Source organism: Muntiacus reevesi, chromosome 1, assembly GCF_963930625.1.
Source record: "Muntiacus reevesi chromosome 1, mMunRee1.1, whole genome shotgun sequence".
Taxonomy (NCBI): domain Eukaryota; kingdom Metazoa; phylum Chordata; class Mammalia; order Artiodactyla; family Cervidae; genus Muntiacus; species Muntiacus reevesi.
The window spans coordinates 110,344,466-110,632,823 of NC_089249.1; the positions used below are offsets into that span (position 1 = coordinate 110,344,466).

The 288,358-nt window shown below is 43.4% G+C and overlaps 3 protein-coding genes, 1 long non-coding RNA gene, 2 other non-coding genes and 1 pseudogene across 8 annotated transcripts; 3 read left to right on the forward strand and 4 right to left on the reverse strand.

Annotated features, from left to right (window-relative positions):
* The first annotated feature begins 13,332 nt into the window (after positions 1–13,332).
* On the forward strand, positions 13,333–152,940 carry ABCA4 (ATP binding cassette subfamily A member 4). Its single transcript, XM_065927798.1, has 50 exons — positions 13,333–13,398; positions 21,633–21,726; positions 23,130–23,271; positions 26,035–26,174; positions 32,459–32,586; positions 37,445–37,642; positions 52,159–52,248; positions 54,493–54,733; positions 55,762–55,901; positions 56,527–56,643; positions 57,865–58,062; positions 70,208–70,413; positions 71,068–71,244; positions 73,492–73,714; positions 80,382–80,603; positions 82,455–82,659; positions 87,719–87,784; positions 91,052–91,141; positions 93,172–93,346; positions 100,156–100,287; positions 101,236–101,375; positions 101,866–102,003; positions 102,950–103,143; positions 104,224–104,308; positions 107,701–107,906; positions 108,274–108,322; positions 112,597–112,856; positions 113,457–113,581; positions 114,059–114,157; positions 114,966–115,152; positions 119,905–119,999; positions 121,479–121,511; positions 122,890–122,995; positions 123,132–123,206; positions 123,470–123,639; positions 125,543–125,720; positions 131,380–131,495; positions 132,498–132,645; positions 135,399–135,522; positions 136,118–136,247; positions 139,421–139,541; positions 139,967–140,029; positions 141,234–141,340; positions 143,562–143,703; positions 145,735–145,869; positions 146,765–146,868; positions 146,956–147,048; positions 149,121–149,370; positions 150,655–150,741; positions 152,249–152,940. The coding sequence occupies exons 1-50, from the start codon at positions 13,333–13,335 to the stop codon at positions 152,282–152,284; spliced, it is 6,846 nt and encodes a 2,281-aa protein (XP_065783870.1). The 3' UTR covers positions 152,285–152,940.
* On the reverse strand, positions 57,556–57,662 carry LOC136156620 (U6 spliceosomal RNA). Its single transcript, XR_010661113.1, has one exon. It is a non-coding gene; the product is annotated as a U6 spliceosomal RNA (small nuclear RNA).
* Positions 152,941–153,546: 606 nt separating the features above from the next.
* On the reverse strand, positions 153,547–174,433 carry LOC136163370 (uncharacterized). The gene is made up of 4 exons (XR_010662232.1): positions 174,391–174,433; positions 161,730–161,780; positions 160,758–160,915; positions 153,547–154,194 (listed from the first exon to the last, which is right to left on the reverse strand). It is a non-coding gene; the product is annotated as an uncharacterized lncRNA (long non-coding RNA).
* On the reverse strand, positions 156,401–157,059 carry LOC136149838 (poly(rC)-binding protein 1-like; annotated as a pseudogene).
* Positions 174,434–204,926: 30,493 nt separating the features above from the next.
* On the forward strand, positions 204,927–222,104 carry GCLM (glutamate-cysteine ligase modifier subunit). The gene is made up of 7 exons (XM_065908455.1): positions 204,927–205,061; positions 208,993–209,058; positions 210,323–210,407; positions 213,445–213,504; positions 214,870–215,072; positions 217,305–217,419; positions 221,397–222,104. The coding sequence occupies exons 1-7, from the start codon at positions 204,936–204,938 to the stop codon at positions 221,564–221,566; spliced, it is 825 nt and encodes a 274-aa protein (XP_065764527.1). The 5' UTR covers positions 204,927–204,935; the 3' UTR covers positions 221,567–222,104.
* Positions 222,105–231,158: 9,054 nt separating this feature from the next.
* Positions 231,159–244,414, forward strand: DNTTIP2 (deoxynucleotidyltransferase terminal interacting protein 2). Of its 3 annotated transcripts, none has more exons than XR_010659555.1 (8): positions 231,159–231,313; positions 232,174–233,804; positions 235,122–235,260; positions 237,930–238,025; positions 239,086–239,250; positions 240,468–240,577; positions 242,215–242,860; positions 242,893–244,414. XR_010659555.1 is itself a non-coding variant. In XM_065908444.1 (8 exons), the coding sequence occupies exons 1-7, from the start codon at positions 231,242–231,244 to the stop codon at positions 242,306–242,308; spliced, it is 2,307 nt and encodes a 768-aa protein (XP_065764516.1). In that variant the 5' UTR covers positions 231,159–231,241; the 3' UTR covers positions 242,309–242,333; positions 244,163–244,414. The 3 variants fall into 3 exon arrangements, 2 of the variants coding, with proteins under 2 accessions (XP_065764516.1, XP_065764504.1); XM_065908444.1 differs by having other exon boundaries at positions 242,215–242,333; positions 244,163–244,414; XM_065908432.1 differs by having other exon boundaries at positions 242,215–244,414.
* A 12,432-nt stretch (positions 244,415–256,846) lies between these two features.
* Positions 256,847–256,931, reverse strand: TRNAR-UCU (transfer RNA arginine (anticodon UCU)). Its single transcript is given in 2 exon segments — positions 256,847–256,882; positions 256,895–256,931. It is a non-coding gene; the product is annotated as a tRNA-Arg (tRNA).
* Positions 256,932–288,358: the final 31,427 nt, after the last annotated feature.

A 288,358-nucleotide genomic window follows, 5' to 3' on the forward strand; every position in this document is an offset into this window, starting at 1 on the left:
GGGGAAATAGTGAGTGTTTGAATGAAGATACCCATTATCACAGATTTATTTTTATAAGTATGAAGATGACCTCCATTTGAAAAGTTCAGTTATATCACCTTTGCAAAATATTAGGTAGTGAATGCATCAACAATCGGCATTTCTTACCACAGTAATAATAATAACCATCATCTAATGTTTTCTTTAGACTGAGCATAGTGATAGCAAGCTCTTCCTTTTATACCGTCAGACTGAGCCATAACCCCAAGATGCAGGCATTCTCCCCAGCCACTACACCAATAGGTATTATTCTGCCCACTTTAGAGATAATGAAACTGATCAAAATTAAATTTAAAAAAATTTCCCAGGGGCATATACCAAATCAGCAGAGAAACAGAGTTTCAAACCCAAGTATATCTGACCCTAAAGCATGTGTCCTTAACTACCAAAATCTTGAAGAGAATGGAAACCACACTGTTTTCCATTGAACTGTAACAGAAGTCTTGTCTCTGTGACAAGCTGGCCTTGACTTAAGGTCCGGTCTTTGAAACTGGTACATGATGATGAGAGTAGCTTAGACACAGGCACACAAACACACACTCCTTCTTTATACCTGGCTCCTGTCAGCCATGAGTTTGTTATGAAGGAGACACGTGTTATAACTGACTGATAAAGAGCCAGAAAGCTTAGCTCATATTGCTGATTACCTATGTATCTTTGAATGAGTGATTTAAAATCCGAGCCCTAATATCTGCTTTGAGTGAAGGTCATAATGTTTATCTAACCCACCTCATAGGGAGTTGTGAGGGTCAAGTGGAATGGTGCACATAAAACTATGTTTAGATATTTAAGAAAGGGGAGGGTGTTGTTAAGAGTTTCTCAACCGGTAAGAGATTGAGAGAAGGTTTGGCAAGTAATATAGAAAAAAAAAAAAAGAACCATTAATTCCCTGCAATAGTCACTCCTTTTATTTCCCATGCCACTTCCATCACCTCACAGAATGCTGCCTCAGTATATAATAGTCTGATTATCTTAAAAAAAGTGTCTCTCAAAGTATGGTGTGCATACTGGTGGGATACAAGATTATTTTAAGAGGTACTTGAAAATGTATTTTAATAGTTCTGTTTACTAGAACAATATAGAATAGAAAAGTATAAAAATATTGTGATTTCCAAAATTATTTTTGAGAATTCAGCTAAGTATAAAAAGTGAATCAATTTAAAATGAATTAAATATAATGTAGTACAAGTATTACACAGATCCAGCAAACATGGCAAAAGTAGAAGGCACAAGATTTTAGGAAGCCCTGAAAAGTGCTCTATTTGAAAACAGTCTTATCTCAGAGGAGCTTGTTGGGGCTATCTCTGGTTGATCTCTATTGATTGCTTGTCTTCAACAACAGTAAGAATAACAGTAAAGAGCTCTGTTGACATTCTCTCCAAAGCTCACCCCATATTCCCACCTTCCCTACTCTGGTTGAATGTACTTGCCCCACAAGGAAGGCAATTTGAGCCAAAGTATTGTTTTATTCCTTCTCCAAAAAATACACTTTTCACCCTACATTACACAGGATTCAAACCATGGGTGCACCTCTATACAGGGCATGAGTCTCTACTTTGAAAATGAGAATTTACTCTTAGTATCATAAACATACTTCAGAAAGAAAGCCTAAGTGCTCTGGAAAGGCTGTAACAGTCCTACTAGAACTGATTGCTCAGTTCAGGCCTTGAGTATTTGCCAGGCCCTGGCTGCATCTTAACTGTTAAAGGTTAAAAGCTAGTGACAACTCTTCTTCTGCAAGGCTTATTTTGCAAGCCTTTGATGACAGGGCTTTCATTTAGGATGGCTTCTCCAGGCTTGTTAAGAAACCAATATTGACCTGATGTGACCTCAAAAGAAAGCAGCATAGTCTTCTATATTAAGGGAATTCAGTGGAACATGTTGGATTTTTCTCCAAATATAACCTAGTAACTTAAATAGCGATTAAAACTAAAATAAAGAAGCATCATTTATTAAGAAAAGAAAAATCCCTTCATGTATTTTCCTGAGAAGTTCCTGGTCTAATAGAGACATTTCCTCTCACCAGCAGTCATAGCTAAGGGCAGTCTGAGATCCAAACCAGGGTCTCTCTGATTTCAAAGACAGGGACTTTTCCCCATACCACAGTCCTTTTACTCAAATCTTTATTGATTGATGTCAAAGAGTTGCACTTTGAAAATCATTTAATTTCATTAAGGAGAAAAGAGAATCAGAATTTAATTAAGCTATGGAGACAGAAATGCTTGCACAGCATTCATGGGGATTCCCGGGAGACTGTTGCGGAAATGCTGGGACCCCATCGCTGCCTTGGCTCTCTGTGTTAGAGAAAATGACTAAGCCACATTCCCGATGGGGCTGAGCTAGAAATGAGTCCAAAGCAGGGACGAAGGCTGACACACAACCTTTAGCTCTGCGTGTGGATCTTTTCCCCCGGCCCCAACAGATGTAAAGAGCGGGGGAGACGGAGGGCCAGGGGTGCCTTGAGTGCCTTGAATCATTAAGGCAGGGAGTGATATGGAGCTGTTTGAAGAGAGAGATTTCCCTCACCCAACAGAGGTTTTTCTCCCTTTGACAAATTTAGCTGAAGGAATCTGACAGCAAACCACAAGCTTTCTTTGTCAGGCTGAGCAGGCAAGAATCATGTGAAATATTTTCCCACGCCACTTCCACCACCTCATAGAACGCTGCATAAGTATTCAATAGTCTCCGTTTTCCTCCTGTTTTTCTATGCTCAAGGTCAAACAGTTACTGGAAAGCTGACATCGTTGTTGGCCGTTGCATGGTTTTGCCACTTGGCGGGTGAGTTGGAGCAAGCCCTTCCTCTTGGTTTGCCTGTGGTGAGTTGCCCATTGCTGAGTTATGCAGACACTCTCGGCAGAGTCTGCAGAGACTTGACTTGTTAACCTCCCGACAACAAATTCCCAAGGAGGGGCACCAAGCCTTCCTTGGTGTTGTAAGGCAGACACATCTTCCACATGGGCACTCAAATTGTTGCTATTATCTGTCTCACGAAATGGATCACTACAAAGAACTTGTTCTGAATTAGTCCGGGTCCCTAAGTCTCAGTTATTTTTGGCACTGAAATACCTCTTTTCCTCTGTTCTTTAAGCGTATCCCTTGGTTGTGCTGCTTGCCTCTAGCTGGAGTCCTTCAGAATGTCTGGTTCTGGAAGCTGAGCTCATGATGCCCTGAGATTGCAGATTGGCAGGTCTGGCCCTGGGAGTGAGGTTACTCAGGTGTTATCAGACTCTGCCCACAGCCAGCAGCTCAAACCCCCACTGAGGCTCATGTGATAACATCCCAGACTAATGGTCTGCTATGAAACACTCCTCAGCATCCCCTAAAACTCTGTTATCTGACAAGTATTTTGTACTTAATTCCCAGAAAATGCGAAATCTCTGGGCTCTTGTGGGTTTTCTGAATGTCAAGTCAGCACAACTCTAAACAGCTTTTGAAGTGAGTGCATAGAATGTGCTTGGAATAGCAACCTGCCTCCTCATTTTTGATAACAGCTTGATTTAGTTTTACTTATTCTGTTAGAACAGAGTCCTTTATACTGGGGTAAGTGGGCTACCCCCCTCCCCCACCTCCAAGAGTCCTCAAAGACTTTCCAAAGATACCAGACCAAGATAGCTGACATGGATACATTTCCAGAGCTTCAGTTTCCATATGATAATTTCCCCAAATTGACCTGCCTTTGATGGAAATAAGGATGCCCGTCAGGCAGAAGAATGGGAAGAAACTCAGACCAACTCTACAAACATGGTTGGGGCTGGGTATCCAGGAAAGAGAGAAGGACTCTATGGAAGTCAGCGCGGCCTTGTGGAGCATGCCTTGAGGTAGAGGCGAGACCTAGGAACTCAGATCTTGTTTTCCCAGGGACAGCTGACCTTTCCTAAGGTCTTGCCCTCCCAGAGCAGAAGTAACTGTGACTGGAAAAGGAATTTCCAGAAGACACTTCAGTTGGTGCTGGTTATCGGTTTAAACCTTCAAGTTGAATTAATAACAAGACCCTACCTGTGACTTGCCAATTCATTAGGTGAATATAGTGACGAGTATGTTTGGGGAGGGGAGGGTTTCAATGAATAATTTCACCCCTAAGAGCTCTACACACTGTAGATCCGTTACTCTCCCTTTATAAATGGCTCAACATGCATTTTGCTTAACAAAAGCTTAAAGGAGGACAGAAGAAAGATGAGAAATAAACTTGCATGTTTGTCGCTCATTCAGTTCACAAGGTCTTTTCACATTATCTCATTTAATCCTTTTATTTTTCCTTTGCCATGTTTAAGACAGACACCACTAGGGTGAGGTCCCTCAGCTCCTGGCCTCTAAGTGAATCTGCCCCTGTTCCTTGTGTACGGCAAAAACCACCACAATATTGTAAAGTAATTAGCCTCCAATTAAAATAAATTTAAAAAATAAAAGAATTGGAGAAAAAAAAGGATCCTTCCCACAATGATTGTGGGATGCAAGGTGTCCCTTGCCCCTGCCCAAGGCTAATTCTACTTCCTCCCCTTCCTTGGGGCCGCATTAATCATCCCCCCCTAGCTTTAGCATCTTCCTTTCAAAGTACTCTTTTTCCCTTGAATTAACATGGTCAAATCTCTCCTGTCTTCAGGGAAAGAAAACCTGCCTAACCTGATGTCCCTCTGTCTCACGCCTAGGTCCTCTGCTGTCTGGTTTCTACCTCCTGTAAGACTGTTCTCTCAGAGGCCAGTCATCCAACCCAGTAGACAGCTTTCAGTCTTCATTCCACTCAACCTCCTTTCTTGAGCCATTTGGCACTTTGAACCAATTCCTCCTCCTTGAAACATCCTCTTTCCATGGCTTCCAGGGTATTCCTTTTTCCAGACCTTTTCCCATCATCTCTAACTAATCCTGCTCAAGCACCTTTGTTGGGTTCTCTTTCTTCACCGGCTTTTTAAGAAACTATTATTATTAAACTATAATATACACATAGAGAAGTGTACAAGTCCTAAGTTTACAGGCTAATAATTTCCACAAACTGAACACACCAAAATAACTCACACCCAGATCAAAACACTGTTTCCAGTGCCCCCAGAAATAGTGACAATCACCTTTGCAGCTGCCATGCAGCCAACTTGCCCCCGCAAAGAGTAGCCACCCTCCTGATTTTGAAAATCAAGCATAAGTTTTGCCTGGGCTTGAACTTTATGTAAATGTGAACTCTGAGTGCTTTGTATCTGGCTTCTTTTGCTTATCATGTGTATATGGGAGAATTAGCCACCCCACTCATTGCTGTATGAGCTTTGACTGAGAGAACACACCACAATTCATTTATCCATTCTTCTGTGATGGGTGTTTGGTGAATTTCCAAGGTTTTGCTACTAGAAGGCATGATAACAGCAAAACACTCAGGTACCTGCTTTTAAATGGTGAATTCTCTAGATTCCCATGCTAAACCTCTCCCTATACCTTGTCCCCCAGAGAAGCTCGGAATATTTGAGGGGCAGATGGGCAAAGATGGCTTAGACATGAAAGCCAGTGTCTCCTCTCACTAAATAAGAAAAAAGCTGCCAGAAATATTTCACGTAATTTTTTTCAATTACGATTTTCAAAAGTTTAAATTTAGCATCTTCAAGTTAGCCCAACAACAACCTGAATTCCAAAATTCTTATACCAGAGATTAAAGTAGTGCCCGGTAATGTGCAAGGGCTTCCCTGTTGGCTCAGATGGTAAAGAACCTGCCCGCAATGCAGCAGGACCCGGGTTTGATGGAGAAGATCCTCTGAAGAAGGGAGTGGCTACCCACTCCAGTATTCTTGTCTGGAGAATTCCATGGACAGAGGAGCCTGGCAGGCTCCATGGGATCGAAAAGAGTCGGACATGACTGAGCGACTAGGTACATAGATAATGTGCAAGATTCTCATAGGAGAGATTGATTTAGAAAATATTATTTACTTTTCAGCATATGGGGCCAATGATTCCATAGTACTACTGAAAGCTTACATTCTGTTATTTTGGTCATTAGCTTCTACTCCACAAAAGTTAGCAGGCCTTGGGCCTCTTGATGACACAGTGTAAATGTTCTAGCAAGGTATAGGAGACAATGAGCATGACGATCCTGCTGCAGTAATCAACCAAGTCAAAGCAACATGTGACAGCTCCAAGTCACAAGACTCACTGATAAGACCATGTCAAGGAAGAGTCAAATCGATTAATAGATGAAATTGAGCTGTAGATACTTTAGGTAAAACCAAAGTTCTGGGATTATACTTGCATCAAGTCTGTAACGGAATTTTTAATGTATTTTGCTACTGCTTTACTTGATAATTCAGAAATTATTTTTCTTTTGATATAACCATTCTCAAAAAAAAAAATGTCAGCTCAAATCTAGTAGTATAATCAGCAATCCATAGAAAAAGATATTAATTTTATACTATCCTGAAGAGGTAGAAAAAAAAAATCTCATGATTTTTCTCACTACCCAAAATTTCATGATTCAGTATTTTTATCCTCCAAATATAAGACATGTAGAGATTATTTTCTGAAGAAATTCTTCTACTCTGTGCCAAATGGTTTGGAAATAGTCATCGTTTCCCTCTGATGATAAACTATGTGGTATTGCTTCTACTTTTAAAAACAAAGAAAAAAAATGTGTTTACAGTTTCCCTTTGAGGCTCTTTAGAAAGAATCCTTGTAACACTTAGTGAACAGTAAATAAATGTTAAACCAAAAGCTGGCTCAAAATTGGAAACAAATATCAATATCACACTTGATTCATTGGCCACCAAAGTATAATATGTAAAGAATCAGCTGACATAATTTTCAGTTTAGATCAACTATGAAAGTATAGTCCCAGCTAAGAACTCACAATGGCTGATGTGCTTTGAACCTGCCACACATCTTCCCACTTGTTATGCCTGCACGCTGCTTAGCATATTTAAAAAAATTGTCAACCTTTTCCTAATAGATAGAAGGACTGACAGTATTGAATATTTTGGAATTCCTTTGCTTTCTTAAAAGGTCCTCATTACAATGTAGTTCTTTAAACTTGCTGCAATTCTGTTGAGTTTTCTGCTATATTACTATTGTAATCATGTACTAGCTAGGTACTTTATTCAGATACATCTCACAGGCTGCAAATCAATTTTTGCCCTATGTCGGTTGTCCAGGTGATAGCCTCTACTTGATTACGATAACTCACATTACTCAGGAGTTTTTTGGTTGTAAGTGATAGACGCCAAACTTGAGCTAAGTTAGGCTAAGTGGATTCCATTGGAAGGACTGGGGTGTCTTACAGCTAAGTTGCCTGGAAGAAAAGCAGGAGAGCAGCTGTGTCCCGGGAACAGCTGGAAGCAGGGCCACAGCTGGAAGGAGGGCCACAGCTGCAGCTGAGACTGCTGCTCTCGGCCTCCGTCTCTCCTGTGCATTCCCGTCATTCCCTCTCACTACAGATCGGATTTCTGTCCATGGTGGGGTGCATAGCCTTGAGGCCACTGCCAGTCCATGGCATGTGTATGTGCATGCGGGTGCCCACAGAGCCTCTCAGTTGTGTACGACTCTTTGCGACCCCATGGACTGTAGCCTGCCAGGCTCCTCTGTCCATGGGATTCTCCAAGCAAGAATACTGGAGTGGGTTGCCATTACCTTCTCCAGGGGATCTTCCCAAGACAGGGATTGAACCCACGCCCTATAGCACTTTTGAACAAAATAGAAGGCGGAAACAGCTCCACAGTTGCATAGTTTGGTGAGAATAGGCATCTTCATGAATTGAAAAAGGCACACGTTTTTCTTGGATGCAACCAAACCAGGGTCCATGGTTTGGTCAGTAAAAGTAAGTGAGATTTCACCCACTCCACTCTTCACCTGCATAAAGTAAAAGCTGGATCTAATGACCTAGCATGGCCTCTGATTTCACTACCAACTTCTGTACTTCCATAATGATAAACTCAAGCTTCTCTCAGGTTCACAATAAAACATTCTGTGACTAGGCTCTGACTGACCCAACTAAGTTCAGAAAACCACTCGTGACCAATCAGCTCTGACCACGGACCCACAGCATTTCCTAGTCTACTGTACACCCTTTCCTTGGCATTGGGGTCACCCCAGAAGAGAACAAGTCTGTGAGTCAGGCAGCCAATCTGTTGGCAACTCCTACCCAGGTTTGGATATTTTTCTTTTTTTGGAGAAAGTTACATAAACTGAATTGTATTCATTTATTGCACTATTGGGGCTCCACAGGCAGTACTAGCAGTAAAGAACCTTGGAGTGAGTTGACACGCCCTAATGCAGGAGAGTTAAGAGAACACAGGTTCAGTCCCTGGGTCAGGAAGATCCCCTGGAGAAGGGCATGGCAACGCACTCCAGCATTCTTGCCTGGAGAATCCCATGAACGCAGGAGTCTGACAGGCTACAGTCTGCAGAGTCAGACTGGACTGAATTGACTGAGCATAGCACAGCACACTACACTATTACTTTATTAAATATTATTGAATAAGTTGAGGAAATGTTATTCATTACAATCGAAGGAGTTTGAGAATGTAACTGCCAATTATTTAGTTTTAAATCTGGTAGGAATAAACTCAAAGTTAGAAAGCAAGATATTTTCCCTTTTATCTTACACTGTGATGTCTCAAAACTGTCTTAATGTTTATGACATAGATTCATACTGCTTCCCACCCCACCTTTAATTGCTGTTTTCAAAGAAATATGTGTCCAATGATGGATTAAGGAAACATTCTATTTTCTTCAGCTTGTTTAAATGAACTATTGTTATCTATTGGTATTAGTTCATTATCAAATTTATCTCCACTCCAACATTACAGTGTTTCTGATTCATTTAGCTTACATATTTTCCTGAGTATTTTTTCCAAGAAGAAACTTCTTAAAATTATAAATTATTTTTCTCTGCTACAGAATTTTTGCAGAATCACTGGTACAAGTAATAAAATGTTTCTTTCTTGATGACATTGCATTTCAACCCTCAGAAATAGAAACAAAATCTTTAAAACTTCACCGTTTGTCTTGAATTTCTGTACTTCTGAAGATAAATATAGGTTGATATAGTTTGTCACTTAACTTCACAATTACCAAACCATGCACAATTCCCAATCCTCGTGTAGGGTCCTAGCATGAAACCATTTCATTCCCTACATTTACATCAACTCTAGATTTACCCCCAACCAATTAGTGTTATTGGTGATAACTATAAGAATAAAATGTGAAGCTATTATCACCATTCTTGATTAACTAGGCATATTCTCAGTAGCATTTGAGAAAACTGAGAACATAGGATTTATTTTGACATAATTTTTAAACAACTATAGTTACCTGCAAGGAGTAAGGTGGGGGAATTACACCTAAATATAGCTATAATATTTAAAGAGTAAGTGTCCTCAACGCCACCAGTCATTAGGGAAATACAAATCAAATCACAGGATGCCATTTCATACCCGCTAGGATGGTTATTGGGCTTCTCACTTGGTGCTATTGGTAAAGAACCTGCCTGCCAATGCAGGAGATGTAAGAGACTTGGGTTCAATCCCTGAGTCGGGAAGATTCCCTGGAGGAGGGTGTGTCAACTCACTCCAGTATATTTGCCTGGAGAATCCCATGGACAGAGGAGCCTAGCAGGCTACAGTCCATAGGGTTGCACAGAATCAGACACGACTGAGGCGACTTAGCACGCACGCACAGGATGGCTATTATAAAACAAAACAGAAAATAGTAAGTGTTGGTGAGAATATGGAAAAATTGAAACTCTTGTGCACTATAGATGGAATATAAAATGATGCAGCTCTTATGGAAAACAGTCATTTTTAAGACAATTAAATGTAGATTTACCATTTGATCTAGCAATTTCACTTCTAGGTACGTATCCAAAAAAACTGAAGGCAGAGACTTGAACAGATATTTGTGCACCTATGTTCATAGCAACATTATTCACAATAGCCAAAATGTGGAAACAGCGCAAATTACTGTGGATCAGTGAGCAATGAAATATTATTTTGCCTTGAGAAGGGAAGAAATTCTAACATAATGTTACAACATGGATGAACCTTAACGATTATGCTAAGTAAAATAAGCCAGACACAATGGACAAACACTATTTTTTACTTATAGTAGTGAAATTCATAAACACAGAAAATAGAATGGTGCTTGGTAGGGAAGGAGGGAATAGTGTTATTGTTTAATGAGTATAGAATTTCACTTTGGTAAGATGAAACACTTCTGTAAGGGTATAGTGGTAATGGTTGGACAACAATATAAATGTACTTGGCACTACTGACCTATACACTTAAAAATGGTTAAAATGGTAAATTTTATGTTACATATATTTTGCCACAATAAAAGTAGTGTCAACATCAAAAAATATTTGTGTAGCCAAGAACATCAGTTACGTGGGAATAATGCTGCTTCAGTATCATCAGTTGACTTTAGCAAAGTGCTCAAAGTTTAACATTTTCTGTTGTAATTCAATTAAAAACAGAATATTTGTATACTGTGACAAGACACAATTTACATAGCAGATATCTGATGACTACAACTTCTTCCCTTTGGGAATTTGAAAGGAGGCATACTTCTTCACCAGCTGTAGCTCCCCACAGCAATTCCACACACTCTCCAAGTTTATCCTCCCTGGGGAATCTACTTAATCACTCCCAGGGCTTAATCTTCTGTTTATATGCTGATGAGTCCCAAATCTATGTCTCCATCTCAGAGCAGCCTGCTGAATACCTCCAGTCAGATATGGAGGTCATGGGGACCTCACAGTTAATATGTCAAATCTGAGCCCATCTTTTCTTCCACTTCCTCTTACTCCCCTAGGCCCTCCTCTGGCCTTCTCCTCCCAGTTACGGGCAACACCAGCTTCACTATACAGCCAGTCAAGCCCTAAACTTTAGTTACTCTTTCTTCTCCCTCCTCTTCCTCACCCACTTCCAATTAGCCACCCAGCCGTCTATGTCTCCCTTTTGTGTCTCCAGTCCCTCCCCTATTACCTGCTGCCTTTGCTCAAGCTTTCTATTTCCCCCACCACTCCCGCCCTACTGCCAGAGTGAATTTACCCCTCTTGGCAGCCACTGGATTAAAATCTGCAATAGCTTCCTGCATGATTAAACCCATACTTCGTAGCATGCAGCAATATCTTAATGATTCTGCACAGCGCCTGCTTCTGTTTGGGTGTGCCCTGCACCTGTGGACCACTGAAGGATCACTTCATGGGTGCTCAGGAAATCTCAGTCAAGTCAAAGGTACTCATCAATTTGTTGGTCTAGTTCCCTTTCTAGTTGCTTCTTTCAGCGTTTCTCCATCCACATCCTCCACTTCAGCCTACTGTACTTCTGGTTTTCCTGGGCAGGATTAAGCTAGTCCTGCCTATCTGTCTTTGCAGGGGGTTTAAATGAGATGTTCAGGAACCCAGCATTGTCCCTAAGCACAGTATTTAATCTTACTAGACTTCTTGTTCCTTGTCTCGTAAACACCTACCATACAAAATTATAGTGAGGATATAATGAAATGACATGCAAAAGTGGTCTGTACCACCAGCCCAGGTGGGAGGCATGAGTCAAGTGCTCAGGCCTGGTGGGCTGGGAAGACCCAGAGGAATCGGGTGGAGAGGGAGGTGGGATGGGGGACCGGGATGGGGAATACGTGTAACTCTATGGCTGATTCATATCAATGTATAACAAAACCCACTGAAAAATAAAAAAAATAAAATAAAAAGAGCAAAGGAAAAAAAAAACAAAAAAACAAAAGTGGTCTGTAAACCGTAAAAATAAAATGTTATCTTGTAATTCATCAAAGCCTATCTTTAATGCTGCCACCTCCAAGAAACCTATTTGATATCCTAAGCAGAAACCAAAGAATTGATGCTTTTGTATTGTGGTGCAGGGGAAGACTCTTGAGAGTCCCTTGGACAGTAAGGAGATCAAACCAGTCAAACCAAAAAGGAAATCAACCCTGAATATTCTTTGGAAGGACTGATGCTGAAACTGAATCTCCAGTACTTTGGCCACCTGATGCAAAAAGCCGACTCATTGGAAAAGACCCTGATGCTAGGAAAGATTAAGGGCAGGAGGAGAAGGGGACGACACAGGATGACGGTTGGATGACGTCATCAACGTCATCAACTCAATGGACATGAGTCTGAGCAAACTCTGGGAGATAGTGAAGGACAATGAAGCCTGGAGTGCTGCAGTCCGTGGGGTTACAAACAGTCAGACAGGACTTAGTGACTGAACAACAAACCAGAAACCATTCTCCTCCTCTTGGAAACCTCACCATACACAGCCTGTTTGTGCTGCTCGTGGATTCCATCACACTTCTTAACTTATCCAAGTTCATATCTCATGTCTAACAACCAGATCATTAATTACATGAAGTCAGCAGCCATTCCTACTCTATGACTCTCCCTCCACCCTATCAAGGTCTCAAGGGTCTAGAGTCTTAAAAAAAAAAAAAAAAAGCAACTACTAAGATTTGAAATGGTGGAGAATAAAAGTTCCCAGTGGTGAAATAGCAGAAAGTCTTCTGTGTGAGATATTTGGGATCATGGATCCACCTGCAAATGACGAGTCCATCCACTGTGAGCTGGAATGATAGTAGCTTATCCACCCACTATCTCTTCTCAAGCCTAGACTGTGTCAGATATGACTGGCCAATCACAGCCTGTTCTGCTGAGCATGGAGGTTCCCAGCAACTTTTCCACCACAGCCCCAGGTAGCCACGACTAGTTGATCAATTTCAGCACAGGAGAAAAAACTCTTTACCATCCACTAAACTCAGAGATGCCTACAAATAGCTGACCTAAAGTCACTACAGAGCAAGATAAAGGTTTTTAAAAAGGAGAGATGACTTCAGATCTGGCAAGTGATCTGGCTGGGCTTTAAAGTAGTCGTCAGTCCTTGGGTGCTGGGTCAGGGCAAGCTATTTCAGAGGACACAGCCCACCTTATATTTATGGGGAGAGATTCTGTTCCAAACCGAAAGGTCAGAGATTCCCAAAGGCATATCCCCTTCAGGAACTCTAGGAACCCCTTTGATGGAGAGGGAGTCTGAGGGTCTTGGTTTCCCATGAAATGCCCCCACCTCGATTCACTTAGTGCTCAGTCACTCATGTCTTCCCAAAAAGAAGCCAACAGAGTGTCAGCCTGCTTTCCTCCACAAAGGGCTTATGTGTAATTAAAAGGGATTATGCTTCGAAGAAAGTAGCCTTTAATCACCCCGTGAAGGACACAGCAGCCTAAGCTGGAGGTGCTCTGGGCACCATTTATGTCCATTGCTGCCTGTGAGCCCCTGTCATAGACGGAGGGCTGGGAGTGATCTCCAGTCTTCTGTGATCACCAGCATGGGCTTTGCCAGACAGATCAAACTTCTGCTCTGGAAGAACTGGACCCTGCGGAAAAGGCAAAAGGTAAGAGAGGAGACTCTGTGGTCTCGGACTGAGGAGGTGTGGAGCAAATAGACAATGGGGAGAATGGGTGAGGTGGGAGCAGGGAGGGTGAGAAGCCAATGTGTTGGTGGCTATTTGTCACCGAAGCAGCAAGTAACGTCTGGCTCCTCACTGTGCCTCTCTGACGAGTGTCCCTCCCAGGAATGTGCTTCTCTGTCCTGAGGTAGCCGCCTTCCATCCACAGCCCAGCATGGCCGTGCTATGAAGTCAGCTTTTGCCTGCCCTGCATATGAATCCATTGCCTGCCCATCCTTCCCCTGCCTCTGGTTTTTAAGCCTGCCTCTCTGTCTGCATTCATACTGTGTCGCAGAAAGAGTCCAAAGTCCTGAAAATCAGGCTCAAAGGAAAACTACAGTTTCCAAGAGCTTCCCAAACCAGTGATTTCATTGGTTCTAAATGGCACACTGTTTTTTCACATTTCTAAAATCAAACTGCAGCTCACAATCAAGTGATAGATTTCTTAGTGTGCAAAAATAACAACCCATCAAGAAAAGTAACAATGCATCTTAGAGTCGATGAGATATAATATCTTATCAGCACCAGAGATGTTTACTGAGCCTTCCAGTGAACACACATGGGACTGGGCTGGACCAGGGACTTAAAAGGCACAGATCCTACCCTGGACTCATTTCTAGTCTGGCTGAGAGAAACTGCAGTATGTTTTGAGACCAAGAGCAAGAAAAAGGAACACAGGCCAAATATCACCTGAGAAGAACAGCCAACAGCCACAAGAGATCTGAGGACCCCAAGGGTGTATATGTAAATCCAAGTGGCCTCTGTAAATTTTTCCTGGGAAAGGATACAGAGTGAATATATAACTGTAGATAATGCACATTGCTGCGGCCTCAGGGTCATGGAAATGCTGGATGAGCAAAGGAGTCAAGAGAAGAAGAAGCGGGGGAGGACTGAGTGGATAGGACTGAGAGAGAGCCAGGAGAGGTAGGGGGAGACAGCAAGGAAGATGGGCTGTGGGGAGGAAGATAACGAATCTGTTCCAAGCCTCGATTCAGAGTGGGTTTTTGTGGTCAGGACAGGGTTTTCGCGGGTATTGGAAAGGAGGTTGGAGAAGGAAGGGGCCAACAGATGGAACATCTGAGGACCCCTGCTGAGTATCTCAGTCACAGTCCAATCAGAGGGACTCTAATGGAAGGAGGCATTAGCTGGTAACCAAGCTAGTACCTGAGGATATAAAAGAGCTCCAGGTGACATGGAGGTAGCAATTGCAGGATACAATTACTACCCCTACAGCCGAGACAACCAGGGAGAAAGTGGGACTGCTAAGTCTTAGAAACACAGAGGTGGTGTCAGCAGAGCCGAAATGCAGATCTGTGAGGAAGGGACACAGCGAGGCCACTGCTGAGGCCTCTGAGCCCAGTCTCAGGCTCAGACCCAAGAGGAGGAAGCCCTGGCTGACAAGAGGGTTTGGAGCTGAGAGACGACAGCTTAATAACTGGCACAGAAGGGAGCAGCAAGGGCCACGGTCAACCAGTGCCCAGATGGTCCTTCCCATTTGTGTGTCTTGGACAGGCCTTAGGGAGACTGCAGGAGAAGCCAAGTGAGGACCCATTCCTACTGGGAGACACCTCTCTCCTCAGGCTGCTTTCCTTTGTCAAAGCTGGTGTGATCTTCAAATTAGCACTGAAGTTATATGTTACCCCAAGAACCCTATGCTAAAAGTAATCAGAGGCTTAATCTCTATTTCCAGGAGCTTCCTTTGTAGAATGCAAATAGGCAAAACTGAAGCAGGCTCGTTATTAAATTCATTCATTTATTCATTTGCTCCTTCCGTTAACAAATACTTAGTAATCATCTCATTGGAAAAGACCCTGATGCTGGGAAAGATTGGAGGCAGGAGGAGAAGGGGGCGACAGAGGATGAGATGGCTGGATGGCATCACCGATTCAGTGGACCTGAATTTGAGCAAACTCAGGGAGATAGTGAAGGACTGGGAAGTCTGGCGTGCTGCAGTCCACAGGGTCGCAAAGAGTCAGGCATGACTTAGTGACTAAACAACAACAATAATAGCCAGGCACTTGGCCAGGTGCTGGGCACACAATAACAAATAAGACAACCACGGTCTCTGCCTACATGATGTTTAGTCTAGATTTTCACTCAATTTTACTCTCAATGTGCTCTTCATGGTCCTCAAAAAATGCACCCAGGGACAATAGCTGCTGGCCTGAAATGATTCCATTCCTGTGGCAAGTGTGTTGCTGTTACAGAGAATAACTCTATTTTCAAAAACCCTATCTTCAATACCCTATTGGCTCAGAGGCCCTCACGGTCTCTGCTTGCTTTCTCTGGTGCTGGTGGGTGGTCTCTGTTCAGGGATTCCATCTTCTCCCCAGTATGCTTCCTAGAGGTCACACTGCCACCCCCTTTGTGGTGAGACAGGGCCTTTCAGGCCGAGGACCTTGGCTGTGGGAATCTCCCAGGATGCACATAGTCAGGCCTGAAAATCATTTGGTGCCATTGTGATGATGGAGATTGAAGTCTTTGTCTGGTGTGCCTCCAGCTAGCTTCTCCACTGCTACATTCCAGGAATTTCCAGGATGTCTGGGTATGATGGAGATATCCCCACAGCCCCCAATAGCTCTGATAGGGATCTGTGGCCCCTTCTGTAAACTTTTTGGAAGCTTCTGCCTTCACAGAATGATGACTACAAGGAAGAAAAGAAAAAGAAAAAACTCACCCAGCCCAGAACCCAGCTCCTAGGTTTTTAATTCCTCAGACTTTCATGGTTTTGGATGTTTACTATTGTGGGCAGAGCAAGAGCAAAAACCAGAAACCACATTTCCCCCTTCCTCCTCTCTTTATCCCTTAAGGTCATAAAAGAAAAGTCTTCAGATCTCTGCTTCCCCCACCCCCATCCCTTTGTTTTTCCTTCCTCTGTTGACATTTATCAAGTATTACTGAATGTCTGGCACCGCACTAAGTATCACCTCATTTAACCCTCACCTCAATTCTGTGAGAGAGCCACCACTATTATCCACCACGGGCATCAATGACGTCATTGAGTCTTTGGAGGTTAGCGACTGGTGGGGCTGGACCCAGGGCTCCAGGACAGGCAGACATGCCAGTTACCCGACACTGCCCCAGGTAGCAAGCCCTGTGTAGTAAGTTGGTCAGGAAGACAACAAAGATAGGGTGGCCATCTAGTTTATCATCCAGTCCAGGGTAGCTTTAAAAGTGAAAGGAGGCACTAATTATAGGTATACCAGAACAATAAGTGTAAAGTGATAACAGACCTGGGAAAGTGGGTTTTATGGTCACTATCTGTGACCTAGGGGCTTCCCTGGTGGTTAAAATGGTAAAGAATCTACTTGCAATGCAAGAGACTTAAGATCAATCCCTGAGTTGGGAAGATCACCTGGAGAAGGGAATGGCAATCTCCTCCAGTATTCTTGCCTGGAGAATTCCATGGACAGAGGAGCCTGGCGGCTACAGTCCATGGGGTCACAGAGTTGGACATGACTGAGTGACTAACACTTTCACTTTCTGTGACCTATTTATCCAGTGAGTTAGATAACCCCTGTCCTCATGGAACTCAGAGCCAGGGGTCGAAGCAGGTGTCTGTGCACAATTACTGAGCAGAAAACCATGTGCAATATTGGAGTGGAAGGTAGCATGGGGCAGGAGATGAAGATGAGCTCTGGGAGCTCAGAAGAGAGAATGGGGTTGGCAGGGATAAGAGCAGACTCCTCAAGGAGTTCATTCTCCAGAGTATGCATTTCCAGTGATAAGAAGAGCTCTCCCAGTTCCCTAGCAAATACACACTTGCTCATATTTTCAGTGGGGCAGGCACTGTGTTGAGTGAGTTTATAAAGACCATTAGGTGTGTCTTTTGCCCCTTAGAGCCCACAGTCTAGGGCCCCTTGGCGTCATCTCCCTGGTCCCAGCTTCCATATCAGGGCAGGATATTTGGGGAAGCCTGAGGATTCATGGAGCTTCCCAGGTGGCTTGGTGGTAAAGAGCTTGCTTGCCAATGCAGGAAACGCAGGTTTGATCCCCAGGTCCCTAAGATCCCCTGAAGAAGGAAATGGCATCCCACTCAGCATTCTTTCCTGGGAAATTCCATGGACAGAGGAGCCTGATGGGCTACAGTCCATGGGGTTGCAGAGAGTCAGACATGACTGAGCGACTGAGCAGGCATGCAAGAGGATTCTTGAAAGTACGGGGGTTATCATTTCCTGGACCCCAGACCTGGGCATCTGGTATATCCATGACATTTGACCTAGGGTCCAGAATTAGGTGAGGAGAACCTGGCAGGTGTGGGGAGGCTGGGCAGCTAGTTCCAAAGCTCCTCAGGTCCTGGGGCATACTCATTCAGGATGAGAATCCTGTCTCCGCTCTCAGTGCAGAAGGGAAAATCATGCAGCTGTTTGGATCCTTGGCCACCCGCTTTCAAATTGAAAACAGAGTAGGAGGGAAGAAAACCTAACTGACCAAGATTTAAAACAACAAGCATGACTCTGCCCTTCCCTGTGACCCCCTCCTCCGCTAAGTAGATTGAGCGGTAAAGGGGGAGGAAGGGGCAAAAAAAAAAAAAATAGAGAACAAGGAAATACCAGTTTGAGAAAAAAAATTTCCACCAGCCTCTTCTGAGCTTCGGCTGGGCTTAATTAAAGTTACAGACATGTTTAAAGAGGAGGGGTGTGGGGAGCGAGAGCTGCTCTGAAAACATGTTTTTAATTACACTGTGGAATTTCTCCCTAGGGTATGCCCGTGCACAGCTGAGCATCAAGGACAAAGATGCCGCTCTGGGATGGGGGTGCTGAGCATACGCTTCTGGGGGAGGGGACGAGGTTGTTGCGGGGACTTGTCAGGCTAGAAAGGCTGGAAAAGAATTGCCGGTGGTCTTTGTGCAGGAAGTGAAGTGTGAAATGCAGCCCTCCCTAAACAAATGCTCGCAGAGTTGGAACAGTAATACTGACTTCTCCAAAAATGCTTTTCAAAGATTACCAACTACTACCTGGGCCAGTGGTTCTCAGTCCCAGCCACACACTGGAACTACCTGAGAAGTGTTAAAAAAACAAACAAACAAAAAAATACCAAACTGATGTCCCATGGCCAGGCACCCTGGTGTAATTGATGTGGGGCATGGCCCGAGCTCCCTCCAGATTCCTGCATTCAGCCATGTGAGAACAGCAGACCTAGGTTGATGAAGGTGATGGTTTGAGAGGCAGGGACTTTAGGTGGAAAATAGAGTCCCTAACTCAGAGATGTGGTAAAGAGGAAAACCTGCAAAGCTGTACTAGTCCTCGCCCTCAGCAAAGGGTGAAGGAGGAAAGTAAAGTTCTGAACTGGCCTCCTTCAATGGGTGGACTTGCAAAGACCAGATATTTCAAAACTACAAGTGTGAGTGAGTAAGTGGGTAAGAGAATGTGTGACTTACATGACAAAGAGGGATGAGATGGACTAGCCCGGGTTTGGGAATTTTATCCATGGGACAGGTAGGCTAGGCTGGCTGACCCTCCCCTGACCCAAGATCCTCCATGGAGTAGGGGACAGTGTGTGGTTAGTTTTCTCAGAAAGCCCCATGCTTCCAAACTGAAAACTGAGCAGTTTTGACTCCAGAAAGGGAGAAAAAGGAGGAAACATGAATGTGAGCAGAGGGCAGACCTAAGGCCTTGCAGATAATTTAAATTATAACTCCTTGCTCTTCAGACTTTACAATGTGCTGTCACTTAAATGTCCCTGTGACCCTTGTGAGAAGTGAGGGTCAGTAATAAACGTCTCATGTCCATAGAATGTTTCTACATGCCAGACTCTGCTTCAGGTGTTTTACTCATTTCATTTCAACATTTACTCAACTCATTTCATTCTCGGAACTGCTCTGAGGGGTAGGTCCTGACAGTACTCCCATTTTACAGATGAGACCCCAAGGCATGGGGAGGTTGAATCGGTTACCCGAGGTTGTACAGCTAATAGCAGAGTCAGCTAAGAACCGCTGGTGTTGATACACTTTAACCCTCAGTATAAGCTATAGGATAGAACAGGCCCATTTCACAGATGAGAAAACTGAGACTTGGAGATAAATCAAGCCCCAAAGTGATTCCTAACCTAGGTCTCCCCATTCCCAAATCAGCATCAGTGTTTCATACACCAGCCTATTCCCAAGTAGGCATTGCTACATGGAAGATGGCTGACTTACTAGATGATAGACAACCAATGCTGCAAGTAGTTGTCTTAAGGAAGAGTCAAAGGTGTAGAATTTGGACTGGTTGTCTCATTTCCTTGGTGAGGACACCAGGAATAAGTTTTGGTTTCATAGCTTGCATCTATCACTCGTATTACTATCTTGCAGAACTTGCTCTCCTTACCAACTGATGGGGACGGGTTGGAGAGTGGGTGGGATGGGGAAATTTGGGATGGAAGGTGTGAAGCCAGCGTACTGTCAATGAGGGAAGCAGTTTGTTCAATTTGCAAACTGTTGTTTACCTGAGCCGCCGAGTCACCTCTACCTTTCCAGAGAAGGCTCCTAGATCAGTCTTGACAAAGATTCACTCATTCCACCAATATTTACTGGACACTTTTTATAAACTTGGCCCTGTATTGGGTGTAGTGACAAGGATAGATGTAGTCCCTGCCCTCAGGGAGCTTATAGCCAGGGAGGGATCCACCTTCATGAAAGAGTAATGACGATGAGTGCCATGGGAAGCACTCTAGTGATCAGCAAGAATGGGTGAGTCCTTAACAGTGAAACAGGGTCACTGTGGACAGTTTTTACCCCTCCACCCTTGATTTGTATGGCCTGGGGGAACTGCCAACATTTTTATGACTATCAAGTGTGCTTGAAGTCAGTCCTTTTAATACTGGATGGAACTTGTCCGATTTGGTATTTTGCCATTTGGGGGGAGAATGTATAGGAGAAATCTTGAAAACGAGTGGTTTAAGGAAGAATCTACTATTCTTTCTTCTCCCCATAATGTTTGTGTGAGTTTGTCTTCTAATACATCATCCCTAGACATATTTTGGATAAAAGGTTTTGTAAATGTTGCAACAGCATAATCACCACCTATCCTTAACATTTTTTTTCTTCAGCGTGTTATCTTTTTTCTCTTATTGACTTATGTTATGATTTGTAATACTCTGCTTGCCAGCAGACCTAACCAACAGAGAAGGAACAGAGATTTATTGAGCATCTGCTGTGTTGTCTACAATTCTCCTGAGAATTTAAGTACATTAGTCCTAACCAATAGAAAAGGAGCAAAGGTTTATTGAGCACCTGCTACGGTGTCCACCATTCTGCTGAGAATTTAAGTGCATTTCTTTGGAAGGAACAATAAAGGGTTAAATTTAAAGTCACATGAATAGCCCCTAGCTGATCTATATAGGCTTACATTTCTATTCTCAGTCATCTGCTTAAATTCTGCTTTAAGTATTAATGCGTTTCTGAATGGGGGTTGGGTGGAAGAACTATTACATTCCCCAATACATATCTTCCCCCCACCAATAATCCCACACCTCCAACCACACCCTGACATGCTATGCCTTGGAGTGCACCTTCATTCATTCATTCAGTGGCCACACATGCAAAGTCCAGTGGCACTATAAGAAGACAGGGCAGTGGGGAGGAGCAAAGCTCTGGGCCTGGAGACAGGAGGCTGGATTTTGGCTCCAATGCTATACTGCCCATGAGTTACTGCACCAGTCACCTGCCCTTCCTGGGCCCCTGTTTCCTCATCTGCAGAAGGAGAGGTTATCAGGAGACTTTTACCACCTGCAGCATCAGCATTACCTGGGAGCTTGTTAGACATGTGAGATCTGAGAGGGCCTTACAGAATCAGAATTTGCATTCATGTGCACAACGACATCCAAAAAGCACTGAAGCACTTACCCTGATGACTTTTGATGAACGTACCGTGCTAACAAAGTTTTCAATTGGGTTGGCCAAAATATTAAATTGGATTTGTCCATATCATCTTATAGGAAAACCCGAATGAACTTTTTAGCCAACCCAATAAAATAGAGGCAAATTGGAACCCAGATGGACACCAAGTCTCGGGAGTCCAATGTATCAGAGTAGAGGCAGTATGGAAGGTAAGGTTTAAAAAAGGAAGTCCTTTAAGTATACCACAACCAAAGTCCTGTTGCAGAGACAGACATGGAAATGAAGTGTGTCTGCTCGAGGTATGTTTCCTGTAATCAGTTAGTATCACTGGTCTTTCTCACTTTGTGTTTTGTTTTTCCAGATTCGCTTTGTGGTGGAACTGGTGTGGCCTTTATCTTTATTTCTGGTCTTGATCTGGTTAAGGAATGTCAACCCCCTCTACAGCAAACATGAATGTAAGCATAACAGGGGTGGGGTAGGGGGAGCCTTGGTTTGCCTGGAGGTCCTATCACTTTGTTTAGAAAGGGTGTGGGGACTGTGGGTGCCAGGATCTGATCTGCTTGTCATCATTTCATGTCTAGAATGGAGAACACAGACGTTATGCAAACTAACTTTTAAATCCTGCACATTCTATGCAAATACTTACATGTGGTTACTAAAGAATTGTGTAATTACTTTTTGTTTGGTTGTTTTTTTCTACACCTGAACTCTTTGTACTTTTAAAGGGAACAGATTATAGATGAGTTCTTTGAAATATTAGATTGGCCAAAAAGTTCGTTCAATTAAGATGTAGATAAACCCGGACAAATTTTTTGGTCAGTCCTGTATTTTGAAGACAGGATATGTCTTCATGTTAGGGATATGTTAGGCATGGTGCCAAAGAAAAAATAAGAAGGGACATCGCCAGTCCAGGTTTGATGCATGAAACAGGGTGCTCAGGGCTGATACACTGGGATGACCTTGAGGGATGGGATGGGGAGGGAGGTAGGAGGGGGGTTCAGGATGGGGAACTCATGTACACCCATGGCTGATTCATGTCAATGTATGGCAAAACCACTACAATATTGTAAAGTAATTAGCCTCCAATTAAATAAATTAAAATAAATAAATAAAAAAGAAGGAACAGAAAATAGTGTATTAATAATGTAGTATTTTTGGACCCCAGGGGTGTCCTGGGACCGAGGATGAGCCTACATGTGCCTCTGTTATACTATGCCCCCCAGAGAAAGCTTTCACCTGGTTTCTGGCCAGGATGACTTCTTCTGGCTCTTGGCAGCCGGTGTGGGATCCTCAGGAGTCATACCAGCTGCTCAGTCCCCTGTTCTGGCTTTCCATCCTCTTGTTGGTGAGTTTCAGGCCCCATATTCTGAATCAGCCTTCTGTTCATCAAACCCTTGCTTGTTTACCTCACCCCTCAAGGAACCTATAACCTGCACTCCCTGTTTAATGCTTGGGGGTAGATGCTCAATACACAGTTGTGGAAGGAATAGACAAACCTCTTCTCCTCCTTAAACATCAGCAACACGTGGAGGCTTCTTGCACTAACATCACTCTACCCCTTCCATCTCCCCACGATACAGTGTCTTCTCCTCTGTTCCCCCATCACACTTCCATCTATGCCTCTATTAGGATATGTTTCCATCTCACCGCTACACTGGAAGCTTGAGAGAAGAGACCCTATCTCCAGCACCCACCACAGGGCCAGACATACATTAGATGCGTCTGCTTCTTAAATTCTGATAAATGAAGGAAAGCACCAGAAGGACCAGGGTCCATCCTGCAGAGGCTCTGGCTCCTAGGACCTGCATCCTGCTTAGTGTCAATGACTAACTCCTTGTCTTCACTTCCTGTCTTAAAGGCCATTTTCCCAACAAGGCGATGCCCTCAGCAGGAATGTTGCCATGGCTCCAGGGAATTTTCTGCAATGTGAACAATCCTTGTTTTCAAAGTCCCACCGCAGGAGAATCTCCTGGAATTGTGTCGAACTATAACAACTCCATGTAAGTGCTGGGATTCTCACTGTACACCCTTTATTCTCCTCTCGCCTCGGGAGTTCGTGTATGTGCGCACAGAGCATGTGCTGCTGAATAAGTGGTCTCATGGCTTGCAGAAACCTTAAATTCAAAGGAGCAGGGCATGTTTCCACTCTGGAACATTCTATATCAGCTGTCAGGGCACTGGAGACCAGAGGACAGAATTTCTTGGTCCTTATATCCCCAAGATATGACTAGGAGTCTGATGTCAGCACCCTGCTGAAATGTGTCTACTGCCTCCAGCTCATCCATCTGCTCAAGCGGAGCCACTGGATGAGAAACACTCCATTCCCCTTCTGATTCCTCATGTCACTCTCCACCCTGGATCAACTCTGAGTGATCTGTGTTCTTTTAAAAGTTTTCTTGGACATTGAAAAGCTAAGAAAATTGTCAGGGGACCTTTTGAGGGTGAATGAAACCAAGTTTACAGGGTGACATTTGCTTCTTGGAAGAAAAAGAGACAATTTCCAAATCCTCTGTCATAAATGCCATTAGTTCCCTTGGTTGGCCAAATCTTAGGATGTTGCTTGAGAGCAGTAGTTCTTAACTTGTAGGGCTGAAGACCATTCCCAGAAGTTGATGAAAACTGATGGTCCCCTTCCCAAGAAAAACGAGGACACACACACCCACAGAACATTACACTGTGCAGATGATTTCAGAGCATTTGTGGACTCCAGGTTAATGACCTCTGTCCTGGGATTGAATTTCAAGTCAAATTCCATAAGAAGAGAGTCTGTATTTGGAATTCCCTTGAAGTAGATAGGGGGACTTGATGTAGCATGTTCTATAGTCAGAGGCTCAGTAATAAGGACACGGTTGTCCTTCAACCACTGGGCTGACCTCCAGCTGCAATTTGTGATGCTTACACCCAAGGGTCACCAACAAGGGCTTGTTGGAGTGCAGGCTTCACCTACTTGTATAAACATCAAGTCAGATGGAAACTGAGATATTGGGTTGCTCCAGTTCTTTCCTTAGAGGAGATCTGGATATAATTCCGCCAGGGCAAAACCACATTTTGACAAAAAGAAAAAGAACATTTGGTAATTCCACTTAATACGTAGAGGTAGCCTTCCCCACTGGGAACAAAGTGTGACTGCTTTTGCCACACAAAGGCAAGAGTAGTTGTGACAGAGACTGCCTGGTCCACAAACCTATAACATGTCTGCTAACCTCTGGTTTATTGGAAGATAGAAGAGGGAACACAGAACACCCGTCTTCCTGGAAGACAGCATTTTAGCTGGGCTCCCCTGGCTGCAAACACCACCTGGAAGCTTTCATTTACAATTTGTACTTTCGGCTTGAGCCTCCTCGAGGTGCCTAAGAAGAAACACTTGCCTACCCAGAGAGATCCCATGGGTCGCATGACAGGATCAGGGGAGCTTTGGAGGTGTTTCAGTGGCAGCTCTGTGGAGCTTTGGTGGGACTGGCGCTGAGTGTCCACAGATCGAGAGGTGGAACTGGGGAGGGGAAGCGGCTTCGGACTCCAGCTGTGTTCTGCCTCTGAGCCAGGAAATCTGAGTTTCATGTTTCATGCACATAGTATGAGTGAAATGTTGGCTTACTCAAAATTCATTTGCTTGCAAGGCAGAGAAACACATTTAAACAAGTTTAAACCTCAGAGGGAAAGATATAATTTGGGCACTCAGTTCAGTTCAGTTCAGTTCAGTCACTCGGCATGTCCGACTCTTTGCAACCCCAATAATCGCAACACGCCAGGCCTCCCTGTCCATCACCAACTCCTGGAGCTTACTCAAACTCATGTCCATTGAGTTGGTGATGCCATCGCATCCTCTGTCGTCCCCTTCTCCTCCTGCCCCCAATCCCTCCCAGCATCAGGGTCTTTTCCAATGAGTCAACTCTTCACATCAGGTGGCCAAATTATTGGGAGTTTCAGCTTCAGCATCAGTCCTTCCAATGAACACCCAGGACTGATTTCCTTTAGGATGGACTTGTTGGATCTCCTTGCAGTCCAAGGGACTCTCACCTTCTTAAAAGGCCAAGAACAGCAAGCAGTTCTCTGGGAGGGGGATAAGAACAGAAGAACCACCAGGAGCTGCTCCCTCCTGTCTGAGCCTACAAGGTCCCGCCTCTCCACCTCCATCTGGGGTTCTACTCCATCTGCCTCTCTCCACTGACCACTCTGCCCTGCTTCTCAATGCCTTGGCTGGTGCTAGTTGCCCAGTTCACGACACCTGGGCTTGGGCAGTCAGAAGAGCATCTCTGAGTACCATTCAAATTCTTGGGAGCAAATCTGTTTCCCCAGCTTTATTTCCCTTGTCCAATCAGCCTGGGCAGAGGTGTGTGTGTTCATGCATGCAAGGAGAGCTTTGTAGATAAAGTATGGCTCTTAGAACCTGAGCATATGAATGGCTGGAAGGGCAGGTCTCAGAGAAATGGGTACTGGCTGAAAAGAGCCCCTACTAATATCTCCTATAATCATCCTATTTAAGACTTCTTGGATGAGAAAACACATAATGAAAAGAGTTGAGAAGTGACCCAGCCCTGCCAAAGTTGGAAGACTTTTAACAACAAATTGCTCAGAGCCCCTGTTATCTTATATGCATAAGGAAATAAAAATATCTCCTTTTGTCTTGACAATATTGAGAGGATATATAATGTAGTTATAATTCAGCGGGGTCAAGCAGGTGGTATCTTAAAAAATTACACAACGTATTATAATGATGATGAAAATGACAGCTATGTCTTTAATGATGAGGCTCTTTCTTACAGCTTGGCAAGGGTGTATAGAGATTTTCAAGAACTCCTCATGGATGCACCAGAGAGCCAGCACCTTGGTCAGGTTTGGAGAGAACTCGGCACCTTGTCCCAGCTCATGAACACCCTCCGGACCCACCCCGAGAGGATTGCAGGTGAAGTGGGCTTCAGTGTTCTTAAGTATCACTTGCTTCTCATTTGCCTCCTCCAGCAGTCAAACTGAAAATATAGAAAGGAATTAGAAGATTTGGTTGGAAAAGATACCAGAGGGTGTAGGAAGGGATCTAGAGACAGGAGGAGGCTTACCTTGGTGAGAACTCCTCTTTCTGCCAGCCCTGAAGGTGGGAAGTTAGGAAGGAGAGCAAGAAAGATCTCATCCCAGGTAAGTCGTGAGATAGGAGAATGTGGAGAGAGATGTGCTCTGGAAGGTCTGAGGCCAGGTGAAGAGGGAGGAGTTCAAGGAGCCTGGAAAAGTTGTGGACCACATTCACAGAGTCCTAGAGAGAGAGCTACCCAGGACTGTGTAGGAGCAATGCCAAGTAGTAGTAAAGAGCCAGGAAGATCGGTGCACATGTTTGTTGTTGTTATTTCTGTTGTTTAGTTGCTAAGTCATGTCTGACTCTTTCTGATCCCATAGGCTATAGTCAACCAGGCTCCTCTGTTCATGGGATTTCCCAGGCAAGAACACTGGAGAACGTTGCCATTTCCTCTTCCAGGGGATATTCCTTACCCAGGAATCAAACCCACATTTCCTGCATTAGCAGGTGGATTCTTTACCACGGAGCCACTGGAAGCCCAGAGCATGTGTTTATCACGACATAAATATCTATAGTCTTTCTCTTTCTTCTGGTAATATTCAGCATCCCAGGCCCTGAGGCAAAGCAGGTGTAAAGTTGGGGGAAGCAGGATTTGGGGTGGTAGGGCTGGTAGGGAGGTGCCAGGGAAGGTCCAGGAGGCCAGGGGATTGAGGGCAGTGATCAGACTACACAGATAGGGTCCAGGCTGCATATGGATGAAGGAGAAGCCAGAAGGACTGGAATTGCCCAGGGGAAATGGAGAGGCAAAAGAATAGAGGCCTCAGAGGTTTCCATGACGCTGGTTACAGACTGAGAAAACAGCAGGATAGAAAGATTGACAGCTGTGGTCAGAATGTGAAATATGTGGATTCAGGATTTCAAAGGCATGCAGGACAAATGAGAACAAGCCCCCAGGTATGGCCATGGTGGTTGAAGTGGAGCAGAGGTGAAGGTTAGGTGATGGGAAGGCAAAGGAAAGCAGGCTGGATGGACACGGAGGTTGTAGGGGTAGGAGAGCCCCATGGAATCCAGGAGTGTGAGGAGGGAAGGGGAAGGAGCTCCCTCTCCCATGTTCCCCTCTCCAGGGGAAGAACTAGAAACAAGCCAAACCCAAACACAGAAAGCTCCGAGGTCTCTTTTCAGAGCACAAGTGGATGTCGTGTGTGGTTGTTACGTCCACCAGAGGTTCCTCTGTAGGTGATTGGAGTTACTGGCTATGGAGATAGCCTGGGCGCCAGGTGGACCACACCCCCTCTTCAGGGGTACATGAACAGCTGGATCGCAGCAGACTGGCCAGGACCCCAGGGGTCTGTGCAGTTGTGGGGGTGCAGAAAAGGCTGCCAGGGTGGGGAAGTTCGTTCAGGGATGGGCTCAGAGGCTGTAAAGGAAGTGGTTTGTGGCTTCTGGGAAATGTCAGCTCTTAGAATGGAGATGAGGAACTGACTGTGGGGATGACCTTGCAGGATGACAAGGGTGAGGAAGGTGATGTCCAAAAAGACAGGAGGGGCTGGATAAGACAGCTTCTGCCTAGGGAGAATGGTACGAAACAGTCCCCCAGGGCTCCTCACCCATACAAGCCAGGCAGAGTGCTGGTCCCTGGTGAAGAGACTCATCAGACCAGGGCCCTCCCCTGCGGGATCCCTGGGGAGAAGTGGAAGGCCCATGACCACACCCTGTGGGGGCTGCTGGAGGGAAGCAGGGGGTCAAAAAGCATAGGTGAGTCGGTCCAAAGAGAACCCGATCCTCCTCCCACTGGATCACCTTCTCCCTTCTCTCCCCATTGGAGCAGTAAAGCTCAGGAGTCTGGTCAGATGATGGTTAAGATTCCTTCATTACATTCTACTGTTTCCGAAATCAGTAATGCATATATGTTATGTCGTAAAACTAAATTACAGACACTACCTTCTTTGCTCCTCGGGAGTTTATTAAGAGTAAGGATTGAAAGAACCGCAGGGCCTCACAGGGTCTGAGCACAGTTGGCCTTTTAATATGAGGGAAATAAGGGGGAGAAGCACCAACAAGGCAGCAGTTTTTCCCAAGGTTAAGCAAGCATCAGAACATGGGCTTGTCCAATACCTGGAATGACTATCTGCCCTGTTCATCCAGAGCGCATTTCATTTTGTTTACTCATTGTCAGTTGGTCTGGCTGGAAGGAAGCAAAAAGGAAGTCATTTCAAACCACAATGTCCCTGTGGTCTTTCAAGCCTGTATATGAGAACCAAAATCACTGCGTACAAGCCAACACAATGCTAGTTTTGAATTGGCGTACAGGTGCTCCTTGTGCCAGCCTTCGGGCTATGGGGGCACATTCCCTGCATGAGACCGGCTTCAGGGGAGTCTGGGAAAACAGCATTAGAGAAGGCCAGCTGAGACTGTCCAAAGGAATTTGGGGGCTGAGAACACAGATTCTGCAGAACCCCTGTCCTTGGGGGCCATGAGAGGAGAAAGCGGACCATCCCTAACAAAAAGGACATAGTGTCTGAAGGAATTTCTGGCCGAACACTAAAGCCCACAGTCAGTAGTGAAGATAGTTTCAGAGTCTGTCCCCGGGCTCGCAGGACCTTGCTGGCTGTGAGCATTGAATCCTAAGCCCCAGGCTGCAGTGGAGGGTTAAGCCTCTGAAAGCGAGATGGGCGGCTGTCACTGGTGTGTGCTTTTGCCTGTCAGTTCCCCTAGTCACCTGGGAAAGTATGCCAACAGTGACCTAGGGCATTTTCCTTTCCTAGCAAACCTGTAGTACTGCATTCTCCACAGAGGAGGATTAATGGTAAAAAAAAAAAAAAAAAAAAAAACCAGCCGTGAAGCCCCCTCCCCTCTCACCACCCGAGCAAGCTCTGCAGTCTCTCAGTCATCTTTAAACACTGCCCGCCTCTGAGCCTCACGCACGCATTTCCCTGGTCTCCCCACCCCCACCCCAGCCTCCTGAGCTCCAAGGGCCTCAGCGGCCACCTCCCCCAGCCTCTAATCTTCCCAGGAAAGAGAACAAGAAGAACAACATTTTAAACTACATTTATTTTCTTTTCCTCAGGGCCCCCCAGTTCACATTTCTCCCTCGGGAATCCTGCTGTCTGGTATCGACCGCTGCTTACATTCTGGGCCCCACATCTCCCTACAGGGTGGCCCCCACCCTTCCTCAGGTGTGCTGAGCCATCACGCTCCCTCCTGCGCCTTCTCCCTGGGGCCACTGCAGCCCAAGCACCTGGGTGGGAATCTGGGCCAGGGCAAAGTTGCTCCCAGTTCCCCTGTTTTGTCCCTTTTCCCAAGCAAGATGTTTGTAGCTGTTTGTATGTAAGGTCAGGCGAGGGAGTTAAAGAATAACGAAGAGTTCAATAGTCAGATAGGGTCCTGACTCTCAGGTCAAGACAACAGTTATTTACTGGGTGTCTCCTATTACTCCACAGACATTCACCAAAGCCCTGATTCCATGTCAGGCTCTAGTGCTGGGTGTCACGTAGAGATGACTTGGAGGGCTTACATCTCTCTGCCCAGCTAGGTATAATGGGGAGTGTGATAAAAGCAGTATCTGTAGCTCTCTACTCTCGAGACTCTGTGTGTATGTGTGTGTGTGTGTGTGTGTGTGTGTGTGTGTGTGTGTGTGTGTGTGTGTTGGGAGTTGTGTTGCTGGAGGTCAGAGGATATAGTATGATGCTGTATACAGAGAAATGATTTGGAGATGAACAGCCAAGCTGGAGCCCCAGGGGAAGAAAAAAAAGGAAGCTGGGTTTGGAAGATAAGTTATTAAAAAGAAAAGAAACCAAGAAGAAAATAAAGCAGCCCCTCTTAGAACCACTCCTCTCTCCTGGGGTAGTGCCCCCAGTCCATGATTTCAGCTACCTATAGTCATCCAGTCTGAAAATATAAGTGAAAAATTCCAGAAATAAATAACTCATAAGTTTTAAATTGTGCGCCTTTCTGAGCAGCATGATGAAATCTTGCACTTACTGCCTGGGATGGAAACCATCCCTTTATCCAGGTGTCCTGCCCATTAGTCACTTACTCCCTGGCTGTTCAGATTGACTATCAGAGTATCACAGTGTTTATGTGCAAGTAAGCCTTATTTGATTTAATAATGGCCCCAAAGTGCAAGACCAATGATGCTGTTTGGATATTCTCTTACTCTGCCTAGTTTATAAATTAAAGCTCATCATAGGTATGTATGTATAGGGAAAAAACATAGTATATATAGGGTTTGGTACTATCTGCATCCACTGTGGTGGGGCGGGGGCGGGGGGCACAATTCTTGGAATGTATCCACTGAAGATAAAGGGTATTGTAGTCAGGTCCTCCTTAAGGCTTTGGGCGACTCTGGGTTTCCTAGTGGTGCAACTGTCAGGGTCCTCCATGGTGGTGAGGGAGGCGTCTGTGTGATAGAACTTCAGGGTTGGTTCCCTGGCCCCAGCTGCATGGGCAGGCCTGTGGCTGGCCCATCCCCTTTCAAGAGGAAATTAGCAGAACATCAACCTGGAGGCGGCATATACAAAGGAAGTCACAACCTGAACATGAAGGGTGGCTATCAAGCACTCAGAGAACTAGACCTCTTGGCTGCCTGGGGAAGGGAGGATTTGGGGAGAGAGCAGATGGTATTAGAACCTGGAAGGAGCAGGGGCATTTGATGATTAAAGTTAAAGAAGAACTAAGAGATAAGCAGTCAACCAGGCTCCTGGCAAAGATAGGATGTAGAAATAAGCATTTTCATGCAACCCAAATACTTGAGTCGGACACAACTCAGCAACTGGAACGGAACTGAACTGAATGTTGAAATGATTTCATAAATATCTGGACCCTCTGCCATCTTCTCTGGCTGGTGCCTTCAGAACTGGAGCAGTGACCAGCTTGAGACTGAAGGTTAGCCCAGGAAGCAGGCAGAGAAGGTGGGTGTGAATTCCCTGGAAGGGGTAAGAATAATATTAATGTATCAAGACAAGCAATTTTTTTTTAAGTTGGGAGCTAAGCACTTTACATTCTTTGTCCCAAGTCACCCCCACAACAATCCTAAGAGGCATATGTGGAAAATGCAGACCCAAAGAGGTTCAATCACCTGCCCCAAGGTCACTGTAATGGTTAGGAGTTCTTTATATCTCCTTATAAAGAAATTCTGCTTCCAGTAGGTTTGAGTGGAGTGGAAAGAATGTGACTGGGCTGATCAGGGCATGAAACTGCAAGCCCAGGCAATAGACCCTCCCCTTTCCCCACCTGAAGATTTTCTTGCCCCAGACAACCCCATCACTCTTAGTCCAAGCCCATACCCTGAGCTTAGAGCCATAGCTGATGTGAGAGAAACACCAGGAAGGGTCGTCTACCCCTTGACAATGGCACTGTGGACAGAGCATGTGTCTCCTCCAATTCCACGTATCTAGGGTTTGAAATCAGTCCTGAATATTCATTGGAAGGACTGATGCTGAAGCTGAAACTCCAATACTTTGGCCACCTGATGTGAAGAACTGACTCATTTGAAAAGATCCTGATGCTGGGGAAGATTGAAGGTGGGAGGAGAAGGGGACGACAGAGGATGAGATGGTTGGATGGCATCACTGACTCAATGGGCATGAGTTTGAGTAAACTCCAGGAGTTGGTGATGGACAGGGAGGCCTGGCCTGCTGCAGTCCATGGGGTCGCAAAGAGTCGGACACAACTGGACAACTGAACTGAACTGAAGGATTTTCAACCTTAGCACTATTGACCTTTTGAACTGGATAGTTCTTTGTTTGGTCAGGGAAGCAGGGTTCTTCTGTGCATTGTGGGATGTTTAGTGGCATCCACTAGTACTTACCACCAGTATTTTCCAAGTTGTAACAACTAAAAATGTCTCCAGACATTGCCATATATTCCCAGGAGAACAAAACTACTCCTCACCCCACCCCATTGCCCAACACCAACTCTGCAAAGGATCTGATGACCCCACCACCACCTCCACCCCAACCTAGGTTTTTCCAGCTTGTGTGCCTTCTCACAAATTTTGCCAATCTGCTCCAGCAGTAAATGCTGTGACTGTGTTGGTGACAGGCCTGACCCTTAGGTGCTCCCACGGAGCCCCAAAACAGAGCCTTTCTCTAAGAATCAAGTTAGAAATCACTTCTAAATATTTTCCCTTATTTGACCCATTTTCCCTTCAACACCCTGTTCTTTTTCTCTTTCGTATGCAGGAAGAGGAATACGAATTCGGGATGTCTTAAAAGATGAGGAAACACTGACACTGTTTCTCGTGAAGAACATTGGTCTGTCTGACTCAGTCGTCTACCTTCTGGTCAACTCCCAAGTCCGTCCAGAGCAGGTAGGTGGATGTCATTGGTCCAGGGGTCCCTGGAGGGGAGGGGCAGGCACTGAGCCCGAGAAAGTCAAGGGAGACCTTGAGTTTCTTTTTTCTTTCTTGCTTTCACATTCAGAAGCATTCGGATTCATGCCACATGCTCAGGAGAACACCTCAGGTTCACTGAGATGATGCAGTCCCCATGATGGGATTCTGAAGTGGCACAGAAGCTGGCAGCACTTGAAACACCTCAGAGCTTTAAGACTGGAAGGAACCTAAGAGATCACGTGGCTCAGGCTCCTTTTATTGTTGAGGAAACTGAGGTTTATTCATGTAGTCATCAAATACATAGAGGCGTTTTAGGTACCAGAATGGAGTGGGAACAATGTGAGGAAACCCCTGACTCCGGGAGCTCACATTCCAGTGGGGGCGACAGGCGAGGACCACGTAAGCCAAGTGCACCTACGTGCATTCCCAGGTCGTGAGGAAGGTCCGGGGGTCTGAGTTAGGAAGGGATGGGCGGGCAGTTTTCAATGTAATCGTCAGGGAAGGCCTTCCTGAGGAGGTGCTATCTAAGCAGATCTTACTGAACAGTAGACCCGGTGCAAACGCCTGTGAGAGGAGAGTGCCAGCTGAGAAACAGGCAAAGCCAGGATCAAGTGTGTTGAGGTGACCTTCAAGGTCATGGCGCCTGATAGCAGCTGCACGTAGAGCAGACCTCTGCTTTCCTGGGCCGTGTCTCCTCAATGCCAGGCCAGCTGCTTATAATCCTGCTAAACCTGTGTCATCTGTTTTCATAATCTCCTGTATTTGTTCAGAGCATTTTTACCACTAAAGTAAGACTTCCACACCTCTGAGCACCTGAGCTCCTCACACCAATCCCAAGATGGGTCAAACAGATGAAAAACTTGACATGCCTGGTGGCCGAGAGACTGGTGCCCAGCTATAGAGTTGGAATTGCTGGAGCTGGAGTGGAATCGGGGTCTTCTCATTCCTAGTCCTGGGCCCTTTCATTGGTTCTCAAGGTCCCCAGACCAGGAGCATCAGCAAGGACTGGGAGTAAATTCACAGATCTCACCCCAGACTGACCAGCACTCTCCACTTTAACAAACCCTCTGGGTGGTTCTAACAGCTCAGGGGTGAGAACCATGGCTCTAATTTAGGGCTTCATGGGCTCCTGGCCCAGCATCCTGGGTGTGTGGGTTCCTAGTGTGATAAACACAGTGAGAATGCATGATAAGCAGGAGCCTTAGCACAGACATCCTGCCTGCCTCCCCTGGCCAGGACGGCACCTCCTCTAGACTCCAGAGGAGTTATTATTGTTTAGTCACTAAGTTGTGTCTGTCTCATCCTGACCCCATGATTGTAGCCCACTAGCCTCCTCTGTCCAAGGGATTTCCCAGTTAAGAATACTGAAGTGGGTTGACATTTCATTCTCCAGGGATCAAACCCGCATCTCCTGCATTGGCGGGTGGATTCTTTACCTCTGAGCCACTAGGGGCTCCAGGGAAGACGGAGATGTAAACAGAGAAATTTCAGGGCCTGTGTCAGTCTTGAGGCAAAGGTCTGCACAGGCTGCTGTCTGAGCCCAGAGAGAGGAAGGGACTCACCCACCTGCCTGGTTGAGGTTGGTTCTGTTGGGTGGGCTTTTCAAGACGGTTCCCAGTGCAGCAGTGAAGAAACCCATACGTGCCTTTCTGGCTTCTCAGTCTCTGAGGTTTTCATAGAAACTAGACAAGGGGAAACAAGGTTCAGCCCTGACACAACACATCAGGGCACCTGGAGCGAGGGCAGTGCCCAGGCGTGGCCCCAACTGCATGCCTGGGTGGGCCCTGGGGGTCAGGCCTGGCTGGCTGCCCAGCCCTGCTTGGCTCCCCCTCCCCCTCCACCCCAGTGGCAGGCAGCATGGATTGCCCACTTTCCCTTTGCTTTCTCTCCAGCTCGTAAAACTCAAGTCCTGGAAATGCCTGTGATGACTTCCAGTTGGTAAAACAAGGGAGATGGAGATAAGGGCAGGAATTTAGGGGAAATTTCTTTCCAGTTCCTCACCTCTGTGACATTTAGGTCTCTAGCTGCTGTGTTGCTAGCATCAGGGCACCAGCCTTTCATGTGGGGAGGAGACAGGGCCATTCGGGTGTACCTCTGTTTAGTGTTGCAGGCTCTGATTAGCTGAGGCTTCCCTGAGCTTAGGAAGGAGCTCAGCTCCTGTACTCCAGAGGCCAGCTCCCTCCATGCCTCCTACCCACCCTGCTTCTCAGCCCCAGTGACCTGTGAGCCTTCCTCCTGACCTCCTTCTCCATCTCCAACCTGCTCTGTAACTCCTGGACAGAGCTGTCCCCTGGAACTTTCCTCCATGCTGGCAAAGTTCTCTCTGTGCCATCTATAGGGTGACTATAGCCGTGTGTGGCTGGTGGGCATGTGAGATGAATCTAGTACAAGTAAGGAAGTGAATTTTAAATGCCATTTAATTTTAATTACCTTAATCGGCCACATAGGGTGTGCCGCTCTCTAATGGATCATCATTATACATGGGATTTTGTTCTTGACTGTCAACACTGGATATCCCTCTGCCTAGTATCTGAGCACAGCTCCAAAGGGAATAGCATCACCGCCCTTGCCCCATCTAGGGAATTATTAGCTGACTGAAGTAGCACAGTTCTCTGGCTTATCCCTCAACACGCCCCTTACCCATAGCCCAGGAAACTCCTGAACTTTCTTCAAGGCCCAGCTCAAATGTTACTTCCTCAATCATATGGTTCGTAAACCCTCCCTTCTTTGTCCCGCCCCTCCCCCTGCCCTACTTGACAAGAGAATTAAGAGCAAAAGTTGTTCAAAATGGCTAAGCAAAAGCTCTGGGTTCAAATCTCAGCAAGGTCATGCAGCTAACTGCAAGTTAATTAATCACTCTGTTTCCTCATGTGTAAAATGGAGACAATAAAGTGTCCTACCATATACAGGGGTTGTGGGAGGTTAAAAGACTTAGTATCTATAAAGCACTTAATGCCTGGCACATAGTAAACACTTGATAAATACCAGCTACTTTTACTAGCGATTCTTAATGCTCCCTCTTCTGTGCTCTGGTTTCACTATGTTCAGTCTAGCACTTACTGCTATTTAAATGCCTGCATTTCCAGCTAGCCCATGAGCTTTTTGGAGGGCAAAAAATTTATCTCATTCTCTCTGCATCCCTGGTAACTCTCCTAGTCCCTGCAGAATGGAAACACAGTGAGTGAGCATTGAATGAATGAGTGACACTCATGGTATCCCAGCTTTCCTCCAGCCTGTTGTATAACCCTATCAAGTCACCTAACCCCTTTGGCCTCACTTCTCTCCTCTGAGACACTAGAGGTTTGGACAAAATGAGTTCATTAATTCTTTCCCCTGTGTAGAACCCATGGGACTGTGGAGGCCAGGGAAGTCCATGAGCCTGTTCTGTTCATGATATTTAAGGCTTTTGTCCACTGGGAGTCCAGGACTCCAGGAGGCCAGTTACTGTGCTGGGTAGATAAGGGTCCCTGGCCAGGGTTGAGGCCTCCTTTGCCTCTGGAGGCCATCAGGGAGCTTGTGCTTTGAGAGTCAGTGCCCACGGGAGGTTTCTGATGTGGGTGCTCCGGGGTTAACATCATTGGGTAAAATACAGGGTGCCTAGTTAAATTTGAATTTTAAGTGAACAATAAATAGTTTTTTCAGCATAAGGATGTTCTATTTGGACTCCATTTGGGACATACTTGTACCAAAAATTGTTCACTGTTTATCTGAAATTCAAATTTATCTGGGCATCCAGTATTTTTATATGTAAATCTGGTGAGACAGGAAGGGGGAGAGGTGGTCATTCACCATCACTCCAAAAGCCTTCTAGCTACTCGCCCACCTCAGCTTCACGCAGTAGGTCCTGATGGTACCTTAGCATCATGTGCCAAGAAGGAATGGCTCATATTGTAAAGACTCTCTGTTAAAATGAGGCTTGAGAGTGTTTTCATTTTCTGTGGCTGCTGTAACAAATTACCACAAACTTAGTGGCTTAAAACAACACTCATTTATTATTTTATGGTTCCAGAGATCAGATTCTGAAAGTCAAGGTGCCGGAAGGGCTGTGCTCCTTACTGGGCAGTCTAGAGGAAAGTTCATTTTCTTCCCTCTTCTAGCTTCTAGAGACTGTCTACATTCCTCAGCTAGTGGCCTCCCTTCATCTTTACGGCTAGTAGTGGCCTGTCCAGTCTTCCCCGCATCAGATTGTCCTGACATTGTTTATTCTACCATTCTCTTCCACATTTAAAGGACTCTTGTGATTACATTGCGCTCACCCAGATAATCCAAAATCATCTCCTTTTTTTTAAAGTCAGATGATTATTAGAGCATACTAACACATTTATACGGAATTTAGAAAGATGGTAACGATGGCCCTATATACAGGGCAGAAGAAGAGACGCAGAAGTACAGAACAGACTTTTGAACTCTGTGGGAGAAGGTGAGGGTGGAATGTTTCGAAAGAACAGCATATATATTATCTGTGGTGAAACAGCCCACCAGCCCAGGTGGGATGCATGAGTGAAGTGCTTGGGCCTGGTGGGCTGGGAAGACCCAGAGGAATCGGGTGGAGAGGGAGGTGGGATGGGGGACCGGGATGGGGAATACGTGTAACTCTATGGCTGATTCATATCAATGTATGACAAAACCCACTGAAAAATAAATAAATAAATAAATAACAAATAAATAAATAAATAAAAATAAAGTCAGATGATTAGCAACCTTAATTTCATCTGCAATCTTTAATTCCCCACATAACATATTCACAGGGTCTGTGGGTTAGGACATGACATCACTGAGGGGCCAGTGTTTTTCTACACAGGGAGGTTTCCGTTGTTGCTTTTCCCTTCTGCAGTTTGCGCACGGAGTCCCAGACCTGATGCTGAAGGACATCGCCTGCAGCGAGGCCCTCCTGGAGCGTTTCCTGATCTTCCCCCAGCGCCGTGCAGCTCAGACAGTGCGTGGCAGCTTGTGCGCCCTCTCTCAGGGCACCCTGCAGTGGATGGAAGACACCCTGTACGCCAACGTGGACTTCTTCAAGTTCTTCCACGTGGTAAGGGAGGTGTTCATCTGCTCGCCTCTTGGGAGGTAATTTCTGGAGGCAGTAGAACCTGGTGACAGGCCACTGGGGACTCATGAATGAACAGTCGGGGAAGGCATAAACTTGGTGTTCAAGACAATTCTTGTTCGGGACAAGACAGGTTCCAAAGGCCCCCAAACCAGCTGATAGTATTTCCAGAACATGGCCCAGACATCCAGCAGTCACCACTAGATTCACCATTAGATTTGTGTTATGGCAGGTCTAAGTCCACCCCAAATGTGGGACCAGCCCGCTTCACCACCACTGGCAGTATGGAAGGGAGGAGGCCTGGGGGTACCCCTGGTTTGGCTTCCTAGCTAGGTCATCATGGACATGATGGCTAACCATTCTTGGCCCCATTACTCATCTGTAAGACAAATGTAATACTTTGAAGAATAGTAGAAAAGATACATTAAAAATATATGCAAAACATTTAATAAATGTCAGTGAATGAGAGCTTTATACTCCCTTCTCTGGGTCTGCTTTTGAACTCAGAGCTTACTGTTTATGGGTAGAAAAGAACAGAGAAAATGTCATAGAATATTTGCAAAAATTTGGCATGCCTCATCTAGCACAACACTATGCTCAGAGCGACATCTTTCGTAGTCTTGGGATTCGATTGTATCTCTTCTTTTGCTCGAAGGGGCCTCCCTGGTGGTTCTCAGATGGTAAAGAATCTGCCTGCAATACGGGAGACCCAGGTTCAATACCTGGGTCAGGAAGATCCCCTGGAGATGGAAATGGCAACTCACTCCAATATTCTTGCATAGAGAATTCCATGGACGGAGGAGCCTGGTGCACTACAGTCCATGGCGTCTCAAAGAGTCAGACATGACTGAGTGACTAATACACACACACACACACACACACACACACACACACACACACACACACACACACGATGAGAGGGATAGGAGGCTTCAAGCATTTGTTCTCGCACTTCAGAATGCCTGAAAATCTCAGGGAAGCTGTAAAAGATGCAAGCTCTAAATTCCTTCCCCCAGAGGTTGATTCAGGAGACCTGGGTCAGGCCGGAATCTGCTGTTAACATCGGTGATTCTGATAGAGATCTTTGTAGGCCACGCTTCAAGAAACATTCAAAATTAGAATTAGAATTTTCTAGCACTGAATTGTGTTTTCTCTTTTGCCTACATTTTAATATTTGGAACTATATTTCAGGGAGTGACAGTCAACTGAGAACTTGGCGGAGGAATTTGTATTTTGTCTTTAAAAAAAGTACTGTTTCTTAGTATATTTTTAAAAGTGTTATTTGTTTATTTATTTTTGGCTGCACTGGGTCTTCGTTGCTACTCGTGGACTTTCTCTAGTTGCAGCGAGCGAGGGCTACTCTCTAGTTGTGGTCTGTGGGCTTCTCGTTGCAGTAGCTTCTCTTGTTTCAGAACACAGGTTCTGGGGCACGTGGGTTTCAGTAGTTGTGGCATACAGACTTAGTTGTCCTGTGGCTTGTGGGATCTTCCCAGACCAGGGATCAAACCTGTGTCCCCTGCAGTGGCAGGTGGATTCTTAACCACTGGACCACAAGCAAAGCACTGTGGATTTTTGCGTTGCTTTTTTTTTTTTTAATTTACTCTCTCAAGTAGAAAATTTGCCTTAGGGTTGTCTTTAAAAGCAAGGTGAAGGCCTTTAAAAACAAAGTAAAACAAGACCCCACAGTTGATGACAAGGTTCACACTTCATCCCTTTCAGTGTGACTTTTCCTTGAATGTCACACCATAATTCTTCCAGTTCATTGGGGATCCAGAGTGGGTAGGAGGGGTCATATCTATGGATGCGACCAATACTGAGAGTCAAGTGCCCCAGAGAAGGTCTCTGCCAGGAGAATAAAAAGTCATGCATTTCTAACTTCTCTGTCCAAAGTGCCTCGAGGAACCCAATTCTAGACAGTTCTCAGTTTGTTTTCAGACTCAGACAGGAGAGTGAGTAGGTGGTGAAGGTCCTTATTCTGGACAGCTGAACCCCAGCACCATGGGAGACCAGCGCCTGCATTTGTAGATTTGTATTTGTAGAGCTTTGGGAGGTTCCCTGAGTGCCTGGGATATGCAATCCTCTGGGCGCTAGAAAAGGGGTAGGGACATGTGTCTCTTTTTGAAGCACCTTTATGGCAAATGTACCTTTGGGGCGTGAGGACAGACAGCCTGGATACAACAGGACAAAGGGCGACCTGGGCACTATGGTTCACTGGGGTCTGGACCCATAACTTAGGCTACTGACCTCAGATGTTTATTTATCATATAAGAAAGACCAGCATGCTTTTTCTTCTGTCCTTACATGCTGCTCTGGCAAGTGTCAGCGTTCAGAAACCAGAGAATTTTGGTCGGTTACCCTCACCTACCTGAGATGGACCCTGGGTGCTTGCCCACGCCCAGGTACACGTGTCCATGCACTCACACCTGAATTGGACCAGGCGCTGAGGCCAAGGGCCCAGCCACAGTCTTCACACCCCTACTGAATTCCCGTTACCCTGAGACAGACAGACGGGCCATGCCGCAGCACTGAGGCTTAGGACATTCGGCCTCTAGAACAGTGGTTTCCAGCTTGGTTGCATACTGGGTTACCTGTGGAGCTTTTAAAAATTACAAATACTACCTCTCCCCACATCTGATTGATTTTGATTCAGTTGCTTTTAGCATTTTAAAAAAATAATCTATTTATTTTATTTTTGGTGTGCTGGGTCTTCATTGCTGTGTGGACTTTCCTCTGGTTGTGGAGAGCGGGACTACTTCAGTTGCAGTGCACAGGCTTCTTATTGTGATGGCTTCTTTTGTTTCAGAGCACAGGCTCTAGGGAGCTCAGGCTTCAGTGGTGGCGGCATGTGGGTTCAGTAGTAGAGGCGCCCAGGCTCTAGAGCACAGGCTCAATAGATGTGCACACAGGTTTAATTGTTCTGCAACATGTGGGATCTTTCTAGATCAGGGATTGAACATGTGTCTTCTGCATTTGGACAGCAGATTCTTTACCACTAAGCCCCTAGGGAAGCTGTGTTTTAGCATTTTTAAAAGATTCCCAGACATTCTCATTCCAGCCAGGTTGAGAGTCGTGGACCTACGACATAGGAGTTTGATTTACAGACTTAATTTCTGTAGACCAAGCATGTGAATAAGTGCTAGTCGCTCAGTAGTGTCTGACTCTGCAACCCATGGACTACTCTGTTCATGGGATCTTCCAGGCAAGCAGACTGGAGTGGGTAGCCATTTTCTTCTCCAGGGGATCTTTCTGACCCAGGGATGGAACCAGGGTCTCCTGCATTGCAGGCAGACGCTTTACCAACGGAGCTATGAGAGAAGGGCAAGCATAATAATAATAGTACCCAAATGCCCCGAAGGCCTCAAAGCACTTTCACTTTTCGCCATTAAGACCAGGGTGCTGTGCAGAAGCATCCTCCCTGCTGTTCTCTTAACAAAGACGGTGAGTGACCCAGAGATTGCCAAGAAGAGAAAGCCATAGAAGGAGATGGGCTAACCCTGCAGATAGGGTTGCTCTACCTCCCATCTTCTTGCTCCTGCTTGTCTCTGTGGGGGGAAACCTGACAAGACAGGACACATGGGCCCAAGCAAAGAGGACAAACACCTTAGGTGGTGACCTTGAAATGTGCTTTTCCAGCTGATAAACAGACTGAGTAACTAAACATCTTTTCAAAACTACAAAGAAGGAAACCTACATGGCTCAGTCGGTAAAGAATCCATCTGTATTGCAGGCAGATGCAGATTCAATCCCTGGGTCAGGAAGATCTCCTGGAGAAGGGAATGGCAACCCACTCCAATATGCTTGCCTGGAGAGTCCAATGGACAGAGGAGCCTGACAGGCTAGAGTCCATAGGGTTGCAGAGTTAGACATGACTGAGCGATTAACATGAACATGAAGAAGGAAACCTACAAGGAATTATTTGCAGTAAGATGGGACTTTTGGTCCTGTACCCACCCTATCAAGGTTTTTAGAAAAATAGTGATGAGACAGGCACAGAAAAGCTCAGGGCAGACCCTCCAACCTTCTCAGAGGGGCACGGGCCAGGCACAGCTGCTCTGAGGCAGGGACAGAGGCCTCCCTGGGACAAGGCTGTTGCTGCAGCTGGTTGGCAAGCAGCCAGGCTTAGGTCCTGTGCGGGGAATGCTGTGTCTTCCGTTCTCCTGGGCTGTTTTTCACGCGCATGTATGTCAGTGTATAAATAAGCTTTCAGTAAGTGCCAAATTGGTGCTCACTAACAAAGAGAGAGGGGCCAACTCACTAAACCACTGCATGACACCTACCCCTGTTGTGTCAGGACCTGGGCGTGTGGGTGGAAGTTTAACCTCCAAACTAGCCGTAGAGCCAAGAGAACTAGGAGTGGGGGGCTGGGGACTCAGCACCAACTGGGGCCAGCTGTGTTTTTCCTCAGCCCCTTGGAGATCAGAAGTGAATGTTGTCATCCTCAAATAATCCAAGTGCAGAACCCACGCCTTCCTCCACCCCACCCATCCCCAGATGTATGCTCGTGTACACACACACACACAAAAACACACACTCCTCTCTCTCTCTCTCTCCCCAGTAACCTAGGCAGACTGGGGAAAAAACAGCAGCCAGTTGGATAGATTTACTCCAAGAAGAATTAGCCCCTCTTGCTTTCACCTGGATTGAGATGGTTTGAAAGAGCTTGCCTTCACCTGTGGCCTTTTCAGACCTAACGCCCCCAGCTTGAAACCCAGCAGCTCAGACCTGGACCGAGGTACTGAGCCTGCCAACGCTACCTGAAACGTCCTGCACCTCATAAAAAACGGTGTGTCAGTTTCGGGTGAGGGGTTGGGCCGTTTCCCATCTGATCTGGCCCAAGGCGTGTGTGTCCCTCCCCCTCCTCCTCCTCCCTCTTCGATCCTTCCTGTTTTCTCCCTGACTCCTGGTGCACAGCTTTGAAATCTTGCTGAGAAGCAAATCTGTCCCCTCGGCTCCGGCTCCGCATGTTTATTTGTGGAAGTTCGGCAGGGGAACCGAGGCGGGTGCCAAGACCTGCCACGCTGCTGGGAAATCTGCGTTTCCCTCCCTTTCCCCCTTGTCAATGGACATTGACAGAGGAAATTGGCCTCCCCGGCATTTTGGCCCGTGGTTTTCCCCTTTGCAGTCGCTTCCAGTGTGACATGATTCAACTTTCTTTCCTTTCTCTCAACTACTACTCTGTCACATTTTTACTTTTCTGACTTCATTTTCCCCGTGTCTTTGTGACTATGGGGTGGCTGAACGCTGAGTTCCACAGGAGGAAGGCCAATCTTGGGGGTGCTTGCTACATGCTCTTTTCAATGTCCTGCTTTGTTCTTGGCTCTGCTCCCTAAATTCCTGAATCACTGGGAATAAGTATGGGTGGACTGCCCCTGCTCAGTGTGAGCTGGCCATGGTTTCTGCTCTCTTGGATCATTCGTTGCAGTTTGTTAAATTTCAACTATGTGTTTCAGTTTTCGGGTGACGTTGCCGCCTCAAAATTCTCTGGAAAAGCCCCATGTCTCCAGGATTTTGCGATGGTTTCTCCCATTAGTGACTTCACTTCATGATCTCTCTCCTCCCATCTTTGAATCTTTGGGCTGTCAACATTCTCCCATTTTTGCGGGGTGTTTGGGGAGAAGGAGGAGAAAGGAGTGGTGCCCGGTGTCAGCAATGTGGAGGGAAGTGCAGCAGGCTGAGCAAAAAAAAAATCGTTAGAAAATAGATTTTTTAGTTTTTTGAAAATTAGTTAACCACAGCAAATACAGCTGATTTACAGCATTAGTATTCTTTCTACAGCTACAAAATTATGTGTCTATTATAATTCAAAATTTTGGCAAACCGATTTTAATAAAAAAGAAATGAAATGGAAGAGAGAGGGACATTAATGTATGTTAAATGTATATTAGGCTTATGGGCTTGATTGGCATTGGCCTGCAATGGTTTCTTTTAGGCTCCAGGCACCAGTAGGCCAGGGCTTATTTTCTTACTGGATGAGTTGTAGTTTTATGAATTTAAAAAGAAAAAAAAAGACTGAGAGGTCAAAACTAAAGTCACTTAGGACACAAACAGTCCCCTGCAAAGACTGCTCTTAGGATAAAGCATCCTGGGGTTCTGGCCTTTATTCAGTAGCTGTAGATAGAGCCCCAACGTGTTAGGCATCCGGTTTTCCCCAAGGTAAACTGGTTTAAAGAAGGAGTTTTCTTATCTCTCCAGAACAGTAGTTCTTAATCTTTTTATAGATTAGGACTGCCTTTGAGAACGTGACAACAGCTCTAAGCCTTTTTCCTACAGAAATGTAAGTTCACACAGACACAGCAGGTAGGGGCGCTTGAAGCCTCTAAAGTCAGACCCCAAGTTAACAGCTTTTGCATTAAAATTTCTTTCCTACTTACCATTAATGTATATCCTTTCCAAAAGATTTGAAATACAGCCACAAATTCTTCCTTAATTCTCTGTATGAAGTAATCAGCTTCTCCCCTGAGCACAGGACCCGAGACAGGGAGAGAGAGAGGTCCAGAAGGCCGGCAGCCCGCTGCCTGGTCCTGGCTCTGCACTGGCCTCTTCCCTGCTGTCATTTGAAAGGAACTCAGCCTCCCCTGTGTCAAATTGAGACAGCAAAACCTATTCCATGGATCTCATAGGATTCAGTGGTGAAATTTACACTAGAGGTAGAAAAGCACTTTGAAACAAAAAGCATTTTTGCTTTTACAAAAATAAGAATGTAGCCACTTTGTGGGGGCCTGCCTCATTGCTCCACTCCCAGAAGTGTCCTCCTCAAACATTTAGGGGGGACATTCTTCCTCCCCAGACCCCCAGACCCTCAGACTAGGAAGAGGACTATTTCAAGGGGTGGTCTTTTGGCTGCCCCTAGATTCCAAACTCAGTTTTGCTTTCATCAGCCACAAATACTGAAAACAAAACTGAAGTCACCGCGGAAAGAAAAAGGCCCAGTTTCTGTCGAGCCAGAGTCCCATTTCTTGTCTGTTCAAGAGCCCACCCTCTCATTCAGACCCTCTGCCCCCCCTCCCCAGTTCTGGGAGACAGCTTGTCTCTGTGACCTCTCCCGGTAGAGACGGTCTGGCATTTCCCCACTGCTCTGAGTGATTTAGTCTGAATTCTCTACTCATGACGCATTTCCTGGTACTCAGGGTGTCCACTCCTGGTTGCCCCCTCACCACTGAAGCTGGTTTCCTCTCTTTTCATCTGATGCTTCACAACTGTCAGGTTGCAACAAACATGCTTCAAATCTACATTCCTCCAGTTGCCTAGCAACAACTTCCCTCCCGGATAAATCTGGATTTCCTGTAGCGGCCCACAATTAAACACAGTGGGCCCCTCACTGTCTGTCTACCGTTTCGTCTGCTTTTCACCTCTGTCTGGGTGCTTTAGAGACAGCAGCTTATCCCTTACTCCAGAGCCCTCCACCAGTTCCCAGAGGCCACGTTATCCTTGTAAGGACACTTTTAATCCAAGGCTACCTCTACACCCCTGTGTTAGATCCTCAACTTAGAAATCAATACTGTTTTCCAGATGCCCTTCTTTGAATCAGAGAAGGTAAAACAAAAATTTCAACTCATAAAACATGCATTTTTTGTGCTGACAGCGTGGCCTCTGTTTGATTAACCCATTGGATCCAAAGTGTCAGCAAGAATCGCTCAAATGAGACTTTTTTAATAGGGAATATGCTTTATTCTGCCTCAAGAAAAAATATTACACAGTCCCAAAGGACAGGCATGTACCTCGTTCCTTGAGAACCCAGAGACCTCATGTAACCAGAATTTTCTTGGCTACTGGGTAGGACCTTGTATCCACTTTTCAAGTTCTGGACCAAGGCCCAGGAACCCCTCAGACCTCCCATAGCTGATGGAAGATAATAGAGACATACTTTTCTATAGCCCTATTTATGTATCCAATCTTCCTTATGAGATCTAATCAGGTCTTGAACTTGGGTTGAATTCAACTTGAGTGCTGAGGACAGTCATGACATAGAAGGGTTACTTGTTGTTTGGGAAATTAAGAGAACTTATTTGGCATAGGAAACAGTGGTGTGCGTGTGTATGTGTGTGTGTGAGAGAGAGAGATGATGATACTTGCCATTTTGGTTTGTGACCTTTTTTTCCAGAAATGTTTTCACATTTCCATTCAAATAAATTTACAGTCCCTTCCGGTTCTTTTGGCAGGAACAATCCATGCAAATCTGAATAGATACTGGGGAAGGGAGCCTGGGAAAGTTATTTTATAATTCATGGCAACATCAATCAGATGATTGGTGACCAGACACATATGAAATGTTCCCTGGAGAGACGGGATGGGGGAGCACTGAGATGTAGGTAGTATGTAAAATGGAGGTTCAAGTACAAGATCCTCATTATTTACCATCTCCACTGGAAAGAGCTAGGAAAGGCATTGCAGCTGTGGTACCAGGGACATACCTGGAACTCAGTAAGTATTTATATTAACATAATGAATATTATTAAATTTTTTTTAATGGGATGTAGTTGCTTTATAATATTGTTAGTTTCTGCTGTGCAACAACATGAACCAGCTATATTCACACATATATCCCCTCTCTCCTGAGCCTCCCTCCCACCCTATACCCATGTAGGTCATCACAGAGCAGCGAGCTGAATTCCCTTTGCTATATGGCAGGTTCCCACCAGCTATCTATTTTACACATGGCCATGTATACATGTCAGTCCCAATCTCTCAATTCATCCACACCACCCCACACCACCATGTCCTCACATCTATTCTCTACATCTGTATCTCTATTCCTGCCCAGAAAATACTGTACCATTTTCTTAGATTCCACATATATATGCACTAATATAAAATATTTGTTTTTCTCTTTCTGATTTACTTCACTCTGTATAACAGACAAGACTGAAAAGGAAAATGTCAACCAAACACAAAAACATACCTCCAGCAGTTGTTCCTCCTGTCCCCCTTCCCCAAATTTCTGGTCTTATTCTTACTGGCTGGCCCTCGAGTCTCTCTTGCCACCTCTCCTTACATTCCTCCTCCACCTGGAATTCCTGGCCCTCCTGTTCTGTCCGTAAACACTGCCCTCATTCTCATGATCATCACCTTGTCTTCTTTCAAAGAGCAACCAACTGCTACCTCCCCCCATCCCTAGGCAGAGCCGACCACACCTTTTCTGTAAGTCACCTTTGTATCTTGTAAAAACATATCTCATGGAAGCTAAAATCACAATAGATTCTGTCTATTATCCACTAGATTGTGTTTATTTTCTCATTAAGTAATACAGTACACATTTACTGCACATTTACTATGTACCATACTCTGAAGATATTTTAAAAAAAAGTGTATTCCTATGCTTAATGAATTTACAGTATAGTAGAAAGACAGAGGGGCTTCCCAGGTGGCTCAGTGATAAAGAATCCACCTGCCAATGTAGGAGACACAGGTTCAACCTCTGGGTCAGGAAGATCCTCTGAGTCAGGAAGATCTCCAACCCGCTCCAGTATTCTTGCTTGAGAAATCCCATGGACAGAGGAGCCTGATGGGCTACAGTCCACAGGGTCACAAAAGAGTCAGACACGACTTAGCAACTAAACCAACAACAGAAAGAGAGATGACTTAAAAAAAAATAGTGAACCAGTGTAAAAGTGATAAATGGACAGAGGATTTAGGAGCAACTAGAGGGGGCACATTAACTCATGGGGAAGGAGGGCAAGAAGAGCATGATGGTGGAGGGGAAGAAAGGTTTCTGGAGAAGGTGAGGTGGTTTTACATGTGCTGACTCTGGCCAGTAGGGTGAGGATGGGGTGAGATGGAGTGGGTAGGTTGTTTTATTAGGTCCTAACATGATAACCTAGCAACTAAGGGCAACAGGGTTTGCAGAGGCCTACAAAAACGTTTGAGATCTAAAAGTAAAAAATTTATCATACTCTGGTTTCTCTTCAGATCACATAACTCTTTCACCTTTTACTAAAAATAAAAATTTTGGCTTCAAAATACAAAGAAAAAGCTTTAGAATTAAAGTTAGTAAACATTAAATTGAATCCTTAAGAAAGGTAATATTATTCAACTTTATGGTTAAGTTTAATATTCATGAAATTCTAAATTTAAAAAACTGGTTTATAGTTCAGAGTCTTCCCCTTTACAAAGATTAGTGAGTATTTGCAATGATTGCTTAGACTTTGTACCAGATCATTCATTAAATGAGTTAGTCAAGGTCAAATTTCAAAAGTAAAATTTAAGAGCCTTAAAAAAATGTGTATCTATCTATCTGTATCAATATAGCTATAGCAGAGACACAGATGCTTTAAATATGTGAATTTGAGGCAGGATCGAGTTTTAAGATCAGAGTGTGCCTAGAGCCTATGGAGATGAAGGAGAGAGGATGTAAAGAAGCTGTCCACTGAGGCGAAGCACAGGCATAGATAGTATCTAGTCCACAGTTAAGTGAGGGAAACACACAACAAACTCACAGAGAAGAGAAAGTACTTAAAAGTGATAGGAGCTGTGACTGACTGATTGCTGTCTGGTCTCTCTGGATGCCTGAATGTGACAGTTGCTTATCCTCTGTGTCTCTGGACTTCTTGTCTCTCTTACGTGCCTCCCATCATCTAGGACCCTGCTTGTTTTCCTCTGCACAGCTTCTTTAGTCTCCATCCCTTGATTCCAGCTTCTTTCTAAGGCTGTCTTCCCTATTTCTCTTTGTTCCAGTCTCTGCATTTTGATGGCTCATCCTGGCCCACACTCAGACCCAGCACCAGCTTCTAGATCTTCAGGCTGGGATTTTAAGAATGGAATGGGGAACAATCACCCATGACTCCCAGGCTTCCAGCTTTGGTGATGGGTGGGAGGCAGTGCCACCACCTGAGGAAGGGCATCCCAGAACAGAAGCTGGTTTGGGAGAAGATAATGAGATCAGTTTAGGACAAATTGAATTTGGGCAAATATCCAACAAACAGTTGAAAGTTGGAGATGCAGATTTAGAAGTCATCAACAAAAGTGTAGCAGATTAAATGATAAAGGGAATGAAAAAACCCAGAGAGAGTGTGTGGAGTAAGAAGAGCGAGGGTGTGGAGGTCCTCAGGAACCTCAGCATATATGCAGAAGGTGGAAGCAGAAGAGCTTGTGGGACAGGCAGAGAGGGAACAGAGGAAACCAGGCAAGATGAGTGTCATGGAGGAAAAGAACATGACCAAATTGTCAAGAGCAGAGAGGACTGAAAAGACCAGAACCGAAAGCATCCCTTAGACTCTAAAACTGGGGATTCTAGTGAAAGCATCTTGGTAGGATGATGAAGGTAGGAGACTGGGAAGTGCTGGTGAGGAAATGAATCATTGAATGTGAATTGTTCTTCTAAGAAATGTGGGAATAAAGGGTGGAGCAGGGAAGACCTTCCCCCAAGTAAGAGAGAATTCTTTCTGCCTTACTGGCTTTGAAATGGGACATTGATGCTTTTTCTGCCTTTGAACTCGAACTGAAACATCAACTCTTTGTGGGTCTCCGGCCTGCCTGGGCTTCCCTGGTGGCTCAGATGGTAAAGAATCTAACTGCAGTGGAGAAGACCCAGGTTCAATCCCTGTGTTGGGAAGATCCCCTGGAGAAGGGAATAGCTAACCACTCCAGTAGTCTTGCCTAGAGAATTCCATGGACAGAGGAGTCTAACAAGCTACAATCCATGGGGTGGCAAAGAGTTGGACATGACTGAGCGACTAATACACACTTAGCCTACCAACTCACGCTGAAGATTTGGGATTGGCCAGCCTCCATAATTTCATGAGTCAATTCCTTATAATAAATATCTTCCTGTCTATCTTCCTATCTACCTATGCACTGCCCTTAGTAAGCGTACCATTTTATGAAGTATCAGTCATAGAAACAGTCACCTGTTTGTTGCTGTGAGCATTCATTCATCATATTTGATATGTGCCTGAATGTCTACTGTGTGGCCAACACACAGACATACTTCCTGTCTACATGGAGCTTAGAGTATAATAAGAGAGATAACATGTGATCAGTAGAATGATTACCTATGGTGAAGAGTGCAAGGAAGGAAATAAACGGGGCACCTTAAAAGAACATAACAGAGCAAGGGTGAGTGAAGAAGCGTATAAAAAGAAGCATCATCTAAATCTACCATGAGAACACTGTCTTTCATATAGATGGTGGTCTTAGGAATCAGACTTGAAGAATGAGGAAAACTTTACCAAGCAGAGAAAGGAGGTGGACAATGTGCACAAGCCAGGAAGCTTGAGAAATGGACCAGCACCTCAGGGACTGTAGAGTGAAGTCTGGACACTGAAGGAAAAGTAAGAGAGAAGGCTTGAGAGGGAGCCACACACCAGCTCACGAGAAGTCATGTGTGTCCAGCATGGATACTGACCTCTCCTGGAGACAGTATGGAGCCACGAGGATCTTTGTGCGGGAGAAGGAACATGATTGTATTGGCATGTTAGGTAACTCAGGCTATAGTGTGGAGGGTGCATTTGAAGGAAGGAGATTAGGGTCAAGAGGCCAGCAAGAAGGCTGTTCTGATAAGATGTTCTGAGAAAGAAGCAAGGAGAACTTGAGCAAAACAGCTTAGTGAGGAAAGAACAAAGAGAGGAGAGTATTGATGCAATGCTCATTGATTTATGTGCACAAAACCTTTTTATTTTTAGAATTTTATTATAGAAATAACTATAAAAGAGAAAATAATATCATAAACTCCCATGTGCCCGTCACCCAGCTTCAACTATTATCAATATTTGGCTCTTCTTGTTTTATCTGTTCCTTTTTTCCCTGAAGTCTTTTAAAGCAAATCACACACAACATTTCACCCTTATATATTTCCCTATGTATCTCTAACATAAAAACTTACTTGTTTTAACAAAACCACAGTTCTATAATCACTCCCAACAAAATTAATTCCTCAATAATACCTAATACCCTGTTATGTTAACTTTCCCTTTGCTTGTTACAGGTGGTTTGTTCAGATCAAAATCAAAATAAGGTTCACAATAGCATTGTAGTTGGTTATGTCTAATATCCCCTTTCATCTGTAATAGTTCTTATTGGAGGTAGTTTGGAAGGCGAGTCAGCAGCACTGAGTGATATCTTACCATTAGCATACGTTTTTAACCTGCTGGCTTCCTCCCTTCCTACCTACTCTTCTCAGCCCCACCCTCTTATGGGAAAACAGGAATTAAAGTACTTTGCCCAACACTGAAGCTATTTTCAAGGAGTTTGCAAAGTAGTTATGGCAAGACCAAAGTCTGGGGTCAGTGTTAAGGTTAAGGAGAAGAGACTTTTCTCAAGGTTATAGTTTCAGTGGTGGCTTTACTGCTCCTTAGTCTAGAAAATTCTCCTCCTGAAGCTTTGTCACTCTCATGCATAAGGAGGTCTTTCATACTGCAGTTATAAAGTAAGCCTGAAATAATGCTCCATAAGCGTACATACACTTCTTCTTCAGTTCAGAGTTAGAAATATGAGAACTCCTGCACCTACAGCCAGGAGAGAGGGGGAGCAGGACCACAGCTAGAAGTAGGCCAGGCTGCTCAAAGCCTAACTCCACCTGCTTCTCTGCTTTGCTGCAGCTGGATCAGTACCCCCAGCATTTTGGAGAGCGGTACTGACAAATGAGAAGGCAAGGCTTGTGGCTTGTGGTCCACAAATATATGAATGAGAATTATATGTTGAGCTTGTTAAAATGCAGATCCCCTCCAGGCCTACTCAAGGGGCACACTTGAGTCTGAATCACCATCTCAAAAGTTAGAATTCAGTCCTAAAAAATAGAGAACTGGTGATTCAGTCATTTTGAAACTATGAAGAATGAAGTCATTCATTCAGGACTTGAACTCGATTTCTGGGAAGCAAGGTGTTCACATCAGGCTCTGGGACTCAGAGCCAGAAAACTCATGAACTTCCACATTCCCCACCGCGGTGGAAAACACGCAAACAGCTCTGTGTTGCTGCACAGGCCTGGGGTCACCAGGACGCTAGCATCAGACAGAGACTCTGAGAGGGAACTCTTCTCTCTATTCAAGGCTGCCGGCAGCAGCTTTGAAAAGAAAGGTGCTGGAGTTGGCCGACTCGTCCATAAGAGATTGGTGCTGAACAGAGGAAGAAACACAACCTGTCTGGAAAGGACATAAAGGGACAACAATGACAAGGAAGCCTGCGAGAGTCCACAAAGCCCGAGGTGAACAGATGGGCACCCTCCACACGCGGCCTTCCTTTCCACCCCAGCAGCTGTGCTGTTTTCCTTCCTCCAGGAGCCTTGTTTGGTGTCACTAAACAGCAATCAGAATCACTTTGGTGCATTTAATGTCACCATGAAGCTATTTGTGATTGACTAGTTCAGCGGGGTTGAGAATAAGAACCTTTGATTTTCTCAATTAGACAAAACCTTGTTTTTGAAAGCAATCTTGCAGAAAAGGTCCTGTGATCAGAAAGAAGGTAGGAAATGTTTTTCCAGCATACCGGAGATCAGATAGCACCAATGTGCATATGTAGAACTACACATATATATATGTTTTTAAAATATTTTTTCCTATCAATTACAGTTTCCCAGACTCCTAGACAGCAGTTCTCAAGGTATCAATCTGAGATCCTGGGGAAGAATATTATCTGATATGTCACCAAGAATTCAAGAAGTAAGTGACTTGATGATAGTAATATAATTCCATTATATCTTTCCACTGTTTTATCACACTTAATATATCAAATAATTTAATTGTACCTCAGACCCATTCAAGGAGAAATACATTTGATTTTTCCATCTAGCAATTTCAAAACACCTGTTCATATCCTTAATTACCCATGCTCCTGAGTTGGAGGCAGACAGAAAGGAACCATTTGTCTAATTTCACACCTAGAAGGAAACAACAGTTTGTCTGGTGTAATGGATTATCAGGGGACTGGCAACTGAATTCAAGTCTTTTCACTCTTTCTGACATGATCCAATATTCCCTTATGCCCTTAAAATCCACATAAATCTATACCATTAATAGTAATAGCATATACTTACAGACTCTAAGTGTCTTTTTACTTTACTCATTTCATCACAAAGAGAGTGACTTTTTGGTCATAAAGATATAAAAGATGTGCACATTTTAACCAAATACACAAGCCTTTGCCCATATATGAGTGATTTTCCACTCAACAGATGAGAGGTGCTGGGGTCACAATGATGAAGAGACAGATATATGGTCACTGCCTTGTGAAATGTATAGTCTAACAGGGAGGAGAGCTGTGAAATAAACTATTAGCTTCAAGTGTAGTGAATATTATGAAAGAGAAGCAAAGAGGAAACATATTTTTCCCCAAACTTTTTTTCCCTCCAGTATTCTCAGCTGACTTGGGCTTTGCCAACCTTGAAAATTGCATGGTTAGAATCTGTCCTCATAAAACTAAGCTCGCCTGGGCAGAGCGCTGTGCAGGGCAAGTTAGAAAAGGGTCCATTGTACTGATGGCCACCTGCTGTGGTGGGAGTCTCTATTTAACATTCTTCTCTTCATAAGCATTTTTAAAATGTATATCAGTATAATAGGGTTGAAGTGGATAGAGAATATTTTTTTAAATCTCCAAAGCAATTCAACACTCTTAATTCCATGTGGGAGTTCCAGAAAGTTTCTTGCCTGACTAGATAACAAGTCTAGCATTCATGAACTGCAGTGAAGCAGATGGCCCTGTTTATATTAACTGATACTAGACCATTTGACCCTGGAACAGCCTCTTCATCTCTGAGCACTTTGATTAAATGAGCAACATAATAATGGTAATAACCTCTTACAAGACTGTCATAAGGCTTACTGCTGTTAAAGCAATTTGCGATTCCATCTTTATTATTGAAGCCGAGACTGTGATTATAGGCATGACTCGCTATGTGGATTCTCCACGGCGCTCAACAGTTTCAGAGGGCAAGTGCTGGCATGTGGACAAAGAGGAGCTGACAGGTAAACATCACTTATTGCAGTAGGAGAAGACTTTTCAATCTCACCTGATTGAGTGGTTTTTTAAGATCTCCATATGCCTTTGAAAACAGGTAACCAAGTGTGTTTGGGGAATAAAAGCAGCATGGTTTTTATTTTGTATTTTCCTTTAAAGTCAAATGGTAGTATGGAAACTGATATCTTGGCAACTCTGGCAGTCCTTAACTTAGTTCTCAGCATTATAGATTCACCTTCAAATAATGAGGCCAGTGAGTGCCACCAGTACCCATATGGAGAGAGGACCACCAGCCTCTTCTTAGTTTGGTGCAGAATGTAAAGAGTTTTTCCAGGAGTGGAGAGTTCATTTGTTCTCTATTTGCTTAGATCTTAAAACACACACACACACATACACAGACTGAAAGAAACCACAAACCACACATTTCAGGGAAATGGAACAGTCCACATTTGGTAAAGCTAAGCTAGTAAGAAGATAACTTTCCAAATATAAGAAACTAATTTCTAAACTATTTGACCAAAGACCAAATTTGCCCTGACTTTGCCTCTCTAAGACTACTCCTCCTCCTCCATTTCATTTCCCAATTTTTTCCAGTAGCTCCATCTTGGTGAGAATAACAGAACCAAATTCTCTACATTTTGCTAAGGATACATTCCCAGGGAATTCACACTAAACAGACTGGAAAAGAGAAGCAATATTAAAATGCTTTTAGAAGTTAACTCTTTTATTTTCTTTAAGGCTCATCCTAGTTTCCTCCTAGGGCCTGAGTGGATGGCAGTAGCTTTTATTTCACACCTGGATTAAAGATCGCCAAGAATATTTATGTTTTCTTTTAAATGTGGAAATCAAACACATATGCTGAGATCTCCCCAAACTTTGGAGCTTTGGCTTCACAGTGGGTTGTGACTCTAACTGCCTTAGAATAACCTGAAGCCTTTGCCTTGCCACAGTTCATCCACCGGCCAAGTGTTCAAGACTTGCTATGGGTGACCAGGCCACTCGTGCAGACTGGAGGCCCAGAGACCTTCACGCAGCTGATGGGCATCCTGTCTGACCTCTTGTGTGGCTACGCAGAGGGAGGAGGATCTCGGGTGTTCTCCTTCAACTGGTACGAAGACAATAACTATAAGGCCTTTCTGGGGATTGACTCCACAAGGAAAGATCCTATCTATTCTTATGACGAAAGAACAAGTAAGTTTTCCAAGTCCTGCATATAAATTGGCTTCTAATATTGGGTTAAGCCAATAGGGTAACACTTGCAGGTGAAATTAATCCTGGTGTTGACTTACCCTGGGTCTTGTTGATCAGCTTTGGGCAAAGAGGCTTCTCCTTGCACAGAGTCCATTTCCTCAAGTAGGAAAAGGGGCAGTGCTCAGAAAGAAATCTGGAAGTGAGTCAAGGAAAGAACTGAGACCCGCTTGGAAAGGGAACAGAGGGGACATTTCCTACTGATCTGATTGAACTAGGGTTAAGTTCTAGAGGAAGAGAAAGATAAATGAGGAGGCAACCCAGAGTAGCAAGCAGAGCTGGGGTCAGAAGGGCTCTGGCAAATAAACATGGCTGTGGGATGTTTTTACAAACACAATGCAGTGAAAATCTGTGTGAGTAGTATTGAATTGTGTTCCAAGTGACGAGTTGCTTGCAAGTTATCTCTCCCACCTTTCACTATTTTTTTGGTTCCTGTGGGGTAAAGGAGGGTGGGATATGGACGAAATGCAACCTAGTAACCCACTAGTTAAAAATTGAAGAGGCAGTGAGGCATGCACCCAAAGCAGTTGGGCCCCAAGATAGCCACACATAACAAAGAAGTTAAGCGGCTAATTGAAGGGAAATTATTGAAACTAAAGCTGAGATTTCAAGTGAAGGCCTCGTTTGGCCTCTCGGTCCCTTTCATCTGAGAATGTCCTCTGTTCCTTTTAATAATCGCAAGCAGGCTTCTCAACCTTCTTCTAAAGCAGGAAAAAAAATTAAAAAAACGAAACCCAGGGCAAGCCCCATCCTTTGTTTCTCTGATGAGGCCTTTATTGAGATGCACTGTGGCATTTTGTTACTTACTAATGATGAGCTTGTTATTGGTGGAGTGCAGCCTATTAATTTAGGTTATTTGTCAAATCCTCCAGCATATAGTTGAATGAAACATGTGATTTGAACACACTAATGACTATGTTTAGCTGAGCAATGGGGAGTTTCTATAAAATCCGTCCCTTCTCTCCTGACAGCGACCTTTTGTAATGCATTGATCCAGAGCCTGGAGTCAAACCCTCTCACCAAAATAGCCTGGAGGGCAGCAAAACCTTTGCTGATGGGGAAAATCCTCTTCACTCCAGATTCCCCTGCAACACGCAGGATACTGAAGAATGTAAGGTCCCAGCTGGCCTTGTCCCTTCTGCCTTCTGCCCCTGGCTGTCCAGTAGAATGAGAGTGTATGTGCATGTGCGCGTGTGTGTGTGTGAATGAGTGTGTGTGTTTTACTGTGCCCTCCTGGGGGTGAGCCTTGTGTTTTATGCTCTGTGGACACTTGGTTCCTCCCATTGGAAGGCTTTGCACCGGTGCCCCTGCCTGGACCCTCCCTTCTCTATGGAGCCTGCAATGACATTTTCTTCCTCATTGCCTAAATTCTATCCCTTAGAGAGAGGTTCACAGTGCTCTGAAGCCTGGCTACCGGGAATAGACAAAGATAGGCAGGAAGGGAAGGAAAGCATTTGCTCACCAGGAGTCCAAATCTAGCTTTAATGAGATTCTGAGACAATAACATCATCAATATTAAGGAATACCTCTGAGACACTGAGAAATGAGATTCTGTCAATCCTGGAGGCTGGGAAATAGCCGATTGTTCTGGGAAATATCAGTTGACTGAGAAAATAAAGACACTTCCTTGAAAACCCTTTCCTAAACATTGAAGATTAGTGACAGGAAAGGTACAACCAAAGATTCTCTCTTACTTTTTCTCTCTCCATTCTTTTGCTGTCTCTGTCTGATTTTAGGCTAATTCGACGTTTGAAGAGCTGGAGCGTGTCCGGAAGTTGGTCAAAGTCTGGGAAGAAGTAGGGCCCCAGATCTGGTACTTCTTTGACAAGAGCACACAGATGACCATGATCAGAGTACGGATGGCATTAGAGGTCGGGAGGGGGAGGGAGGAGAAAGGCCAGGAAAGTTCCATTTGTTTCCTCTTCCCATAACTTGCCCTGGAATTAGATCAAAATATAACAGGCACCAGTTTTTGAAGCTGTCCTCAAGTGGAATCACTGACTTTGCATGGGACCTAGGACTTTGCTGGTGGCTCAGATGGTAAAGACTCTGCCTACAATGCAGGAGACCTGGGTTCTATCCCTAGGTTGGGATGATCCCCTGGAGGAGGGCATGGCAACCCACTCCAGTATTCTTGCTTGGAGAATCGGATGGACAGAGGAGCCTGGCGGGCTACAGTCCATGGGGTCACAAAGAGTTGGAAACAACTGAGTGACTAAGCACAGCACAGGTTTCTGAAACTGGGGAAATACAAGAATCATCATAAGATGAGTGACCTCCTGAGGTTCTTCACTGTTATGTGTATACATGAGGGCCTCCGATTCAAAGGGGCATCTCCATAAGGAGCCAGTTCTGTAACTGCAAAGACAGTCAAATGTGTCTCTTTGGTCACATTTTCAGTTTTGCAAAACCAGGAGATAAGAGTCCTGCGTAGCAGAGATAATTTAAAAGAAACCAAAGAAAATCCTTAAGAAAAAGAAAGCTTCCAATATACCATGTCCCTGCCTCTCTCCCCCATTCTCACATCCCTCTTTTATTTTTTTTATTTTTTACTTTTTTTTAAAAATTTTTTATTTTTCAGTGGGTTTTGTCATACATTGATATGAATCAGCCATAGAGTTACACGTATTCCCCATCCCGGTCCCCCATCCCACCTCCCTCTCCACCCGATTCCTCTGGGTCTTCCCAGCCCACCAGGCCCGAGCACTTGACTCATGCCTCCCACCTGGGCTGGTGGTCTGTTTCACCACAGATAATATACATGCAAAAATATGGAACGCTTCACGAATTTGCGTGTCATCCTTGCGCAGGGGCCATGCTAATCTTCTCTGTATCGTTCCAATTTTAGTATGTGTGCTGCTGAAGCGAGCACACATCCCTCTTTTATTACAGAGACCTATGTATTGGGGAGAAATGGGATATAGCTAGATATGCTTTATGATAGAGGAAAACCCACTAGATTTTTAGGGAACCTTGGAGTCTATCCTATTTGTTAAAAATTGGCAATGGCCTAAAAACAAGACCAGAGATCCTGTGGAATTCTAAATGCTATAATTGTTTTGCTTCTTCCCAAGGACACTCTGGAGAACCCAACAGTAAAAGCTTTTTGGAATAGGCAGCTTGGTGAGGAAGGCGTCACTGCTGAAGCTGTTCTGAGCTTCCTCTATAAGGGGCCTCGAGAGGGCCAGGCTGACGATGTGGACAACTTCAACTGGAGGGATTTATTTAACATCACCGATCGCGCCCTACGCCTGGCTAATCAATATCTGGAGGTAAGGTTAGCAAGTCACCTGAGGGCCACCCAGGACCCCTTCAGGACAGCCCTGTACATGGAGCCAAAGATTCCTTAGCAAGTCAAGTGGTCTCGGGTTCCAAATCTCATTTTCCTCACTGAAAGGTTCCCACAGTCCCCAAACAGAGATGAATCCCGTTCTCTATCAGCTTATTCACAGTTAAAACAGTTCCCTCTTCACAGGTTAGGTTAGGCAGGTTAGCTACCTCCTAACAGCTCCCTAACTACTTCTTGGCCGTTCCTTCTCCCTTGTAGCCCACATGGTGTCATGTCTGTCCTTAGCCATCTCTTGTCTGCGTTGCCTCACTGGCTGTCCACTGCTAGTGTCCACCAAACCTCAAGTTATGAGGTCCCCCTGCTTGTTAGACACTCCCACCCCCAGGTTCTACAGGCACATCAGACTCAACATGTCCCAAAATAAATTTGCGTTCACCCACCCTGTAAAAATGCATCCTCCTTCAGCATTTCCTACCCTGATCAAGTCCTCTGCATTTTTCCAGATTCTTAAATTAGAGGTTTTAGGGTCACCCTTAAATTACCCTCCACACAACACTCCTCATTAATTGTGTAACTTTGTGCCAAACTCTGTGCTAAGTGCTTTTACGTACCTTAGTCCCTTCAATCCTCCGACAGCTCCATCAAGTGTTGGCTGTCATCATTCCCACTTTACAGATGTAAAAGCTGAGGCTTAAAGAGTTTAGGTAAGATCCCCATTAGCTATTAGGTGGAGCAGACAGGAGGTAGATCTGGTGTGCCTGAATTTGGAGCCTGCTGCCCAGACTCCTCCACTGCCTCTGTCATGCCCAGTCACTGAGCTTTGTCTTCTCATCTCTTAGTATTTCTCAGCTCCTCGTCTTACTTTCTAGACTCTCTGAACCCCAGAGGCCTCCCCATCTCTCTACCAGTCCTTTCTAAATCCTCCCTCCCTGGACTCCAGGGTCCATTCTCTGTTGGTTCAGGTTCTTCTCCATGATGACACCAGAGTTACATTCCAAACTCACATCTGCTGATATCACTCTCACACTTACAGTCTTAATGACCCACCCACCAGGAACACAAGTCTCTTCCAAACCTGCCTCAGCCTGCCTTCCCAGCCTCTGCTCGTTCACACATCTTCGGTTCTGCCCCACTGGCCCTGCCACCACCCTGAAGTGCACCCTGGCTTCTCATGGTGTCATTCTTTGCAAATGGCTCTTTCTCTGCCAATTTTTTGGAGGTTTTTTACCTAAATAAAGAAAATTTATTGGTTGACATAACCTGGAAATTCAGGGAACCTAGGACACTGTGTCCTTCTCTCTTACCTTGCTGTTTGCCTTGGCCCAACTCTGATCTCAGCCAGATCCTCGCAGCCCTCAGCAGTCATCCTTATTCCAAAATCTCTGCAGAAAGAGGGAGTGGCTTTCCACAGCATACACAATCCTCCTGGACAGTATTGGCCTGGCCACTCTACCTATCACCAGCCCCTTAGGGGACTGTGTACCACCACGGGGTAAGGGAGGCAGCGTTAGCTTCATCTGAGTCTCATGGACTGAGCAGGGTTACTGTAAACTGGGGGAAGGTCTTTCCGCAAGGCAGAGAAGTCCAAAAGGGCTTTCCCTTCCCCGTTGATTGAGCGACTGTTCATTCATTTTTTGACTTAGCTCTCAAATGTCACTTCTGCTGCAACGTAGGGTTAGTCATTCACTCCTCTGTGCTTCCCTGGCCCTCTCTCTGCATCTCTCTTAGATCTTGTTCCAGTTAGATTCGTATCAGCTATTAACATGTCCATCTCCGGCTGATCAGCAGACTGGAGTTATCAGAGTCAGGGAACATATCCTAGTTATGTTCAAACTCTCAACCTCAGACTCACAGGGAACATCTCTGTCTGGGAGCTTATTGCACCTTCCAATGGTCCTCCTGTCATATAGCACATTAACACAGAGAAGATGCTCAAGGAAATAGGAGAGGAAATTAAACCAGTGGCCCCCAAGAGCAAGCCTGTCTCCCCTATACTCTGTGGTCCTAAGGATAACTGACTAGTGAGAAAAAGCCCACCTTCATCTGTCACCACAGCGTTCTTGAAGACTCCCTGCTGCTCTTGGAGCACCAGAATTCTCCCAGTGTGTGTGCCACTTCCTCTCCAGAACCTTGCACATGTCAGCACAGGCTTCCTCGGTGGCCTTTCAGAAGGGGTCAGGCATGGCAGCAACACAACCAGAGTTCAGGTCTTTCAGAGTGATTCCCACTTGTCTGAAGGCATCAGTGACCATAGGTGCTTTCTACGAAACAGATTTCTGGACACAAACCCAGATCGACTGACTCAGAATTACCAGGGAAGAGGCCTAGTAATCTGTATTTTCACAGACCTGTTAGATTGGTGGGACCTCGGAGTCCCTTCATACGGTTACTAAGTGGCTATTGTCTTCTTGCAGTGCCTCTGCCAGCCAAGCCCCCATTCCTGGCCATGCCCATCCCCATCCGTCACTGTGGTTATAATATAGGCAGGATTTGGGGATGGGTTATGGACAGAGGCACTCTATTCGTTTATTCTTGCTGAATGGAGTTCAGTGGGTCTCACAGTGTTTTTTGTGAGGTACTATCAGAATACCTCCTATCTTTTGTTTGACTTGATATTTGCACAGTGATGTAAAGGGCTTGTTTTCTTGAAAGATCAGTTTTTCCACATATCTTGTGCTTAATACAGTACCAGATACCAAATAGATACTTAATATATATTAGATGGTTAAGAATTTAGTTTCTAGAACCAGACCACCTGGTTTCATATCCCTGCTAATTGTGCCTTAGTTTCTGCATCTGTGAAATGGACATATTGATACTTATCTAATAGGCTTATTATGAGAATTAACTGGGTTAATTCTTGCAAAACACTTAAGACAGTGCCTGGCAATTAGTAAGCACTTAATATTAACTTTTTAGTAAAGAAACTACTGCTTGGGAGGAGGCGAGTGGAATTAGTGAAATCAGGCCCAGCCACTGAGCCCCTCCTGCTGCTCCTCCAGGGATTACAAAACTGTAATCTCATCTAACATCAGCCACCAGCATGTCTCCAGGGACTTGCAATCCCATCAGCCCAGCCAAGTGTTCCTAAGCAAAGACTAGGATAGCCACCAGTTAGTGGCCTGCCCCAGGGGTTCCTACCAGGGGTTTTGATGGTGGCAGAAACCCAGCAGGTAATTGTGCTGAGGTTTCTGACCTTCCTGCCCTCAGGGGTGGTGGGGGGCGGAAAAGTGAGGACCAGTGACCTGGAAAGAGAAGAGGGGGGTGAAGAGTAGTGAGGAAGAATCTGATCCTTGCAACTGGTCCTGGGATGTTCTGTTTTTGTCCTTGTGTTTTGGGAAGTCAGGAAGAGCCTTGGAATTGGGAAGTCTGGCAGAGCCTTGGAAACTCCCCAGTTCTTATCCTCAGGAGCAGACAGAGCATGAAAACCCCTTCACAATGGCTGCAGGACTTCTCCAAGACAGGGCAGCAAGCGTGTTCCTGCACAGGCTGTTGAAGCTTGGCTGAGCCTCTCCCCTCTTCAGTAATATGACTTTCATTAAAGAGCTTTGAGAACAACTGGGCCAGACTCAAAGCCTACTTCCCTGCCTATTCCAAAAAAGAAAAGAAAAGAAAAAAAAAATCATTTCAGGGAAATCAAAAAATACTCTAAAATGTAAATTATGTTGATCCAGGTCAGCTTCCCTGGTAGCTCAGCTGGTAAAAAATCTGCCTGCAATGAGGGAGACCTGGGTTCGATCTCTGAGTTGGGAAGATCACCTGGAGAAGGGAAAGGCTCCCCACTTCAGTATTCTGGCCTGGAGAATTCCATGGACTCTTATAGTCCATGGGGTCGCAAAGAGTCGGACACGACTGAGCGACTTTCACAGGTCAGTGTGGCATTCAGAAGTGATATTGAACAACAGCAGCTGCAAGAACTAAGAGCAAATGTTTATACATTTTGTCATTACAGGAAAGCGGAGTGATTCATTAGGTTCTCTCCTCACCTCGTAGAAGGGCTAAATCTTCTTTTTCTCTGCTTCGGGTAAGGCCTCAGTTACTGGACTTAGTTACATGGAGTAGGCTGGAGAGCATACCATTCCCCCGGAGCCGCCTTGCTGGGTCATTGTATACCATGTTAGGTCACTGCTTGGGGAAGCTTCCCACCCACCAGTGAGGATAAACACCTTGGATCTTGCTTATAAGCTGTATCCCTCTGGGAAATCTACTTTGCCTGCCAAGGCTCAATTTTGTCATGTGTAAAATATAGGTAATAACGCAACAGATCTCACAGAATCACTGTTGAGGGTGAAGTGAGTGAAGTGTGCAAGGCACTTAGAACGACGGCACTCGCTCAGTGCCATCGATCAGTTAAGCCTGTGTGTAAATTCTCTGCCCTTGATTCCTCACATCTTAGGTCGGGCTGGCAGGGCTCTCCTTTCCAAGTGGCTGTGAGGATGAGACTGAGAGGGTTGGGCGCCTAGCCACGTGAAGCATGGCAGCTCTTGCTGTGAACCACAGGCCATGTGAGGAATGTCCCTTTTTCTCATTTTGTGTAAGCATTAACCAGGGATGTGAAGCCACTCTTCATATTAACCTTGTGAATTGGTTTAGAATCAGGACTGTCAGATTATTCCAGAAGGGTACAAAAGTCTACACCATGAAGGCCTATTATTTCAAGAGCCATGAACTGGATCACAAGCAGCTTATGGACAGTGATCTTATTTTATGTCTCATCAGTCTTTCAGAAACATAGAACTGGATGGAGGAAGGAGAATACAGGTCGGGGGTAGGGAAGGCTTGAGTCATAGCTGGAAGGAAGGAAGGTGCTTTTGAGCCTGCTGTGACCAGCCACTGTGCTGGACAGTCCTACACGTCATCTCGTGCAACACTCCTGCCTGCCCAGCAGGCATAATTGTTACCATTTTATAGAATTAAAAACCTAGTTGCCTAATACACCACAGCAGATAAGAGATGGCTTCAGAATTCTAACCCACAACTGTCTGACTGTGAAGAGGAAATTTTTTCTTCTACCATAGGGGCCACATTAGTAGGGAGCTCAGTAAGTTTAGATAAATTATATAATGAGTTGGATGTGTGCTTCAGTCGTGTCCAACTCTTTGCAACCCTGTGGACCATAACCTGCCAGACTTCTCTGTCTGTGGGATTCTCCAGGCAAGAATACTGTAGTAGGTTGCCATTTCTCCCTCCAGGGGATCTTTGTTACACAGGGATCGAACTCTAGTTCTTTACCTCTAGCACCCCCTGGGAAGCCCATTTAATAAATTGGATAAGGACAGTAATTATTTATAAAGTTCAAGATAGCAGATACTATGCTTTTTCAGTCTTTTCTGCTTGGAAGTAGCTAGGTTTAGAGGCTTCCCAGGTGCCACCAGTGGTAAAGAACCCACCTGCCAGGGGTCGAACCTGAGTCGAACCTCTTTACCGACTGAGCTACCAAGGTCTCAGTAGTGGTAGTATCTCAGAGAACAGCTGCAATTCAATCTAATGGAGGAGAAACAAGTTGCACAAATCCTCCAAGCACTGTCAATTATCTTCCAAATTGTCTCTGAAATCCCCTTTCCTCAATCTCTCCATGTGTCCCCTTTCCTCAATCTCTCCATGTACGGCCTCTGGTTTCAGGAACCGGTACCAACTCTCCTAGCTGGTTTCTGGGCCTCTGGTCTCTCACTGCTTCTGTTCAGTTCCCACACTGCCCAGTGAGATTTTTCTGAAACTCATCTTGCCATCACTTACTGGTTCTGTGATTTCAGGCAATATTGTTCCCCTGCCTGCTGAAAATAAGGATGATAAGTGAAGTTACAGCTACAGCAGTGTTTACCAATGTGGCTGGACTGGGTGTTTGTGATTGGAATGTGCTTTCAACAGTCAGTGCCCGGCTCTGTTGCTTATTAAATATTTTAAGTATGATAACACTCCCCTCCCAAAGTTGTTGGAATGATTAAACAAGAAAGCTTTGAGAGCTAAAGTGCCCCGCAGTCAGCCGGACTATTCTCTTTCCCTGGACCAAACTACACAGGAAGCATCACCTGGAGGCTTTGCCTGAGTGTAAGTCTTCATGCTCCAACGTGACCTTTTTATTTGTTTCATTATTGTATTTATTTTAGAAACAGACATTTTTAAACAACTGTGCATTTCCTCTCCCTTTGTTTTCCAGTCATGGTGCATTTCCTCACTTTTTACAGTTGAACATTTCAGATGTCTGTTCATGGTGCCCAGTGTGTTAGATAAAATTTATTGCAGTGCCTTTGGCCTCTACTTCACCATCCCAACCAACACAAACAGCCCAAAGCTATTTTATCCAGTGGCTTTTTCCATGAGGGGAGAAACAAATCTTGAGTGTTAAGGTTTAGATCTGCCAGGAAATTCATTCTGGGATGTTTGCCCACATCCATTGGCATTTTTCAAAAGGAACCCCAGGTGTCTACATTAACACCAGCAGGACCACTTGAGGCATTCATCAGCCACTTTGTTCTCAGTCTGAGTGTGGGAGTTAAAGATGTAAGAGACAAGGTTGTAGAGCCAACGTCTCTAAGGGTGCAGTGCTTTTCTTATCCCTGAAGATTTATCCCTCACATGGCCTGAATGTATTAGTCAAAAAAGGTCAGCACAGAGTGCCAGTCCCCTTTGATTATCAAGTTCAAGCCAAGAGAATGATTCTTTCTTTCTTTGCCTCTACTGGATATAGTTTTCCACTTAAGAGATAATTTAATTTATTTATTACTTAATGTGTTTGAATTAGCATTGGAGGGGTCACAGTTGAAGAAGGAAGCCTGCTGCTACTGCAGCTTCTTCTCCCAAGGTGGTGTTTGACTTAGCTGTATAAACAAATGACTGCATTCTCCAGAGGTCCTGAACACAGCTGTCTGCCCTGGAGAGGGCCACACCTCTTCCAGCAGGGTGAACTCTGCTTCCTGCTGAGAATCAGCAAAACAACCAACAAGGAATGGTAGCAATTGTATAGACTTCAGATGGCAATGACCCTGCCACCCAGATTTGGGCCACAGCAGTTGGAAACTGAATAAGACAAGGAAACCTCTTCTCTTGCTTTACTGCCCTTGGCTATCACAGGGCATTCTAACAACTCTCTTTGAGATGCTCAACTCTGGTTGCAAAATTTGTCTCGACTATAGCCATAGGACCCTGGAAACACTGTCTTTTTAATCAGTGAAGATGCCCTTTGAATTTTTTTCTAGTCGTGATGCTATCTTTCTGCTGAGCCTCTCACAGTAGCCAGTTCTTATCTACCTACAGTGTTCTTCCCAACATCCATGATCATACTGTTTCTCTGTTTAGAACTGAAGAGCTTTTATAAACAGATTCTGTGGCCTCAGTCTCATTAGAATCTACTATGTTTTAACTTATAAGCCAACCAGATCAGATTAGATGAGTCAAAATTTGTGACCTTGGTTAAGGGTTTAGTCATTCACCATTGCTTCCCAAACACCTACTTCCCATGCACCTACTCACATGAGTATACATGTTCATTAGCCAAGATCTTAACATCAGGGACCTAGAGTAAGTACCAGTAGGGAATGAGGTCACTTGCTATGAGGCAGGTGGCCTCCCCATGAGAATGCAAGGATACATTATGAATCATACCTCAGGGTATGACCTAGGGACTTCTGACTCATGTCCAAACCAGCTTCCACAGCTGCTCTGCCTTGACCTCTGGATTAGCTTCATAAGACCTTCCTCTGGATAGAGTTGTCTGACTTTCAACTAATGGCCAATGAGCAAGCTAGTGAACACCAGTGGCTTAAGACCCAGCCCACTGCCGCCCCTGTTGCCCAGGTGGAAGTTTTGGCTTCTGTTCATAGCATACTTCTAACCAGATGGGGTGCTGCAGATAAGTTTGGGATAGGTTGTGTTTTCAGCCATATTGTTTTTTTTTAAATAACTGTCTTCTCCCCTAGACAAACAGCTATTATAAATGGCTGGGCTTAAATGCCACTAGACTCTTTTAACTTTGAAGATATTTTGCAAAAACAGTGATTAAAATGGCATTGATCAAGTCCTCATTATTTGTGAAATAGTTTAGTATCCTACAGGCTTCCCTAGTGGCTCAGACAGTAAAGAATCTGCCTGTAATGCAGAAGACCTGGGTTCAATTCCTGGGTCAGAAAGATGCCCTGGAGAAGGGAATGGCAACCAACTCCAGTATTCTTTCCTGGAGAATCCCATGGACAGAGTAACCTGTTGGGCTACATCCATGGGGTCACACAGAGTCGGGCATGACTGAACAACTAATACTCACTCTTAGGATCCTACGTAGTTAAAACACAGGTTCTGTCCAGAGGAAGTTTGCTTGTTTGCCTCATAAGAGAGCATGGAGTGCTCATCATAAAGTGGTTGGGAGGATTCAAGGGGTTAATACAAGCAAAGCCCTTGGACCAGTTTTGGGTACATAGTAAGCCTTCATTAAGCATCAACTTTTATTCTTACCAGAAGGCAGTGGTTGGCCCTTCCCAAACACGCTCATGTGATCCTTAAAACATACCTATAAGGTAGGCACATCTCCATTTTGCAAACAGAGAAAGAGAGGCCATATGGTTAGCAAACAGCAAAGTAGGGATGACATTCAAACACTACCCTGTACCATCTTTCTAGAGATGATAATTTAACTTTGAAAATGGGTCAGATGTTTCAGGGTAAGAATGAATGAGAACCATTTAGGTTTTGTTTTTCCAGAGAGTATCAGAGTACCAATCTAGAGAGACACAGCAGGAAACATGACTGTGAATCAGCTGCCTGATAAAACAGCCAGGATGGAGCCCAGGTCATTGCAGGACTTAACAATATCACTGAAAAATCAGCACTTACTGTACTGTAGATTTCCCTTTAAGAGACATGAAAGAAGAATTCAAAGAGAATGGAAAGATTGCTCAGAAAGTAGAGATTGCTCAGAAAGTCATATTATTAAAATGTTTTTTTTAGTTTTTTTTTTTTTTTGCTTTAATGAGAGTTATACTCTTGTTAACATTATACCAAAAATTCACCTTTCACTAATTTCTCCTAGTTTATCATCTGATTTCAGGTGCATAGGATTATGTTCAAAACACACAGTAGTAAAGTTGTATTTCTTGCAGCATTTGGGACTTCTAAATTTAACTCAATTCAGTATACACTTATTAAGCCCCTTTCATGAGGAAATACTGTTACAGAGACTTAGCAAACAAGACATGGCCCCTGACCTCCGGAAATTTGCTATCTTTAGAGCTGTGCTAACAATACAGTAACCAGCAGTCACATGTGACTATTTAAATTTAAATAAAGTGAAAAGGCCAGGGCTTCAGATGCATTAGCCTCATTTTCAAGTGCAAAATAGCAATGTGTGCTTCCTGGCTACCATGTTGGATAGGGCAGAAGTAGAACATTTCTATCATTGTGGAAAGTTCTACTGGACAGTGCTAGTCTATTGACCAGAAGGAGGAGATCTTGTTCAGGAATTCTGTTGCTCCCACTTTGCAATTGCTCTTAGAGGAATGTGAGGGAACAGCACCACCTTTCAGACTTAACACTTGAAGACATGGATCCATAGTCTGCCTCTGACCCATATTGACCTTAGACAAGGACCTTTGCACATCGGATTCCAGTTTCCTCATCAGTAAAGCAAGGACATCAGACCATAAGACCTCTATGACTCCTCTGTCCGAGTATCTTGTGATACTATGAGGGAACTGATAGACTATTCTCTGTGTGTGTCACAGCTATAAGAAGCTGAAAAGTATTCCCATCTCCCCAATAATATTCTTTTTTATTTTGGAAGTTTAATTTCAAGTTCATTCTATTTGTCAATACTAAAACTCTATATGCACCATCCTAAACTTGACAAACTGATTTTTTTTTAAAAAAGAGATATTATTATTTTAAAATAGATAAGTAATAGCTATGCTCTCTTTATTTTTTTACCTTTTTATTTTGTATTGGGTTGATTGATTGATCCCTGTAGCTCAGATGGTAAAGAATCTGCCTGTGATGGAGGAGACCTGGGTTCAATCCCTGGGTCAGGAAGATCCTCTGGAGAAGGAAATGGCAACCCACTCCAGTATTCTTACCTGGAGAATCCCATGGACAGAAGAGTCTGGTGGACTACAGTCCATGGGGTCACAAAGAGTCAGACATGACTGAGCGAATAACACACACATAGTTGATTAACAATGTTGTGATAGCTTCAGGTGAGCGGCAAAGGGACTCAGCCATACATATGTTATACATTCTCCTCCTAACCCTCCCCATCCAAGCATGATCTCTTACGTTATGAGACAATTGTAGCACATGGAGTGCCCGTAGATTGGGCTTTACCAATGGCTCCTGGTGTGGAAAGAAGTCTGGACCTAGAGTTGAAAAATTGGGAGAGAATTCAGATTCTGCCACCGTCTAGCTATGTGACCTCTGTCAGGTCTCCTCCTCAATAAAACTAAGGTTCCAGGTCACTCACGAGGTTCTGTGGGAGAGTTAGTGTGTTCCTTCAAGCCTGTGTTACATCAACAGCCCTCTAACCAGGCTTCCAGCTTCCCCTTCCCACCACCAGTGTACTTTGAGAAACACGATCTAATCTCATATGTCATACCTCTGCTTAGAGCCCCACAGTGGTTTCTTGTGTCTTTTTAGGGTTTTGCCAGGAAAACTCCTGACTTAAGCATGGAAAACCCTGCATCCCATGAAACCTCTCAGTTGGCCAATCACCCTGCAAACCCAGCAGAGCAACTGACCTGCTTCCCACCTGCCTTTTTAGTGCACACCTCTCACCACTCACCTCTTCTCACCTACGTTCTTCTCTATACCCTAGGACAACCTGGCTGTGGGCGTTTGACAAAATACTGATGCCTTGGTCCTGCCTCTTGAGAATCTGACTTCATTGTTTGGAGTGGGGCTTGAGTATAGTTGTCTTTTAAAATCTCCATAGTGGTTTGAAAGCACCAGGGAAAGGGATCTCTATTCTATTCTCGCAGGTCTCCAGAAATCCATGCCTGAGCTGACCTTTCCTTTGCTTTCTTCCCTTGGCTAATTCCTGCTTATTCTCATCCTACTCAAGAGTCTCTTCCTCCAGGCAGCCCTCTAGGACCCCCTCCAGGTAGACTTAGCCTCATTCCACCACCGGGCTGCTTGACTACCCCAGGCTTGCTTTCACCAGAACCTGCATTCTGATTGTTGGCTTACACCAAGTCTCTCCCTCATTAGATCTGGAGTTTCTTTCAGGAAGAGATTTTATCTTTCTTCCTTGTATCCCTGGAGCCAAACAGGCTCTGGCACTTTGCAGGCTCTCAGTAAGTATTCCGTGAACAGATTAATCAAAGCAAGGCCAGCTGACCTCTTGTGAGTTACATTCTAAGAAAGAAACATCGCACAATAACCCCAGTGTGTTATAGAAACAGGAGATTAAGGAAAAAACACATCCAAGTACAATACAATACAAGCTTTAACGAATCTATAAAAGTGGACAGCACCCAATATTCAAATTAAAAGAAATTCTTAGTTCTGCTCTTTTCTAGGTAATGATTTTTTTTCTCTTCCAGGGGAGAAAAGAAAAAGACAGGTTAGGAGATTCCTTCTCTATCCTCTTTACCTGTCATAGAATTGTAACTGGAAATGATCTCTCTGACGAAATCCCTTTGGTTTTCTGTTATTTTCTCTCTTCCTCCTCATTCTTCCCTCAGCTGGCCATCCTTCTGTGTTTGCAGTGAGGCAGGAAGGTTCACCGCTGGGACTGTTTCTGTCTCTCTTTAAAACTCTTTTATCGGCAGGCTTTCTGATCTTCAAAGCAGCTTGTATCTGATGTGACCCCACTCCCTAGACTCCATGTACTGGGGAGTGAGAGCTGGGAGTATTTTTGTCATTTTGATGACTTGCATGTTTGGACAGCCTGGGACAGCCCAATTGTACAGTCCTTACTAAACCTGCAAGGATGAGAGCAAGCCAGTGTTTCTAAACCCCCTTTCACCCCCAAATCTACACAAGTTGAAAACTTGACACCAGAGCCCAGAGTTAAGCAAACGGCAAGTTTATAAGTCTTCTCGCCTTTGACCCATCCACTGAGGCCGCAGCCCTGAGCCTCTGCCCTGTTTTGCCGTCGAGTGTTCATGCTCGGTGTTCCTCAGACTCTCAGCCTTTGTGATTATCCACAGTGCTTGATCCTGGATAAGTTTGAAAGCTACGATGATGAATTTCAACTCACTCAGCGAGCCCTGTCCCTGCTGGAGGAAAACAGGTTCTGGGCTGGAGTGGTATTTCCAGACATGCACCCCTGGACCAGCTCCCTACCACCCCATGTGAAGTACAAGATCCGAATGGACATAGATGTGGTGGAGAAAACCAATAAGATCAAAGACAGGTGATGTTTCAGGAGATCTCAGAAGGCCCTGGGTATCCCCAGTGATGTATGAGGCAAGCAAAGGGGGCTCCTGTGGGCTCAAGCCACTCTTCTCCTCCTGAGACAGAAGGGTCACTCGGAAAGGCACAGAAAAGCACTTTGGTATCAAAGAACTAAGTTAGACAGTTGACCCTGCTAGTTGGTGGGACCAGGCGAATGCAGCTACATATGTTTACTTCCTCACCTCAGCACTTGTCCTTGGCTGGCCTTCAAGCAATTTGGAGATGAAAATCTCTAGCTATTGGGTTATCTTCACAGAGATCCTGCAAATGAGGTTTCACCAGAGTCACTGGGAAATTACATTTGTTACAGAGTAAGGGATTGAAACTGGGCTCAGCCTATACATTAATAAAATTAAGTTAAATCAGAGGAAGTAAGATAATTTGTAAAGCTCAAAGTAGAGTCCTTGAATGAAAGCAATTACAAATCATGCTGAGGCTAATATTCATCACTGAGATTTAAACTGTGACCTAGAAAACAGAATCAGAGAGTGTGGAAAAGTTCAGGAGAGAGTTTCAGGAGAGTGAATGCCCAGTCCCCTCGTGCTTATAATGAGTGAGTTGTCCTGTCCATTCCCATCCACATCCCTTGTCCCTGTCTCTGGTTTCTTCTCAGGTACTGGGATTCTGGCCCCAGAGCTGATCCTGTGGAAGACTTCCGATACATCTGGGGAGGGTTTGCCTATCTGCAGGACATGGTTGAACAGGGGATCACGAGGAGTCAGGCCTGGGAGGAGGTTCCGGTTGGAATCTATCTCCAGCAGATGCCTTACCCCTGCTTCGTGGATGACTCGTGAGTCGGAGGTCCCAGGCCCCCTCCAGGACAAGCTAATCAGGTTTCTGGGGTGGGGTGAAGGGGAGGTGCTCCCCAGGCTTCAATCTCTTTGGAGAAAAATCTTTTTGGGGTCCTGGGGCCAGCTCGGGGAGAACAGAGTTCTGATTGAGGAGCCTGCCCTGTCCCCTCAGCTGCAGGCAGGGCCAGATGGATAAGTAAAGTGGGAGAAAGGAGCTGGTGTTACGGGTAGAAAAGGGAAGGTGAAGAGTAAGGCAGGGAAAGTGAGGTTGGGGGAGGGAACACAGGCTTTTAAAAGTTCCGCGACGTAATATGTTTGGTATGTGGAAGAGTTCAGGTCAGAGTGTTTGCCCAGTGATTGCCAAAACAGCAAATTAGGATTCTGCATCACAAGTAGGTCCGGTTCCTAGGAGCTTTGGAATAATGCAGCTCCTTCCCTAATTAACATTCCCATGATGTGTGCTTAATGAAAAGGTAGAGGGGTGTGTTGGATGAGCTTGGACCCCCTGTCCAAGCCTGTACATTTGCTGGCCAGGAGCAAGACATGCAAGTATCCTACTGTTTTCTGAACATGCATTTGGGGGTGGAGTGGTAGAGGGTGGGACAAAGAGGGAGAAGGGGCTGGGAGGGCTCATTTACTGTGGTGGATTGGGGCAGAAACGTCCCAGGACGGGAGCAGAGATCTGCAATTGGCTTAGGGATTCACCTCCTAGAAAAAAAAACTGGCAAGTTCATCATAGTGTGTATGTGGGTCTGTGGGGTTCAGGGAGGAGAGAGATGTGCACAGCCTGAAGAAAAGAAAAGTCAAATTGCCAGCTGGCCAGGTTGTAAAAATAAAACCCAGTATGGGTGTAACACCTTAGTCCAATCAGTTCTTCTTGCTCAGTTCTGCAAAAGACTAAAAGAGATAACAGGGGCTGTTCCAAAGTCAGTTTAGGGTTGGACAATAGGCAGAGATGGGAAATGGAACCAGGAGCAAAAGCCCAGGTCCACTTTTAAGATTAGAACAGGAGTGAGTGGCAGGGAACTGAGGTAGACAGTGAGGAGGCAGGAATTCTGGCCATTCAATGTGGGAGAGCCCTCTGGTGGCAGGTCTCAGAAGGGCAGACTTTATGAGTTTGATTCTCTTCCTAGGGCCATCTTAGTGAAACTCTCCCACCCTGGAATTGGGCCCTTACTGTGTTACCCAGCAGCTTTCAATAGATAATAACCTCAAGGGCTTTACTAGCAAGGTCAAGCAGAGGGAAAACATGTAAATTTCACACTAGAGTAATTCCAGAATACCAAATTTGCCCTGCTTGCTGGAATGAATATCCATGAATGTACTCCATGAGTATAGGCTGGTGGAATCAGTGACCATTGAATCACTGATTGATTTGTAAATGGGTCAGTTGCCTTCTAAAAGTGCCACAGTGACTGGTTATTTTGTGCCTCTTCCTGTATAACTGAGGTTTGATCCTCCAGGGTAGGCAGTGCTTCACTGGCTGACCCCTTGTGAGCTCAATTAATGATCTCACCACAACCAAGTTCCCTTGGTCCACCTTCTTGGACTTCAACATCAGTTAGCATGTATCTCTTCCAGTCACATCCTATCTTATCAGTCCTTTCCTGGGAGAAGAAGCTTCTTATAAGAGCTATATAACATTTATAGTATGATTTAATTTACATGTTTTATGTATAGAGAGAACTCATCTATACTAACCAAAAAGCTAACTGAGATCTTATAAAGAATGCTGTGTAATACATATACTGTGTAATATACATAGTACAATTTTATTTACACATTTTACTCACAGAGTTTTCATCAGGGCTAACCAAAAGGTTACCAACTTGCTCTAAGGAAAAAAGTAATCCTTTGGGGCTACCCTAGTAGCTCAGATGGTAAATAATCCATCTGCCAATGCAGGAGACCCAGATTCAACCCCTGAGTCGGGAAGATCCCCTGAAGGAGGAAATGGCAACCCACTCTAATATTCTTGCCTGGAAAATACCATGGACAGAAGACCCTGGTGGGCTACAGTCCATGGGGTTGCAAAGAATTGGACACAACTGAACAACTAACATACAATTTTGGGGGAGCAGAGTGCAATATATTAAAAGATTCAAGTCCATTGAATGCCCAGTGGAGATTTTTCTGCCTTTTCGCTCCACCTGGGCTTCATTCTCAATACATTACTTCATAACTCAAACATTTACTCCACCAGGTTCAGGGCAATCTACTGTTCTGCTTCTCTCCTCTTGCTTTAGTTTTATGATCATCCTGAACCGCTGTTTCCCTATCTTCATGGTGCTGGCCTGGATCTACTCTGTCTCCATGACTGTAAAAAGCATCGTCTTGGAGAAGGAGTTGAGACTGAAGGAAACCTTGAAAAATCAGGGTGTCTCCAACAGGGTGATTTGGTGTACCTGGTTCCTGGACAGCTTCTCCATCATGTTGATGAGCATCTGCCTGCTGACGATATTCATCATGGTAAGCCAGATGGAGAAGGTCCAGAAAACCTTGAATAGTTTTGTTCCTCTTACTTTCCTTCCTGTTAATGAACTTGTACCTAGATTAGTCATCTCACCAACAATGATAGCATGACATGTTGTTGTCTTGCCATTTAGGCCAAAGTGGAAGACAGAGAGACAAATTCTTCCCCAAGGAGCCGCTGTATCAGAGCATCTTCCCTGCCCCCACTTCCCTTCTGAGGAGCCACAATCTATTAATAGATTAGCCAACCCCATTATATGAACTATCTGGAAAAGCTGCTGTTAGCAGATCCCAGACTCTGCTAACTGGGTGGTTGTATGTGCAAAGGGTTCTATCTTTTCAAACACAGAAGAAATGAATCTAAGGAGTGTTTTTTTGGGATTACTGTCCCATCCACTAGCTGGAGTGGGGATGTGGAGAGCCTTTTCAGTATATTAGGAGAGGAGATCTGAACTGTTTTTTAATGACCATCATGGTCACTCCATTCATTGCTTGACCAAAGAACATTCTGATGCCTACAAAATCTTGGATAGAATTTGGAGTCCATCCTTTCTCAGTGACAGATATATCAGCACAGACAGCATGCATAGGTCATTGTCCACAAATTTACAGCTCCCATGCAAGCTAAACTTGTATATAAAACTTTATTTCATAATACCCTTTTGTGCTTCATGTTTAACTCCTCCACAATAGATGACCTTTTGTACTTGTTAAGTGATGGGACATAAATTTAGGTAGTTTTTTACATTTATTTGTTGGGATTTAGTATAAGGCTTAGACTTCAGGTTTTGCAAGCTTCTGATAACTTGTTGTGCCTCTTTGCCATCATGCTATTGAGAGCTCCTTGCGCTAAGCAGTATGTGTGCTGATGCATAGGCTCCGGCTAAGTGTGTCCCTTGTTATGCTGGACCATACCTGGTGGTTGCTTGATCCAAGAATATTCCATCACATATCTTGGCCAACCAACACATATCCAGTTAAACCAAATCCTGTCCCTTCTCTTTGCAGTAGAATGTACTAAGTCTGAATGGTTTTGGTATAAGTGTTGCATTGAAATTCAGTGAGCAGTGACCTTAGCCAAACCCTGGGCCCTATCAGAACCAATGCTGATTTTGAAGTCAGCCTGCTCAGTCTGACCAGACCCAGATGTAGCATTAAATACCCAAAGGGTCCTGGAGTTCCGCAGAGAGGAGGGGAGAAGCTGAGTCGCTTGTCTTCCTCTAGGTATCTTTGTTCCTTCCCACCCTTTAGTCTATTCTTTTCCTCACTACTAAGACATTTAGTGTCCTCGGAATCAAAGGAGTCAAAATACATGAGCATCTGACTCATGCAAAATGCATAAACATGCATGACACCTTGTAATGGCCCTGAGACTTGTTGCTGATAAGTGACATTGAGATTTGCCTCCCTAAGAATGGGCATTAGGACTTCAAAGCTTTTTGGACGTGAGGTAAAGAATGTTTATGAAGACTTTCTTCTACAAAAGGGTTTCTCCTTGTGGGAACCAGGACATTGTTCCAGTGATGGCGGAAACAGAGCTTTCCACAACAAAATAGGATTTTCCTTTGAATGACGTTCTCATCTTTCCCCTGTCCTTACTTCCCACCTCAACTAAGCAGGAAAGAAGCTGGAAGCTGGGACAATGGAAGGGTTCCATTGTTATTCAAGCTATTAAACAAAAAAGAAAAGTGGTCATAAGAAAAAACCAAGGCCAACCACTTTCATCTCTGTCTTAAGTCAATGAGAAATTATATAGCCTAGAAGTTTGTAGGACCTTACTTTGATCTGAGATAAGAAATTGATTTCATTCTTTTGAGATTAACAACCATCTTAAAGGTCTTCCAGCCAAAAGCCACATGTTCAGTCAGGGACTTGCTTTTATTGAGTTGCATGGCATTAAGGATAAGGAGATTTCCAGGGTAAAGTGGAGAGCTCTTTCATATAAAATCAGGCCTCTGAGTCTTAATCATGATTTTATTTAGATTTCCTCAAAGTTTGCTTTTAGTTAAAAACATGGCTCCTTTCCACCTTCTTTGCCATTTGTTTTATTCCATTTTTCAATCTGTTCTGTCAGTGCCCAGAGGGCACAACAGCATGAAGGAAGAAGAAATGGTAGCAGCAGGAGGTAAGTGGCACATTTTTTTTGTATTGAAATCTTGCATGCCCATTACTGATATTACTCTAGAGGAGAAAATGGCAACCCACTCTGTTATTCTTGCCTTGAAAATTCCATGGACAGAGGAGCCTAGTGGACTGCAGTCCATGGGGTCACAAAGAGTTGGACATGACTGAGAGTACAAACATCAATCTCAGTTCAGTTCAGTCGCTCAGTCATGTCCAACTCTGCAACCCCATGAACCGAAGCACGCCAGGCCTCCCTGTCCATCACCAACTCCCGGAGTCCAACCAAACTCATGTCCATTGAGTCGGTGATGCCATCTAACCATCTCATCCTCTGTCGTCCCCTTCTCCTCCTGCCTTTAATCTTTCCCAGCATCAGGGTCTTTTCAAATGAGTCAGCTCTTCGCATCAGGTGGCCAAAATATTGGAGTTTCAGCTTCAACATCAGTCCTTCCAATGAACACCCAGAACAGATGGACTGGTTGGATCTCCTTGCAGTCCAAGGGACTCTCAAGAGTCTTCTCCAACACCGCAGTTCAAAGCATCAATTCTTCGGCACTCAGCTTTCTTCACAGTCCAACTCTCATATCCATACATGGCCACTGGAAAAACCATAGCCTTGACTAGGCGGACCTTTGTTGACAAAATAATGTCTCTGCTTTTTAATATGCTGTCTAGGTTGTTCATACTTTCCGTCCAAGGAGTAAGGGTCTTTTAATTTCATGGCTGCAATCACCATCTGCAGTGATTTTGGAGCCCCAAAAAATAAAGTCAGTCACTATTTCCACTGATTCCCCATCTATTTGCCATGAAGTGATGGGACCAGATGCTATGATCTTAGCTTTCTGAATGTTGAGCTTTAAACCAAATTTTTCACTCTCCTCTTTCACTTTCCTCATGAGGCTCTTTAGTTCTTCTTCACTTTCTGCCATAAGGGCGGTGTCATCTGCATATCTGAGGTTATTGATATTTCTCCCAGGTTCCTTGATTCCAGCTTGTGCTTCTTCCAGTCCAGCGTTTCTCATGATGTACTCTGCATATAAGTTAAATAAGCAGGGTGACAATATACAGCCTTGATGTACTCCTTTTCCTATTTGGAACCAGTCTGTTGTTCCATGTCCAGTTCTAACTGTTGCTTGCTTCTTGACCTGCATACAGGTTTCTCAAGAGGCAGGTCAGGTGGTCTGGTATTCCCATCTCTTTCAGAATTTTCCACAGTTTATCGTGATCCACACAGTCAAAGGCTTTGGCATAGCCAATAAAGCAGAAATAGATGTTTTTCTGGAACTCCCTTGCTTTTTCTACGATCCCAGCGGATGTTGGCAATTTGATCTCTGGTTCCTCTGCCCTTTCTAAAACCAGCTTAAACCTCTGGAAATTCATGGTTCACATATTGCTGAAGCCTGGCTTAGAGAATTTTGAGCATTACTTTATTAGCATGTGAGATGAGTGCAATTGTGCAGTAGTTTGAGCATTCTTTGGCATTGCCTTTCTTTAGGAGTGGAATGAAAACTGACCTTTTGCAGTCCTGTGGCCAACTGCTAAGTTTTCCAAATTTGCTGACATATTGAGTGCAGCACTTGCACAGCATCATCTTTTAGGATTTGAAATAGCTCAACTGAAATTCTATCACCTCCACTAGCTTTGTTCATAGTGATGCTTCCTAAGGCCCACTTGACTTCACATTCCAGGATGTCTGGCTCTAGGTGAGTGATCACACCATCATGATTATCTGGGTCGTGAAGATCTTTTTTGTACAGTTTTTCTGTGTATTCTTGCCACCTCTTCTTAATATCTTCTGCTTCTGTTAGGTCCATACCATTTCTGTCCTTTATTGAGCCCATCTTTGCATGAAGTGTTCCCTTGGTATCTCTACTTTTCTTGAGGAGATCTCTAGTCTTTCCCATTCTATTGTTTTCCTCTATTTGCACCGATCACTGAGGAAGGTCTTCTTCTCTCTCCTTGCTATTCTTTGGAACTCTGCATTCAAATGGGAATATCTTTCCTTTTCTCCTTTGCTTTTTGCTTCTCTTCACAGCTATTTGTAAGGCCTCCTCAGACAGCCATTTTGCTTTTCTGCATTTCTTTTTCTTGGGGATGGTCTTAATCCCTGTCTCCTGTACAGTGTCACGAACCTCCGTCCATAGTTCATCAGGCACTCTGTCTATCAGATCTAGTCCCTTAAATCTATTTCTCACTTCCACTGTATAATTGTAAGGAATTTGATTTAGGTCATACCTGAATGGTCTAGTGATTTTCCCCACTTTCTTCAATTTAAGTCTGAATTTGACCATAAGGAGTTCATAATCTGAGCCACAGTCAGTTCCCGGTCTTGTTTTCGCTGACTGTATAGAGCTTCTCCATCTTTGGCTGCAAAGAATATAATCAATCTGATTTTGGTGTTGACCATCTGGTGATGTCTATGTGTAGAGTCTTCTTTTGTGTTGTTAGAAGAGGGTGTTTGCTATGACCAGTGCATTCTCTTGGCAAAACTCTATTAGCCTTTGCCCTGCTTCATTCTGTACTCCAAGGCCAAATTTGCCTGTTACTCCAGCTATTTCTTGACTTTCTACTTTTGCATTCCAGTCCCCTATAACGAAAAGGACATCTTTTTTGGGTATTAGTTCTAAAAGGTCTTGTAGGTCTTCATAGAACCGTTCAACTTCAGCTTTCTTCAGCGTTACTGGTCAGGGCATAGACTTGGATTACTGTGATATTGAATGGTTTGCCTTGGAAATGAACAGAGATCATTCTGTCATTTTTGAGATTCCATCCAAGTACTGCATTTTGAACTCTTTTGTTGACTATGATGGCTACTCCATTTCTTCTAAGGGATTCCTGCCCCACAGTAGAAGATATAATGGCCATCTGAGTTAAATTCACCCATTCCAGTCCATCTTAGTTCACTGATTCCTAGAAGGTCAACATTCACTCTTGCCATCTCCTGTTTGACCACTTCCAATTTTCCTTGATTCATGGTCCTAACATTCCAGGTTCCTATGCAGTATTGCTCTTCACAGCATTGGACTGTGCTTCTATAACCAGTTCCATCCATAACTGGATGTTGCTTTTGCTTTGGCTCCATCCCTTCATTCTTTCTGGAGTTATTTCTCCACTGATCTCCAGTAGCATATTGGGCACCTACCGACCTAGGGAGTTCATCTTTCAGTGTCCTATCTTTTTGCCTTTTCATACTGTTCATGGGGTTCTCAAGGCAAGAATACTGAAGTGGTTTGCCATCCCCTTCTCTAGTGGACCACATTCTGTCAGTACACACATACACACTCACATACACACACACAAATATTGCTACTTGGTTTCTCTTCTCTACTTAGAGAAACCCAGTGCTTTTGGGTACCACTACCAAATAATCAGAACCAATTCAAGAGGTAAAGCAAGCTGTACCTTTATGTTCCCAAGAAAATAACAGGATGATCTATATGTATTTGGAGTTATGTGCAAATGGTAAAAATCCTCATAGGAGGCCTATAGCAAAAGAGAAACAAGTAGGCTTGATCAATGATGTAATTGGATAGTAGCTCACTTATTAAAAGTAGCTGGTTTTGTCCTGTTTTCTACATAGCCAGCGATTGACCCGTTAGTTAGCATGAAAGGTACTGAGTATTGTCCGCAGGGTCTATGAATCGTATTTCTATAATATCATGTGCTGCAGGGATTAATCCACCTTCAAGTGATGTGGGTGAACTACAGACATTTTCACCAATGTGAGAGGCAAATCTCAGAACATAAGTATAAATGGTTAAGTCAGCAGACCAGGTGGGGGTGGTTTAGCCTCTAAGTCGTGTCTGACTCTCGCGACCCCATGGACTATAGCCTGCTAGGTTCCTCTGTCCATGGAATTTTCCAGGAAAGGATACTGGAGTGGGTTGCCATTTCCCAGGACCAAAGCAAAATGTTAAAGCTTGTTGGGTGGTCTCCCACCTCCCTGTTTTGTTCCTTATCAATTCTGTATATCACAGGAACTACCGATGCTCCAAGACCCCCTTTGCAGATCTCCCTCCCTGCTCGAGGCTTCTTCCTCCACACTTTTGTCTTCCCAAGGATTTCATCACTTAACCATAATAATTACTCAGTACTGATAGGTAGGTTAATACGTTACCCTCCTTGGAGAAAATGACAGAATTAGAATTAAAGGACCTCAACATATTGAGTATTAAGTGTGGAAAATTAGACACTAACAGGGCTTCCCTGGTGGCATAGACGGTAAAGAATCTGCCTGAGATGCAGAAAACTGGGGTTCAATTCCTGGATCAGGAAGATCCCCTGGAGAAGGGAATGGATACCCACCCCATTATTCTTGTCTGGAGAATTCCATGGACAGAGGGGTGTGGTGGGCTACAGTCCATGGTATCACAAAGAGTCAAATACAACTGAGCGACTAACACACAGTGGGCTCATGGGAGACATCCCTTTGGGCTCAAGGGACAGAGGGCTTCTGAACACATAGAGATCACTTCCTAAAGGGGTGGGGCTCCCGGGTGTGGGTGGAAATTACTGACTCAAGTGACCGCTTTGGTTTCAGCATGGAAGGATCCTACATTACAGCAATCCGTTCGTCCTCTTCCTGTTCCTGTTGGCTTTCTCCACGGCTACGATCATGCAGTGCTTCCTGCTCAGTACCTTCTTCTCCAGGGCCAATCTGGCAGCAGCCTGTAGTGGCGTCATCTACTTCACCCTCTACCTGCCGCACATTCTCTGCTTCGCTTGGCAGGACCGCATTACAGCCGACATGAAGATGGCTGTGGTAAGGGACCCTGGGCTTACACCCAGAATATGATGCATTCCATTTGTAGGGTATGTAGCAGTCTGAGAGGACTGGCTCTCCCTTTAGGGGACCACTTTACCTTTTGGCAGAAATGAACTAAGGTTTAAAGGCACAGGTACAAAAGTGGGAGTAGTCTTCATCTTGAGCAGCCTAACAGTTTCTCCTCTCCAAATCTTCCCTGGGAAGTAATTGAAAACCAGTTCAGCTCACGGGTCCCTTTGTGTATCCATAAGAGGAGAACAATGAGGCCCATTTCACTCAGTTCTTTTTTTTCCCCTAGCATTTGAGAGATTCATAAGGGAGGGAGCTTCTCCCTTACCATTCTGCCAAGAAAGATGTTTTCATAAATTAAAAGTTTTTGTTTATCTGTAAAAGAACTTGAATCAGAGTAGCTCTGATGTGTCTTTGTCATGTTCTACCAGGGCACTCAGAGAGGGGTGCACAAATGAGCCAGTTGGGCCCTCTTCCCAGGAGAGATCTCCAGAAATTGACTCTGGATTGCCTGAGAAACCTCTTCACAATGCCCAAACAACATTTTTTTTTCCTCTAATTGTTTTCAAATGATCTGTGTCCACTCTCTCATTAACCAAACTAAACAGCTTCTAAGTCCTGTAGGGTGCAAATTTCTTTGTCCTCCAAAATCTCCCTATCCGTGGTTCTTTGTACACTGCAGTTGAGAAAGGACTGTCAGCTGCATCTCACGGGAGAAAATTTAAGTTGAACTTGTTCTCATGACTCAAGATTATTTGGCTCAAGTGCTGCCAGGGCAGCTGCCTTTTATTTCTCATGTTAAATAAGAATTAACTACTGTCGTTTATGGCACCTAATTTTCTAACATGATCACAGTGGGCAAGAAATTCTTATGATTCTGCCTGTTGGCCGAGCTGGGCTATCTTGGCATACTGTGTAGACAGTTGGTACTTAGAAGCCACAACTAGTTCCTTGCATGTGTGGATCTACCAGGAAGCTATAGTTCTGGCTCCTCTGTGGACCAGGGCTGGGCTGAGATTTTTTTAATGGTTTTTGTGAAGATATAGCTAGGGAATCCCTTCCTTCTTCAGAGAGACGCTCTGAACCCCATCTTGTGTCCTGCAAACTAGAGGTAGGCCTCCCAGCAGAGCAAGTGGGAATAGTTCATCCCTCTGTATGTGCGTATGTGCTTTCTGCCATGCCAGGGAGCAACCGTGGGGATGTGGCCGGGGGACTTCCTCTTTAGACTTTCTGCATACCACCTATTCAGTTACTTGTGCTCTTCAAGGAGATTCTAAGGAAAAGATTTTCCCTAGTCTGGAAATGAGAAAAGGTGATAGTCATTATAACCTGAGGGTTTTTGGCCTCACGTTGCTCAGGAGGTCATGAGACAATATCCTGTCTAGCCTTCTAGTCTGCTCTAGAACACTGATGACTTTATGGACACTTCTGTTGGGATTCTCACAAAACAGCTCAAGTTAGCTTCTTTGTTGTACCAAAAGCTGTGAGGTTTTATGAAAGAGGTGGGTAGAAGCAGGGAAGGGTAGGAAGGCAAGCTTGAGGACCTTTGGTCCTTTGCCGTGTTGTGCCATGTTGCGTTGTCTTTGCTAGTGCACTACTGTGATCCATTGGACAGGTGAAAGGTGGCCAAGCAGGTATTGGGCAGGGGTCCCTGAGCCCTGAGAAGTATTCCCAGAACTCCCTTCCTGTGGGAAGACTGCCTTAACCCCTCCCTGGGGTGGTCTTACACCAGAATACATTATAGATCCTCCATTGGCCTTCCTCCCTACCTTGTGGGATCTGTTGTGTTGGGTTAAAGATCCTCTGCTCATCTTTCATGCCTTCTTTGCCCCACTGCAGAGCCTGCTGTCTCCTGTGGCATTTGGGTTTGGCACTGAGTACCTGGCTCGTTTTGAAGAGCAAGGTGTGGGGCTGCAGTGGAGCAATATTGGGAATAGTCCCATGGAAGGGGATGAATTCAGTTTTCTGATGTCCATGAAGATGATGCTCCTTGATGCTGCTCTGTATGGCTTGCTTGCCTGGTATCTTGACCAGGTGTTTCCAGGTAAGGGTCCTCCTCCATAGGATAAAGGTAATTATATTCTTTAGTTCCTCTGCCTTTTCACTCTAGTTTAAATCTTAATCAAATATCCCATGCTTTTGGATTGGAAGAATTTATATTGTTCAAATGGCCATACTTCCCAAAGCAATCTACAGATGTAATGGGATCCCTATTGAATTACTCCAGTATTCTCGCCTGGAGAATTCCATGGACTGTATAGTCCATGTGGTTGCAAATAGTCAGACATGACTGAGTGACTTTCACTTACTCACTCACTCACTATCAAATTACTCAAGATATTTTTCACAGAACTAGAACAAATAATCCTAAAATTTATATGGAACCATGAAAGACCCAAAATTGCCAAAGTAATCCTGAGGAAAAAGAACAAAGCTGGAAGCATAACCTCCCAGACTTCAGACAATACTACAAAACTATAGGAATCAAAACAGCATGGTATTGGAGCAAAAACAGACAAATGGATCAGTGAAACCGAATAGAGAGCCCATAAGTAAATCCACACACCTACACCCAATTAAGCTTTGGTAAAGGAGGTAAGGATATACAATAGAGAAAATACAGTCTCTTTAGCAAGTGATGTTGGGAAAGCTGGACAGCTACATGTAAATCAATGAAATTAGAACACACCCTCACACTTTGCACAAAAATAAACTCAAAATGGTTTAAAGACTTAAAATATAAGATGTGATACCATAAAACTCCTAGAAAGGGATATAGGCAAAACACTCTTGAACATAAATTATAGGAATGCTTTCCCAGGTCAGTCTCCCAAGGCAAAAGAAATAAAAGCAAAAATAAACAAATGGAACATAATCAAACTTCTTAGATTTTGCACAGCAAAAAAGGCATAAAGCAAAAAGACAGTCTATGGACTGGAAGAAAATGATTGCAAACAATGCAATAGGCAAGGGATTAATTTCCAAAACATACAAACAGCTTGCACAACTCAACAGCAAAAAAAAAAACAAATCAAAAAATGAGCAGAAGGCATTTATTCAAAGAATAGGCGTTTATTCAAAGAAGACATACAGATGATCAATGAGCTCATGAAAAGATGCTCAACACTGCTAACTATTAAAGAAATGCAAATCAAAAATATAGTGAGGTACTAGTTAGAATGACCATCATTAATAAGTCTACAAATAACAAATGCTGGAGAGGGTGTGGAGAAAAGGGAACCCTCCTATACTCTTGGTGGGAATGTCAATTCATACAGCCACTGTGGAAGGTAGTCTGGAGGTTCCTTAAAAAACTAAAAATAGAGCTGCCATATAATTCATGTCACTCCTGGGCATATATCCAGATAAAACTGTAATTTGAAAAGAGACATGCACCCGAATATTCAAAGCAGCACAATTTATAATAACCGAGGAATAGAAGCAAACTATGTGTCCACTGACAGAGGAGTGGGTAAAGAACATATATACAGTGGAACACTACTCAGCCTTAAAAGGAATGAAATAATGCCATTTTCAGTGATGTGGGCGCACCTAGATATTGTCAAACTGAGTGAAGTAAGTCAGATACAGAAAGACAGAAATCACATGATGGCACTTATATGTGGAATCTAAAAACATGGTACAAATGTTTTGTTATTTACAAAAGAGAAAGGCTCACAGACATAGAAAAGAAACTTATAGAGACTTTCCTGATGGTCCAGGAACTAAGAATTTGCACTCCCAATGCAGGGGCCCTGGGTTCAATCCCTGGTCCAGGAACCAGATTCCACACACCACAACTAGAAAAATAGGTCCTGCATCCCACATGTTACAATGAAGATTGAAGATCCTGCTTGCCACAACTAAGACCTAGAGCAGCAAAATAAATGAATATAAATAAATATTTTTAAAAAGAAGAAAAAAAAGAAAATGAACTTATGGTTACTAAAGGTGATAGCAGAGTTGGTACTGCTGCTGCTAAGCCGCATCAGTCGTGTCCGACTCTGTAACCCCATAGACGGCAGCCCACCAGGATCCCCTATCTCCAGGCAAGAACAGTGGAGTGGGTTGCCATTTCCTTCTCCAATACATGAAAGTGAAAAGTGAAAATGAAGTCTCTCAGTCATGTCTGACTCTTAGCGACCCCATGGACCGCAGCCTACCAGATTCCTCCATCCATGGGATTTTCCAGGCAAGAGTACTGGAGTGGGTTGCCATTGCCTTCTCCAATAGCAGGGTAGGGGGGATAAATTAGGAGTCTGTGATTAACATATACACAATACTATATATAATGTAGATAAACAACAGAGACCTGCTGTACAGCACAGGGAACTATATTCAATATCTTATAACAACCTATAATGGGAAAGAATCTAAAAAAGGAATATATATATATAGGTATGGTGTACAGGAAAGTGATTCTACCAAACCTAATACAAAGTTTTATATCAACTATACTTCAATTTTTTCAAAATCTTATTCTTTCTGAAGTCTTTCAGCTTGACCTCTCAGAACCCATATTTAAATCTTAAATCCAGGAACCAAAAATCCATCAGTGAATGCTTGACTCACCTTTAGAAATAGATTCTGAATCTGATGCATTGTCACCACCTCTACACAACCTTCTCAGTCCAAGCCTTCTTCTTCCATCAGCATCTCTTACCAGTCTGTTCTCCACACTGTGTTCAGAGAGATCCTTTCGGAATCTAGGTCATGTGGTATCAATCCTCTGTTCAAATTCTTCAGGAGATGTCAGTGTAAGAAGATGCTGAACTCACCTTCCCTCATAGAGAACTGAGTCTTCAGCTTCATATGGAACCATTTCCTCTTTTAAAAAAGCCTAAAGTCTGGCTGAGTGATAACTACACATCAGGCAAAGCAGGTAGGGGAGTCTAAGAGACAGTTTCACCATAACCCCCACCCTTGGCACAGTGATCCACAACCAGGAGGGATCTCAGAACCCAACACCCATTTGCTGCTTGTATTCATCATAATGTTGGAAGTCCTAGCCACAGCAGTCAGACAAGAAAAGAAATTAAACACATCCAAATCAGAAAAGAGGTACATTTATACATAGTAACATTTGTAGATGGCATTATTTTAGGTATAGAAAGTTCTAAAGATTCCATCAAAAAAAAAAACTGTTAAAACTAATTTAAAAATTCAGTAAAATTGCAGGATACAAATTCCATACACAAAAATCTCTGAGCACCAAAGAATTGATGCTTTTGAACTGTGGTGTTGGAAAAGACTCTTGAGAGTCCCTCGGACTGCAAGGAGATCAAACCAGTCCGTCCTAAAGGAAATCAGTCCTGAATATTCATTAGAAGGACTGATGCTTAAGCTGAAGCTCCAATACTTTGGCCACCTGATGCAAAGAACTGGTTCGTTGGAAAAGACTATGATGCTGGTAAACACTGAAGGCAGGAGGAGAAGGGGACGACAGAGGGTGAGATGGTTGTATGGTATCACTGACTCGATGGACATGAGTTTGAGCAAGCTTGGGGAGTTGGTGATGGACAGGGAAGCCTGGTGTGCTGCAGTCCATGAGGTCACAAAGAGTTGGACACAACTGAGCAACTGAACTGAACTGATGAATAACAAGGGCACTTCTATCATTCTGGAAACTCCAAAGGTTTTAAGAGCTCTGTATCAGGATCTGTGGACAAAGATCAAGTATTATTTTGTATTCTACACACCCTGCAATATATCTCTTTTGGGAGGAAGAGAGAGTCAAGGGACATAATTCAACCTTACAACAGTGAATTCAAAGAAATATACTTGACTTTCTCAGCCTCCATTATTTCTGTCTCACTTGGCCATTAGAGAGAGGTATAATAAATGAAAATCAATTATATTGAAAATAAAATTTGTGCATATTTCAAGAGCTTTCTTTTAGCCAAGCTAAAGCTTTAATATGTTCAACCACTATGTACTAAGCAGCACCAGTGTATTAGGCTCAGTAGCACAGGTACTCAGAGAAGGAGTGGAAAAAACTGACACAAGCCTGTCCTTGAAGGGTTACATTCTGGCATTGCCATAAAGCACAGGGTAACTATTAAATAAGCAAAGATATATTCTCACAAAATCAGCATTTATAGGCAGCAAGCTAAGAGAACTAGACTAGAAACTTGGTAGTTTATTCTTTGAAACTCAGGTGGATCCAGTAGGGTGGTATGGTTAAGATCAGTGGCGTTGGGCTTCCCTGGTAGCTCAATGATGAAGAATCTACCTGCCAGTGTAGGAGACACGGGTTTGATCCCTGGTCCAGGAAGATCCCACATGCCATACAGCAACTAAACCCGTGTGCCATAACTATTGAGCCTTTGCTCTGGAGCCTGGGAGCTGAAATTACTGAGCCCACAGTCTGCAACCCCTGGAGGCTGTGAGCTCCAGAGCCTGTGTTTTGCAACAAGAGCAGCCCCCACAGTGAGAAGCCCGTGCACCACAACTAGAGAGTAGCCCCCACTCACTGCAACTAGAGAAAAGCCCATGCAGCAGTAAAGAACCAGCACAGCCAAAAATAATTAATTTTTTTTTAAAAAGGTCAGTGGTATTAGAACCAGACTACCAATGTTGGAATTCTTACACCTCTATTAAATTAGCTGTGACATTGAACAGGAGCTTCAAATTCCGTGTGCCTTAATTTCCTTATCCATAAGAATAGTAATACTACCTATCCCTTTGTGTCGTTTAGCACATTGATTAAATTATTTAGCACATTGAAGGGGTTCACAGTTATGTTTGACACAGAAAGAACATTCAACAAATGTTAACGATTATCATCACTATTATTATCTGATAACTGTTGAAAAGAGCATGCTTAAATTCTTTAATTAAACGGTTTCTTGGAAAACTCATGTTAGCTAAGATCATCAGTCTTAGTGTTGCTGATTTCACCCCTGAAACATGACCTTTTGAATTGAAGCATATTAGAAGTAGTAGTCTTAGAGGAAGCATGTGGATAGCCATGTAATGTTTATGAACTATAAATATATATAGTTACAACCTGAGGTTCAGGTAGATAAATTTTAGATCTTACAGAACAATGTTAAGATTGAACTGCTTAGACTTTTTCTCTTTATTTGCCTATCTATCTTTAGGGGACTATGGAACCCCACTTCCTTGGTACTTCCTTCTACAAGAGTCTTACTGGCTAGGTGGTGAAGGTGAGTTGTTTAAATTTTTTTTTAATTAAGAAAGAAAAACAAATGTTTGAAATTAACTCCTTTGGTTCTATATGAGATATGTGTGCATTGTAGAGGTGGTTCTTACATGAAGTGTGAGATTCCTGATTAGTTAGCTGTCTGCTGCAGGCTCTGTTCCTTGGTGCATCATTATGGCCTCTGGGAACCCCTATTTTGTGAGTGACTGGACCAGGGTGATGGCTGAGCATTGATAAGCCTTTGCATCCTGGTTGTGCCCAGTGGATTAAAGTGCACGCTTAAAAGAAAGTCAGACCACTTGAGGGTGCAAACGAGGTTTGCAACTTCTCAATTTAAAGCAAACAGATCTAGAGAATCTGGAAAAGAAAGTTGTGGTATATATACACAATGAAATATTACTCAGCTATTAAAAAGAACACATTTGGGTCAGTTTTTTCTAATGAGGTGGATGAAACAGGAGCCTATTATACAGAGTGAAGTAAGTCAGAAAGAAAAACACCAATACAATATATTAATGCATATATATGGGATTTAGAAAGATGGTAATGACAACCTTATGTACAAAACAGCAAAACAGACACAGATATAAAGAACAGATGTTTGGACTCTATGGGAGAAGGCGAGGGTGGGATGATTTGAGAGAATAGCATTGAAGCATGTATATTACCATGTGTGAAATAGATCACCAGTTCAAGTTCAATGCATGAAACAGGGCACTCAAAGCCGGTACAGTAGGACAACCCAGAGGGATGGGATGGGCAAAGGGGTAGGAGGGGGGTTCAGGACCAGGGAACACATGTACACTTGTGGCTGATTCAGATCAATGTATGGCAAAAACCACCACAATATTGTAATGTAATTAACCTCCAATTAAAATAAATAAATTAATAAAAAAAAAATAAAGCAGATCTAGAGAATCAAAAAGGTATCCATCTTCTGCTGTGTCCCCTCGTGTGTTTTTTTATTCCTCTCCACTTTTTCAAATATAAATAAATTTATTTTCCCAAAGCAATAAGTTTATTTTCCTGGCATCCAGAGGCTGGGGCAGACTCCCAGATATTCCCTTAGTGTTGGTCTTTCTTGTGATTGGGAAAGAGGGTTAAAAGGACATTTGCCCGGAATGCATCATAGATGCATTCTTCCCGAACAGGACAGAAGCCCAGGGAGAGTTCTAGAAGTAGTGGGTAGAGAGGGGAGCTGTGGACTATAGACTCCTGTGAGGGACGAGGAGATAGAGAAATTCCAGAGCTGAGAGCGGGCACACCCCCGAAGCTAGGAGTCTCTGGAAGCAAAGGAGATGCTTTCCAATCTGTTTGTTCCTTACCTACTTGCTCTTTACTTTGTATTACTGGGCCTGGGCCAGGATTTAGCCTTTAAGCGCTAAGATAGATGTTTGTTTTCTCTAGGGGATTAGTCTAGGACCTTTAAAAGGTTTGCAGTGGGGGTTGCCTTGTTTTTAATGATTCAAACAAACAACATTTCAACAGCTCAGTGTTTTTCCCCCCCATTATGTTGCCTTGTCTGGCTTTCTTATCTATCTAGTAAACTTAAATTTCTACTATAATAAAGTTATAACCTATCATAAATGGGAATTTTCAACACAGAAGTCTGTTCATGAAATGTTTCTAATTTCAGTGAGTATCAGGACTTTGTGGGCTTGTTTTTCCCTCTATAATCTCAACAGATAGGTTGCCTCTAAAAAGGAAAATCTTAAGACAAATGTGCTCCTTCAAAAATGAGTCACATGTATTTTTGCCAACAGAAGCTAAATATTTTTCACCTGTCTCACAGGCTAGACTGAAATAGATTCCTAAATTTCTCTAAAATTAGAAAAGAGCTGAGTTTTTCCACCTAATCCCCTCCTTTCACAGATGAAAACATGGAGCCCAAGAGACATCTAATGTCTAACCCAGTTCCTGTTGGCCATTTTGGACAAAATCTGGAATTGGAACATGCATTTCCTGGCAAGGAACTCAACCCAGTGACTAGGAGAATATTTTCTCCTGCTATTTTATTATTATACATTTAATGCAGTATGATGGCTAGTAAAGTGATCAAAGGGATTGTGGGCAATAGATTTAAAAGTCCTTCAGAAAACACAAGTGCCAGAGGGGGCCGGTCCCTGACCAGGGCCCAGTATGCATCACTCCACCACACAGCCTGCGATCTACAGACAGCAGTGTGGACAGAAGAGGCCTTGGCTGACTGCAGCGTTAGAACATTCACCCTGCTCATGTATGTGCACTTGTAGCCAGAGCCTTTAGATGTTTGGCGACAATGGTTTCCTCCTGCCTCTGCTTTCTTCTCTGGCTGGCTTGTTTTTCTGCTTCTCTTCCCCTTTCAGGATGTTGTGATGTCCTTTTTTTTCAGTTAATGAATTTATTTTTTGTATTGGAGAATAGTTGTTCTACAGTGTTGTGTTCGTTTCTAAGTACAGCAAAGCAAGTCTGCCACATGTATATATATCCCTTCTTCCTTGGAGTTCCTTCCCATTTAGATTACCACAGAGCATTGAGTAGAGTTCCCTGTGCTATATAATCTGTTCTCATCAGTTATCTATTTGTCCTTTGAAACCAAATGTAAAGTTTACAAAAACTGCCTCTGTGAGGGCTAGGGGTATGGGTGTTGTGTGTGTCAGAGTATGTGTGAGTGTGAGAATATGTGTGTGAGTATTTACACCACAATTTGTGCAAGCCTGTACAACAGCCAGGCTCAACCCTGGTGTTAATCCCCAAATACTTGAATGCCCATAGAAGTATTGATAGATTTCTCAGGTAAACAATGTCTCAGTCTGCCTGCCCTCGTATCAGCTTGAATGGACTTTTACTGAAGATTCACCATGATTTTGACATGTTTTGGATTGGAGTGAAAAGTACAATTAGTGAGCTGAAAAAAAAATTAACCCATTTTAAAGTCAATCCTGATTTTAATTTTTTTTTTAATCACAATTTCTGACATGGTGGGCTCCACCTGAGGATAAGTGAAACTCCTAGTACAAAAGTCCCTCTGTGCTCACCAGCGGTTGGCAAATCAGACCTCTGGGAGGCAACCCCTCTCCCCAGACCCTGTTGGAACTTCACAGCCCCACAGTTCAGAGGTTGGCAGAGCCCTCCTCGGGGCTGGTCCTGGCAATCTCCACCTGGCCTTCTGAGGGAACTATGCTTTCCAGCTATGGTAGGAAACTCTGCTCCCTTCTTCTTCTCTTGTTTCCTGTCTTTCCTGATTCTCAGCCTTCACCAGGAGAGTAACAGTGGCTTCTGGTTTGTGCAGGGTGTTCAACCAGAGAAGAAAGAGCCTGGGAAAAGACAGAACCCATAACAGAGGAAATGGAGGACCCAGAACACCCAGAAGGGATGAATGGTAAAAAAAAAAAAAAAAAAACACCCTCAATAAAGAATGCAGAACAGAGGCAAGAGAAGGTTCAGAATACTGCAAAGGGCAAGAGCAGAACAGCTTATGAGTGGGGTGAAATGGAACCCAGGAAGCTGACTGTCTCTCTTGACAGGGGTTAACCCTGATACCTTCTCTAGGGTCCAGCTGCCCGTGTGTGGAGTGAATGGTCCAGCCAGACGTTAACACATACTTCCTGGGAAAGCAAACCCCGAGTATATGGTGTGTTTGTGCCCTTGTTAGGCAAACCCCCAGTGATCTGCACAAATGTGCTGACTTCCGAGGATTTAGCAAGAACAATAACTTGGGTCACTGGAACTTCAAGCGGATATGAGCTATAAGGAAAGACAAAAATAAATGCTCCTGTGCACAGGGGGAAAGAGTCTAGGGGAGCTGACTGCACTTCATCTGTGATTTACAAATCTCGAGGTCCATTCATTCAAGCCATCAAAAGCCTTTCCTGACCCTGGAAGTTACTTAATAATTCCTCAACTCATACACCAAGTTTGCAAGTGTTCTCTTGGCCTTTACCTCCCTTACCTTCCCTCTTGAACCAGTTCTGTCCCGGTTCCCCCACCTCCACCATGTTCTTCATTCCTTAAGCACAGGGATTTCTCTAGAATTTCTCTGTAGATTCAATGTTCTGCTGTTGTCACCCTGGGTGCAGAGAGGCAGCATGGCCTCTGGACCTCACCTGATGTTTTGGGAGAAGGTCCAGCCTCCATGTGTCTGACCCACACCAGGCGCCATTTCACAAAGCTGAGGTTGGAGACCTGTGGCTCCTGCAGTTTCCAGTCAGCAGAACCTTTGGGAAGACCCTCCTCCCAGAGTGAAATTCCAAGGCCAAAATCAGGGGGTGGGGGTCCAGTCCCACCTCAATTGCCAGCAAAGCCAGAGGAGGCACAGAGTGAAGAAGCATTGGGATTTCCCACTCCCCCCCCTTTCTTTGGCAGGGGAGTAAGTGCTCAGAATTACAATATTAGGGTGACAAATTAAGTAACACATATAAATGAAAAGTGTTAGTCACTCAGTCATGTCTGACTCTTTGTGACCCCATGGACTATAGCCCATCAGGCTCCTCTGTCCATGGAATTTTCCAGTCAAGAATACTGGAGTGGGTAGCCATTCCCTTCTTCAGGGGATGTTCCCAACCCAGGGATGCAACCCAGGTCTCCTGCATTGCAGGCAGATTCTTTACCATCTGAGCCTCCAGGGACGCCCCATCACTGTATTGTATGAACTAAAGCAGAGAAAGACTCGAAGCCAGGGAAAAGTGGACACCAAGTGGACCTCATACCGGAGGGGGGTATGGAGTTTAAAAGTGGAGGGACAGAGTTTGAGGGGCAGTGGTGAGAAAGAGACAGAGTTTGAGGGGCAGTGGTGAGAAAGAGTGGACCGTCCTACCCTAATTGGAGAAACGAGCTCTGAAAAGTCAGCTTTAGTAGAGTTGACTCAAAGATGTGAGCCAAGGTGACTAGGAGAATGGACATAAGATAGTCTGAAGGAAAACACTGTTTGGGAAAGAGAATGAGGAGCCTGAGTTGTTCCAAGAAGTTCCTGAGGAAATCCCATGCAAACTCTCAGAAATGAGGGCCTGGGACTAAAGGCTGAGCTTAGGGCTAACTCTCCATATAGACAATGAGCACATCTGCATTCAAATCCCAGCTCTGCCACTCATAAACCATGTGACCTTGATTGGACTCTTGATATCTCTGTGTCTTAGGTTTCCTCATCTGTAGAAATGGCACAGTAATATCTGTTCCCCTAAGACTGTTTTAAGGGTGAAATGAGGAAATCCATATAAAGCACTTGAAACAATGCCTGGCACAGAGTAACAGCTCAACAAATGTTAGACACTATTATTACCATTATTATTCTGTAGTCACTGTTACAAAGTTATAGTTAAAGCCATAGGTACAAAAGACAATGGTCTCAACAAGAAACCTTGGATTGTGTGTACATGAAGGCACTGTGACATCATGTTCATTTTTTCCAACAAGACTGCTTCTTTGAACGTGAGCTTCCAGGCTTGGTTCCCGGAGTATGTGTGAAGAATCTAGTGAAGATATTTGAGCCCTATGGCAGGCCAGCCGTGGACCGTCTGAACATAACCTTCTATGAAAGTCAGATTACTGCATTCCTCGGTCACAATGGAGCAGGGAAAACCACTACCTTGTAAGTCTTTGGTCATTTTCTGGGTCTCTTCTTCCTCTGTTAGCTTCAGTCTATTCTTTCTCACTCCAGGGCTTCCCTGGTGGCTCAGATAAAGAGGCTGCCTGCAGTGTGGGAGACCCGGGTTCAAGCCCTGGGCCGGGATGATATCCTGAAGAAGAAAATGGCAGCCCTCTCCAATATTCCTGCCTGGAGAATCCCATGGACAGAGGAGCCTGACAGGCTATAGTCCACGGGGTTGCAAAGAGTCAGACGTGATTAAGCAACTTCTCATTCTTTCCCACAGAAGTTTAGTGAGAAAAATGTGTTCTATATAAGTGTGTCCCAGGAAAGTGTAAAGTATACTGCAGTTTTCAAAGCTTGCTCACATGTATCATTTTATTAGATCATGAAGCTGGAGAGAGGTGGAGTAGTAAGTTCATTGCACCCTTGGTGCCAAGGAGGGGGACATCCAGAAAGCCGAAGTGACTTTCCAAGGAAACCAAGTTGTGGAGATTCCATGGGTGCAAGAACCGGGTCATCTCTTGTCTTTGATGCTGTGAGCTGGTCCCCCTATCCCCAACATCCCCAGCATTTCTATCATGATGGTGGTGATAAAGTCATGACCACTACCATCACATACCCTCCATTTGCATGCTAAGTCATTTTGGTTCAATTCAGTCATTCAGTCGAGTCTGACTCTTTGCAACCCCATGGACTGCAGGACACCAGGCTTCCCTGTCCATCACCAACTCCTGGAGCTTGCTCAAACTCATGTCCATCGAGTTGGTGATGCCATCCAACCATCTCATCCTCTGTTGTCCCCTTCTCCTCGTGCCTTCAATCTTTCCCAGCACAGGGCCTTTTCCAATGAGTCAGTTCTTTGCATCAGGTGGCCAAAGTATCAGAGTTTCATCTTCAGCATCAGGTCTTCCAATGAATATTCAGGACTGATTTCCTTTAGGATGGATTGGTTGAATCTCCTTGCAGTCCAAGGGACTCTCAAGAGTCTTCTCCAACACCACAGTTCAAAAGCATCAATTCTTCAGTTGTCAACTTTCTTTATAGTCCAACTTTCACATCCATACATGACTACTGGAAAAACCATAGCTTTGACTAGACAGACCTTTGTTGGCAGAGTAATGTCTCTGCTTTTTAATATGCTGTCTAGATTGTTCATAGCTTTTCTTCCAAGGAGCAAGCATCTTTCAATTTCATGGTAGCAGTCACCATCTGCAGTGATTTTGGAGCCCCCAAAAATAAATCCTCTCACTGTTTCCTTTGTTTCCCCATCTATTTGCCGTGAAGTGATGGGACCAGATGCCATGATCTTAGTTTTCTGAATGTTGAGTTTTAAGCCAACTTTTTCACTCTCCTCTTTCACTTTCATCAAGAGGCCCTTTAGTTCTTCTTCGCTTTCTGCCATAAGGATGGTGTCATCTGCATATCTTGAGGTTACTGATATTTCTCCCAGCAATCTTGATTCTAGCTTGTGCTTTACCCAGCCTGGCATTTCACTTGATGTTCTCTGCATATAAGTTAAATAAGCAGGATGACAATATACTGCCTTGACATACTCCTTTTCCTATTTGGTACCAGTCTGCTGTTCCATGTCCAGTTCTATTACTTCTTGATCTGCATACAGATTTCTCAGGAGGCAGGTCAGGTGGTCTGGTATTCCCATCTCTTTAAGAATTTTCCACAGTTTGTTGTAATCCACACAGTCAAAGGCTTTGGCATAGTCAATAAAGCAGAAATAGATGGTTTTCTGGAACTCTCTTGCTTTTTTGATGATCCAGTGAATGTTGGCAATTGATCTCTGGTTCCTCTGCCTTTTCTAAATCTAGTTTGAACATCTGGAAGACTAGCTTGGAGAATTTTGAACATTACTTTACTAGTGTGTGAGATGAGTGCAATTGTGTAGTAGTTTGAACATTCTTTGGTATTGTCTTTCTTTGGGATTGGAATGAAAACTGACCTTTTCCAGTCCTGTGGCCACTGCTGAGTTTTCCATATTTGCTATCATATTGAGTGCAGCACTTTCACAGCATCATCTTTTAGGATTTGAAATAGCTCAACTGGAATTCCATCACCTCCACTAGCTTTGTTTGTAGTGATGCTTCCTAAGGCTCACTTGACTTTGCATTCTAGTGATCACACCATTGTGGTTATCTGGATCATGAAGATCGTTTTTGTATAGTTCTTCTGTGTATTCTTGCCACCTCTTCTTAATATCTTCTGCTTCTGTTAAGCCCCTACAATTTCTGTCCTTTATTGTGCCCATCTTTGCATGAAATGTTCCCTTGGTATCTAATTTTCTTGAGGAGATCGCTAATCTTTCCCATTCTATTGTTTCCCTCTATTTCTTTGCACTGATCACTGAGGAAGGCTTTTTTATCTCTCCTTGCTATTCTTTGGAACTCTACATTCAAATGTGTATATCTTTCCTTTTCTCCTTTATCTTTAGTTTCTATTTTCTTCTCAGCTATTTGTTAGGCCTCCTCAGGCAACCATTTTGCCTTTTTCCATTTCTTTTTCTTGGGGATGGTCTTGATCACTTCCTCCTGTACACTGTCACAAACCTCTATCCATAGTTCTTCAGACACTGTGTCTATCAGATCTAATCCCTTGAATCTATTTGTTACTTCCACTGTATAATCATAAGGGATTTGATTTAAGTCATACATAAATGGTCTAGTGGTTTGCCCTACTTTCTTCAATTTAAGTCTGAATTTGGCAATAAGGAGTTCATGATCTGAGCCACAGTCAGCTCCCGGTCTTATTTTTGCTGACTGTATAGAGCTTCTCCATCTTTGGCTGCAAAGAATATAATCAATATGATTTCAGTATTGACCATCTAGTGATGTCCATGTGTAGAGCCTCCTCTTATGTTGTTGGAAGAGTGTGTTTGCTATGACCAGTGTGTTCTCTTGGCAAAACTCTGTTAGCCTTTGACCTACTTCGTTTTGTACTCCAAGGTCAAATTTGTCTGTTACTCCAGGTAATTTCTTGACTTCCTACTTTTGCATTCCAGTCCCCTGTAATAAAAAAGGACATCTTTTGGGGTGTTAGTTCTAGAAGATCTTGTAGGTCTTCATAGAACTGTTCAACTTCAGCTTCTTCAGGATTGCTGGTTAGGGCACAGACTTGGATTACTCTGATATTGAATGGTTTGCCTTAGAAAGGAACAGAGATTATTCTGTCATTTTTGAGATTGCACCCAAGTACTGCATTTCAGATTCTTTTGTTGACTATGATGGCTACTCCATTTCTTCTAAGGGATTCTTGCCTACAGTAGATATAATGGTCACCTGAGTTAAATTCACCCATTCCAGTCCATTTTATTTCACTGATTCCTAAAATATCAGTGTTCACTCTTGCCATCTCCTGTTTGATGATTTCCAATTTGCCTTGATTCATGGACCTAACATTCCAGGTTCCTGTGCAATATTGCTCTTTACAGCATTGGACTTTACTTCCATCACCAGTCACATCCACAACTGGGTGTTCTTTTTGTTCAGGCTCCATCTCTTCATTCTTTCTGGAGTTATTTCTCCACTGATCTCCCATAGCATACTGGGCACCTACTGACGTGGGGAGTTCATCTTTCAGTGTCCTATCTTTTTGCCCTTTTCATGCTGTTCATGGGGTTCTCAAGGCAGGAATACTGAAGTGGTTTGCCGTTCCCTTCTCCAGTGGACCATGTTTTGTCAGAACTCTTCACCACGACCTGTCCATCTTTGGTGGCCCTACATGGCATTGCTTATAGTTTCATTGAGTTAGACAAGGCGGTGGTCCATGTGATCAGTTTGGTTAGTTTTCTGTGATTGTGGTTTTCATTCTGTCTTCCCTCTGATGAATAAGGATAAGAGGCTTATGGAAGTTTCCTGATGGGAGAGACTGACTGAGGGGGAAACTGGGTCTTGTTCTGATGGGCAGGGCCATGCTCAGTAAATCTTTAATCCAATTGTCTGTTGAGGGCTGTGTTCCCTCCCTGTTGTTTCACCTGAGGCCAAACTATGGTGGAGGTAATGAAGATAATGGAAACCTTCTTCAAAAGGTCCCGTACAAGGTCTCAGTGCCCCCAGCCCTGCAACAGGCCACTGTTGACCCACCTCTCTGCTGGAGACTCCTGGACACTAACGGGCAAGGCTGGGTCAGTCTCTTGTGTGGTCACTGCTCCTTTCTCCTGGGTCCTGGTGCACGCAAGGTTCTGTTTGTCCCCTCCAAGACTCTATTTCCCCAGTCCTGTGTAAGTTCTGGTGGCTCTGTGGCAGGGTTAATGGCAACCTCCTCCAAGCGGGTTTATGCCATACCCAACTCTGCTGCACCCAGAGCCCCTCCCCCCTGCGGCAGGCCACTGCTCACCTGTACCTTTGCAGGAGCACTCAAACACTGTTCTGGCTCAGTCTCTGTGGGGTCTCTGGGACCTAGTGCACATAAGGGTTTTTTGAGCCCTCTGAGCATCTCTGGCCGGTGAGGGGTTTGATTCTAAACGTGATTTCACCCCTCCTGCCATCTTACTGGTGCTGCTCCTTTGCCCTTGGACGTGGGGTATCTTTTTTTGGTGGGATCCAACATTCTCCAGTCGACAGTTGTTCAGCAGCGAGTTGTAGTTTTGCAGTTCTCGCAGGAGAAGATGAGCGCACATCCTTCTACTCTGCCATCTTACGCTGCCAGATTTTTCTCTATCCCTCATTAAGAAATATCTCTCATGGTTTCTCAGTGACTCTTCTGAGAAAAATATTCCCCATTCCCATTAGAGGCTAAGTTACAGCATCAACTTCTCCACACAGGGATGATGTGCCTGTCCATGTGCAAACCAAGGCAATGATGGAGCAGATTCCTTACATCTGGTTTCCATGGTCTTCTGATAAATGGCTACCCTCTGAATGCGTTAGTTGTTTCAGTCGTGTCCAAGTCTGTGTGACCCTATGGAATGTAGCCTCCTAGGCTCTTTGCCCATGGGGTTCTCCAGGCAAGAATACTGGAATGGGTTGCCATGCTCTTCTCTAGGGGATCTTCCAATCCAGGGATCAAACCCACATCTGTTAAGTCTCCTGCTTTGGCAGGCAGGTTCTTAACCACTTGCATTACCTGAGAAGCCTGTAGAGTACTACTTACTTTCAAAGAGCGTTCCTTTTCCTACCTGTGAGTGTTGGTGGTAGCTCTGGAGAAAAGGATACATAAAGAATGCTCACTTACAGTCAGAGATCCCTCTGCAACTCAGCCATCACAGCTCCTGGTGCTGTAGTGAAAGTGTTAGTTGCTTGGTCATGTCTGACTCATTGCAACCCCATGGACTACAGCCCATCAGGTCCATCTGTCCATGGTCTTCTCCAGGTAAGAATACTGGAGTAGGTAGTCATTCCAGTCTCCAGGGGATCTTCCTGACCAAGGGGCTCGAACCCTGGTCTCCCACATGACAGGAAGATTCTTTACTGTCTGAGCTTCCAGGAAGCCCATAGCTCTAGGGGCTCAGTTAAAGGTATTCAGCACATGGGTCCACGTTTTGTCTGATGTCACCATCACAAAGGTAAGGTCTTGGTGAGAAGCCCAAGCATTAGCATGTGTTTGTTAATTAACTGATTGAGCCCGGGCCTGGGAATTATCACAATTTTGGATCCAAAATAATAAAAAGTTGAGCAACTAAAAACCAAGTTCAGGGAAGATGAAGGCTCTTCATGGAGGCCTCAGCTCAGGACACTCCCCTGACTTTTCTAAGGGACCCAGGCACCATCTGCAGTAAAGAGAACATGGCCAACTATGGTTCCCCAAGGAAGAGCAGGGGCGGCCCTTTCAAGGGGCAGGGAACCCATGTGAATGCACTCATCAAGTCCTTCGGCTTTTTGCTGAGCCCCAGGAAGGAACAGCCGTGTACACCCTGCATTGGAATGTTCTCTGAGGGCGGGTTCAGTGCCAGTGGAATGTGGGGCTGGTGCCATTCCACTTGGTTCTGTTTCCCTCTAGTGGTTGATCAACAGACAAGTTCAGAGAGTCTGAGATTGTATCTGACTCAGGGACAAAGCTGGGAGGAGCAGCACTGACCCATCTTATTTCTGTGTTAACTAATATGGTCAGAGGACCCCGAACACAAGCATATTACTTCATGCATGAGAAATGCAGCATCACGTGGGGGCTGGAACACAATGCTTAATAAAAGTAGTATAATGTTTTTTACTTTTCCTTTATGCTAGCACTGTTCTAAGCGCTTTAGAGGCAATAATTGTATTTAATCCTCACAAAATACCCCATGAAGTGAGAGTCATCATTTCCCATTTTACAAAAGTAAGTTAATGGTGCTGATGGGCTTTTTCTTACTTTGGATTCAAAATTGTTGTGAGAATTCCCAGGCCTGAGTTCAATCAACTAATTAACAAATACTTGTTGAATGCTTGGGCTTCTCACCAAGAATTTGCACTTTGTGATGGTGATATCAGGCAAAACTCAGACCCATGTGCTGAATACCTTTAACTGAGCCCCCACAGCGCCAGGAGCTGTGATGGCTGAGTCGGGGAGGGATCTCTGGCTGTAAGCACGCATTCTGCAGCTGGAAATCCCAGAGGCCCATCGGCACCTGCCTGTGAGCACTGGGATGTAAGAGAAGCCCAGAAGGAAGGCAGATGTACTCACCCTCCTGGGGGTCTTGAGTACACACTGGTGCTAAGCCCTGTCTGGGAAACTGTTGGTTCCTGCCGCTAGTGATGGTTTGGGTTTAACTGAAAGGCATGGGTAGAATTACTGAGAGTCCTCATTGACCCTGGGATGGAGGCTGCTGTCCTAAGGTGTTCCTAAAGGCCAGGCTCTCTGCCACTGATTCCTGCTTTTGGCAGATCCATCGTGACTGGTCTGTTGCCACCAACATCCGGGACTGTGCTTGTTGGGGGAAAGGACATTGAAACCAACCTGGATGCTATCCGGCAGAGCCTTGGCATGTGTCCACAGCACAACATCCTGTTCCACCAGTAAGTAGAACAGGAACCGAGACCCTCCCGGTGCCCTAACCTCACCCTGCCCTCCCCTAGCATGTTCTCTAGAGCGCAGCTGAGGGATGCTGGCTCTGGGGCCAGAGGCCATACTCTTCAGTGGCTTCCCCCACATTTGGGGTCTTCTGTCCTGTTGGCACTGAGAAGGTCCCTCAGAACATGAGACTGTGCCTCTCCTGCTCAGTGCTGAGGTCTTCCTTCTCAGGAGACCGGCACTGCCTTCTCTCTGTTAGGGTGGCTGGTCCTGGGCCCCCTTGCTTAGAACTTGCCCAGAAGTCTGGTCGCTCCCAGGGACCATGAGGGGACGCACAGAGGGGACCATGGCTCCTGTTTTCCTCTTCAGCCAGGCATTAAAAGCTGACTTTTGAGGAAGCTTTTCAGTTGTTTTTTTTCCCCAAACTTTTCTTATATAAAAAATTATATGTAGTCATTGAATAAAGGAAGGAGAGATCACAGGAAGGAAGGCAATATAGATTGAAACTAAAAATCACCTATAATTTCACCACCCATAGGAAACCACTGTTAACACTTTGATATATAATTTTTCAAACCTGTCTCTTATGCGTCTATAGCTATACATATATTTGAAATTATAAAAGAGAATAAAACTGCTTACCATTTAGTAGCCTGCTATTTTAATGCTTTTTTAAACCTAAGATATCATGAACATTTTTTCATGCTGTTATGTATTCGTCTATAAAATAATTTTTAATGTATAGGTACTATTCCATTGTATAATATGCTATTTAAGCTGCTAGATACTTTGGTAGGATCAGTATCTTGTCTCATTTTTCTGTTATGAACAACACCACGATGAGCACTGTGACTGCTAAATCTCTGTGCTCATCTTTAATTATCTCTATGAGGTAAATTGTTACAAGTGGAAATGCTGAGTGCATTGTGTTTCTCACTGCCCCATCCCCATAGCCTCACTGTGGCTGAACACATCCTGTTCTACGCACAGCTGAAAGGGAGGTCCTGGGACGAGGCCCAGCTAGAGATGGAAGCCATGCTGGAGGACACAGGCCTCCACCACAAGAGGAACGAAGAGGCTCAGGATCTGTCAGGTGCTTGGTATCAGTAAAAGGGCTTCAGGTGGCCAGTCCATGGTTTCCCAGTGCACAGGGCCTTGTATATGTGTGTGTGTTTGTGTGTGTGCACGTGTGCGCATGTGTATTCTTAGACTTGTAACAGGAGAGCTCCTAAGGGTTGGAATAATCTATAAAGTTATCCTGAGCATGTAAGAGAAACCAACCTCTGGATTACTTTCTACATAGAACACTTATCTTGCAGCAGCCGGGGCTGCATGTGCCCTGAGGTTTATGTGTTTGAACTAAAAATGTGGGAACAGTCTTCACATGGTCTGATCCTGGGAGACAGGGATTTTCTGTTCTGTATCATAAGGCCTGAACCACTAGTGTTCTGAACACTGTGGACATCTAAGGAGGCAGCTTGAAGCTGCTGCTGGATCTAAGGTACCTTCCTTATGTGGTCAGCCCTGGGCCCTTCCTTCACGTCATCCACAGCTCACGTGACCCCGCCACCTCGTCCGCCTAGGTGGCGTGCAGAGGAAGCTGTCCGTGGCCATTGCCTTCGTGGGAGATGCCAAGGTGGTGGTTCTGGATGAGCCCACCTCTGGGGTGGACCCCTACTCACGTCGCTCGATCTGGGACCTGCTCCTGAAGTATCGCTCAGGTAATGGCCACCGCACATCACGTGCTGTCACTGAGGCTGAATGTGTGCGCTCCACTCTCTTACACCTGGCATCTTGCAACTCAGTGTAGTAACAGCCACTACTACACTCAGATGTGGCATTATCACTGGCTTAGGGAGTCTAAGTTCCAGGTGAAGCCTCCTGAGATGTTTTTTACCCCAAATATAAGCAGAGAATTACTGATGAAGCAGCCTACTTCCCAAAATGCTCTAGAAAGTTCTCTCAACCCAAAACCCTTCTGCCTGGAACAATGGGAGCAGCTCTAAGTAAAATTCCCCTTGACAAAGGGACCCGAATTATCTACAAAAACCACCCTGTGAGGGTGATGAGCCTATATTCAGTGCTGTGGATGGAAATATCTCAAAATGGGACAGTACCTCCTCTGTCATGGCACCTGAAACCAGATGCACAGACCCAGACAAGACAGCAAGCAGAGCCGTCATTAAAGTAATGGTGTGGTTTAAGCCTGTGGTGTACTTGCCTTCCTGGAATTCTCAATACCATTTTATTTTAAGGACATCTCATATCTAGTAGGAAAGAGTGTAAGTGTGAGTGTCTGTGTGTGTGTGTGTGTGTTCTTTGCAAAGATGAAAAATGTAGCACTTAATGATCCAGAGAATATCCTATAGAACTCAATAGATACTCACTGACAGTAGTAAATATGTCCCATACATAGTGGTTTATTGGCATCAGGTCCTATGTTAAGGAAGAAATACTCTATAAAATAGTGCTTTACAATATGCAGGATGCTATAAAATGGTAGCTATTGTTATTTTTTATTCTAATATTCTAGACTGTATTGCAGAATACTTCTTTTTATTTATTAACTCCCAGTTTTGTGACCCATGGAATATGGAATTTGCTATACACCTTCTCCCATCCATACCCAGGCCTGCCTGGTAATTCCCCTGACTCCTGACCCTGCAGGCAGAACCATCATCATGTCCACTCACCACATGGATGAGGCTGACATCCTTGGGGACCGCATTGCCATCATATCCCAGGGACGGCTCTACTGCTCTGGAACCCCACTGTTCCTGAAGAACTGCTTTGGCACAGGCTTCTACTTAACCTTGGTGCGCAAGATGAAGACCATTCAGAGCCAAGGAAGAGGCTGCGAGGTTTGTGTCTGTCCAGGGAAAGAGCCTGTCCTGGGTGAGAAAGAACATCATTCCAGACACTTCTACCCAAATCAGACTCTAGCCAGCAGAACTGACCTCTTTGTTTCTGGAACCATTTGTAGATTTTGATAAAAGAACATTCTGAACTCTCCTACAGAAATGCTTTAACCAACTAGCTTAAAAGACCTGAAATTATTAGAGGCCAGAATCCTAAACTACACACGTGGTTTCGTGCCGCATAGAAGGAAGGGAATGACTTATTCTGCAAGGTTAAGCTGTTTAAAAGAGAGTGGTTATTCAAGCTTCCTTTTTTCATTCAAACATTTATGTTCGCTAATATAAACCCAAATTTCATTGGCAAATGAAAGCTAAGAAAAAACTCCCCTGGTAACTGTAACCTGAGAATGGTGATGCAAAAAAATGCCAACCAGCAGAGACCACCTCAGCGTGTCAAGAATCCCAGGTTCAAGTGTGGGCTTCAAGGTGAACAGACTGTGTCGCCTTAAGCAAATTCCTTAATTCCTCATTGTTGTTGGGTTTTTTCCACATAGAAAGTGAAGCTGATAATTGCCCACTCTGCTTCCTAGGGATGTGGTAAAGATAAATGAGATAAAGTATGATAAATGTGCTTTGGGCTCCTAAAAAGGTGCTGCTCACCTTCCAGTTGTCCTGTCATGCTTGTTTTATTGTATTATAGCATTATTTACACCTTCAGCCCTGTAGTTTAGGTGTCTGGCTGCTTCTGGGTTTTCCAGTCCTGGGTAGATTTCCACAGCCCAGTGTGCATCCCCGGAGAGGGAGAAGCAGAAAGTCTTGCATGGGCTGACCTACAGCTGTCACATAAGTGATGACAAGCCAAAGGAATCCTTCAGTATTGTCTCCGTGCCTGATTCACACACTCTCAGAACAAAATCAGACAGCCACACCCTCAGAATGGTCAGATGAAGTAATAGATTAAAACAGTGGAGAAGAATGTGCTGACCCCACCTGATGTGAGAAACGCAGCGTGGCGGTGACAGCAGCGGGCATGGGGGACGTCAGGGGGTTGCTGTAGAAATGACTGACGTCCGTCTGTCGCAGGGGGCCTGCAGCTGTGCGTCTAAGGGCTTCTCCGTCAGATGTCCAGCCTGTGCTGAGGCGGTAACTCCAGAACAAGTCTTGGACGGTAAGGACTCAAGCAGACTGAACCCTGGTCCTGGTCTGGCAATCATCTCCGGGTATTGTTGGTGTGTCCAGCTGTCGAGCATTTCAATGGGAGCAAAGAGAACAGTCTGTGTGCTTCTCTAGCTCATGGTCATGCCGTTGCTCATCTTCTTTGAGTTTTTGTCTCCTCCACCATTCCCAAAGAAAGTTGAAATCTTGGGCTTACAGGCCCTCTCCCTTTAATGAGGAACCCAGTCTTTGTTTACTCCTCACCCTTGCCCATACTAAGCCTGCATTTCTGGGGTCTGCTTGCCTTGATCCAAGCCACTTTCCTCAGTATCTGGAAAAGAGTCTTCCAAAGGTGCCAGCTGGAGCCCTGTGAGCCTCAGTGATGCACAGCCCTCACAGTGAACTTCTCCAGAGAGTCAGGTTACATGGTGTAGATGCCAAATCTGTGGGTTAATGCATAGCCCTGTTACACTCCCAGATTTTCTCTCAGTTTCCTAATTTTGAGTGCTTCTCCCTTGGATTAGATACAGTGTGTTAAACCTTATAAGGGGCACCTCCACCTCCAGAAAGATGCAAAACAGAGGCTCTCACTGTGGAAGCACTCGTGATATAGGACCTGACTTCCTGGCCCCAGAGTGCTTGTCAACAGCTCTTTCTATTCTCCAAGCTCTTTCTGTTCTCTGCTAATGCCTGCCTCTCATCCTTCCCTGGTTGGGGTGGGGGTGGGGGGTGCTGGGTGGGAGAGAAGGGAGGGGGAGGGGGTTGTCCTCACAATTGGAATACCATATTCCCCATATTCCTAAATAAGAACAAAACTAAACCTAAGTGCTGGTCCAAGTTAATGAAGGGGAAAGTATTTGCTTATTAAAGAAAAGACAAAGTTTCCTAAGCACAAATATTTTTCTAACTAAAATCTGAAACAAGAAAACAAGGCAGTATTTATGCACTATGCTTAAAAGCTGAGGGAAAATGCCCAGAGTTGCGTCATATTTACTCTCTCACCCTCTCTTGCACTGACAGAACCTGTGGTGAACACGAACATATCTTCTGAGATCATTTCTGTGTCTTTTTCCTAGTCTGCCTGGCTGTAGGCCCCTCCCTGCTTTCCAAACAATTTTTTTGAAATGAATATGTTTAATTACTGAGACTTCCCAGGTGGCGCTAGGGGTAAAGAACCTGCCTGCCAAAGCAGGAAACATAAGAGGCATGGGTTGGATCCCTCGATTGGGAAGATCCTCTGGAGGAGGGCATGGCAACCCACTCAAGTATTCTTGCCTGGAGAATCCCATGGACAGAGGAGCCTTGCAGGCTATAGTCCATGAGGTTGCAAAGAGTCAGACACAACTGAAGTGAAACACACACACCCCCCAAAGTCAATATGGAAACAGAGCCTGCTGGGTGGGGTAAATTTTTTAACTATTACTTTATTTCTAAATAAAGGTTTATTTTCTTTGAATAGAAGAGGGATGCTGTGAATAGTGGGAAGGAAGCACAGTAAGTTGTTGTGCCCCAAATAAGAGAAGGAAGATCATCTCAATTCCCATTAGCTCCTTGGGAGGCTTTCCACTCGTACAGACTCACAAACCACACACACTGGCAGACCCCCTTGCCAGACGCTGAAAGCCCTGCTGCCCTGAAGGACCACTTCTGGAAAGGCTGACACACACATCTAAGACACAATTCCTGGGAATCCAGCAGCTTCAGGTTCGATTTCCTTCCTCAGAGAACAATGAACGTGACCCCCAGAGGGCGGTTAGGGCAGAGCTGCTTCCTCCCACAAGGAGCCCTCCGGCCCCTGCATGAAGTCATCTGGAACTGTAGACAATTGAGTCTCATTTGCATGTTTGACATAAAACAAGGCTTCCAGTCCAGCAGGCAGAAGGATTTGGGTTGAAAGCCACGAAATCCCTCCACATGAGTCATTTCTGAAACAAAGGAAGAAGAGAACTCACTGGGTGATCCTGACTCTGAGAGGGTTGCTTGCAAAACACAGAAGAGCTAGGCTCTAGGTGCCCAGAATCCCTTACCCTTTGACCTGCTTCTCAGAACAGTATGCTAGGGAACTGTCTCTTTGAATGCATGCTTTAAATGTTTTAATTAGATTTTTAACAAGTTTTTTTATTTGTTTATTTTAATTTGAGGCTGTCCCCTGCAGCATGTGGGATATTACTCCCTGACCAGGATTCAAACCTGTGCCCCTTGCATTGGAAGGCAGAGTCTTAACTACTGGACTGTTGGGGAAACCCATAGATTTTTAATTTTAAAGTCACATATGCTCATGCATAAAATTCAATTCTGATTGCATGAGTATGTCAGGTAAATACCTGATACTGGATACTTCCCTTTACCCCATGCTGTGCTTCCTGCTCTCCATCCCCTGGTCCTTCTCCACAGCTTCTCAATCTCCTTCTGCATTCCCTGTGAGCTGGGATTTTTTGTTTATTTGAGGAGGCAGATGCAATCAAGGGAAGTGGTGCAGTCCTCCAAAAAGTTAGGCCAGGCCTGGGTGTGTGATGTAGGAAGTGGGGTTCTCATCTAGCTTGGTCGCCAGGTCTGGGATTACTCCTTGGTCAAGTCCCATATACCTTGGGGCTTCCCAGGTGGCGCTAGTGGTAAAGAATCTGCCTGCCAGTGCAGGAGATATAAGAGAAGTGAGTTCAATCCCTGACGCGGGAGGATCCCCTGGAAGAGGGCATAGCAACACACTCTTGTATGCTTGCCTGGAGAATCCCATGGACAGAGGAGCCTGTCAGGCCACAGTCCATAGGGTCGCAAAGAGTTAGACACAAGTGAAGCAACTTGACACACACACACACACACCCCTTTGGCCAGACCAGAAAAATGAAAGCAGTTTCGACTCAGGTTTGTGGTGATTAAGAATGAGCAACACTGATGACAAGAGCTTTCTTACTTGAGATGATGTTCATGATAAGAAGAGCAGCTATCACTCATCTATGGGCCAGACACAACATTCTCAGTGGTTTCTGTAAATTAACTCATCCAAGCCTCACACAGAACACTAGTATGGGTACCACTATTTTTCTCTCACGCAGATGAAGAAACTATGGTATGACCTGCCTGATGTTCCATAGCTAGTAAAGAACAGAACGTTTGATCAAACAAGGGAGAAAACTGGCACAGGAATGTTATGCGAGCTCCCCAAGGTTACACAGCTAATTTGGGGGGAGTTGGCTTCCATCTCCACCTCCCTTTTGGTGCCTGTCACAGGGTCAACTAAGTTAAAAACAGACATGATGGAGCATTATTCCTCTACGAGAGTCACTACTGATGAAGGAGATGGGCCTTCCTCAAACGGAAAACAGAAGAAAGTAGGGGACCTGGGTAAGCTTCTTGTCTTCCAGCTTCTGGAAAACAAAATTGATATCAGCCTTTTTCTTGTCTTAGGGGATGTGAATGAACTGACGGATATGGTTCGCCACCATGTTCCAGAGGCGAAGCTGGTGGAATGCATTGGTCAAGAACTTATCTTCCTTCTTCCAAATAAGAATTTCAAGCAAAGAGCATATGCTAGCCTTTTCAGAGAGCTGGAGGAGACGCTGGCTGACCTGGGACTCAGCAGTTTTGGAATTTCTGACACTCCCCTGGAAGAGGTGAGGCAGAGACTCCCGCTGGTTTCTGTCAGGCACCAGAGAAGTAGCTCCTTGCCAAAGTCTAACACAAAAGTCTAGAAGGGAAACTTTGTGAAAGCAAAAAGCCATAATTCCTTGCCCAAGCATAGCAGCTGTCTTCACTTTTGGCTTATTTCCTCGTGCCTTCATCCATACTCACGCATATTTTACATAGCTGTGGTCACCATGTGCACACACTTCTGTATTTACAGAAGAATATGTTTTTAGATAAAGAGTCATAATATATTCTCTTCCCATTATGAAGCAATACCCAACAGAACTGAGCTTGGGTTAGGTTTTTTGGAGACTGGGAATGCCTAAACCAAATTCTCTTTTTCCTTCTGGACAGATTTTCCTGAAGGTCACAGAGGATTTGGATTCAGGACATCTGTTTGCTGGTATGGTGCCCCCAAGTGTGTAGTTTGTCCCCTCACCAAATCCTCATGCTCTATCATGAAAGCCTAAGGAAAAACTCATGAAATAACAAAGTAGAAAAACACTCCTCCATCCTATTTATCTGACCCCCAAATTACAGGCCTTTTGAGTTCTTGGTTTTATGACACAGGAAAAGCAAGTGGAATTGGATCCAGGTGGGAAGATGCTAGATGAATCAGGAGTCTTAAGAAGGTCAGGCTGGGAGCTCTACCACCTCCGAGCTTCTCATCCCACTTCCTGGTCTCTTGTTCCTTCCACATCACCATCCTCATCTTCTCCTCTTCTCTCTACCAGGCCCCTGATCCACTCCTGCCTGCAAGAGTGACAGCTCACAGAGTTCTTAGAGATAATGGTGACAATAAATACAATCCAGATGCCAGCTAGGACACCCTGGCCTCTTTGGGATGGAGATAAAATGGTTCTGAGCCCTGATTTAGTGCCCTGAGGAATTTTGAAACTGGGGGGACCATAAATGTTGTGGGTTTGGGGGGTTTCTCTTCTATATGTGTGAGCCTGGACACCGGTTATCCCCTTCCACAATTTCTACTAAATCTCAGAGCCACAAAAAGCACTCATGACTTAAGTGGTCTTTACTGTGGAGGATGGAGAATGGGGGATGGACATGCAGGAGGACTTACCTGCCACAACACAGGCCACTTCTGATAGAAAAACAGGCATCCACCCACTCTGATAAAATCCTCTCCCTGGCTTCTCTCTTCTTGTTCCATTTCCCTCTCCCTGGTCATGGGTGGAGCTCTGAAGCAATTCACCTTTGCTGACTTGGGCACCTGCCACTGGTTACCTCTTCCTCCCCAGTGTGACATACCACAGCATCTTCCTGTTCAAAGATTGTTTCCTCTCTGTTTCTGGTGCCTGCTCTTAAGTCATGGTTTTCATCTTGCTTTGTAAGTGATCCCAGCTATGTCTAGAACTATCAATGGTCCAATATATCAGCCCAAATGTGTGCCAGGATCCAGGTAGGTTGTGTGTGGCCAGAAGAGGTGGCCATCCGGGCAGCGTGTGGAGTAAAGAGCAGTGCTCTGGAGGGAGTGAGAGCAGCTCACCACTGGGCCCAGGTCTTCTTTCCAGCTTTTCAAACACAGGAATTAAATTCCCTCCACTCACCCAAGGGCAAAAACTTCCATTAACCAAGACCAGAATGAAAACATGGTAACTTATATTAGAAGCTATGATGAACTCAAGAATTGGGGCCTTTAATCTGCACAGAATGCTTCTGCTTAATAATTAGGTCCTCTTAGAAGAATAAATTATGCATCAGAAGAGTGGTCATTCTGGATATAGTAATAGAGTAGGATGTTCCAAAGAGGCAGATGGGGGTAGGAGTTGAGTGTAGCCTCTACAATGAAGCGTGCCAAACACCAAACCTGAATTCTATAATTTGTTGACTGAGTGGCTTTGAGTAGATGCATGTATGCTAAGTTGCTTCAGTCACATCTGATTCTTTACGATGCTATGGACTGTGGCCCGCCAGGCTCCTCTGTCCATGGGATTCTCCAGGCAAGAATACCAGAGAAGGGTTGACATGCCCTCCTCCAGGGGATCTTCCCGACCTAGGTAGGGATCTAAGCCACATCTCTTATGTCTCCTACATTGGCAGACGGGTTCTTTACCACTGGTGCCACCTGGGAAGCCCCTTTGAATAGATACTTAGCCTCTTTTTTTGTTTATGAACACTCTTAAGATTCATTCCCTTAATAACATATAGCTGTGTTAATTGAATTTATCATGTTGTACATTATATCCCTAGTACTTATTAATATTTAGTTTCTTTGTACCTAAGTTTCCTCATATGCCAAATGGGGATGATAATAGTATCTACCTTTGAAGGCTGTTGTTATTCACTCGCTCAGTCGTGTCCAACTCTTTATGACCCCATGGACTGCAGCACGCCAGGCCTCCCTGTCCTTCGCCATCTCCTGGAGCTTGCTCAAACTCATGTCCATTGAGTCAGTGATGCCACCCAACCATCTCATCCTGTGTCATCCCCTTCTCCTCCTGCCTTCAATCTTTCCCAGCATCGGGGTCTTTTCTAACAAGTTGGCTCTTCACATCAGGTGGTCAAAGTATTGGAGCTTCAGCTTTAGCATCAGTCCTTCCAATGAATATTCAGGACTGATTTCCTTTAGGAAGGACTGGTTGGATCTCCTTACAGTCCAAAGGACTCTCAAGAGTCTTCTCCAACACCACAGTTCAAAAGCATCAATTCTTCAGCACTCAGCCCTCTTTATGGTCCAACTCTCACATCCATACATGACTACTGGAAAAACCATAGCTTTGACTAGACGGACCTTTGTTGGCAAAGTGATGTCTCTGCTTTTTAATACACTGTCTAGCTTTGTCATAGCTAGGTTATTGAGAGAACTAAATGAGTTAAAACATGCCAAGTCTTAACACAGTATGCAATTTCTGGTAACGATTCAGCAATACCCTCATCTCAGCACTTATAAATATCTCTTACCTCAATCTCAGCCATAACTTATACTATACAGAAAACGAAATATCCATTGTTTTATTTGATTATCACTATAACCTTATGAGGCTGGTAGGGCAGGGATTGGCCCCATCTGGGGAAAGGAAAGTAAAATTGTTAGTCACTCAGTTGTGTCCATCTCTTTGCAACTCCATGGACTGTGGCCAACCAGGTTCCTCTGTCCACGGGATTCTCCAGGCAAGAACATCTGGGGAAACAGCGCTTATAAATTGGATGACTTGCCTTAAAGTCATACAGGCTTCTGAGTCTTATTCCTTGGTCCCAGTTCTCAAATCTAGGGCCCTCGATTACACACTCCTACTGTCTCCCATTTTTCAGATTGCTAATTGCATTTGTTTGAAAGGGCTCTGTTTAGAGGATGGCATTTTCCTGATCTTGTCTTCAGAGTCTGAAGGAGTCTGTGGCCATCTGTGGAGTCATTGCACGGTACCAAGAGGCTCCAGGCCATTTCTGAAGGATGTCTCATTGCCAGTGGCCTCTAGAAGGTAGCAGAGAGCCAGGGACAAACAGGCCTGAAGCCCTCAACTCTGATCTGAACAGTGGACTCCAGCGTGGGTGGGGTTTCAGGGAGAGAGCAAAGCTCAGAGGACAGACATGAAGACAGGCAGCAGAAATCCTACCAGACGGAGGGCCAGCCACAGCAAAGACATCAAATCTGAGTCCAGATAAGGAGAAAGGAGGCAGAACTGGGACACTGATGCTGAGTAGTCAATGGTGAGCCTGCAGATGTTCACTCTCTGAGTAGTGAGCCTGGTACACTGCAGGTGCCTATGAACATTAGCTGAAAGAATGACTCAGCTGACCCAGTTCTCTTTGCAGTTGTTTTTGTCCTGGAGGACGTTAGGAGAAAGAAGTGGGGGGCCAACCAGCCATCCTCTAGGCTCTCTAGGTCCAACAACACATTCTGCAAATAAATTTTAATCAGGGATGATACACTCTAGCTTCAAAATAGCTGATGACTTGCGATGGTTTATAAAGCACATTCAAATGTGTTAGCTCATTTAATCTTCATAATAATCCTTTTCTTGTTTTCATTTTACAGATGAGAAAACTCAGATTTGGACAGATTGAGTCATTTAGACAAATTTGCACATCTAGTTAGTTAGAGTCAGGATTCACACCCAGGTCTCCCAACTCCTAGTTTATTGGTCTTTCCACTTTCTACTTCTTGGTGACCTCTGGAAATATAGAAAGAACCAAGCTGACTCTTTTTTTCATGTACACTGATTATACATGAATATATTTTGCTGTTAAATTCAAATAATACAAAAAGGCTAACCCTTCCCACTTCATCCCCTGCCCTGTCCAGCTCTGCCCCTGAAGTGATCTTTTAACAATTAACAGGTATTCTTTCAGAACTTTGCACATGTGTATACATCATGAGTGTATGTGTATACATAAAACATGTTTCTGTCCACTTGACACATGTGCTCTCTAACATAAATATGGTCTTATTAGACATATTGTTCTGAAACTTTTTTTTTTTGCTTATATGTTTTGAACCTCTCTGTCTTATCCTCTTTAACTGTATAGAGAATTTTTAAGCAGTTTCAGGCATTTTTATCTATAGATGATTTATATCAGAAAGTAGAATTTTAAAAATTTTATTAACCTTCCTGACAGATATTTTGTTTCTAACTTAAATGAAGGGAAAACTAACACAGTAAGAAAAAAGTTGACCTTGTGAATGTTTTTCTAAGTTACTCATTCCATCTTCCAAACCAGGAGGCACTCAGCAGAAAAGAGAAAACATCAACCTTCGACAGCCCTGTTTGGGTCCTAGCGAGAAGGCCAGGCAGACTCCCCAGGGCTCCAGCAGCTGCCCCGGGGAACCAGCTGCTCACCCGGAGGGCCAGCCTCCACCCGAGCGGGAGGGACACCGCCGACTGAACTCAGGAGCGCGGCTTGTCGTCCAGCACACGCAGGCGCTGCTGGTCAAGAGGTTCCAGCACACCATCCGCAGCCACAAGGACTTCCTGGCCCAGGTATCACTGCAGTCTTTGGCTGTGCTTGTTTGCTGGTGGCCTCCCCAGCCTCCCCGTCCTCTCCCAGGCTTTCTTGTGCATGTGGGGTCAGACATCGCCACGGGTTCTGTCAGCTTTGTTTTCTCCCTGCCAACCTTTGCTCCTTCTTGGTAACATGAAGCTTCTTTGCAAGTATTCTAGTACACTTAGCAGAGAAAATAGCATAATAATGAATATATTGATGTTGGTTTTATTTTTACAGGGGAAGGTAAAATCACGTTTTTATTCATTTTCTGCAGACCCTACGTCATTGTCTGCTTTTTCTCTTTAAATTTTTTGTTCAGAAGCAGATACTCTGGTTTACCTCTGGCTGAGCATTGGCCTACTTTAGGGTTCAATACTGGCCTGGTTCAACCACCCTTCAAAGGGTGGAATGTCCTCTGTTCTCCTTTACAACTTGCCTTTGCACATCCTCCCATCATGTTCATCTCTATTAGGAGCTAGGTATGAGGCTGCCAGATGAATGTTTAAAAGACTCTGTGTGCATGTGCGTGTGTGTGTGTGTGTGTGTGTGTGTGTGTGTAACATACCACAGCCTAAGCTATGTTTATTTTCCCACAGATTGTGCTTCCGGCCACTTTTGTGTTTTTGGCTCTAATGCTTTCCCTCATCATCCCTCCTTTTGGTGAATATCCTGCTTTGACCCTTCATCCCTGGATGTATGGACAGCAGTACACCTTCTTCAGGTGTGTAGACTCGTCCCCAAAGGTCATCATTCACCTCCTTGGGTTGTGGGGCCCCTGCTGCTTGGTGGGGCCCTGAACCTCCCCCTCCCTGGGACAGTCACCAGTGTGATAGGGGTCCTCAGGCTGCCCTCAGAAAGGGAGATAATTTACCTGCCACTTGGGAAAGGTGACCGTCATGTGGACACCCAAGACTGCCAGGAGTAAGGAAAGAGAAGGAAGACCGTGGGTGAGTGGGTTTAAGCTCCCTTGTTTGAATTGCAGATATGATATGGCATCAGACTACTGAGTATGTTCAGGCAGCTTACCTAACCCCTTCTCAGGAGACCCAGAGCCACATCAAGGCAGCGTCCCGGGCCCTGTGTACATGCCTGGCACACAGTACCCATTCAGTAGACGTTTGTTAAGTTGCATGTTGGTGGTTTTGTTCCTCTGTCCCAGTCACGTGTCCACTGACTATGCCCCTCTCACTCTGTCTAGCATGGACCAGCCAGACAGTGAATGGCTCTCGGCACTTGCAGATGTCCTTGTGAATAAGCCAGGCTTTGGCAACCGCTGCCTGAAGGAAGAGTGGCTTCCGTAAGTCCCTATGCGCCCCTGCTGTAACACCAACAGCTGCCCTGGGAGACCCCGATAGTGGGGGCCCAGGATGGTATGGTTGGCAAGACCCCATCTATATTACTCAGACACTTCCGTCCCCCTGAGCAGCACTCACCTGGCCTCTCCTTCAACACCTGTGTGCAGGGGTGTTCACTAGCTTTCAGGAAGCCTCTGCATCACTGGATAAGTCTCTATTTCTATAATTCTCAATAAAGTTCCAAACTGAGTTGACATATGCTACTCACAGCTTATTCGAAAGGAATCTAAAGGAGGAAGGAAAGAGATGGGGGTGTGCTCTTGTGTAATTGGACCTAGAATGGCATTGCTTACATACATGGCCAACTTCCAATATTGCTTTCAGTGTAGAGAAGAGAGTTCTAGAGGACCAGTCATGCTCTCATTCATTGGTGGTTGAAATACACCAAGAATTTTAAATGTTCAGTATAATTTTAAATGCTTTTTTCATCTAGTCTTTTTCAGAGTTATTTGTGAGGACCAAAATAGACTAATTTCAAAGTCTTGTATTTGTTCCCTCAACAGAGCTGCCAGCAGACAAAAGGGAAATTAAATCATTCTAGATAATCTTTGCTCAGACCCACAGTCAATCAACAAAATTCTAGTCTTGATTTTTCTTGAGCAGAAACCTTCAAGAGTAGAAGAAAATGCATGGTTCTGAGGAAAGGGGAAAAAATGGCTAAGAAGGAAAGGGCTGTGTGCTATTTCTCATTTTTAGGAGTTTTTATAAACTTTGGATCTGAGTGTGGAATATGCTCTTGTCTTCCATGAGGGAGTTCCCCTGTGGAAATTCAAGCCCCTGGAAGACTCCATCTGTGTCCCCGGACGTCACCCACTTGCTCCAACAGCAGAAATGGACAGCGAACCAGCCTTCGCCTTCCTGCAGGTGCAGCACCAGAGAGAAGCTCACCATGCTCCCCGAGTGCCCTGAGGGCGCGGGGGGCCTCCCACCCCCTCAGGTACCTCCCCCACCGGGCTAACAGCTAAGTGAAGGACTAAGTGAGGCTCTGGGTCCTCACCAGCAGAAGGAAGTCCCTGACCAAAAGTTTCATTTCCATTAAACCCTCCCGTTCAATCTAGTAAGAAAATATATTTAAGTACTTAGAAAATAATGCATCATACATGCTTAGTATAGAAAAATTAGAAAATACAGATAGGTCAGAACAAAAAGATATCACCCTTTCCCTTGGCAATAACCACCAATAACATTTAGTTTTTATTTGTTCAAATGGGGTTATATTCAAAATGTTGTCCTGAAACCTGCTATCAATAACATATCGTGAACATACGTCCACACCAGTAAATATACATCTACCTCATCATAGCATGCCTGCACACTATCCTACTGTTTGGATTTGCTTTAATTTATTTCATCTCTCATTGGAGAAGGAAATGGCAACCCACTCCAGTACTCTTGCCTGGAAAATCCCATGGATGGAGGAGCCTGGTAGGCTACAGTCCATGGGGTTGCAAAGAGTAGGACACGACTTAGCAACTTCACTTCACACACTTTACTCACTTCATACTTTATCACTGGAGAAGGAAATGGCAACCCACTCCAGTATTTTTGCCTGGAGAATCCCATGGACAGGGGAGCCTGGCGGGCCGTGTTCCATGGGGTCGCAGAGAGTCAGACATGACTGAAGTGACTGAGCAAGCAAGCAAGCTTCTGTCACTGCTGATAGGAGCTTTCCTGATAGCTCAGTTGGTAGAGAATCCGCCTGCAGTGCAGGAGACCCCAGTTCGATTCCTAGGTCAGGAATATCCCCTGGAGAAGGGAAAGGCTACCCACTCCAGTATTCTGGCCTGGAGAATTCCACGGACTATGTCCATGGAGTTGCAAAGAGTTGGACATGAATGAGCAACTTTCACTCATTGCTGAACATGTGGGTTTTCAATTTTTCTCTGTTATAAACAATGTTCAAGAGCGCACTTATTAACAATCTTAAGAAGTTTGCCATGTGCTGTGTAATTGACATACATACACAGACACACACATGCACACCACACAGAGTTAGCAATCTATGTTTTTCAAGGATATCAGCAATCTTGGCTCTGAGTGGCATCCTCATGGAGTTCTAAACACCATAATGTATCACAATGAACTTCTCCATGGGGTTTCAGAGACAGTGAGCTGGGCCAGAGAAGTCTTACTTTGTCTAAGGCTGATAACAGGCCTTCAAGCTGACTAGGACAGAGCTGGGTCCTATATGGTCATCTCTCATGATTTGCCAATGAATGAATGAACAAATCCCCAAGAGGCAGTGGGATGAGCACCATCATCATTGGCATCAGAGAGCCATGGATGGGTTAATTGGCCTCTCTAATAAATGGGAGATAATTTCCTCACTTATAAATTGAAGATAACTACACTTTCTTAGGGGTCCCAGGTGGCTCAGCTGATAAAAGAACCTGCCTGCCAATGCAGGAGACATAAAAGACATGAGTTCAATCCCTGGGTCAGAAAGATCCCCTGGAGGAGGGCACAGCAACCCACTCCAGTATTCCTGCCTGGAGAATCCTTATGGACAGAGGTGCCTGGCAGACTACAGTCCATAGGGTCACAAAGAGTCAAACATGACTGAGGCGACTTACCATGCACGCACGTACTTTCTTAACATTATTATGAGAATTAAATGAGGTAAAGTGGATAAGGAAACTATTGTTTAGAAATAGATTCAACTCAAGTGATGACAACCTCAAACAGTGCAATAAAATTAGACACAGCTTGCTTCTCTCTTGTGTAAAAGTTTATGTGGGTGGTCCATGGTATTCTGTTTTGTCACTCCTTTTTAGTAAACAGGCTTCAACCTCATTGGCCAAGATGGCAGAATCATCTTTCCAGGCACCAGTTGGAAGAAGGGATTTAAAAAAAAGAAAGGGCAATATATGTGAACACACAATCTTTAAAGGAAGATTTCCAGAGGCTACCACACAGCACTTTCAAGTGCACATCATTGGCCTGAACTGAACATCAAGGGAGACAGAGAGCTATAGTCTTTGCTCTGAGTGGCCTTGTACCCAACCTATGCCATATGACACAAAGGCAGAGCAGTAATGGGGGACAACTGCATTTTGCCATAGCATCAATCACAGTTTCTGGCTTATAAATAATTCTGTGTTTATGAACATCCTACTTTCCTCTCTTTTTATGCTAAAAGCATAAACCTTTCTATTTCCCAAGCAAAATATTTTCCTTTTGAATCATAACTTAGCCTCTATAGGATCATGTGCATGTGTGTGTGTGTGTTTAGTCTCTTAGTCGTGTCCAACTCTTTGTGACCCCATGGTCTATAGCCCACCAGGCTCCTCCATCCATGGGATTTTTCAGACAAGCATATTGTAGTGGATTGCCATTTCCTCCTCCAGGGGATCTTCCCCACCCAGGTACTGAACCCACATCTCCTGTGTCTCTTGCATTGCAGTCAGATTCTTTACCCACTGAACCACCAGGGAAGCCAGGGATCCCAAACTCAAGGGCCTGTCCCACTTCTTGGTACGCCGGAGGAAGGTTTGCTTCTGTTGGGTTTGCTGAGGGGCCCTGTGGCTGCTTCTACTCAAATTCACTCATTGTCAGGGCACTGAGCCTGTGACCCTGTGCAGTAGCTAGTCCTCAGTCCTTGAGAAAAAAAGTTCAGAGCCAAAGTCTGATAAAAAGCAAATCAGTTCCTGTGGTTTCCTATGACTCTTGCTTTTCCTCACCATCATTCATGCTTCTCTTAGGAGCACCTGTATCAGGAATCTGCATAGAGGCTGCTCTGTGTGTGTGTGTTCACACCCACTCACGACACTCATTCACACACTCTCCCCCATTCAGCCCAGAATAAGACCAGAGTATGGGCTTGATTCAGAGGTCGTAAATTGTCCCCAAATGGAAAATGGGGTGGTGGATGTGTTCTTCTCTAGGGTCCTTTCCTTCTCTAAAATTCTTTGAATGGTGTTGGGTCCTGAGTAGGAGGGGCTCCATCCGTGACTTCTGGAATGCACAGAGGTAAAATTGTAGGAGTATTGCATTTGACAGAATTTTTAGAAAATATTTTGTCATAAATTTCCAGTCACCAGCCATTGTTCCAACCTAGACTCCACCCAGGGAGCCTAGCAGTTCACCCAAGTGCCATTTGCAGCTCTAGAAGCAGGTGATGGAGTAAAAAGAGCAGGGCTATGAAGTCACAGAGATGCAGATTCAAGTCCTAGAACAGCCACCCACAAATTCTATAACATGGTACAAGTTAGCTGACCTTTCTGAACCGTAGTTTCTGTCTGTAAATTAGAGCAACCCTTCTTTCACAAGGATGCGAGGATTGAGATGATGTATGTAGAGCATTTAACACGATGCCTGGCACACAGTAAGCATTCAGCGTATGCTAGTTCTTCTCCTAGAATTAGAGAGTAACAAGGTGAAGAAAGTGAATTGAAGAAGGGAGTAAAATGGGAAAGGGGCGGGAAAGACAAAAACCATGGAAAAATGAAAAGAATGATGATGTATATTGATGATGGTTTACCCTGCCAGGAATTTCCTCGGCTGCCTCTGGGTGGCACTCTTGACACCCCAGGTTCATGACTGACCAGAAATTAAATGCCATGTAGGGGGCAGGAGGAGAAGGGGACAACAGAGGATGAGATGGCTGGATGGCATCACCGACTCGATGGGCATGAGTGTGAATAAACTCCCGGAGTTGGTGATGGACAGGGAGGCCTGGCGTGCTGCGATTCATGGGGTCGCAAAGAGTCGGACACGACTGAGTGACTGAACTGATTCTCATATTTAAAGTGCCACCTGGTGGTCAAACTTTTGAATTCTCGAAAATCTTTTGATTACCTCAGAGTTCTAGGTGAATTTTCAGTGATGTAAATTGTAGGGCACTGTTTGAGTTCTTTCATTCACATCACAATTTATTGTGTCAACTCTACGCCAGATACTATTCTGGGTGCTGGGGACACAACAGCCAACAAGTCAGAAAAAGTCCTGGCTCTCACAGAATTTGTATCCTATCCTACAGACAAAAGCAAGTGAACAAATGGATTGGAAAGAAAATTTCAGATAGACATGAAGGTGTGAAGACAATACTACCATGTGTGACTAGATACAGAAAATACTTCTCTGAGGAATAAACTTTGGGCTGAGATTTGAACGATGACAAGTTAGCCATGAGAGGTTGTCCAGGGAGAGGGAGGGGATGAGAGGTGTGCATTTGAGAAACAGGAGAAGTGGGAAGGACGGGGAGTGAGGGGGTACCTACAGATGAACTCAGCCTTGGTAATGAATTTTGATCTGATCCTGGGGCTTATTGGAGTGTGGTAAGCAAGGCAACTGGTATATTCTAATTGATTATTTTTTTAAGCTCAGTCTGGCTACTGAAAGGAAAATGGATTGTGGAGGGCCAGGGAGGAAGCAGAGACCAGTTTGGAAGTGTCTGTAGAGGTCCAGGTGATGCCTGGGTGGAGACTTGGTTTAGGGTGATAGTGGTAGAGCTGGAGACATGCAGATGGATTGGAGATTGATTCTGAAGTGGAAACTATCCTGGGTCGTCAATGGAATAAAGAGAATAGAGGGTTCGAAAGTGACTTTCACATCATTGCTGTGGGAACTAGGGAGACACCAATCCTTTACTGTTTTCCCAGTAGTTGAGTCTACAAATAATTTTTGGAAAAAAACAAGTAGTTTCACCTCAAATTCAGAAGTAAATAATGCAGATATGTCCTTGCTTCAGAGAATACAACGCAGCACTGAAATTCTGCAGGATCTTACAGACAGGAATGTCTCCGACTTCCTGGTAAAAACATACCCTGCTCTTATCCGAAGCAGGTAAGATACTTTTTTATACTTTTCATCCTGGCTCCCTTGGGAAAATATTAGCTAGGATCAGAAGATAATTTCCTCTCATGACTTTTCAACAATCAGGGCAGTAGAATTTTTTCTTTTTCCTAATTTGAAAGTCTCAACGGATAGAAAAGGCAATTGGGGCATATACCCGTCAAATGCAACTTACGATTAATTTTGTTTTGTTTTTGGTTTTGTTTGGGCCAAGCAAAGTTTAACCCTTGTACCACTACAAGTAAAATAAGAAAGTATAGAATTTTTCCAAAATATAGTCTCATATTTTAAGTAGTTCAAAAAGAGAGGTGAAGTTTGGAGGGAGGATGGAGAGTAAGGGGGACAGGGAGATGACAAAGAGAGAATCAAAGAGGAAAAGAAGCAACAAGGCGAAGGGAAGCAATGAGACCAAGGTAGGAGCGAAGCAGCGGGAGAGAGTCCACGCGAGCCCGCAGGCTGTCCAGGGTGATGGTACCTGTCGCACTCTAACTGTGAATTGTCCCCTGTATCACTGCCCTTCCACTGCCAGCGCCCTCCTCTCAGCTCAGCAGCTGTTCTCACCCAGCTCCAGCCAGAATGGACCAACTTCGGCAGCCCCATCACAGCCAACAGTGAGACAGGAGCATGCTATGGAGAGAGGATTAGAGGGGACCCTGGGCTCAGCCCCATGTTCTCCGGAATTTTAAAATAAAGCATACTGTCTAACTTTAGTCATAGTTTCAGTTGCTTCCTCTCCCAGTCCCCAAGCAAAGGATTAATGGACTCAGTTAACTACAACACACTGCAGATGGTGAAAGCAGCTGCTGAGAAAGGAGTGCCAAGCCAGCAGTTAGCAAATGGGGAATACCATTCGAGCACGAAAATGCAAGCAGAGTGCATAGAATTTATTCAATAATGCAGTAAACAATGACCCCATCCCACCCTTTGTTCTCAGCAGCACATTTGCAGTGTGGAATTTTGGATTTTGTGCTTTGTGGCGAAGACAGTTTGTGAGCCTGAACTATGAGGACTAGAGTGGGTTCTGTGTGTTTCCTATCTTGTAATTATGTCCCTTGTTGACTGGAAGTCAGTCCCTTAACGCTGCACTGGGAGTAATTCAGAACTTCCTCCGAGCGTGCAGGTGATTATGAGAGTCTCGTTCTTGCCAGGTGGAACAGGGGAGGGCTGCAGCCTTCATTCCACGCTGGCGTGGTCATCGTCATATTTTCTGGGTCCAGATCATCTGACAGATGGCCTTACAACAGGGCCAGCCAGAAGGCCCAGCAGTCAGGATGTGACGGGAGGGCAAGGGTTAGAAAACAGTCTTTTCTCCACAGATTTTTTCAGGCTCAGCCCTTGGCCTGTGAAGGGCTATCAGGAAATACAAAAAATGCCCCTGAAGACTGGGACACCCCAGTGGGCATTTGGGAAAGAAAGTTAACACTCCTGTATATTTGTTGTATTCACTGTATGATTTGTTTCGGCTTTCAGTTTGAAGAGCAAATTCTGGGTCAATGAACAGAGGTAAGAAACTATTTTTGTAAGAAATTAAAATCTCAGAGTGCTCTATTTTAAATTATTGCACATTTAAAAAGTCACACCTCAAAGTTAATGGATGAGCTGTTCCGAATGTGCTCAGGAATTCATAAGTTATGTCTTAAGGGATACGTGGCTACAGACACCCTGCACCCAGAAGATGCTCAGCAGTAAATCTCCTCGGAGGACGTAAATGAGATGGGATACTTCCTGAAGAGGAGTTCTGGAGCACTGTCCTTCAGGGAGGTTCTAAAACCTCCAAGCAAATAAAAGTTTATAGCAAGAGCACAAGTACCCTTCGCCCTGGCATTCCTTGGCCCATTCCATTTAAGATTCAGGGAGTCTGGCCCAGCTCCAAACTCACCCTGTTCCTGAGGTATCCAGGAGGTTCATGGATACAGTTACAGGTTCAGAGACAGTCTATGAGTGACTGGCCTCCCTAAGCTCCCTCAGGAACAGGGCCTCTGGAATGAATGTGGAGCTGATGTTGACTTGATTTCCTGGACAGGCTCTAGGCCATGAAAGTAAAATTCAGCCTTTAAAATCATTCCCTAGAGGGTAGTGAGGGGCCTCAACTGAAGCAGAAAGGTGGGGAGGTGAGGAGGACAAGTTGAGTCTCTAAGAAATAAAGTTCTCCTCCTTTGCCTCCCCTACTCAATAAGTTAATTTTGTTTGTTGAGAAGTTTGGCATTTATGCTGCCATTGAAGAGTTTTAAGCCAGAGAGTGACACACCCAGGCCAGTGTGGAGGATGTGTTAGACAGGCAGAGACCCAAGGCTAGGATTGCAGTTGAAGACCAGACAGGAGTCAACGCAGGGAGTGGTGGGGGACTCCCTGACGCAGGGATGGGTGAGAGGCACAAAGAGAGGATGGCCCACTGGGCCAGGTTCAGTGGTGAGTCCAGCACACTCGAGGTACCTGCGAAGTATAGAAGCGACTCAGAAGAGGAACCACTCGTAGGGGTGGGGGAAAGTCAGGGAAGACCTCAAAGAGAAGATAACACAGGACAGATGAGTTGGAAAGGCATCCAGAGAAACTAGCAGCCCTGCAAAGGCAAAGAGACCGCTCGGAGCTTGTGGTATGACTGGATAGCCGGAATGGGCCACTGGAGGTCAGGCATAAGGAGGGTGAAGTTGGAGAGGTTGGCAGACACCAAGCTCAGAAGGAGTCAGGACTGCACCCTGAAGATAAGGAAGAAGCTGTGAAAAGTTGGTTTGTAAAGTGATGCATGTTTCCTTCTAGTCCAGACAATTCCTGCAAAAATGCACCTTTTCCTATAGAAACTGAGAGCTGTGGCAGCTATGAGGTACACACATGGTCACGTGGTTCATGACACAGAACTGAGGACTTCTTGTTCCCTTGTCAGGTATGGAGGAATTTCTATCGGAGGAAAGCTCCCAGCTCCCCCCATCACTGGAGAAGCGCTTGTCGGATTTTTAAGCGACCTTGGCCAGTTAATGAATGTGAGCGGGGTATGTAAACAGATTGGATATTTGGTGGGACTTTCAACTTGCCACTTATGAAATAGAAATGATCATGAGTGCTAAGAAGATGTGGTGAGGGGGGGAGTGGGAATAACCCTCTTGTTTGTTTTTTATGGTTTTCTAGGGCCCTATCACCAGAGAGGCTGCTAAAGAAATGCCTGCTTTCCTTAAACAACTAGAAACTGAAGACAACATTAAGGTATTGGCCCTGCATGATCTGCCCTAGAGCTAAAAACTCACATGAGCTGGTGGTTGTTTTATTTTTATTTTCCCAGCTGAATTAAATTCCACCCCTTCTCCTGTTGAAATCTGGCATGAAATGTCTGTCTCCCAGCTGCCAAAACCTTCCTCCTGCTCACATTCTTTTTCCTGCAGCTCATTTTTTTTTTCTTTAAACAGCTGCCATTAGTGCAGAGTGTCCTGTGGAGGAGAGCCTAATGAAGCCACCTTTCTGTCCTCTAGGTGTGGTTTAACAACAAAGGTTGGCATGCTCTGGTCAGCTTCCTCAACGTGGCCCACAACGCCATCTTACGGGCTAGCCTGCACAAGGACAAGAACCCCGAGGAGTATGGCATCACCATCATAAGCCAGCCCTTGAACCTGACCAAGGAGCAGCTCTCTGAGATCACAGTGTAAGCCACCATGCCCCCAGCCTCACAGAGTTCTTGTCACCTTCTCAACTCTGAATGCCGCAAGAGGGTTTTCACCAGCAGGAGCTGCCAGACTGGATGACAAGCTTGTTTAATCAGGGGCACAGAAACATAAGATTCCTTGCACCAAACTTCTTTCTCCTCCCTTATTTGGAAAATAAGCATATGTTTGGTTCCATTCCCTTTTGGCTTTGGGAACATATTGCTCCTGGAACTTACACAAATCGTCTCCTTTCCAAATCCAAAATGACTGCCAGGAACTGGGAAGTTCAGTAAATCTTTCATCACCCCAACAGTGATTATCTTAGATTCCAGTAATTTCCCCCAGACAGTCAGGCTTTGGACCAGTAAACATATCCTTACCTTCCTAAAGCATAGGCTCAGCTTCAAGCAGTAAAAACATCGCTCTTTTGCAATTTGTAGCATGTTTGCCTTATCAAAGGCCCGTATTTGGTGAGAATGCCTTTGTTAGTATGAACTCCTTCTGGAAGGCAGTAAGGGGGCCCTGTATACTCCAAGTGCCCTGACCATGCTCAAGGTTGTGGCTAAACTTGGATCTGAAGCCCTAGGGACCTTCATTGGGACACCCACTGAGGCCCTAGACTGAGGGAAAATAGTCTATGTCCATTCCCGCTTAACCTAAGTTTCTGTACTTTCTGCCAAGCCTTTTGAATATGAAATATGAGATAGGAGTCTTGTGATTATAAGAATAGTATATAAAATAGTATATGTTCATCAAATAAGGTTTATAGAAGAGAGTTTTAGGGACTAAGTTTCTACAACCCAACAATTTAGGGCATTTCCTCTAACAATTTTTTGGTGTTTCCTTCTGATCATTTGTTCTAATCTTACTATATGTGTGGATCAAGCTATCTGTCATTTTAACAGGGGCATCGACCAGCACATATAGTGCTTTTGTGGGAATTAGTGAAAGGTGCTTCAGGTGGCGCTAGTGGTAAAGAACCCGCCTGCAATGCAGGAGATGTAAAGAGACCCGGGTTCAATCCCTGGGTTGGAAAGATCCCCTGGAGGAGAGAGCATGGCAAACTACTCCAGTATTCTTGCCTGGAGAATTTCCTGGACAGAGGAGCCTGGCGGGCTACAGTTCATAGGGCCGCAAAGGGTTGGACTCGACCGAAGCAGCGTAGTATGAACACATGTTCCTTTGTCAAGGTGGGCCCTGGCCTGCACCAGAGTTCATGGCTCGTATGTGAAGGCTGGGCTAGATTTCTGCCCACACTTGCCCCCTCAGGCAGATGCTTTCTACCTGATCCAGAAAAGAGTGAATATTGCCAAGTGCCTGCGTAACCAGCCTATTCCCTTCTCACTTAAACTTACATTATAGTGTAACATTTCTCTGTGTTCTGATATGTTTCTTAAATGCATGATTTAATAATTTATTGCTTTTAAAATGTATTTTTTTTCACAAACCATATATCTATCTACATAAAAATTCAAGAGTATCTATAGACAAATTATTAGAACTAATAAAAGCATTATAGTGCATGGTATTTTTGAGGTAAAAATCCATTCCTATACACAATCAACAAATAATTAGAAAACATAATACAAAGAGAATGTGTTTAGACTTTCATATTAGCAGGGAACGTTGTATGATATTACATACATTGGTTATATATTACATAACTTTAACATTCAACATCAGCCTAGAACAGGAAACACACAAATCTCCACTTCACCTTCACCTTGACCCAGTTTGATTTAGACAGTCAAGTGGGATGACAAGCTCCAGGCTAAGAGAGGGGTTCTGGAGGCTGCTCCCTGGGGTGGGGCGAGTACTTTGCAGAGCCTGATCTTCTCCTTCCGCTTCTACTCCTCCTCCTTCACCTACCTCTTTCTCCCTGTGTCTCCCGTCCTTCTGCAGATTGACCACTTCGGTGGACGCTGTAGTGGCCATCTGCGTGATTTTTGCCATGTCCTTCGTCCCTGCCAGCTTTGTCCTTTATTTGATCCAGGAGAGGGTGAACAAGGCCAAGCACCTCCAGTTTGTCAGCGGAGTGAGCCCCACCACCTACTGGCTGACCAACTTCCTCTGGGACATGGTGAGTGTCAGGTCACGGCACCCTGGGCCCAAGGTGGTGGGTGTTTGTGTCTGTTCTGACTGAAGGAACCCAGCAGGGTGGGGCTGTCATATGGCCAGGGCTGCCAGAAGGTGCCATGCCCAGGGCCCAAGCTGGGGAAAGATGCAGGGCGCAGCTTAGCAACTGAGGTGGGGGGTGCTCTACATGTCCTGCACAAGGGGCCTTCTGACCCACCAAAAAATTACTGCTCAGCAGGCCTGAAGCTGGCCTTCCTGGGAATAATCTGGAGCTGAAGAGGTAATATAAAGAGGTCCTTCACCCTACATACTCTTCTTAAATCTCAGCCCATCCTCAAAGTGGGTAAAATGGAACCTCCCCTGTGGTCGAGTCACCAGATAAACATAGGATATCCAGTTAAATTTAAATTTCAGATAAAACAATGAATAATTTTTAGTATAGTTTATCCTGACTCCCCCTCAAATATTGCATTCTTACCCAAAAACATTTATCAGTTTTTGACCTGAAATTCAAGTTTTATTGCATGTTCTACATTTTTATTTGCTAAACCTGGAAACCCTTATCCAGTGGCCTTATTTTGCTTTCCCAATCAGGTCTTCATTATATTAGATGAGCTACCACTTCAGAGAACATGAAGAAAAAGCTATTTATCAAATCAGAAGCAGACTGCTACCTCAGAATCAGAATTGGCGGGGGAAGAAAGGGGTCAGGATGGGCTACTTTACTACAGGTCACAGGGTCCAAATGACTTGACAGCAAAGATCTGGTTATAACCTGGGAGTTGTTTTGACACCAATTCTAGTCTATTCCAGGCATCTTGGGTAACAAGATACTTTGTTTTATCTCAACGTTCTAAGACTAACATGAAGATGTTAGTCTTCCACTTCATGTGAAGATAGAATATATCACGATGGAGACCAACACAACCTTTTCCACTATGATTTTTAATAACGATGAAGATTTAGGGTTTATGAAGACACGATCTCTTCTCTTTCACTCAACTTACTAAACAGCCATCACTTAACAGTATAAAACCGGTAATCACCAGTAGCAACTGATGTTTCCTCTAGCTTCTGTCTACCTGAGGAAACACTTATGAACACACGGGGAGGAGGTCAGAGACAAGCCTCCCTTTGAACAAGAACATCACTTGTAGTCACTCATGTCGGCCTGTGCTTTAAACATGAGAGAAGCTAGGCTCTCCTGCACTGAAAAGCTATTAAAGTGCTGGTTTTGCATCCTATTTTTTTTTCAAAGACAAGAGATAGAATTACAGTTGAGGCTGACCCACGCATGTGCCTGGCTATAGTCAGAGATCTCTGAGCCTAAGGAGAAATTTGTAGAAGGAAAGACAAAGTGAGTGTCTGAATGGGAGATGATTCTAGCAAAGTAGACCCTTGGCAGTCTAACGAAGAGTCTGGAAATGGTGACTATGAGGCCAGCAGGCTTCCTGATGCTCTAGAGTTTTAAGAATGGCCTGGAATCAATTCAAGGAGCTATATTATTGGAACTAAGCATGCTCGTTGGCCAATGGTAAAAAGAAAACCTGGAGGTCGTTGTTGAATAAATGAACAAACACATTGTTATATATCACTCACTCAGCACATATGTGATGTTGTAAGTTCACACACACACACACACACACACACACACACACACACACACACACACATTGCATTGCCCTGTCTCTTCAATCTCTTTCAGCCTGGGATGGATCCTCCCTTTCCTTGACACTCATGACTTGACACTTTTGAAGATTGTAGACCAGTTATTTTTCACAATATCCATTAGTTGGGGTTTACGTAATGTTTCCTCATGATTGGATTCAGGTCATAGCAGCAGTTTCATGAATGGATGCTCTATCCTGCTCACTACATCCTATCAGGTAGCTTCTAATTTCAATTTGTCCTATTACTGATGATCACTTTTGCCACTTGATTAAGATGGTGTCTGCTGAGCTTGTCCACTCATAAAGTTACTCTTTTCCCCTTATAATTAATCAGGATTTGGAGAGCGGTACTTTGAAGCTAGGGCTTCCCTGGTGACTCAGTGGTAAAGAATCCACCTGCCAATCCAGGAGACATGGGTTCGATCTCCAGGTCAGGAAGATCCCTTAGAAAAGGAAATGGCAACCCACTCCAGTATTCTTGCCTAGGAAATCCTACGGACAGAGAAGCCTGGCAGGCTACAGTCCGTGGTCTCACAAAGAGTTGGACACCACTGAACGCGCACACACACACACAGAGAAGTCTGATGGGCTAAAGTCCATGGGGTCGCAAAAGAGTTGGGCATGACCAAATGACTAAACAACAACAGACATTTAAAAATTATTTCTTCATCTCCCTTATCTTTCCAGGGTTTGAAACCTAAATTACCGTTAAATGAAAGAATTAAGTAAGCTCTAATTTGATATCAGTTTTCCAGGTTACTAAATATTTTTCATTTGGGGTATCAATGATATTTTTAGATGGCCTCCACAATAAGATGAGAGGAGTTACTTAGAAACTTAAAACTTCCACTAAAGAAAACACAATTTTTAAAGCTTTCTAGCCTCATGGAGTCCTACTGAAACAGAGTAAGCTCCCCAACCACAAAGTAATCTTTTAAATTTCATCCAACACAAAAGTAAAACTGTAACAATACTCAAGAGATTGCTTTACCTCAAAGAAAAGATCTGTAAGGCAGCTGAGAGGTCACTTTCTTCAAGTCTGTTTCTGGAATGTGGACATCAACCATACACAGACACCTCCTTCCCCAGGACATGACTCAGTGACTAAACAACAACTTTGAAGTTATGTAAATATCCTGGTTTTTTAAAATCAAACTTTCCATTTGTTCATATGTTTACTTATGCTTTTATGGAGTCATGGTTCCTGTGTTAATCCACAGATTACAATCTGATACCATTCTTACTGATTTTGGTGCTCAGATTATCCCCCATTTGGCCAGTGGGAACTCCTCCAAGCCAGCTCTCATGCCCTTTTGACTTGTGTCTGCATGTTCCTTGAATTCATCCAAGTTCTCTGCCCAGTCCTACCCTGGAGTCAGTCATCTCCCCAAGGAGTTCTGGTTCCTTCCAGTGGAAAATGTCCTTCAAAACCAAGATCTTGGTGGTGAGTGTATTCATTGCCCCTGGGGTATCAATGGTCCCAGGCCTTCACAGTGGAGACAGCTAGGTGAGATACGCATGTATATACACAGACATACACACATGTGCATCTGTACTTCATCTGTGTGCTGAACTAAACTGGACAACTGTTGTTGTTCTTGCTGTTGAGTCACTAAGTTGTATCCAACTCTTTTGCAACCCTGCGGACTGTAGCCTGCCAGAGTCCTCTGTTCATGGGATTTCCCTGGAAAGAATACTGGAGTAGGGGTGCCATTTCCTTCTCCAGTGGATCTTCCCTGCCGGGAGCCAACACACGAGACCCTACCCCTAAAAAGGCCATAGGGGAGAAAACCTGACGGGCAAGGCGGGTCAGGTTTTCAGGGGTTTCGAAAAAGTCACCTCACGAGACCCTACCCCTAACAAGGCCATAAGGGAGAAAACCTGACGGGCAAGGCGGATCAGGTTTTCAGGGGTTTTCGACAAGGCCAGCTCACGAGATCCCACCCATGACAAGGTCATGAGGAGAAAGCCTGACAGGCAAGGCAGATCAGGTTTTCAGGGATTTCGAAAAGCTGCCCCCGGCTCTCACCTTAAAGATGATATCTGTCTTTCTGATGCCTGCCTCAATGGACTACTCCCTAATTTCTCTGACACAGGCAGGAAGGCCTTCCCCGATCTCTTCCCAAATAAGAATCAATTTAGAACTTTAATCAATAAGTTTCCCAGGTGGTGGTGTTTTATGAGATTATCCAGGGTGAAAGGAGTGTTTTAATTTAAACTCCTTTGCTGGTAGTTTGTTAGCCAAATGCATTTATGCACTTGGTACTAATATGCATGATTGCTTATAATATCCTAATCATAAAATAGCATAAAGAACCTGATTATATAAAAGCCCTAATAGATATAGAGCCCTTTTAAGGGGTAAAGGAGTCCTATTAGAAAACATAAGAAAATTATTCTATAGGTGGTTATTGGGTTGTGATTTGCTTGCTGTGTTTTGCTTGCTGCCTTTAATGTGCTAAGGTTGTGTTATAAAAACCATTGTTAATATAGTTAAAGATCTAGAGAAATAAGAACTTAGCCCTAGTGTGGTAACAATGAGATGGTTGTTAATTGTCAGCCAGGAGTACTAGGCAGAAGCTTCCTCACTGAAGCCGCAGAGTCTGTATGGGGTAAACTTCTTAGATAAACGCAACTGACAACTTTTGCAGAAAGATTAATTTTTGTATTAACAAGAATATAATTCTACTCTGTACTATTTCCCTATGACCCTGTTACCTTTCAGTTAAGGTCACCATAAAAACGGAAAATAGGTTTACAATCACCTGACCTGCATGAAATGTTAATAGCCTCAAGGCCAGAAGATCATGTGCTAAAAATTACTATTGAATTAGAAAGCAAAAAAATCCTGCTTTTCCTAAAAATCAAAATGATGTAATGCTAATCCTGTGTAATCATGAGTAAGCATCTTGTACCTTGAAAAGGTTCTGTGAAAGGGTATAAAACCGGTTGTCAAAAAGGAAAACACAGACTTGGCCCTATCAAGGCTGGTCTCACGTGTCTTCTCTCTATCGCCGACGCCGTTCATCCTGAGGGTACCCGCTGGATCCTGCTGGGGCTGGACCCCGGCACTTCCCAACCCAGGGATTGAACCTGCCTCCACCATTGGCAGGAGGATTCTTTACCACTGAGGGACCTGGGAATCCAACAAAACTGAACCGAACATTCACTAAAAAACACCACTAGTTCCAATCCAGCACTACAGGTTCACTCTGGTTTCTGTCATTCCATATTTGTAACTCCCTTCTCCAAAAGTGAAGAACTGGTTGCTATTGCCCCTGACTCATTTACCTGCCTGAGCAACACACCTGTATGTATTAAGTTCCCCGTCTCTGCCTTCATCCTCTCCACTGTGTGGACACCCTCCTCTCCCTCCTCCAGCCACCTGCCTTCTTGTGCAGGTCTCTCCATTCTGCTCTGGCTCTGATACCCCACACCAGATCAGCCCCCTGTAAGGACACCATCCTGACCCGCCCTGGGGCTCCAACACCCCGTACCAGGTCACCTCTGTGGACGCCCTTCTTAGGTTCTCATTCTGCTTGGGACCATCCTGACTCCACCCCAAGCCTCACCGTGACTGCCCACCTTTCCCTTGCCAGCCTGATGGACTATTCTGTTAAGAAGAGAGGGGAGGAAGTGATGTGAGACCAAGGATTGTTCTATAAATTTTTCTCAATTCTGGAGACATGCTTAGAAAGTAGAATCAACAGAAATTTGAGGCTGATTAGAAAGAGGAGAAATCAGGTAGAATTTTATAATTTGTTGTTTCAAAAGATACAACTGAAGGTTCCCTGTGCAGGGAGGTGGGGGTGAAGTAGGGTAGGAGGACGAAGGACACCTTTACATACGCTTGCTAGCCAAGAACTGTTTATACAAATAGAATCAGAATCCCAAACTGTAAGTACTGGAGGAGCCTGGCCCAGCCCTTGTCGTACTGGATGAGAAACAGAGGTGCAGAGATTAAGTGCCTTGCTCCCCTCTTCTCTCCTCAAGATGAATTACACTGTAAGTGCTGCACTGGTGGTGGGCATCTTCATCGGGTTTCAGAAGAAAGCCTACACTTCCTCAGACAACCTTCCAGCCCTTGTTGCACTGCTGATGCTGTATGGGTGAGTTCTGTGGGCCATTAGCTAATGGGAAGGGAAGCCAGGGGAGAAGCTTGCTCTTCTGACAGAAAACCTGGGTTTCCAGTATCAAGATCAGCTTCTAGTTCCTGGCAGGGTCTGTGACTGCTGATCAGAAATCTGGCTGGCTTCTGTTTCTGACTCCACACACGGAGGTGTTCCTGCAGCCCAGTGCACTCAGGAACAATGGAGACACCCCATATGGTTTGAGTCTTAATCTTCCTCCACTCAAACTATGGCCTGACCAAAGTCTGAGAATCCATCACTGCCCAGTTCCTCACTCAGCTCTGAATCATTCATCTGTGGTCAATCTGTCCATCCCAGTGTCTCCTGTACCAGCCAAAAGTTACTTGTACATAGTACAAGTAGAATAGAAGAATGTAAAGTCATTCCTGGGTCAGGACCAGAAAATAACACAAGGATTAAATCCAATAGAATTACAGAGCATACGACTTTATATCCAAGCCCACCACTTACTATACATATAACTGTGGACAAGTAATTCACCCCACTGGGGCCTGAGTTTCCCCATCTGCAAAATGGAGATCAGGATACCTGGCCCTTCCTACAGGGGCCAGCAGTGTCTTGCCAGAGCAATGGCCTCTATTCATCTCTCTTAGAGAATTCAGGAACAAGTGTGAGTGTGACATATCAGCTCCAGTGAACTATGAATATTAGCCTGTGGGAATCTCAGCCCAACTTTGCTGATCCAGACTAGAATCAGAAGTGTTGCAGGGTAGAGAATGCTCCTATATATTGTGTAAAGTTTTATAATTTACAAGGCACATTCACAGCTACTATCTCATTGCTCCTCACAAAAACTCCACGAGGTGGTCAGGAAAGGTATTGTTGTCTCCATTCAAAGACGAAGAGCAAAGACCAAGGAAGGGAGTATCTCTTTGCTTCCCCTGGACTCTTCATCAGTTCAAACATATGACCCCGTGTGAGAGGGGAATGAATTATATCTAGTTGTGTCATTTCACACAGGTGGGCAGTCATTCCCATGATGTACCCGGCATCCTTCCTGTTCGATATCCCCAGCACTGCCTATGTGGCCTTATCTTGTGCTAACCTATTCATTGGCATCAATAGCAGTGCCATCACTTTCGTCCTGGAATTATTTGAGAATAACCGGGTAAGTGTGCCTTTCTCAGCTTCTTCGTTTGATTGTTAGGACACTAGAGAGAGTGTGATGGTCAAGAAGAGCCAGGGGCAAGCTCCACGTCTGTACATTCTTAGTGTGTAAATGAATGTTGCTTCCTGCTTTCCTTTATCCCTCCCCTCTTCCCTTCCTTTCTTTGTTTCTTTAAGCTCTTTGTTCATTCATATGCTCTGAATGTCATGGTTTTCTGGACCCTTTCTGCAGGTTATAAAGGACCTTTCATAATTCTAAGCTTTTAGATCTTACTTCTTCAAGAAAATATCCTCGGGGACTTTGGGTCTTAGGTTTTACACACACATGTACACAAGGTAATGCATTCATGTAATTTCAGAATTTAAAAAGAACGGAAAGGCATACATGAAAAGTCTCCTCTACACCTGTTTCCCACTTGCCTAGTTCCATTCTCCAAAGGCAACGTTTTGTTTGAATTTCTTATGTATTCTGGAGTGTGTGCATGGGTGTACAGTATGCTGACATATAAACAAATACGTATATGATCTTTCTCCCAATTTCATATACATATTGTAACAGAATAATATGAAAATTAATCCTGAAATTAGGGTTAGGAATTTGTAGTGCTGAATGACCCATTTTTATGAGCTGTGCAGTCCAATTGTCACATGCACACCCCCAGACTGCTCCTTGCCCAGAAAGAACTGGCCAGAGTGAATACTGAAACAATGGCAGTGCTCCAGGGCTGTCTTTGCTCTGCACTTGCTCCCCCAGCCCTCTGTGTCTGAGCCCTGGCTGTCCTGGAAACACTCCCAAAGAGCAGTGGGCTCTCCCGTGTGCCTGAGTCCCCAGCACCTCTCTTGCCCTTCTCTCTCTCAGAAGGTCTTTGCAATTGAGAGGGCGGGCACCCGCCAGCACATCTGCACACCTGTCCTGTGGCCCGTCTCCCCACTCTTGCTTCCAGGCCTTGCTGGGAGGACCCAAAGCAAACCTGCATTAACCACTCAGTCCCATGGCTTCCTGAGAGCAACTCTTTCCCTGACCTCGTCAGGCTTTCTGTGGCCATTAAGCAAGAAGCAAAACCCCAGCTGTCCCATGACTGATAAAAAATGTACCACCTCATAGTCAGACCCCAGAAAGGAGGTGGATGAGAACACAGACTCCACCAATGACCAAAGCATCCTGGAAGACTGAATATGCTGCTCTTTAGAGTTGCTTTTGTCACAGGCTCACAGCTCACCACATCTAATAGAGTGTGTTACTTCAAAATAAAGAGCTTAAACCAACTCAAAACATCGTCCCTCATGCAGGCTGCACTCATTTAGCCAACAATTACTGAGTGCATACCCCTCCCCTGCATAAAAAAAGCTGGTTGCTTTCCCCTAACTTGTGGAATAGAGGGATGCTGCAGAAATTCCCAGGATCCCACAGGAGGCTCACCAGGTCTCAGAGACATCCACTAGGAGAGCAGTGTGATGAAGGTGCCAATATAAACCAGCGTGGCCCCAGGAACTCCCTTCGGTGAGGAAATGACCTGCACACCAAACTAGGAACTGATATAAATGGCGGTACATAACCTTCCATGAGACAGTGTGTGACGGAACATCAAAGGAGCAAGACTGATAAAGCCCCACAGACCAGAGTGGGCCAAAAGAGCTGGACTGTGGGATCAGGAAGGCCATGATAGAGGAATTCAATTCAAACCTGGCTTGGAATAAGTAGTATTTTATTATCCCACTTAATAAACAATGAAGTACCTACAATGAGCTAATCAGGTGTTGGGCGTTTAGGAAGGACACCAAAATAATTTGGACCCAGTTCCTGCTCTCTGGGCACCAGTAAGTAGTGCAGAAAATATGCAGGTAAAAAAAAGAATTAATCATGGTGATGTGGTAAGTCCTGTAAGAGAGGGTTTGACATTTTCCCTTGGGAATCTGGAAAGGTTTAGGCGAGAAGAGAGTATTTGAGCTAGGTTTCTAAAGAAGAGCAGGAATCTGCCAGCGAGCAGGAGGGGAAACAGCATTCTTTTCACTAATAGCAATGGTTAGTAGAAGTTACAAGTGCAAGGGCCTAGAGATAGGAAGGTAGTGCCTTCCAGGAAGAGTTTGGGGGAATGCTGGGGAGGGGTAGATAGAAGGAGATGAGGTGAGGCAAGCAAAAGTGAAGAGGCCAGGGAGGAAGGAGGTTGTATGGCAGGGATGGGCCAGAAACGTAGGTCAGCCTCAGCCCCTTGGTGTCCCCTCTGCCCGACACTGACACTTGAGGCTCATACAACAAATACTGAAGATAAGTCCCCCCAGCACAACCCAGATACCAGGGAGGATGTCCGGCCATCTTTTCTGCTGGTGACAGTTGCAGACAGCCGTTGCTGTCCTATGGGAGCTGAGAGGCAGAGCTGGAAGATGCTCAGGGGCCTCTCCGCTTTGGTACAAGCTAGGCTGCAACATGGCCAGTGACAGAGCCTGAGCCCCAACGCAGCCCGCAGCCGTACCAAGAGGGAGAGTTCAGGCCACAGGCCCAGCAGCTGCTGCATCTCCTGGTAACAAAAGCCTGGGAGGCTTCCTGTGTAATTTCAAAGTGAGTCTGCAGTGAAAGCTCCCCAAGCAGGCTGCCGGCTAGGGACACCTCCTATGAGTATTCCCAAGGGAATCTTGACAGATCCCTCCAGCAGCCAGGCCCCTCTGGTTGCACACCATCCCCTGGCCCTGCTCCACTCAGGAGAGGGCAGACAGGCTTGGCCCCATCACTGACTGTCTTGCTTCTCTATATTTCAGACGCTGCTCAGGATCAATGCCATGCTGAGGAAGCTACTCATTATCTTCCCCCACTTCTGCCTGGGCCGGGGTCTCATTGACCTGGCACTGAGCCAGGCAGTGACAGACGTCTATGCCCGGTTTGGTGGGTAGCAGTCACATGGCCCTGGATCCTCTAAGACTGGGAGGGCTCCAGTGGGAGTTTCTATGACCAACCTGCAGCCTGGACTGGGGGTGGGGGCACCTGGTTGGTCTGGGATTTTTTCCCGATACTAGAAGGAATCAGGGTGCTTCTGTGTCCATGACTGAGGAGCATAGGCGAGGTCAGGGACAGTTCCTACTCTGACTTGAGCCAACAAGAGACTTTCCTACTCTGACTTGAGCCAACACGAGACTTTGGTGATGGCTCAGATGGTAAAGAATCTACCTGCATTGCAGGAAGCTTGGTTCAATCCCTGGGTTGGGAAAATCCCCTGAAAAAGGTCATGGCCACCACTCCAGTATTCTTGCTGGAGAGTCTTATGGACAGAGGAGCCTGGTGGGCTGTATGCTGTCCATGGGGTCAAAAAGAGTCAGACACAACTGAGCAACTAAACACAACACAGAGGCTCGGATTTGTCATGACTTTGTCCCTTGCAAAAGGCATGTCTAGCTGAGCCTAGTGTTGTAGCTAGGTCTTTCGGGACAGCTGGGACAGCAGGACTTCATTCCTGTCATTTTCTGGTGGTCTTCATCCCCAGGTGAGGAGCACTCTTCAAATCCATTCCAGTGGGACCTGATTGGGAAGAACCTGGTTGCCATGGCAGTAGAAGGTGTGGTGTACTTCCTCCTGACGCTCCTTATCCAATACCAGTTCTTCTTTGGCCGATGGTATGCTCCGCCACTACCCTGAGGGTACCAAGGCCAGCCCCTCACCTCTGTCAGTCAGGGAACTTGATTTTACATCCATGTGGTCATCTCTTTCCTCATGAGCCCCACTCCATAAAGATTGCTATGCTCTCAAAGCCTGGCATGTTCTGAATAATGCAAGGAGAGACACATTAAAATAGTCACATTAGAATCTGTGAAAATTTTAAAGTGTTTAGAATATAATGCAATCAATTTCAATCACTAGAATTTAATTCCATTTAATAAACAGATAATCATATTAAATTGGATCATAGCCTCACAAATGATAATGATTAATTGATATCCAGAGTACTAGGAAATCAATACATGCATTCATGAGGAAATAGACAAATCAGGCCCCTTTGCTAATTAGAGATTTGAGAGTGGGGACAGGGCAGAGGGGGAGGAGAGTAATACGGGGGGTGATATTTGAGGTGAAGGTGGCCAGCTGCAGTGTGGAGGGGGTGGAGCGGTGATCATGCCCCCCTGCTTGGGAAACAAGAGGGTTGTCTGCCAACCCTAACCCAGCCCAGCCGTGCCTTTCTTCCCATTCTCTTGCTCAAGGCCCTGCCTCATTCTGAAGTGGGTGTTCAGGTTTCCAGAAGGCAGCCGTCTCTGCAACCCAAGTTGATATTTACTGGCCTTGGCTCAGAGGCCTGAACAGCAAGTCCCTGGGCACTCAGAACAAGCTTTCCTGGACAGTGATTGTCCCTTACTCTCTTATCCTCTCAGGCCCAATGTGGTCACATATAAATAAAGACTCGGAGGACTTGTCTTTAGCTTTTAATCCTCAGGGAATTGAGTTATTGGAAAGAGATTGAATAAGATAATGAATATCAACACACTTAGAATAAAAAAAACATGACCAGAAAGTGGTTCTAGCATGAGGATTTGCCCACGGGACCCTCAGTCCTTGCAGGCCCCCCTCTGCAGTTTTGGTCACCTCTTTTTTTTGGCCGCCTCTTTAAGAGGCCTTGGGTAGGAGAGAAGCAAGAGCTATGTACTAAAACAGACATATTAGCTTCAAACTCTGGTGTCAACACATCAAGTGTTGTAGTGTTAATACTTTCTGTATTAGACCAGAAAGAGGACCAGAGAAGTGTTCAGAATCTCTGGCTTCAAGAAGACAACAGTGCCCATCCTGAGAAACAACCCAGAAAAGAGAGAAAAGAGAGGAGGGAAGAACGGGCGCTCTTGGTAGTGGATATGCCCACATGTGGAGAGTTCAGGATGGCTGTGAAAGGAGAGAGGTTGGGGTGGGGGTCGTAAGAGATGAGTCTGGAGAAGAAGGCAGAGTCAGGTCATGAAATGCCCTCTCACCTTGATGAGGACTTAGAATTTAAGCCTGAGGACAGCAAAAAGTTGTTGGGGTGTTTTAATCAGGGAAATGGCGTGATCTGCCAGCATTAGAAGTAGAGAGATCAGGCAGGAGGCTGCTTTGTTACCTAGGCAAGAGATAGGAGTAGCCTGGAAAGGAGTGTTAGGAGATGGAGTAAAAGAAGTTGATTGAGTAAATAGTAAGAAGTTTGTTAGACAAAACTTAGTAGTGAACTGGATGTGGCCAGGGACGGAGGGAGGTGAGCATGTAGGTCAGGGTATTCAGGGTGTTCAGAGAAGAGGCTGTGTTGTTAAGGATGGTGAGGATTTTGCTCGGCAGGGCAGGAGAGCAGGAACACTGAGCCACTGGAAATGCCTGCAGAGGCTGGGAGCTGGGAAAGCCTAACCTGGGCTGGGAGCCATGGGTAGATGGGTAGATGGAGCTATGGTTGGTGGAGGAGTCAGTCCGAGAGATAAATGGGTAAGATCTCACATGCCACATGACATGGCCAAAAAAAAAAAAAAATTACTTTTTAAAGTGTGGGGAGAAAATTTAGGTATCTACTTAAAGCTTTACAAAATTATGTTGAGTATACATATTCAGATGGGTTTGAGTATTTATGAATTAATTATTGGAGAGTAATTATGCTGCAAGAGAACCATCCAGTACAAGGAGGCAGGGCTCTGAGCTGTAGGACCTGACCTGACAGAAGTGCCTGCCCCTCTGTGAACCTATTTCCTCAAATGGACAATGAGGAGATCGAATATAATTCTGCTACTCTCTGTTTCTTGAGTCACTAACTGGGTGGGCCAGGCCATTTGGAATGTAATTTCTCTACCAATATTGTTGTTCAGTCACTAATTCACGTCCAACTCTTTGTGACCCCATGCACTGCAGCATGCCAGTCCTTCCCCATCTCCCAGAGTCTGCTCAAACTCAGTCCGTTGAGTCAGTGATGCCATCCAACCATCTCATTCTCTGTTGCCCCCTTCTCCTCCTGCCTTCAGCCTTTCCCAGCATCACTGCTCTTTTCCAGTTAGTCAGCTCTTCTCATTAGGTGGCCAAAGTATTGAAGCTTCAGCTTCAGGATCAGTCCTTCCCATGAATATTCAGGGTTGATTTCCTTTAGGATTGACTGATTTGATCTCAGTGCTATCCAAGGGACTCTACTGATAATAACACCATTAACCTCAATAATAAAACCCTCTACAATTTTTTGAATGGAAAAAAAAGGGGGGAAAGATTAATGGGAGGATGAGTGGGAAGGGTAAGTGGGGCCTGACTGCAGGTCTCTGGGATTTCAGCTGAGGAGTTAGGGTTTTAATTTACAACTGATGGAAAACTATTGTTTGGGACAGGAGATAATCTGATGGACTAAAAGAGGTAGAAGGCTTGGTTGCTAGTAACTATCATTTGTTGATACCCTTACTATAGATGAAGGGTTCTATCATGCTAGCAGCTACCAGGTTTTGAGTCTTGACTCTATGCCAGACACTGTGCCAAGTTTATCTTTACCACAATCCCATGAGGTAGACGCTCTTACCACCCCCTCCCTGCCTTATGGTTGAAGGAGGCGAGGTTTGGAGAGGTTCAGCAACATCCCCACAGTCACACACAGGGAGGCCAGGACTGGATACCAGGGCAGACTCTGGTCGCGAGTGCTTGCCTTCTCTGCCTAATGCCTGACACCTTTCCTGTGCAGTCCTTTTGAGAGTCAAGCCTTAGGGGTGGAAGGCTAGGCTGGGGTAGAGGCCAATGGATGAGCAGAGGGTGTGATGAAAGGACAGCGCCAAGGACACTGTGCATCAGCCCACTCTGTCCTCTTATCTTCCCCTAGGATTACTGAGCCTGCGAAGGAGCCCATCTTAGATGAAGATGATGATGTAGCTGAAGAAAGGCAGAGAATTATTGGTGGAGGAAATAAAACTGATATCTTAAGGCTAAATGAACTCACCAAGGTAAGGAAATAGATACAGGAATGTTAGTTTGGAGGTGCCAGTTGGACTAAGATGGCACGATGCTGTAATTTACCTTCTGTAGAATAGGCAATATGCTAATGCAAGCAATTCCTTTCCCCAATTTTATGCGAGATTGTTATCTTTGTTATAACTAGTTTTCCAAGAACTTTCAGTGTACTTTCCCTAGCATTCATCTTGGGCGCTGACCCAGGGCCTCAGCAAGAGCCGCTGCAACTGAGCCCTGCTGATGAATCTTCCTGCACCCCATTTCTGCACAGGGCTCAGCTTCAACACTCTCAGTGCTCACGGCACCTCTATGCACATCCGTGTCAATGTGTAACCTTCACCTAAGCCATTGTTTGCTCTCTTGCCCTCCCCCATTTAACCCTCTGTTAGTCCTCAGTCCACTTTCTCTGATCTTGCAGGTTTATTCAGGCACCTCCAGCCCAGCGGTGGACAGGCTGTGTGTGGGAGTCCGCCCCGGAGAGGTGGGTACTCTATGGGCCACATGTGAAAGAACCTCAGAAAACCAGCTCCCATGCATGTCTCTGGTCTCCTCTGAAACAGAGCTGATCAATAGACATCGAATACAAGCCACATAGGTCATTCTAATCGTCTAGTAGACATAGGGGAAAAAGCAGGTGAAATTAGTCTTAATCATTAATCTTGCCCAATATATCTGAAGTTGTATCACTTCAACATGTAAGTCATATAAAATGTTATTTATGAGATATTTTACATTCTTTTTTGTTACTGTTCTAAATCTTCAAAACCTAGTGTGCATTTAAGCTCATAGTACATGTAGATGCATTTCAAGTGCTCAGCAGTCAGTGTCAAGGAGGAAAATTCTGCTTCCTACTACCTTCTTAGGTTCTGGAGCCAGGGCTCTGTCAATTGGACTGATAAAAGATGGAGTAATGAGAGAAAAACAAAGAGAAAGTTTGTTAGCATGTGCTCTGTACATGTGCAGGAGAGATGATTACCCCAATGGGGTGGTTAGAACTTGGGCTTATGTAGCACCTTAGCAAAGGAACAATACATTTTTAGGGAAGTTACAAGACAAAGGAAATGGACTTACAGTTTCTAGAGGGGTGGATTGTAGGCAAGTGTATGGGTGAAGTGTTTGTGACCCCATGAACTGTAGCCTGTCAGGCTCCTCTGTCCATGGAATTCTCCAGAATACTGGAGTGGGTAGCCACTCCTTCTTTAAGGGATCTTCCCGACCCAGGGATCAGACCTGTGTCTCCTGCATTGCAGTCAGGTTCTTTACCATCTGAGCCATCAGAGAAGCCCTGTGTGTGTAAATAATGGCAGATAATGGCTAGTTATATAGATTCCTCTAGTGTCATCTCCAGGCTAGTAGGAGTCTAAAGTTGTCTCCAGTGGTTACTTTTGTCCATCTTGGTAGAGAGAAAAGGGGAACACCTTGTAAAGTTACGCCCTGCTTTGGGGCATATAAGGGGAGGGCAGAGAGCTTTTCTTATATCTGCTTCTTCCCATTTGCCTTCAGCTCTCAATCACCCTCATTCCAAATGACATATTCTGCTACCATACGCCATAAATGGCTAATCACCTTTATATGGCAGCATGGGTCCAACACGCCTGCCTTCACCACGTACACTTGCCCTGGGGCCTGACACTCTGACCTTCTTGGGCCCCAGGGCGAGGCCAATTCTGTGTGTTCTCCCTCAGTGCTTTGGACTCCTGGGAGTGAACGGAGCTGGCAAGACAACCACGTTCAAGATGCTCACTGGGGACACCGCGGTGACCTCAGGCGACGCCACTGTTGCAGGCAAGAGGTGGGTGTCCGGTTATCCTGCCTCAGGGTGTCTTTCCCAGGTCCTGAGGCATGGCCTCGTCCCCACCCTGTATCTGAGGATGACTGGGAGAGCCTGAACGATCTGTGTGGAGGTACAGACCTCCCAGTAAACATGGTCTGAAAAGTCTAAGACTATCTGGAGAATTGAATTAAATTGTGATTGTTAAAAGATTCCTCCATTAGCATGAATTCTCGGAAAATTCTGAAAGCACCAAATCAGTGGTTTTTGGTCTTTTGTGGGTCATGAGCCTCTGGCCATTTGATTATGTGATGAACACATGTACCTTTAAAAATTGCTTCCCATTACCTCTCTTCATACGTTCTTTACAAACAGTTTCAGGGAATTAACTGAGCCCCGAAGCACAGTTATGACCCTACAGGAACCCCTGGGTCCCAGATTAAGAATGTCTGTGATGAAGCACCCTTTCTGTGGGTTGAGTTTCTACATGGGGCTTGTTCAGAAGTCCTCGGAAGCTTTAATCTGCATTGGCTATTTCTGTGCCAACACTTGTCTTTGCCAGTCAAGATTCTTTTATAGAGGAAGAGCTGGCATGTGCCCTTGGATTCTGGGAGAGTGCCTGCTGCTCTCTGAAATAAGGAGCATGGAAACAGACTGGTCTTGGACAGGACAGGACAGAAAACATGAGCTGGCACTTGTCTGCCTCTTTACAAGCTGCTCCTTGAATAGCAGAGCTCACACATTAGTTGTGCCCAGAAAAACTCTCTGTCCTGGTTTATGAGTGGAGTTAGGTGCTGCTGGGAGAAGGCAATGGCACCTCACTCCAGTACTCTTGCCTGGAAAATCCAATGGACGGAGGAACCTGGTAGGCTGCAGTTCATGGGGTCGCTAAGAGTTGGACACAACTGAGCGACTTCACTTTCACGCATTAGAGAAGGAAATGGCAATCCACTCCAGTGTTCTTCCAGGGACTGGGGAGCCTGGTGGGCTGCCGTCTATGGGGTCGCACAGAGTCAGACACAACTGAAGCGACTTAGCAGCAGCAGCAGCTTAGCAGCAGGCACTGCTGACATCAAACCAACTTCTGCTTGCCTGGGGAGAGCCATCAGCAACATGGCCCCATGCTCCCTGGGCGAGGAGAGGCCTAAGCATTCTTCACTGGCTCAGACAGGATGAATGTGGTTCCCCAGCCTTCGAAGCCTTGCTGTTGGGTCTAGAGCAAAGAGAATGGCAGAGGTGGAGCCAGGCCATGACTGGTCCATCTCATCTTCAGATCTAGCTTGGCCTACAACCAAGCAAATGACTTCATGATGGGAAACAAAAGGGGGAGAGGGCAGGGAGTGAAGAGCAAGGGGATGAAATAAGATTTACCATGAGACATCAAAATGAGATGTAAAATCAAGACAGAAACTAGAAAGAAACTATAGGTTTAAGACACAGGACTGGGGCTCTTAAGTGTAGTAGTTCCTGTGGTTTTGGTGAAGTACCCTCCTTGCTTCCCTGGGCGATTTTAATTGGCCATACCTAAGTAGTTTTATCATAGTAGGGAAGTACATGGCCTCTCTCTGTCCCATCCCATTGCATCTATCCTTCATTCTTAGACCCTAAGCTATGAGAGAAGGAGGAAGAAAATTAGACCAGCCTATGGTCAGTTTGTTTTTTCATCAAGGCAATATATTTTTTAGTGGAGGAGAATATATTGATTAGAAGGAGTTGATAGAACTCATTTCATCTCTTCATCTCTTCTACCAGTCTCTTGCTCTGGGTGGTGATCTGATTGGTTCCCCTTTCATTGACAGTATCTCTGTCAGTAAATACAAGTTGAAAAGTTCACTTCCATTGGGAAGCATGCATCTTCTCTAGCTATTCCCAAATATTTGAAAAGGATCAAAAAACATTGGTCATTTTCTTAAATTTGATTTTCCCTTTGTTTTTAAACTCACACATGAGGTGATCCAATCTAAAAGCACAGCTGACTTCGGGTAACAGGTATTCAGTTTATCCTAGATAGGGAAATCTGGGAGAATCCAACTGGATTCAAAGCTCAGAACTCCTGAAGTTTATCAGTTTCTAACCAAAGAGCCCCTACTTTGATTCCTAAATGTTGTGCATACTTTTAAAGCAAAAATGGGAAAAGAGGAGAGGAAGCTTTATTATCGTTTTGGCAGAAACTCCTCCAGTCCCAGATTTCTGGTCACCCATTTTGTGAAGGAAACCTACTAATTGTTTTTTCTTCTTGCAGTATTTTGACCAATATTTCTGATGTCCATCAAAGTATGGGCTACTGTCCTCAGTTCGATGCAATCGATGACCTGCTTACAGGGCGAGAACATCTTTGCCTTTATGCCCGGCTTCGAGGTGTACCAGCAGAGGAAATTGAAAGGGTAATTTAACATGGTTTATTGTGTCCACTTAATAGTTGGTAAAGCATGAACCTGTTTCATGAGAATGCATTTATTTAAAGATGGGAGAGCTAGAACATGCTATCCATTAATTCATTCAACAAATGCTCAAGTGAGTGTCTGCTGTGTGCCAAGTACTCTTCTGGAAAAGAAGGGTATAGCAGTCAACAAAACAGATGAAAAAAAATTCCCACCTTCCTATTTAACAAAATGATATATGCATTTACCCTTTGATCCAGTCATCCCACTTCTGGGCATTTACCCTGAAGACACACATCCCACAGTACAAAAATACATACTCAAAAATGCATATTCACTATACTTTAGTCATAAAATATTGGAAATAGCTAAATGTTCGGGCATATAGGAAATTGATTGATTAATTTATGCCATAAATACATGCAACAAGGTCTTATGCAGCTATAAAAAAAAAAAACAACCGGGATTTCCCTGGTGGTCCAGCAATTAAGACCCTTGCTTCTGAGATGGATGAAACTGGAGCCCATTATACAGAGTGAAGTAAGCCAGAAAGATAAAGAACATTACAGCATACTAACACATATATATGGAATTTAGAAGGATGGTAATGATAACCCTATATGCAAAACAGAAAAAGAGACACACAAATACAGAGCAGACTTTTGAACTCTGTGGGAGAGGGTGGGGGTGGGATGTTTCAAAAGAACAGCGTGTATATTATCTATAGTGAAACAGATCACCAGCCCAGGTGGGATGCATGAGACAAGTGCTCGGGGCCTGGTGCACTGGGAAGACCCAGAGGAATCAGGTGGAGAGGGAGGTGGAGGGGGGATCAGGATGGGGAATACATGTAACTCCATGGCTGATTCATGTCAATGTATGACAAAACCCACTGAAATGTTGTGAAGTAATTAGCCTCCAACTAAAAAAAAAAAAAAAAAGACCCTTGCTTCCACTGCCAGGGTCATGGGTTTGATCCCTGGGGTTGGGGAACTAAGATCCCACATGCCATGCCTAGTGTGGCCAAAAAGAAAAATCAAAACCAAAAAAATAGCTCTGTGAATGATACTGACTTTTTTTTCAAGGAGATACTGTTAAACGAAGAAAGCAAAGTGCAAAAGAGCACATGCAGAATGCTACTTTTTCATGTAAGAAAGTAGGACAAATAAGAAAGCATAAATATGTCTGCTTACCTTTACTAATAAAGATACAGCAAGGATAAACTGGAAAACAATGAATGTGGTGATCAGCAAGAGGGAAATAAGGTGAAAGGGAAATGGGAGGGAATAACACTTCTCTCAGGATATTTTTTTGTATAGTTTAAACTTTTGGAATCAGGATAACATTCTACATATTCAAAAAATATAACTAAATCAGTAAGAATGAGATAGAGGTAAAAGTGAAAACAAAAAGAAATCCTAACACTGAAAGCAAACTAAAACCAATTAATCCAATTTTATCTCAAATGAATATAATAATCATACAGAAGGAGGGGAAAAGAACTAATACAAATAACTAATGACACAATATTTGACTGTATATCCTCAGTCTTGGGCAGGCAGAGTGGAGAGAAAGAACTACAAACAAACTATGAGCTCTTCTTAGCCAATTTGTTTTTTATAGAGGCATGGGAAAAGCACTCCTGAAACAATTTTACATGTTTTATAGGACTAAGTAAATGATTAAGTGGGTTTATGTCATTTGGAGCCAGAGTTCTTCCTCTTCCACTCCTAACCATAGTCCAGGACACTGGATAAGAAGTGTTGTCCTGCTCTGGAAAGGCTGAAGACTGTTTCTCAGGGAGTTGCATCCAATGGGTGTGAAGCAGACCAAACCTTACTGGGATCTAAGGATCTGAGAGTGGAAAGGAGACGCCTGGCCCTTGAAGGCCTTGAGCCACTCCATAAGTCATCATGTTTCAGCCTCACTGGGTCTGTCATCCTGGAGGAGTGAGATCTAGGAGCCCAAGACTTTGCATTGGCGGGGTGTTTGCTTGTTTGTTTTTCCCAAATGGGATTTCTTCCTCTTCCCTAGGTGACAAACTGGAGTATTCAGAGCCTGGGCCTGTCTCTCTACGCAGACTGCCTGGCCGGCACCTACAGTGGAGGAAATAAGCGGAAACTCTCCACAGCCATTGCGCTCATAGGCTGCCCACCATTGGTGCTGCTGGTGAGGACCCTGGAGACCTCCCGAGGGCTCGCGAGAGCCGAGGGCCGCACCTCTGTGGTTGAGCCAGCGGATTTAGGAACTGCAGTCGTCTGTGTTTGTCTGGGTTGTTCCTATACTGTTCATGTTGAGTGAATCAGTCCAATGTCTGGTTCACAGCTCTTGGGGGAAACCAGAGTCAAAGCACATTGTTACTCTGAGTTCCTAGGGAGCCTCTAGTGGGGCTTCAGGCCCAGAGCAGGGAAATTCAGCCCTTCTGCACAACGTCGGTGACTGGTCAAACTTACTTCTGCCTGAGGAGGCCTGTGAAGGTGCAGGTGAAAGTCGCTCAGTCCTGTCCAACTCTGTGTGACACTGTGGACTGTAGCCTGCCAGGCTCTTCTGTCCATGGAATTCTCCAGGCAAGAGGACTGGAGTGGGTTGCCTCTTTGAGGTCCTAATTGGACAGGAGCACTGGCCTGGAACGAAGGCTCATGTGGTTCTCACCAAAGCTGGACCAGGCCCAAGGCCCTGTTCCCAGGTAGTCTGGGGTTCATGAGGGCATGTGTCACAGGACTTGAAAGGGACCCTGAAAAGTCACCAGAGCTTTCTTCCTGCCTCCTTGCAAGCACATGTAGAGAATTTTATTTTCTTTTTTAAAGATAGTTCTATCATGTTTTAATGAATTTTAACTCATTCGTGGGCTAAAGCAGATCTAGAGGCGTGCTGATGTTTCTTCATGCTCCTGATTCACCCCCTGCCTTCCATGCCTTGTACTGCCTTCCCCGGCTCTTGCTCACTGGGGAGTGTCTGCCAGAGAGCAACGTTGCTCAGAGAAAGGACGGTGCAGCCAAGGAGGGTGCAGGAACCGGGGGAGGCTGGCTCCCAGCCTGGCCCTCTGCCCTCTGCCTCCCCACAGGATGAGCCCACCACAGGCATGGACCCCCAGGCACGCCGCATGCTGTGGAACACTATCATGGGCATCATCAGAGAAGGGAGAGCCGTGGTCCTCACCTCCCACAGGCAAGAGATTCCCAGGGGCTGAGGTGGGGCAGGCGGGTGATGGAGTCCAGTCCTCTCAGCCCTCACCTGCTCTCTCCCCGCCCCCAGCATGGAAGAGTGCGAGGCCCTGTGTACCCGGCTGGCCATCATGGTGAGGGGCGCCTTTCAGTGTCTGGGCACCATCCAGCACCTCAAGTCCAAGTAAGGATATGGTGGGGGGTTGCCTTTGCTACCTTCAGGGAAGAAGCGGGGAGTCAACAAGGGCCTGTGCTCTTTTCTGACATGTGAGAGAGTCCTGCTGCTCCCTCATGCCACGGGCAGAGGTATCTGAGCCTGATTCTGCAGCAGCAGGTGGAGAAAACTGATGTGCTGAATGTAGCTTTTCTTTACTGAGCTAATGGCCTGTGGCTGAAGGCTTGCCGAGGCTCCAGATGGGGATTCTGAAAGGGGCAGATGCAGAGCCCAGTTGGGATGAGAGAGGGTCATTACCACTGCCTCGTTATCCCACCACTTATCCCAACAATCCAGAACCCATGACCTATTTAATGAGTCCACAACCAACATAGGAGCAATCCAGAGACCAAACAGCCTGAACAGTCAGTTTCTTTCTGGCATGTCATATGCTTTATTTTTCCTCTTTCTTTTTTATTTTTTAAATTATGAAAGTATTATAACACATTTATAGGAGACTTGGAAAATACAGAATCATATACTTTTGAGTTTGGGAAATGACCATGTTTTATATGACAAACAAGCAATGCCAGTAATCCTTAGCAAGATTATCCTGTCCTGATAAATTGTAAACTGCTGTAAATAATGTGTTATTAATGACAGTTTGTGTGCCAAAGTGCACAATCACTTAAAAATAAGATTTGGATAATAATGCCATACTCCCTTGCCTTCTGATATGTTTTATAAGCTAGGAAGGGTGGACTTTAAATTATTACTTATTTATCAAACACATTTTGAGAACCCAGAGTAGAAAAGTCACCGTGCCAGTTGGTGAAACATAATCCACTGCATCTGTGCCAAGACACTTCATCTCGATGTTCCAAGGGAGTGTCTTGTATAGCACACATCAGGCTTCAAATGCATCATATGCAGCAACAATTGAGAGGAAGGCCTAATGGATTAGCTGCATCTGGGCACTAGACCCATAACATCTTGAGTAACTACAGCTTGGACACTATACAGGGACATCAGCATGTGAGGTCACCATGTCAGCAGCTTGCAGTGTCCACCTGCGGGAGAATGGATGCTCCCTACCCCCTTTCCCTCTCAGTCCTCAGTTTCCTGTAGGAGAGCAGGTGAGCGGGAACATCCTGGGTGAAGGATGGTTACTTTTCCAGGGCTGAGAGGTAAAGGCATTTTATTGTAAAGGGAAACAACCCTGGATCCTGGACGGAGCACTGAAATAAGTATACCATGAGATAAGTGTGAAGGGATGCCATCTGGCCATGCACTCACTCCCTGCTGCTGCTGCTGCTGCTGCTGCTAAGTCGCTTCAGTCGTGTCCGACTCTGTGCGACCCCATAGACAGCAGCCCACCAGGCTCCCCCGTCCCTGGGATTCTCCAGGCAAGAGCACTGGAGGCACTCACTCTCTAGTGGACCATTTATCCACATGCAAGTGACTTGGTGAGTGAAGGAGGGAGGCACCCGTGGCCCTGGGCCTGGCAGCTCCATTTGTTCTGGAAGCTTCCCCAGGGAAGCACTGCCTTCCCAAGCCTTTTCTCCCACCAGGCCAGTCTCTTAAAGGCCCAGGCAGTCTTTCCACCTCTGAGGAAGCCCTGGGCAGCCTGTGAACTCTGCACAGGGCTCAGACAAACGACTTCAGCACATACATTAAAGGGAACAGAGCAGGGAACACCTGTGTCTCCAGAAGGTGGACACAGGAAGGTGTGACATAGACCTGGAGACCCACTTCACCACATGAGGCATTAAGACCTCTAAAAACTAGTGTCAAACCACCTCTCCAGGAACCATCATGGCCCTTTTTGTCCTAGTTTTAAACACGCACACAAGATCTATTTTGGTTTAGTTGCTAAGTTGTGTCTGACTCTTTTGTGACCCCATGGAGCCCACCAGGTTCCTCTGTCCATGAGATTTTCCAGGCAAGAATACTGGAGTGGGTAGCCGCTTCCTTCTCTTCTTGAGACCTATAGTATGGGCCTTTAATCCCCAATATTTGTGATAAGTCTAGTCCTCATTTCAGAATTTCCTTAGATCCAGCTGCTAACAGGGCTGTTCCACACTCCCATGTGCATCCCCCAGGTTTGGAGACGGCTACATTGTCACGATGAAAATCAAATCCCCAAAGGACGACTTGCTTCCTGACCTGGGCCCCGTGGAGCAGTTCTTCCAGGGGAACTTCCCGGGCAGCGTGCAGAGGGAGAGGCACTACAACATGCTGCAGTTCCAGGTCTCCTCCTCCTCCCTGGCCAGGATCTTCCGGCTGCTCGTCTCCCACAAGGACAGCCTGCTCATCGAGGAGTACTCGGTCACGCAGACCACACTGGACCAGGCAAGGCTGCGGGGTGCCCAGCTGGGCAAAGCTTGGGCTGCAGTGCCCAGCTTGGCTGGAATCTACGTGTGGGCAAGGGAGGACGTGCCCAAGCACCAAGTCCCTCTGTCCACTGGGGCAAAACTTGGAAAATCAGAAATCATTTTCTAAGAGTATTTCCGTCATCAACAAACTTCACTGACTCTTTTACAGCATTCTTCCTCACAACACTATGACATTTTTTCTCCTTCCCAGTTTGTGGCGATAGCCCTTTCTTCCTTTCAAATCATCTCTGCTGCTGCTTAATTTAAATACAATAGAATGCACCTATTTAAAGTGTACAATTCAGTGAGTTTTGATAAATGTATGTGCCATGTGTGAGGTTTTTTTAACATGATCATTTTTTTATTGTGGTAAAATATATATATACAATATATGTAATTATAATTTTTAAGTGGCATTACACTTCAGCGGCATTAAGTATATTCACATTGTTGTACAACCATCACCTCTATCCATCTCCATGAACTTTTCATCTTCCCAAACTGAAACTCTGTATTCATCAAGCAGTAACTCCCCAGGAACCACTCCCCTGCCACTGTTTTACTTTCTCTTGACTACTCCACATACCTCGAAGAAGTAGAATCACACAATTTTAGTCCTTTTGCATCTAACATTATTAACATAATGCCCTCAAGGTAAATCCGTATGGGAGCCAGTGTCAGAATATCCTCCCTTTTTAAGGTTGAATAATATTCAATTGTGTGTATATACCATGTTTTGTTTATCCATTCATCCATATGGACATTTGTTTCTGGGTTACATTGGTTTTTATTTGTTTTGTTTTGTTTTTAATAAATATCCCTAAAGACTACTCAGCATAGCAGTAGAAATAGGCAAGTTTCTGCTTACTGTCTGAGGAACTGGCTCCCAGGACCTTCTTGCCAGCATAAGTAGATGGAGGCAGGGACAAGAGTTGGTCACACTGCACATTGAATTGAGAGTAGAAAGCTGGAGTGATCAGCCCCTGTCTTCCTGGTTTTGGTTTTTCAGTTATTCCTGTAGAGGTTTAGGAGGCTACCACTAGCTGAGACTCTGCCTCGTTTACACATAGTCCTCTTGTGGGCACTCTTTGGCTTAGCTCACGAGTCTAAGAAGAAGCCCTGTGCCCTGGGCAGGACACAGGCTGCTCCAGCAGGGCTGCACATTGACTGTGGCAAACAACAAAGTGCGTGGGTGGGAGGGTGGGGGAGGGTGCCCTGTTCTGGAAATATCTACCTATTCTTGCCCTTCTCTTGCCTCCAGGTATTTGTGAACTTTGCTAAACAGCAGAATGAAACTTACGACCTCCCTTTGCACCCTCGAGCTGCAGGAGCCAGCCGACAGGCCAAGGTACCCCTGCCACCCCTTCCCCGTCCACTGCTTGAGGCAGATTCTTGGCTCAGGGACCCAGCTGACTCACTGGGCCTGCAGGGGCCCCAGACGTGCCTCCTGCAGATATTCCCACCCACACCAGCCCTCACCTCCTCCCTGCCACTCCTCACTTGTCTGGGCCGAAGGTAGCTGTGTACCTTCCTTTTATAATCAGGAAACTTGGATGGTATCAGAGAACATTTTTGAAAAGAACTTTCTCATATATTTTTGCTTATAGCAAAAAAAAATGGATTTTTGAAATAAGCAGGGAAGATAGAGAATATTAAAATCAGTTGATGGGATACTTGACATACACATCTGGTCATATGTTTGAGTTTCAACGTAAGGAAATTAACTGGCACTCATTTCACTGGTGTTCTCATTTGGCTAGAGTAAAGGTTATTCTCTGTTTTATGAAGAGGGCTCTTTGCTCTTTATAAAAATTTCAAGATGATGAAGGAAGTAACAATAAAAGGTATGTATCCTGGCCTGTCATAACTCTTGGGATATGTGCCTCCACATTCCTTCCCTGACACAGCACCCACGTAAGGAACACATTCATCCCAGCTCCCCAGAAAGAGAACAAAAGAGCTGGAGAAAGTCCTGGAGGAGGCAACCTAAGCCTGGGGTGTTAAAGGATCAAATTAATTCAGCCATCCTCTCCTGACTTACCTGGAGAGTAAATCAAATAAAATCAAAGTATTTTTTTCAATAAGCAAAGAGTGCAAAGCCTAATTTCCCATAAAGTTCTCATTCCTCCCAGTTTCCTAATTGTGAGAAGAACCAGGTGCAGGTAATGATTGAAATTCTCCTTTCCAAGCCACTGTTTGTGGTGCATTTTACCCATTTCTCTCGACCAGCAGAGACCTAATGGCTACTTGTCAAGGCTGACTTTGCCCAGGAATACCTAAATAAAGGCATCTGTCCAGGGAAAATTAGTTTTGCTGAGATTTTCCAGCCATTCTTTCTCATTTATAAATCTTATATTTGCTGTTTACACCAGCAGAAAATTATTCTTTGAAAAGAGTTGCAGTTACAAATTCCTTTTGTAACTCAGAATACATAATTTGGTTTCAAAAGTTTTTCCTAAAACTCTCAGTGGTCTCCCCACCCCCAGCTGGCATATGCCCTCTTAAAGGGGTAGTACCAGGTCATCTCTGGACCTGACAAGGGGCATTCATGGTCTGTAACCTGCAGCAGTTAACTCCAAACTTTCCCTCTTACTGGATGTGATCATTTTCTATTTTGCCTGTCACACATTAACATACAGATACTCAAAAACGTACTGCAGCATATTTATTAAATCGGCATTTTTCTATAATAAATGTGTGGTTCAAAACCTAACTCTGACTCTGTGACATACAACCTTTATAAAGGTTTGCAAAAACCCACCTGCAGAGCATTGTACATAAGTAAATGTCATGAAACAAATAGTAATTATGTTTTTGTTTACATTATCCCATTTTAAAACTATTTTCTTCTATAGGAAGTGGACAAAGGGAATTCTGCACCTCAAGGATGACCTTAATTATGATTTCTTGGCTTTTAAGACAGTAAGGACATGATAACTTCCTTGGGCTAAAAAAACAAACCAAAAGGCACCATAAGAAATGTTTCAGAGGGTGTGGCTAACATACATGTCAACATGTACGTGCATGGTGGGGCATGAATCTTTAAAACATCTGGATCGTAGAGTCAGAAGAACCTGCAGGATCATTGGCTCCAAACATTACAGACAAGGAAACAAACATAAACTGTAAACTTGGATGGTCTGATAGACTTCAGTGCCCTCAGCTGAGCTTCCTTCAGAACTTGACCAATGGCCATTTAACTTAAAGTCTAAAAGCCATCGAACCATCTCTTCAGAAAACTGAGATGAAGAGAGTCCATCTGATCTCCTTCTACACTGCCCAGGTTTTCTGCTGCAGCTTAAAAAGACCTCTGGGCAGCTGAAAGTGCAGAAGCCTTTGCCATATGGTCATTCGGTCACACCAGCCAGCATAAGCAATCCCTTGGCAGCAGAAACGAACACAGAGGAGGCACACAGTAGACTCCAAATGGAGGCTTTTTCAGAAGGAAACAGGAACTGACTCGCTCACCCGAAACAGCTGATGGGGAAACTTATCCAACCAAATGAGTACAAAACGCGTTTCATCCAGACCACAGAAGGAGAAGCCTTGGTCCATCTTCCTCCTGGCTGTGGCCTCCATACTGCTCTCATTTCAAGTGGATCTGCTTTGTGTGTGTGTGTATGTGTGTGTGTGTGATTTTTAAAGAGAAAATAAAATGCAAACATACTTACAACAAACTATCCCAATTCACTCCTCTCCCTGAACACACCATCTGGTATAGTTTTGGACATTCTCTATACCCATATGGCTTGCCATCATTGCATCAGCTTGTGTGAGAGTAATTGCCCCAAGGAGTACCAGTCACAGCAAGATTCTGTAATGAGCCAGTCTTGATCTTCCATGTCAAGTCAGCTTCGCAGGGTTTGAGACAACACCCAACTGGCAATACATGTAGACATTATCCACTGTCAGCTGGGTATTATTTGCATCTAGGTTTAGTTCCCTGGTCTGGGAACTAAATCCCGCAAGCCACAAGGTACCACAAAAAATAAATAAATAAAAATTTTGAAATATTACTCATGAAACATAAGCAGAGAAACCTCGAGAGGGAGGAGGCATGCACATACTTAGCCTGAGTTTGAGGAAAATTCAAGTTGGAAATTAGACCCAAATCTCCTGAGAACATGTTTAATTTATTGAAAAATTTCCCAGTCTAGTTTAATAAGAGAGATTTACAAAGACGAGGAGGAGAAAATGGAGAGTCAGTTTAGAAAACAAGACCACTTGGGAGGTGTTCCAGGAGTATGACTTGCCGCCATATTTTCTAATTTCCTGTTCCTCTTTGGGAAGCTCAAGGTTTTAGAACAGCTGGGATCAAAAGAGGATCTCTTTCACTCTAAGTAAAGAGCTCATAGAGAGCTTGATTTGTTCCTGCTACTCTAGTTCTCCTAGAGAAAGAAAAAGAGGAAAGTGCGGCAGAAAACAGGTCAGCAGAGTTCTGGGCTTGGAAGAAAGGGTCTCTGTGGCAACCTGAGTATTTGCACCAGGACCAGTGAGGAGGAAGTTAGCACCAGCAGCCTGAGGGGCTTGTGGAGAAAGGGCAAAGGTTTTCCCCTAGAAGGACAGCGGTATCACCTTCCTGAAACAGGCCCCAGACGCTCTCAGCCCTCTGGACCCGGGCTATTTGGGGCCTGGTCTCCTCAGTGTGGTACTTCCGTGCCTCAGCAGGTCCTCTGAGATGAACATGACTCCTGGAGTCCACAGGGTGTACCTGCTGCCACATTTGTCCAAGGTGTCTGTCAAGTTCAAGAAAGCAGAGGCACTAGAAATTTCCGATTCAGAGACTTACAGGCTTGTAGAGCTAAAAAAAAAAAAAAAAAAAAAAAAAAAAAAAAAAAAAAAGCTCAGTTTTCAAAAACTAAATCCTTATGTAATTGTTTGATTTACACTGTTTTGACAGAAAAGGAAACCAAGTCCCAGAAGGATTCAACTACTTGGCCAGCCATCCAGGCTTCCCTTCAGGCCTCACTCTGGTCCTCCTCTGGTTACTTCATTTGCATGTCTGAAGACACATGCCCATCAGACCCAGAAGTCCCTGCCAGCTGGTGTAAAATCTGCCTCTAGGGCCGGTGGACCTCTTTCCTGGGTTATAGATGGTGCTTGATCTCTCAGGCTTAGGTCTGCTCCTGGCACATGAGGGCCCTTGGGAAAGCAGGAAAGCGATGAAAAGAGGGGTAAGCCATGGGGCAGCTGGCTCTGCACCACCATCGTCCAACACAGGACTCCAAGGAATCCAAGAAGTTGATCGTTGAGCCTGCCTCACCAAGGAGGTCATTATTTAGCAGTTTCTTTGCTTAGTTTATTACTTTAAGAATTGAGACATACATGACATGAGAATCCCCAAAGCTACTCTCCTCAGAACCTTTCCCAAAGCTCACCATGACACATACTCAGCTTTTCAAGCAGCTGTCTGATATCAAGGCTCAGACATGTGTGTCTCATGAGTCAAGCTCTGGCCAAACCAGTCATCCTCTTGGTTCAGCACATTAGGAACTTTCCTAAGGGCCCACAGCATCTTGTAGCCAAATCCCTTAGTCCTGGGTTGTGGTGACTTTCAGGAAGGACACGTCATCTACAAAGCACTGCATACATAGCACTTAGTTGACAGGATCCCTGGCACACAGCTCTGCAATTGTGCTATTCTCACTTTTCCCAAATTGGCAGTCTCTTTGGTCTTGAATGATACTGACTGCTGAGTCCATCCTCTTATGCCAGCTAGAGAAGGAAAAGATAAGAGAGGAGGGGAGAAGAGGGCAGGAAGCATCCAATGCTCCACGTCCTGGGTCTAAAGCAGTGCACAAGATACAGCCAATGTCTCTATGGCATTAATATTCTCATGTGTTGTTCAGTTGATAAACAATGTCCTACTCTTTGGGATCCTATGGTCTGCAGCATGCCAGGCACTTCTGTTCCCCCTTATCTCCTGGAGTTTGCTCAGACTCATGTCCATTGAGTCAGTGACGGTATTTAACCATCTCTTCCTCTGCTGCCCCCTTCTCCTTTTGCCTTCAGTCTTTCACAGCATCACGGTCTGTCCAATGAGCCAGCTCTTCACATCAGGTGACCAAAGTATCGAAGCTTCAGCTTCAGCATCAGTCCTTCCAATGAATACTCAAGGTTAATTTCCTTTAGAATTGACTGGTTTGATTTCCTTGCAGTCCAAGGGACTCTCAAGAGTCATCTCCAGCCCCAGTTTGAAATCGTCAGTTCTTCAGTGCTCAGCCTTGTTTATGATCCAACACTCACATCCCCACATTCTCATATGGGGGTCGTCAAACTCTCTGAAGGGGCCAGAGAGTACAATGAACTAAATGAACTGTTTCCAATTCATGCAATGGATGCTATATAGCAGTGGAAATGAATTAATTAAAAATATGTATTTCAAAATAGATAAATCTCAAAACTTAATGATTAGCAAAATAGCCAATGGCAGCAGGATAGAAATAGCAAGGCCTTCTCTGGCTACTCAATCTAAATTTTCAACTGTCCCATCCCCATCCTGACATCATACCCACTTCTGTGCTTTTTCTTAAATCCTTGGAAGTTATATTATAAAACATACTGTATGTTTTTACTTTCTCTTCTTGTTTATTGTTTCTCTGCTCCCCTAAAAACAAACTCCATGAGGGAAGAAATTTTTGTTTAGTTTCTTACTTTTTCTGGTTGTTGTCAACCAAACCATTTTTAATTTTTAAATTCTTGGCATTACAGAACTAAACTGAAATGTAACATTCTGCTCTTACATTTCTTATCAACAAACATAACTATAATTCATGAGCCAAAAAGCCCAAAACAAAACTAAAAACAGAAAAGCTTGTAAAACTAAATATGAATCGCAGCATTGACAGTTGAACAGAGAATGTGATTTTTAAATTTTTAGCAAATGATAAACAGTTGTATAGAAACTGAACACTTAGAAACAATTTAAAACCTGGAGATCACTGACCAGAAATCACACAGTTTATGTGGACACAGGATAAAAAGTTTATGAGTGAACCTACATTGTTCTAGCTACAGCACCTGCCCTTCTCAGAGGAAAACCTGGCATTGATTAGATTCTGGGCCACACTAACTCTGGCCACAGAATCAGTGATAGCAATCTGCCTTCCAGGACCACCTTCCATTGGGTCAGCAGTTTTGATCTGGGCCCTGGACATCTGGCAGATCTCATTAATGTTGGTGCCTTGGCCCCTGACTACATAACCAATTAAGCTATTTAGAATGGTGAGTTCGTGGGTGGTTTGACTAAGGGCATCCAAACTTGCCCAATAGCCTTTTATCTCTGGAAAGCTGGAGTCGATTCTGATAAATCCAGTCTCACCATGCATCACAGCGAAGTGATGCCATCTGGTTCAACTTAGCCATATGGAGTGGAGAAATGGTGTGTTGCCCTTGAACTGAGTAGGCATGTAGTGGTGTTTCCTCTGGGTCATGGGTGGTGTAGGAGTAGCTTGCAGCGTCACTGCACCCACCTTGACAGTCCTCACAGATGACAGAGAGCTATCTGGCAAGGGCTGGTACAAATGGTCATGACTCTTCATTGTGGGGACCTGGAGAGCATCTCCAGCATGCCCAGGCAGAGCTGCTTGGCACACTCGGTGATAGGGCACAGCACACCAGTGATGATGACGGCCCACTCGGCGAAGCTGCCCAGCATGTTTCCCATCCCCAGTGTTAAAAACAGTGCCTAGCCATAGTAGCCACTCAGTAAGTATCAATATTTGTTGAATTAATGACTAAATAGTGTACCCTGACATTTTTATAAAATCTAAAACATGTGAAGGCACTAAAGATTATTCATAGATACATGTATATGCAGTGAAAAATATTATGCTTGAGGATTATGAGCACCAAGTTCAGGATGTGACTGCTTCTAGGTGTGAGGGAGGGGAATGACATTCAGGGTGAGATGCAAGGAAGTTCTAACTGTATGTGTAATATTCAAATTTCTTAAAAATATCTGAAGCAAGCATGGTCATATGCCAAGAGTTGATGAAACCAAGTGGTGGATACATAGGTATCTTTAAGATTCCTCTCTCTACTTTTTGTAGGCTTGAAATAGTTGATTTAAAAACTACCCTATCCAGGGGACTTCCCTGTTGGTCCAGTGGTAAAGAATCTGCCTTGCGCTGCAAGGGACACGAATTTGATATCTGATCAGGGAGCTAAGATCCTACATGCTGTGGAGCAGCTAAGCCTACATGCCACAACTGCTGAGCCTGTGAACCGCAGCTCGAGAGTCCACGCACCACATTTAGAGAGATCCCGCATGGTGCAACGGAGATCTTACATGCTGCAATTAAGACTCCAGGTAGCCAAATAAATAAAAACAAATTTAAAAAAAACTATCCTATCCAGAACTAATATCTTACACCACCACCCACTACCCCCAACAACACCGCCTCTATCAGAGGCCACCCTCTGCTCCCAGGAATATTCAGTGTGTTGAGGGCTCTTCTGAATGACAGCTACTCCACTTCTCCCACCCCTGCTGCTGGGTCAGAAGATGCCAGATATTGAATCTCACTCGCCTTTGCATCCCATCCCTCCTATGATGTTCATAATTGTCTTACTGTAAAATGGATTTTTTGTTAATATTGAACTGGGTAGAATGAGAATGCTAATTTGGGAAACAGCAGGCAGGATCAGCTACATAATTTTGGAGGCCCGGTGCAGAATGAAAGCTTATTAGAAAATTATTTAGAATTTCAAGATGGCAGTTGTGCTCAGATGCTCAGTGTTGTCCAACACCTTGCAGCTCCCAGCAAAAATACTGGAGTGGGGTGCTAGTACCTCCTCCACGGCATCTTCCCCACCCAGGGATTGAACCTACATCTCTTACAGCTTCTGCATTGGCAGGTGGATTTTTTTTTTTTCTGGGCACTCAATAAGCAAGGACAGGAATAATTTTATTCAAATCACATATTCTTCCTCCAAAAATATGCCAAAGCATATTCACAACTGCTTACATTTTGAAACAAGTCTTACTTTATTTATATATTTGTGTTTGCTTATTTATTTTTATAATATCATTGGCCCCATTTCCCATGCTGTACATTTCAGCCCCATGACTCATTCACTTTGTAACTGGAAATATGTACCTCTTAATCTCCCTTATCTGTTTCCCTCATTCCACCACCCCTAAATCCTTTAGAACTACCTGTTTTCTTCACTGAATCTATGTGTCCATTTATGTTTTTGTTCTGTTTGTTCATTTGGTTTTTGTTTGGGGAAGATAATCTGGAGAAGAAAATGACCACCCTCTCCAGTATTCTTACCTGGAGAATTCCATGGACAGAGGAGCCTGGTGGTCTACAGTCTATGGAGTCACAAAGAGTTGGATGCGACTGGGAGGCTAACACTTTCACTTGTTTTGTCTTTATATTTCACATACAAGTGAAATCATATGATAAATGATTATTTACAATATGATTGTTTCACCATGATTATTTACCATGGCTTATTTCACTCTAGGGCCATCCATATTATCCTAAATGGCAAGATATCATTATTTTTTACGGCTGAGTAATATTAAATTGTGAATAGACATACCCCTCCTCCTCACCCATTCAATTATTCATGGACACATGAGTTGCTTCCATGTCTTGGCTATCCTAACTAATGTGGCAGGTGGACTCTTTACCACTAGTGCCACCCTTAGCAGAGCATTAAATCAAGCACAGGTGCACAGGCCTCGCACTCATGAATGTGGCCCTGAGGCCAAGCTTTGAACACAGAACTCATTAAGTAGCTGAATGACTTAAAAGAATAGCCAATGGAGAGGCTCCTAACTATGCACTACATCCACTCCTTTCTTCCCCAATAACAGAGCAGTGACTTGGAGCCAAATTGCCCAGGCAGAGTCAGCACTTCTCAAGCCTTGTGGTAAGTGTGGCCCGGTCACTAAGCTCTCTTCAGCAGAATGGAATGGAAGTGATAGGCATGACATGGGAGTAGGAGTGCCCCTCCATGTGCTTCCCCAACTCTGCTGACTGGCACCTGGTTTTGTGGTAACCATGAACACAAGTTCAAGGATTCAGGATGGCAGAGCCACAGATAGAAGGCCCCGAGCATGTGTGTGGAGCAGAACTGCCCAGCAGCGCAGCCCACTCCCCTACATCATTAGGGGAGTCTGCATCTTCATTACATTACAGCAGTCTAGTTCAATTGACTTAAGTGGTGTGATAGAAATACTATTTTTGATTCACCCAACAATCAAAAATAGACTCTTACAGACAGATCCAGTGTTATAACAACCCCCTAGGACCTATAAACTGGCAGCAATAGGCCCTGGGCCAGCCCCAAAGAGGGGCTTAGAGGGGAAGTAATACATACATTCCCTCCAAAAAACTCAAGCAGATGCTTAGGATGTTAAAGTTCCTTAACAGAGAAAGCCTGTAAACCCCAGCATAGAAGAATAGATGTCCTCACAAGTGCGGGAAACCCTCCCAGCAAGCCTGGGATGAGCTGCCATGAGCTCCGTTCCTCACTGATCATTCAGAGCCATTTCTCTAGAGACACAGTAGGCAAGACTGCTGGCCCTGCAATCCAGCTTGGCAGTAAACTGTTCCCAAAGCACATAAGGACCCAAATCCAACCAGCTAGCATCCAGATAACATCTAGAGGAAAAGGATCAGGTGTTATACAACACAGCACATGGCCCAGAGCGCACACACACACACACACACTTTTGTGGCAACGGACCTTGGCTTTCATAACCACATTCTACTTGAATTTGCTCAGGAGATTTTTGGGTTTGTTTTTTTTTTTTAATAGCTACAAGTAATGAATGCCCATGCCTGATATTCCTATTTTGATAAAAAATGGGTCAGCCATCTGATGGTGCTCAAGCAGAGGGTATCTGACCCTGGACCTGCCAGACAGAAATTTGTAATTTGCCAAAGGATACAGCTATGCCGTTGAGAGGATATTTTCAATAATTAGTATTTTTCAACAATATTTAGCATATTCCCCAAGAAACTTCTGGACCTTTCATTAGAGACTTCATTCAAAATTTAAAGAAGGCCAGAGGGAGACTTCATGTCAAAGATTGGATCAGGCTCAAGTCTTGATGATCCCAGTTCTGTCTGCAGCCTGCACTCATACCTCCTACTCTTTTCATTTAAAAAAGCACCAGAGAAATAGACCAGTCTCAAGAAAAGGCCAAAAATTGCATGTATATATTTGCCACACCCTCTTCTTAAAACATGGTACATCTATAATAACCACCAAAGAGCCCTGCTGTACTGAAAACACCAGGAGAAACAAACTTTGGGCTTGAAACAGCAGGGTTGGCTAGAGACGAGATTGAAATGATGATGAAACTGTGTATAGTAGGACTGGGGTAAGGGTGGCCATACCCACCTGGAGACAGGGACATGCCCAAGGTCATGCCACAGCCAAGCAGGGAGAAGCAGGGCCCAGGAGAGAGGCTGGAGGACACAGAAACGATTTGCCTCTCTGATGCTCTCCAACAGCATGGTTCCATGGGATATCCCGTGAACAAACATTGTTCATTCAACCTTTTGAGGAGATGAAAAGAATGGCAGATACAGGCCAAACTGGAAATAAGACAAAAGAACTTATGAAAGCTAAAGAAGCCATTCAGAATAAAACTCCAGTGCTGACACTCCCTAGAGCTCTGGGAAGAGACTCGGTTAATCCAAGGAGGCCAAACATGAGCTTTCCATCAGGCCAAGGTTGAAAAACAAAGTGTGCAGAGATAAAACAGGCAGCATTGTTCAGGGACCCGTAACTGTAAAGAGGCGCACAGTTTTCAGAGTATGACTAAAACTTCAAACATGCAAACCTGGAGGCTCACCATTTCATGAAATGACTTCATTTTGGAGAACATTGATGAAAATGTCACTATTTATGGTTAGCCAGAGCAGGAAAAGGGATGGCGGCCTTTTCTAAAACCACTGAAGCTGTGGTCAGTGCCAGAGTCAGAGAGAGAACAAAAAAGTTTCACTTCCCCTCATAGCCTGGGTCCCCACTCTCACGGATGCCAGGCATTTGCTTTTTTAACCTGGAATCTGAGAATTTTAAAATCTTCAAACTGATGGAACTGGAGGTTACCAGGACCTTAAGAGTTGTAGATTCTTGGACATCCTATAACCATGAAATTCCAGAATCTCAGAGTCAGAATTATTGTGTCCAGGGAAGAGACAGCTTCCACCACTTCCTAGCTGTATGACTTTTGGCAAGATGTTTAACATCTCTATACCTGCATTTCTTCACCTACAAAGCAGAGTAATAATTGTACGTATTCCCTTCTCTGCTCTCAGCCACACGAAAATACAGTCAACAGTATACAACCCAGAAGAGGATCCTCACCAGAACTCTCCCGTGCTGACACCCTGATCACAGACCATCCAGACTCTAGAACTGTGAAAAACAAACAGAAAATTTTTTTGAAGTTATATATATATATATATATTTCCATTTATTTTTATTAGTTGGAGGCTAATTACTTTACAATATTGTAGTGGTTTTTGTCATACATCGACATGAATCAGCCATGGAGTTACACGTATTCCCCATCCCGATCCCCCCTCCCACCTCCCTCTCCACCTGATCCCTCTGGGTCTTCCCAGTGCACCAGGCCCGAGCACTTGTCTCATGCATCCAGCCTGGGCTGGTGATCTGTTTCACTATAGATAATATACATGTTTCGATGCTGTTCTCTCAAAACATCCCACCCTCGCCTTCTCCCATAGAGTCCAAAAGTCTGTTCTGTACATCTGTGTCTCTTTTTCTGTTTTGCATATAGGGTTATCGTTACCATCTTTTTAAATTCCATATATATGTGTTAGTATGCTGTAATGTTCTTTATCTTTCTGGCTTACTTCACTCTGTATAATGGGCTCCAGTTTCATCCATCTCATTAGAACTGATTCAAATGAATTCTTTTTAATGGCTGAGTAATATTCCATAGTGTATACGTACCACAGCTTCCTTATCCATTCATCTGCTGATGGGCATCTAGGTTGCTTCCATGTCCTGGCTATTATAAACAGTGCTGCAATGAACTTTGGGGTGCACGTGTCTCTTTCAGATCTGGTTTCCTCGGTGTGTATGCCCAGAAGTGGGATTGCTGGGTCATATGGCAGTTCTAATTCCAGTTTTTAAAGACATCTCCACATTGTTCTCCATAGCGGCCGTACTAGTTTTCCCACCAAGAGTGTAAGAGGGTTCCCTTTTCTCCACACCCTCTCCAGCATTTATTGCTTGTAGACTTTTAGACAGTAGCCATCCTGACTGGCGTGTAATGGTACCTCATTGTGGTTTTGATTTGCATTTCTCTGATAATGAGTGATGTTGAGCATCTTTTCATGTGTTTGTTAGCCATTTGTATGTCTTCTTTGGAGAAATGTCTGTTTAGTTCTTTGGCCCATTTTTTGATTGGGTCATTTATTTTTCTGGAATTGAGCTGCAGGAGTTGCTTGTATATTTTTAAGATTAATCCTTTGTCTGTTGCTTCATTTGCTGTTATTTTCCCAATCTGAGGGCTGTCTTTTCACCTTGCTTATAGTTTCCTTTGTTGTGCAAAAGCTTTTAAGTTTAATTAGGTCCCATTTGTTTATTTTTGCTTTTATTTCCAATATTCTGGGAGGTGGGTCATAGAAGATCCTGCTGTGATTTATGTCAGAGAGTGTTTTGCCTATGTCCTCCTCTAGGAGTGAAGTTATATTTTTAAAGGGAAGAGGGAAGAAGGCTGGTAAGAATTTTATCAGGGCTACCTGACCATCCTGTCCAGATGCCCACCTTCCTCTAAGTGTCATGTTCCTATGAACCCATGTCTAGTTCCCACAGCTACCTCCAGTTGACCTTCTTAAAGCAGTTGACCTTCAGTCAACATTCAGTTGACCTTCACTATAAAGCCCCATCCCAGAGACCACCACACTGTTCCAAGGGCTCCTGGAGACCAGTGCTGACCTGCCTTTTCCAGACTCTTCACCATTCTTGGCCCACTTTTCATCCAGCTCCTGATTCTTGATAATGGTGGTATTCATGGCTCTATAAACTGCTGCTTTCAGGATTTGGTAAGGATACTTAATCTTGGAAGCCACTACCCTCAGTATGCCTGCTAGTGCTGACCCAGACCTCTGACTCCTTTCTCCTTGGAGGTCCTGACTCCTGTATTAGTTTCAGCCCTGGGTTCCTCAACTCCCAGCAGTAGCCCACCTATTCAACACTGTCATCATCTAACTCTGGTCCCCTGAATGTGATTTTGCACAGATGGGACATAACAAAATTGTGATTGTACCCCCATCTGAAATTTGTTGCATATATAATGCCTAACAATTTGTAGTGAAGGGTACATGATTAATCTCATAGCTCGGGTTTATTACTTATTTATTATTCCCAATGCTGTCTTTTTAAAAAATATTTATTTGGCTGTACCATGTCTTAGCTGCAGCACACAGGATCTGGAAATCTTCATTGTGGTATGCATGATCTTTAGTTGCAGTTGCAGCTTGTGGGATCTAGTTCCCTGAGCAGAAATTGAACCAAGGACCTCTGCATTGGCAGCATGGAGTCTTAGCCACTGGACCACCAGGGAAGTCCCTCCATTGTTGTCTTTAAGAGACCATAATTTAAAAATAACTAGCACCACCAATATTTGGGTTTTGTTAAGAAGATGTGCTCAACTCAAGTAGACCCACGCCTGTGGTGCCTCTAACTTGAAAATTTGATTTATTCTCAACTGTTTCTGAGCTTCTACTAAGGGCCAGGGAACATAGCACACACGGGAAAACCAGGGCAAGACACCATCCCAACTTGTGGAGCTCAGAGTCCAGTGGGAAGAAAGACACGTCCCAGATGGTTATAGTCAGTGTGGACACCACTAAGAGGTATGTAGAGGAGGCACATCTAGTCCAGAGGAGACAGCAGCTGAGCTAATTGTTAAGAATAAAAGAGTAACAAGGGGGAAGGGAAGGTAGTGGGAGGCAGGGTGTTTTAAGCAATAGGAGCATTATGTGGAGGAGGGAGACCCTAATTCTGTGCATCAGTTTGTCTAGACATGGTGGTGTGGGGTGAATAGGTGCTTCCAGGAGGGGTGAGAAGATAGAGGCAGGTATACCCACATTTTGGTGGGCTTTGTCTTCCTGGCTAAGCAGTTTGGACTTTATCCTGTAATGTGCTTTGATTCTTGGTGTACATAAGAGTCAGTGAGAGAGCCCATTTTTAACTGTGGCTCCTGAACCCTGCACATAGAACGTTGGATTCAACAGGTCAGGCAGTGGACCCAGGAATCTGCATTTTAATAACCTCTCCCTCTGCTGAGTAAATCTGATGCAGAGTATGCTTGGGCGGGAGTCATTGAGGGGTGGCATGATCAAATCTGTTTCAGAAAAGTTGCTCTAGCAGAAAGTACACATACATGCTCACTCAGCAAAGGCCCCTAATCCTTCGATAATCCCCTAGTAACCTTCTGTTGCCCAGGGCCTGGAGCACTCAGAGTTGGCTCTGAAAGAGACAGTCTTCTGAGAAGGGAGTCCACTGGGAAAGTTATGCCTGAGTGCTCCTGGCCTATTGTTCTGAACATTTTGTACCTCCAAACCCAGGGCTACAAGAAGTGCTGGTTGTAAAAGCAGGAAAGCCTCGGGGATCCAGGTCCACTGATGAACTCCTGAATGCTGGAGGACAAAGGCTCGTAAAGGGGCGGACGCCTGGAGCAGACCCATGTCTAGTCTTGTTTGGTGCTACAGGAGCTCCTGACAGGACAGAACCTGTGCTCATTTGGTTAATAAAGACCCAGGGGGATTTGGGTGCAGGCCACATCAGCTATTTTCCCCTGGAATGCCAATAATGTCACCTCAGAGAGCTGAACCCATCCTGATTAGCATGGCCTAGTTTCTTGCGGCCAATGGCAATAAATACACTGATAAATATTTTGTGATGGCTACAACAATGACATTCCAACTAAAAGCCACACTCATTTCCTGGAACTGCTGAATCAGTCTGAGTGGCAGTTCTGCAAAAACTGCCTTCTTATAACCTGGTGATTCTGACCATGGTAAAACATTCAGGCGGACTGATGCTGGCTGACAACATAGGAGGCTGGGTGATGTTCACCCCAACTCACCACCCACACCCACCCCTAGATCCAAGCCCCGTGAGCCTTTAGTCCCAGAACCTGTCCACCTTCCCATGCCTCTCTCAGAGCAAAAGTCACATCTCTTCCAAAGCTGGACCATGCTGTGATGTGTAGCATTTTGTTTCATAGTCTACCATCTCAGAGGGCAAGAACCCAGTCTTGGGCTTCTTCTGGCTCCCTGTGCCAAGCAGCTACTCCAATGAGCAGGTCTGAAATGACCAAGAGACCTCCATGCGGTAGGGCTGGCCCCATTCTTAGCCCCAGCCAAAGTCCTCCCAGCTCAGCTCTGCCGCCGCCCAGGCACCAGACTCTAGCCTGGGACATTTGTTTCCTGAATGCTCCCTAAATAATGCTGTTGGCTTATGCTTACAGGATTGCCCCTTTGCCAGCTGAATCCTGACTAGTATTTTCTAGGATGGAGCCTCCTGCCACCTCAATGGCAGGACCCCACTGGGGATCTAGAGAAGAAAAATAGTCTTGTTCGGGTACTTTAAGTAGCCATTGGAAGGTGATTCCATTTAGATCAGGGGGCCTCCCTCAAATATTTTGGCTTTTCTGTGTTAACTTGTCAGTCAGATTCTTGTCTATAAATGTTTATTTATCTTAAGTTTATTTATTTATTTTTGACTGCTCTGGGTCTTCGTTGCTGTGCTCAGGCTTTCTCTATGTGCAGTGAGTGGGGGCAACTCTCTAGTTGAGGGGTGCGGGCTTCTTTCTCCTTGTTGTGGCTTCTCTTGTTGCGAGCAGGCTTTAGAGTGCCTGGGCTCAGTAGTTGTGGGGTGCGCGGGTTTAGTTGCCCCGCAGCATGTGGAATCTTCCCGGACCAGGGATTGAACCTGTGTCCCCTGGCAGACTCCTCACCACTGGGCCACCGGGGAAATCTGCCAAACACATTTAAATATCATTTGTGTGCACGTGTGTGTGTGTGTGCACATGAGAGAGAAATCTAATGACTTTTGTGAGTATGTAACTCGTACCCAAAAAGATCTAATCTAATATCTAACTTGATATTATTACTCGAAGGGTAAGTTGCAACATAGGTATCAAAAATATTTATAATTAATGAGCTGCTAGAAAATTGAGTTTGCTGCCTTGTCTGGAAGACACAGCTGTTTTAGAATTTCCACCTGGCAAAAACAAAAATTACAACAAAAACTCTACCTATTGGTCCTGTGTGGCCTACTGGCCTAGGATGACCCACAGCATGTTTATGTAGTGCCATTAAGGTGGGAATCCAAGATGAGGGGCCCCACTGCCACCCCTCCCAAGTACCTTCAGCTCAGAGATCCTCCTCAAAGATGCACAACCAGTTTTCAGACACCAAATGAAAAAAGTGAGTTTCAGGAGACCAGTATTTACACACACACACACATAGCTGGGCCGCCCTTCATCTTAAGAGCTATACAAAAGGCTTTGTGTGCGTTTGCATGGTCACTCTTAGAGACTGTATTTCAGATGGACTGGGCTGAGTTCTCGCCATTCTCAAATTATCAGCTTAGTTTATAACCTCCAACTACCTAAGCTGTAATAATCACATGGCAAAGCCTGTGACTCTGCAACCCACCCATGGCAAACAGAGAAGGGTGAAAAGTCTTAATAGGTTTGGGAGAAGCACTAACATTTGTCAAGTTCCCACTACAAAAAAAAAAGCTTTCAAGATAGTCCTGTGAAGTATTTACTCTTACCCCCACTTTTTAGATGAGCCCACTCAAGCTCTAGGAGATTGATCTGCCAAATCCATATAGCTAATGAGAGGCAGAGTAGGATTTGAGCTAAACAAATCTCTTAACACCCACATGTTATCTCATCTATTTCATTTAATGTAATTTGCTCTTTTTCACATTATGATGACAATATTATTAGCACTACTTTCCAGGTGAAGAAACTGAGGTTGTTTCTGAAATGAGTTTCCCCTCTGGAACACTCAAGCATTTTCCCCCACTGTCACATAGAAGTATTTTTAATATACAAGTCAAGACTCTTAACAGAACACAAAAGAAAAGTTTTTTGAGAACAAGTCCCTCACAGTGATTGCTCAATCTCATCATAGTTCCAAGTAGACTATCTTCATATAAACTCTCATGATTTAATATTATAACCAAAATGGTAATGATGTAATAGCATACAACAAAAGAACCGTGACTTCTAAACCTAAAATTCATGTCTGAAAGAAACTGCCCTCAGCTCCTAAGATTCCTGGCTAAGATGTCTTGGTTGCAAATAACAGAAACCAATCTGACTTAGCATAAATAAAATGTGGTTTTATTGAAAGCATGAAATTCAATAACTAGGACAAGACAGCTTGCAGGACCTCAGTATGTTCTTAGTTGCTCAGTCGTGTCTAACTCTTTGTGACCCTACGGACTGTAGCCTGCCAGACTCCTCTGTCCATGGGGATTCTCCAGGCAAGAATACTGGAGTGGGTTGCCATGTCCTCCACCAGGGGATCTTCCCAACCCAGGAGTTGAACGCAGATCCCCCACATAGCAGGTGAATTCTTTACCATCTGAGCCACCAGGGAAGCCCAAGAATACTGGAGTGGGTAGCCTATCCTTCTCCAGGGGATCTTTCTGACCCAGGAATCAAACCAAGGTCTCCTGCAGGCCAAATTCTCAGAATGAGAAGTGGATGTTTCCAACTAATTCAGCCAGTTATGGAGCTGGGTTACCTGATAGAAACATGGCTGCCAGGTAACCATGGTAAGGGCCAGAGTTTCTAGCAAAGGAAAAGTAGTCATTCCTAATATTTATTCATAAAAATACACATATAACTAACTCCAAATTCTAAGCCCAAAATGGATAGAACAATAGGATGGGGAAAACACCATATAAGAAGTTAGGCAATGTGATTCCTTTTAATTCTCTGCAATGTCTTTGGGCAGTTCCTGCATCTATAAAATCAGGAGTTGAAGTAAATGACCAAGGGTCTTCTAAATCCACCTCAGGTCTAGGTTTCTGTAGATGGTTGGCATTACAGTCCTTTCAAGGAGACTTTAATACAGCTATCTGAGGAATGCATATGTTTTGATGAACCCCAGACTTTGTTTGAAACTTTTTCCTACAGAAACAAATGACTACAGCATCTCAAGAATGTCAACATCCAACCCTGTGAAGAGGGAAGAAAAGATTAACATGCCAATTCTAGGACTTTAGTGCTGGCCCCTCAGACCCCATTTCTAAAGGAACTTCTTTCACGCCTATCTGATTAATGTTCCATCTGTACGTGGCTCAGCAAGCAGAACACATGACTGCAATATCACATTTCTATGCTGGATTTTAGTCAGTACTTTGAGTTTGCCTCAAATTAGCTGGGAGCCTGATTCAGAGTTCATGCTGACATTACCCTTGCCTTATGCTGACCCCCAAACTGAGTTCAGCTCCTTATCAATAGAGAGAATAATAAATCAAGGCAATTTGTTTTGACCACATGCTTTATTCCCTACTGTGCCCTCCATGTCCCTTCTTTCAACCATTCTGTTCTACTACAACCATAGAACTTGGGTGTTTGTCTAAAACTAAACTAGTTTTCAGCAGAAACATTTTTATTATTGTAACATACTTGCCACCCCTACTCACCTGCACTCCGAACCCCCTTTACTCTGCTCTTTTTTTCCCCAAAGCATTTATCACCTTCCAACATATCATACAACTTATTGTGTGTATTCTCCCATCAGACTGTAAGCCCCCACAGGGAAGATATCTTATTGTGGTACATATATAACTGGACTTTGTCCCTGGTCCCTGGCACAGAGCACCTAAACCCCTGGAATTTCCCGAGTCATAGGAATGTATTTTATTACCCATAGTGAGCTTCTTTCTGATCATAGTTGAATTTATGCTAATAAGGTGACTAGTGGTGAGGTCCTAGATAGTTTCAGGATGGAGGTTAATGGCCAGAGACACCAATTGTATGATTAGAGGTTTAGAACTTTTAGCCCCACACTCAACCTCCAGGAGAGGAAAAGGGATAAAATTTGAGTTCAGTCACCATGGCCAATGATTTAATCAATCGTGCCTATGTAATGAGACCCTTTATACAAACTAAAGAAAAGTGCTTCCCTGGTGGCTCAGAGGTAATGAATCTGCCTGTAAGGCAGGAGACCCAGGCTCAATCTCTGGGGAAGATCTCCTGAAGAAAGGAATGGCTACCCACTCCAGTAATCTTGCATGGAGAATTTCATGGACAGAGGAGCCTGGCGGGCTACAGCCCATGGGGTCTCAAAGACTTGGACACAATTGAGTGAATAACACTTTCATCTTCATACAAACTCTAAGCAACAGGTTCAGGGCACTTTTCAGTTTGTTGAACAAAACTGCATGCCGGGAGCATGATGTACCCTGACTCCACCAAAACAAAAATTCTTGCAGTTGAGACCCTTTTGGATCTCGTCTTATGTACCATTTCATCTGGATGTTCATTTTTATCCTTTATGTGTTAGTCGCTCAGTCGTGTCCGACTCTTTGTGACCCCTTGGACTGTAGCCCATCAGGCTCCTCTCTCCATGGGATTCTCCAGGCAAGAATACTGGAGTGGGTTGCCGTTTCCTTTTCCAGGGGATCTTCCTGACTGAGGGATCGAACCCAGATCTTCCGTATTGCAGGCAGATTCTTTACCATTTGAGCTACCCAGGGATGCCCTCATCCTTTATAGTAATCCATAATCATCAGTATAAACTCCTGAGTTATGTATGTCACTCTAGTAAATTATCAAACCCGAGGGGGGAGTGTCATGGAGACCTCAATTTTCTAGACAGCCAGGCAGAAGTGCGGGTAACCTGGGGCCCCATTTTGGCTGGCAGCTGAAGCTGGGCAGTCTTGTGGAACTGAGCCCCTCACCTGTGGAAAGTGAGTGTTCCTCGCTCAGTCATATCCAACTCTTTGTGACCCCATGGACTGTGGCCTGCCAGGCTTCTCTGTCCATGGAACTCTCTAGGCAAGGATGCTGGAGTGGGTTGTCATTCCCTTCTCCCAGGGCTCTTCAAGACTCAAGGATAGAAGCCAGGTTTCCTGCATTGCAGGAGGATTCTTTACCATCTGAGCTGCCAGGGAAGCCCTAACATATGGAGTCTGCGATAACTCTAAGCAATTAGTGTCAGAATTGAACTGTGAACACCCAGATGGTGCTAGAGAAGGAGAGACTTGGTTATTATTTTTAAAATGACACACCCAACCTCTTAGAAAAGTGTCTGGTACATAGTAGGCATTCACCTAATATTTACTGAATGAGCAAATGGATAGATGTCATCCTATATAGGACTGCCATTAAAGTTCTCCTGTTTCAATCATCATCTCCTTGGGAATCCTCTTCCTTCCTAATGGATTTTTAACAGTTCAACAAATAAATATTTTGAGGTCCCAACACATGCCAGGCACTGAGGACCCAACAATAATAAAGTTAGCTAGGAAGTAGCAAGCATGCCACTTTATGCCAAAGGTCTTGGAGCTATTCAAGAATTCACGGTTCTTTGCCCACCTCACTAGGATGGAGCCAGACCTTGTGGACAGAAGACTTCTGGCCCTTTCTGAAACTCAGTCCTCATGGTCCACAGTGATTCTTCAGCTTGCCCTCACAATCAACAGAATGCAGCCCTCAACATATTCCTCTCAGCCTCTGAAGTCTGGATTAAAATCACACACAGAAGACTGGCTCTAAAGTCACAAGGTTTGAGAGTCATTCTCAGCAGGAAACAGATGGAACTCCAAGCCAGCCAAGAGCACAATTCTCTGTGTTTTCAGCAAACAAGCTTCCCCAGGGCATCCAAGAGCCAGCTGAGTTGCTCCCTCCATTTCTTCTTTTAGTTTTTAGCCTCTACACCCAACTCTATGGAGAATTTTAAAATTCCACTCTATATATGACATTCACAAAAACAAATCCAGATGGATGAAAGTGTTTAACTTAAATATATAATCCCTACATTGCTACAAAAGAATCTTAACCTTTAATCTTGGACTGGAGCAGTCCTTTATAAGCAGAACAGAAAACACAGGAGTAATAAAGGAAAAATTAGAGGGTTTAATTAAATAACTTTTGAAACTTCTTAAGAAAAAATAACAAGACTAACAATGTTAAATATAAACTGACATAAATATTTCAATATAGATCAACAAGAGGGTTCATAGTGATAATACAAAAAGAGCTTCTACAAATTATTTGAAGATAAAGGACTGGAGAGCAGAGCTTTCTCTTTGAGGGTGGGCAGAGGTGGAAAAACGGGAAAAGAGCAATGAGGGAGAAAAGAATCCCCCCTTCTACTTGCCCCTCGGACTGAATTTGAGGCTCCCACAAGAGTCATTAGCAGAGAAGCTCATGAAGCCATTCAGTAGAGATGTTTGGATTCTGGGGATCTAAGCAGAACAGCCTTGGGGATCCCCAGCGACAGAGGGTGGTTGGCAAACAGTGAGCAGGTGGCCCTTTCCCCTCGTCTGCCTGAAGCTCAACATTCCAACTCTGCCAAACAAGAACTGGAAACTTGGAGCACCAGCACTGGAGGGACCATCCTTCCCTGTACTCCCTGCTCCCACAGGCTCCTCCCGAGGTAACCCAGCACCAAGGCCTACATTGCTGCCTGGGAGAGCAGCCTGACGTCATGCAGCTGCTGAGCCAGGGACTGCAAGCTCCAGGTGGTGGGCGTGACCATGCGGGACGTGGACAACCCGTGCATGGCCCGCGCCGGCTGGCAGGCCTGCAAGCGCGCCCTGTGTGTGGAGCCCACAGCCTTCGCACTGCTGAGCCACTCTTTGCTCACGGTCCTGGGCTCGCACCTGCAGGGCAAGCTCCCAGCCTGGGATAAGCTCTCGACAGGCCAGGCAGTGGTGCTGATGGAGAAGTGCCACTGAGTTCCCTGCCCTCCGGGTCCAGGTCTGCACCTGTCCGTGAATAGGCCTCAGAAGACTGGACAATGTTTTTTAAAAAAATGGACACTTTGGAGACATCTGGAAATAGCCCCACATGGCATGGACTTTGACATTTGGTTTCTGTTAACTTCTCCAAGCTTCCGGGCAGATACACAAGAAGCAGAGGCAAAGGGAAACTGAGAAATTATCATATGGAGACAGAACCAGCAGACAGGTTTATGGACAGAGGTGAGACACCCTTTGGGGACTTCCAGAAAGAACTGGAGGTCATTGTGTGGGCCCTGAGAGCCTGGTTTTACTTGGGATACTACAACAGAAAATGTCTGAACATACATATATACATACATTTCTTTTAAGTCTGGAGGGATAATGATTTCTTGGAGAAATGGAATTATGAGAGGAGACAGGAAATTCTACCTTCCATTGTATACATTTCTGGGATGTTTCATTTTTTATGAGAAACATATATTACTTTCACAATAGTAACATAAAAAAGATAGTCCCACTTAGAAAAACAAAAAATACACAGGATATGGCATTTGCATTTCAAGGATGGCGCCCTGCTCTAGAGCATGGCTGGTAACAGTACAAGTCCGCAATTAGTCAGCCCCTGTGTATTGTGACCTGTGACAGGGATGCATAGGAGCTTCCCAGGCCTTCAGTGTCTGGAACTGAACCATGACTAGGGGCAAAAATTGGTTTGATGGCCAGCGTGGAGTGTCAGAGTTAGTGAGTACCGCTGGAATAGAGGCCCTCGCTTGTTTTGCCTCGTGATCTCTTAGAAAAACTCATTGTTTGGGGGGCAGTCACCACAGGGTTCAGGGGGTTTCTCTCTCACACACACTAGTTGCAAGTGAGAGATGGAACCAAAGTCTCATAATCTGCTGCTCTCGTGAAAACGTCCAGCACCTTCATCCAGATTCACAAGGCCTGGTCCCTGCCTTCCTCTCCAGCCTCATCTACCTCTTCTTCAAGCTTTAAACATACCAAACCAGGTGTGGTCCCCAGAGTGGGCTCCTCTTTCTACCCTTCACCTGCCCCTTCCCTCACTCTTGCATTCCCAGTTGCATTATTACCCCTTGCAGAACCCTCCCTGAGGGCCCCCCCAGGGCCCCCCACCCCGGGTGAGACACCAGCAGCTCTGCTCCTGACACCCTGAAACACCACCACTCTGTAGAATGGTTGCCTGATTACATGTCCTCAGCCCCAGCTGACTGGTAGCTTTTTGTCTGGCAAGAGTGAGAGTGTTACCACCATGGCCTCCAGTTCTGGTCATGAGGCTCCATAAACATTTGCTAAATAAAGAAGAACGTGCTGGCCTGGCCTCATACTGCAGGCATCCTCATGGGAGGACCCTGCATGTTCACTGACTCACCTGTAGGCTCTTCACAGTTCCTGAGGGAAGGATGGTGGCAAAACACCAAGAAATAGCCGCACTTACTATAATGTCTCTTCGTGGAAGAGAACACAAAGAGAGAGTTAAATGCTCACAGAGGGAAAGAGAAAAACAAGTATCGATATTAATGCATATATATATAGAGAGAGAGAGAGAGAATCTAGAAAGATGGTATTGATGAACCTGTTTGCAGGGCAGCAAAGGAGACACAGCCACAGAGAACAGGCTTGTGGATGGAGGGTGGGACGAATGGAGAGAGTAGCATGGAAACGTATACACTGCCATATGTAAAATCAATGGCCAGTGGGAATTTGCTGTTTGCCTCAGGGAACTCAAACCAAGGCTCTGTGACAACCTAGAGGGGTGGGAGGGAGGGTCACGAGGGAGAGGAAGACACACGTGTACCTGTGGCTGATTCATGTTGCTGTATGGCAGAAACCATCACAACAATGTAAAGCAATTATCCTTCAACTGCAAATAAATAAATTTTTGAAATGCTCACAGAGGGAAGTGGGCCTGCAGGCCTCCCACACAAAGTTCTTGGTATGTCAATTTACCAGGAACAAGTGGGAGTCTCAGGCCTGGCAGGGCAGAGAAAAGCGCCGTGGGACTGGAGTTCTCACTGTGACTGTGGGCACATACCTTCACCTCTCAGGACTGGCAGCCCCTGTGTCCGCCCCAGCGTCCGTGGAGTAAAGGCTGGGTCAGGTACTGGCTAAACCCTGGGGTTGGAAAGAGAAGAGCTGACCAATCTGAAAGGCACTTCAGTTGGGCTCCACCCAAACTTGACCTCAGCCCTGGATACAGACCAACCTAAATCCTCCTGCCTTGTACAAATGCTCCTCACAGCAGACATTCAGTCTGGGTCACAGGGCAAGAATCTTACCAAGGCCTTTGCAGCTGGTGCTTTGTACAAACAAGCAAATCTAGACTGAACCGGCACCTTTCCTTTGAGGGGAAGGACACAGGCCTCCTTGCACCCCGTTTCTCAGGGTATAAGTTTTACTTGGACTTTATTTCTTCCAAGACCAGGCAGTCACTGGCCCCACAGTGCTGGGCTCTGTCACCAGCCTGAGCCTCCCTCCCTGAGGCAACTCTAGAGCCAAATCCACAGCCAACATCTACCCTGTTTCCAAGGTGCTAGATGTGGGAAGCTACTGACTATGTTACAAGGTAGAGCGTGCATGTCCTAAGTCGCTTCAGTTACGTCCGACTCTTTGCGACCCTACTGACTGTAGCTGCCAGGCTCCTCTGTCCATGAGATTTTCCAGGCAAGAATATTGGAGTGGGTTGCCATGCCCTCCTCCAGGGGATCTTCCTGACCCAGGGATAGAATTGAGTCTTTTATGTCTCCTGCATTGGTAGGTGTGTTCTTCACCACTAGTGCCACCTGGGAAGTGCTATAGGGTAGAGTGGAACACATCTATTCACACTGACTCCACTGAACTGGGGGACAGGTGAGTTCGTTGATATTTTTCTTCTATTCCGCTACATGCACAGGCTTGGGCATCAGTCAGACCTGGCTTCCAGTTTCAGTTCTGCCTCTTTCTAATGATTTGACTTTGGGCCAGTTACCCACCTCTCTGCCACTCAGTTTTGAATCTGCAGAGTGCAGACAGAAGTCCTACCTTGGAGGCTTATAAGGCAGAGTTGTTATGAGAATTAAATGAAGCGACATCTGTCAACCACACAGCACAGGGCCTATCTAATTGCTTAGCAAATATCAGCGTCTTAACAGCCTGGAAATGTCTGCCAAGAGCAGTGGGGTGTTTTTAAAAGAATTTCCCTATGAGTCATGGTCAGAATTGAATCCTGATCCCACAGCCCATAAGTCAGGTCTCTTCATGCCACCTCACTCACCGTCCCACAGTTCCAGCTACTTTTGATTAAACAACTGCCGCTGCTGCTGCTGCTGCTAAGTCACTTCAGTCGTGTCCGACTCTGTGCAGCCCCATAAATGGCAGCCCACCAGGCTCCGCCATCCCTGGGATTCTCCAGGCAAGAACACTGGAGTGGGTTGCCATTTCCTTCTCCAACGCATGAAAGTGAAAAGTGAAAGTGAAGCCGCTCAGTCGTGTCCAACTCTTAGCGACTCCGTGGACTGCAGCCTACCAGGCTCCTCTGTCCATGAGATTTCCCAGGCAAGAGTACTGGAGTGGGGTGCCATTGCCTTCTCTGTATTAAACATCTGAGAACTGTAAAAACAGAAACGCACAGCCAAAGATCCAGCCTATTTCTGACCCTCATGGCAGACCCAAACCCCAGGAATCCCCTCAGCTCAGACCTGTTATCTCTTTCTGCCCTGACAGCACAACACGGAGGTCACGATGCCCAAAGTCAAGTTTCTGACTTGGAGGCTATGGTGCCTTCTCCCCAGTGAGCTTTTCTTTACTCACACTGGGACCTTCCGCATAGTTACTTTTTAATCTCATGAAAAATCCCCACGGCCTGCTTTGCAGATGGGTAACCACCTGGAAGTAGGGCACGTATTCAGAATACATGATAACAGATGGCACCTGGAACTGAGAAGCAGGCCCCCAGGTGTCTCTGCCAGCTCTGGGGCAATAAACCTTTCTGTCTCTTTGCGTTAGCTTCCGTTTCTTTTTTTTCTTTCTGTCCTTTTTTTTTTTTTTTTAAAGTCAAACCAAAGGATCAAAATGAGACAGGCAATTGAGTTAATAAAGACTAACGCCCCAAATCTAAGTTAGCTTCCTCAGCCAAACTCTCCCTGAGCTGGTTAATAAACAAGCCAATGATTAAGCTGCTCTAGCACATTCCATTCTGTAGCCCAGAAGGGATGTTTCCTGTGTGGAGGGACAAAGACACTAGATTTGTAGCTTCTGTCCCTGTTCAGCTTCCCTGCTCCTGTGTCTGCGGTGTGGTGGGTGATGGGACCGCCTCCAACCCCAAGTCATTTCTGGGACAGCCCTAGGACCAAAGAGGGCGACCCAGAGACAAAGAGACTGGCCCATGAGGGGATGGTACATGCCTCACACCACGTCTCTGTGGTGTGAGATGGTAATTAATTAATCCTCCTAGTCACCCCGTACTGCAGGAACGGTCATTAGTGTGAAGGCTCAGAGGGGTTGGTGGCATGCTCAAAAAGCTGGCAGAAGCAGATCCTAAGCCCCACAGCCTGATGTGGGAGAGTATCAGGTCATACTGCCTTTACCTTTTTACTACCAACCACAAATGTAGTATTTCCAAAAACTGAGAGATTAATGAGCAGTGCAGTTACGCAGGAAGGTTCAGTGGAAAGGGGGAGGATTTGGAGAGGTCCCGGGCAAGGGGCTAGGCACCCACGTGCTGGGAAGGAGTCTGGTGGGTACAGGAAGTGGGGGCAAGACCAAACATAGACTTCATTAAGGCAAAATTTTTTTGCATTCCCGCTGTAATTTATCTAATCTCTAATTTAAAACATGCCTGAACTTGTATAAATGAGTGCTGTTAAAGCACCTGTTAATTTTAGCAGCTAGCACTCAGGATGAGAGCGTTATGAGCAGGCAGGGATGGTCCTCTCAGTCAACCTGTGCTGACACCCTGTTCCCTCCACATACCTGCGGTTCTTTGAACAGCAGAGGGTCAGGATAGCTTCCACCACACAAGCTGTTTAGGCTCCATATCCTTCTAAATAGAAAATTGCTATTTCTTTCTGCTTTGGAAATTCTGCTGTGCAGATGGTTCCTGTAAGTTTAATTTTTTTTTTTTTTTTTTGCTGGTTGGCATTGAGAGAAAATTTTTTGTTGTTGGTTGTCCATTTTAATTGAAGGATAATTGCTTTACAATATTGTGTTGGTTTCTGCCATACATCAACATGAATCAGCCATAGGCGTACCTACATCCCCTCCCTCTTGAAACTCCCTTCCACCTCCCAACCCATCCCACCCTTCTAGGTTGTTACAGAGCCCCAGTTTGAGTTCCCTGAGTTATAGAGCACTTTCCCATTGGGTATCTATTTTACATATGGTAGTATATTTGTTTTTTAATGATTTCTACAAATCAAATATATAATATTTCTCTTGAAATTGAAGCCATCTGGTGACTAGTTCAAGGTTCAGAACAAGACAGTTCCAGGTTGCCTGGACAAACCAGAAAGGGCAGTCCCTGCCTGGCAGAGCCCCAGCGGCTCCCTGTGGGAGAACGCTGAGCCTGCATGGTCAGTCCCCAGCTCCCAGACAGCAGGAGTTGCTCCCTCTCCATCACATCCTCAGCCCTGGGTCTATAGCATTCCTGAAATTTCTGCCCTACCCTCAAGTTAGTGCTCTTAATGACCAGGCCAACAAAGCAGGAAGTGCCTGGAGGTGAGGGTCATGTTTCATCCTCTCTTCCAAAAGGAAGTTCCTTAATGTCTTCTACGTGCCAAGCAAATTGCTGGGCCCTGGGTTACACCAGCAAGCAAGAGTGTCCTGGCATCATGCTTAGGGTTATAGACTCTGGAGCTAGACTGCCTGGATTAGAATCCCAGCTCTGCCATATACTAGCTATTATTGCCCGGGGCAAGTCACTTAGCCCCTGTGTATCTTAGTTTCCTCAAGTGTACAGTGAAGATGGTGGTGACCTACCTCAGTGATGAGAGGATTAAGTGAATTCATATATTGTTAAGTGTGTTTACACTTCAGTTCAGTTCAGTTCAGTCGCTCAGTCGTGTCCGACTCTTTGCGACCCCATGAATTGCAGCACACCAGGCCTCCCTGTCCATCACAAACTCCCGGAGTTTACTCAAACTCATGCCCATCGAGTCGGTGATGCCATCCAGCCATCTCATCCTCTGTTGTTCCCTTCTCCTGCCCCCAATCCCTCTAGCATTAGGGTCTTTTCCAATGAGTCAACTCTTCACATGAGGTGGCCAAAGTATTGAAGTTTCAGCTTCAACATCAGTCCTTCCAGTGATCACCCAGGACTGATCTCCTTTAGGATGGACTGGCTGTATCTCCTTGCAGTCTAAGGGACTCTCAAGAGTCTTCTCCAACACCACAGTTCAAAAGCATCAATTTTTTGGCACTCAGCTTTCTTCACAGTCCAACTCTCACATCCAAACATGACCACTGGAAAAACCATAGCCTTGACCAGGCGGACCTTTGTTGGCCAAGTAATGTCTCTGCTTTTTAATATGCTATCTAGGTTGGTCATAACTTTCCTTCCAAGGAGTAAGCGTCTTTTAATTTCATGGCTGCAATCACCATCTACAGTGATTTTGGAGCCCAAAAAAATAAAGTCTGACACTGTTTCCACTGTCTCCCCATCTATTTCCCATTAGGTGATAGGACCAGATGCCATGATCTTAGTTTTCTGAATGTTGAGCTTTAAGACAACTTTTCCACTCTCCTCTTTCACTTTCATCAAGAGGCTTTTTAGTTCCTCTTCACTTTCTGCCATAAGGGTGGTGTCATCTGCAGATCTGAGGTTACTGATATTTCTCCCAGCAGTCTTGATTACAGCATGTGCTTCTTCCAGCCCAGCGTTTCTCATGATGTACTCTGCATAGAAGTTAAATAAGCAGGGTGACAATATACAGCCTTGATGGACTCCTTTTCCTATGTGGAACCAGTCTGTTGTTCCGTGTCCAGTTCTAACTGTTACTTCCTGACCTGCATATAGGTTTCTCAAGAGGCAGGTCAGGTGGTCTGGTATTCTCATCTCTTTCAGAATTTTCCACAGTTTATTGTGATCCACACAGTCGAAGGCTTTGGCGTAGTCAGTACCCAGTAAGTCCTACAAAGAAGTTAATGTTACAGACTAGTGATAACGAATTAGACTGCTACAGTAAAATACAAGTGTTCTCTACACCAAGGGTAAGTACAAGATGATCTTGGAGCACACCAAAAGGGTGCATAAACCCGGACTTGGGATGGCTTCCAAAGATGTGCTGCTGTGTGCTATCATCTCCCACTCTTTGCAGCCTCATGGACTGTAGCCCACCAGGCATCTCTGTCCATGTGATTCTCCCAGCAAGAATACTGGAGTGGATTGCTATTTCCTTCTCCAGGGGATCTCCCCAACCCAGGGATAGAACCCAAGGGAGAGGGATAGAACTCTTGTGTCTCCTGCATTGGCAGGCAGATTCTTTACCACTAGTGCTCCCTGGGAAGCCACACTCTAAGCAGAGACTTAAGTCATAGGAAGGAGATTTGAGGATAAGGAGAAGAATGTTCCAGATTGAGTGACTTCATGTGGAAAATGTGAAGGCAAAAGTTCACACTTTCTTTGGTGAGTTTGCTTCATTTAAAAAAAATGAAACAAACAGTAGGTCAGTCACTGAGTAACAGCTATCACAGAGTTTGTAACATGCCTTCTGTCCGTTGAAACATTAATGAACAAACAGAAAATTCAGGTTCTGACCCCCACAGCAAGTCTGAACGTAAGGCATCTTTGAAGGTCATACCAACAAGGTCATAATGTCTCACAAGTTCTTTTTATTTTCAGTAGGAAACAAACATGAACCTCAAATCTTTAGGTTAATTGAATTATTTCTTGAATGACTCCTGGTCTATAGACTCCCGAAGAGAAGACATTACTGTTTTCACTCCCCACATCACCCCCAGCACACCTTCCACACGGTAGGTATCCAGCAAAAGCCTTTTTTTCTGTTATACTTGAATGTGTTGAATTTTAATTTGCATCTCAATATTTTTTAATAAATGCTTTTTAAATGCTGGGTGTTAAAATGAATTCTGCCAATGCCCAATGCTGCTCTTTCCACTCAACTCACAGGAAAGCAAGTTTGGGCCTGCCTCTGATCTCTTAGAGCAGAAAGTTAATCTCCAGGGTGACCTCACCGCAGAGTTGTGTTTTATAGTCAATTGGCAAATCTCAGCATGAACTGAGAACAAAGGTTGGAAAGACAATAAACATACAAATAAGTCAGGATTGTACAAATCAAGTCAGTTCAGAGAACCAGCTGGACTTATGGCTAGTTTGCAATTTTAAGAAAACTACAAAGGGAGAAATCTTCCTGGCCAATAATAATCCTTTTCAGAAGACCAGGACAGCCTTTCTCTTATTAGCAAATGAAGAAGTCTGGATAATAGAAGGAGGAAAAGGATTTTAAACTAATCTATGCCAGGGATTTTCAAACATGTTTTGACTGAGGAGCACTTTGTTCAAACTAAATATTACTAATATATATGAGCAAATAAAAACACATCAAGACAGAGCTTGAAGGCAGGATCTAGACCCCAGTTCTAGCTGTTGCTCTCTTCCCTTCAGTTCAGATCAGTCGCTCAGTTGTGTCCAACACTTTGTGACCCCATGAACTGCAGCACACCAGGCCTCCCTGTCCATCACCAACTCCCGGAGCCTGCTCAAACTCATGTGCATTGAGTCAGTCATGCCATCCAACCATCTCATTCTCTGCTGTCCCCTTCTGCTCCCACCTTCAGTCTTTCCCAGCATCAGGGTCTTTTCCAATGAATCAGTTCTTCACATCAGGTGGCCAAAGTATTGGAGTTTCAGCTTCAACATTAGTCCTTCCAATGAATGTTCAGGACTGATTTCCTTTAGGATGGACTGGTTGGATCTCCTCGCTGTCCAAGGGACTCTCATGTCTTCTCCAACACCACAGTTCAAAATCATTAATTCTTCGGCCCTCAGCTTTCTTTTTAGTCTGACTCTCACATCCATACGTGACTACTGGAAAAGCCATAGCTTTGACTAGATGGACCTTTGTCAGCAAAGTAATGTCTCTGCTTTTTATTATGCTGTCTAGGTGGGTCATAGCTTTTCTTTCAAGGAGTAACTGTCTTTTAATTTCATGACTGTCATCACCATCTGCAGTGATTTTGGTGCCCAAGAAAATAAAGTCTGTCACTGTTTCCATTGTTTCCCCATCTATTTGCCATGAAGTGATGGTATGCCATGATCTTCTTTTTTTGAATTTTGAGTTTTAAGCCAGCTTTTTCACTCTCCTCTTTCACTTTCATCATGAGGCTCTTTAGTTCTTCTTCGCTTTCTGCCATAAGGGTGGTTATCATCAGCGTATCTGAGGTTATTGATATTTCTCCTGGCAATCTTGATTCCAGCTTGTGTTTCATCCAGTCCAACATTTCTCATGATGTACTCTGCATATAAGTTAAATAAGCAGGGTGACAATATACAGCTTTGACGTACTCCTTTCCCAATTTGGAACCAGTCCATTGTTTCATGTACAGTTCTAACTGTTGCTTCTTGACCTGCATACAGATTTCTCAAGAGGCAGGTCAGGTGGTCTGGTATTCCCATCTCTTGAAGAAATTTTCCACAATTTGTTGTGATCTACAAAGTCAAAGAAGTGCTCTCTACCCATGAGCACTTCTAAAACTTCTCATTGTGGTCAAACTTCACTGGCCCTGCCATTGTGCAGTAGGAAGACCTGAGACTGAGAAAAAATACTTGACTTGTCCAAGGCCACACAGAGGCACCAGGATGAGTTCCTGGGTCGACTTAATCCAAGTTCAGTGACCCTTCCACTGCACCATGCAGAGGGTAGGGAAAATTTGCTTCTAAATGCAGAGGGGTGGCTGATGGGAAGGAGATGGAGCACGAGAGGAGAAAGAGTGCCCTGTCAGATGCACAGAGCAACAGAGCCGGGCAAAGCCATGCAGCAGTTCCTGGCTCTTTGGAGGCTCCAAGATACCTGCTGAAATGAGAAGACACCACATCCTGTCTTTTGGCTGGGGCACTAACCTGCGATGATTTACTCACATGGTCAAGTCAACAGACGTTAACAGGTGCTGGGAAACCTGCTGAATACAGTGATACAAAGACAATTAAGTCACTCTGTCATGCCACAGAAATGAGTAAGTCACTTCATCCCGGGTACTCATGGTCGAGTACAGGAAACAGATTGGAAACCCTAACTAGAGTGTGAGACTGCTGCATGGACCTACAGGGTAGCTATACAAGGGAAGGGGAGAGAGAATTCACTGGGAGAATCAAAGATGCCCAGCAGAATAGACAGCCACGCAGGCTTCCCAAGGATGAGTTTGTCTGCAGGTGGACAGGTGAGGAGACACATCTGGTTCAGCACAGAGAGACCAGAGAAATAGGTTTCAAACAGTGGCAAAGATGCTCATTTGCAGTTTAGCAAGATCACTGAGGTGGCACTGTGGAAATTCACAGCATGAAGAGGCTCTGCACTGGTTGAACTGAGGGGACTCAGAGTAGGAATGGAAAACAATGGTGGTTTTCACAAGGAAGCTCAACATAAGGAGTAGCAGTGATAAAAATGACAGGAGGGTTCCCTAGCTCCCGTGGTTCCTGAGAACTGTAGAAGGTGGTACTGTCACAGATAAAGAGTTTCAGAGAGGAAATAAGGAGCCAGCGTGCTGGTGGGCCCACCAAGTGAAGATATCCAATGGGGAGATAGGTGTAGGGGTCTGATGGTACACACAGCACAGACTGGGTTCGTTCCTCAGCTTAAACTTCTAAAGGAAAAGGTCTCACCTATTTCCCCTACATGGGGCTTCCGAGGTGGCTGAGTGGTAAAGAATCTGCCTGCCAGTGCAGGGGATGTGGGTCCCATCCCTGAGTCAGGAAGATCCCGTGGAGAAGGAAATGGCAACCTACTTCCAGGATTCTTGCCTGGAGAATCCCACGGACAGAGTCTGACAGGCTATAATCCATGGGATTGCAGAACAGTCAGACACAACTTAGTGACTAAAACAATGACAAAAGCATTTCCCCTGTATGCCACAGAGCTTGTTTTAGCCCTCTGCTCTGAGGGCTTTTCATAAGTAGAATTTTCTGAAGTTCTGTGTTGGTTGTTTCCTTTTTCCCTAAGCTATCTAGTTGAATCCAGACCCTATCAGCTTTTACCACAAGTTACTGGGGAATGCAGCCACACCCCAGAGACACTGGCTTCCTCTATTACATCTGAATTAGGAAGCAACTTTATTTTAAGCAGTAATAAAAATATACAACACTGAAAAATACAGAGTATATATCCAGTTTAGCTTTGTCCCACCCATTCCTTTATGGAATAAAATTATCACCATTTTCAAGCAAGAAAAGAAATATATGAAGAAGGTAAATGTACAGGTCCCAAGTCAGGGAATCCTGCAATTACTCAGAACTGAGTTAGGTACTTCATTAACTTTCAATCAATATATCTGTACCAAGTAACTTAAGGTGCTGAGACACAATACCCAAAACCATGGGAGATACTAAAAATAGAGAAAGCCTAAGAAATAGAACATCAGCTCCAGGAGTTGATAATTAATTGACTAGAAAATCAAGTACCAAAATGAAAACGTAAGGGTAAATGGAACAAATGTCAATAGAAATTAAATGCCACAAAAGTTCAGAGGTAGGAAATAGAAAGTTTAATCAGAGTAATGAGGAAACATTTCACAGAGGAGAGGTGCAATCTCAACTTAGTGTTGAAGGATGAGCTGAGTTTGAACAAGCTTGGTGGCTCAGATAGTAAAGTGTCTGCCTACAGTGTGGGGGACCCGACTTCGATTCCTGGGTCAGGAAGATCCTCTGGAGAAGGAAATGGCAACTCACTCCAGTACTCTTGCCTGGAAAATTCCATGGACGGAGGAGCCTGGTAGGCTACAGTCCATGGGGTCGCAGAGTTGGACACAACTGAGCGACTAAGCTAAACTAAATAAAGGAGACGGCCACTAGGATGGAGGGAGGGAATGGACTGAAGGTGCAGCATGGGTACCACCAAGTGTTTCAAGACTAGAGAATAGGTGATTCTGGTCAGAGCAGAGTGTCCACACATAGGAGTGACCTAAGTCGGACTGGAGGGGGTCTGAGGGCCCTGACTCCAGAAGGAGGAGGTCATGGGAAATCCCAGAAGGGACTCTAAGCAGAAAAGGACATGGGGCATCAGAAAGGTGGGAATGGGGACAACCAGAAGGATGGCAAACTGATCACACCCGAGGGAGAAGAGCATGAGGGAGTGAGAGCAGCAGAGCAGAAGAGAGGTGAGAGTGGCTTTGTGAGGAAGAGAGTGTGTGAGGTAGGTCTGGAAGACTGGGCTATTGGCTATTTGAGATGTTGAGATGGAAGAACAAAACCATAGAAGCTGAAAAATGTAGTCCAGTATGAGGAAAAGCATAAAGTGCAGCTGCCTTCGTTGTAGGGCACGACTAGGAAGTCAGCGGCATGAGACAAAAGGCAGACTGGACCTGGCAGTTGCTGGCCTACAGAGAATTGGACTTTGTTCAGAGGGCAGTGAGAGTCCCTGGCAGTGGTTGATAAGGGGACGTACTGGATCAGAAGCTGTGTGTGAGGAATGCTAGCTGATGATAGATAGCTTCACAACTTAACAGCCAGCAATATTCATAGCATTTCGATTGATAGCAAAGGTCAAGATGGATGAGGGAGAGCTACTGAAGCTACCCAGATGGGGAGCCAGGCACAGGCTGAGCTGACCTCAACAGGAATGCTGGTGCTGAGAAGAGTGAGAGGAAAGGATGTGAAGGACGTTTGGAGGCCTTACCTGAAAGTCTGAACATGTTATGGGAGAGAAGGTTTGAAACAAACATCCTGACAGACCTGCTTCCATGAGCTGTGAACTATGCCAAAATAATGTTCATATCAATGATCTCTGAACTTTCCAAGTATAAGCATCCAAATCTGGCTATTTTTTAAATCCTCTCTACACACATGCTTGAAAGGTACTTTGAGTATAGTAAGAATTTCTAAAACACTCTTACACTGTGAGACTTATCATCTTTACAGAAAAATCAAGTAAAACATATTGGCGCAGCTTAAAAATTATAAGGTGAGCCCCTGTGTAATCTCTCCCAGGTCAGGAAATAAAATGTACGCAGCACCCTGGAAACCAGCTGTATGCACCTCCCAATTTGAAACCCCACCTTCACTTTCCTAAATTTTGTGACTACCATTTCCTTCCTTTATTTTCTACTTCCAACATATGCATATGCATCCTCGACTGCATGGTATATTGTAGTTTTGTCTTCCATCAGTGGAAGAGAACAGAAAGAGTAGGAGCAGACCTAATCTACAATGATCAAAACACTATGGTATTAGCATAAAAGCAGACACACAGACTAATGGAATAGTTTAGAAAGTTCATAAATAAACCCACATGTATGTGATCAGTTAATTTACAACAGAGGAGCCAAGAATATATAATGGAGAAAGGACAGTAGTCAACAAATGATGTTGGGAAAACTACACAAGCAAAAGAATGAAACTGGACTGCACTTTTACACCATATGCAAAAATTACTCAAAATGGATTAAAGAGTTGAAAGAAAGACCTGAAACCATAAAACTCCTAGAAGAAAACAGGCACTGATATCAGGCAACAAGATAAAAAAATCAACAGTTGAGACTACATCAAACTAAAAAGCTTGACAAAGGAAAGCATCAATAAAATGAAGTCAGCCTACTGAATGAAAGTAAATATTTGCAAATCACATACCCAATTAGGGGTTAACATCCAAAATACGTAAAGAACTCAGTCAACTCAACCACAAAATAGCAAAGAATCCAATTAAAAAGTGGGCAGGGACTTCCCTGGCAGTCCAGTGGTTAAGACTCTGTGATTCTTCTGCAGGATGGCACAGATTTGATCCCTGGTTGGTGAACTAAATAATTAGTTAATTAATCAATCATTTAAATGGACAAAAGATCTGAATGGACAGCTTTCTAGAGGAGACACACAGTTGGCCAACGGACACGTGAAAAGATACTCAATATTGCTAATTAGCAAGGAAATGTAAATCAAAACCACAATGAGATATCACCTATACCTGTTAGAATGTCTATTATCAAAAATCCCCAAAATGACAAGCATTGGTGAGGATGTAGAAGAAAAGGAACACTTGGGCGCTGTTAGTGAGAATGTAATTGGTTCAGACACTATGGAAAATATTATGAAGCTTCTTCAAAGAGTTAAAAATATAAATATCATATGATTTAGCAACTCTACTTCTGAGTATTTGTCCAAAGAAAACAGAAACAGTAACTTGAAAAGATATATGCACCCCTCTTCTCATTGCAATATTATTTACAGTCGCCAAGATATGGAAATACTCTGTGCTGTCGATCATGGATGAATAGATATAGAGAATGTAATATGTATATACAACAGAATATTTTTCAGTAATGAAAAAAGAATGAAGTTTTGGCACTGAGACAACATAAATGGACCTCAAGAGTATTATGTAAGTGGAATAAGGTAGACAAAGACCGACAAATACCATATCACCTCCTTATATGTGGAATCTAAAAAGAACAAAGCAAAACTCAGGCTCATAGATTCAGAGTATATTGCCAGAGGCAGGGGTTGGGGAATGAGTGAAATGGGAGAAGGGAGTTAAAAGATACACACTTCCAGTCTTGGGTCTTGGGCTCTCAAGGAGGAGATAGGGGTCTGGAATTCTCAAGGAGGAGATAAGTCAGTTAAGCTCAGTTCAGTCACTCAGTCGTGTCCGACTCTTTGCGACCCCATGAATTGCAGCACGTCAGGCCTCCCTGTACATCACCAACTCCCGGAGTCTACTGAAACCCATGTCCATCGAGTCGGTGATGCCATCCAACCATCTCATCCTCTGTCATCCCCTTCTCCTCCTGCCCCCAATCTGTCCCAGCATCAGGGTCTTTTCCAATGAGTCACCTCTTCACATGAGATGGCCAAAGTACTGGAGTTTCAGCTTCAGCATCAGTCCTTCCAAGGAGGAGATAGGGGTATGGAATTCTCAAGGAAGAGGAAAGGACAAACATCTTCTTTTCTCTACATTCCTTAGTCTTAGTCACATAAAACATTCTTTTCTTTAAAGTGATGATTACAACAGAGGATGAGATGGTTGGATGGCATCACCGACTCAACGGGCATGAGCTTGAGTAAACTCCAGGAGTTGGTGATGGACAGGAAGGCCTGGCATGCTGCAGTCCATGGGGTCACAAAGACACCACTGAGCCACTGAACTGAACTGAACTGAACTGATGATTACACAACAAACAACTCAGTTTAAACTCTGTACTAAGGATTATATAACAACAGTGTGTCCTGCTTGAGGACAGTTTCTCCTTCCTGAAAAGCCCTGGCTAATCCTGTTATCTTAAAATGTAAATTATGGGAGTGGGTCTGGTAAGATCTTTACAACCTTGAGACATTCTTTTGATTTATTGTAATAACTAATTAAAATATATATAACTCCCTTGCTAAAGACTATCAGGGGGGCACTCTCCATCCCCCTTCTGATGTTTATGTCAGAAGCTTCCCCTGTCCCTTTTCATACTATAATAAAACTCTGCTACACAAAAGCTCTTGAGTGATCAAGCCTGGTTCCTGGTCCCAAACCTAAATCTTCTTTGGAGATCAAGAATCCGACACTGTTCACCGTAAGCTATCATTCATAATACTACATTGCATATTTGAAAGTTGATAAAAGACTAGATCTTAAAAGTCCTCATTGAAAAAAATCATAATTATTTATGGTGACAGACCATCCCCAAGAAAAAGAAATGCAAAAAAGCAAAATGGTTGTCTGAGAAGGCCTTACAAATAGCTGTGAAAAGAAGAGAAGGGAAAAGCAAAGGAGAAAAGGAAAGATATACCCATTTGAATGCAGAGTTCCAAAGAATAGCTAGGAGAGAGAAGAAAACCTTCCTCAGTGATCAGTGCAAAGAAATAGAGGGAAACAATAGGATGGGAAAGACTAGAGATCTCTTCAAGGGAACATTTCATGCAAAGATGGGCTCAATAAATGACAGAAATTATAGGGACCTAACAGAAGCAGAAGATATTAAGAAGAGGTGGCAAGAATACATAGAAGAACTGTACAAAAAAGATCTTCACGACCCAGATAATCATGATGGTGTGATCACTCACCTAGGGTCAGACATCCTGGAATGTAAAGTCAAGTGGGCCTTAGAAAGCATCACTACGAACAAAGCTAGTGGAGATGATGGAATTCCAGCTTAGCTATTTAAAATCCTAAAAGATGATGTTGTGAGAGTGCTGCACTCAATATGCCAGCAAATTTGGAAAACTCAGCAGTGGCCACAGGACTAGAAAAGGTCAGTTTTCATTCCAACCCCTAAGAAAGACAATCCCAAAGAATGCTCAAACTACTGCACAATTGCACTCATCTCACATGCTAGCAAAGTAATGCTCAAAATTCTCCAAGCCAAGCTTCAACAATTCGAGAACCGTGAACTTCCAGATGTTCAACCTTGTTTTAGAAAAGGCAGAGGAACAGAGATCAAATTGCCAACATCTGCTGGATAACTGAAAAAGCAAGAGAGTTCCAGAAAAACATCTATTTCTGCCTTATTTATTATGCCAAAGCCTTTGACTGTGTGGATCACAATAAACTATGGAAAATTCTTAAAGAGATGGGAATACCAGACCACCTGACCTGCCTCTTGAGAAATCTGTATGCAGGTCAAGAAGCAACAGTTAGAACTGGACATGGAACAACAGACTGGTTCCAAATAGGAAAAGGAGTACGTCAAGGCTGTATATTGTCACCCTGCTTATTTAACTTATATGCAGAGTACATCATGAGAAACGCTGGACTGGATGAAACACAATCTGGAATCAAGATTGCCAGGAGAAATATCAATAACCTCAGATACGCTGATGATAACCACCCTTATGGCAGAAAGTGAAGAGGAACTAAAGAGCCTCTTGATGAAAGTGAAAGAGGAGAGTGAAAAAGTTGGCTTAAAACTCAACACTCAGAAAACTAAGATCATGGCATCTGGTCTCATCACTTTATGGCAAATAGATGGAGAAACAGTGAAAACAGTGGCAGACTCTATTTTTGGGGGGCTCCAAAATCACTGCAGATGGTGACTGAAGTCATGAAATAAAAAGACACTTACTCCTTGGAAGAAAAGCTATGATCAACTTAGACAGTGTATTAAAAAGCAGAGACATTACTTCGCCAATAAAGGTCCGTCTAGTCAAAGCTATGGTGTTTCCAGTGGTCGTGTATGGATGTGAGAGTCAGACTATAAAGAAAGCTGAGTGCTGAAGAAATGATGCTTTTGAACTGTGGTGTTGGAGAAGACTCTTGAGAGTTCCTTGGACTGCAAGGAGATCCAACCAGTCAATCCTAAATGAAATCAATCCTGAATATTCATTGGAAGGACTGATGTTGAAGCTGAAACTCCAATACTTTGGCTACCTGATGCAAAGAGCTGACTCATTTGAAAAGACCCTGATGCTGGGAAGATTGAAGGCAAGAGGAGAAGGGGACGACAGAGGATGAGATGGTTGGGTGGCATCACCGACTCAATGGACACGAGTTTGAGCAAACTCCAGGAGTTGGTGATGGACGGGGAGGCCTGGCATGCTGCAGTCCATTGGGTCGTAAAGAGTCAGACACGACTGAGCAATTGAAATGAACTGAACTGATGGTGACAAACATTAACTAGACTTATTGTAATGATCATTTCACTCTATATACAAACACTGAATCATTATATTGTACACTTGAAATTCAATTCTATCTCAATTTTAAGAAACCAGATCCAAATATGTGTATGAATTAGATGATACCTATTTCATATCATTTATCAAAATAAATTATAAATGCACTAAAGATTTAGTATAAAAACCAGAGCAAAAAAAGTACCAGAAGAAAACAGAGGGAGATATTTATGTTATCTTGAAAGGCCTTTCTAAGGATAATACCAAAGGCTGAGACCATAAAGAAAAAGAACGCCAGATTTGTCTATTAGAAAAAAGTAAAAGTCTTTAGTAAATCAACAAGCACAGTAACCAATACTAAAAAGAAAATGCCCAAAGGGAAAATTATATGTGACATCATACTGGCAAAGCAATTGTGTCCATAGTTCTTGCAAATCAGTAAGAAAATAAAACAGTGGGAAAAATAGCTAGGGCAATGTCTAGGTTAGCTGTGTGTGCTATGTGTGAAGTCGCTTCAGTCATATCTGACTGCAACCCTATGGACTGTAGCCTACCAGGCTGCTCTGTCCATGGAATTCTCTGGGCAAGAATAGTGGAGTAGGTTGTCATTTCCTCCTCCAGGGGATCTTCCCAGGGATCAAACCTGCATCTCTTAGGTCTCCTGCATTGGCAGGCAGGTTCTTTGCTGCTGGCACCACCTGGGGAGACCTTCTAGGTTAGCTATTGCCACAAAAATGATTAATAATAAAGAGGCCCAGAATACAGTGGTATAAAATAACATTTATTCTCATTTATGACAAGCAGGTCAACTAAGGTTGTCTGGGCACTGGGCTGAGTACAGGCAGAGTCCAGGCGCGTGCCTTGTGTTTCTCATGCTTCTGGCAGCAGGCTGGCCAGGGCGTGTTCTTCTCGAAGAGATGGCAGAAGACCAACAAGCATTCCCCACCACCCAAGCACAGTTTAGACCTTTAGTCAGATATCTCCTGCTAACATTTTGTTAGCAAGTCAGATGGCAAAGCCTAACCTTAACTGGTTGTGTAAATAGATTCCACTGCAGTGGGAGGGCGGATAATCAATATTTGATGATGGCAAGGGCCATCGCCTGAATGCTTGTGTCCCCGCCCCCCAATTCATATGATGAAATCTAATCCCAATGTGATGGTATTAGGAGGTGGGGCTTTGGGGCTCCACCTTTATAAAAGACACCCCTGGGGAGTGCTCTTGCCCCTCTGCAATGTGAGAACACAGGGACAAGAGGGTATCTACAACTAGGAAGCAGATCCTAAATCTGCCAGTGCCTTGATCTTGGACTTCCTAATTGCCAGAACTGTGAGAAATAAACTTCTGTCATGATAACTAATTCCAACAGCGCAAATGGTCTAAGACAGCAGGTATCAACAGGCTACTAATGGAAAAACATGGACAAATGACCAATTAGTATGTGTGAAAGAGTGAGCAACATTATTCATATGGAAAAATACAAATCTTAAAAAATATATCATTTGTGGCTTATCAGATTGCAATTACAAATTGACAACATCTAACATGACTGACGATGATCCCTCGGTACTCTTTTGGTGAGACTGTAAATTGGTATCATCCTTTATATCAGCATTTATAATATATATTCCTATGATTTGCAATCTTACTTTTAGAAAACTATTCTACATATTTAACAGTACAACAGCCTAACAATGTATCACAAGAATATTCAATATAAAGTAGTTTGTAATAGCAAAAACCTAGAAATAGTCCTAGGCCCAAAAATAAGGGATGTTAACAGGGCATAGAATTACATGAGAAAGCAGGAAACCATTTTTTAAATGGAGATAATAAAAGAAATGCTACTAACCGGCATTGTCAGGAATATATATAATACATTTTATGTTGTGCATATTTGTTAACATAAAAATATTCACAATATAGTAAATAGAAATAGATTATAAAACAATTCAAACAGTATGATCATGTTTTAAAAATGAAGATATATAAATATGCAAAAAACGTCTAGCCAGTGACATATCATAGTAATAGTGATTTGGGGTGGTAAGATTATAGATTTTATTCTTTTTTTCTTTGTATATTTTAATCTTTTATAATAAACAGGTATTAATTTTATCATAAGAAATCCAGGTTAAGATGCTAACAATGCTTTAAAATAATTTTAATAACACTGGAGAATGTTTGCTATGATGTTAAGGTGAAAAAATATATATTTGTTGAGACGGTATGAGTAATAGTCATGTAAAAATATGTGTTTAAAAACCATTGTAGATATGTTTGAGTAGTATAAATTAGTTTTTCTACTTTTCTGCATATTATAAATGTTCTGTGCTAAAATACATTCTAATTATAATGAAAAAATATATTTTAAAGACAATTGCTGGACAAAATACTTTAAGATCCCTTAACAAATTGAATTGTATCTGCAGTCAGATGTCAAAAAAAGATACATATACAAGTCCAATGGTTTCCAACTTGTAGTAACCATAGGAGACACCTGGAAGGCTTGTTTAAAAGGCAGATTTCCTGTTCTCATCCCCTAAACCTGCCAGTCTTTGATTTCCACTAAATAATGATATTTGACAGTCCCAAATAGTGTTGGGGCTTCCAGATGGCTCAGTGGTAAAGAATCCTACTGCCAATGCAGGAGCCACAGGACACTTGAGTTCTATCCTTGGGTCAGGAAGATTGCCTGGGGGAGGAAACAGCAACCCACTTCAGTATTCTTAGCTGGATAATCCCATGGACAGAAGAAGCCTGGCGGGCTACAGTCCACTGGGTCGCAAACAATCAGACTGTACTGAGCATACAGATGCACACACACAAATAGTATAATATGAATATCTCAACTCAGTCTCTTCTTTTTTTATGTGTTTTTTAATTTTATTAAATGCATTTTCAGTATTTACAAAGTAAGTATATGATTTTCAATTTAAAACTATTAACATGATGATTTATATTGGTAGAATTTCTTTTTTTAAAGTATTTACTTATCTATTTTTGGCGGTGCTGGGTCTTCATTGCTGCCTAGGCTTTTTTCTAGTTGTGACAAGCAGGGACTACTCTTCATCGCAGTGTGTTCTTTTCATCGCTGTGGTTTCTCTTGTCTTAGAGCACAGGCTCTAGGGCACATGGGCTTCAGTAGCTGCAGCATGCGGGCTCGGTAGTCATGGTTCACAAGCTCTAGAGCGAGGACTCAACAGTTGCGGCACATGGGCTTACTCGTTCCATGGCCCTGTCCCTGGGTACCTGATTCCCCAGCAGCCCAGAGTTTTCTCCAAGCCCTTCAGTTTCTTAGTAGTAATTTGTCATTTAATGACAACATGCTTATCTTGGGCTGGAGGCATCATTGAGAACACTTAAGACAGAATCTAGGTTTCCACATTCCACCACGCACTGATGCTTGGACTTGCTGCTAATGACCGCCAATCCCCAAACCAATAAGCCACAATTTAATGAAAGCCCAAAGTTGGCTCAATACTAGTCAGATTTCAAATATAACTTGTACAGAGTTAGCAAGTATTAGCAAGCTTCAAAGACTTTTAAAGTTCGTTTCTTTCATCATGGAGTATTTCCTCAGGGATTTTGGATGATTCTTTGAAGAAGGTAGTCAACACATCACAGAGAATATAAAATGATACATAGAAGTAGCTATAACTAGAAACCAATAAGTACAGTATCTTTGCCAGAAACTCTTAGAATCCTTGTCCCAATAGTCTTGTATTTTCTAAGTATATCATGCCAAAAAAAAGTAATTTATTTGTATGATAGATAACATTTATTGAACTACACATGCCAAGACATTATGCTAAGGATTTTATATATATTCTCTCATTTGCTTAACAACTGCATGAGTTGGGTGCTAGGATTACCCCCACCCCATTTTATAGATGAGAAAACGGAGGCTTCAAGAGAGTAAGAGCTTACCCAAACACAAGCTTCTGGCAATTGTCAGAACAAATGTTTGAACTAAGGTCATCTGATGCAGCTTTCCTGCTCTCTTAATCATTCCTGTATATGCTTCTCTGGTTAGCATTGTCAATCATTCATCTATCAGTGAATATCATCCTCAGAAATACACATCAGAATTTAGTTTTTCCCTGTTTTTAATTTTCCTAGAACTGTTATATTTTCATGTAATAATTTTAAAATATGTATATCATACTCATGAGTGTGATTTTGTGGGTATAATTGCAAACTAAAGTTAGCACTTTGCCCAAATGTATAAGCATTTATATCAATGTATACTTCAAAATTATAGAATGATATTTGTTTGCTAGAGATGGGAAGAAATGTATATTTCATCCTAAATATAATAGTAGTTTTTTCCCGTAGTAGTAACATATTTTAAATGAAATTATAAGAACAGAAATGGTATCAGTCAGGGTTCAATTGGGGTAAACAGAAACTACTCTGTTAAAGCAGAAGATAATATTTAATTCAGGAAATAATTGAAGGTTGGACAAACAAACTCTGGACCAGGTCTCTAGAAATAACGCCCACGGTGACACTGTTCAGCTTGTCCCTTCAGGAGAGCTTCTACTAGGACACAATAAGAAGGATGAGCAACCAGGAGGTTGCCATGGAATCATCATTGCTGCAATCCAGGGATCAGAAAGTGGTTCTAACTGCCTCCATGACATCTGCAAAGCTGGGGGTAGGACATCAGACCATGGCTGCAGCAAAATTCAACAGTTGATGATCCAAAAAGATGCCCTCCATTGAACTTCTACTTTGAAATCCAAACCCAGTACATGGAATTTATGTCATCTAATTTGTACCTAGAACAAGAGATTGTAAGGGATTCTGAGAATTAATTAGCGAAAGAGCTTGCAGGCTGTATCATACAGGAAATCACCCTAGAAGGAATTTGGGGATTGAGTGGCAATTTAAGAGTTTCACCACAAACATATTATCAAATAAGGTAGCACTGAATTCCTATAGCTGTCAGGCACTGTGGTCTGTGTCCCATGGGCAAACCGCCAAGTCAGTAACTGGATGGCAGTTTCCAATGCTTTATGAAGAGGTATGCAGTGTTACCTAACATCCTCCATTGGAATTGCTACAGAAACAGGAACCAAGAAAGAAGAAACTTGACTTGTGGATTTTTTTTAACTGTCTACATCACTTATTGTTAAAAGCTTGTTTGTCTCAAGAAGTTATTGTTCTTCAGTCGCTCAGTCATGTCCAATCTTTGGACCCCACGGACTGCAGCACTCCAGGCTTCCCTGTCTTTTACCAACTCCCGGAGCTTGCTCAACCTCATGTCCATTGAGTCAGTGATACCATCCAACCATTTCATCCTCTGTCAACCCCTTCTCTTCCTACCTTCAATCTTTCCCAGCATCAGGGTCTTTTCTAATGAGTCGGCTATTCATTTCAAATGGCCGAAGTACTGAAGCTTCAGCTTTTCAGCATCAGTCCTTCTAATGAATATTCAGGACTGATTTCCTTTAGGATTGACTGGTTTGATCTCCTTGCTGTCCAAGGTACTCTCAAGAGACTTCTCCAATACCACAGTTCAAAAGCATCATTTCTTCAGTGTTCAGCCTTCTTTATGGTCTAACTCTCACATCCATACATGACCACTGGAAAAACCACAGCCTTGACTAGACAGACCTTCATTGGCAAAGTAATGTCTCTGCTTTTTAATACACTGTCTGGGCTTGTCATAGCTTTTCCTCCAAGGAGCAACCATCTTTTAATTTCATGGTTGCAGTCACTGTCTGCAGTGATTTTGGAGCCCAAGGCAAAAAAATCGGTCACTATTTCCATTGTTTCCCCATCTATTTGCCATGAAGTGATGGGACCAGATGCCATGATCTTAGTTTTTTGAATGTTGACTTTTAAGTCAACTTTTTCACTCTCTTCTATCATCTTTTTGCTTTCTGCCATAAGGATGGTGTCATCTGCATATCTGAGGTTATTGATATTTCTCCCAGCAATCTTGATTCCACCTTGTGCTTCATCCAGCCTGGCATGTCTCATGATGGACTCTGCACAGAAGTTAAGTGAGCAGGGTGACAGTATACAGCCTTGACGTACTCCTTTCCCAATTTGGAACCAGTTCGTAGTTCCATGTCCAATTCTAACTGTTGCTTCTTGACCTGCATACAGATTTCTCAGGAGGCAGGTAAGGTGGTCTGGTGTTCCTATCTCTTTAAGAATTCTCCACAGTTTGTTGTGATTCACACAGTCAAATGCTTTAGCATAGCCAATGAAGCAGAAGTAGATGTTTTTCTGGAATTTCCTTGATTTTTCTATGATCCAGCAGATTTTGGCAATTTGATCTCTGATGGCTTCCCTTGTGGCTCAGCTGGTAAAGACTCTGCCTGCAATTTGGGACACCTGGGTTCAGTCCCTGGGTTGGGAAGATCGCCTGGAGATGGGAAAGGCTACCCACTTTAGTATTCTGGCCTGGAGAATTCCATGGACAGTCCATGGAGTTGCAAAGAGTCAGACAGGACTGAGTGACTTTCACTTTTCATTTCTTTCCTCTACCTTTTCTAAATCCAGCTTGAACATCTGGAAGTTATTGGTTCATGTACTATTGAGGCCTAGCTTGGAGAATTTTGAGCATTACTTTTCTAGCATGTGAGATGAGTGCAGTTGTGTGGTAACTTGAACGTTCTTTTTTTTTTTAGTATTTTTTTTTCAGTATTTTTTTTTCATTTATTTTTATTAGTTGGAGGCTAATTACTTCACAACATTGTAGTGGGTTTTGTCATACATTGACATGAATCAGCCATGGAGTTACATGTATTCCCCATCCCGATCCCCCCTCCCACCTCCCTCTCCACCCGATTCCTCTGGGTCTTCCCAGTGCACCAGGCCCGAGCACTTGTCTCATGCATCCCACATGGGCTGATGTATTTCATTATAGATAATATACATGCTGTTCTCTTGAAACATCCCACCCTCACCTTCTCCCACAGAGTTCAAAAGTCTGTTCTGTACATCTGTGTCTCTTTTTCTGTTTTGCATATAGGGTTATCGTTACCATCTTTCTAATTTCATATATATGTGTTAGTATGCTGTAATTTCTTTATCTTTCTGGCTTACTTCACTCTGTATAATGGGCTCCAGTTTCATCCATCTCATTAGAACTAATTCAAATGAATTCTTTTTAAAGGCTGAGTAACATTCCATGGTGTATATGTACCACAGCTTCCTTATCCATTCGTCTGCTGATGGGCATCTAGGTTGCTTTGAAAGTTCTTTGGCTTTGCCTTTCTTTGGGATTGGAATGAAAACTGACCTTTTCCAGTCCTGTGGTCTGCTGACATATTTGCTGGCATACGGAGTGCAGCGCTTCAACAGCATCATCTTTTAGGATTTGAAATAGCTCAGCTGGAATTCCATCACCTCCACTAGCTTTGTTCATAATGATGCTTCCTAAGGCCCACTTGACTTCGCACTCCAAGATGTCTGGCTCTAGGTGAGTGATTACACCATTGTGGTTATCTGGGTCATGAAGATTTTTTTTGTACAGTTCTTCTGTGTATTCTTGCCACTTCTTAATATCTTCTGCTTCTGTTAGGTCCCTATAATTTTTGTCCTTTACTGAGCCCATCTTTGCATGAAATGTTCCCTTGGTATCTCTAATTTTCTTGAAGAGATCTCTAGTCTTTCCCATTCTATTGTTTTCCTCTCTTTCTTTGCACTGATCACTGAGGAAGGCTTTCTTATCTCTCCTTCCTATTCTTTGGAACACATTCGGATGTGTTTATCTTTCCTTTTCTCCTTTACCTTTCACTTCTCTTCTTTTCTCAGCTATTTGTAAGTCCTCCTCAGACAGCCATTTTGCCTTTTTGCATTTCTTTTTCTTGGGGTGCAAACTTGTATGGAGTATGATCACAGTATATCATAAAACAACAAAAATCTTAAAAGTCTTCTTTATAATTAAGAAATAATGGGATACCATTTATTACTCAATTGGCAAAAGCTGAAAAGACTGATAACATCTAGTATTGAGAATTATGGGAGGAAATGAGTAGTCTTATGCAATTTAGATTTGAGTATAAATTAGTTCAGTGGTAGCTATTAAAGTAGAAAATATACACACCTTCCCGACAACAATACTACACTTAGTTATCTTACAGGAAAAATGTCTCCCAATATACAAAGAGGCAAGTACTAAGAAGGCCTATGGCCACATTGTTTATTTTACCAAAAACCTGAAAACAACCTACTTGGTCATCACTACTGAGAATAAATAAATTATAGTATATTTATATAATATAATACTAGGTTTCTACAATATACAAGAAATAGAAATCTATGTATTGACCTACATACATATATATGTATATATAATTAAATTATACATGTAATATGTAATTAAATTTAAAATAAATTGTATAAAAATAATAATGTATTCACATTTATGTTAAACACACAAAAACACATATATAACTAACATTTATTGAACATGTTTCAGACACTATTCTAAGATATTTAAGGGTTTTGACTCATTTTAATTCTCATAGCACCAACATGAGCAAGACTACTTTAATTATACCCATTTTACAGAAGAAGAAATCAAGATACAGAATGTTAAGTCACTTGGCCAAGTGCAAATGGCCACTAAGAGGTGGAACTGAGATTCTGACCCAGGTAGTCTTGCTCTAGAGTACATCCCTTAAAAAAAGAAGAGATAGGACAGGAAGCTAAACCTAGTTCTGAATGACTCCAAAGCCCAGAATTTCATTTAAACTTCATTTTTAGATAACATCATGTTTGGATTTTCCAGAATATGGTTGGTCATTTTACCATGGTGGTCTGTGGGTGTTGTGTCCTACTCAGGGTGAAATATTGGAATTTTGGGAGCCTGCTGTCCAGAATTCTTGCCAAGTTGTCTGGTATCCAGGGAATGGGTCTGACCTGCTTTACGGAGGTGAAACAGGCCTACCTGAAAACCAGAAGGACTCTCAGCAAAGTGCTGCCTTCTGAACTTCTGAAAAATAACTCTACACAGCCTTATTAAAAATCTGCTCACTCTTCTTGGTAGAAGTAACTCAACCCTAGATATCCTCTTCCCAGTACTGGAAAAATAAAACAGCTGAAGCTATAATGGTGCAACTCAAGTGCACAGGGCTTGGGCTTAACAATGAATAGATCGTAGGCATTGTTATAAAGATTTCCAATCTCCCTTACACTCCATCACAATCTCCTTTTGTTTTCTTCATAGCCTTAAATACTCTTTGAAATCATTTTAAAGTCTAATTTTGTGTATCTGTGTACTAAAATTAAGGAACATATCTGTCTTGAAGAGCCAGTCCAAATCTCTTAGAAAAGTTCTTAAATGACACATGAAGTATTCAATAAGATTTCCTGAATAATTAAATAAATGCTCTTTATGTCACTTACTTTCCTGGAATGTTGTGGTTCTGTGTGTGCTAAGGCCTGCGAATGACTGATTCTACTTCCCTTTTTCTAACAGGCGTAACCCATTTGAAATCACCCTCCCTGCCTGCTATCTTAGAAAGGGCTGCTTTTCCTTCCTTTGCCTGGACTCCAAAGCAGTGTTATGAGGCAGGGGGAAGTGAGACCAGGGTGGGAGGATGGGGAAGAAGGGATCGTCGGGGCCTTTTGTTTCCCCTAAGTTCCAGATGCCACAGTAATAGTTTAGCATCGGCAGAATGAAGATGATTCATCTGGATGATTGTGACCTCAGAGAATAACCAATATGCAAATATTCATCCCAGGTCTGAAACAAATCATCAGAATTGGCATTCATTCATTCACTCATTCATTCAGCAAATATTTTTTGACCTACCATATGTCAGGTACTTGATTTGTACTAACAGGAATACTGTCTACATGAGCAAATAGATCATTCCTGAGGATCCCCAGTCTATAATTCCCAATCTGCTAAGTAACAGATAATTATCACAAACTGACTTCAGCCCACTGCACACACTCAAACACTGGATGTGATAAATGAGAGGCAGATGGTGTTAGGATTTCATCAGTTTTGCTGTGCCCTTATCAGTATGGATAAGGCTTCCCTGGTGGCTTGGACGGTAAAGAATCTGCCTGCAATGCAGGAGACCCAGGTTCAATCTCTGGGTCAGGAAGATCCCCTGGAAAAGGAAATGGCAAACCACTCCAGTATTCGTGCCTAGAGAATCCCTTGGACAGAGGAGCCTGGTGGGATACAGTCCATGGGGTCACAAAGAGTTGGACACAACAGATGGACTAACACTTTCGCTTTCTTTCACTTTATTGATATGGAAAAACAACATTAAAGGCTAATTGATATGTTAATTAATTAATTAACGCCTTAATTAATTGTTAATTAAGGCTAAAAGTTCTCTTACTTTTCTCTGAGCCCCATTTTCTCTTTTGCTTACTTTAAGTAAATCTTATCGGTTTTTCTAACCCCACAATGGCAACCTAATTTCTCTCCAGTAACTAGGGCAAATGAAGGCAAATCTATTTGTTTTTTTTTTTTGGTTGGTTGGTTGGTTTTCGTTCTTGCCTGTACCACAGGCATGTAGTTCCCCTACCAGGGATTGAACCCATGTCCCCTGCATTGGAAACTCCGAGTCTTAATCATTAAGCCACCAGGGAAGTCCCACATCTAATCCGTTTCAATGCATCTTCACAGCCTTCATTCACTGTGGGCCAAGTTTACACTAACCTATGTCTAGGTGACTACCAGAGTCTTTGCACTGGTCTCTTGGCATTGAATCATTCCCACTACAATTTTATATACCACTTGTAGATTTATAATATTGGTACCTCTTCTTCATAGTAACAGCCACAGCAGAATTTTACATTTACTTATATGACTAAAGTGGCCTCCTCTACTGGATTGGAAATTATGTGGGGACAGGGATAAAGTAACACTTTGCTCACCCTAAATCTATACTGCCTGGTCCAGCATTTGACAAGTATTAGACATGTAAGAAATACCTGTTGAGTAAATTAATATTACTTTAAACATAGATTTTTTTTTTCCTTATTTATTTCCTGGAGTCAAGACTTTGTTTTACTCAAGGTCAAAGCCTTCCTAACCCAAATCCAAAAACTCCAGCTTGCTGATGATGGTCTTCCATTAATCACACTCTCACTGCCTTCACCTTTAAGGGGTGCTCCTACTCAAAGTGGGCGCCTCTCTTTCCTATTTTCAAAAAACACTGTGGGTGTTTCCACTCCTCTGTACTTACTCATGCTCTTTCTATTCCAAGCCACCAGTCTGTTCTTCCAAATTGTGTGACAGTGACAGTTGTATTATCCCCAAATGATCTGGGTTTCAGAAATATCCTAGAGAAGTCTTTTTATACTTTGTTGTATTTATTTTTGGCTATGCTGGGTCTTCATGGCTGCGTGGGCTTTTCTCTAGTTGCAGTGCACGGGCTTCTCATTTCCGTGGCTTCTTTTGTTGCTAAGCACAGGCTTAAGGGCTGACAGGGAGGTTCAGCAGTTGCGGCTCCTGGGTTCTAGAACACAGGCTCAATAGTTGCGGTACCCCTGCTTAGTTGCTTTGCGGCATGCACAACCTTCTCAAATGAGGGATCAAACCTATATCTCCTGCACTGGCTGGCAGATTCTTTACCACTGAGCCACCCAGGTCTGAGAAATCCTTTTAAAAACCTTCACTTCTAAAGTAGCCATGATTGCTTCTCGGCCTTTTGGCTAAGATCAAGTGTAAAGTGGCCATGACCAAGCTAGTTACTCCTAAATATGGTAACATTAGTTTTGGGAATTAAAACAAAATTCAAGAATTTAAATCAGTTTTAACTGATTAAGCATAAAATGTACCAAGTGGTCTCTTAATAAGGTGAAATAAATTTAATTTTCATATTTTGTTTGTTCTTACATAAAACAAAAGCAGGCTATGAATGAAAAATGTAATCACTTCCTACAACAATTTATTTATGAGACCATTTTTGCTGTCTGCTTTAACATAAACATTTACAGCTCGTGAGCCTCTATTGGACTTCCAACAACACATTATAATTTTTAAAAGTGTTCTGTGATCAAATATGGTGAGGAAACTCTCACAAGTAGTGTAGTTTATTTCAAGCTAAGTCAGGAGAGTAGTTTTTAAAGGAGAGCCTGGACAGTAGTATCAGATCCTGGAAAAGTCAAGGAGAATGAAAAAAGGGCAGTCAATATTACTGACTCTTTATCCCTGGTGGCTCAGACAGTAAAGTGTCTACCTACAATGCAGGAGACCCGCCTTCAATGCCTGGGTCAGGAAGATCTCCTAGACAAGAAAATGGCAACCCACTCCAGCATTCTTGCCTGGAAAATCCCATGGACAGAGCAACAGTAGGCTACAGTCCTTGGGATCGCGAAGAGTTGGACATGATTGAGCGACTTCACTTTATACTTACACACTACACACATTTGCAGAATTTTAAAGTATCTAAAACTGAAATTTATACCGTTCCCAAAGATGAATGTGTCAGCAATTTTTCCTCTTCCATAGACTGGGGGGGCGGACACTCATTCAAAATAACTGTATATAGCAAAATACTTCTGATTTTGCATTTCCTGTTTTTGTCACCAAATAAATTTAGAAGATTAAGCTTTTTTTCTTCCAAAATTATGATGCCAGGGCAAGGGTATCATTCAGTATAATATACTGTAAAATAAAGCTGAACAAGCACAGAAATCATTTAAATCATGCTCATACACATTTAAGAATTAAAATTACCTCAATAAATACGCTTTATGTAGCATAAATTGTAGTATGGAAGAGTAAGAAGTTTGAAAATGAAGGACCTAGGTTTTGATGGAGGCCCCAAAACTTAGTACTACCTAAGATTTTCAACAAATCACCTATCTGAGTTGCTGTGAAGAGTAAAGTTTGGTGGTGGTTTAGTCATTAGGTCTTACCTGATTCTGTGCGACCCCATGGACTGTAGCCTGCCAGGCTCCTCTGTCTATGGGATTCTCCAGGCAAGAATACTGGAATGGGTTGCCATTTCCTTCTCCAGGGGATCCAGGGATTGAATCCAGGTCTCCTGCATTGTAGGCAGACTCTACCCACTTAGCTACAGGGGAAGCCCATAGGGGTTTACACATGTGAATTTTTGTTGTTTTGGCCATGCTCCATGGCCAACAAGATCTTAGTTCCTCCACCAGGGATTGAACCGTGTACCCACATTGAAAGTGCCAGGTCCTAACCAGCAGACCACCAGGGAATTCCCCTATAAATGTAAATTTTAAAAACATGACAGTGATGTTGCTGTGAATTACATCATGAACTTGCCAGTGTTGTGAGAAGTGGGTTGTAAGGGGGAAAGAGAAGAGTCAGTATTTGTAAGTGATCTCACCTACTGGACATTTACTATGAGTCAAGTACTGTATTGACAGCTGTCATAAATTCTCTCATTAAGTCCTCACACTTACCCAACGTAGTAGTGTTGTATTAGGTGGAACCATGAGAACTAGCCATTTCGGTAGCTCAAAAATAGTCAATGATCAGCAGTATCACGAAGTTTAAACTATCATCCACAGAAACGGGAGAAAGTGAAACACAGAGACTGACTTGTCTAAGTTAAGATAACTAGTACCTGATAAAGTCAGATTTGCAAGCCACACAGGTTGATATTTTTGCTTTTTAGTATATATGATTACTATCAACAAAAGCAAAAATGTGTTGAGGAAAGCTCAATAAATGTTAAATTCGCGGTTCCTACCAAGTCTACTATATATGAAATTTAAAGTGAAAGTGAAGTTGCTCAGTCATGTCCGACTCTTTGCGGGGCCATGGACTGCAGCCTACCAGGCTCCTCCGTCCATGGAATTTTCTAGGCAAGAGTACTGGAGTGGGGTGCCATTTCCTTCTCCAGGGGATCTTCCCGACCGAGGAATTGAACCTGGGTCTCCCGCACTGCAGGCAGACGCTTTACCATCTAAACCACCAGGGAAGCAGCAAAGAATTGTAACCTCTAAGGGAACAGTTCATATCTTCCCTGATCTCACCAGCTTAAGCATTCTCTTTAATCTCATCTGGAAACTATGATATTCTTACAGTGTTACTCCTGTTTCATATGCTTAAATCGTATCTGGAACTACAGTTTAACAATCTCAAGGACAGAGATTAAGTCTTACTTTTTGACGTCACACAATGCCCAGCAAATAGAGTAAATCAATAGACCTTTAATCAGTGGATGAGAAGAAAACCGAGCAGTTTGGGGGAAAGCCCTAAAAAGGGAAACGAACTGCTTCTGAGAATTGAAACCGGGGGCATTTCAATGGCTCGGTACTTTTCTCTTTTTCCAGCGTGGTAGCCCATTGGCTGGGAGGTGAGACAGCGAGCGCCGCCGATGGAGGTGGAGCGGGCCGGCGCACCGCCCTCTGGCCGGCAGGGGGAGCCCTGCCGAGCGCCGGGCCCCGCGCCCGGCCCCGCGTCGTGCCGCCCCGCCCCGCGTGCCCCGCGATCTCTGCGCCGCGCGCCCGCCTGCCGCCCGGCGCCACGCCCGCCGCAGGCCGAGGGCCAGTCACCCGCGGGCCGGCGCCCGCAGCCCGCTCACCGCCCCGCCCCGCCCGGCGCCGCCGCGGGACGGGTAACGGTTACGAAGCACTTTCTCCGCCGCGATTTCTGCTTAGTCATTGTCTTCCAGGAAACGGCTCCTCAGTTGGGAGTCCACTCTCCCGCGGCGGCCGCTGTAGCAGAGAGCCGCAGCCATCAGCGCGTCTTTCCTAGCCGCAGCTCCGCCGCCACCCGGTCGTCCTTGGGCCCGAGCGCAGGCCGGGGTCTCGCCGCGCGGGGCGAGTAGCCTCGCGCTTTGCTCTCCGGCCTCGGGCACCGCGTCCTACGGGCGGCCTCCTTCCCCGCCTGCGGCCCCGTCGCCGCCGGGCCCGCTCGGTCGGCTGCTGTCATGGGCACCGACAGCCGCGCGGCCGGAGCGCTCCTGGCGCGGGCCAGCACCCTGCACCTGCAGACGGGGAACCTGCTGAACTGGGGCCGCCTGCGGAAGAAGTGCCCGTCCACGCACAGCGAGGAGGTGAGGGCGGCGAGCGCGCCGGCGAGACCGGCTCCAGGGACAGGCCGCGGGCCGGACCGGGCCGGGCGGCTCCGCGGGCGGGTGGTTGGGCTCCTGGCGCCGCGGGGGACGTGGGCGAGGCGCGCACCTGGGCTCCGCCTGCGAGAGGAAGCCGGGGCTGCTGTCTGCTCGGTGTCGCGTCCGAACCTGCTGTTGGGGGGCTCTGCGTCTTTACAGATTGGGCAGGTGCAACTTGATGAGGGGTGACGCCTCTTGTCAGTGCTCCCGGCTGATGACCAAACTCTCCAACCTATTGGATCGCTCTCCCGGGCGAGGGGGTCAGAGAGGGCCGATCCCGCGCTTCGTCCCCCTCCCTAGCTCACTCCCTTTCTCCCACGGCGTCCAGGTAAAGAAAAATCTGGGGGATTAGCTTGCCGAAGACTCGGACGGGGCAGTAGTACTAATCCCCTTAGCTTTTAGGGTGCTGACTGTAGTTCTGCCTGGCTGTGAGGCAAATGACTGAACACTCCTATTCGGCTTTGGAAAAAGGTATGTATTTCTCTTGCTGAAGATTAATTTGGCTAAAGACTGACCACTATTTTGAAGTGGCAGGGAATAATCTGTAGTTATATTCTCGTTGCATGTTTGTTATATCGCTGGTCCTTCCTGAAGGGAAGAGTCAATCATTAGGCACAGTTAATTGCTGAGGCGTGTTGGTGGTATAGGAGACGGGTTTTAGTGTTAAAAAATAACAATAAAACAAACTTAATTTAAGAGCTCTGTGACTTGGGGAAGGTTACCCTCGCGAGCCTATTTCCATGACTTGAAAGTTGGATTTTATCATCATCAGGTCACGGTGAGGAATAAAAGATCCTGTATGAAACACCATGCAAGCGTTTGTCTCCCTTGCCATCTGGTTCAGAGAGATAAAACAAATCTTGATTAAAAGAAAAAATTCCTAAGCAGTGTCAATTATGATGTTATCAACTGTGCCCCTGATCAGTTTTAAGTAAGATGTTGGTGTTATACTAGGTAGTAGCAGTAGCATCCCTCTGAGTATGAGTTGACTTGTGCCCAGGACTCCTGTCGGCAGTGAGGGCCCATCGGGGGATGAGAACTCTTGGTTGCAACTTTAATAGGAATCAGAATCCATACCATATTCTGTGTCCAGGATGCAGCTCAGCTTGTCTCTTTTGTTGTTTTGTTTGTTTGTTTTGTTGTTTTTTAAAAAAACACCCTCACTTGTGCTATTTCTCCCAAAGATAGACACTTCTGTGTTTTGTACTAGACCTTTAACTTCTCCAGGGTTGATGGTTCAGTACAGCATTTTGAACATAGATAATGCTGGGTGACATTTTCTCTCTTATCTCACTCAACACTTGCTAAAGTAGTAGTTTGCAGTTTGACTGCAAACCCAGTTAAAAAAAAAGCATTTTGCCTTGACACTCCATTTCATGATTTGCACGTGTGTGCGCGCGCGCGCGCGCGCGCACACACACACACACACACACACACACACACACACACACACACACACACAATCATATGAAAAGATTTTACTATATACTGTGTATTCTAATTTTTTCTTATTTTAATTTTTAAAAACATGATTTGTTAATGCAGTAATGAGTTACACCTCACAGTTTGAAAAACATTGTTCAAAAGACTAACCGTCTTTTATTTTGGGTGATGTGAAAGAGGGACAAAATTAAGAAATTTGAAAACTTTTGAGGAAAGCTTGGTGCTAGCATTTGTAGAGAAAACATGACAGCTTGATTAGAATAGGAGAGGTGTGTTTTGTTTCTATGTAAAGAACTTTGCAGCAACCAGAGCTGTAAAGTGGGATACACTACTTTAAACAGTTCAACCTCATTGAATAAAGAAACTAAGTAAATCACTCATTATTGAGAAAATTTACACATTAGGTAGAGATTATTAAATTTCCTAAAAGGTCTTTTCTAGTCTAATGTTTTTTAATTATTCTGTAATCTCTGCCCAGGTTTTTTTCACTGTAATTTTCTGAAATAAAATCTTGTGTTTTAAATGGGCTATTATTGGACTGTTTTGAGCAATTATTTGTTGTTAAGGTATTTGATCATGTAGCATTTTTTTAAAACTCTTATACAACTCCAGATCTAATGATACACTAAATTATGATGATGCTCATCTTCCATGATACTATGTGTGGTAAGAATGAAGAGAGCAGAGAACAAAAAAGTACAAGGTTAATGTTCATTCAGTATAGATAACATATAAAAGATTAAAAATCACCCAGTTTGTGATAGTGAGTTTCTCATGTTATTGTAACACTGGACTGTTCCATAATTTGTCCTGACAAAAGGGAGAGAACACTCTGAAAATATACTTATCTTCATGAATTGAGAAATTCATCTGGAAAGCCTTCTGCCAGTTAACCATCCTACCAGAGGAGAATTTCTAAAATTTTTCCCATGTCTTGAGCCACAGCACTCCTGATCGAATTGTTGTTCCTGCTGCCTCAATTTTTATTAATTCTTCAGAGAATATTGACTTGTAATTCTGTCTAAAATGATTATAAACTAATCATTTTTTTATTTAATGACTTAAATTTGATTATAAATATATACACCCTGTAAACTGAATTCATGTGGGTTATTGTGGCTAGCACATGAATTACTGTTGTATATTGTAAATCTTAAATAGGTGATTCTGAGCTCTTAATTGATAAACCAGTTGTCCCTTGTAAATATCTATACTGAAATATAAGCAATAAAGTTCTTGTGTCGGTTTTTATCATAAGCACTCAGAGATCAGAGAGTGAGTTCAGAAGTTTAATCTCTGTTGTTAGTATTAGGAAAGTGCTTTTGCAATTCAGGGATGTGCTTCTAGTTACTCATTTATTTCTTCATTGATTGCCCACAGAATGCAAAGTACTGTGCCCTTTGTATTTATAAGGCAGTGATTTCTGCTAGTGTGGGCCCAAACTGCTAGTGTTGGCCCATTTGTGGTCAGAAGTCAGTTCAGTGATTCATGGAGCAGCATAGTTTTTTCTAACTCATAGAAGTCACCAGACTATCTGGTATATAGTAAGCATAAATATTACTTTGTGAATTTTTGTTGTTATATGTATGTATGCCTGTACTCATTGTGTTAGTGTATGTCTTATTTTGGACCACTATTAAATAAGTTGGAAATACACTGTCATAAGAGAGAAAAGATAACTAGACACTTGAATGAATTTACAGAATACTACAGTGTTAGTGTAAAAAAATTGTATAAGAAAACATTGATGGCAGGTCTAAGGTCTACCTGCCTGTTAGGAAATGACTTATATGAACTAACTAACTGTATGCAAGCTGATTTCTGCAAGATAGGACTATGGTGATTTCTAGACTTTAGAGTACATTTTGATTACTTGGATGGTTCTTAAAATGAAAGTTCTGCTGCCCTTAGAAAGTGATTCAGCAGATCTAGGATGGTGCTCAGGAATTTAAACATTTATTGAACACCACAGGTGATTCTCATGTAGGTGCATAGTGGTTAAGGTTCATTCTAGTCAGGCTGCCTGGGCTTGATTACAGTTCCATTTATAAATTTCCTTATTCTTGAAATTTTGTTCCTTTATGAATGCTTTTACATCTCAAAAGTTTACTTAAATTTTCATTGGTGCAAAAATACTTTTTAAATGATTAGATTACTGCTTTATGTCAAGAACATTTGAGAATTACAAGTAAGATAAAAACAGATCTAAGTTGATCTTTGTTAAAAGAAACAAAACCTTGTAGAATTAAAATTTTGTTTTGTATCGTATTTCCTATGGATATCTTCTTTTTCCTATTTATCAGACTAATACAGTCCTTTTTTTAAAAAAAAAAAACTTTAGGTGAAGGTTTATTTCAACCTTTTTTCATTGTAGAAGTACATAAAAAGTGTAGTGTATGGTTAACAGTTTCAAAATGCATTTCTTTTGCAGCTTCGAGATTGTATTCAAAAGACCTTAAATGAATGGAGTTCCCAAATCAGCCCAGATTTGGTCAGGGTGAGTGAACTGTGAATGAAGAAATCATGTAATAAGCAGGAAATTAATTTTCTCAGGTTTGATTGGAAAGTCAGATAGGCAACTAGCATGAAAAGCACTGTGGTCCATTTGCTGAAATGGCAGTCTGACCCATTAAGCATGGGCTTAAGCATGAAAGAGAAAATCCAACTCTGTAGTCAACTCTTCAGTAAGACAAGCTTCTAAGATGCCACAGTCTTCTCACAGTGTATTTAGTTCCAGTTTATATTTGGTCTAGTAGAGGAATGATTATCAAACAGTTCTGGTTTCTAGATTGCTTTGGTAGACTATAAGCAAAACAAAGTTACTAAAAATAATTTTGTAAGTGTCACTTGTGAAACAGTAAGGAAGTGTTTCATTGAATGTCAGTATATGGCTATTATCAAAAATGTTAATATACAAAACACAGTCTATAAACCACTCTTTGGAATCCAGCTTAGCCAAAGGCTGGCTTGTCACAAATTACAGAGACTACTTAAGAAGTATGGAAGAAGACATGCACTATCAATAGTTGTTTCTCTGAGCATACTGGAAGTTTGTTAACTAAAGGTGCTAGGCAGATATTCATTAATGTCTCCTATCAGTCTCATTTCTCTGAAGTGACCATTCACTCTGTGCTTGACTTGGAAATATTTAACATGTGGTCAGGCATTCTATGTTCAAGAATTATGGGAAAATCCTGTTTACTTTGTTTTAATTTTATAAATGTTAGTATGTTACTGATTTTTATGTACCAATATTTTATCATTTTACTCATTTACTACTTGTTTGTATGCATTGGAATTGCCTTTACTTGTTTCCGTTGCATTCAGAAAAAAATACATTTTGGGTTAAAATGTTTGGGATTGATACATGGGAAGTTTTTAACATGTCAATATCCAGAAGGAAAATACTACTTTTCATTGATTTCTGAGTAGAAGTATTGACTGTGTTAATGGTTTTCAATCCTCACATAACGCCCAGTTTGCTTGCTGGTTTGTTCATTTGTTTTTGGTCATACATCCTTCCCCTACCCCCGCCCTGAGTATCTCATCAAAATAAGACACTTTTTCCCAGAAAATGGACACACGCACAGCACTTTACCTCTATTTCAGGGCTTTATAAACTTTCTGAAGCCCATCAGGTAAAGAACTTTATTGTCTTAGGGATTCTCTGGTTCTAAAGAGTGTTATGGACAATCGAAAATATATAGCTAAGTAAAAACATTAATTTTATTTTTATTGTAAATATCATGTGTTTATTTTAGGAGTTTCCAGATGTCTTGGAATGTACTGTATCTCATGCAGTAGAAAAGATAAATCCTGATGAAAGAGAAGAAATGAAAGTTTCTGGTAAAGTCCAGCCTTTACAGTTCATTTTGTTTTACAGTGGATAATAGGTTTTGTTAGGCATGGGGATAAGCCTTTCTTTGATTCTGGTAATAAGTAACTCGATCACTCAGTGTAGGAAATATAGAGATTCCTTATAACATAATTTTATAGCCAGCTTTAAATGAGTTATAGGAGGTCACTGTTGGCTACTTCAGTGAAGGCAGAATAGAACTTCACCTCTTCATTTTGTTCTCACTAATTTATGTGAGACATTATTAATCAGAGCAGTAAAAGGTGTAGGAAAGAATGAAGGGAAGGCTTAAGAGCAGTGTCCACCGGAAGCTAGCATAAGTCCTCCCTTCCTGCTGTGACACTACTAAGCAATGACTGAGGTCACCTGGGAGCGGAGAAACAAGTCTGGGCAACAAGTCACATGAAGAAAAATAAAATACATACTGTACGCATTCAACAAAGGTGGAGGGACTGCTACTACTTTCCAGAGATAGTGTTAAGTTCAAGGAATGACAGCGGTTCTTGTCCTCGGCTTACAGTCAGCATAACATAGTCACTAAATACTTGAGCTTAACTAGACTGAAATTCCTGGATGTGCAGATTACTGACTGCCATCATCTAGGGCTAACAAATGATGTAACGTCTCTGAGCTCAGTTTCCTCATCTATAAAACGGGGATACACCTGTTTCGCAAGCTTCCTTGTAAGTTAGATGAAATAACAAAAGAAGCACTTAGCATGGTCCTTGGCACAAAGTGAGTGCCAGGTAACTTATTTATTACTATTTGCGGCTGTGTTGTAGTTGTTGTCATTTTATTACTCTTATGAGAATGAACACGTAAGATGGATTAGAGCATTGACTCTGATAACAATAACTACCATTTGTTGAGTCTCACTTTATACCAGAGATTGTACTTGCCACATTATGGTTATATTCTATAGAATTTTCAAAACAATTCTGCAAGGTAGGTTTATTATCCCCATTACACAAGTGACATTAAATAACTTGAAAGCTGTCGTGTAGCAAGTAAATGGTTGAAGCAGGAGTCCATCAAGGTATGCCTGACTACAGAACTCGTTTCTCTTTGTTAATTTCACACTGCTATTTGTGTTGAAAAGGACATCAGGGCAGCATTTCTCTGTGGCATATTGCAGTTCATCATGGTGTAGATCCAATTTGGAACAAGTTGTCCTTGATTCCTGGAAGGCTTGAGATTTTTGATAAGCATCAAGAGCTTCTCTCTCTTCACCTACCTAAAAATGCCTCCTTTTTTGGAAAGAGACCATCTCAAATGACACCCAATTCATAGCCAGTGGGGTAATGATGGGGAGGGTTTTCACAGAATATAATTACAGAGCTGAGTTGGAGCAAAGTGGTGAAGATTGACTCAGCTGGTAAGGAAGTTGTGATGGCTTTTAGATAGAGAAGTAACATGAGGAAAGCAGTATTTTAGGACGATTATCCAGCAGTAAAAAGGAAATGACAACAAGAAATGTTGTACAAAGAAAATTTATTGTATATATTGAATGCCAGGCACTTTACATACGGGTATTTCATTAACCCTGTTTTCTCTCTGTTACCCTTTATGATTTTCTCTCTTCTTGCTTTCCTGTTACTCTATTTGTTGAGTAAATTTAGATTTTTGAACAGTGCGTTTATTACATAAAGTAAACATATACAATATATATAATGTTGAGTCAAATCAAGTCAAAGCTTCAATTTCATAAGTATGAAAAACTACTCAACTTTCCTAATAAGCAAAGAAATGCCAATTAATGTGACTCTGGGCAGGAATATTTTGTACCTATCAAATTAGCAAAAATATATATCTTTTTTTAAATAGCATCCTATATTGTTAGGGGAGCAACTTCTAACTTTTAATGGTCTGGTAACCTGGGACAATTTTTTTAAAAGTAAGAGATAAATAAAGCAAGACTGATGAAAGAATCATATCCTTTGACTCATAATTACATTTCTGATCTTCAGAAATGCTTGAGGCATAAAGTTGAACAGAGTCACCATGGACGTTGTTCATTAAGACTACGGAGTGCAGGGAACTCCCTGGAAGTCTAGTAGTTGCCACTCTGCTTTCACTGCCAAGGACCTAAGTGTGACCCTTGATCAGGGAACTAAAATCCCACAAGCTGCAGAGCAAAAAAAAAGCAAAAGAAAAATACAGAGTACATAAAAATCAAACAGTAATTGCTTTTGGAGATGAGACTACTGGCAGTTTACCTAAATACTGCATAGAAATATAAAAAAGTATTTGTTACATAAAAGTAATAAGCCAAATACATAGAAGTAAAAAATATATACTGTGTTTCATGTGACCGAGAACTTGAAAGTAACAGTTTTTGTCTAAAATTGAAAATGATTGTATTTAGAAGGTAGAATTGTGGGATATTTGTTTGTTTGGGTTTTCTGGTTTTGTTTTTTCAATTTTCCTCTCATTACAAGCAATTTAATTTAATCTTTATACAGACTTTATTGGAGAAAGTATATCATGTGGTGGTGGTTTAGTCACTAAGTCATGTCTGACTCTTGCAACCTCATGGACTATAGTTTACCAGGCTCCTCTGTCCATGGGATTTCCCAGGCAAAACTACTGGAGTGAGTTACCACCTCCTTCTCCAGGGGATCTTCCCAACCCAGGGATGGAACACAGGTCTCCTGCGTTGCAGGCAGATTCTTTACTGTTTAAGCTACCAGGAAAGCCCAAGTATATAATATACTCCATTAATGTTCAATTCATAAAAACATATACTTTGAATGCTGCTATATTTATCTGCCCTGCTTTCCAATAAAGGGGAATTAATATTTGCCTTTTTGTTTTGACGATCAGATACTTGTTGACAACTAGCATATCTTCTTAAAATTACCATGGAAATATACTTTTACGTCTTAAAAATCAAAACTATAAAACAATGCGCTAGGGAAGGAAAAAATTCATTCAGGATTATCTGTTCTTGTATTTTGGCAGTGTTACTGTGGTGTAGTAGAATGTTACTCAAATATAATAATCTGTTTTGTTGTTTTTGTCACTCAGCAAAACTGTTCATTGTAGGATCAAACTCTTCATCATCAACTAGAAATGCAGTCGACATGGGTAAGCAAAATTTTAACTTTTATTTTCATGGTGAACTGTAAAATTACTGTATTAATTATATCTTGTGTTCAGGTCTAGTTAAAAAAAAAATGAGCTCATTGCAATTTTACCTTTTCAAGTGTTAGCCTAATTTCTTAAGGCTTCTGTGGAAATCACATCAACCAATGTAAGGTCCTATTTTAATATATATAATGAGAATGTAAAAGATGTAACATAATTACATGTTAACTATATGTTTGGAGATAGAAATTCTCCTTAATCATATTCTTAACTTTTTTAGTACTACAGGTGAAATATCAAAAGAATAACAACAAAAACAAGCATTTTAATCTATTTTCATCTCATGGTGAGGTTACTATATAGCATTATAATTAATTAGTATTTTTTTCTTTTCAAACATTCTTCTACTATTTACATACATGGAACAGTTAAATAACTAGCTCTTTAATATAACTATGGAAGGAACAAAAATTGTTAAAAATAAGCTCATTTTTATAAAAACTAAGAAGTTATCTACATCTATTGTTGTTTAGTTGCTAAGTCGTATCTGACTCTTTTGCAATTCCTTAAACTGTATAGCCCGACAGGCTCCTCTGTCCATGGGGTTTCCCAGGCAAGAATACTGGAGTGAGTTGTCATTTCCTTCTCCAGGGGATCTACCTGACCCAGGGATCGAACCTGCATCTCCTGCTTGGGAGACAGTTTCTTTATCACTGAGCCACCTAGATTAATGTGTAAGTTAAGACCATAGATTCAGTTTTTCATAGTCTCAAGCTTATTCTTTGCTATGATTACCAGTTGTAGGGTTTCCCAGGTGGCACTAGTGGTAAAGAACCCACTGCCAATGCAGGAGACGTAAGAGACTTGGGTTCGATCCCTGGGTTGGAAAGTCGCGTGGAGAGGGGCATGCAACCCACTCTTGTATTCTTGCCTGGAGAAGCCAATGGACAGTGGAACCTGGCGGTCCATAGGATCGCAAAGGTCAGACACGACTGAAGCAATTTAGCATGCACGCACAACACACCCAACAATTATAGACTATTAGGTCAGAAGCTACCAAAAAGTCCTGGGGCCTAGGAAACAAGGAGCCTATAGTAGTTGTGAGTTTCCCCAGGAATGAGGCAGGTCAAGGAAACCCACATGTCTGCCACACAGACCAAGTAGATGAATGGACACTCATTGTTTGAAAAAGATGGAAATGTTCTACATGACAGGTAAATTATGAAACCTAATGAAATAATCTGTTACATAGAATACTAGTAAACTGTATGGACAGAATTCAGTGGGGGAGCAAAGGACATTAGAAACAACTTGGCCTTTGTTGTTTACAAACGTTTGTCTCCTTTGTGTTTTCCGTCACATCAGCCTGTTCAGTCCTTGGCGTTGCGCAGCTGGATTCTGTGATCATTGCTTCACCTCCTATTGAAGACGGAGTTAATCTTTCCTTGGAGCATCTGCAGCCTTACTGGGAAGAATTACAAAACTTAGTTCAGAGCAAAAAGATTGTTGCTATTGGTACCTCTGATCTGGACAAAACCCAGTTGGAGCAGCTGTATCAGTGGGCACAGGTAAAGGACATCTGCATCCCGAGCGCTCCAGGAGCGCCCTGTCTTCTGCAGGCCTCGCTGCAGCCCAGTAAACATCATGCACATAGCAGCCGCCACTGTGGGGAGCTGTTCCAAATATGGGGATTTTGAGGCAGACTTTGACAAAACACTGTAGAAAATGTGTGTTGAAACATTCATAGCCAAATGAATTAAGGCTCTTTCCTTCAGTTTTAACTATGTGATAAAAATATTATGTTTTCCTTTAGGTATTATTAGACCATGGTTCTAATTTCCTAAGTAAGAGAATATCATATATAACATATATTTTGCTCTGTTATTTAAAGACATGTAAGACCTTCATTTCACATAACTTGATATGGAGTAGGAGTCATAAATTAATCCCTGCCACTCTCTGGCCTAATAACCTACAAAATTATTAGGGAAGTTGCTTACAAGTAGTTTACCTTTACTGTCTCTATTTTTCTTTATTCCTTTTACTTCATCCCCAGCCTTTTAATTTTCTTCTGGGCAGGAAAACCTAGAGAAAAGTTGCCTCCTTGTCCCTTTGACTTGGTGATAGCCAGAATGTGGCTAAGATTCTGCTGAATCGCTAAGATCACTTGGGTGATCTGAATCTGTAAATTAACCAGAGCATCTATTAGAAATTATCTAATTCTTCTCTTTTTCAAATGTATCTGATTAATAACCATATCATATACTTCAGCACTAAATATACTTATCATTTGTATTTGATCCTCTGTCTCTAAGATATCTCCTTTCTAGTTGGAACCATCACACTTAGAATCATGTTTGTTTTCAAGGCAGATGTATTAGATGGCAGGTTCTAGTATGAGACTTTTTAATAGTGTAGTAATATATTGGCTTATTCCCCTCTCCTTAGAGCTATTTTTCCCTTTCCTGTTACCAGTACCATTAGTCAGAAAAGCATATATTAATAAATATATTCAAATCAAAACTGCAATGAGGTATCACCTCAAACCAATCAGAATGGCTATCATCAAAAAAACCTACAAACAATAAATGCCAGAGAGGATGTGAGAAAAGGGAACTCTCTTGCACTGTTGGTAAGAATGTAAATTGATACAGCCACGATGGACAACAGTATGGAGATTCCTTAAAAACTAGGAATAAAACTACTGTATGACACAGCAGTCCCACTACTGGGCATATACCCTGAGAAAACCACAATTCAAAAAGGCACATGGACCTGCAATGTTCATTGCAGAAGTATTTACAATAGACAGGACATGGAAGCAATCTAGATGTCTATTGACAAATGAATGGTTAAAAAAGTTGTGGTATGTATATACAATGGGATATTACTCAGCCATAAAAAGAAATGAATTTGAGTTAGTTATAGTTAGGTGGATGAATCTAGAACTGTTATACAGAGTGAAGTAAGTCAGAAAGAGAAAAACAATATCATACACTAATGCATATATGTACATATACACACATACATTTGTATATATATATGGAATCTAGAAAAATGGTACTGATGAATGGATTTGCAGGGAAGGGATGGAGATACAAATGTAGAGAATGGATTTGTGGACACAGCAGGGGAAGGAGAGGGTGGGATGAACTGAGAAAGTGGCGTTGACATATATACACTGCTCCTGCTGCTACTTAGTCCCTAAGTCACGTCCAGCTCTTCATGACCCCACGGGCTGTAGCCCACTGAGCTCCGCTGTCCGTGGGATTTCCCCCGCAAGAATACTGGGGCGGGTTGCCATTTCCTTCTACAGGGGATCTTCCCGACCTAGGAATCGAATCTGCATCTCCTGCCTGGCAGGTGGATTCTTTACCACTTAGCCACCTGGGAAGCATTTGTACACTGCCATGTGTAAAATAGATAACTAGTGGGAAGCTACTTTATGACACAAGAAGACCAACCTGGCGCTCTGTGACAACCTAGAGGCGTGGGATGGAGAGGTGGGGTGGGAGGGACGCTCAAGCGGGAAGGGATGCTTACATAGTCATGACTGATCTGCATTGTTTTATGTAAGGCAGAAACCAACACGACATTGTAGAGCAATTATCCTCCAATTAAAAAACAAAATCTGGCACAAGTATAAGTAAAAGTAAAAAATAAATTCATGTAAAAGTAAACTTGAAGCACGGTAGGATGTGATATTTCATATGTTCTAAAATTGAGTCCTTTTATTGCCTTCTACTTTTTGAAGTACTTGATTTAAAGGAGATGTCACGATTTTTCTTTTTCACCTCTAGGTAAAACCAAATAGTAACCAAGTTAATCTTGCCTCCTGCTGTGTGATGCCACCTGATTTGACTGCATTTGCTAAACAGTTTGACATACAGCTATTGACTCATAATGATCCAAAAGGTAAGACTGAGATTTTCATTTGTAGAGATTGATCAGGTGCTTTTATTTTATAAGAAACTACTTGCTAAAATTTAATTTTTAATTGTACAGTGATAAAGGTACAATACTGTCACCTAGAACTATTCTTAATAGTTAAAAACACATACACCTTTATTTTAGTTTCAAAATGCTTTAATTTTGTCTTTATACCAACGGGAAAAGAAATGAAGGGATCATTTCCTGAACATCCAGTCTGCTCAGATTTATAAATAGTAAGCTACACAGAGAAGATCTTATAAGATGCTCTAAGTAGTGTCACAAATAAGATTGTCTAGTACAGCAGAGATTGCACCAAAAGGCCACTTAATTAAAGAGGATAAATATCTGGAAAAAGCAGCAGATAAAATTTAATTTGAAACTTAAGCATGGGTATTTGATTAGGTATTTTATTAATCATTACTATTGATACATATATGTGTTTGATGTTAATCAGAAATGTTATTTGATTAATGAGAATGAATGGCTTGTCTGCCTTTTGTAGGATAAGTTTTTATCGACATTTTACAAGATAAGTTGAAAAGCTGGGAAGGTAGTGTTTTACACTTTAGTTACTAAGCAGTCTGCTCCATTTTCATTGTTTCAGTTTCATAGCGAGCAGAGATGAGTTTTCCTTGGTAAATATACAGGCTCTATGAAATAGTTCTTTTTGGTATAGTCAAGTCAGAGCTATCTTGTGAAAGTTTCAGATTTCCATGACACTTCTATAGAAGTTCTAGTTTAATAAAAATTGGAGGAAATTTTATTTTATAGATGATTCCTAAAGAAAAAAATTTCAGTTTTTACTTTCATTTCTAAAAAGATGGCATTTGTATAGGAGGTATGATTCCATTTATTTTTAGGATGCTTATGGATAACTTCTTAAACCTTATTATAAACAGTCTCCCTCATTCTCATATTTTTTTTTTACTGTTTTATAGGAAGTGGAGGTGGAGTTTTAATTCTATTCTATTCTTTCTCAAATGCCAAGCATCTTGCTAAATGCCTCAGACATTGTAACTCTCACAACTGAAACTGGACATTTTATGGATGAGGAAATAGAGCCTTAGAGTTTAAGAAACTCCTCAAGGTCACCCAGCTGGCCTAGTGTGAAGTCTGAACTTAGACCTAGGTCCTGAATGAATTTGGAGTCTTTTCCCCACTCTCTCTCTGATTTGAAACATTAGTATTGTAGTATTTCAGGTCCGAAACTTTACTTTCTTATCAGCCTCCATTTAAATCATACCAGAATAGGACATAGTTACTTTTACCTCCCCTCTCCAGCAGAGCTTTCACGCATAAGTAATTAGATTCATTTTTTTTTTTTTTAAAAGTCATTTTGGTGAAAATCCAACAAAGAATTGCTGTGCTGATTTGTTCTGAAATATAAGCTATTTAAATTTTAAATTCCTATATGTTGGCATATATTATATAATTTTTCTATTTACTTTGTGGAGACTCTTCCAACTGTAATTATTACCAACAACAATTGTTACAAATAGCTGATTGGTGAGCCTGTACCCCATTTGAGCTTCACTTGAAAAACATGCAATTCTTTTTCCAGTGGGAAAGGAAATAGGAAAAGTCTAAGGTGTCTAGTGTTTTATTTCCATTTATCTAAATGTGGGCATGTGGATTATGTGCTAATACATCATTGTCATGGAAAAATATATTATATATGTATAGGAGAAGAGAAATTTAATCCTTTTGGGGAGAGTATGTTTTTGTTTTACCAGTGTAATTTGACTTTTGGATGTCTTTTTAATTTAATTCTAAAGTCTTTAGGTAGAATTTATAGTCTGATCCTGCATATACTATAAATGGATCTTCAGACACTTTGATCTGTAATGAAGCAGTTCCCTTAAAAGTTTTGTCATATCTACTGATTCTAAAGATTAACATTAGTTGAATTAAAAGAATGTAGTTAGTGAATAACATAGTTTTCTGATTTTGTGTAAGATTTATTTTTTAAGCAAGCAAGTTGTAAAACATTTAACTCTATTTGTCATCTAAAATAGAATCTTGTTTATAGTCACCTAAAGGCCTTCCTCTCTTCTATAATTACTTATAATTACCCTTTCCTCAGAAAGGTTTATTTTCCATTATTCTTTGTCCTAGAAGTTGTGGTAACAGTTTAACTACAGTCAGAGTACAATTGTGAAGTATGTGATTCTGACTTAAGAGCTTTCCTTCTTTTATTGGCCTTACTCCTCTCCTCACTTCCTTTAAGTCTAATCTATAGTATGCCTCATTCCCTTAGGGCTCCTCAATTAGACAATCTGAAAAACAGATCCACAAACAGAGATATTTGGAAAATTACCATTTTATTTATGAAAACTACTGTTTACTAGCTGTGTGACCTTAGGCAAGTTATCTAATGTCTCTTCATCAATTTCCCCCTGCAAAGGAAAATAATATCCATCTCTTGGGGTTAACATATAGATTAAAACAGTTAATACATGTGAAGTACTTAGAAAAGTGCCTGGCACATGACAGTAGCTAATATTTACTGAAAGTTTAGTATTGATGTTATTCACCTATCACAGTAGTTCATTTTGGGACAGGCAGGTTCTTTGACATTCCCAAATCATATCGCATAGATGGTCATCTTATCCCTATCTGTAGGATTGGTTCTGACCCTAGTGGAATCTTTCCATATTGATTGATTTCTTCAGTAGACTATGTGCCAGGCATTCTAAGTACTAGAAATACAAGACCAAGTCAGGAAAGTCTCAGCTGTCATGGAATTTGTATTCTTATGGGAGGAGACACAAATAAGATAAATGTTGAATGTGATAAATGGTGGTGTGTGCCATGGAGAAAAGTTGGTTGAGGAAGAAAAGAGTGCCCAGGTTAGGGGGTGTTGTTTTATATAGGATGGGTAGGGAGGCCTCTGTGCTAGGGTACATTAATCAAAGACCTCCAAGAATTGGGAGAGCCACGTGGGTATCTTGAAGAAGAGTGCTCAGGGAAGAGGAAGCAGTTAAGTCAAAGGCCCCGAGGTAGAAATATGTTTGAGGATTTCAGGCTACAGCTATGAGGCCAGTGTGACTAGAGAGGAGGAAGTGAGGAGGGGACTTGTGAATCGGAGCAATGGTGGAAGTCTTAGATATAAATATGGAATTAGAAAATAATGACTTCATCAAAGAGATGCAGATTAAAAGATAACCATTGGGAAAGATTTTGTAAATGATTGCTGGTGCTGGTGAGGATATGGTAAGATTGGCACTCCAGTATCAAGTGTGAAGCACAGTCTTTCTGAAAAGCAACTGGCAATACACCATGTATCAAACCTTCCAAAGGTACTTGTACTTTGACCTTATTATTCCATAGCCAGGCATGCATTTTAAGGATGTTCATCAAGCTTTATTTTTATTAGCAAAATATGAGGAAAAACCTAATTTTTTTGCCAACAATAAGAAAATGTATAAATTATATCTATAAAATATAATATTGGGAGAATTATGAAAAATGCCTTCACAGAATAATTATATGGGATAATATTCATAATATATGTGAAAAATAAATAAATTAGGCTATAACTACAGTATGATTTCTGGTTTTTAAGATATGGGTACATACATACATATAAAATAAATATATACAGAAAAAATAGTTGGATGGAAATACATGGTAGTGGAAATGGTCCATATTTTTTCCTTTTGTCCTTTATTGTCCCTGACTGCACATTGGGATCACCTGGAGATCGTTAAAAAAACACAAGTATTCAGGCTCTTCTCACCAGAAATTATGAGTTAAACTGGCTGGGTTACAGGTATAGATACTTTCTAAAGAACTACCTGGGTTTTTCTGATATTCTGATTCATATTTGTAGCACACATTAAGGATAAATATTCAGTTTTGAGGTGTTTCTTTTGTTGTATTTAAATGCTTACCTACATAGTAAAGTGCTTTGATTTCAAGTTTAACAATCTGGGTTTTTATTTGTTGTTTGTTTTAAGAACTGCTTTCTGAAGCAAGTTTCCAAGAAGCACTTCAGGAGAGCATCCCTGACATTCGAGCACATGAGTGGGTGCCTCTGTGGCTACTGCGGTACTCGGTCATTGTTAAAAGTAGAGGAATTATCAAATCAAAAGGCTACATCTTACAAGCTAAAAGAAAGGGTTCCTAACTGCAACTTAGGGTCATAACCTACTGACCTGTATTTTCCTTGAATATAAGATAAAATTGAGATGTGTAAAAATCTAATTACTGCCTGTAAGTGTGTCATGGAGGCAGATATTCTTTAATATATTTGACAATATATTATCTGTCAAGTTTGAATACTTCTCTTGCTTCCATATCAGTTCACTCACAAGAACCACTGTATTGTTTTCATTAAACTATTGTTTTCTAATTGAAATTGTCTATAAAGAATATACTTGCAATATATTTTTCCTTTATTTTTATGACAATAGCAATCAAGAAAATTTGTCATTAGATATATTTTGGCCTAGGCATCAGGGTAATGTATATACATATTTTTTATTTCTAAAAAATTCATTAATTGCTTCTTATTCTATAGTATAACTAAGCAATTTAATTACAATTGTTACAACTGAAATACTGGAAGATATTTTTCCTGTCATTGATAAGATGATTATATCTCAGACTAACTGGAGTAGCTGGGATCTACTAATAGTGTAAATAAAAGTCCTTTCTTCACTACATGAATGGAAACTTAAATTTTTTTTATGTGTCCTTGCTTGTAGTTTACCTGCAATGATTTAACCTTGTATTCTGTGCCATAATTGCTCTTGCTTTTATTACAAGGACAAACCAAAGTAAATATGTAAAGGAGACTAGGAGCTTTGATCTTATTGTTTGGGGGCTTTATAAAAGCAGATATTGTCACATCCAGATTCTTTTTAATTCTCATTCTGTCCTTAGTATCTTTCTACTCATTCAAGAATATTCAGTAAGTATTGAGTGATTACCGTGTGCTGGGCACTGTGGGCTCTGGAAGGAGGGAGCACGGGGATGAAGAATCAATTAAGTAAAATATACAATACTCGTTCCCTTCTAGTAACCAACTACGAGGGACTAAGAGCCAGAAAAGAGGTGAAAAAAATCTTTAGTTCAGGGTCAGTGTTGTCTATTTAGATAACTTTGTTTGAGATACAGTCTTAACTATTTAAAAACAGGACAGTTTTGGTAAACTTTAAAGCTAAAAGAGACTGTGTATCATTCAATATGATTCCTCATTAGATTAAGAACCAGAAAATAGCCAATAAGTAAGTTGTGACCTTTGGTATATACTATTGGTCTCTGTAACTCTATAAATTTGTATCTGTGACCCAAATAGTTTGAAAATTTTTTAAAAAATCTCTTGTATCTCAATTAATACTTTTAAACCATGTATTTTAACATATGGTTTGTAAAACTAAGCTAATGATAATATATGTATTTATACATACACACATATATACATATACACACATATACATATACACACATGTATGTAACTCATATAAAACTAATTTGCCCAAGTTTTTTCAGCTTAGGGAAAAGAGCTATGATTCCATATTCAAAATAAACACATTAAAAATCAATATTATATAAACAAACAAGACTCTTCTATCATAAGTAAGGTTTTGTGGTTTACTAGTTGGATAATTTGATTAGAACTGTAATGTGAAATCAGCTGATTTACCTGCTAAAACTTGTTTAGACTTTCAGCTTCCTAAAGCCTTCTGTAGCCTTTATATTAATTGTATGTAATGTTAGTAAGCATACATAAGTTAACTTTTTGATTTGGAAAAGTACATTTTTTTGTGTAACATAAGTCTTAAACAAATGCTCATTTTAATTTAAGCCTATAGAGTGAATTGGCCAAGATATTTAAGAGGGTATGTAAATATCACATTTATTATTTTTTAAAACCCTAGGCTTACAAAAGCAGATTTTTAAAAGGTTATTTTAAAAATAGGAAAAAAACATACATTGCCAATATATCTAGACTTCAGGGGGACCTTTTTGTGTGTTTTTTCATCAACTCTTGACAAGGAACCAAGATTATAGATTGATTTCATGAAGGGGATCATGTATGGCTTTTTTTAAATGTGTTTTTTTGTTTTGCTTCTATACCTTTAATTTCTGTTCTTGAATAACCTTTCTTTAAAAAACTGATTTTTTAAGGCTTCATCTTTTCTAAGCTGATATTCACTTCTTTATTTGGTGAATTATCAGAATATAGTGAATGCTTTTCAAATATTGAAGGATTTAATGTTTAAAAAGCCATAAAATAAAGAGTGATGATACTACCAAATAACTGCTTAAAACTGAAAGCTAAGTGAGCAATAGTGTATATAACAGATTTGTTTTTCTGGGGAGATGTGTATCCAGTGACCCAAGGTATAAAGAATTTGTATAACTTTTTTTCCAGTAAACATGACAAGAAGCTGCAGCTTATTATTATATGTCCAAAATACACTGGAGCCTTATTTTAACACAATGTACTGTAACTTGTAATTTGTTCTGTAATGAGTCTGTTTTGAATTCTCATCTAAGAAACTGTAGTCAAAAAAAGGACCCAGGTGTCTTATAAAATGTGTTTTCATGTAGTGTGAATTCTGAAGACCACATTGTGCCAGTATGATAATAGAGTATCCAACAACCAGTGCTAGAAATTGAATCATGAATAATAGCTAATATTTTTTCCATTCAAAGGAACATTTAGACAGCTGTGTGAAATGGAAAGTGAAGTTATTCTGTTTTGAATGAATGATACAGACTTTTCCCTACCAGAACCTAGTAGTAACTGAAATAGGATCTTGATTTTCAGTGATAAAGGTCTAAGACTCATTTAATTGTGTCTTTTTTTAGAACCTAAAAAGTTCAAGTTTAGAACTTCTTAAATTTAAACTTAAGAAAGTTTAGAAGTCTTTCTATCTTTTCCACCCAGTTTCAATATTCAGGAATGTAAGCAGTTGAGATATATATATATATATATATATATATATATATATATATATATATATATAGTGTGTATGTGTATATATATATACACACACAATATGTGAGTTTTATTTTTTAAATATATGTACTATAACTTTTATTAATTTTTTTATAGTTTTCAGAGTGAGAAATAGGAGGGGGAAATGTTTTAATTAGATAATTCTACTTTTATGTGTCTTTAGTAGTATACTATAAAGGCAAAATATAAAGCATCAAAAAAAAATATAAAGCATCATTAAATATTTATAATAGTTTTTAACTATATTATGAACTTAAAGTATGAGTTGTATAGTTTTTAATTGAGTTGTTGCAATAATTGTAAGCATCTTGAAACATTGATTTCGAACTGTTTAAATTCAAACTGAGTATGATTTGAAAATAAATTGTGATAAAAATTTAAACATCCAAGCCATAAAGTTATTCATACATTCATTCAATAAAGATGTATTGAATGCCTTCTGTGTGCCAGGCACTGTTCAAGGTGTTGGCAGAAAGACACAGAGACGAAAACAGCCCTGTCTTCAGAGAGTAGATAAGTATATTTGAGGGGCCAGAGAGATCTCAATGTGAACAAGAGCAATAAAGGGCTGCATGTGTTGTTAATGATAAAAGCTGTGAAAGGGGAGAAGGGTCATATGGAAGGACTGCTGGGAAGCAGAGTGAGGATACGTAAGAAAAGTTCCCTGAAGAAACCAGCCTTAGAGTTAGGATCATAGAGTGGGATGAGGGGTGTGCCTGGTTTGTATTCAATAAATACACCTATACTGAATGATGAAACAGTTTAACTTCAGAAATTTGGTGAAAACACTTTCTTCAAGAGCTTATTCTTATCAAATAGAAAGGAATGGCTTCTAGTGAGACAAGAGTAGGTAAGGTTTGAAAAGTCACATATTACATAAGACAAAAACTTGCCCCAGTCCCCTAGACATGTTAGGGTATGTCTTATGTAGTTTCACTACCAGAAACATCAGACAAAACCTTGATATGTATCTCTCAGCAATGAATAAATGTATAAAATGTTCTCCAAGATTTTGGTCTGTGTTTTGGTTCATTATCTTAAGGTTCATGTTTTACAATAAGCATTACTTATTTGGACTTGGCTTTGTTTTCTCTGTTTCTTTGCTCACTGTTGATTCTTGCATCCTATTCCATTCACATTTACTTTGTTCTTAATTATATCCTTAGTAATTCTTTCACTAAAGGTCTTTGGACAGTAAACCTCCTAGGTTTTCTTTGTCTTAAAATGTCTTTGTTAACAATCTTAAATGATCATTTGACATTATAGAATTCTAAGTTTCCAAACACTTTCCCTCAGCATCTTGAAGATAATATTCCATTGACTTCCAGCATTTATACTCTTGCTAATGAGAATCTGGATTTTCTTCCCTAGAAATAATCTGTTTTTCCCTCTGGTCTCTTTTCTCATTTGAAATACTTGATTCATTTTGATATGTGTGGAATTAGAATAAAGCAAAAAAATGAAAACTGGCTTCTGAGTTTTCTAATAAAACCAAAAAAATAACCATAAAGGAAAATATCAATAACCAGATTTAATCGAAATTAAAATCTTACATTGTTAAAAATATACTGTCAAGAATATGAAAATGTGAGCCACAGACTCAATGAAATATGTGCAATAAATATCTTATGAAAAATAAATTGGACATAAATGTTTTTAAATTGAACTTCAAAAACACCATTCAAGATAAGCCATAATGGAAAAGAATATGAAAAAGAATGTGTGTGTGTATATATATATGTATAACTGAATCACTTTGCTGTATAGTGGAAATTAATACAAAATTGTAAATCTACTACACTTCAATAAATTTTTTTAAAAACCAAACCTCCATCAAGAAAGTCAAAACACCATCAAGAAAGTCAAAAGGCAACCTAAAAACAGGATAAGATACTTGAAAATCATACATCTGATAAGGATCTTGTATCCAGAGTGTTTAAAGAACTTCTTACAGCTTAAGACAACCCAAGAAAAATTAGGCAAAATTTAGGACAGATTTTTTTTTTTCCCAAAGAAGACATAATACTCAGTAAGAACATATAAGATGTTCAACATCATTAGTCATCAGGGAAATGCCAATTAAACTCATAATGAAATATCACCAAAGTACCTAAAATTTTTAAAGATTGACAGTAGCAAGTGGTGGCAAGGATGTAGAGGAAGCAACTCTCACATAGTTCAGTAAAATGGTACAACTACTATGAAAAAGAACTTGAGATTTCTTACAAAATGTACCATGTGACCCAGCAACTCCACTCCTAGGTATTTACTCAAGAGAAATCATATATCTGAAAAAGACATATACCAATATCTATAGTACTTTGGAATTCTGTGGTGGCTCAGCAGTAAAGAATCCCCCTGCCAATGCAGGAGATGCAGGTTTGATCTCTGGGTCAGGAAAATCCCTTGGATGAGGAAATCACAACTCATTCCAGTATTCTTGCCTGGAAAATCCCATGGACAGAGAACCTTGGCAGGCTACAGTCCACGGGGTGGCAGAGAGCTGGACATGACTTAGCAACTAAACAACAACATAGCACTTTACTCATAACACCTGGAAACAGCCCAGATGTTTAGCAGTAGTTGAATGGATAGATGAATTGTAGTATGCATGCTAAATAGTAGTGCTAATTTGCCTCAGTCATGTCCGACTCTTTGTGACTCTATGGACTGTGGCCCACCAGGCTCCTCTGTCCCTGCGATTCTCCAGGCAACAATACTGGAGTGGGTTGATATGCCCTCCTCCAGGGGATCTTTCAGACCCAGGGATCAAACCTGCGTCTTCTATGTCCCCTGCATGGGCAGGCGGGTTTTTTTTTTTTTTATCACTAGCACCACCTGAGAAGTTTGAATTGTAGTATAATCAGCAATTTTAAAAAATAACTACTGGTATACATAGTAATATATATTACTGCTGGTTTATATAGTAATAATATATATTACTACACTGGTTTCCCTGATAGCTCAGATGGTAAAGCATCTGCCTGCAATGAGGGAGACCTGGGTTTGATCCCTGGGTCGGGAAGATCCCCTAGAGAAGGAAATGGCAACCCACTCCAGTACTCTTGCCTGGAAAATCCCATGGACTGAAGAGCCTGGTAGGCTACAGTCCATGGGGTCGCGAAGAGTCAGACACGACTGAGTGACTTCACTTTCACTTTCATACACAGTAATATGGATGAGTCTCAGAAATAGGCTGAGTGAAAGAAGCTGGACATGAAAATACATTATTTCCTTTACATGAAATTTTTAGGACAGACAGAATTAGTATTGACTGTATTATCGCTGCACCTGGATACCTCAGGGCACCTCAAAATGTGGCAATCATGGTCATCTGGGACTCCAGTCTCCTTTGTGTGCTTGACTGAGGTAGGTCTCCTTCCAAGCTTGCTCATGAGGTTGTTGACTGGACTCAGTTTCCTTTCTGGCTATAAGCCAGGGGCCTTCCTCACTTCCTTGCCACATGGCCATCTCTATAGGGCAGCTCATAGCAAGCAAATACTAGCTTCCCACAGAATGAATGAGTGAGAAAGTACAAGAGAGAAGCCAGCCTTTTTTGTAATCCCATCTTGAATGTGACACCCATCACTTCTGTTACGTTCTTTTCATTCTAAGAAACAAGGTCTAGCCATACTCAAGAGTATGAAGAGGATAGGATCAATGGAGACCATCTTACCAGTCAAACTTAATTTAAAAGTAATATTTTGTATGTAGTAATGTAAAATGACCATGAATAGTATGTATTTTTAGGCATATGCACTAAAACTCTCATTTGAAAAGACCCTGATGCTGGGAAAATTGAGGGTAGGAGGAGAAGGGGACAACAGAGGATGAGATGGTTGGATGGCATCACTGACTTAATGGACATGAGTTTGGGTAAACTCCGGGAGTTGGTAATGGACAGGGAGGTCTGGTGTGCTGCAGTCCATGGCGTTGCAAAGAGTCGGACACGACTGAGCGACTGAACTGAATTGAACTAAAACTCTCATCTTTTGGTTAAAATTCCTGCGAGAGATTCAACCCTGTAATTTAAGATTTTTATTTAGTAAAATAGACTATTATGGGAGAGTTTCTCTTTAGGCCTGAGTAATAATTACTGTGTTTTTATATTTACTCTATCTTCCCAAAATCCACTTTGGGTAAAGAAGAGAGCAGGTAAAGAAGGCAGAGATGGGGAAACATGGCAGACCTGTTCAGTTCAAAAAGAACACTTCACAGTTTTGCCCCTGATCAGCAGACCAGTCCAGTCTTCTTATACTATTAATATGTACTAACATTTTAATCTTAGTATTTTATTTTTGTTCTTGAACTTTTTAGATTCTAAATACTTGGGAGTGTTTTGTTGCTGTTGTTATTTAATTTTAAAGGGGTCATACTTGTAAGTGAATAGTACACACTGGTTTTATATTAATAATACTCTCCCGATTTTCTACACAACTCCTGTAATCTTAATTTCTATTTTCATGCATTTGTTCATGTTAAAGTGGTCATATATATTAAATGTTATACATAAGTATATATTAAATGAGTTAATGCATGTAAAGCACTTAGTACCAGCATATAGTAAGTGCTCTACTGGTTACTATGATTGAAGCTGTTGTCTGCTGCTTTGATCTCCATTACCCAGTTTGTTGCTTCACCTTCCTTCCTCTACCCCATCCCATCACCTCTTCAAATTTAGCATGTCTTCTGTTCTTTCTTACCTACTCCAACTTACATAGATTGATGTTCTCTCAGATCCCCTCCTCTTCTCTCCACTTTAATTCCCCTGCATTTATAGTTTCCTCTCTGCTTCAATTATCAACTTTTCCCTCTTGCCTCCAAGGAAGGAGCATTCCTCTGTAGCCCCATCTCCATTTTTTCAAAAAAATTCCATTCTTTAGCTAGGATTAGGCTCAGCTGCAAAACACAGAAAATACCCAAATAACAGTGATTTAAAGTGAGAGATGTCTCTCTCAGGTGAAACAGTTCTAAAATTAAGTCTGTTTAGAACAAGACACTTGCTCCTTGGAAGAAAAGCTATGACAAACCTAGACAGTATATTAAAAAGCATAGGTATAACTTTGCCAGCGAATGTCTGTATAGTCAAATCTATGGTTTTTCCAGTAGTCATGTACAAGATGTGAGAGTTGGACCATAAAGTTCGAGCACTGAAGAATTGATGCTTTCAAACTTTGGTACTGAGAAGGCTCGAGAGTCCCTTGGGCAGCAAGGAGATCCAACCAGTCCATCCTAAAGATCAGTCCTGGGCGTTCATCAGAAGGACTGATGCTGAATCTGAAACTCCAGTACTTTGGCCACCTGATGCAAAGAGCTGACTTACTGGAAAAGACCCTGATGCTGGGAAAGATTGAGGGCAGGAGGAGAAGGGGGTGACAGAATGAGACGATTGTATGGCATCTCCGGATGTGAGTTTGTGCAAACTGGGAGACAGTAGTGAAAGGGAAGCCTGGCGTGCTCCAATTCGTGGGGTCACAAAGTGACTGCAATAACAACTGATATGGCAGTTCCCCAATTTGTCAGAAACTTCTTTGTCACTGCTCTGCGATCCTTAAAGCATGGCTCTCCTCTTCATGGCACAAGATTGCTGCTTGGAAACCAGGGAACATGACTCTCCAGGGAGTGGAATGAAGTCAAAGGCAAGGAGAACCTCCTCTTTTAAGACTGTAGAGAACTACCCAACACTTAATGATCTGTAATTAGCTCAAACAGCCGTATCTGTCTGCAAGGAAAACTATGAGAGGAGTTATTTAGCTGAGGGCAGTGTGCCCACTGAAAATTCTGTACTTTGTGACTTTAAGGCAAAAAAAAAAAGTTTTCTGTTATAAAGTAGGAGAGAAAAGATACGATGAGACGCGCGTTCTCATCTCCAACGTCTGTTTACTTCTTCAATCCATTGCCCTCAAACATATTCTAGCTCTTCTCTCTTCATTCTGAAGGAAAAATCAAAAAGTTTTTCTTGATTCTGGTCATTCTTTTCCTTTCACTGAAAAAAAACCCTTTTTTAAAAAAACTCTCTCCTTTGCAATTTAACATTGCTCTATTCTGCTTTTTCCCCATCCCTACTCAAGATCTCACCTTTAAATTATATAGCTTCCTTCCTAAGTAGTCGAGTTCCTGGGCATTTAGCAAACACGTCTTTTACTCTAACTAGGGCTTTTATTTTATTTATGTTTAACTTCACACATAATACAAGAGTGTGTGTGTGGGAGGGGCATTTAAGGTGTTGGGATAGATAATGCAAACGTCTCCTTTGACCATAACCATGGCTACATTAAGACTTTTGCTGAACAAATGAGAGGATACATGTAGTGGTGCACATGATGCTAATTTCGAATTCATACGGGTGTAATGAGGACAAGGGCCCTAGATAATTGCGGGAAGGTCTCTCCCTGCACCAGCCTGGTCTGTCTTCTACCGCACTGTGAGTGAATCCAAGTGAAGTCGCTCAATCCGACTCTTTGCGACCCCATGGACTGTAGCCTACCAGGCTCCTCCGTTCATGGGATTTTCCAGGCAAGAATACTGGAGTGGGTTGCCATTTCCTTCTCCAGGAGATCTTCGCGACCCAGGGACTGAACCCAGGGCTCCCGCATTGCAGGTAGACGCTTTACCGTCTGCCACCAGGGAAGTCCCGCACTGTACTGAATTTTAAAACCGGAGCCCTTCGCAATCCCAGTTCCGATTGCCTCAACCTAGGCCTGAGGGGCGGAGACAGCACGAGATTCTCCTGAGTTCCGAGATTCTCGCGGCAAACGCGAGTGAGGCGCATCTCTGACGTACTTCCGGGGCGTCGGAACAGGGCGGCCGCGGGAGCCGCACGCCTGGAAGATGGTGGTTACTAGGTCTGCGCGGCCTCGGGCCGGGAACCAAGCCACGTCAGTTGAAAGCTCGCGGAAGAAGGTAGGAAAACTCGAAAGTCTCATTTCTTTTAACTTCTTCGCAGAGCGGTGCTGAGGAATGTGGGCGGTGCAGGGGTCTGGTGGAGGAACGGCAGAAAAGCCAGAACTGGCGGCGTGCTTCTGCGTACCAGGCTCCCCTCTAAGCCTGTAGCTTCTAAAGACCACATTGGAGTCTTTTTAGGTAATCCTTGGCAGGTAATAGGTAACTTGATGTGCGTAGTTCAGCTCCGTAATGCAGATGCAGTGCTCGCTTTTTAACCTTACTCTAAAGGAGAATTAATTTCGGCCGCCAAGCGTGGATTGGAGAAGGCACTGTTTTCACGTGGGAAGACTGACTGTGCCCTGACAGCATTTCCTCCTGGAGTGGAGAGGACTGCGGTGACGTCACCTCGTAATTCAGTGGTGCTAGTTGTCTGCTGTCTCTGATGCTGCGATGAAGGGAAGGGAGCATTAGTATTAGTACACGTACATATGAAAAGTAAGGACAGCGACCGATTCCATTGGCGTGTTTTCCTGAACACATCGTTGGGTTCTTTGTTCTTTTCCTGTATGTGTGTCGGAATGTAAGGCCACCAAGCATTTGTGACCTTGCGTGAGGAAAATTTTTATTTGCAGTTGTTTTGTTTCCTAAAGTCAGGACTGAGGTGACGCTAGTGAGTTAGAGCCTGCAAATGCGAAGTCAGATCCAGTGTCTGGCTATTGAGTTTTTAAATTGTGCGTGGTGATGGTAGTTATTGTTTTGCATTAATTTTGTTTACTGAGTTTTTCCAGTGCCCCCTTAAAATTTGCTTTTGAAGGGAGTGCCTCATTCGCTTTGCCCTTGTCCAGCCCTACCTAAATTACAATGTATTTGGCTTACAGAATTCTGGTGTCACAAAACTTCAAGCGCACCCAAAAGGCAGGAAGGGGTCTTCACCTGATAACCCAAATACTGCTGAATCACAGACCACTCCAGAACGAAGTCCAACTCCTAAAACCAGGAAGAGTGGAACTACAGGCTCATTACCAGAAATGAACAAACCTTCGACAGATGGCGAGATCTCTGAAGCAGAGTCAAATTGTTCTTCTGTGTCTGAGGTCCAGGATCCTATTTTCAGAGTAACTAGGAGAAGACAGATCTTAGTTGCAGGCACCCCAGTTTCTAGTTTAAGGAAAAGGCTGAAAATAACTCGGGTAAGTGAGCCTCATACTGAAGAAGAAGTCTCTGAAGCAGAATCACATGTTTCAGGTATTTCTAGAATTATACCTGACACAGAAATGACAACCAGAAGAAGTAAGGCTAAATCCCAAAGAGAGCCAAAGCAAGAATGCCATGTGGAAGTTATTTCTGACGCTGAGTCATCGTGCTCAGACGTTTCTTCATTTTCTGGAATTGCAACTAGGAGAAGAACAAGGAGTATGCAAAGGAAATTACAGGCACAAACTGAGGAGAATGATACTAAGATTGTACTAGAAAATGAGAAGGAAGTCATACATACATCTGTGAATTTAGTGGATTCAGTTAACAGACGAACTTCTCGTTTACTAACAAGATCACTTTCTCGGATAAATAAGCCAAATTTCTCTAATAATGAAATTTATAATGACCCTGATGATGATTCCTTCTTTGGAATTTCAGAAAAAAAACTAGCAGTGAAAAAAACCCGAAATTTTACCATAAGAGAGGAAAAGCAGGACAGTATTTCACCTCTCAAAGAAATATCAAAGCAGAATTGTAAAAGTTTAGATGAAGAAGCCAAACAAATAATAGTTGGGGGAGAAGAAGGTAATGAGAAGAACTCTCAGTTGAAGAATCTTTCTGAACTTCAGGACACTGGCCTTCGGCAGTTAGTTTCTCAAAGGCATTCAACCCCTGAAAGTAACAAAACCACATCAGAGTCCACAACTCTGAACTGTGAGGCTGTGATGAAATCGTTAGCCCAAACATTTGCCGTTGTGGAAATGGACAAATGGAATGGAGAGAGAAAGAATGCCATAAAAACAAGTGACAGTTCAGAACCTGGTGATGATAGTGATGAAGAAGAGCGCACAGTTATAGGTGTCAGTGAAGACATGAGCGAAGAAAAGGAGGTAGATTCTGAGAGTGTTACCAAACCAAGTAATCTTGAGTTCAGCACAACTCAGGATAAAGATGATTCTGTTTTGTTAGTTCTCAGCAGTGATGAAAGCCAGCAGTCTGAACACAGTGAGAATGAAGAGGACACTGTGTGTTTTGTTGAAAATAAGGGTAACAAAGAGTCCCTAAATGGAGACTCAGAAAGTCTGTCACGTGACAATGCATTGTTTGTGATTGACACTACCCCCGGATTGAGTGCTGATAAAAATTTTTACTTGGATGAAGAAGACAAGGCAAGTGAGGTTGCCATTGAGGAGGAGGAGGAGGAGGAAGAAGAAGAGGAAGAAAGTGAAGAAGAACTATCAGACCATGACAGAAATAAAGATAATGAGTTTAGTGATGAAGACAACTTGCTAAGTAACACAAAATCTAAACTGTAAGTTTTATCTTTTATTTTTTTAAAGTAAGCTTTTGATACGTGCTTCAAGTGGCAATAACTTACCTTAGAAATATTACAAAGCATAGGAACTGAAAAAAATTACTGCTTTGGGTTCTTTATAAAAGAGCTTTGTTATCTGTCAGGGTTTCCCTTGTTTATTTGGGTGCCTTTGTTAGTCATATTTTTCCCACTGGTGAGAGCTAAAAGTACTCTGTTTGATGGTGTATTAAAAATGATCTGTTAAGATTTTCTTGCATGATTATGAAGAGCAACATACAAAAGGGAAGGAAGGTAACTTGGCTTTTTTATACATGTTGATTGTAGAGAAATTGAAAAACTAGAGGAAAGCTGAGAAAAATAGTAACTTATAATCCCATCTACTGCCATTAAAAAGCACTCTTTGGGGGCGGTTTCTTTAGTTTTTCTGTTTTCCAAATTTGTTTTTCCCAGGCACAGGCCTTTGGTGGCAGTGTATCCACTGAAAATACAGGTATCCTTGGTTAAGGAACTGTACATTAACAGATGTCTTCACTCTAAACCAATGAAATCTCTGAGACTAGTCTCAGGTGTACTTATTTTAACAGGCCACACCCTTTCCCAGGATAACTGTAACATACACTCAGGGTTGATAATCACTGCCAAGGCACTGTAATTGAGTGCCTTGTTGGTTGGTTATGGAAACTTTAAACTGCTCAGTTTATATGAATAATTAGGGAAGAAACTAAGTCCAAGTGTTTATAAGTGTACTTATAAAAAAGACTTTAGTAGTTACATAAATACAGCAGAAACCTAAGCCAACTGCTGAAGATTCTGATTTGGTGGGTCTAGGGTATGGCAGTTAAATTTTTAAGCTCTGATGGAAAATACAGATGCTCACTGTTGTTTAAAACTCACTGATTTAGAGGCACTACTAAATGTCTTTAAATACTCAGGAAAACATTCCAAGTTTGGATAACTTAGAAGTACAGAGAAGAAGGCCGTGTCTGTCTCATTGGCTTTTGAGATGGAAGAATATGGACGTTTATTAATTTACTACCTACATATGAAATTGAACTAAATGCCAGATTATTTCCTCCTTTTTTCTGTAATTCTTTCCTTGTAAAATACGTGTATGAGGTCTGTTGACTTATAATATGGCCTTAATCCTCTTTTAAGAAAATTTGGGGAATAAATTTGGATGTGCTCTCCAAAGACCTAATTCATTATTTATCCTATAATTTCTTCTAAATGAAAAGTTTCAATTTTCATTTTGAATTGCTAAACGATCTAAAGATTATTTCTTAATCACTTAATAAGTGATCATTTCTCTTTCAGTCTGAAGTTGACGAGCAGCAGCATAGATCCTGGACTGAATATTAAGGAACTGGGTGGTTTGTATATTAATTTCAATGCAGACAAGCTACAGTTGAACAAGAGAACCCTAACACAGATAAAAGAGAAAAGGAAAGATGAGGTAAGCTGCACAGAGTAGCCCACTGGTTTTCACAGAACTCACCAGTCACTTCTAGAAATGATTTGTCCTTGGTAAGAGACTAGTTTTCCTACAGTGAAACCACATTAGCCTACTGTGCTACTTTTTTCTCTCTTTCCGGGAGAGTCATTTCTTTTTTATCATAAAATCCCAGCTAAAGGTGACATTTGAAAACTAATGTAGGATTAGTATTCCTCTTCTGGCGAGCACCAGTTATGATTCCAGAGTTTTTTTGTTTTTTCTTGCTATACTTTTCATTCTTCACTGCTTTGGACTCTGTTGAAAATCTGAAAGCTGTGAGTACCCATTAACCCCACCAGGAAAAAGCATATGTGCTCATAGACATAAAATTGTACATATATTTTTAGAAGGAAATTACACGTTAGGTAACCTTATATAAGTCCTTGGTTTCTGCTGCCACCTTGAATGGCTTCCTCCTAAATCTGTAGTATTTTCTAGTCTTGCAGCCTACACAGGTCTTTAAACTCAGGTGCCTATTCTTTGTTCATTCAGATGTGCTCAGGCACTTGACTTCACTAATTGCCCTTCTCTTCTTCCTTGCCTGAACCAGCTCCTCCTCTTGTATTATTTATCCTGGTTAATGACACCAAAATCTATTTCTCTTTTGTAATCAGTAATTAAGCCTGAAGGACAGTGCTTTTTATATACTTTCTATTAATATTCCACTCCCTCCTTTCCACCCCACTGTCCCTGACTAGTGACATCTGTTTTACTTTTTCTAGACCACTGCATTGGCCTCCTCTTCTTCAAGCCGTCCTCAACGGTCTTGCTTGATTTTTCATTCTGAAAACACAAAATACCATCTGACCATGATATTCTCCTGTTTAAGTCCTTGAGTGGTTCCCCAGAGCATTTCAAGGTGCCTCTGTTGATCTGGCTCTGTCTACCTGCTGTGTTCTTAGCACTGAAAAGACAGGATTTCTCAACCTCAGCAAAGCCGATGTTTGGACTGGATAATTATTTGTTGTGGGCAGATGTGCTGTGCATTACAGAATGTTGAGCAGCATCCCAGCCTCTATCCCGTAGGTGCCAGTAGCATTTGTCTCTACCAGTTCATGCCCCCCACCTCAGAATGTCTTCAAACATTGCCAGTTGCTCTCAGTTGAGAACCACTCTAAACCCCACTGTAGTACTTGATACACAACCAGCTCTTAATAACCTATAAAATAAATGTCTTACACTCTTCTCTGACTGCTAAGAAAGTCTAGACCACTGCCGTGCTACCCAGCAACTTCTAGTCCTAAATTTGAATTGAGGATTTAATAATTGCAAATGTTATTTACCACGTTAATATTTGCTGCATTCCTGTGAACTGTTTTGCCAGTTAACGGTTTTGTGAACTGTCTTTAGTTCTTGTACTAGGGAAATGACTAATGAGTCTGAGGTTCCTTTTAGTCACATACACAGTATTAAGACAGTAATTACCCTAGGCAAGTAATCAAAAAATGCAGAAGACATTTAGGAAAAGATGAACAGATTTGACTACATAAAATTTTTAAACTTAGGCAATTAAAAACATCTAAACAAAGATAAGTAAAAGGCCATGGGTTTAATACCACTAAGGTACAGAATATAATTCTTCAAATTAATAACACAACCTTGTATAAAAATGAAAAAGAACACTGCCCTCCCACCCCAAACAAATGCAGGTCTTCTTCTGCACAGAAGACTTATACACAGCTAAAAAAAATACGAAAAAAGATGATCAGCAGCAAATGGAAACATTCATGAGGTACCACTGACAAAACAGAGATAATCACCAGTGTTAGCTATGTTTAAAAAAAAAAAAAAAGGTACCGATTAACTTCTGGTAGGAGTTTGTACTACTTGGATTCAAGGCAATTTAGTGGTACCTATCAAAATTTAAATGACACATTTTGGAAACTGTTTTACAGAAATAAGTATTCAGAGATGATGTTTACAATATTTAATGGAAAAAATTTAATGGAGACTATTAAACTAAATATCAAGAAAAATTGTGCATAACTGCTATGAAGTTGATCTTTGTATGAATTGACATTGAAAGAACATCTTTGATGGGTTGTTGAGTTGCAAAAGGCATATTTGCTTGATGGCATGATTTAATTGGTTACCATTAAAAGCTTGTGTTGTTTAATCAAAATCTATACTGCTGTTCTTAGTAGTAGTCTAGCTGGTCTCAGATCACATAAAGCTGTTTTGTCAACATCAAAAGAACTTAGCCTAGTCAGGTGTTTTTTTGTTTGTTTTTTCGGGAAGTTCCAGAACACTAGAGCATTGTTGCTGTTGTCTTTGTTTTCCAGTTGGTTGGTGCAGGTGGCTGGTTGCAAACCAATGAAATGCGAGTGGACACATTAATGTATGTCTGGTGTGTGCAAATTCAAATTAGAAAAAAAATTTGAGATGAATATTAATTTTATAGATACCCTATTAATTTTATAGATACCTTATAGATACCCTTCAGTAAAGCATTTTTATTTATATATAATTTAGATTTAAGGACAGGAACAACTTTGCAGTAGTTCATCTATCTATAAAGAAGGTTAATGTATCTGGAGTCATCAGTGTGGGAGAGGTTTCCTTTTTAAGGCAAAAATGTTGAAAAAAATACATTTTGACATTATTTTAAAACCAGTTTAATATTTTTGTAGCTTCTGCAGAAAACTGTCATTACTCCTGAATTTGAAAAAAACTACTGTGTCCCACCATATAGTGAATCAAAATATAAACTTCAGAAAAAACGCAGAGTAAGTACAGTGATTCTTATTTAGAACATTTAATGTGTTTGACTGTATATATATTCAGCTTCTCTAATGTGGTTGTACAATTAAAATGTTTTCAAAGAAAATTATCACAGATGTCTAAGAGCCCATAAAATATGGTTTCATAAACACGTTTCATATAAATTTTCACAAAGTAAAAGTACACCGATCGGCACATTTGGATACAGTCTTTTTTCCCTTTATTAAAAACAGTGGCAGCCAGCATATGAGGTCACTGTCCACACCGTATTATGTTGTGGCTTATAGATACTGTTCACAGAAGGCTGGGAACTCTGTTGCTAGCTCTTGAAGTAATGTAACCAGCTAAAAACACCAGCCTATTTAGTCTGCCAAATGAAAGCAAGGAATTTCTTGAGTAAAATACATGGGACTACTTCCATTTCAACTAATAAGCATAAAGAAATTATGAATGGTACATGAGGAAATTTGAGGATGGTGCGCCAGTTATGTCACTGATATGACCAGAGCACCCTGGCGGGTGGTAAACACTAATATTTGCTGATGAACAAAAAAATGAAATTAAGCAAATAACTTGCTGTAAGTTTACCAAAATATAGAAAGATTTTGAATTTTAGAAATAATACAAATTCCGGGCTTGTTGGAGAGAGTAACTTAAGAGACAACTGGGTGACCGAATAAAAGTGTTAAAAGTTTACAGAAAGGCTCCAGAAGTAAGAATGTTTTTATACTTTACATCTTGTAGGATATCTCAGACAGTAAAAAATCGACATTGTCGACTATTCTCCCAACAAGTCAGCAGTTCTTACTGAGATACAAAATAAATTTTAAGGAGCCTTCATTTATGACACTGATAGTGCTCTGTCTAACTTATCAAGAGAAATGGATTTCTGTCATTTAATTCATTTAATGAAAGGTGTATCTGGAGACTAATACTTACATTCCTGTAAAGTAACCTTGTTTTTAATTCATGAAATTTTCTTCATAATATTGAAATGAGGTGTAGTTATACACTACTTATTAAAAATTAGAATTTTCTAATTGTTTTTGGAATTTTTAATTTCAGCAAGAGCGACAAAAAACAGCAGGTGATGGATGGTTTGGTATGAAAGCACCAGAACTGACAGACGAACTGAAAAATGATCTCAGAGCACTGAAGATGAGAGCTAGCATGGACCCAAAAAGGTTTTACAAGAAAAATGATAGAGATGGCTTCCCTAAGTACTTCCAGGTATGAAGCAAACAAAGTAATGGTAGAGATGTTCTGAGGATTTTAGTCTGGAAAACACTGTAGTGATTTGTTTCGTCTTAAATGTGTATTTACAGTGTATATCTGCTCAGATCATATAATAATGGCCAGAACCCAGTTCAGATAACCATCAGCCTACAATGGCTTTCCTCATCAAAAGACATATTCTGAATGGTAACTAGGTTTCCAGATGAGCTCTGTAAATATGGAACCTGTAAGATGGGTGTGCCATATATTAATGATACACCTCTGTGGTATCAAGATAATCAGTTAATACCACCAGTGATTCTTTATAACCTTTAGGATAGACTCTGTACCTGTGATGGAGCCTTTCACAATCTGCACCCACACCAGTTCACTAACCCTTATTTTGGTCACATAGCCCTCTAAGCTCCAACACACTCGGCTGCTCAGTCTTCTCAGGATGTGCACAGACTGGTCTAGTCATTCTGACTTTAGTGTTTGGCTCTGCCATGTTTGCTTGGTGAAATTTTACCCATACAAATCCAAGTGAAAATGTCATCCTTGTGAAACCTTTACCTCCATTTGGTAGAATTGGCCACTTAGTTTTCAGAGAATCTAGAGTGTTTTGTTCAACATAATATTAGGTTACGCTTTCATTTTTAGCCATGTCTCTTTGGATCGTCTATAAAACTGGCCATTCACTGGCAGGGACCAGATACTCTCTGTTTCCCTAACCATGGCACAGTTCCTGGCACATAGCAGACATTGTATATTTTACTTGGTTGAATGTATGAACAAATGCCAAGTGTTCGGTAAGAAGGCTCTAAGCTGGCAGCATTTATGATAACCTAGGAGATCTAACAGGTATATAGTAGAATGTCTGTATCAATCTTGTTAAATTGGAAAACTAAAAAGGTATCACTTTTATCTGTCCTACTTTTCCTCTATTTAGACTATTCATCAAGAATTTATATAGTCCAGCACTTACATAGAAGGAACTTTAGTTTTACTCAAAAATTTTAATGAAGAAATGTCACTAGTAGGACCCAGTGCAGGTTGAATAAGTGATTTTTTTAAAAAATGGCAAAAATTAAATTACTAACTTTAATATTGGTAAAATATAAGCTGTGTTTTCCATTCCTTTCTATAAATGTACTTTGTTAGAGCTCCCGTGAGGTATGAAAACAGCTTGGCTTCCAGGTATTGCATGACTTATTTCAATCGTTCATTCATAGATTGGAACCATAGTTGACAATCCTGCTGACTTCTACCATTCACGAGTTCCTAAGAAACAAAGGAAGAGAACTATTGTGGAGGAACTGCTGGCTGATTCTGAGTTCAGAAGGTAAAGGAATTTATGTTTCACTTTATAATATATGTTTTCCTTTAGAATGTGCAAAAACTTTAAAGTGAAGATAATTTTTAAATGCTTTAGCATAGTCTCTCAACAAAACTATTAGGTATATTGGGTGGGATAATTCTTTCTTAGGGAGGACTGTACACTGTAGGATCTTTAACAGCATCCCTGGTGTCTGCCCATTAGATGCTGGTAGGATACTCCCCTCCCTCCCAATTCATGACATTCAAAAATGTCTTCAAACGTTTTCAGATGTTCCCTGGCATGCATAAGCATTCTCGATTCAGAACCACTGCTTTAGAAGGAAATGAGACTAACTAGAGGAGGAGCCCACAAAGGAGACCAGGAAAGAAGTGAGGCAGGAAGAAAACCAGGAGAGCAGTGTCACAGAAGTCAAGGAAAGAGTGTTACAGGCAGGTAGAAGCCAGAGCGAGTGGTTAACAGGAATAAATGCTGCTGAGAATGCAAGCGAGCTGAGAACTAAGATCTTCCTCTGGATTTAGTACATGGACGTCACAGTAACCTTGTCCGAAGTTTTTAGGGGAGTGATGGGGAGGAAACCAGACTGGACGATACTTGAGAGTGAATTGACGAAATAAGAGCTGTTAGCAATACGAGAGAGGCACAGCTATTGAATGGAGCTGGATTTTTTTTTCCCCCTGAGACAGGGGCAGTTAAGTATGTTTAAATGTCCTTGAAGCAGGTATGTGTATAGCATAGATTTAAAAGCATGCCTCATATAGAAACTTCTGCTGAACTTCCAGACTGGTTTAATAGTAAAAGTGATAATACTTATCAGGTTTTAATGATTCTGGGTAATAGTGAAACTTTTAGAAATAAGCAATGCTCTTTTCTTGCTTATTTCTCTCTCCCTGGAAATCTCATCCCCACAAAGTTGTATTAATCTGTATACTGTTGACTTTCAAATGTATGTATAGTCTGAATCTCTTCTGAGTCCAGAGCCACATAACCTGCTGTTGCCTCAGGAACAATAATGAGTATCTCCTTAGCCCCTCTGAGAGCTGACTGGGGCCTCCCGACTTGGTCCTTCTATACACCCTAGTCCTCTCCCAGTGACCTGAACAGCATTGCCCTCAATCCCTTAGGGCATGTCCTCATACCACCACCTCCCTTTAGTCCCATGTTCAGACTCTCAGATTTCCTCCCATTTTCCTATCTCTTAAGCCTGTCTCTTTCTATCCCACAGAGGTGTCGGGTACAAGGTGATTGAGTCTTCGCTTACTTCATATATTGACCTACATTTTGTAATCTTCATGATAGCAGTCTCAGAAATTACAGCATGGGTCTCTAGTAGTCAAAGTTTCCAAAAGCCTGCCTCTACCATGGCCACTTTTTGCTTACTAGACTACAAGCTCTGAGGGCAGGGACTGTGGCTGACTCGTTCACTGCTTTGTCTCCAGCTCCTAGTATGGCTTCTTATTCATGATGGAACTTGGTACAGATGTGATGGATAGTGAAAATGCAAAACAAAAAAAAATTTAGAAGCACCTGCCCATCACCCCCACCCCCCACTGCCCCCCAAACTCCACCAAAAGGTTACATTAGCTTCTAATGTCTGGTGTGTCATACTTCAGAACTTAAAAGGTTTGGTTTTTTTTTTTTAGATACAACCGAAGGAAGTATTCAGAGATAATGGCTGAAAAGGCAGCAAATGCAGCAGGAAAGAAGTTTCGAAAGAAGAAGAAGTTCCGTAATTAAGATTCACCAGGCAAATCACAAAATTGTACATCTCCTCTTTATTTATTTACTAAAGATAATTTAAAAATTAGCAAGACCGTCACACAAAGTAACATAGACTGGCACTATTGGGGGGATTTCTCTTTAAAAAATTGATTTGAGAGAGAATCAGTCACATGCCACATGGAATAAAAATGGGTGTGTCTACAAAAGATCCACTCATGTTTAGACCCTTTGAGGAGGGAAAAAAGGAAAAGAACCTCAATCAAAATATTTAGAAAATATAAAGTTTGCTGACATTCAAAAAATTTAATTTTCAAAGATACATAAGCAAAACTGTAATTATTATGTAGAGATGTACATAGGGAGGAGATGATGCCCTATGTCAGTTGCACATTCAAATCCAGAAAACTGGTAAAGCTGTGATACAGAGATCTTGTTGCAAGTATAAAAGTCACAGTTGAAATCAAAGAAATGTTATAAGTGTTGGAGCATGTTTATGTTAATATATGACCAAAGAACTAAATGAAGCTATGAAAAGGACTTAAAAGATAGACTACTTGGAAAGTTTGGGTTAAAGGTAGAAACAGGAAAGGTAGAAACAGGTTAAAGGTAGAAACAGGAAAGAAACAGTTTCTTTCCTTAGCAACTGAAACAGGAAGAAAGACAGATTTTTATCCATATTCAATGTTGTATTCCAGTGAATAGTATTCAAATAATTTTAACTTGACCAGGAGGTAAAGTCTCCAGTGACAGAAATATGCTTCCGGGCTAAGCAGCTCATGACACCCAAGGAACACTAGTCATTTCTATTCATGTTTCTTGGTGGCTTATTGCTTCCTTTATGTCGTTATTCACAGGACCTCTATTTTTTACCGTACTGCTTTCTTGGGATTTCAGTAAATAAGAAACTTCCTATTTTGTGTTTATTGCTCAGGATCACAATCAGCCTAGTAATAAAACTAAATGACATTTATAGGCAGAGTGAGGGAAGCATCTGTATCTGTTCATTTTTATAATAAAGCTTTTATTTCGAGAGTATTAAGTTTTACGTTAAGGACCTGCTACAAGAGAATTAGTTATCAAAACAAGAAGCATTTACCTCATACACGTTCTTCCAGGAGACATTGTTAGCGGAATGTTTCTTCAACTCACGCTACTGGTGTTTTAGAACACTCAAAACTGGTGGCCCTTTTGTATTGTGTTTCTCTGTGCAACTGAGAATTTACCCAGTTTTTTCTCAGGCTCAAGGGAATGGATCAACTTTTTGTCTATTTGTAACTTGCCTGCTGGTTTCTGACTCATGAATGCTAGAATAGGTTAAATTATCTGGTATTCAAAACTGCAGTTATGATAGATAATTGGGACACTATAGTGCATTTACAGGGAACACAAAATTGGAAATCGCCAATCCTTCCCACACAGGGCAGCATTTGAGCTTTCTAGATTGGGAAGCAGTGATAAGGAAGAGAATTGAACCTAGTTGCTAACCTCGCTAACCCACCTTAGAGGTGCGCACAAAATGTATTCTGATAGCTGATCCTTGAACAAAGGGGTGAGGGGCTCTGACCCCCAAGCAGCTGAAAGTCAAAAACTTAAAGTAGGCCCTCTATATCCACAGTTCTACATCTGAGAACCACCTGGTCAACTCCTGCAGAACATGTAGTACTTCAGTATGGATTTACTGGAAAATCTATGTATAAGTGGACCCACCCAGTTCAAACCTGTGTTGTACAGGGGTCCACTATATTCACTTACGGTTACATTGTAACATGCACTTTTTTGTCTCCACTGATTATTTTATATGTATTATCTTTACGTTTATACTTTATTCAGATTTTCTTAGTTTTTTACCTAATACTCTTTCTTTTCCAGGATACTGCAGTCTTTTTTTTTTTTTTTGGCTGCACTGCAAATTATACAGAATCTTAGTTGCCTGACCAGGTTTTGAACCTGCACCCTCTGCAGTGGGAGCATGGAGTCTTTGCCATTGGACCACCAGGGAAGTCCCTTTATGTATTTTTTAAGTCACATAAATAACTTGGAACAAAGTAGAGAGTTATTAACAAATGTAAAATATCTTATTCAGTGAAATACTGAAATAAACTGAAATACTTCAACTAAAAATCAATTTAAGTCACCTCTATTAACTTTAAGGGATTAAAACTGGTAAGATGCATAGCTGTATCTCAGATATGATCTTCACAAGTTTAAATCTTCAAAACAGAGTATCAAAGTATATCTAGGTAAAGATGAGAAGGAAGTCTCTTAGTGCCCTTAGGCTTCTACAAAAATCTATATTTGAATAATGGATGTATTTGTCTTGTGTTTTTTTGTTGTTTTTTTTTTAAGCAAAGCAACCATTAAGAAACAGGTTTAGTGACTTTGGCTTATGTCAACTAAACTCAGTTTACTTACTGGAGCTATTTGAAGGCTAATGACTGTCAGAAGTACCATGACTTCTCAACTGAAAAGCATTACAAAGGGTACTAAGTGCTGATACAGTGTAATGAAAGAAGAGCCTTCAGAATACCTTAAGGAGGTCTTGAAAGATACCCGAAATGCTTTTAAGACAACTTAGAAATAGTCTGCAATGCTAGCTTTGGTGGTTTTGTTGTTGGTTATTTTTGGGGCGGGAGGGGTGTTTTTCTTAAAGTAAGGAAATTAGGGAAAGGAAAATGAAGATGGAAGAAATTAGAAAACTAGCAGTTGATGAAGGCAAGTTCTCAGCTTCCTGGAATCTTAACACAAAAATCAGCTCTGTTCAGTGTTCTGCCATGAGATTAAAAACAACTGCTTTAGAGAAACACCATTATATCTGTTTTTAAGACCTGAGGAAATGTCTCATGGGTTCCCTAACAAGGCTGTCAGACTACAAGCCATGCTTGGCTGTTTAGAGAATAAATAGCAGGCTTTTAAAAGGAAGAAAGGCTGTACAGAAATGTTTAATGAAACTTTGAGCAATTGGGATAAATTTAAGGGGTTGCATTCTAAATCTAGCAAAAAAGAAAAACTCACACGAAAAAATTTTCAGTACCATCTCTGGAATATGTGCAGGTGCCCGTTCAGTTCAGTCTCTCAAGTAATGACAACTACTGTTTACAATAACCATCTATAACATCTTATTGGAAGCATGCAGTTAGGACTGAAACAAAATAATTTACAAATTCCCAAAGCATCTGACTAGAATGTAAAATTCAGGTCTCATTGTTTAAAAGTGAAGACAGAATGCATTCAAATTATAATAATTTCCCTGAAGCAAGGTCAGTAGCATGACTTGCCTTAAGCAGATCAGTGTTTTATCAGAGTTGGAATGTTTCAAACTATGAAATGTGAGTTATCTAAACTCATAGTTATCTAAACTGTGGAGGTAGTTCTGAAATGTAAAGTTACCAATAAACACTGAACACCGCTGTGAGAAAGGGGAAACTTAGAGGTTCAGGTGACAGGTGTTCATTCCTTATCACTGTGTAACAAACTGCCCCAAGACTCACTGATTCAAAACAGCCACTGTTTACTCAATCTCATGATTCAGTGGGACAGGGCTGGGCTAGATGGCTTGTACTCCACATGGTATCAAGTGAGGTCATTCAGCTGGCTGCTGAGCAGATCTCGAAGGCCTAACACATTCTTGAAATTTTTCATCTTCAGTTTAATGGTAGTACAGTATAGAAGGGCTTCCCCAGTGGCTCATCAGTAAAGAACCTGCCTGCAGGAGACACATGGGTTCCATCCTTGGGTCAAGAGATCCCCTGGAGCAGGAAATGGCAACCCACTCCAATATTCTTGCCTGGAGAATCCCATGAATGGAGGAGCCTGGTGGGCTACAGTCCCTGGGGTCGCAAGAGAGTGGAACACGACTTAGCAACTAAACAACAGCATAGAAATTGGCTAGAAAACCAAAACATGACCCACACTTTTGTGTGGCACTGCACAGTATTTAGGAAGTCCTGCTCTTCTCCATCTGCCTTCTTCCTAGTACCCCTCCTAAGGGAAGAGGAGTTACTAACCAGATAGGTGAGCCCAAGATACCCATTAGGCTATACTTTCACAAATAAACAGGGCTGATGTATTAACAGGTCAGAAACCATCTGCAATTGATCACTTGCCCTGTTAGGGGCAGGCCTATCATTCTCTCTTCCAAATGAGGTGGGAAATCAGAATTTGGGCTTTCCTGAGCCAGGCTTTCTCTATGAAAGGTAAGGGATGGCAGGGGCATAAGTCATTTAATCGCAGCCTACCTGAGAAGTCTGCAGTCACAGTGCTCTTCTAAAACTATTACATGAGTGGTATACTTTGTTTTCCATTGATTCATCTTCCTTATGATTACAGCCTCCTGGGCAGAATTGCAAAGCAGAGGCTGGTATGGTTCAGGTGCCAAAATCTTGACCTCAGATCCCATGCAATGTACTCAAATTCTGAGGTCTTGTTCATTAAGGGAAGAAAAGTGAAACATGGATTATGAAAACTATAATTAGATTTAGTTCAATTACCAAATTACCATATGAACTTTAGCTCCCCAAAGCAGTGAGGACTATTACAAATGACTGAGGGGTGTTCCTCAACCTTTGTCAGTGGCAGGAAAGAAATATGTGCATGCAGTCATCTCTGTGAAGAAATGTTTATATGAAGTTTTGTTCAGTCCCTCCCTCCTACATGCACTCTTCCACCCCCATAACTCAGGGAAGTTTGCAGGAGTAATGTACTAAGAGAACAAAAACAACGTACACACTGTAGTTAATAATTTAACTTTTCTATATGTTAAAGTTTTACCAGGAAAACCTATTTTTCCCTTAAATGTATGTGTATACATTTTTATGTGTACACAAATCAAAATGGCTGGCTCTGAAACAGAGCTAGGAGAACAAGTCATGGCTTAATTCTGTAACGTAAAGCTCATCCAAACTTTGGCTGATGTAGCTGTAACATCTGCCCTTCCAGTCAAGTCTCCCACTTAACCTGCTTCAGCTGTCAGCTGCCCCCACCTGCCAGGAGGGAGGTGGATGTCCAAGTGAGGTGAAAAGATAGTACACAACTGGCCCAGTGCCTCTTCTCATGCTGTGGTAACTGCTGAATCATGACTTAAACCCTTTCACATATTTTACCTGACTGTAGTCCTTTAAGGTTGACTCTTGGTTTTTCCTTTAGTGAACATCATGATCCTGATCTGTCCAAAGGCAACTGAACCAAGACAAGCCTGCGGTTTCTCAGGCTCGGCCTCATCAATTCTAGTCACCCTATTTCCACTCCACCTCAGTCAGTCGCCATCATGGACTTAGACTCACTGCTTGAAACTGTTCAGTGGTCAAGATTCTGGACTTTGACTATCCCAGTCTGTTCTCCTATTAGCCTTCCCTCCAGTTCGCTCTAACCCAACCTTGACCTGCACTTTGGAATTATCTGAGGTGGCCCCAAAGTCCTGTAGACTCCAAAGACTGTAAACTCCTGATCTCGAGTATTTCAGCCCCTCCCAGTCCTCCACCACCATCAGGATACATTTTCCTCCCTAGTCAATCTGGATCCACTGGTGAGACATTTCTTTATCTCTTTTTTTCCCCTGTTACTCGCACCTGCCACTTCCAGCCAAGGAAATACCCACTGTTCCTCCTGTGACCTAATCCATCAAGAGAAACCATTCCTCCATGCATCCAGCTGTTGTATTCAATAGCTTTTATCTTTGTCTTCATCTCTTCTGGCCAGGAAATATTTGACATTACTGACCCTTCCCTCTTGAAGTCCCCCTCTTGGCGACTGCAGGAAGGTAAACTTTCTGCTTCTATCTCTCTGCTCTTTTTCTCTTCGCTGGTTTTCTTACTCTGCCCACTGCTTGCTAGTCTCCCATAGTGCCTGCGCTCTTATCTTCTTCCTCTATACTGTCTAACTTGAATGTCTTGTTCTCCCTCTCCTGCTTTGCTCTCACTTCTCTGCAGAAAACACCATCTCCATCCTTACATCTCTTTTTTTAAAATAATTTGTTTTTGGTTGCTCTTAGTTTTGTTGCTGCATATGGGTTTTCTCAGTTGCAGACAGCAGGCTTGTCAGCGTGACTTCTTTTGTTGTGGAGCACAGGCTCTAGGTGTGCACTTCAGTAATTGCAACATTCGAGCTCAGTAGTGGCTCTGGACCCTACAGCACGCAGGCTTCAGTAGTTGTGGTGTATGGGCTTAGTTGCTCACGACATGTGGAATCTTCCTGGACCAGGGATCGAACCCATGTCTCCTGCATCAACAGGCAGATTCTTACTCAGTACACCCCCAGGGAGGTCCATCCACCCTTAACATCTCTACACCTCTGCTCCAGGTGCAAATTTCCTATTAACTCTGTAACATGCCCATCCATGTTATTGTGAAGTCCTAACACAGCATATCCAGAACCAGACACATCATCTTTCTGAGATAAATGCTTAGCGCCATACCTGGCACATGACAGTACTCAAAGGGAAGGTGCTGTTTCCCTGTTCTCCATCTTCCCCATTGGGGAAGTCTTCCTAAAATGGTTTTAACAATGTCTTTCTGCTTTTTTATGTTCTATGGCCCACCTTTGCCTAACAAAACATGAGGCAACCCCTACATTCAAGATCTGATCAAGACTCCATAAAAGGACACCACCACAGGCTTTGTTCATCACTCCCCTGCTTATGCTCCACACTGCCTTTTTGCTGGTCATCTGCCTGTTTCTCTCACTGCTCTGCTCTGGACTTCAAGAAGTGATATTTCCGAGATGCCAAATTGACTTTCCAGTGAGTCACTGACCTGAGATGAGGACAGAAAAAGGGAAGAGGGTATTTCCCTGTCTGGCTTGGGTTGGGTTGCAGCTCTGCCATTTCCCAGCTCCCACCAGGCAATCCCCCACCACTGGATACCTCAGGATTCTGGGTTCTGGAAACACCACCTCCTCCCCTGTCCTGCTGGCACTAGGGGTGATAAGAGGTTTCCTACTGTTGGAATTTCTGGGTTACCTATACTTTGATCACCTATGTGACAGTTTCCCATATTACATTGCCTAAAGTGATGTGTCTTTCTGCCTGGACCCAACTGACAGATTTCAGCCAAACCAAACTAGCTGATACTGAATGTTACGCAACATAATACCACGTTCTATGCACGCTAGCTACTGTGCTGGATACAGTACGTTTTCACCTTTTATTTCTGTTCATATGGTTAACTCCCCCTAGAGTATTCTCCTTGCCTCCAACCCACCTAACACTACTAACTAACCTTTCAAACCCATTCAGAAACCAGTACTTTGAGCATCTTCTCTGTGCAAGGCAATAGGCCAGGGGCTTGGGGTGCCCAGGGAAGGAATAAGACCATCCCAGGCATCAATGAGCTGATGCTCTACATTTCTTCATAAAACATTTTTTGTTTTTTCCCCACCAATACATGCATCCTTGGAATTCCCATTTGACTCTTATTTTTACTTTGTTTTTAATAAACACTATAGCACTTACTGTGCTGCACTCAATATCCCAGCAAATTTGGAAAACTCAGCAGTGGCCACAGGACTGGAGAAGGTCAGTTTTCATTCCAGTCCCTAAGAAAGGCAATCCCAAAGAATGCTCAAACTATCGCACAATTGCACTCATCTCACATGCTAGTAAAGTAATGCTCAAAATTCTCCAAGCCAGGCTTCAGCAATATGTGAACCATAAATTTCCAGATATTCAAGCTGGTTTTAGAAAAGGCAGAGGAACCAGAGATCAAATTGCCAACATCCACTGGATCATCAGAAAAGCAAGAGAATTCCAGAAAAAGATCTATTTCTGCTTTATTGACTATGCCAAAGCCTTTGACTGTGTGGATCACAGTAAACTGTGGAAAATTCTGAAAGAGATGGGAATACCAGACCACCTGACCTGCCTCTTGAGAAACCAATACACAGGTCAGGAAGCAACAGTTAGAACTGAACATGGAACAACAGACTGGTTCCAAACAGGAAAAGGAGTACATCAAGGCTGTATATTGTCACCCTGCTTATTTAAGTTATATGCAGAGTACATCATGAGAATCACTGAGCTGGAAGAAGCACAAGCTGGAATCAAGATTGCCGGGAGAAACATCAATAACCTCATATGCAGATGACACCACCCTTATGGCAGAAAGTGAAGAGGAACTAAAAAGCCTGTTGATGAAAGTGAAGGAGGAGTGTGTAAAAGTTGGCTTAAAGCTCAACATTCAGAAAACTAAGATAATGCATCTGGTCCCATCACTTCATGGGAAATAGATGGGGAAACAGTGGAAACAGTGTCAGACTTTATTTTGGGGGGGCTCCAAAATCACTGCAGATGGTGATTGCAGCCATGAAATTAAAAGACGCTTACTCCTTGGAAGGAAAGTTATGACCAACCTAGATAGCATATTAAAAAGCAGTGACATTACTTTGCCAACAAAGGTCCGTCTAGTCGAGGCTATGGTTTTTAAAGGGGTCACGTATGGATGTGAGAGTTGGACTGTGAAGAAAGCCAAGTGCCGAAAAACTGATGCTTCTGAACTGTGTTGTTGGAGAAGACTTGAGAGTCCCTTGGACTGCAAGGAGATCAGTCCTGGGTGTTAATTGGAAGGACTGATGCTGAAGCTGAAACTCCAATACTTTGGCCACCTCATGCGAAGAGTTGACTCATTGGAGAAGACCCTGATGCTGGGAGGGATTGGGGGCAAGAGGAGAAGGGGATGACAGAGGATGAGAGGGCTGGATGGCATCACCGACTGGATGGACATGAGTTTGAGTAAGCTCTGGGAGTTGGTGATGGACAGGGAGGCCTGGCGTGCTGCAATTTATGGGGTCGCAAAGAGTCAGACACGACTGAGTGACTGAACTGAACTGAACTGATGGCACTTGCTAAGTGCCAGGCACTTTCTAAGGACTTACAACTTATTTTATGTGACCATTATGTATGTATGTATGTATGAAATGTACATACATATATAACAATTTAGGTAACCTTTAGGTAAACCTAGGAGATAAGTCCTACTATTATCCTCATCATTTTATTAAGAAACCGAGGCACAGAGAAATTAACCTGCCTAAAGTCACAGAGCTAATATGTTTAATTCTGTTCCACTTTCATTTTAGCTAGGCACTATAGCTATGTGCATACCTATTTCTGCATCACCAGCAGAAACTGCTGGATTTTTTCCCTTTAATTTACAGTTACAGAACATAATGATTTTTAGCTGGGAATGGTCCCACCTTTCCATGGGATGTGAATGAAGGTGGTTTGTGCAACTTCTGGGAGGTGTCCTCAAAGAAAGGTGAGCTTGAAATGAGGCTCCGTCCCTTTACCTTCTCCCCACTAGCTAGTATGCTGACCTGATGGCAGGGGTAGCAGCAATCATCTTGGACCATGAGGTGGAAGTTGCATTTTGAAGATGGAAGAATGAGGAGCCTGGGTCTCCTGATCAAGTAGCTGCCATAGAAGGTAGATGAAGTTGTAAAATATTTTTTTAATTTTTTGATACAGAAAGCCTCAGATAAGAGGAAGCTGGAATGAAACCTCCCTGAGTCCCTGGTCTTTTAAGGTCTGTACTGGCTATAGGTGGCATTAAGATAGGAATGTCTCCACCTTTGGGGCAGAGCTCCCACTTTGTCAATACCTTCCTGAATTCTGAGTGTGTGAGGCAGAGCAGTGAAAGAGGGCACAGAGGAAACAGGTCCTCAAACATGGAAACCTATAATTTCCCCTTCTCCATCTTCATGCTGTAAGCTCTGCCCTCTTCCCGCTTGCCTCAGAAGAGCAGACACTCTTCCATCATGCTTAGGCTAATCCTTTCACCTTACCCCCATAACATTTTTCCACCTCAATTTTCTCATCTGTAAAACGAGGAGATTTTGTACTTCTTAGGATTGGGGGGATAATTTTAATGGCAAGGGTTAAATAAAGTTGCTATCATGAAGCAGGTGTTTAGAAAAATGTGAGATATCTTCCTTTGCCTCTTGACTCTGGTCCTCCTCAAGAGGAAACGTACTCCATCAGTTTTTGGAGATAATGCTTCTTCTTGGATTTCTTGCTATTAATACCTCCCTGGCTACTCTTTTTGTTCTCTCTGAAGAACTCATTTTTTTTACTATCCTTCAACTGTCTATGCTCTGGGTTTTTGTCTTCAACCCTCATCTCTCCATATACCATCTACACTCCCCCTGCATGACTTCACATGGTCCAGAGCTTCAAGTGCCATCTGTAGGTGAATGAATTTTAAATCTCAAGCCTAGATCAGCCTCCTGTGCTCTAGACCTTCTCTTTCTTCCCTCTTTCCCTAAATACCTACTTTCCTTTTAGTCCTTTCATTCAATAAGTATTTACTGAGAGCTTGCTATGTACTTGGCATTGCATATCAACTGCCACTGTACATCTTCTCCAGGATGTTCCACAGAGACCTCAGGCTCAACACATGCAAATATGAACTTGACCCACTTCTCTGTCTGTCTCCTCCATGACTGTTTCAGCATCCACCCATAGTCCCTGGTTAGAAATGGGAGTTTTTTTCTGACTGCCCCTACTCCTCTATATATCACTTAATTCATCAAGTCCCATCAATTTGGCTTCCTTTAATATCTCTCAATTTGTATACTTATCCCTCTCTCCAAACCACCTCCCTAGTTCCAGCCCTCATCATTTTCTTACCTAGATGACCTCAACAGCTCTGAACTGGTCATCATCCAGCCTCCCATCTTGTGCTGTTCCAACTTGGGATCCATAATTCAGATGGCTGACACAGAACACACATCCAAACCCACAGCTAATATCCTCACTGATGAAAAGCTGAAAGCATTCCCTCTAAGATCCAAGAAGAGACAAGGATGCCCACTCTTGCCACTTTTATTCAACATACTAATAGTTCTGGACATCCTAGATACAGCTATCAGAGAAGAAAAGGAAATAAAAGGAATCCAAATTGGAAAGGAAGAACTAATACTGTCACTGTTTGCAGGTGACATGATACTATACACAGAAAACCTTAAAGGTGCCACAAGAAAACTACCAGAGCTCATCAATGAATCAGTAAAGTTGCAAGAGACACAATTAATATCTAGAAACCTGTTCCATCTCTATACACTTAACAAAGAAATAGCAGAAAGAGAAATTAAGGAAACAATCCCATTTACCATCACATCAAAAATAATAAAATACCTGACAATAAACTTACCAGAGGAGGCAAAAACCAATACTCCAAAAACTATAGACGTAGATGGATGAAAAGATGTACCATGTTCTTGGGTTGGAAGAATCAGTATTGTTAAAGTGGCTCTATAACCCAAGGCAACCTACAGATTCAATGTGATCCCTATCAAATTACCAATGGCATTTTTCACAGATCTGGAACAAAAAATTTTTAAATTTCTAGGAGACACAAAAGACCCCTAATAGCCAAAACAATCTTAAGAAAGAAGAACATAGCTGGAGGAGTCAGGCTTCTTGACCTGAGACTATACTTCAAAGCTACAGTAATCAAAACAGTATGATACTGGCACAAGAACAGACACGAGATCAGTGAAACAGAACAGAAAGCCCAGAAGTAAATTCACTCACTTATGGTCAAAATTAATCTATGACAAAGGAAGCAAGAATATCCAGTGAAGAAAAGACAGTCTCTCTTCAATAAATGGTGCTGGGAAAACTAGGCCGCTACCTGTAAAAGAATGAAATTAGAACATCTTGAACACCATATAAAAAACTCAAGATGGATTAAAAACCTAAATGTAAGACCAGATACCATAAAACTCCTAGAGGAAAAGATAGGGTACTTTTGGACATAAATTACAGTAGTATGTTTTTGGACCTGTCTCCTAGAGTAATGAAAATAAAAAACAAAAATAAACAAATGGGGCCTAATTAAACTTAAAAGCTTTTGCAAAGCAAAGAAAACCATAAAAGGACAACCTACAAAGTATAAAAAATATTTGCAGTGTTACCAAGTGATGAATTTCCAAAATATACAAACAGCTCATACAGCTTAAGAAGATCAAAAAAAAAAAAACCCAATCAGTATATGGGCAGAAGGCCTAAACAGACATTTCTCCAAAGAGGACATACAGATGGCCAACAGTCACATGAAAAGATGCTTAACATGGTTAACCATTAGTAAAAGCAAATCAAAACTACAGTGAGGTATCACCAAATCAAAACTACAGTGAGGTATCACCTCACACCAGTCAAAATGGCCATCATTAAAAAGTCTACAAATAATAAATGTTGGGGAGTGTGTACAGAAAAAGGAATTCTCCTACACAATGGGGGGAATGTAGATTTGTGTAGCCACTGTGGAGACCACTAAAGAGGTTCCTTAAAAACTAAAATTAGAGTTGTCATATGATCCAGCAACCCCATTCCTGGGCATATAACTGAAGAAAACTCTAACTTGAATTAACATACATGCATCTGAATGTTCACTACTGCTGTTTACAATAACCAAGACATGGAAGCAACTTAAATGTCCATTGACAGATGAATGGATAAAGAAGATGTGGTATTCACATACACACACATGATGGACTATTACTCAGCCATAAAAAAGTATGAAATTATGCCATTTGCAGCAACATGGATGGACCTAGAGATTATCATATTAAATCAGAGAAAGACAAATAGCATATGATATCACTTATATGCATCTTTAAAAACGATACAAATGAACTTATTTACAAAACAGAAATAGACTCACAGCCAAAGAAAACAAATTTATGGTTACCAAAAAGGTAAGGGGGGGGACGAGAAACTTGGGATTAACAGACCTCTATATACAAAATAACAGTAAACATAGAACTATACTCAATATCTTATAATAACCTAGACTGGAAGAGTATGTAAAAAAAGAATATTTTTATATATAACTGAATCACTATACTGTACACAACATTGTAAATCAACTGTATTTCAATTAACATTTTTTAAAATAAAAATGTTAAGAAAGGTAGGTGAGTACTTTAGTGCAACTAATAAATAGCACAGAATCTTGGTTGTCTATAAAACTATCATATTTAACTTTAAAAAAAGAAGTTAAAGCCAAAATATAATGCCTATTTAAAAGAAAACAAACCCAAATATATTTTCTAGATACCTACTGTGTGTGTGGTGGGTTTGGTCATTTTTCTGTTCCATCATTGGTCATTTTCTTATTGACTTGAAGTTCTTTACACACTAAGGAAACCAGCAGCCCTTTTTTGTGATATGTATTATAATTGTTATTTTCCAGTTTGTCTTGATTTTGTTTATGGTATTTTATTTTTTGTTTTACAGAAATCCATATATTTGGATTTATTGATTTTTTTAGTGGCGTCTAGGTTTGGAGTTATACTGCTTCAAGTTATTAAATAACTTCATCACATTTTATTTTAGTGCTTTTGATGGTCATATTATTTGTATTTTCTTCATCTGAAATGTACCTCTGTAAAAGGACTGAAGTGGGAATTTTGTCTCAGAATCACTAACAATGAACATTCCTCCTCTTCTAAGCAAATTTGAAATGCCACTTCTATCACTGTTAGTGACAGTAAAATGGATACAATCTCTATGAAAGCAGTTTGGTAATATCTATCAAAGAATGCACAAACAAGCCTTTGACCCAGCAATTCAATTTCCTAGGAATCTATCCTACAGATAAATTTGCACTTGTGTACAGTAATATAAGAATAAGGATGTTCACTGAAACACTAGGAAAATACAGAACAGTGATATGGCCAACTATTGGGGACTATTAAATCATTGTGATACTTAAGTATAATGGAACAAGGCAGTTCTATTGCATTAATAAGTGAGTTAGCAAGCATAGTATACCACCAATGGCATGGGAAACCACCTACATTAATAACTTCAACAAACATAAAGAGGGTAGATGCAGAAATGCTGACATGTGCATAAAACAAATCTGAAAATATTTCTAAGAAACCATTTTCACTGATGGCTTATAGAGTTGAAGGGTTGGGAAATAGGAAAAACAAAGATGTTTACTTTTCCCTGTACTTTTTTTTTTTTTTTTTTTTGACAATTTGGGATTTTGTATTTTTTGCATGAATTGTTTGTTGCAGCATTGTTAAAATTTCACTCACTCACTGATTTATTCGCATTCATCGAGGTAGAACCCTAATCTCATGCAAAGATATGAACTGTCAGAAGGGCTTCGCCGGTAGCTCAGTCGGTAAATAATCTGTCAGAAGAGGTACAAGATAGCCATGGCTACAGGAGCTGCAGGCAGAGTGGACCTTGGGTCTCTTTGCACGGGAATCATGGAGGAGAGGAGCAGGCGTTCTTATTCGAAAGTCAGATTCCTGGGCCTCACTGGAGTGACGCCCAGAAGGCCGTGCCTCGCTGCCGCCCGGGCTGCTTTTCCCAGTTCCCGGATCAGGCTCCGGAGTCGGCAGGGCCCTGGACCAGAGCCACCGAGCCAGGAAAGCAGGAGGAGGGATAGACTAGAGGAGCGAGCGACTAGAAGAAAAACAGCTGCAGAAAGCCGAAGGCAGTGGCGAGAGCGGGCAGAAAATGTGAGGCGAGTGAACACCCTTTAAGAAAAAGGAGAGAAATGACTGGTGTAGAAAATAAAACAAGGGGTGGGGGGAAAAAATCCCCGACTCCGCCGGGACTCGAACCCGGAACCTTTGAATGCCTTCAGCCTCTAGAAGTCCAATGCGCTATCCATTGCGCCACGGAGCCACCTGTTGGAGTTTCCGCGCATCTGCTCTGTTAAGCCAGAGGCGACGGCCCCGCGCCCTTCCCACCGCCCACATAACTGTTGGTCTGTATGGCTGAGGCCAGGGCACTTCCAAACATCGGCCGCTGGCGCCCGTCCTCATTCGGCGACCGCCTTTTAATAAAATCGGCTTAGCCTTGCAAGAGAAGGGAGGTTGCGAGGGCGCCGGGCGCGGGCTGGTGAGTCTGAGCGCAGCCGCAGCCCGGTCTCCCGCCCGCCCTGGGCGCCGCCGTACCTGGCCGAGCAGGACAAATCACACCCGCGCTCTTCCTCCCCGGTTATTTTTCTTTCCGATCTCCCCCGCCTGCCCGCTCTCCCGCGGCCGGTTCCGCCCGGCCTGGCCCCGCCCCGGCGTTGCAGGCCTCCGGCCGGCAGTTGCGCCTTTAAGCCGGGCCGGTAACGCCGGGCACTTACGTCGCACCGTTTAGCGGCCGGTCCCGAGTAGGCGACCCCTCCCGGGTCCCGACCTCTTGCCTGGCCGCACGCGGCCAGGATCCGCCGCGGCGGGCGCGGTTCGCGGCGACGTCTGTGTGAATGCTTGTGTGTGTTTATTTGCGCGGGGTTCGGCAAAATGGAGTTTGGGTTGCATTTCGCTCCCCACAGACCCAGAGCCGAATTTCTGAGGTATCCGGGCTCTGGTGGACTGAGGGGGACGACGCGCCCCGCGCTGCAGCATCCTCCAAGAGCTCGTCCCAGCGCCGGCAGCTGGCTCGGTAGGCGCAGCGTAGCCGCCGAGTCCGGCCAGAGCACGCAGCTGCGTGGGCGGCGGCGGCGAAGGGCCTGCGCGCGTGGGAGCGCGGGGAGCATGCGTGAGCGGTCGCGAGCGGTCGGGGGGCGCGCTCCCGAGAGCAGCCGCTGGGTTTCCGGCAGGCGGCGCGGCCAGAGGCTGGGTAAGCTCCCGCTGCTCCAAGGGGGGCGCGGTCGCCACGAATCCAAGGGTTTGTCTGAGGGGACCTGGGGTTTCAGTGCTCCCTGTAATTCCTATTAGTACGACCCGAAAGCCACTTGAAATAGACGAGTGAAGTAAAAACCGCGTGGTTGCCCTGCAAACGCCTCTGCATACAAAACCCTTGATCCTCGCTCCAATCAGCTTGCGGTTTTCCGAGCCCGCCTACTTAGAAATTGCGGGACTGCTACTGTGCTATCTCTTCAGGCTCGTTTGCTGCCTACCCTGTGGTCCACTCCGCTCCACTCTGCCCAGCTACATCGTGCCTTCCGCACCTTATCTCAGTGCTAAAGAGGGAGGAAGCACCCAGGAAGGGTCGAGTAGAGTAGGGATCAGTGCGTTCTTATTTAACTTCACTCCGCTTTGATTACGCCAAAGTCTTTGTGTAGATCACAACAAACTGTGGAAAATTCTTTAAGAGATGGGAATACCAGACCACCTTACCTGCCTCCTGAGAAATCTGTATGGAGGTCAAGAAGCAACAGTTAGAACCGGACATGGAACAACAGACTGGTTTCAAATCGGGAAAGGAGTAGTCAAGGCTGTATATTGTCACCCTGCTTATTTAACTTATATGCGGAGTACGTCATGCGAAATTTCTTGCTGGATTAAACACAAGCTGGGATCAAGATTGCCGGGAGAAATATCAATGACCTCAGATATGCAGATGATACCACCCTTATGGCAGAAAATGAAGAGGAGCTAAAGAGTCTCTTAATGAAAGTGAAAGAGGAGAATGAAAAGCTGGCCTAAAACTCAACATTCAAAAAACTAAGATCATGGCATCCAGTCCCATCACTTCATGGCAAATAGATGGGGAAACAATGGAAACAATGACAGAGTTTATTTTCTTAGGCTCCAAAATCACTGCAGATGGTGACTGCAGCCATGAAATTAGAAGACGCTTACTCCTTGGAAGAAAAGCTATGACCAACCTAGACAGCATATTAAAAAAGCAGGGACATTACTTTGCCAATAAAAGTCCATAAAGTCAAAGCTATGGTTTTTCCAATAATCATGTCAGCTGTACCATAAAGAAAGCTGAGTGTGGAAAAATTGATGCACTTGCATTGTGGTGTTGGAGAAGACTCTTGAGAGTCCCTTGGACTGCAGGATCAAACCAGTCAATCTTAAAGGAAATCAGTCCTGAATATTCATTGGAAGGACTGATGCTGAAGCTAAAGTTCCAATACTTTGGCCACCTGATGCAAAGAACTGACTCCTTGGAAAAGACCCTGATGCTGGGAAAGATTAAAGGCAGTAGGAGAAGAGGACAACAGAAGATGAGATGGTTAAATGGCGTCACTGACTTGATGGACATGAGTTTGAGCAGGCTCCAGGAGTTGGTGATGGACAGGCAAGCCTGACATGCTGCAGTCCATGGGGTCACAAAGAGTTGGACACGACTGAGCAGCTGAACTGAACTGAACCACTGCAATGTTATGAGCCAGATACTGTCATCCTCTTTATACGGAAGGGAAACTGCAGCTAAAGAGTTTGAATGACTTGTGTAGAGAGGCCCCGCTGGAGTGTGACAAGAACTTTGAAGAATCGTGTATTTTACCCTACTTCCCAGTTATGACCTCTTGCCAGTTTCATGGACGTTGACAGAACACATAGGACTCCTGGGTCAGAGATGAAAGACTATCACCGTAACCAGAGTGTTAACATGATTGTATCAGTTCTCTGAACCCCACTTCTCACAGGAAAGAGGCAGGTGGGCTCAGATGGAAGATTGCACACAAAATGGGTTGCATTACATAAGAGGAATGCTGATCTTGGGGAACCTACCATTTCATAGCATGCAGTAAGCAAGCCGGCTCTTTGTCTCATAGACATTCCCTAATCCTTCAAGGTTGCTCACTGCAAACACAGCCTCTAAGAATGACCCAAGTGAGCACGGTCTTACATTCATAGCACATTCGGCAAGAACGTGCAAGGATGCTAAGGGCCTGTGTGCATTGCCTCTCCAAACAATGCCAGAGCCCAGACTGATGCCAGGCCTGTATGTTTCATTTTACCACAATACATAAAGTTTCTTGACAGTAAGCACTTTATGTAAAACATCCTTATGCCCCCTTTAAGATTAATGAAATAAATATCCTCACATGCAGGAAGGAGAAATTCTGACATATACAAAATTAACTCTTAAAATAGCAAATGACTTCAGAGTGTTTTTGTTTAATCTTTTTTGAACTTGGAAATGTGCCAGGCATTAGTGGCATCTTAAAGTCTTCACTAGTCCTTGGAATTGCAATGGCTTAATGTTTCCTTGGAATACCATACAGAGGAATTCTGGGAGCATTGGAGCCAAATTACAAATGATGAATCATTGACATGATTAACAGTTCAGACTCATACATGAAAAGGTCTGGGAAGGGGGAATAGAAAAAGAAATCACATATTAAGGAAAGATGTGTTTGTCCTTAATTCCATTTAAAAAATCAAGCAAATAATTTTTAGATATTTGATTGTTTTCAGTAGTTGAGATCAAAACCCCTTGTCTTTGTCATGGAAAACATTACCAAGATACAAGGTTACCAGACAGTGTGGGAAAACCAGGGCCTGTATGACCAACTCTGTGAGCAATCAAGGTGTGCTTTTTTACATCTTACAATTAGATGCCTGGGAAAGCCATGGCAGAACAAGCACTGTGTATGTTCTCTGACAATAAATGGTTTGTAGTGAGTTTGGTTTTAGAGGCAGCAATGTTAGCATGTAAAAGGAATGAAAACCTGTATTTAGTTTCCATCTAAGGAGAAAGATCCAGTAGGTTTTCTCATCCCCTTTCCTAAATCTAAGAGCTGAATTTTCTCAGCAATAGTACATGCAGTTAACAGCCATCACACAACTTGCACCAAGAATTCCTACAGGTAAAAACAGACAAACCTCTTCCTTTCTGCCGACAGAGGGAGCCAAAGCACGGACTATATAAACCACCTGTGAGCCGACTGATCTTCACCCAGCTGCAATTTGAGTTCCCTGGGTAGCAAAACCCTACTTCATCTTGGTGTCTTATTTTTAAGTTCAGATCATAATACCCCTCTGGGAGTCTGGAGTAACATTTCTCATGCTTGTATAGAAGGATTATTTTTAAGTTACTGAGTTCTATTTGCAGTGCTTAGAAGCAGCTTCAGCCTTCCCCAGAATCTCTAGAAATCCACTGTATTTCTATTTATTTTCACTAGCTTTGCTTTGCTTCAGAGGGAGAAGGTCATTGGAGTACCAGTGTAATTCAATTCAAGGAGTATTTAGGGAGGATACAGTTGGGCCTACTGTGGGAGCTAGAATAGAAGTTTAAGACACAATCCCTACCTTTAAGAACACTTCAGATTCCTTGGGAGAAATACCTGTGAACAATACTATGGAACAAGGAGCAAACTAATGCAAGATGACATATGAAAAAGTGACAAAATGTGATTGGGTATCCCTACCAGCAAACTGTTTTTGAGTTTACATTCCCAAATAAAAAGCATATACTCTATACTAATTATCTTTTTTAAAAGAAAAAATGTAAAGGAAGAGATTTTTTAAAAAATCAAACACTCTGAGAGTGGCAGTTACGAACATAGGCTGTGAAGTCAGACTCCTGGTGTTCACGTCTTGATTGTGCCTCTAATTTGTAAGTCATCAGCTTTAACTTTTCTGAGCCTTCTCCTCCACCTCTGAAAAATCCTAAAGTTGTGAGGATTATGGGAGTTAATCCTTGCAAGGGTTTCTCTCTGTCCTGGCACATGGTAAGTGTGTAGCAACTGTTTGCTGTTATTATTAGCAATCAGCTCTCAATAAAGAAATCTCATACATTCTGCAGGAACAAACCGACCTCAGATACAGGGTCAGCTAAATTTGTTGCAACTCAAGAAACATTCTCAGCCTCCCTACTGGACTCCTACTCAACTGTTGACATCACATTTACATGATATACCAAAGGGAACCCTCAGCTTCTACATGATGTACCAAACAGAACGCTCAGCTTCTCCAACTAGAACATCTACCTTCAGCTCCGTGGTTTCCTTATAATTCTCCCCCAAGAAACTTGTGTGGATTCTTATCTTCCTGAGTGCAACCACATGGTTTCCCAAAACAAGAGAAAAACAATGCATCCCTGAAGGATTTATGAAGACTCTTCTCTTGCCAGACAAAATCTGCTCACAACATTTAAATGATTGCTTTTTTCATCCTAATAATCATAGTGCTCACCATTAAGCAAGTTATTTAATACACTATGTGACAAGATGGAATAGAAGAAAGAAAAGAAAAAGTGCCAGGATGAAGAAATTTAGATATCAACGTAGAAAAGAGACACAAGAGTCCTTATGAATGTACAACTAGAGTGAGGGTTTGCAGCGTCAGGACGCTCGGCAAGTAGGATAGAGGCCAGATGTGGCAAAGGGGCTGGGGGCAAGCTTGGTTCAGGATGAAGAACATGGATTTCATGCAGTAGGCCGTTTCTTTTGGCATGAGAATGGCTATGGCTGTGTTTTAGAATGGTTAATTTAGGAGGTAATACACAGGCTGATCATCAAAAAAGCAAGAGAGTTCCAGAAAAACATCCATTTCTGCTTTATTGACTATGCCAAAGCCTTTGACTGTGTGGATCACAATAAACTGGAAAATTCTTCAAGAGATGGGAATACCAGACCACCTGACCTGCCTCTTGAGAAACCTATACGCAGGTCAGGAAGCAACAGTTATAACTGGACATGGAACAACACACTGGTTCCAAATAGGAAAAGGAGTACGCCAAGGCTGTATATTGTCACCCTGCTTATTTAACTTCTATGCAGAGTACATCATGAGAAACGCTGAGCTGGAAGAAGCACAAGCTGGAATCAAGATTGCCAGGAGAAACATCAATAACCTCAGATCTTCAGATGACACCACCCTATGGCAGAAAGTGAAGAGGAAATAAAAAACCTATTGATGAAAGTGAAGGAGGAGAGTGAAAAAGTTGGCTTAAAGCTCAACATTCAGAAAACTAAGATCATGGCATCTGGTCCCATCACTTCATGGGAAATAGATGGGGAAACAGTGGAAACAGTGGCTGATTTTATTTTTTGGGGCTCCAAAATCACTGCAGATGGTGATTGCAGCCATGAAATTAAAAGATGCTTACTTTTAATAAGGAAAGTTCCTTACTTTAAGAAGGAAAGTTATGACCAACCTAGATAGCATATTAAAAAGCAGAGACATTACATTGCCAACAAAGGTCCATCTGGTCAAGGCTATGGTTTTTCCAGTGATCATGTATGGATGTGAGAGTTGAACTGTGAAGAAAGCCGAGTGCCGAAAAATTGATGCTTCTGAACTGTATTGTTGGAGAAGACTTGAGAGTCCATTGGACTGCAAGGAGATCCAACCAGTTCATCCTAAAGGAGATCAGTCCTGGGTGTTAATTGGAAGGACTGATGCTGAAACTGAAACTCCAATACTTTGGCCACCTCATGCGAAGAGTTGACTCATTGGAAAAGACCCTGATGCTGGGAGGGATTGGGGGCAGGAGGAGAAGGGGATGACAGAGGATGAGATGGCTGGATGGCATCACTGACTCAATGGACATGAGTTTGAGTAAGCTCTGGGAGTTGGTGATGGACAGGGAGGCCTGGCGTGCTGTGATTCATGGGGTCGCAAAGAGTCGGACACAACTGAGCGACTGAACTGAAGTGACACAGCCTGAACTGAAGTGACACAGCTGTGATTCATGGGGTCGCAAAGAGTCGGACACAACTGAGCGACTGAACTGAAGTGACACAGCCTGAAGTGACCCTTGGGTGCAAGGGTCAAGGAAAATTGGATCCCATTTGATTTGTGCTTAGTGTTGTCTTATAACTTCCATCTCTTCAACAAGCAATAGTTGAGTGTCTCATTGACATACAAAGGAAAAAGACGTGTGCCTGGCTTACTGCCTAGAAGATGTGATGAAAGGTACACAGCTGTGATGCAAGGTAAAACAGTGTCCAAGTGAGACAGATGCAGTGGTCTGGGACTTCAAGGGGGGAGACTGAGATTACATCCTGAAAAGGCAAAGCAGGCAGGAAGCTGTATTTGGAAAGGGCTACCTAACCTAGGGCCGACTTGCCTGCAAAGAAGGCAGGGTTAGCAAACAGACTGCGGAGGATGGAGGAAAAAGATATGTCAGGGCTGGGAAAATGGCAGCGGCTGAGCAGTCCAGTGTCTGAATGGGTCCAGCTAACTTGGCCTTGGCTGCAGCAGGTGCTGGTGGAGAAGGTCACCGAGGTTCAAGGCACTGGTGACCAAGTCAGGTTCGGGCCAGTTCCATGGTTCTGTGCCATCAGCCGATTCACAGGAGGACAAGAATCACAGCTGAGGATAAAAGGAACATGATCCAGCCCCCAGAGGGAAGGTTTTGGAAAGAACTGGTTGATAGTCATGGACCAGTAGGCTGGTGTTCAGAGACGGAGTCTAGTCACAAAGGGACACTAAGGCAGAAGCAGGTATAGTGTGTCTGAGGCAGGCAGCACCATGTGTGGGATTCCAGACCTCGTGGCTGCCAACCAGGCTTCCAAGCCTGGAAGAGCTCAGGAAGAATGTAGGACCTTCCTGTAGGTGGTCGTCACTCCCTGCTGTCCGGGATAGCTAGACAAAGGCCAAGCCTGACCTGGGTCTTCAAAGCTGCTCAGGCTTTGAGCCGGCAAATACCACACTTATTCACTTAAGCACTGAGCACAGCTAAATGTCAGGCGCTCCGCTGGTCTCTGGGGCCACCGCAGTGAGGAACACAGCGCTTTCCTTGCGCCCATGTACTTTGCAATCTTGAGCAAAGTCAGACAGGAGAGCATGGATGGATACCGGAAGTAAGTTTGACTTGTCAGGAGACAAAGATCCTGCAGCCCTTTGAAGGCAAGGCTACAGGGCCTGACATTGATGAGCCCGTGTCACCTCCTCCACAAACTGTCCCAGACCTTCTTCTTCAGCCAAGTCTGCTGGTGGGGATGTCTCCACCTCTTCTAGGTTGGAGGTGGAAGTCATATAGTTTTCTATCTTATTTCTGTATCCTCTCTGAGACTATCAGCATCTTGAGGGGAAGGAACCACACTTTCTTGTCGCTAGATCACCCATGTCACACAGCTTGTGAGATCTTAGTTGCCCAACCAGAAATCAAACCTGGGCCCACAGCAGTGAAAGCTTGAAGCCCTAACCAGTGGACCACCATGGAATTCCTTAGCTTGTCTTCTTTGTAAACCGGAAGCTCTAGAAAGTTAAATATCCTTGCTTTCTAATTTAGGCAGTTCTCCCCAAGGCTAATTTAGCACCAGGCCCTATCACTCCAGAAATGTTGCCTGAATGATCTTGGGAGTAGAACCTGATCTTCAGTGTCCTAATTCTGCCTTCAGTCTCACAGTTTGTGGGAGTGGGTCTTGAATCCCATCCCTTCAGATCCACTTCTCTTTCTTCCAAATTAGTAAACAAAGGCACTTCTCCACTCCTGGTCCATAAAGGATAACCATCTAGTAAAACTTAACTAATCTTAAATCTTTAGCAATTGAGAGTAATCATGAAGTCATAATGCATTGTGCCAGGCACTACACTAAGTTCTCTGTGAATTCGTGAATGTGCTCCATCCTTCTTTTGACTCAGTCATTGCCCCTGTCCCCGGATGAGAAGGGGAACCACAGCAAGAGCAGCAGGATGGATCAGGCACCTGCCCCCAGCTGCCAGTTACCTTGAACTGTAGCTGCTTCTCCCAGGAAAAGGATCAGGAGGGAACCAGCAAACCACTGGAAATGGCCTTTTTAGACCAGTGTCTGCAGATTCTGCCACACACTAGAATCCTAATGCCCAGAATGCATGTGAGACCAATTAAAGCAGACTTTCTGGGGGTAGGACCCTGGCATCTATAGCTTTTTAAACTTCCCAGGTGATTCTCATAAGCACCCAAGTTTGAGAATGATTGCTTTCTGCTCTTCCTGTTAAAATGCTGAACATGGGCCAGGAGCATCAGCTTCACCTGGGAGCCCTACCCCAGCCCTGCTGAAGCCAAATCTCTGTATTTCAATAGATGTCCCAGGTGTTTCATTTGCATTAAAGTTTGAGAAGCACTGGTTTAGGGCTTAGGTAGCAAACTCTTATTAATCCACTTGACTTCTGTTATCAGCATTAAGTCCTTAATAAGCAGACCTCAAAATTCCATTGAAAAGCTCTGAATCAATCTGATTTATTAATTCAAAAAGTGACCTCAGAGAAAACTATGCCGTTTTACTTCCCACTGCGTGGGGAACTGGGGAAGAAAAGTTCGATTGCTAGTTATGCCCAACAGAACCTAGGTCGAGTCCATTCCAGAACTGGCAGAAGAATCACTCCTGGCTGTCTTCCTCCTTCTGAGATAGACTCAAGGACATGGGTAGGTGGTGAGCACACCTGGGCTGCCAAGGCGGCTGATAAAATCCTCCAGTCAGCGGTGTCCACACTTTGATGGCTTCAGCTATTTCCCCATGGTGTATATGTGTCATAGCTCCACAGATAATACCAACAATCCTTTGTCCCAGCAGACATCTTGTTATTTGTCATCAGCTTTCTGATTTCAACTAGAAACACTGTCCATTTTTTTAGTTGTTTCTTTGCCATTACTTTAGAATGCTGTTTGCTTCACCTCATCTCTGCCAAGTCCTTGAAGCTGCTTCACAAGGTCTGTAAGAATACAATTTTTGCAGGCAGTGGTAGTTTGAAAACAATCATATATAAGAGTCATATAATTTCAGCCTAAAACCTGAGACCACTGTCAGAGCAACCAGGGTTATCTTTGTAAGTTGGTCAGAGGAGGAGGAGAAAGTCTCAGAGAGGCATGACTGTGTAGGGCAGCATGGTTTAGAAGGATTTGCGGGCAGGTGTATGACCTGGGAAATTACTTAGACTCTCTGAACCCATTTTCACACCTCTGAAGTGGAGAAAGTTATTTCCTTTTTTGTTTTTTTTTTTAAGAAAGTTATTTCTATTTCACCGGATTGTGGTAACAGTAAGGGGAATAATAGTTATCTTTGTTGCCTTTAGTCGCTAAGTTGTGTTGCAACCCCATGGACTGTAGCCCTCCAGGATCCTCAACCCTCATGGGATTCCCCAGGCAAGAATAATGAAGTGGGCTGCCATTTGCTCCTCTAGGGGCATCTTTCGGACTCAGGGATTGAACCCGAGTCTCCTGCATTGGCAGGTGAATTCTTTACCCCTGAGCCACCAGGGAAGACCAGTAGTTATCTAGGGCTGTGTTAACCAGTTATCTCAGACCTTAGCAGCTCAAAACAATAAAATTATCTCAGTTTCTGTGGGTCGGGGAGCCACTTAGCTGAGTGGTTTACACTGAGGGTCTCTTTCGAAGTTGTTTGGGGCTGTACCTCAAGGTTTGACTGGGGCGGGAGGGTCTGCTCCCAAGATGACTCCCCTCACTCACAGGCCTGTTGGCAGGAGGGCTTAGTTCCTTGCCTCAGCCCTCTCAACAGGGCTGACTCCCAGGCTGAATGATCTAAGAGAGAGGTGGAAGCCACATGCCTTTATGACCTAGCCACAGAAGCCCCATTCCATCACTTCTGCATTCTATTGGTCACATGGATCAACTCCAATACAGTGTGGGAGGGGAAGGGTGAGCCACCCTTACCACTGACCACCAGGGAAGCCCCATGCCGCATCTTTAATATTAGTTTCTTCCTCCTCTTAATATGGCAGCCAATTTCCCTCCTCCACTCCAATCACCAAATATTCTGCGAAGGAAGATTCTTGAGGTGATTCAGTTTTGTTCTCACTCCAAATTACTTTGACTAAGTCGGAAGCTTCTGTCCTCACATCAGGCCTCACATCTGTTCAAGGATCCAGACAATTATGACTCAGAAATTCAGTACTAGACTCAGAATTTATCCCAGTTCATCTGACGAACATGGAGATTGACTGGGATTCTCCTTGTTTTACTGGTCCTTGTCCACGTTCCCCTTGAAAGAATCCACTCTATGAATTTTGTTATATCTTCAAGATGTCAGGCTCAAGCACTGTCAAATATGCTGGCTGAAATTTCTCTCCTTGTCCTGGAATATCTGTCCTTGAATACAAAGTGTTTACTTTTGGATCCCTGACAATATGGTTGTATAAATGTGACCCCATGATTATACAAACAAATTCACATTTGAAAGGAAAGGGCTAGTTAATACCAAGTTCTTCAACACTCGCAATGGGGAGGCATCAAGAAATAGAGAGGGGCCAGTCCTTTCTGTCTGCTTCTCCGGCTGATCATCCTTGGTGGCCAATGATTTGTCATTTTTCAGCCTGTGGTAAACAATAATGATAAATAGAAAGATCTCCAGGGTATCATCATAGCAGATTCTGTGCTACAGCCTTAAATACAACTCATGCAAGTGTCGAATGAACTGATATATGGATGGATAGAAGAATATACGGATGAATTCTTCAGGTATAATATGACTATGGGTATATGACCACTATACCCAAGGGTAGTGCTTCAAGTGAGGGGACCATTCCCATTGGTCAGGCCTCCACTCTGCTGGTGGCACCCACCCTGTACTGGTCATTAGAGATAGCGCCCAGTCTGGAAGAACATGGTACCATGTTGCAAACTAGGTTATAGAGGAATGTTTAGAACCCAAATGATATGCACTTGCTCATAGGACTGGCTGGATTGACTGGGAATCTGGAAGGAGCAGGACTTGATAGACTCAGAGCTGCAACAAGATGGATCTTAGAGCCAGTATCCAAAGTCAAAGTAGAGTGAGGTAGAGGATGGGTGAATATAGCTCTGGAGTCAATCTGGAGGTGAAAACTGGGAGCAACAAAGGAGTGCAAGGTAGGGGGAGACCAGGATCGAGGGTTGAGTGTACAGAGGCTCACTGAAGTTGAGGGGAGTGGAAAAGAAGCAGGAGGAAGGAATGTTTATCAGTGAAGTTCAGCTGGATGTGATGGAAAGCCCCAAACAAGAGTTAAACGTCATTCTGTATTAAGTAACAAAGTGTGGAATTGAGGCATCATTAGCTGATACCTAGCAATTTCAGGATGATCAAGGATCCAGATTTCTTCCATCTTGTTACTTCATCATCCTACACGTGTAGCTTCCACCTCATGGACAAAGATGGCAGCTTAGATTCCAGCCTTTACATCCATGCTCCAGTCAGTCATTTGGAGAGAGAAGCAAAATGAGCACACCGTCTCCCTTAAGGCAGGGTTTCTCAGTCTTGGTACTATTGGCATTTGGGGTCAGATTGTCATAGGGCCTGTCCGGTTTAGCAGCATCCCTGGCATCTGCCACCAGATGCCAGTGTAACTTGCTTCTTCCCAAGTGTGACAGAAAAAATGTCCCCTGACAGTGCCCGGTGTCCCTGGGGAAGCAAAATCTATTCAGCTAGAGAACCACTGCTTGTAATTGACTTCTAGAGGCTGCACCTGATCCCTCGGCCACTGATCAGAACCTAGTCAGAGGCAACTCTTAGCCACCAGGAGCTGGGAAATGTAATCCTTATTCCAGCCAGCCATGTGCCAGCTAAAACCCAGGAGTTTTATTGCTAGAAAGAAAATGAGAAAAGGTACAGGGAGATTACGCAAGTGCAAGGGCTCAGCCAAACTTTGGGCTGCTTCGTTCCAGATCCCAGCTCCTAGCTACTGCTTAGCTGAAAGTAGAAGGATTTGTGGTCCCAGTGACATCTTAGATCACTAGGATAGGGACTTTCCTCCCAAAGGCTGAGCCTTCAGCTGAGAAAGGCAAACACTGGGTTCTCACTCATAGCCTTTCAACGTGGCACCTGAACTCAGGTTTATGAGTATGTTACAAGGCATAGAACTTTGAGTTGCCCTTCACTGTGAGACCTGTGTTTTGTTTCAGTTCCCATGAGACAGCCCTAATCTAGTTTCCTCCCCACCGCCTTCTACTTTCCTTCTCTCCCTTCCTCCTTTCTTCCCTTAGGTGTTCTTACAAGAGGACTGGATGTAGAATCAGGAGCCCTGAGATCTAGCTTCTTCCTGCCACTGACTTAGGGTGAGTCACTCAATTTGTCTGGTGTCAGTGTCTGTAAAACTAGGACTGGAGTCCCCCCTCACTCTGAAAGTACAGGCTCTGCAGAGTCCACAAGACTGTGGGGAGAAGCAGAGAGTGCCTTTCCCCGAATGGCATAAACTCAGCCCCTGGCAGGGTCTGTGTCTGCCAGGCTCCCCCACTGTGTGAAGTCCCAGCCTGGAAGATATCACCAATCCCTCCCATGGGCTCCAGATAGACCTGCTTTGCATGAATGACACTCTGGTTTTGCTAAGTTTCACCAGCTCAAATCAGGCCTTATATGCTCACTGCAAACCTATCGGATGGATGCAGCGCTTCCCGGCTGCCAGTTGAAGGTTGAAATGGCCCAAGTGGTGGCCTCTGGGGTGGTTTTGTTTCATCGGTCAGGTCCCCATGCCCGGTTAAATTCTGTTTCTCTAGTTAAAGTGTTTTCAGTCTTTATTTGTCCAATAAACATTTCTTGAGCACCTGTGATTCCCAGGGGCCCCAGGAATACAAAAACAAACAAGTCACAGCCCCTCCCTTTCTGGAATGGCACTGAACCTGGCCTTGCTGGTGTTCCACCGTCTTGTCCCACCCCACATGCCGCCTGTCTCCCTCCACCAGCTACAGGCTGTGCTTGGGATCCTCTCGCCTGAATCCCTGTCTCTTTCCCTGTGCAGATTTTGCATTTGCGCAAGCTCAGCTTGAAATGGGATACTTACCCTGACACACACACGCACACACACACACACACACACTCTCACACACACAGTCATACAGTCACACACATTCTTGCACATGCATACACTCATACACAACCACACACACTGCTACACACACACACACACACACACACACACACACACACACACACACACACACACACACACACACACACACACACCCCTCTCCCTGGCCATGCCTTCCTCATTATTCAGGTTTCAGTTTAAATGTTCCATCTTTTGGGAGACCTTCCCTGACTGTCCTGCTCCCAACCGCAGACTAAAGTACACCCTCTCTTACATTCACTCATAGCACACTGACTTTCCCTTTGAAAACATTCCCCATCTTGTATTCCTGAAGCCTCCTTCTCCTTCACTGCACTGCCACTTCACTGGTGGCACTGAGGAGCCCGGTCTCTCTTGATCACTGCTGGCAGACAGTAGGCCCTCAGTAAATGACACATGGGGACTTCCCTTGTGGTCCAGCACCTGGGACACCACACTTCTAATCCAGGGGGACTGCAGTTTGATCCCTGGTCAGGGAACTGGCTCCTGCATGCCACAACTAAAGATCTCATGTGCCGCAATTAACACCCAGCGTATCCAAATAAATAAAGATATTTTTAAAATAAATAAAAAATTAAAACATAAATTTCACATGAATGAATCCCGCATGAATGAACGCATGAAAGGGAGAGAGATACAGACAAACACCCTCCATCAAGTGCTGCTCCAGGAAGGCTGGCAGAGTGGAAAGAGTCCCTGGCTGCGGGCAGGGGGGAGGGATGGGTGGGAAGTCCTCACAGGAAGGAAGAGGAAAGAGAGAGGTGGAGAGGAAAGCAAAGAGCAGCCCAGGTAGAAGAAACTGCAGGGGCGAAGGCTTGGGGCGGGGCCTCTGACAGTCCCTGGGCCTGGGGAGACACTGGCCAGTGATCAGTGCTGCAGACATGGGGAAGCTACGGGCTCCCAGCCCTGGGTCTGTGTTCTCCCAGGAGCACAGGCCAGTGCATCCTTTGCGCCCTGCCTCTCCCCTCCTGCCCTCCGCCCACCCTGATACTTTAAGAGCTTTCAGAATCTCTGGATCTGGAGTCCTTAAGAAGGTAGGGTGGTCCCGTGAGCAGGATTCTCCACTGTCTCCTTCTTTCCCTCCCTCCCTCCATCCCTCCCTCCCTTCCTTCCATCCCTCCATTCTTTACCAACTTCAACTCATATTTACCAAGCTCCTTCTGTGTGTTAAAAGCTGGAGAGAGAATTTTCCTCTCATTCTCTCTGAAGGCTTTGAAAAGTGAATCCAGCCAGAAACCAGACACAGTTCCACTGGGCTGGAGCCACAGTAGGGGAAGCAGAGGAAAGCTGGCAGGCAGGCAGACAAGAGCAGGACAGCATCTCGGCCGGATCCCCAAGGAAGCACAGATTTAGGGGTCAGGTGAGTGGAGCTGCCAGCACAGAAATGGAGCAAAGAGTCAGCAGGATGAGCTCCCAAGCATTGGCCCTGGACATGGAGGGAAGCTGAGCTCAGGAGAGAGAGAGAAGGGACAGCTCGAGTCCCTGCTGGAAGAAACAGGCAGAGCTTGGAGAAAGGCAGGGGATGTGCCCTTGTTTCATTACTGTCTCCTACCAGCGTGACCTCTGGTTCTCTCTGAAGGGACCTTAACTTTTAAATGCCTTGGTTGTTTTTCTCTACCAAGGAGGAGTTTAAACCTGCAAAATTCATTTTTTGGGTAGGAGGGAGGATCCGCCAATGAAGGCTGCTGCTTAGCCCCTAAGAGCAAAGCGGGGTGGGGCAGGCTGAGTTCTGGAGGCCGGGCTGCCCAGGGCAGATGCTCTGCAAGCTGATGTACGCCCAGGGCAGCCGCCAGCTACAGCCCTGGGAGTGAGACTGGCTCTGAGGTTGAGTTGGGGACATAGGTGTGGCGCTCAGTGATTTTCTCTGGGGTCATTGAGTGGGCTTTCCTGTGTCCTGGCTCCCTAACTTGACCCTGGGTGTTGAGAGAATGTCATCCACTTAACATCACCCAGGGAATTCACCCCAGAGCTGATTGACCCGCTGAGGATTCTCGGTCTGTGCTTCTGAGCTTCGATGGATGGCCTGAGAGCTGAGGAAGGGGCTGGCCTGGAACAAAAGCCAGGCGTGCCGCTCGCAGCCAAGCCTGACAAAGCTCTCTCTCTCACAGACCCTTCCTCAGGACGGCAGAGCCCTCCCAGGGAGAAGGCTGCCCCTCAGGCCGTCAGGGCATGCAGAACCCAGTGCCCAGAAGGAAACTTTCAATCAGATTAAGTGCCTTTTTTGATGAGACAGAAGGAATGAGGAGGAGGAGAGGCCCTGCCTGGCAGCTCTGGACTTACAGAGGGCACGAAAGAATGTCATCTGAGGAATGGGGAGAGAGGACAAAGAGCTTAGTGTGACAGGAAGCCTGGGAGGAATAAAGCCAGCCAAGGGAGCCGGAGGGAGAGAGGGCCAGAGAGAAAGGAGGAGGAGCCGCCAGGCGGATGCGGGAACACAAAGAGGAGGGGGATGGTGCCTCTAAGCGCCGGGGCCTGAGCAGGGAGCCCCGACGGGAGGGAAGGCTGCAAGGTCAGTGCGTCTGTACACTGACCATCATCTGAGCCATCATCTGCGAGGCCAGCCCAGCCCAGCCCTCGGGGATGGATCTGGCGGGTCGGAGGAGAGGACGGGCCGCTTAGTTGAGGCAGTCAGGCCCGGCCTGCAGCCAGCCATGGGGAGCCCTGCTCCTGACCCCAACCTTCGAACACAGATGCCAATGTCACTTTACGGAGCAGCACTAGGGGTTCTGAGGGCAAAGGTAGAAGGAAGTTATTTCTGTCCCTACAGTTTTGTTCTTTGGGAGTCCTAAACAGTCAGCAGGGCGGGAAACGGGAGTGCAGGCCAGGTGTCTGTAGGAAGGAGGGAGGGGGCAGAGTTGGTCAGGCTGCCTGGGAGGGGCCTGGGGTGAGGCCCAGGGTTCATTTGTTCATTCAACAAACACGTGTTCACCATCTACTAAAAACAGAGCAAAGAAGCCAGAATCTCTGCCTCTTGGCGTCTAGTTTACATTCCAGCTGACAGCTATGCTTTTTCCAGTAGTCATGGACGGATGTGAGAGTTGGACCTTAAAGAAGTCCGAGCACTGAAGAATTGATGGTTTTGAACTGTGGTGCTGGAGAAGACTCTTGAGAGTCCCTTGGACTGCCAGGAGATCCAACCAGTCCATCCTAAAGGAGATCAGTCCTGAATATTCATTGGAAGGACTGATGCTGAAGCTGAAGCTCCTACTTTGGCCACCTGATGCTAAGAGTCAACTCATCGGACACGAGTCTGAGCAAACTCGGGGAGACAGTAAAGAACAGGGAAACCTGGCGTGCTGCATTTCACACGGGGTCACAAGGAGTCGGACAAGACTTAGCAGCTGAACAACAACAACAATTGTTCAGTGCTTCCTGTGTACCAGATGCTGAGTCTTTACATCCTTCTGTTCATCGTTACATATCCTATGGATCTGTTTTCCAGTGAAACCACAGTGCCTCACAGCCCATATCACTTTCTGACACTCTATGTTTACTTCGATTACTTGTCTGTGTCTCTTCACTAGAATGTTAGCTTCCTGATGGTGAGAATTTGCTTCATGCTCAGCACCTAGAACAGTGCTTAGCATACAGTAGGCCCTCAATAAATAGCTGATGAATGATAGTACTATTATCCCCATTTTACAGATGAGGAAACTGGGGCCCCAAGTGGTTAAGTAGCTTGCTCAGATCACAGCTAGAAAGTAGCAGAAATAGGATATAAATCCAGGAAACTTGGGTCTGGAGACACATAAATACAACAATAGACTATTAGTCCAGTATAGCATGACTAGATATGGGCAGGCCTGAGTTGGGGATATTGCGTGGAAAGGGTAGACCAAAGTATTCAGCTCATAGGTAGGAAGAAGAAAACCCTGAGTGGGAGGTGGTAAGCACTGAAGATTAACATTAGCTCTTGGACATTTGTGCTAAGAGTGCTGGTGTTAACCTGGTATGAATATAATCATATAGAAACCAACAGATATCTACTGAACCCCTTCAGTGTGCAGAGCACCAAACGAGGGGTTAAGAGAAATATCACAAAGTTTAGAGGAGACACTTGTCACTCAAGGAGCTTATAATCTTAATTGTGGAGGCAAAGCAGTAGCATATGAAAAATTAATAGTGAAGTCAGTAATATTAAGAGTATCGTAAAGTAGCATATGGCTAACGGGCAGATCAGCAGCCCAAAGAACGAGTTCTTCACCCTGAGGCCTGGGTGGATGGAGAAGCTTCATGGAGGGAATAAGTCTTCACTGACCCTAGCAGAGAGAGAGGGCTGGGGATGTGAATAAGGAGGGTGAGGAAGCAGGAGGAGGCTGGGACAAGGAGAACTCCTTGAGCAGAAAGTGCTGTGATGTGGAGTGCTGCAGAGGTGCTGGGTTGGGACTTGCAAGATAAACACACCTGGTCAGCTGCAGAAGAAAGCCTGAACATGCGAGTAGTAAGGGCAGAATAGAGTCAAACTGTGGAAGGCTTTGAAAGCAGGATGACAGATGTGATATGGAGCTTATGGATGACTGTCCATCTTGAACTAGGAAGGAGCCGAGACACAGGGAAGCAAAATAGAAGGAGCGTAAAGGCTAAGAAAACCTAGTGGCTGAGGGCACAGGCTCTAGAGTCAGCGTGAGTTCAGATTTCGCTTTTGCCTGTGCTGAGTCACGTGGGAGACCAAGGCATGCAACATGTCTTGAGGCTTGTTTCCTGCACTCTGATAAAAAAGCAATGACAACAACAAAAACATTTCATTAGGTACTGTGAAGTTAACCTAATGAGAAATAACATACGCAACGCACTGAGCACTGTGCTCAGTAAGTGGTAACTTTCAAAAGCCATGGACTAGATCCACTAAGAAGGCCTGGTTCTCAGCCCCAAGACCCAGAAAGCAAGGCCAGACCATGTTCCATACTGGCCTCCCCTCGAGTGACTGACCCCTTTTGACCCCTTCTTTGATGCCCTGGCACTCATTCCTTGATCACATATGCAAGTGTGTACACTCATATATAAGGCTAAATAAAACTCCTGCAGAAACAGGACAGGAAGCTGGAAAGATATCATAAAGTCTCTTTATGTAACAGGAATTCCTGTTCCCAGGATAGTGTTGGTTTAACAGGATGTAGAGGGACCAGGGAAACAGATGGCTGGGAAGTGAATGTTATGGAACAATACAGGAAGGTATTGCCTTCCTAGGCTCAGGACAGACAAACTAGTTCTATTATTGTAGCTGCTGCTTCTGTGCTGTTGCTGCTTTTTTTTTTTTCCTTTATGTAGTGTTTGCTTGCCTGCCCCTGAAGGCAGTTTCAGGACTTCAGCAAAATACAAGTTAGTACCTGTTTTAATAATGATAGCTAAGATAGTTTAGGGATTTTGTTTTGTTCTGTCTTCATTTTTGGAGTTGCATTCCTTAATATTTCAGTCTTAGCGACAATGGTTGTTTTGACATTGTCAGTCAAGAACTCAGAGGGCAACAGCTTAAATGCCTTCAATATTACCATCAATTGCTTGATTTTTAAATAGAGCTCTAATTTCAAAAGTATTTTATTAATTACTCACCAATTAAAGCAACACTAGAAATTGTGGCTTCATTTCAAAAGTATTGCTTGGGGGATAAGGTCATGAGAAAACATCAGCTACCCTTCTGTCAATTATGCTGCAATAATAAACTAGGTCATGGTGAGCCTCCACTGCTGCTAAGGTTTTAATGTGCTTACTCAGTGCCAGGTATGACTCTAGGTTCTGGGTGTAAAGTGGTGAACAAGACCTCATAGTCTTTACCCTCATGGAATTTCCTAGTAAACTTTTCCAAAGCGCATTCAGCCCTTTGCAGAGCAGGCTGACCTAATTTTTCACCCACTTGTTCTTTGAGGAGTTGTGATGAATTTGTGAATGCCCCATTCACATTCTTCCCCAGCATCCTTTGTGTCTGGAATGCACACATAAATGAGAAAGCAGGGCAGGTGTGAATCAGACCATTGTAAACCCAGCTCAGACCATGATCTTGCGGCTTAATCTGCACTCTGTTCTAACCCGCTACTAACCAGGTGGAGTGTGTACATGCATGCTCAGTCATGTTTGACTCTTTGCGACCCCATGGACTGTAGCCCACCAGGCTCCTCTGTCCATGCATTTTTCCAGGCAAGAACACTGGAGTGGGTTGCCATTTCCTACTCCAGGGGATATTCCTGACCCAGGGGTCGAATCCGTATCTTCTGCATTGGCAGGCAGAATATTTTTTTGACCACTGATCCATCTGGGAAGCCTAACCAGCTGGAGACAAGCTCTCTAATAAACCACAGTAAAATTACATTCTGAAGTGACTCCTGATTCATGTTTCTGGTCAAACATGTTTCCTATATATCTGTTGCTGTGCAGGGCATCTCTGCACAAATGGTGCATGGCCCTTCCCATGTTTTATTTCATTTTCCATTCAAAGGAAGCCTGTGAGGCAGATGAGTCAGGCGATGATGTCTTTCACGTGGTGAGGAGTGACTCCTCCAGTCTTGTAGATGAAGGGAAGCTGGGCAGGCTTGTTGGTCACTCCAGGCCAGGGCTGCCCACCTCCCCAGTGCCTCCTGGCCCAACCTCGCAGACTAATCTGGGCACTAGCTTTACAAAGTCAAGTGCACTTGTACATCAGTATATAATGAGCCCTTGTCTGTGTGATGCTCCTTTCTCTGGGCTGGTGCAGAACTCCATTTGCTGAGTAATCAGTTCTCAAGACTCCCAAACTCCCCCAAACATGAGGACCCCACAGATGCTCCAGAGAATGGCTCCAGTTCACTACTTAAAGATGCCTCTGCTCCAAGAGTAAACCCCAGTAAGAAAAGAAGCAGCTAGTTAATTTCATGCTGAGAAATATTTCTCTCCTCTCCTCCTTGATCTATTTATTTCTCATGATTCCTCTGCTCTGAGCTTCTCCTTTGAGCCTACAAAATGAATCTCCCTGGTGTTCTGGGAGAGCACTCAAAACTATAAAGCCATAAAGAGGAGGCTCTGGGCTATGTGAGGGGCAGTAGGAGTGGATGAGTCACGTGGGGTAGGAAAAGCCTGCCTGGGAAGGCACAGGAACCTCATTTAGGATGTAATTGCTGCTCTGCTTGTTTCCATCACTCAAAAAACTATAAGCTCTGTGAGGCAAGCATGGATCCTGCTCTCCATGTAGACCCAAGGCAGAGCCTGGGGTATAGTTGGTGCTCAATAAATACTTACTGAAAGGAGAAAGGAAGGCAGGTAGGTAGGAAGAAATGTGTGTGGGGGCACCAAAACGTCTCAGAAGGATGCAAAGAAAATGTGGAGAGTTAAGGTCTGGGTAAGAACAGAGTTTGCACAATTCTGGCGTTAGTGCAGGTGAAACCCCTACACCTAAATGTACTGAAACCACAGGTGTTCCTGGTTTGGTGGGGGTGGGAGGACGCCAGCTGAAGGGGAGGGCTCAGTCCCACCAGCCTGGGAGCAGCGGTGTGGCAGCAGCCCCAGCGGGGGTGGGGGTAATGGCTGGTGCACGGGTCAGTGGGGACCCCAGATGGACCCCCAGGGCAGACACACAGAGGGCCAGACCTCCCTGTGTTCCTTCACAGCACGGCTCATGGATACCTGCTGATCCTGGAAGCCTCAGGTAAGGCGGCAGCTCCGTCGCAGCAGCCGCAGGGGTGGGATCCACTTGGGGCTTTGCAGGTAGGGACGCGAGTCCTGAAGGGCGGCTTTGGCACTCAGGGACCCCCGGGCTGGGTTTGTGCAGACGTCGTAGCAGTTGGTTATAGACAGTTTAAAACACCGCATGACCACATTTGTGGGACCCTTTCACATTCAACCGCCCTGTAAGCGAAGCAGGGCAGGAACTGTCACCTTCTTTTTATATATGAGAACATCGAGGTTCAATAAAGCTGAATAGCTTTCCCAAGGTCTCACAGCCAGTAAGGGGTCAAGGTCTGCGCATCAAGGTTTCTGGTCCCTTGTCCATTCTATCCGCCGAGGCAGGCAGCGGCAGTGTTGAAAATGACCAGCAGAGGGCAGCCTTCACACAGGCTATCTACTGCCTCTATGGAGCTCTAAGCTACCATCGCTATTGGGAGAGACCCCCATCATGGACCCCCGAAGATACACTGAGAAGGATGCAACGTCATGTCCTGTGATTTTCCTACCCCCGAAGCTTATCTAAATGTAAACATGAAACACCAGGTAAACTTAAATTCCGGGACAGACTACAGAATAACCGGTGCTCATGTATCAACTCTTTGCGACCCTGTGGAGAGCAGCCCTCCAGGCTCCTCTGTCTGGAATTTTCTAGGCAAGAATACTGGAGTGGGTTGCCATTCCCTTCTCCAGGGGAATCTTCCTGACCTAGGGATGGAACACACTTCTGCATCTCATGCATTGGCAGATGGATTCTTACCGCGGAGCCACCTGAGAAGCCCCAAATAACTGGCCAGTGACCTTGAAAAATGTCAAGGTGAAGGAAGAGAAAGGCTAAGGAATTGTTCCAAATTAAGGGAGACTGACTAGTCGTGACCATTAAAGGCAATACAAGATTGATCTTTGATGGGATTCTGGGCTGGGAAAAAGGTAGTAGATGTAAAGGACATGATTGGGACAACTGACGCAATTTGATTTGGACTCTTTAGATAATAGTGCTCTGTCAATGTTGAGTTTCCTAAAGTTGATCATTGTACTGTGTTGATATAAGAGAAATATCCTTTTTCTTAGAAATATTTAGGGGTAAAAACCCAGTGTTTTGAACTTGCTTTTAAATAGTTAAGAAAAAACAGTAACACAATAAAAGAAATGAGCAAAATGTGACGTGAATCTGGGTAAAAGGTATATGGAATTTTTTTCTTTTTTTTTTTTTGGCTGTGCTGGGTCTTCGTTGCTGCATGGGCTTTTTTCTAGCCTTGGAGAGCGGGAGCTACTCTTCATTGAGGTGCTTGAGCTTCTCATTGCAGTGGCTTCTCGTTTCAGGCCACAGGCTCTAGGGCGCTAGTGCTTCAGTAGTTGTGACGCCTGGGTTTAGCTGCCCCTCAGCATGTGGGATCCTCCCAGACTGGGGATCGAACTCATGTCCCCTGCATTGGCAGGCAGATTCTTAACCACTGGACCACCAGGGAAGTCTTAGAATTTCTTTGTACTAAACTTTGAAATTGTATCCACATAAAAACAACAAAAAATGCTGTCCTAGTTCTCCAGGGTTTGGGGCTTGTGGTAGCCACACCTGATTCTGGGCAGGGAGAGAGCTCCCTCGTTGGGGTTAGGGGTGGGATAAAGAGGCCTTTTCTCAGTGAAAGTGGCTTTAGCTGTGAAGGCCTGACTGCCTTTGGCTGGCCAGAGTATCTGCACACAGAGCTTACCTGATGATAGAATTGCCTGACCTAGAAGATGGCCTTTGCAGCCAGTGTTTTGAGAAGACAGACTGTAATTCACACCTATGCAGGCGGGAAGAACAGTGGACCCAGCTGAATGCGGAATGGAGCTTGCAGGCCCCACTTCTCAGTAGAGGCTGGGGACACAGGGAGCGTTCAGAGCCTGTGAAATACAGAAAAGGAGTGTAGTGTGGGGTGGATGCAACTATCACCTAGAGCCTTGCTGAGAGGATCCTTCTAGTGGGTAAGACTGCTAGAATCTGAATGAGCCAGGGAAAGTATTGATAATGAAAAGATACCATGAGGGGCAGCCGGATAAATGACATCGTGTAGGAAAGGCCCATGGGAATGAGGGAGGGTAGACCAGTTCCCTTGGAACCGCCTGGAGGGCTCCCTCCCCCACCCAGCCCAGAATTCTGATTCATTTGGGCCTGGAATGGGGATTTACTTTGCTAACAGACCAGCCAAGTGCTGCCAGGATTACATTTTGAGTGGCAGAGATGCAGCAAGCAATTGTGTCCTGACCACGTTAGAGGAGTCACAGCCGTGAGGGACAGCTGAGAGCCTCAAGCCCAGTGTTCTAAGAGGTCCAGAGCGCCTGGGGTCACCTCTGTCCAGGCAATAGGGACTAGGGACAGATGGTGTCGTGGATGAAATGCCACATAAACCAGGCTTCAGAGGAGATGGGGTGGAGGAGGGCCTTCTAGGGAGAAAGAGCCGCACAGGAGTAAAGTCCAGTCCTGTCCATTTTATCATTGGGGTCCCCTGGGGAATAAAGGCCTTAAGGCAATGGGAGGCGAGGAGGCTAAGAGACAGGGTCAGGAAATTGAACTGTGTGGAGCCAGTGCAGAGCCTCTGATGGGAGGAAGGGATTCCAAAAGATTGACTGCGCAGAGATATGGAGGGTGGATAGCGGGGAGGCTCGAGGCAGGGAAACCAGATAGGAAGTCCAGCTATAGGCTCCATGAGAGATAAGGGCCTGAGGTAAGGGCCCAGCAGTGAGTGTGGAAAGCAAGGAGGTTTAAACATTACAGCTGAGTTGGAGTGTTGAGTTACACAAAGAATCCATTTGTTCTCTTAAGCTCTTGGCCTAGAGTTACCACTGAAATGGATTTAAAGAATTCAAGATTACAAAGTTGTTTTTCTTTTTTTAAAACCAATCTACTAAACATTTGAAGACATGGAGAATTAAAAGTCAAGTGTTAGCTTCCATGTGAACATCTTCAAGAGTCTTCCGGGCAGGAAGTGGGCAGATGGAGATAGTGATGTGCTGGTAAATATTTAACAACAAGCTGGAAGTGGAGGAGAGCCCTGATTGGTGGCATTTGTTCATTTCCAGGCTTTAAAATCCTCCCACAACGACTGATTTCAAGCTACCAGTATGATGTCAACCAGCTTGCACAATTCCAAAAAATACAATTGACCCTGGGAGGCTGTGTGAGCTGGCTCCAGCACACTTCTGAATGGAGGCCCAGTGCCAGGAAATGGATGGAGCTGCTAAGGCAAGAAGTGGGTAGTGACCCCTCAGCACTGGTCCAGGGTCCCAAGCGAGAAGCCCAGGGTGCTGATGGCTTTGAGTAGCTAGCACGTAACACTTCTCAGAGTGGTAAGTGGAGAGCTGGGGCTTGTTCCAGGGCCCCCCATGCCAAGAGGATCATTTTACATGATACAGGAGAAGTGAAAAGGCAAGAGTCTTATACTAAGAGGAAGAAGAGCCAGTTTTGAGTCTGCTACTCAGCTCTACACTGTCTGTGCTTAACTGTACCAAGCCTCCGTCCCTTGTCATTAAAATGAGGATGGTATTGAAGAAGGCAATGGCACCCCACTCCAGTACTCTTGCCTGGAAAATCCCATGGACGGAGGAGCCTGGTAGGCTGCAATCCATGGGGTCTCGAAGAGTAGGACATGGCTGAGCTACTTCACTTTCACTTTTCACTTTTGTGCACTGGAGAAGGAAATGGCAACCCACTCCAGTGTCCTTGCCTGGAGAATCCCAGGGATGGGGTCGCACAGAGTCAGACACAACTGAAGTGACTTAGCATTGATCAAGTCTCCAGCAGAATGCACAGCCCAGAAGCATTCAACATGTGTCAGAGCTTCTCCACTCCCTCCCCTCCTCCTGTTTCCCACCCTGAAGCATTCTGAACGTCTCCCCTCCTCACCTAGGGTTTATGCTGGCCCAGGTCCTGTATCTGCCCAGTAGGACCCATCCTCCCTCCCTCAGGATTGTCTCCCACACTCGGGGTGGAGCCCGGGAGTGGTGTTTGTCTGTCAGTTGCAGAGAGAGAGGGGAAGGGAAGCTGCCTGTGATCCCCTGGGTTTTCTCCACCCTGCTATGGACCCTGACAAGTTGCACTACCTTGTCCTTGGAGTCCAGTATTTTTTTTTTTTTTAATGTTTGGTTGCGCTGGGTCTTCATTGCTGCGAGGACCTTCTCTAGTTGTGATGAGTTGGGGCTACTCTTCACTGCAGTGCTGGGGCTTCTCACTGTGCTGGCTTCCCTTGTTGCAGAGCACAGACTCTAGGCAGTCAGACGTCAGGAGCTTCAGCATGTGGGCTCAGGAGTTGGGGTTCCCGGGCTGGAGAGAGCTGGCTCAGTAGCTGTGGTGTATAGGCTTAGTTGGTCTGCAGCGTGTTGGATCTTCCTGGGCCAGGGATCCAAGCCCCCTGCATTAGCAGGCAGATTCTCTCCCACTGTTCCACCAGGGAAGTGAAGCATTTTTCTGATAACTTTTCCCTTTGACTTGAAATTGAGATTCTGTTACCTATAACCCAAAGAACTGAGATGCCTTAATGATCTTTCTTTTAAAGATCTGGCTCAGATAAAAGACTGGGAATGAAATCTGGATTGTGACCTTGGGCAAGTCCAAGGGTCTTAACCTCCTTGGTCTCAGTTTCAGATAGTTGCCTGTGCCCCAAGAGAAACTTAAAGGGTTATTCTCTAAAATGAGTAAAAACCTAATTAGTATAGAAGATACAGATATGCATAAGTTATAAAGAGGAAAATGAAACAATCTATTATCCAAAGACTCAGAGATGATTTCTAACACCAGTTTTATTTATATCCCTCAACTTTTTCAAGCCATGATGTTCTACATGGTCTTATAAACTACTTATCGCAGAAATTCCTCATTAAAGATTTTAATTAGTAATATATTCAAATGTTTAAGACCAAATAATACCAGAGACCTTATAATGAAACAAGTCACCTGCTCCACCTCTCTCCATCCATGGTTCTGCTCCCCCGAGACAAATTCTAAGCATTTCTACTTAGAATTCATTTGGAGGTTACCTCCATATTTCTAAGTAAGATGCTATTTATTGATTTAACTTCAGTGCTTTCTATTGACTTCCTTATGTAATAGATGAGGCATCAGCTCTTTTCTACCCTGTTCCTATCTCCTCCTCCAACTCTTCTAAATATATTTAAATGACTATTTTCAGAGTTAAACCCTGGTCTCTTCTTCAGCTTCAAAGAACACAATTAAGCCCCCATTTCCTGCTCCATCAACTACAGACAGCATCTCTTTGCTCCTCACTTTGTAAGGTGATGACACCACTCCCTCCTTCCCACCCTCCCTCCCGCCTCTGTCAGCCTGTTCCCTACTTTTACAGTTCTGCCAGCTTTGTTCTTGTTTGTTTGTCTAAGGCTGACCTAAGAGTAGGAGGCCAGAAAATAGTGTTTCTTTTATTTTGGTGGTGTAAACAGAGCTCACAGCAGATAAAGGAGTGAACTAGGACCACATTTCTTTCTTTATGGGACCAATGTCCCTATTCAACAGAGAATATTTCTGAAGTAAATTTATTCTTTTTTCTTTACATTCTACCAATTTCCTTTATCTTAGCCTCATATCATGTTTTCCAAGCTTTTGATCACGCTATTTTTCTATGGGTTCTATTTCCTTTCCTCCCTAAAAACAAAACAAGAAGCCTCTCCCTGCAGCTCTCTGTAGTTCTGTCTCCCTGCCCTTATTTCCCATGGGTCTGCTGCACACGACTACAATTTTCATTCGCTGCTTTCATTGATCAGAGTCACTCTTTTCAAGACCATGATAGCTTCCTCTTTCTTAGTTTACACTCTCATTTTGCTGGAAAGTGTCCTTGAGTCACTCTTCAGGATAAACTATACAGAAGGTAAAATTTATAGAAATGCCTTTATTGTGCTCCACTTGATTAATCAGTTGGCTGTGTATTAAATTCCAGGTCAAACATCACATTCCTCAAAGCAGAATCTGTTTTTATCTCTCTGGATTCTTGTGACCCTGGTCTTTATCTTTTTTTTTTTTTTAATTGGAGGCTAATTATTTTACAGCATTGTGGTGGTTTTGCCATATGTTCACATGAATTAGCCATGGGTGTACATGTGTTCCCCATCCTGACCCTCCCTCCCTGGTCTTTATCTTGTATTGGGAGTTTTCAGAGATCAGGTCCAGGTGTGAATCTTTTCTCGATTATTGTGCCGGGCCTCTGTGGGTCCTATGAGCAAAGACACATGCCCTTCTTCATTCTGGAAAATTATTTATCATTGTTCTTTTATAACTTCCTTCCTTTTGTTTTAACTTTTTCTTACTGGAATTCCTGTTACTTAGATCTCAAGCCTCTAGATCTTTTGTATTTTCCATCATGCATTTTTTTGTTTTAAAATCTCTTAAAATATTTTTTTTAATTATGAAAGTATGATTTAAAAGTTTTAAAATCTTAAAATCTATACTTGGAAATTACAACTTCATCATCTAACTTTACTAGGGTTATTATTTTGGCAAGTAAATTTTAATTTTAAAGAATTTCTCTTGTTCTGTTTCTTTCTCATAGCACCCTTTTCTTGTTTTTACCACAGTGATGTATTTTCCCAGTTGTCTCTGAGGTTTTTTAAGAGTATTTGTTATTTAATCCTCTCCTGCTCCATGAATTAGCTGTTTCCTCTAGAATCACGTTTGCTTGTTGGTTTATCTTTTTTGTACATTTTCCCTATTGCCAAATTTCCTCCATATCTGTTTACTCTTGGTTTTTCTTTTCTATTAATATTTAAGGTTGAGGTTGAAGCAATAGGAGGCTGATGGAAAGTTTGAAGAACATGGGCAGAGCCTCTCAGGTTTCTCTCCAGAGAAAGGTGGCAGAAAGCTAGTTTTTTGTTCCTGTGAAGGATTCTGAAGGACACGAATGCGGAAGAATCCAGTCTGAACCTCCAAGCTCCATATTGGCTAACTGAATTCTCCCCAGGTGGTCTGTACAATTTCTTCGGAAACAAGCCCTCCAATGCTGGACTTAGAGACAGTGATTGGTACCTGTCTAGTGTCCAGTCTGGGCAAACAGAGGTGTTGCATATGTAGAACTTTGGCAGTTTTCAGCCCACTTTCCCTTCCTGCTTTCTGAGATCCTTTGCATTTCCATGCTGAGGCATCTGTCAGTGTCTGGTCGGACTGGGAGCCTCAGTTGCCTGCAGCCTCCCCCACCCGCTGTGTTCCTCAGTATTCACCCAGCCCTTTATATTTCCAAGAAATTTGCTGAAACTTCAGCTGATGGCCCTTTCCTGCTTTCTTCTTTGCTGTCAGTTTGTATCATTTTAATCCATTCGTTGTTATTTTAATGATGGTCTCAGAGGATAAGTACATTTGCTAAGTCCTTTTGTGGTTTAGTCACTGCCCTGTCTGACTGTGCAACCCTATGAACGATAGCCAGGCTCCTCTGTCCGTGGGATTTCCCAGGTAAGAATACTGGAGTGGGTCGCTTTTTCCTTCTCTAGAGAAGCCCTGGGAAGCCCAGGCTAAGTCCAAACCTGAACTTGGAGCCTGAAATAGCCTTAGCTGTATGGTACTCCATAGGGCTTCCCAGGTGGCGCTAGTGGTAAAGAATCTGCCTGCCAATGCAGGAGAAAGATGCAGGTTCAATCCCTGGGTCAGAAGATCCCCTGGAGAAGGGCAACCCTCTCCAATATTCTTGCCTGGAGAATCCCACGGACAGAGGAGCCTGGTGGGCTACAGTCCATAAGATTGCAAAGAATCGGACACAACTGAAATGACTTAGCATGCACATGGTACTCCGTAGCAAGGTTATACCTTAAACTGTAGCAAATGTGTAAACAATTTTGTGATGAAGATCCAGGTAGCTAAATCTTCACATGCAACCATGATTATTTATAATAAATTGTGAGAAGAATTACTGCATCAAAATGGAAGCACCTATATTTTTTAAAAAATAAAACATACATTTACCTTAGAATCCAACCATTCCAATCCTAGGTATTTACCTAAAAGAAATGAAAACTCATTCTCATACAAAGACTTGTTCACAAATGTTCACAACAGCTTTATTCTATGCAAGGTGGCTAAAAGCAGAAAACAACCCAGACATCCTTCAGCTGCTGAATGGATCAGCAAGTTTTTGTATACAAAAAAATTTTCATAAATAAAAAGCAACAAACTATTGATAAATCATCACAACATTAATGAATCTAGAAACATGCAGAATGAAAGAAGCTAGATACAAAAGAGAAGACAATATACTATTCTTCTAATTTATATGAAATCTGGGGTAGGCAAAAGTAATCTGTCATGGTAGAAAGCAATTAGTAGTTGCCTGGGGCAGGGGTGAGGGGACAGGAAACCTTTTTGGGGTGATGTAAATATTCTATATCCCGATTGAGGTGTTGTTTGGAGGGTGTATATTTTTAATCAAAACTCATCAAACCAAAGTATATGCTTAAAATAGGTGTATTTTGAATGCAGATTATATGTTCATAAAGATAGTTTTCAAAGTAAAAATATTATATGTATTTCTAAATTATCCTTATAGTTTTTTCTCATTATTTTCTTAGTATTTCTTATGACACCTTCTTAATATGTTGCCATTACCAAAAATATAAAGTAAAAAGAAACTTTTACGTCATTTAAAAGGGAAATTTCAGCATAATCTCACACTGCCTTTCACTCCCACTCCACCCCAAGTTACAACCACAATGATCATTTGAGTGTTTCCAGATTATTTTATAAATATACCAATACAGAGCTACATGAACACTGTGTATAGAAATAGGGTAATACTGTATACGTATTCTTGAAACTTGCATGTAACATTCTCTAGCTTTTGCCTGATGCAGTGGGCCCGACTGGTTTCTGGGTAGTGACTAGAAGCTGTCCTGCACATAACGGGCCTTTACGTGTTAGCTACTTTGTCTTCAGGTCAGTTCAGTTCAGTCGCTCAGTCGTGTCAGACTCTTTGCGACCCCATGAATCGCAGCAAGCCAGGCCTCCCTGTCCATCACCAACTCCCGGGGTTTACTCAAACTCATGTCCATCAAGTTGGTGATGCCATCCAGCCATCTCATCCTCTGTCGTCCCCTTCTCCTCCTGCCCCCAATCCCTCCCAGCGTCAGGGTTTGTCTTCATTTGCTGGTGAACATTTCCTCTTGCTTCAAGAGAAAATATTTTACCAACATTTTCAGTTCATTTCTTCCTCTTTTTTTTTTTTTTTTTTACTAACATTACCTTTTTTTTTCTAACTTTGAACTTAAGTTCTTGCAGCCTAAATTCTTTCTACTACCAGAGGGGAGGTACTTCTCGGTGGGGTTCTGGGCGGTGGTCAAGACTGAATGATGAGAGACTCGTTGTGGATTAAGGGTGGAGTTGTAGGGGGTTTGGCTGCTACTGCTAAGTCAAGTCAGTTGTGTCTGACTCTTTGCGACCCTAGGGACTGTAGCCTGCCTTACTCCTCTGTCCATGAGATTCCCCAGGCAAGAATACTGGAGTGGGTTGCCATGGCCTTCTCCAGCCATCTTCCCAACCCAGGGATCGAGTCTGCCTCTCTCAAGTCTTCTGCATTGACAGGCGGGTTCTTTACCACTGGCACCACCTGGGAAGCCCATCCGGGGTTTGTGGGAGGAAGGGTAAAGCTGTCTGCCGGCAGAAGAGGCTCTGGTCTGCACAGTCTCTGACTTCATTTAATTTTAAGTTTTCACCCATCGCCTGTGTGGGATGCCTCTTTCCCTCCACCTCGTCAAGTTGGACACCATGCCCACTGTATCCAGTCCCTGAGGATGCAGGGCCGCTGCCGGAATCACCTGCTTCTTCCCCTGACAAAGCCACGGGCCGCTTACAAGTTCAACCATGAGCACTTTCCCAAGAAATAAACCCCAAGGGCATGTCTGAAAGGGTTACCTGAGAGATGAGTGGAATGTAGGTTTCTAAACTGGAACAAAAGGATCATCTGGGAAGTGGTGGAAAATGTAGCTTCTCAGACCCCCTTCTACATTAGTCAGATGTAGGGCATACTGTGGGTACCCCACTTGGAGGAATGCTGGACTAGGTGATAAATAAAAATGTTCAGT

Excerpts from the sequence above, each read along its gene's own strand:
- ABCA4 (XM_065927798.1), top strand. The coding sequence starts at position 13,333 with ATGGGCTTTGCCAGACAGATCAAACTTCTGCTCTGGAAGAACTGGACC. Across the intron at positions 71,245-73,491 it reads CCCTGCTTCGTGGATGACTC|TTTTATGATCATCCTGAACC; the intron begins GTGAGTCGGAGG and ends CTCTTGCTTTAG. Across the intron at positions 123,207-123,469 it reads AAACTGAAGACAACATTAAG|GTGTGGTTTAACAACAAAGG; the intron begins GTATTGGCCCTG and ends TCTGTCCTCTAG.
- GCLM (XM_065908455.1), top strand. The coding sequence starts at position 204,936 with ATGGGCACCGACAGCCGCGCGGCCGGAGCGCTCCTGGCGCGGGCCAGC. Across the intron at positions 209,059-210,322 it reads TCAGCCCAGATTTGGTCAGG|GAGTTTCCAGATGTCTTGGA; the intron begins GTGAGTGAACTG and ends TGTTTATTTTAG. Across the intron at positions 215,073-217,304 it reads AGCTGTATCAGTGGGCACAG|GTAAAACCAAATAGTAACCA; the intron begins GTAAAGGACATC and ends TTTCACCTCTAG.
- DNTTIP2 (XM_065908432.1), top strand. The coding sequence starts at position 231,242 with ATGGTGGTTACTAGGTCTGCGCGGCCTCGGGCCGGGAACCAAGCCACG. Across the intron at positions 238,026-239,085 it reads AACTTCAGAAAAAACGCAGA|CAAGAGCGACAAAAAACAGC; the intron begins GTAAGTACAGTG and ends TTTTAATTTCAG. Across the intron at positions 239,251-240,467 it reads GCTTCCCTAAGTACTTCCAG|ATTGGAACCATAGTTGACAA; the intron begins GTATGAAGCAAA and ends GTTCATTCATAG.